General features: G+C 42.4%; 1 protein-coding gene across 4 annotated transcripts; it reads left to right on the forward strand.

Annotated features, from left to right (window-relative positions):
• The first annotated feature begins 108,690 nt into the window (after positions 1-108,690).
• On the forward strand, positions 108,691-243,148 carry wdr37 (WD repeat domain 37). Of its 4 annotated transcripts, none has more exons than XM_041184716.1 (15): positions 108,691-108,775; positions 116,968-117,135; positions 118,974-119,024; positions 144,871-144,967; positions 145,073-145,168; positions 148,458-148,522; positions 169,612-169,747; positions 179,396-179,467; positions 180,310-180,354; positions 183,195-183,271; positions 187,139-187,376; positions 191,111-191,252; positions 219,455-219,589; positions 238,537-238,651; positions 241,103-243,148. In XM_041184716.1, exons 2-15 carry the CDS (start codon positions 116,998-117,000, stop codon positions 241,232-241,234), a joined length of 1,539 nt encoding a protein of 512 aa, XP_041040650.1. In that variant the 5' UTR covers positions 108,691-108,775; positions 116,968-116,997; the 3' UTR covers positions 241,235-243,148. The 4 variants fall into 4 exon arrangements, with proteins under 4 accessions (XP_041040650.1, XP_041040651.1, XP_041040652.1 ...); XM_041184718.1 differs by lacking the exon at positions 108,691-108,775 and adding an exon at positions 123,302-123,325; XM_041184717.1 differs by lacking the exon at positions 118,974-119,024.
• The last annotated feature ends 45,210 nt before the right edge of the window (positions 243,149-288,358 follow it).

A 288,358-nucleotide genomic window follows, 5' to 3' on the forward strand; every position in this document is an offset into this window, starting at 1 on the left:
AACTCTGTGATAATGATTCCAATGCAAAGATCTGCGCAGAATTTCCTTGGTGCTCTCCCAATCAGCTAATTTAACTTTGGCAGAAGGTTGGCAGAACCCTATTTTCATGTGTATCTGGGGTAATGTGTATCTTTTGCTCAAGGAGTCCTCTTGAGTAAATTTCCAGTGTTGTTTTTTTCAGCTCCAGGTATAAATGCCAGGATTTTAAAAAAAATAGTAGTTGAAAAGCATTTTATAGCATTTGAATATTTCTCTCTATCATTCACCCTTACAAGCTGCAAGCTTTGGCGATCAACTAGTTTTATAGAGCTAAAAGTTAATACAGTAACTCTGAATGCCACAGGTGAGTTTTGATACTTTTTAGCATGATTAAAAACCACCCTGTTAGACAGCATGAAGCTCATTCTAAAATGTATTAACTTTCAGAAATTTAAAAGGGAATCGTATAACGGATCTGATTCCGGAAACTTTTGAAGGTCTCTCACATTTGAAATACTTGTAAGTTTCAAACTTTACTTACTGCTTTTGATAATTCACGAGCTTTAGTGATTTTTGGCTTTTGCTTCTCAACAAGATGAGGCTAGCTGTGTATCTTGCTTAAATCTGCTTGCTACAAGTAAGATTTTTTGCCCAAATATCTAATTGTCACTGATTGTTGCATCTCTCAGGGAAAAGAATACTACATGTGCGTCTTGCTATTCTACAACTCCTGCCAGTTAATTATCAATTAGCATGAATAGTAATTGAGCAGTCATTGTTTGAGGGTGCCTTATTTCCTAGTTGAAAGAGATAGCATAGAACTAAAATATTAAGTGAGTAATGAAAATGAAAATAAATTATAATACCTCTCTACAGTAGTAACAGAAGAATCTATGAACAATGGTGGTTTGATTGTGCAGAGTTTTCACCTCTGGGACCTGGTACAAATCCAGCACAGGCTTGTGGGTGACTAGAAAACTAATTGGTATTAAACTGAGTCTCCCTCGAGCTCACAATGCTAGCTGAGGTGAGAAATAGAAAATTCACATTGCAGCAATAGGTATAAGATGCTGTGATTAAGGTACATCGTTGATGCAGTGTGTGGAAAATATTTTGCCATTCTTGATGCAAACAACGACGGTTATACATTAAAGAAACCGTTCCTATTGCTATCACCTGAAATTCTTGTCATTGTACGTGCAAAAATTTAAAAAATAAAATAACAAGAATGTATGAATAAGAAAGGCCAATTCTGTACATATCATTTTACTCATGTATATTCTTCCAACATTTTAAGAATAAATGTAAATGTTTTGTAGCAGTATTCTCAGATCTATGTAGTGAAATATAGCGTACAGTAGTATTACATAGATTACATAGAATGTACAGCACAGAAACAGGCCATTCTACCCAATTAGTTGGTGCTAGTGTTTGAGCTCCATGTGAGCTACCTTCCCCCTCTTCAGCAAAACCTATCAGCATAACCTTCTATTTCTTTATCCCTCATGTTATCTAGCCTTCCCCTTAAGTGCATCCAATGCTCTTTGTCACAACTGATCCTTGTGCGAAGGATAATATAGGAATCACTGGGCAAACCAAATTTACAGTAATAGTGTGGAGAATGAGATCATAGAGTGGATTCAAGGTGGTTTTCTAGATCATTTGTCAAGGAGTCAATTAGTAAAAAGGTTACTTTGGATTTAGTATTTTACAATGAACCAGAGTTAATTAATAACCTTATAGTCAAGAAGCTTTTGGGGAAAAATGATCATAATAGGTTAGAATTTTAAATAGGGTTTCAGAGTGATTTAATTAAGTTCGAAACTGGGGTCTTAAACTGAACAAAGCAAATGATGTAGTTATGAGGAGTGAGTTTGCTAAAGTAGATTGGGAAACTAGATTAAACTTGGACATTAGATAAGCAATGGCAAATGTTTAAAGAATTAATTCGTAATTCACAACAATTATACATTCTCTTAAGGTAAAGCAGTCCAACTGTGGCTAACAAGAGAATTTCAAGCTAGTATTGGATGGAAGGACATAAGGATTATATGTAATGGCTGGAGTACTAAATGTAAAGGATTATAATGTTGCCAAAAAGAGTAGCAACCAAGAGGATTAGAAAGATTTTAGAATTCAGCGAAGAATGACCAAGATATTGTCAACGAGGGAGAAAATAGCATTTGAGAGTAAACTAGGTAGAGACATAAAATTAGGTTGTAAAAGCTTCTATAGGTATGTATAAAGGAGTAGATTGGTGAGAGTAAACATGGGTTCCTTGGAGGCAGAGACAGGTGAAATGATAATGGATAATAAGAAAATGGCAGGAGTACTAAACAAATACTCTTTGTCCAGCTTCACAGTAGAAGACACAAAAGAAATTCCAGAAATAATAGGGAACCAATGGTCTAGTGAAAATGAGATGCTTAAGGATATTATTGTTAGTAAAGGTTGGTACTGGCGAATTAATGGACTAAAAGTTGTCACATACCCTGGGCTTGAATCAACACCCATAGGTTTTAAAAGAAGTGGCTACAGAGATGTACAGGAATACATTGGTTTTGGTCTTCCAGAATTCCCTAGATTGTAGACCCTAAAGACCCTATAGATTAGAAGGTGGCAAATATAGGTCCCTTTTTGAGAATGGAGTGAGAAAGAAAATGGAGAATTACAGGCCAGTTAGCCTAACATCATTGACCAAAATACTAGAATCTATTATTAGGAACATGGTAACAGGCCACTTAGAAAATCATTAGATGAGGCAGTCGATTTGGATTTATGAAAGAAAAATCATATTTGACAAATCATTAATAGGGTGAATAAGAGGGAAGCAGTGGATGTAGTGCATTTGAATTTTCAGAAGGCATTCAATAAGGTGTTGCACAAGAGCATAACAGACAAAATTAGGGTTCATGGGAATGGGGGAAATATATTAACGTGGATTGAGGATTGGTTAATAGACAGAAAGCAGAGTAGGAATAAAGGGATCATTTTGGGTTGACAGGCAGTAACTAAAGGGCTACCACAAGGATCAGTGCTTTTTTATTATTCTTTCATGGGATGTGAGTGTCACTGGCAAGGTCAGCATTTATTGACCATCCCTATTTGAAGATGATTGGACCTAGAATACTCTCTGAAGAACTCCTACAACAATGTTTTGAGACTGAGATGATTGCCTCCAAAGACCACAACCTTTGTGCTAGGTATTTTGACTCCAACCAATGGAGATTTTTCCCTGATTCCCATTGACTTCAATTTTGCTAGGGCTCCTTGATGCCACACTTGGTCAAATGCTGTCTTGATGTCAAATCACTCTCACCTCGCTTCTGGAATTCAGCTCTTCTATCCATGTTTGAGCCAAGGTTATAATGAGACCTGGAGTTCAGTGACCCCGGCGGGACTGAAACTGAGCATCAGTGAGCAACTTATTGTTGAGTAAGTGCTGCTCGTTAGCATTGTCAGTGAGACCTTCCATCACTTTGTTGACGGTTGAGAGTAGATTGTTGGGGTGGTAATTGGCCAAATTCGATATATCCTGCTTTTTCTAGGCAGGACATAGCCGGACAATTTTCCACATTCTGGGGTAGTTGCCAGCATTGTAACTGTACTGTAACAGCTTGGCAAGGGGCATAGCTAGTTTTGGAGCACAGATCTTTAATACTACAGCCAGTTTCCATTACTTTCAGCCGTTTCTTGATATCACATGAAGTCAATCAAATTGGCTGAGGAATGGCATTGATGCTGGGAACGTCAGGAGGAGGCCAAGCTGGATCATCTACTCAGCACTCCGGGCTGAAAATGATTGCAAATGCGTCAGCCTTGTCTTTCGCACTAATGCGCTTGACTCCACCGTCATTGAGGATGATGACATTTGTGGAGTCTTAATCTTCTGCTATTTGTTTAATTATCCATGTTCATTCACGACTGGATATGGCAGGACTGCAGAGCTTTGACCTGATTCATTGGTTGTGGGATCTCTGAGCTCTGCCTATTGCATGCTTCTTCTGCTGTCGAGCACGCTTGTAAACTGGTGTAAATTCACCAGGTTGGCATTTCATTTTTAGATATGTCTGCTGTGGCTCCTGCATGCTTTCCTCCGCTCCTCATTGAACCAGGGTTGGTGCCCTGTCTTGATGGTAATGGTATAGTGAGAGATATGCCGGGCATGAGTTTTACAGACTATGATTGAATACAATTCTACTGCTGCAGATAGCCCATAGTGTCTCATGGATGCCCGGTTGAACTGCTGTGTGGTGACCAATCCAACCAACGCTGTCATGGACAGATGCATCTACGACAGATAAATTGGTGAGGATGAGGTCATGTAGCTATTTCCCTATTTTGCTGGTTCTCTCACCACCTGCCACAATCCCAGTTTGGTAGATATGCCCTTCAGGGCTCAGTCAGCTTTCATTCTCTTGGGCCTAGCTATTTACATAAGAATATAACAATCAATCTGTATCAATGATTTGAGATGAGGAGACAAAGTGTAATGTCTCCAAGCATGCTGATAACACAAAGCTAGATGGGGAGGAAGCCAAGAGGCTGTAAAACAATTTAGACAGGTTTAATGAGTAGGCAAGAATGAAGCAGATAGAATCTAATGTGGAGAAATGTGAGGTTGCTACTTTGGTAGGAAAAGTAGAGAAGCCGAGCATTTTTTTAAATGTTGAAGGATTGGGTGTCCTTTTGTACACAACTCACAGGAAGTTAATACAAAAGTATAACAAGCATTCAGGACCACAAGTGGTATGTCAGCCTTGATAACAAAGCGTTTGGCATACAAGACTAAAGAAGTCTTGCTACAGTTATACGGAGGTTTGGTGAATCTTCACCTGGAGTTTTGGTTTCCTTCCTAAAGACTGATATATTTGCTTTAGAAGGAAGTGCAATGGAGGTTTGCCAGACTGATTCCTGGGATGAGGGAATTGTTCTGTGAGGAGAGATGGAGTAGACTTGGTCTGTATCCCTTAGAGTTTGGAAGAATTAGAAGTGATCTAATTGAAACATAAAATTCTGAAGGGGCTTTACAGGTCAAATGCTGGGAGGATGTTTTCCCCTGGCTGAGAAATCTAGAATTAGCAGTCAAGGTCTCAGGATAAGTGGCCAGCTGTTTAGGACTGAGATGAGGAGAACATTTTTCATTCAAATGTTTGTGTATATTTGGATTTCTGTCCCCAGAGAACTGTGAATGCTCAGTTGTTAAGTGTATTCAAGTCAGAAATCGCTAGATTTTTGGAAACCAAGGGGATAAGGGGCAAGTGCAGAAAAGTGTACTTTAGGAAGAAAATGAGTTTTGGTCTTATTGAATGGTGGAGCAGGTTCAAATGGGATACCTCTACTCTGACATCCATGACTCTTCTGATGCCATCTGTCACTTCAACAGTTTCCAGTTTTCTGACTCTAACTATCTCTTCTTCACCATGGATGTGCAATTTCATTACACCTATATCCCCACCAGCATTGTCTGAAAACTCTCCACTTCTTCCTTGAACATAGCCCAGTCAGTTTCCATCCACCATTACCCTCCTCCTCTCCCTGGCTGAAGCTGTTTTCACAGTGTGCAACTTCTCCTTTAACTCCACTTCTTTCCTCCAAAGAAAAGATATTGATATTGGCACCAGCGTGGGTTCCAGCCACACCTGCCTTTTTGTGGGATATGTGGAACATTCCCTGTTCTAGTTCTACCTGGCGACCCTCCTGCATCACTGTATCCCTCTCTTGTGCTCTGCTTCCTATTTCCACCCTTCTGTCACCTTCACCTGGTCCATCTCTGATTTTTCCCTTCCTTGATTTTCTGTCCTCATTTCTGGAGATGGGCTATCAACCAAAATTCACTATATGTCCACTGACTCCCACAGCAACTTGACTACACTTCTTCACACCCTGATTCCTGTAAGAACTTCATTTGATTCTCCCAGTTTCTCTTTCTCCATTGCATCTGTTCTGATTATCCATCCTTGCATACCAGCACTCCCAATACATCTCCTTTTTTCTCAACCTAGGATTCTACCCACCATGATTGCCAAAGCCTTTGATCATGTCTGTTCAATTTCTTGCACTTCTCTCACCCCTTCTTCTCCCTGCCAGAACAATGATAGGATTCTCCTTGTCCTCAGCTTATGCCTCACCAGTCTCTGTATTAAATGGAACACCTCCATCATTTTTGCTGCCTCCAACATGAAGCCACCACGAAAACATCTTCCCTTCCCAGCCCTTTCAGTATTCTGAAGGGACTGTTCTGTCCATGAAACCCAGGTCCCCTCATCAATCACCCCAACAATTCCTCTCCTTCCCATGACAACTTTTCATGCAAGCGCAGGAGTTGCAACATCTGCCCTTTTACCTCCTGTCTCATCATCATCATCATCATCCAAGACTCCAAACACTCCTTCCAAGTGAAACAGAAATTTACCTATATTGTTGAAAAAAAGAGACGTCTAAGCTTTTCATCTTGCACTTGTGAAGACACTCACAAGAATACCAATATAAGGGGGAAAACAACAATTTATTTTGTATCTGAAGAGAGTGCTGATTGGCTGTCAAGTGACATTGCCATGGAGAATATACCACTGATGGTGACTGACAATTGACTGCCAAGCATTGTTTGAAATTTAAATCGGGCAGTTTGACCCTGATTGGTCAAGGCATTGCCCTGAGGAATGAATCAGCAAATGGCTGTCACTTATTTTGTTTAGCTAAAACAGGCGCAATATATGTACATGTTCTTTTTGTCTGCAAAGACCCTGTGTATTAAAATATGTAGCTTCCAGTACATGCAAATGTGCCACATTGTGAGTCCAACTGACAATCTTAAATTAGTTGTCAGCGTAATTCTTAGCACATTGAGGATTATTTAGCAAATGTTGTCAATCACAAAATTACATCTAATGTTGGACAGTGTGTTTTGAGTTTTGCAAGCATGGGCTGGTTGGGTATGGTTTGTACCCTGACTGTTTTGAACAGCAGCTGGGACATGCTGTTTGATGCGATCTGCCAGTTTTTGGGAAATATGGCCTACATACTTGGCATCACACTGGAACTGAAATTCATATACCACATTACTCATTTGTGTGATACACAGAATGTCTTTTTGGCTTGACAGCAGCATCCTGTTAGTGGCGAATACCACTTGTGTTGCTACTGCATAGTAGCAGTGTGAAACAGCAAGCTTCACCTGTTGCTCAAATTTTTGAGATACCTTGCCCTTCCAGGGTAATCTGAGGTAGACTGGGCACTTTTCACAGCTGAAAGTGATGGCCTTTGGCCCGTTCATGAGTTTGCATTACCTACAGCGCAAAATGATCTGTTCATTATCTTGCAGGATGCCTTTGATGCATCCTATTTCAGCTCCAAGTTTGCATGGTGAGCAAATGGCTTGGGACCTATTTACAAGGTTGCCGACATGACCAATCTTATAGCATGTGGAACTGTAAGAACCCCAACACGTATATTGACCAGTGAAGGTAGGCTTGCGATAGACCGTGGTAGAGAGCCCCCTGGCAGATTTCTGAACTAGTATGTCAAGGAAGGGAGTTCAGTTGACTGCTCCATTTCATAGGTGAATTTGAGTGCAGGATGGAGCCGATTAAGACATGTAAGGAAATTGTTGGATGCAGCTGCGGATTTAAATGTAGAACATCATCCACATATCGTAAATATGCAAGGGATAGGAGGTTAGGTGTCATTCCATCGAAGACAGATTTCGCATGGAACTCAACAAAGATGTTTCCGAGAGCTGGGCCTAGAGGGGATCCATGGCGACACCATCTATTTGGGCATACACGATGTCATTAAAACTGAACTCCACTGTGAAAGTTGTGGAGTTCATAAGTTCAATGAAGCTGATTCACGCAAGGGTGGTGGGTCTAGATCGCCATGATATAATGCTGCAATGCAAATATCTATGGCTTCCTTAAGTGGAACATTGGTGAATAGCCTAGCAATGTCAGTCACGCAACTGGACAGCATTGCTATCAATATGCAAGTCCCATATGGCCTTTGCAAATGTGAAGGAGTCCTTCACCATGTATGTGGAAAAGTTGGTCAAAACTGGTTATAACAACTCACCCAACCATTTGACGAAGTCATGTTGTGTAGAACCAGTCATAGATGAGATGGAGCGTGGGAGGACATCACTTTTGTGTATCTTGGGCAGCTCTTAGCTATGCGGATGTAGCAAACCGTGAGGGCAAACCCTATGACGTATGTCACGTGGTAGCTCTTTGCTCTTACACAAGCCCAGCAAGCGTTTTTTTTAGCTTACTTCCCAGCAAGGCTGACTGGTCATGCTGAGCGGCAGGCCCAATGGATACAAATTGGGACCTGTCATTAATAATGGAGTGCATTTTGTTGATATAGTTTAACTCCAAATATGGGTAAGTTTAAAATGTAAAAAGGGATGCATGGGTATTTTTGATTTTTTTTTCTAAATTTTGGGGTGGAAGCTGCTATTGATGAAGGAAGAGTAATGGGAGAGACCCATTGGGAGAGACATGCTGCTGATGACAGCCTGCATTTCTATACTGCTTCATGTATGTATGAAGACATCTTTGCATAAGCAGAAAATCTGCAAATTATCTCGGCATTCACAGCATTTTGGGAGAGAGAATTCCAGATTTTTGCTACCCTTTGTGTTGGGAAAATTGCTTTCTGATTTTTTTTTGTCCCTGATTGGCCCAGGTCTCATTTTTAAATAATGTTCTCTTGTTCTTGATTTTCCCCACCTCCAGAAATATCCTTTCCAGATTTATCCTATCAAGTTCTTTCATCGTTTTTTAAACTCTTCCATTCAATCATCCCTCAATCTTTTACACTCAAGGAAATATAAACCTTTAATTTAATTTGTTTAATCTCTTTCAAGTTGGATGAAATATACGCCCAAGCTCCTGGGGATATTATCTGATAAACTAGCAATCTAGCCTAAAGCAAACTGCATGCTTTATTAGTTGAGTAGGATAATATATATGCATATTAGCATGATGCTTATGATCTATTAAATTTATCAGGTTATGGAGGAAAAGTATGAAGGTTGATGGCAAAATTCCATTTTCCTTTGCTTAGTTTGAATGTTTAACATCCAAGTATGTTGAAACTGCTATGACTACCAAATTCTGCTATACTTTGGTGATGATAACGCTGTCAGTAATAATTACATAGGAATGGAAGTAGGCCATTCGGCCCCCAAATCTGCTTCGGGTTAGATTTTGGCCAGTCTGAATCTTAACTCCATATACCTGCCTTGGTTCCATAATCCTTAATACCCTTGCCTAACAAAAATATGTCAATTTAATTTTAAAATTTTCAATTGGACCAGCTGAAACAGCTTTTTAGGGGAGGGAATTTTAGATTTCCACTGCCTTTTGTGTAAAGAAGTGCTCTCAGACATCATCCTTGAAGTTGTTTTAATTCTAATTTTAAGCCTCTGAAGAAGGGCCATACAGACTTGAAACGTTAAACATCTGTTTCTCTCTCCACAGATGCTGTCAGACCTGCTGAGTTTTTCCAGCGTTTTCTGTTTTTATTTAAGGTTTTGCCCCTTCTTCTGGACCCCCCACCGCCCTGCTAGAGCAAATATATTTTCTGTATTTACCTTATCAGTTCCTTTGGCCATCTCAATTAGTTAAACACAATCATTTGAGATTCAAGCCTAATCTATGCAACCTGTCTCCAGAATTTAACCTTTTTAACTTCAGCTTCATTCTGGTAAATCTGCACCCCATCCCCTCCAAGGCCAATAAATCCTCTTGTAATTTTAACTTATTTCAGGTTAGCACTATCTTTTCCTTACTGTTTCATATGTATCTATATGTTGTTCCAATTCCATATTAGACTAAAACACTTCAGTTCCTCTTTTTAGGATTTACTTTTACCTCTATGAAGAAACTGCAAATTTAATCATTTGAGTTAAATTTAGCTCAATGCTTGAATTTTTTATATGCAACAAAGGTTCCCTTAGATATTTTGCTTGGGTTCAAGGCTAACTACTTACAAACATAAAGGCACATCAAGTCCATGGCAGCTCTCTGTAGAACAATCAAATCTGTCCCATTCCCCTACTTTATGTCTGTAGCCCTAGAAGTTTATTTCCTTCAAGTTACTGTGCAATTTGTTTTTGATCATCTCTGTTTCTCCCTCCCTCTTGGGCAAAGAATTCCAGGTCATTATAACTTGCTGCACAAAGAAGTTCTTCCTCCCATCCCTGCATTTCAAATCTGTGTTCCCTAATCATAGTACCATCAGCTAATAGGGACATGTGTACTTTATCTAAATCTTGTACACCTTTATTTGATTTCCTATCAACCTCCTTTACTCCAAGGAGGACCATTCCAGCCCCTCCATCCTAGCTTTGTAGATAAATTCCCTCATCTCTGGAACCATTCTAGTAAATATCCTCTGCACCTTCTTAAGATCTTTGCATTTTTCCTAGTGTGGTGACCAGGACTGGCCACAATGCTCTAGTTGTGGCCTAGCCAGAGCTTTATAAAATTTAGCATAACTTCCCTGCTTTTGTACTCAATAGGTCTATTTATGAAGCCTAAGATCCCATATCTTTTGCAATACTACCTTTTCACTCTACAGCTCCTATTCATTTAGACAGGATGAAGCAAGAAGCATTTGTGAGTAAAGCAAGTCCTTATTGGACATTTTACGAATATTTATTTCTCAGTATAAAAACAAATGGAATGAAAGAAGATCTTCACTTTTTTAGATGATCTGCAAAAGATCCCATAAGAGCTGTGGAATGCTGTTTCCTGAAGTAATATTGTTGCTTTTATTATGTCTGTACAGTATAGACACAATGACCACTGAGCTGCTTGCTTTAATAAATGGTCAATAAACTATTTCTAATACAACTCAATTTAAAGCAGAGAGTTTTAATTAGTTAAGTTCTACAGAGGGAACTACAGTTTTTTTAGAAGTGGGGATTGGTGTAGAAAATTGTAAGACAACAAGTTGGGGAGTTTTCTATGGGAGAAAAAGGATTAACTAAAACTGAAGTAATCACATAGAATAGGCAGAAAATCTCACTTTGTTCAGAAAGACTTGAAGTCTAGATAATGAATGACCACTTGCCCAAGAAATCTGTGACCTGGAAAGTTAGGGAGCACAAGCCTATGGCTGACAGGACAAGACTGTCAAATCAATGTTAGGTAACAATGAAACATGAACATTGTTATTATTAGAAAAAAGGGATAAAAAGTGGGTATTCAAACAGATACTTTGAAATTCGATTATAATTTGACCAACCTTGATGGTTATTACTTTGCTTATTCAACCAAACTCAAAGCAAGACCAGCTATTTAAGTAATTCAATATTTGTTGAGGTTCAACTAGAGCACACAACAATCAATGGAACATATATGCTCCAAGAGGAAGCATTTTGACTATTCTTCCATGGAATAGCAGCTCACTGTATTCCCCAGAAAAACCTATTACTGAATGGATTGTTGTGATCCTAGACGAGACCCCCATGCTTTTTGATGTTGGCAAAGTTTAAGATTCAAAATACTTGCTAAGAGAATAAAGCCACCTGAACAAACAAAAGTAAACTTTACTATGCAAGTTCAAAATGAAAACAATTTACAATATCTATCTTATACTCTAACATTCAGGGTTAATATGAGGTGAATTAACAGGCAAACTATGGTTGCACACATCACACTGTACAATAAATAGCAAATGTGACCAAGATAAAACCCTGGATTTCTCTGCAACCCACCCAGATGTCAGTCAATTGAACTCATTGAAACTCTGTCTCCCTCACGAGGGACTCTAAACTTTTCACTTTTGAAGATCAAACCTCTGCGTTCCTTCAAAACTGCTCCAACTCAGACTGCCTCAGTGACTGCACCATCTCCCAGGGTTTCAGTCTCATCTCCCAAGACTCTGTAGCCTGGATTTCCAAGTCTGCACTCTAGCCTCTACTTATTGGCACAATTTTGGCTCTTGAATAGCCGGTGAGCTTCACTGAGCTGGTACTGCCCCTGGATTTCACCAACCTCCAATCTCCCCAGCTACAACTATAAATGGCTCCCAGGGCTTCTTCTGAGGCCTATCCCTTTCTAGCACAGAGCCAGTGACCTTCTGCCACCTTCTCAGTTCCCCAGGACCTATTGTGAGCCCTAACTGCAGAGAGCTATTAAATGGCTCTTGGGACTTCTCCTGAACCCCGACTACACAGAGCCAGCTAACAGAAACATTTTTGCTGCCTGGAGCTTGCTAACAGCAGCTCCTTTTTGTTATGGCCTTTTCCCTGCTGCAAAACACTCACTCTCCCAGCAAACACACAGTTAAATTGAAAACCTTCTTAAGCTCCACTCGTCTCCATGATGATGTAGCCTTCCAGGGTTCCCTGAATACTTGTAAACTAAATGTCCTTTTAACTCCCAAAATAAACCTCTGGGCTGTATTTCTTCGCAAGCAGTGTAGACATCTTGTTTCCAATTATCTAGTCAAGTAAGCCCACCTGCTGTTTTATGATCTTGCCTTTCTCACTGTTAACCCCTTAAGTCAACAAGTCAATAGTTTTCAAACTGCTTTGGTTGCATTTATCCCATTTTCTGCAGTTGAAACTTAATCATCTTAGAACTAAAAATTACCTCTAAAATATTACTATGAACCATGATCTATGTATTTATAACAGGATTATCTGTAATAAGTACAGCTCTGTTTATAATCCAAGGCTATGAGGTACACAGAGGTTTAAGCATTTTATATTGGATGTATTTTGCAGACAGGAACATTTCTTGTACATTTGAGGATGTGTAATAACAAAGTTTACTTTCAGAGAGCAGCAAATGTGCCAAGATCTAAACTTGATCCAATATCCATGTTAGGAAATAGAGACAATTTAAATAAATTACATTGGTATTTGTAGGTGTTGGGAATGAGTTTTAGCTTTAAAGTTTAATTTTGATTTGTATCTCCGTATCTGTGTTGTAAGAAAGGTCAAATTGAGTTTTAGTTTCACTTTAAAAAGGTGCTTGCATTTGTAATGAGTTTTATGACTCCGAAGAAGAAGTTAAACAAACATAAGAGTAGAAAACTGGCTGTTGTCTCGCAACAGTGGGTCAGAGAGGCAGGTCCCTCCCACAGACACACACACACACACACACACACACACACACATACACACAGTTTGATTCGGAAGCTGTTGGAGTTTAGTTGGTTTGGAAGACAGCTGCCAAACAGAAGTCACCTGGAAAGGATAGATAGCCAGTTCCAAGCTAAAGAAAAACCCCAAAGTCCAGGGGAGTGGAAGAGGGGAAAGTCCAAAGCAGACCTTCTGGTCAAAGGAAGGACAGGGACCTGAGAAAAGTCCTGTTATTAAAGTAAACAGTGAGGGGCTGAGAGGCTCCAAGCTTCAAATTTAAAGAAGCAAAAGATGCAGAAAGCACATTTAAAGTGAGAACAGCTTGCAAGAGGCAAGACGGTCCAAAGAGACAACTGAAGGTCTGTAACTCTTTGCTATGGGTTTGTGAAGCAGTGATACTGTTGACGGCTGAGTTGATGAGAGAGACAACATGGAAAACAGCTTGAAGGCATTTGGTGACCCAGGGAAGAGGAACATCAGAAGGAGAGTTCAAAACCCTGGCGGTGAACCCTTGTGGAAGGTGCCTGAGAGAAAGCAAAGCGTTGGTTTGGGAGAAGATTCCAAGGCAAGGACCTTGGAGAGTGGAGATTGGAAACCCTGGTGTGAAAGACGGAGTGCAGTGAGACCAGTTGGCTCATGGTGTTACAAGTGTCTGGAGGGAGTTGAGGAGAGATCCATAGCATTTGGTTGCAGTGGCATCTATCACTTGGTATCAGAGTGTGGTGTGTCTGACCACAGGGTGCCATAGAGTTACATGGACTCTGTACTTACTGTGTGCATTAGAGTATAAAGTAGCTTTTATAACTTGTGTTATCCTTACAAATCTGTATATAACTGGAGCAGTATAGTTGTGGGTGAAGGAGTATAATATAGTTAATCTTTTCCTGTTTAATAAATGTTTATTCTTTTGTTAAAAGTTCATCAACTGACTCCTGTGACTCTGTTCACTCTGCTACTCTTCATGTATCGAAAAAAACAAATAAAAGTTAGGATCTACCAAGCTTCCACCCTGGGATCAGGCTTGTCCAGGGGTAATCTCAACTGGGGATCATAAGAATTCAATAAAATTAACTAAACACTGAAAATTTTAAAGCTGATCAAGTATTTCTATGTTATGAACATAAAACACAGTGGTCTAAAACTAGCACTTTCATGTAAACACTCTTCTTTCACAACAAGGAAAATTTAACAGAGCTGGCTAAATATGATGAGTCTACTTAAAACCACTTATACCCTGGTACAGACTGTGTTTTGTTACTCAGTAGACTAATTTTCATTATTTATTCAACTGTAAAGACTAAATTCTTTTTCATTCCTTAATCAATTCAATTCCCAGTGCTAGCTTCAAAAATACCATTTGTTACAGTGAAAACTTCTATCTAATGATACACTGGGTCTCTGAAAGTTATAACAGCTTTTCACATGGTGACATTACTATGATGTACCAGGAACACTGATGCTTTTGTGCTGTTTTCTCCTTTCTCATTCATTTGAAAAATGCATTAGAACTTTAGAACTCCATAGGTGCAAGTAGCGAAGACCTCTCGATGGCACAGTAAAAAAAGGTTTCTTTTGTTTGGGGCAGACATGAAACATAGAAATTTAGCCTCAATCCATGGAAAAATGAACACAAAGCTTCACCCTCTAATGAAGTGAAAATCAGCATTTCCATAGCTTGTTCCCTCTGAGCCACGGTATGCTTTTATAGACTCAATATATGGTAATGTAGAAAGCTTAAGTGTTGAACTAAAATCGTTGTCACTATTTAGAATACAGGATATGTTATACCCCATCTCATAACCTAGTCTGGGTCAAACAAAACTATATCTGTGGTTTGGGCCATAAATTACTGATCAAATTGTTAAAAACCTAATTAATATGCAAAAAACAGATTAAAGTACTTTACCGAACATATCAATTCCAAAATTAATATCAATGTAACCCATTTACAGTATTATAGGAGAGGAATTAGCATCCTTTTGCAAAATCACTACATGAGATTGTTCACCTCTTTTGCACATCTTCAGCTTGCCTTTTTCTCGATGGCTTCAGAAGTGGCTACCTAGGAGCACATTGTCTCATTTTTATCTTTCGTGGCCTTTTTAAATTTGATTAGGAACAAAGAAAATCAAAAATGTGCACCTCAATAAAAACTAGCATTTGGATATTTCAAGATACACAGGATATCTGCAATTACGGGAACTACCCTGGGAGTGTCAGCACTGTTCATCTAATAGGGGTCAGACACAAGCCCGTTTGTCAGCTGATTGTAAATACTTTAGTCATAACAGATCATCTGCAGAAGAAGGACAACTGGTGACAACTGAAGTCACTTTGGAAATGACATTTATTGACATATTAGAAATCAATAGATATCATCCTCTTTTGCCTTTAAGATTGAATACAGTGGTGTAATAAGACGAGAAGCTTCCAGATATTTCTCTTAATTTAACACAAAAGAAAAGTACTGTGGATGCTGGAGGTCTGAAATAAAAACAGGAAATACTCAGCAGGTCTGGCAACATCTGTGGAGAGAGAACAATGAAGTTAACACTTCACATCAATGACCTTTCAACAGGGATGAGTCATCGACCTGAAGAACTTGGCAGGATTTTTGGATGGTGGGGCACTGAGAAAGTTGACAGGGAATGTATCCCCGCCGATGCTGGCAGGCCTGCTGCTATTTAATGCTCCATGGAGATGGGATTTCCACCCTCATGGAGGAAAACCTGCTCTGGAGAGTTGCTGGCTAATTAGGTTGGTTGGTAGCTCTGTATCCCAGCAGCACTGGTGGGAGCAGTGGCCATTGCTGGGGCTACATCTGGTCCCCACGAGTCTAAGTGCTGGGACTCCCAGGTCACAAATAAATGCGGGTCTTGTAGCGAGGAACATAGAAGCACAAGAACAGATGGGCAAAGATAGCCTAGATGAGGAGTACATTGAATGTTTTCAGGATAGTTTCATAGAACAGCATGTTAGGAGTCATCCAGAGAGCAGGCTATACTAGACCTGGTATTGTAACGAGATTGGATTAATCAATCTCATAGTGAAGGCACCCATAGGTAGCAGCGACCACAATGTGATTGAATTTTACATTCAGTTTGAGTGAGAGAGGGGTGTGTCTGAGGCAAAGTTTTTAAACTTAAATAGTGACAATTATGAGGGCATGAAAGCTGAGCTGGCTAAAGTGAATTGGCAAATTAGGTTAAGGGATAAGTCAATCGAGATGCAGTGGCTAATGTTTAAGGGTATATTTCAGAATGCACAGAATTGATACATACCAATGAGTAAGAAAAAGTCCAAGGGATGGACACACCACCCGTGGCTAAATAAAAAGGTTAAAGTTAGTATCAAACTTAAAGAAAAAGCATATAATTATGCAAAGACAGGTGGCAGCTCAGAAGATTGGACAGAATATAAGGAACAGCAAAGAATGACTAAAAGATTAATAAGGAGGAAAATAGTAAAGTATGAGAGAAAGCTAGCCAGAAATATAAAAACAGATAGTAAGAGTTCTATAAATATTTTAAAAAGAAACAAGTTAACAAAGTGAACGTTGGCCCTATAGAAAGTGAGCCTGGAGAATTGATAATGGAAAGCAAGGAGACGGCAGTTGAATTGAACAGGTATTTTGCATAAATCTTCCCTATAGAGGATGCAAGTAACATCCCAGAAGCAGCTATAAACCAGGAAATGGAAGGGAGGGAGGAACTCTGGAAAATCACAATCACTAGAGAAAGTAAGTGGTACTGAGTGAATTGTTGGAGCTGTGAGCTGATAAGAGCCCTGGGTCCTGATGGACTTCATCCTAGTCGTAAAAGAAGTGTCTTTTGATGCATTGGTTTTAATTTTCCAAAACTCCCTAGATTCGGGGATTGTCCCATTAGATTAGAAGATAGCAAATGTAACTCCATTATTCAGACATAAGGAGGCTACAAAAAGATTTAGACAGGTTAAATGAGTGGGGCAAAGAGCTGGAGTGTAATGTGGGAAAATGTGAAATTGTCCATTTTGGCAGGAAGAATAAAAGAGAAGCATATTATCTAAATATTGAGAGACTGCAGAGCTCTGAGGTGCAGAGGGATCTGGGTATCCTAGTGCATGAATCACAAAAGGCTAGTATGCAGGTACAGCAAGTAATTAGGAAAGCTAATAGAATGTTATTATTTATTGCAAGGGGAACTGAATACAAAAGTAGGAAGGTTATGCTTCATTTATACAGGGCACTAATGAGACCACATTTGGAGTACCGTCACATTTAAGGAAGGATGTAAATGCATTGGAAGCAGTTCAGAGAAGGTTTACTTGGGATGGGTGGGTTGTCTTATGTGGAAAGGTTGGACAGAGTACCCACTGAAGTTTAGAAGAGTAAGAGGTTGATTTAATTGAAACATATAAGATTCTGAGGGGTCTTGACAGGATGGATGTGGAGAAAATGTTTCCTCTTGTGGGAGAATCCAGAACTAGGGGTCACTGTTTAAAAATAAGGAGTCACCTATCTAAAACAAAGATGAGGTGAAATTTTTTCACTCGGAGGGTTGAGAGTCTTTGGAACTCTCTTCCTGAAAATGTGGTGGAAACAGAGCCTTTGAATATTTTTAAGGCAGAGGTGGATAAATTCTTGGTAAGCAAGAATAAGTGGTGATAGGTTATCGGGGGTAGGAATGTAGATTTGAAGTTACTGTCAGATCAATCATGATGTTAGTGATGGCGGAGAAGGCTTGAGAGGCTGAATGGCCTACTCGTTGTTCATATGTATGTTCGTATGTTCATATGTAATATGGGAAACAGGAGCAGGAGTAGGCCATTTCTCCTTGAGCCTGCTCCACCATTCATCTGGATCATGGCTGATCCATCTACCTCAAGCTGCTCTATCCCTATTTCCCTTGCTATCTTTTAATATCTAGAAATCTATCAATCCCCGTCTTGAATGTACTCAACAGCTGAGCCTCCACAGTCCTCTGGAGCAGAGAATTCCAAAGATTCACCACCCTCTGAGTGAAGAAATTCCTCCTCACCTCAGTCCTAGATAACCTCTTATTCTGAGACTGTGCTTCCTGGTACTAGACCTCTACAGCCAGGGGAAATATCCTGCACTTACCCCTTTGAGCCCTTAAAAATCTTGAATGCTTCAATGAGATCACCTCTCATTCTTCTAAACTCGAGAGAATATAGGTCCAGTGACCTCATAGGACAGTACCGCTATCCTAGTGATCAATCTGGTGAACTATTGCTGCACTCTGTCTATGGTAAGTATATCCTTCCTTTGGTAAAGAAACCAAAACTGTACACAGTACTTCAAGTGCAATCTCAACAAGGCTGTATGCAATGCAACAAGACACTTTTACTCCTGTATTCAAATCCTCTTGCAATAAAAGCCTTTCTAATGCTTGCTGGGTCTGCATGTCAGCTTCCAGTGACTTATTAACAAGGAAACCCAGGTAGGTCCCTTTGGACGATAACACTTTCACCATTTAAGAAATAGACAGCATTTCTGATTTTCCTACCAAAGTGCATAAATTCACTTTTTTCTTACATTATTTTCCATCTCCATGTTCTTGCCCACTCACTTAGCCTGTCTAAATCCCCTTGAAGTCTCCTTGCATTGTCCTCACAACTCACATTCCCACCGAGTTTTGTGTCATCACAATAAATCTAACCATTGCCCCCTGACATTTAATGGCATTACCATCGCCGAATCTCCCACTATCAACATCTGGAGTGTTAGCATTGACCAGAAACTGAACTGGACTAGCCATATAAATGCTGTGGCTACAAGAGCAGGTCAGAGGCTAGGAATCCAGCCACGTGTAACTCACCTCCTGACTCCCCAAAGCCTGTCCATCATCTGAAAATCACAAGTCAGGAGTGTGATGGAATACTCTCCACTTGCCTGGATGAGTGCAGCTCCAACAACACAAGAAGCTTGAACACAGGACAGCCTCCTTGATTGGCACTCCATCCACCACTGACACACAGGAGCAGCAGTTTGTGCCATCTACAAGATGCACTGCAGGAACTCACCAAGGCTGATTAGACACCGCCTTCCAAACCCACGACTGCCACCATCTAGAAGGACAAGGGCAGCAGACATATGGGAACATCATCGCCTGGACGTTCCCCTCCAAGCCACTCACCATCCTGACTTGGAAATAGCTCACTTTCCTTCACTGACACTGGGTCAAAGTCCTGGAACTCCCTCCCTAACAGCACTGTGGGTGTACCCCATGGACTGCAGTGGTTCAGGAAGGCAGCTCCCACCACCTTCTCAGGGGCAATTAGGGGTTGGAAATAAATGCTCGCCTAGCCAGTGATGCCCACATCCCATGAATGAACAAAAAAAAATCAGCAAACTTGGAAATATTACATTTGGTCCTCACATCCAAATCATTAAAAAGACAGCTGGGGGCCAAGCAATGACCTTTGCAGTACCCAACTGGTCACAGCATGCCAACCTGAGAATTACCTATTTTTTCCTACTCTCTGTTTTCTGTCTGTTAAACAATTCTCAATCCATGCTAGTATATTACCTCTGATCTCATGTGCTCTAATTTTGCTTACTAACCTCCTGCGTGGGACCTTAGTGGAAGCTTCATGAAGATACAAATACATCACATTCACTGGATTCCCCTTATCTGTTCTGCTCATTACATACTCAAAAGACTCTTGTCAAACATAATTTCCTTTTCATAGTTGAGTAGAAGCATAGAAACATAGAAAATAGGAGCAGGTGTAGGCCATTCGGTCCTTCGAGCCTGCTCTGCCATTCATCATGATCATGGCTGATCATCCAACTCAATAGCCTGCTCCCGCTTTCTCCCCATATCCTTTGAGCTCTTTCGCCCCAAAAACTATATCTAACTCCTTCTTGAAAACATTCAATGTTTTGGCCTCAATAACTTTCTGTCGTAGCGAATTCCACAGGCTCACCACTCTCTGGGTGAAGAAATTTCCCCTCATCTCAGTCCTAAATGGTCTACCCCATATCCTCAGACTGTGACCATTGGTTCTGGACTCCCTCACTATCGGGAACATCCTGCCTGCATCTGTCTAGTCCTTTTAGAATTTTATAGATTTCTATGAGATCCCCCCTCATTCTTCTGAACTCCAGAGAATGTAATCCTAACCAGCTCAAACTCTCCTCATACGTCAGTCCCGCCATTCCAGGAATCAGTCTGGTAAATCACAGAATCACACAGTGCAGAAGGATCCGTTCGGCCCGTCGAGTCTGCACCGACACGTGAGAAACACCTGACCTACCTACCTAATCCCATTTACCAGCACTTGGCCCATAGCCTTGAATATTATGACCTGCCAAGTGCTCATCCAGGTACTTCTTAAAGGATGTGAGGCAACCCGTGTTCACCACCCTCCCAGGCAGCGTATTCCAGACGGTCACCACTCTCTGGGTAAAAAGGTTTTTCCTCACATCCCCCTAAACCTCCTGCCCCTCACCTTGAACTTGTGTCCCCTCGTGACTGACCCTTCAACTAAGGGGAACAGCTGCTCCCTATCCACCCTGTCCATTCCCCTCATCTTGTATACCTCGATCAGGTCAACCCTCAGTCTTCTCTGCTCCAATGAAAATAACCCAAGTTTATCCAACCTCTCTTCATAACTTAAATGTTTCATCCCAGGAAACATCCTGGTGAATGTCCTCCTCACCCCCTCCAGTGCAATCACATCCTTCCTACAATGTGGCGACCAGAACTGCACACAGTACTCCGGCCGTGGCCTCACCAAGGTTCTATACAACTCCAACATGACCTCCCTACTTTTGTAATCTATGCCTGTATTGATAAAGGCAAGTGTCCCATATGCCTTTTTCACCACCCCACTAACATGCCCCTCCGCCTTCAGAGATCTATGGACACACACGCCAAGGTCCCTTTGTTCCTCAGAACATCCTAGTGTCATGCCGTTCATTGAATACTTCGTTGTCAAATTATTCCTTCCAAAGTGTATCAACTCATACTTCTCAGGGTTAAATTCCATCTGCCACTGATCTGCCCATTTGACAATCCCGTCTATATCTTCCTGTAGCCCAAGACACTCAACCTCACTGTTAACCACCCGGCCAATCTTTGTGTCATTTGCAAACTTACTAATCCTACCCTCCACATAGTCATCTATGTCGTTTATGTAAATGACGAATAATAGGGGACCCAGCACAGATCCCTGTGGTACGCCACTGGACATTGGCTTTCAGTCACTAAAGCAGTCTTCTGTCATCACCCTCTGTCTCCTACGACTAAGTCAATTTTGAATCCACCTTATCAAATTACCCTGTACCCCATGTGCATTAGCCTTCTTTATAAGTGTCCCATGTGGGACCTTGTCAAAGTCTTTGCTGAAATCCATATAAACTACATCAACTGCATTACCTTCATCTACACACCTGGTCACCTCAAAAAATTCAATCATGTTTGTTAGGCACAACCTCCCTCTGACAAAGCCATGCTGACTATCCCTGATCAAACCTTGCCTCTCCAAGTGGAGATAGATTCTATCCTTCAAAATTTTCTCCAATAGTTTCCTAATAAATATAAATAATAAACCTTCACTGCACTCCCTCTATAGCAAGAACATCCTTCCTCAGATAAGGAGACCAAAGCTGCACACAATATTCCAGGTGTGGTCTCACCAAGGCCCTGTATAATTGCAGCAAGATATCCCTGCTCCTGTACTCGAATCCTCTGGCTATGAAGGCCAACATTCCATGTGCCTTCTTTACCGCCTGCTGCACCTGCAAACTTACCTTCAGCGACTGGTGTACGAGGACACCCAGGTCTCATAGCAAATTCCCCTCTCTCAATTTATAGCCATTCAGATAATAATCTGCCTTCTTGTTTTTGCTACCAAAGTGGATAACGTCACATTTATCCACATTATACTGCATCTGCTATGCATTTGTCCACTCACTCAGCTTGTCCAAATCACACTGAAGCATTTCTGCATTCTCCTCACAGCTTACCTTCCCACCCAGCTTTGTGTCATCTGCAAATTTGGAGATATTACATTTAGTTCCCTCATATAAATTATTAATATATATTGTGAATAGCTGGGGTCCCAGCACCGATCCCTGCGGTACCCCACTAGTCTGCCATTCGGAAAAAGACCCATTTATTTCTACTCTTTGTTTCCTGTCTGCTAACCAGTTTTCTATCCATCTTAATATACCACCCCCAATCCCATGTGCTTTAATTTTACATGCTAATCTCTTACGTGGGGCTTTGTCGAAAGCCTTCTGAAAGTCCAAATAAACCACATCCTCTGGTTCCCCATCGTCAACTTTACTAGTTACATCCTCGAAAAATTCCAGTAGATTTGTAAAGTATGATTTCCCTTTCGCAAATCCATGCTGACTCTGTCCGATTTTGCCACTGTTTTCCCAAGTGCTCAGCTATTAAATCTTTTATAATGGACTCTAGAATTTTCCCCACTACCAACGTCAGGCTGACTGGTCTATAATTCCCTGTTTTCTCTCTACCTCCCTTTTTAAATAGTGAGGTTACATTAGCTACCCTCCAATCTGTAGGAACTGTTCCAGAGTGTATAGAATCTCAGAAGATGACCACCAATGCATCCACTATTTCTAGGGCCACTTCCTTATGTTCTCTGGAATGTAGATTATCAGGCCCTGGGGATTTATCGGCCTTCAATCCCATCAATTTCCCCAACACTCTTTCCCTACTAATACTGATTTCTTTCAGTTCCTCCCTCTCACTAAACCCTATGTGCTCCAACATTTCTGACATGTTATTTGTGTCCTCCTTTGTGAAGACAGAACCAAAGTATGTGTTTAGTTGGTCAGCCATTTCCTTGTTCCCCGTTATAAATTCCCGTTTCTGACTGTGAGGGACCTACATTTGTCTTCACCAATCTTTTTCTCTTCTGCCTAAACCTACGGTATTTTTTAAAGTGTCCAGTTGTGCCATCCTCTATAGTAGGTAGTGGGGACAATGCTGCAGTCTATGTCAGGCTAATATCTCTGTAGTTTCCTGTTTTCTCTCTCCCTCCTTTCTTAAATAGTGGGGTTTCATCCAATCTGCAGGAACCACTCCAGAATCTATAGAATTTTGAAAGATGACCACAAACGCATTCACTATCTCTACAGCCACCTCTTTTAATACTATAGGATGTGGATCATCAGCTCTGGGAATTTATCAATTTTCAGTCCCATTAATTTCTCCAGTACTACTATTTTATTAATACTAATTTCTTTCAGTTCCTCATTCTCACTAGTCCCTTAGCATTTCTGGGAGGTTTTACATATCTTCCACTGTGAAGACAGACACAAAGTATTTGTTTCATTTCTGTGCCAATTCCTTATTCCCTATTATAAATTCCCCTGTAGGAACTCTGGTTTTGTGTCCAGCACTTCACTTGTAGTGAATTTTAAAACTTAGTCAGTTTTGACTTGTTTATCAGCAGTTAACCCTGCATAAGTTTCACTGCTATTCCCTTTGCAATCTCTACAAGTATTGCCTGCTTTGGGTAGGTTCTCCTCTCTTCCTCTTTTGCTTTGGGAATGGGCATTCCCCTAACTTGTTCCATGTTCCCTGGAACATGTCTTCCCACAAGTGGATGTTCAGCTCCTGCTGTACTCCCCTGTGGCTCTTCAACTGATTGGGCATTATTCTCACTCTTTCTTGGCCCTTCCCTGGTCTCCATTTAAATCTGCCACAAAGGTGCCTGCTAAACAGATAACTGGCTCCCTTCCTTCATCCTTTTTAATCTTTACAGACCCTTTTACCCCTGCTGAGCCTGGCTTCGGTCCTTTTAACTTCCCCAGTTTTTATTTTTACTCTTTTTATTGCTGCTGGCCTGGTTTCAGCCCTTTTAAATTCAGATGGCTGTTCCTTAGCTACTGCAACTCCCACGGATTCTATCCTGACCTGTTTTACTTCTGCTGGTCTAGCCTTGGCCTTTTGAAGTCCTAACAGTGCTTCCTCTAACTCTCATGGGTTCCGCTGCCCCCTGTAGGATGTCCAAACCTGTACCCTTACAGATGCCTAAAGGCTTTCTTCGGCCTTTTCAGCCTCTCTAGACCGTCTCTGACCTTTTGGGAGCACAATTCTCCAGCCTGCCTTGTCTGCGTCTCTCTCCCTACACAGTTCATGTAGTCTTATCTCCCTTTCTTGCTGTTTTCTTTGGCATTCTCTCTCCTCCTTCAGTTCCTGCCTTTCTCTTTTTACCTTTTCTCAAATTCCAGTTCCAATTTTCACTGCTCCAATCGTAATTTCCCTCCCATTAATTTATCTATTTCAATGTCCTCAACTTCCACCTCTACATGTTTCACCACCCGTTCTAAATTTCGGTTTTTCTGACTTTTGGTTAAATGCCCTTAACTTCTCAGCAGTTATCTCATCCCGTTCTATGAAAGCATTGACATTTTAGCACTTAGTATTACAGATCCAAGAAAACCTTTTGTAGTTTTTAAATCATTTTTGAAGGGACAATTTACTTTAATTGTCAACAAAAACAGAATTACCTGGAAAGTTGTCAGTCTGTGGAAACAAATTCCAATACAACTCTGGTTTTGTTATCACCATTGTCCTAGAGCACCATAGGCTGCTCTCTCATTAGAGAGAGAGACAACGGGTGGTGAGTTTAACCTGAGGGTCACCATACCTGAGAATGAGAAGGCGGAGCCTTCTTGGATGACCTCAGCCTGTACAGGAATTGAACCCACACTATTGGCATCGCTCTGCATCACAAACCAGCTGTCCAGCCAACTGAGCTACGACTGGTGACAAGGAGTGAACTGGCTCCCTTCTATTCTGCCTCCTCGGTTGGTCACAACAAAGGTTTAGGTTTCTTTTTCATGAGGATATGTCTTTTTCAAATCAGAATGTATTTAACTATTTATGCAGTGAGCAATAAGGAGCCAATCAAAGAAAGTTTTCTTGAGTTAAAGAAAGAGAATCACTAAACCCAAGGGGAAAAAATAATAAAAACATGACGTCACACGCACATGATATCAGAAATAAGGGAAGTTAAACTCCAATAAAAAAAGTTAAAAGAATATATGTTTTTTATATTCATTCATGGGATGTGGGCTTTGCTGGCTGGGCCAGCATTTATTGCCCATCCCTAGTTGCCCTTGAGAAGATGATGAGCTGCCTGATTGAACCACTGCAGTCCATGTGGTGTGGGTACACCCATAGTTCTGTTAGGAAGGGAGTTCCAGGATTTTGACCCAGCAACAGTGAAGGAACGGTGATATATTTCCAAGTCAGGATGGCGAGTGACTTAGAGGGGAACTTCTAGGTGGTGGTTTTCTCATCTATCTGCTGCCCTTGTTCTGGTAATGGTTGTGGGTTTGGAAGGTGCTGTTGAAGGAGCCTTGGTGAATTCCTGCAGTGCATCTTCTAGATGGTACACACTGCTGCTACTGTGTGTTGGTGGTGGAGGGAGTGAATGTTTGTAGATGTGCCAATCAAGCTGGATGGTGTCAAGATTCTTGAGTGTTGTGGGAGCTGCACTCATCCAGACAAGTGGAGAATATTCCTCCACACTCCTGACTTGTGCCTTGTAGACGGTGGACGGGCTTTGGGGAGTCAGGAGGTGGGTTACTCGTCACGTTTTTCCTAGCTTCTGACCTGCTCTTGTAGCCACAGTATTTATATGACTAGTTCAGTTCAGTTTCTGGTCAATGGTAAGCCCCCAGGATGTTGATAGTGGAAAATTCACTGATGGTAATGCCATTGAACATCAAGGGTTGATGGTTGGATTCTCTCTTGTTGGAGATGGTTAAGTACCCTTTGATTTTCCTTGAGGTGTAGACTTTAAACATTGCAGCTGATTTAGGTTAGCTGGTTTCTTTGATGCAGTCCGATGTAGCAGATGTTGAAAGTATTACGAGATCTCGATTTGCTGGTAGGTTTCTGATAGTTGGCTTCTTGAATCGGGTGACATACTTTTTCCAAAAGAGAGAGAGAGAACAGCTTTTCAGCCTGTTCCTCTGCTGAAAACTTTCTTGACACTCCCTGTGTCACTTGTAATTTGTTTGCAGTAGCTGCAGCCTAATCTGTTATACTTTACCCATTGTCTATTTCCAGGACGTTTTGGATGGGTCTGCCTGTGGCAGCCATTGTTTCAATATCCAGCATTTTGCATTTTAATGTCTCTTCCTTAGACCATGACATGGATCATCGATGGATCTTTGAATTATTGGAAATGACCCTCTCTTTACACTTCCCTGAGGATGTCTTTATACTTTTTCGTTTTCGCCTTGGAAGGTGGCCTTCCATTTTTAAGTAATTTGTTCCATCTCATTTCAAATTGCAAAATTTCCAGCCAGTTGAAAGTTGAAAAGTCAAATTTTCAAAAATAATGGACCTTGTGACACATCGTGTTTTCCTTTGTTTAGATAATGTAAAATTCCATCATAGTATGGTCACTCTTCCTTAGAGGCTCCTTCACAATGAGTTTATTAATTAGCCCTTTCTCATTGCACAATACTAGATCTAAAATAGTCTGTTCTGCAGTTGGTTCCTCAACATACTGTTCTAGAAAACCATCTCGTATACATTCCAGGGATTCATTCTCCTCAGCATTTGTGCTAATTAGGTTTACCCTGTCTTTAACATAGGGAATAGGATGGGAGGTCCCAGGGTGTGAGGAAGTTCGGGTTGTCAGTTTGGAAAGGCCTGGGGATGAGGGAGCAGCTGATGGGTAGCAGACCTTGGGGGCAGGTGGGGGAGAGGGGGGGGGGGGGGTTGGGGGGGTGCAATTTGGAAAGTAGGCCCATGAGGGAGGGCTTCCTCTTTCCCGGCTAAGGCCCAATCAGGCTTCCTGGCTTTCCCCGTCCCTGACCACCTCCCACTGACCTCGAAATTGCAATAGGGTAGAAAGCGACCTTTAAGTGACCACTAATTGGCTACTTTAAGGTCTAAATTGGGGCAGGGATAGCTGGGCTGCCCTAGGCCTCGCCCATGCACCATAAAATTTCAGATGAGTTTGGGCAGGTGGGTAGGTGACCGGAAGATCACCCAGGGAATTTTGCAGGTCCTGCGCCTGCAAACCTGCCAGTGGGAAGGCCATCCAATGAATTTTGCGGGTCCCCCCCACCCTGCCTCCAAATCTGCCAGCGAGGTTAATAAAATTCTGCCAATTAACTCTGCTTTTCTCTCTCTTTCTCTCTCTTTTGGCTGCTGAGAGATGATTTCTGCCAGTGGGGAGTCTAAAACCCAGGGGCACAGGCTCAGGATAAGGGGCCAATTATTCATGACTGAGATGTGGAGAAATTACTTGTCTCAAAGGATTGTGAATCTTTGGAATTCTCTGCCCCAAAGAGTTTGGATTCTCCATAGTTGAATATATTTAAGGCTGGGATAGGCAGATTTTTGGGGTCTCAGGGAATTAAGGCATATGGGGAATGGGCAGGAAAATGATCGTATTGAGTGGCCATATCGTCTGCTCCTGCTCATATTTCTTGTGTCCCCTCCACGGATGCTGTCAAACCTGCTGAATCTTTCCCGTGTTTTTTGTTACTAGCTTTTTAAGCTAACTTAGCTAACTCTGAAAGAATAAAAATACACCATGGTCAAAATGTTCCAAAAGAGTTTTACGGAAGGCTGTGTGAGATCTGCTACTATATACATAATAACATCTTTTTTGTGTCTGACGTGTCTGTCACTTGAAAGTATTGCATATGCGAAGTCTGTCACACATACTCTTGATTGCTTTGTAAATATATTTACATTTATCTCATCAACAAATCATTAAAAAAATTAGCCCATAATTTCTTGATAGGTTATGTGACTTTGCTAATTTAGCCTCTCCAAGGGGGTTCACAGCTGCTAGATCCAGAGGAATTTTCCATAGCAACCTCGTTTTCTAATTGACCTGAAGGTGTACCCATCTGGAAGAATTTGTTTTCTTAAAGCAATAAGCTATACTATGGTATTATGGGAATTATGGTTGTCACATTGTTTTTTTTTGCCAGAGCCTACCCTGTGCAAAGTGATAATGACGAGATAATCTGTTTTTAGTGATTTTTTAAAAACATTCTTCTATGGGATGTGGGCGTTGCTGGCAAGGCCAGCATTTGTTTCCCATCCCTAATTGCTCTTGAACAGAGTAGTTTGCTGGGCGATTTTAGAGGACAGTTAAGAGTCAACTACATTGCTGTGCGTCTGGAGTCACATATAGGTCAGACCAGATTTTCTTCCCTAAAAACATTAGTGAACCAGGTGGGTTTTTAAACAACCAATGATAGTTGTCATGGTCATCATTACTGAGACCAACTAGAGATCGGAAGACAGTTGTGGCTCAGTTAGTAACACCTTTGCCTCTGATTCAGAAGGTTTTGGATTCCAGTCCTACTCCAGAGACTTAAGCATAAAAATTTAGGTTGACACTCCATGGAGTGCTGAATAAGTGTTGCATTGTCAGAGGTTTCCTGATTTGCTGACTGAAATCCTACCATGGCAGATTTGAACCCAAGTCTCTAGAGCACGAACCTCAGTCTCTACCAGTCCAGTGACATTACCACTACACCACTGTCTTCCTCTGATTTGAGGGATAAATATTAGCCAGAAAATGAGATAACACCTCTGTCTTCAAAATAATGTCACAAGATCTTTTGCATCCACCTGAGAGCAGACAGGGGCTACGGTTTCATATCTCATCTGAAAGATGACACCTCTGACAGTGCAACACTTCTTCAGCACTCCATGGAGTGTCAGCCTAAATTTTTATGCTGAAGTCTCTGGAGTAGGACTGGGATCCAAAACCTTCTGACTCAGAGGCAAAGATGCTACTAACTGAGCCACAACTGTCTTCCAATCTCTAGCATATTTGAAAAATAATCTCTCACTGAACTTGCAGATACCACCATATTTGATTATATGCAGTGTCATTTTGTTGACCTCCTTTGGTATGTAAAGATGAGGGAATTCAGAAGATAGATGGATAAATTTATAGATTAATTCTCCTCAGTAAGGGGTGCATGTTCAGGAGATTACACCTGAGTGAGATGGAGACCGAGTGAGTAGCAAATTAGGCTCATGTAGGAATTCAGTGCATGGGGAAAGAGGTGCTTTAAGTAAGGTTTATTGCAACTTGTAAAGTGTGATAGGCTGTAGTCGGATTTACCAGTACCTGTAAAGATTATCAGTAGTTGTAAGGTTTATTAAGTAACGGCCAAGTAAAATTAATATAGGTAAACCAAAGCAAAATAAAGTTAACATAAGTGAATTAAAGTTAAGAGATGGGAGGGCAGCTCAGTCGGATAGAAAGCCTGTAGTATGTGTGAAGTCGTGGATATTACTGGTGACCTAGATGGCCACATGTGCAGGAAGTGTCACCATTTGCAGAAACTTGAGCTCCAGGGCCTGAAATTTTCCCGCGTTGGGCAGGCTCGGTGGGGGCAGTCGTGGAGCCGACCGCCACCCGCAATTGGCTCTGCACCGCCATTTTAAGCAGGCGGGCCAATTAGGCCCGCCCAATGTAATACGCGAGCGGTAGCACTGAGTGCTACCTGTGCAGGCTGGGGGAGGAGGGAGAATTGGGTCCTGTGCTCTTTCATGCTTTAATCTCTCTGAGGTACAGAGCTGCCTCAGGGAGATTGAAGCGCTTTTGAAAAAAATAAATGCATGTCATAAAAATTTAATGAAACATGTCCACTCATGTGACTGTGTCACATGAGATGGGGCATGTTTTTAGTTTTCAGAAAAACTTTTCATTTAATTCGTAAAGGCTGTAGGAAACCTCATCCCGCTCTTGGATGAGGTTACTGAAAATATGTAAAGGCCGTTTGACCTTTCCACCTGCCTGCCAACCGTAAGGTTGGATGGGCAGGGTAAACTTGAAATTAAATACTTCATTAATGGCCTTAATAGGCCTTTCAATTATCGGCGGGTGTGCAACCGACTCTGACACGCGCCCGCCGAATGAAACATCGCGTGACAGTGTGATGGCGCTGGGACATGCGCCCATTTTATGCGCTGGTGTGTCGGGCCTGCCCCCGCATGCCGACCGAAAAATCCTGGCCCAGGTTTCAGAGCTCAAGCGGTGGCTGGAATCACTGTGGTGCATCTGCGAGGCTGAGAGCTACGTGGATAACACGTTCAGAGAGGTGGTCACACTGCAGGTTAGGAGCATGGAGGCAGAAAGAGAATGGTTGACCGCCAGACGGTCCAAGAGATGGTGGTAATGAGCTGCCTTCTTGAATCACTACAGTCCACGTGGTGTAGGTACATCCATAGTGCTGTTAGGGAGGGGGTTCCAGGATTTTGACCCAGCGACAGTGAAGGAACAGCGATATATTTCCAAGTCAGGAGAGTGAGTGGCTTGGAGGGGATCTCCCAGGTGTTGTTGCTGTTGTTGGGAGGGTTTAAACTAGATTGGCAGGGTGATGGGAACTTGAGAGGGAGCTCAGATTTGAGGAAACAAAACTGGTAAAAGGAAGTAGAAAAGTAGAAAGCAAAAATGAAGAGAGACAGAGCATTGGCAAGCATCAAATAGGATCAGAAGAGAGAATAATGTTAAAAAAGCAGTATTAAAGGCACTCTATCTGAATGCATGTAGTGTTCGCAAAAAAGTTGATTTGAATGCTGAAATTGAGATCAATGCTATGATTTAATTGCCATTACAGAGACATGGCTGCAGAGTGACCATGTAGGAAATGATTATCCAAGGATATTCGGCATTTTGGAGAGATAGGCAAAAATGAAAAGGAGGTAGGGCCGCACTCTTAACAAGGGATGTGATCAGTACATTCATAAGAGAGGATCTTAGATTGAAAGAGCTAAGAAACTGCCAGAAGCAGCAAACGTTGTGGGAGTTGTTTAATAGGCAACCAAATTGTAGTGCTAATGTTGGACACGGTACAAATCAGGAAATTAGAGATGCATGTAACGTGGGTAATACAATGATAATGGGGTGACTTCAATTTACACATAGTCTGGGTTAACCAAATCAGCACTGATATTCTGGAGGAGGAATTCCTGGGAGTGTGTATGAGATGGGTTTCTGGAGCAGTATGTTGAGGAGCCTACTAGGGATTGGCTATTTTTGATTTAATATTGTGTAATGAGAATGGGCTAATTAATAATCTTGCTGTAAAGGAGCCTTTGGCAAATAATGACCATAATATGATAGGATTTTGCATTAGTTTTGAATGCAATATAGTTGATTCTGACACTAGGGTCTGAAGAAGGAAATTATGAAAGTATGAGGGGAAAGTTGGCTATGGTGGATTGGGAAAATACACTAGAAGATTTGACAGTAGACAGGCACTGGCTATTTTTAAAGAAATACTTATGGTCTACAACAGACATACATTCCTCTAAGGCGTAAACACCCAAAGAGAAAGGTAACTCAACCGTGGTTAATGAAATAAGTTAAAGGGTCAAAGGAAGTGGCTTATAAGGATGCCAGAAAAAAGTGGTAAGCCTGAGGATTGGGAGCAATTTAGAACCCAACAAAGGGGGACCAAGAAACTGACTAAGAAAGGGAAACGAGAATATCAGTGCAAACTGGGAAGGGACAAAAAGGCAGACTATAAAATCTTCTTTAAGTATGTGAAAAGGAAAAGATTATCTCAGACAAATGTGGGCCCATGGCGGAGAAACTAAACAGTTACTTTGCAATTGTCTTTATGGAAGAAGATACAGATAATCTCCCAGAAATACTAGGTGCTTGAGGAACTTGTGAAATTGAGGAACTGATAAATTCCCTGGACCAGATGAGCTCCATCCCAGAGCGTTGAAGGAGGTGGCTAGAGAGATGGTGGATGCATCGGTGGTTATCTTTCAAAATTCTAAAGATTCTGGAAAGGTTCCTATGGATTGGGAAATAGCAAATGTAACCCCACTATTTAAAAAGGGAGGCAAAGGGAGAATGGAGAACTACAAATCTGTTAGTTTGACTTCAGTAGTAGGGAAAATGGGCAGAGCCAAAATGGATTTATGAAAGGGAAATCATGTTTGACAAACTTGTTGGAGCTTTTTTGAAGATGTTACTTGTAGCAGAGATAAAGTATAACCAGTGGATGTGGTGTATTTGGATTTTCGGAAGGTTTTTGACGAGGTCCCACACAGGAGGTTAGTAAATAAAATTAGTGGTCATGGGATCGGGAGAAACGTACTAGTATGGATTGAGAATTGGTTAACAGACAGAAAGCAGAGAGTAGGTATAAATGGATCATTCTCAGGAGGCAGGCTATTGCTGGTGGGATACTACAAGGATCAGTGCTAGGTCCACAGCTATTTACAATCTTTTTAAATGATTTGGATGTGGGACCAATTGTAATATTTCCAGATTTTCTGATGACACCAAACTGAGCAGGAACGTAAATTGTGAGGAGAATGCAAGGAGGCTTCAAGAGGACTTGGACAGGCTAAGTGAATGGGCTTGAACATTACAGATGGAATATAATGTGAATAAGCGTGAAGTTGTTCACTTTGATAGAAAAAAAACAGAAAGACAGAATATTTCTTAAATGGTGAAAGGTTGGAAAGTGCAGATGTATAAAGGCATCTGGGTATCCTTGTTCATAAGTGACTAAAAGTTAGCATGCATGTGCAGCAAGCAATTAGGAAGACACATGGTTAGCCTTCATCGCAAAGGGATTTGAGTACAGGAGTAAAGATGTCTTGCTGCAGTTGTTTAGAGTCTTGGTGAGACCTTACCTGGAGTATTGTGTACAGTTTTTGTCCCCTTATCTAAGGAGGGATATACTTTCCATAGAGGAAGTGCAATGGAGGTTCACCAGATTAATCCCTGGGATGGCAAGATTGTTTTATGAGGAGAGATTGGGGAGACTAGGTCTGTATTCTCTAGAGTTTTGAAGAATGAGGGATGATCTCATTGAAACTTACTAAATTCTTAGAGGGCATGACAGGGTGATGTAGATAACGTATTTCCCCTGGCTGGTGAGTCTAAAACCAGGGGACATAATCTCAGGGCAAGGGGTAGGCCATTTAAGACTGAGGTGAGGAGGAATTTCTTCACTCAGAGGATGGTGAATCTTTGGAATTTTCTACCCTAGAGGACTGTGAAAGCTCAATCACTGAGCGTGTTCAAATCAGAAATTGATAGATTTCTGGAGACTAATGACCTCAAGGGATATGGAAAGTGATGTTGTGGTAGATGATCAGCCATGACCTAATTGAATGGCGGAGTAGGCTCAATGGGCTGAATGACCTACTCCTGTCCTATGTTCTATGAAATCCCTTCTACGATTTCTGCTCCTCATCCATATATGGCCCATACTAGCTGTAATATTTATATCTGAGCTCAGTATACATCTATGAATGTGTGTGTTGCATTTACTGGAAAAGAAATAGATATTGACCATTCATATTCTTCAAACTCCTGTGTGCGTTTGAAGTATTTAATTGCTAATCATGTTTTTGCTCTTGGTATTTGTGCAGTGGGCTAAAGAGCCACCTGTTTTATGGAACTGTATATTTCTTCATGTTCTTCTTTTTTTATGCCACAGGTTTTTATCTTATAATCAGATTAGGTTTATTGCAGATTATATGTTCCAGCCTACTCCAGAAATTGAACTTATGTAAGTTTAATTAAAGAATAAAAAACAAATTAAACCATGCTTTGATACAAAAGGCTACATATTAAAATGCATCCTTTCTTTCAAAAGTGATATCAGCAACAACCATTTGTATGCAGTACAAAGGAATCTCTTTAGGACAAAGCATGGATTACCTTCCCTGAAGGTCTTGTAAGTAATTTAAGACTCTAAACCTCTTTGTCTTTTTTCTAGTTTTTTTTCCCAAAAATATACTTAATTCATAAAATTTGTAAAAATACATTACAAAACATTTCAGCTTAAAAATTACAGAAAGTGCAATAAAATTCAGTTTGTCTTCCTACAGCATGTTCTACTCTTTGATGCCTCAATACAATTGTAATACTCTTGACATTTATAATGTACATTCCATGTCAGGCATACAGCCCGGGCAGAACAATTCAATTGGAAAATTACAGAGAGTGCAATAGATTTCAACTTGCTGTATAAAGCATGTTTAATTCTGGTGTGCCTCAATACAATTTCAGTACTGTTAATATTCAGAATGTAGATTCACAGGCATATAGCCCAAGGGGTTTTATACAGATTCTAGTCCTTCAGTGTACTATGGCTGAAAGGCTTTAGACAGCGACCTTTCCCCATTGTGTCTCTGCGGGAGCTGCGCAAGCTTTAGTGCGTCCTTCAGCATGTAATCCTATGAAACTGAGTTAACCCTGCATGACAAGCTCAAGACAGGCCAGTCTCCAGTGCCTAGAGTATTGTTGATGATTGGTCATCCAGGTTGAGTGGCCAGTAGAACCTGGAAAAATAACTACTTTACTCCACACAATCCTGCAAGTAGGGTAGTCCTGGTTGGACAAGTATTGCAAACTTCTAGCTATTTTCCTGGTACGCTAGATGATTTTAACTAATTGAACTCCTGAACATATTTATACACACAGCAGATTCCTAATTCATTGCTCTTGCTGGATGAGCAGAAATTTCCTCCAGATAAACATTGGGCACAATGAAATGTTATCTATGGTTCCTGTTACAAACGCAGTTTCCTAGCCACCAATTCCATTCCTCTTCTTGGCAACTGTGGTACAGTATCAAATTTTGTCCCTGTGAAGCACTTTGGGACATTTTACCATGTTATAAGCTCTATATAAATGCAAGTTCTTGTTGCCAATCCCTAGGTTTACTTTTCTTAAGAGGAAAATCTTGGCACTCAGAAACTTTGTCTGAGTGGATTTTTCAGCCACTTCTGGCTGAATTTTACTCTAGATTTCAGAACGTCAAGGTGAAAAGTGGGTTTCAAGCCCGTACTTGCTGGCAGCGGGACCTGCTGGGCACTTTACCTTGGCAGCCATTGGCCACCTGTGGGCCTGCTGTTCAGGTAAGGTGGTGGACAGGCTCCTGATGCTGCTCAACCTGATGAGGCTACAACACAGGATGACTTGCATGCCAAACAGCAAAAATAGCATGCAATAGACAGAGCTAAGAAATCCAACCACCAAACCTAAGCTCTGCAGCATTGCCACATTCAGTCGTGAATGGTGATGGACAATTAAACAACTAGTGGGAGGAGGAGGTTCCAAAAATATTCTCACCCTTAATGATGGAGCCCAACACATCAGTGCAAAAGAGAAGGCTGAAGCATTTGCAGCTACCTTCATCCACAAGTGACAAGTGGATGATCCATCATAGCCTCCTGCTGAGGTCCAAACCATCACAGGTGTCAGTGTTCAATTCACTGCACATGAGATCAGGAAACAGCTGAAAGCACAGGATATTGCAAAGATTATGAGCCCTGACAACATCCCGGTAACTGTACTGAAAACTTGTGCTCCAGAACTACCTGTGTCCTTAGTCAAGCTATTCTATATAGCCACAACACTGGCATCAAACTGACAATGTGGAAAATTGCCTAGATGTGTCATGTCCACAAAAAACAGGACAATCCAATCCAGCCAAGTACCACCCCATCAACATACTTTCGATCATCGGCAAAGTGATGGAAGGTGTCATCAACAGTGCTAAAAAGGCATTGGCACAGCAATAACCTGCTCACCGATACTCAGTTTGGGCTCCACCAGGGCACTCAACTCCTGACCTCATTACAGCCTTACTCCAAACATGAGCAAAAGAGCTTAACTCAAGAGGTGAAAGTGACTTCCCTTGACATGAAGGCAGCATTTGACCAGGTGTGGCATCAAGGAGCCCTAGCAGGATTGAAAATGATTTTTGGAGGCCAACCATCTCAGTTCCAAGACATCACTGTGGATGTTCCTCAGGGTAGTGTCCTAGGCCCAACCATCTTTAATTGTGTCATCAATGACCTTCCCTCCATCATAAGATCAGAAGTGGATAATTTGCTGATGATCGCATATTGTTCGGTACCATTTGCAACTCCTCAGATACTGAAGCAATCTGCATCCATATGCAGCAAGACCAGGAAAACATTTAGGCTGGGGCTGATAAGCGGTAAGTCACATTCTTGGCACACAAGTGCCAGGCGTTGACCATCTCCAACAAGAAAGAATCTAACCAACATCCCTTGAAATTCAATAGCGTTACCATTACTGAATTCCCCCACTATCAACATTCTTGGGGTTACCATTGACCAGTAACTGAACTAGAACAGCCATATAAACACTGTGGTTACAAGAGCAGGTTAGAGGCTGGCAGTTCTGTGGTGAGTAACTTGCTTCCTGACTGCCCATAGCCAGTCCATTATCTACAATGCACAATTCAGGAGTGTGATGAAATACACTCTCCACTTGCCTGGATGAGTGTGGCTCTAACAACGCTGAAGAAGTTTAACACCATCCAGTACAAAGCAACCCACTTGATCAGCACCCCATCAACCACCTTAAACATTCATTCTCTGCCTCCACCACTGATGCACAGTGGCAGCAGTGTGTGCCATTGGCGAGATGCATTGCAGCAACAATCACCAAGGCTCCTGCAACAGCACCTTCCAAATCCATGAACCCTACACATAGAAGGACAAGGGCAGTAGGCACATGGAAACACAGTTTCCTTCCAAGCCACACACGATCCTGACTTGGAACTATATCGCTGTTCCTTCACTGTTGGTGGATCAAAATCCTGGAACTCCTTTCCTAACAGCTTTGTGAGTGTACTTACACCAGATGGACTGCAGTGGTTCAAGAGGCAGCTCACCACCACCTTCTCAAGGACAATTAAGGATGAGCAACAAATGCTGGCCTTGACACTGATGCCCAAATCCCATGAAGGGATTAAAAAAACATTGTGGTGGATTTTTTTTTTCAGATATCTAGCTGACCAAAAAAAAAGTCTGCAGAGAGTGGCAAGAGAGAACTCATGTGACATAATGGTGCTGTTCAGAGTGCCCAATGCATTTGTAATTATCATTTAAAATGAAATAATTAAATTTGATTTTATTTCTGTTATCTTCCTTGTACCAGTGCATTCACTGAAATGGGCATGTTCTAAAAATGGAAAAACTTTTAAAAATATCTTGTTACATTAGGACATTGCATCAATTATGTTTCAACCTCAAACCTAAGTGTAAAGACATATATACACAGCGCACAACTTATTTTTCTAGAAACATGACTTTAGGAACATTATGGGCCAGATTTTCACGACCGATGCTGGTGGTTTGTCAGGAAATGTCCTGATTTGCCGGACCTGCTTTGGTAAAAGTGCCCCGATATGCACAATTTTTGTTCTGGGAGTGGGGGGGGGGGGGGTAGCGGGGTTGGAGTTGGGCCTGCTGACTTTGGAAGCAAAGCGTAGGCAGTCATGGGGCGGGGGGTGGGGGAGTACTGAGGCAAGCTGGTTAGGCCTCTCGCCCTCATCCCACACACCCCCTCACCCACCATCTACCCCTCCAATGCCCCCCCATAGCCCCCATGCCAGCTCATGCTTCTCACCCCCATAGCCCCCAAGCCGCCTCCACAGCCATCACCCAATATCCACCATGGGTAGACCTCAGGAGCCATGTGGAGATGGAAAAGAAAAGAAATTTCTAACAATCTAATACAGCCATCATTCATGCACCATTAATACCATTAATCGTGGAAAATAATCTCCCATTCATGAAATCCATTTAAAGCTTTTAAATTTCCTCAAGTGGTTAATCTCTTAAAAACAAACTTCTATTTATATCCCACATCAAAGGCAACTAATCATTTAATAGCCTCTTTAACTGTGAATCAATCTGTGAATTCAGACCCCCCCCCCCATCGCTACTGAGATAATTGAAACTCAGCCAGGCATTCAGAATGACATAATAGCTCTTGGGAAAATGTTAATAAAAGTTCAATTGACCAGGTTCTATTTTTTTCTAACTACATCAGATGGCTTGTCAATCAAAGCAGTCCAGCAGAAGGTTTTTAAAATTCTCACTGTTTGAAGAGTAGGACATTTAAAAAAAAACTTCAGATCTTGACAATGAAACAGACCTTATCCACCCTTCAGGACTTTATATGTTTACTTCATCATTTTGCAACTCCCACACCATGTCTTAAATGTGCTTATAACAGCCAAAATGGGGCCAAAACTCATCACTAAGTTCAAATGGTCCCAAAGGGTTTTCCTCCTGTGTGATTCCCATCCTTCTCCCTTACTCCTACTAGCAAAAATTAGATCTTCAAATTCACTCCCTCTACCACTAATGCACAATAGCAAGGTGCAGCAACTCACCAAGGATCCTTCAACCTTTACCATCAACAGATGCATGGGAACATCACCATCTGCAAATTCCATACAAGCCACATACTATCCTGACTTGGAACTATACCGCTGTTCCTTCACTGTTGCTGGGTCAAAAATCCTGGAACTCCCTTGCTAACAGCATTGTGGGTGTACCTACACCACATGGCCTGCAGCGATTCAAAAAGGCAGCTCACCATCACCTTCTTAAGGGCAATTAGGAATGGTCAATAAATGTTGGTCTAGCCAGTGAGGCCTACATGCCATGAATGAATAAATTTAAAAAAAAACTTTATGCAATACCAAAAAAAACTTGATTTGGTTTATAGTAAATCATCTTGAGCTAAATCCCTATAAACGATTATCTATTGAATGATTTCAAATAAACTTATTGATGCTATGTTACTTATCATGTTTTAAAATAAACAGGATAACTATCTAAATAAGAAAGTTACAAATGTAGAGAAAAGCAAATGCTATGTCGATCTTGATGGTGAAAAAAGTAACCATGAAACCATCAGACAAAAGAAAGTTCAATTATGTAGCATTTCCAGCGTATCATAATGTGCTTCACAACCAATGAATTACTTTTTGAAGCATGGTCACTGTTTTATAGACAAATGCAGCAAATTTGCATACAGTAAGGTCCCACAAGCAGTAATGAAACAAATGACCAGTTAGTTTGTATCTTAAGGAATGTGGGTCAGGATATTAAAGGAACTTCTTGCTCCTTTCAAAGTGCCATGGTATCATTTGCATCCACTGAAGAGGTAGGCATTACCTCAGTTTAAAGTCTCACCCGAAAGACAAAACCTCTGAGAATGTAGCATTTCTTAGTCCTGCACTGAGGTGCCAACCTAGATTACGTGATGATGTTCTGGACTGGACCTTGAAGGCGGTGGTGTCTTGGTATTGTTGCTGGACTGGTAATCTGGAGACCTTGGGGTAATTCTCTAGGGACTTGGGTTCAAATCCCACCACAGCAGATGGTGGAATTAAAAGTTGTCTTAATGCCCTCTAGGGAAGGAAACCTGCTGTCCTTACCTGGTCTGGCCTATATGTGACTCCAGACCCACAGCAAAGTGATTGACTCTTAAATTGCCTACTGAAATGAGCTATTCAGCTCAAGGGCAATAAATGCTGGCCTATCCCACAAACAAATTTTTAAAAAGTGAAACAGCTCCACTTATCAACTTGTTCCTGCACCTATTGGCTGTTGCCATTTCCCAATGGCAGATTGGCCAGATTACCTATTTCAGGTGAGACCACTTTAATCAAGTTCCTACGCCAGTTGGAGAACCCTGATGCAATTTTGATGTATCAGTGTGTGGAGCATGGACATTGCATTCTGTTCCCATTAATACTATGCTTTCAGTGTTTTAAAAGGGTTGCTGTAAACTGCTCACAAAACAGTCATAGATATTTAAAAAAATACTTTGGTGTGGCAATGAAATACCCTTTCCTCTTACCTGACTAGCAGGTTGCTTAAGAACATAAGAACTTGGTGCAGGAATGGATTATACAGCCCCTCAAGCCTGCTCAGCTATTCTGTAAGATCTTGGCTGAACTTCGATATGACTGAACCAAGCTAACAGTTATTAATTCAAAGATAACTATTGGTTTAGGATCTATCATGTTGGATGTGATGTTTTATAGGTATTTTGGCATTTTGCTTTATGAACCTAAGAGTTGTAAGGAGGAATTAGCTTTCATTTTACAGAGAAGAAGGGATGGGAGGGTTGTTTTTTCACTCCATAACTTTGGAAGAAAAGTTGCAGCAACTTTGGAAGACTTCTGGTAGAAACATGGTGTGAGATATAGAGGTTTCATTTGATGTGAACACTGCGACAGGGAGGAACTGCAGAGTTGGGATGGGCTTCATCTGAACTGGTCTGACAGCCAGCAGAAAGGATAAACAGGGCTGTCACAAGGTCTTTAAACTAGTAAATGGCAGGAGGTGGAAAGGGTAATATAAATACTAATTCTAAATCAATTGAGAAGGAAGAGTGTAGAGTAGTAATTATAAATTGTGTATTAAACACTACTGACAAAAGAAAAATTAAATTATGTAAAACCATTAAACTATGAGAGGGAAGTAAGAAATGTGAGTAAAACATTAGAGTAGAAGGACAGGTTAAGGTGTGTGGCCTAGAAAAACATTCTTTATGTAACTGCATGGAGAATAAGGACCAAATTGAACGAATTAGAGGCGGAAATTCAAATTAGAGGGTATGACATGGTGACCGTTAAGACAGTCCGGAAGACAGTCAGGACTGAGAACTGAATATTCCAGGTTATAAGGTCTACAGGAATGGTAGGGGAAATGGTAGAGGGGAGAGAATAGCCTTAATGATTAAGGATAAAATAATTTCAATGGTAGATGATCTAATGAAAGGTAAGCAGCTAGTGGAGACTTTATGGTTAGACTTAAGAAGTAGAAAAGGATTTAAGATTGCATTGGATGTTGGTTACAGACCCCTACTCCCCCCGCACCCAACCCCTACCATACCCCAAGTAACATTTGTGAAGTGGAAGAATGTATAAATGGCAATGTTAGACAAGCATATAGTGGGAAAAAAGCAAATTATTGTAGATGCTGGAAATCTGAAATAAAAACAGAAAATGCTGGAAATCCTCAGCAGGCCTGGCAGCATCTGTGGAGAGAGAAGCTGAGGTTAATGGCCAGGATTTTCCTCTCGGTGATTTGGGGGCGGGCCCCAGTCCCCGAGGGGAAAATGATGTGGGATGATGTCGGGAGAAATCCCCGATGTCATCCCGGTCCTTTTAAATTTTAAGGAAGGCGGGCGGACAGCGAAATCAGCTGTCTGCCCGCCGACCTGTCAATGGCCAAGTGAAGCGATTGACAGGCTAATTAAAGTAATTAAAGACCTGCACCCCCAACCTTAAGGTTGGCGGGCAGGCCAGGAACCCCAGCGGGCTCCAGATTATTCATGAAACTTCATCCACTGGCGGGATGAAGTTTCATGTCCGTTTCGTAAAAAAGTAATAAAGTTTATGTGTTTTTTATTAACATGTCCCAGTTTGCCTCAGGGAGAAGTGCGCTCTTTCGCAGATGGGGAATCCCCCCCCCCGCCCAGAACAGGAAGCTCGGGGATGCCGCTGGGCAGGCCTTAATTGGCCCGCCTACTTAAAATGGCGGCGGGCCCCGTTTCAGTGGTGGGGGTCGGCTGGCTGCCCGCCGCCAAGCCGGTGGGGGCCGCACGCCATCCGAGGGCAAAATTCTGCCCAATGTTTCAGATTGATGATCTTACATCAGAACTGGAGAAAGTTAGAGATATAACAACCTAATACATAATCAAGGTTTAGAGTTGATGAGAAGAAAAAGTGACACAGCATTGCACTACTTACCAACTTGTTCCTGTTTCTGATAGGGCTGTTCCCAATTCCCAATGGCGTATTGGCCAGATTACCTGTCTGCTTCAGGTGAACGACCACTTTAACCAAGTGCTGGTTGTAGGACCTGATGCAATTTTGAGGTATCAATGCATGGAGCATGAATATTGCATTCTGATCCCATTAATACTATGCATTCAGTGTATTTAAAAGGGATACATATGAACATATGAATTAGGAGCAGGAGTAGGGCGTTTGACCCCTCGAGCCTGCTCCACAATTCAACAGGATCATGGCCGATCTGGTTGTGGCCTCAGTTCCACATTGTAACTAACCCGATAACCTTTTACTCCCTTGCTAGTCAAGAATCTATCTCCCTCTGCCTTAAAAATATTAATTGACTCTGCCTCTACAACCCTCTGGGGAAGAGAGTTCCAAAGACTCACCACCCTCCGAGAGAATTTTTTTTCTCATCTTTATCTTAAATGGAAGACCTCTTATTTTTAAACTGTGTCCCCTAGTTCTAGTCTCTCCATCAAGGGGAAACATCCTTTCAGCATCCACGATCTCAAGTCCCCTCAGGATCTTATATGTTTCAATAAGATCACCTCTCATTCTTCTAAACTCCAATGGATACAGGCCCAGCCTGTCCAATGTTTCCTCATAAGATAACCCCCTCATCCCAGGTATCAGGTGAGTGAACCTTCTCTGAACCATTTCTATCACATTTATATCCTCTCTTAAATAAGGAGACCAAAACTGTACACAGTACTCCAAATTTGGTATCACCAACACCCTGTACAGCTGTAGCAAAACATTCCTACTTTTATGAAAGCAAAATACTGCGGATGCTGGAAATCTGAAACAAAAATAAAAATAAAAATAGCTGGAAAAATTCAGCAGGTCTGACAGCATCTGCGGAGAGGAACACAGTTGAAGTTTTGAGTCCATATGACTCTTCATCAGAACCTCTTCTGATGAAGAGTCATACGGACTCGAAACGTCAACTGTGTCCCTTTCCGCAGATGCTGTCAGACCTGCTGAGTTTTTCCAGCTATTTTTATCCCTACTTTTATATTCTATTCGCCTTGCAATAAATGACAATATTCCATTTTCTTTCCTAATGGGGAGGCGGTGGCATTGTAGTATTGTCACTGGACTAATATTCCAGAGACCCACGGTAATGCTCTGGGGAGCAGGATTCGAATCCCACCACAGCAGATAGTGAAATCTGAATTCAATAAAAATCTGGAATTAAATGTCTAACTATGACCACGAAACCATTGCTGATTGTTGTAAAAATTCATCTGGTTCACTGATGCCATTTAGGGAAGGATGATGCCCTTTAGGGAAGGAAACCTGCTGTCCTTATCTGGTCTGATCTACATGTGACTCCAGACCCACCATGATATGTTTGACCCTTAAACGCTCTCTGAGCAAGGGCAATTAAAGGTGGGCAATAAATGCTGGTCTAGCTAGCGATGCTCACCTCCCATGAATGAATTTAAAAAAAAGTCATTTTCTGTGCCTGCATTCTAACATTTTTGTGATTCATGTACCAGGACATCCAATGTTCTGCAACAAAAACAAAAATACCTGGAAAAACTCAGCAGGTCTGGCAGCATCTGCAGAGAGGAACACAGTTAACGTTTTGAGTCCGTATGCTTCTTCAACAGAACTAAGTAAAAATAGAAAAGAGGTGAAATATAAGCTGGTTTAAGGATTGGGGGGGTGGGGGTGGGACAGGTAGAGCTGGATAGAGGGCCAGTGATAGGTGGAGATAGCGAAAAGATGTCATAGACAAAAGGACAAAGAGGTGTTGAAGGTGGTGATATTATCTAAGGAATGTGCTAATTAAGGGTAGAAAGCAGGACAAGCAAGGTACAGATAGCCCTAGTGGGGGTGGGGTGGGGTGAAGGGAAGGGATCGAAACAGGCTACAAGGTAGAGATAAAACAATGGCTGCAAATACATTTAAAAATAATGGAAATAGGTGGGAAAAGAAAAATCTATTTAAATTATTGGAAAGAAAAGGGGGAGGGGGATTGGAAAAGGGGTGGGGATGGAGGAGAGAGTTCATGATCTTAAAATTGTTGAACTCAATATTCAGTCTGGAAGGCTGTAAAGTGCCAAGTTGGAAGATGAGGTGCTGTTCCTCCAGTTTGCGTTGAGCTTCACTGGAACAATGCAGCAGGCCAAGGACGGACATGTGGGCATGAGAGCAGGGTGGAGTGTTGAAATGGCAAGTGACAGGGAGGTCTGGGTAATGCTTGCGGACAGACCGAAGGTGTTCTGCAAAGCGGTCACCCAGTCTGCATTTTCTCTCTCCAATGTAGAGGAAACCGCGTTGGGAGCAATGAATGCAGTAGACTATATTGAGGGAAGTGCAAGTGAAATGCTGCTTCACTTGAATGGAGTGGGCCCTTGGAGGGGAAGTAAAGTGGCAGGTGTTGCACCTTCTGTGGTTGCATGGGAAGGTGCCGTGGGAGGGGGTTGAGGTGTAGGGGGTGATGGAGGAGTGGACCAAGGTGTCCTGGAGGGAACGACCCCTGCGGAATGCCGCCGGGGTTGGGGGGTCGGGGGGTGTGGTGAACGGAAGATGTGTTTGGTGGTGGCATCATGCTGGAGTTGGCGGAAATGGCGGAGGATGATCCTTTGAATGCAGAGACTGGTGGGGTGATAAGTGAGGACAAGGGGTCCCTATCATGGTTCTGGGTGGGAGAGGAAGGTGTGAGGGCGGATGCGCGGGAGATGGGCCGGACACAGTTGAGGGCCCTGTCAACCACTAATGTTAAGGAAGAAGGAAGACATGTCAGTGGAACTGTTTTTGAAAGTGGCATCAACAGAACAGATGCGACGGATGCGAAGGAACTGAGAGAATAGGATGGAGTCCTTACAGGAAGCGGGGTGTGAGGAGCTGTAGTTGAGGTAGCTGTGGGAGTTGGTAAGCTTGTAATGAATATTGTAATATGAATATGTAATGAATATGGACAGTCTATCATTAGAAATTGAGACAGAGAAGTCAAGGAAGTGAAGGAAAATGTCAGAGATGGACCATGTGTAAATGATGGAGGCGTCGAAATTGGAAGCAAAATTAATACATTTTTCCAGGTCCAGATGAGAGCATGAAGCAGCACCGAAGCAATCATCGATGTACCGGAGGAAGAGTTGTGGGAGGGGGCCAGAGTAGGACTGGAACAAGGAATGTTCCGCATACCCCATAAAGAGACAGGCATAACTGGGGGCCATGTGGGTACCCATAGCCACACCTTTTATTTGGAGGAGGTGAGAGGAGTTTAAGGAGAAATTGTTCAGTGTGAGAATAAGTTCAGCCAGACGGAGGAGAGTAGTGGTGGATGGGGATTGTTCGGGCCTCTGTTCGAGGAAGAAGCGGAGAGACATCAGACCATCCTGGTGGGGGATGGAGGTGTAAAGGAATTGGACGTCCATGGTGAAGAGGAGGCAGTTGGGGCTAGGGAACTGGAAATTGTTGATATGATGTAGGGTGTCAGAGGAATCACAGATGTTGGGGGGAAGGGACTGGACAAGGGGAGAGAGAATGGAATCAAGATAGCAAGAAATGAGTTTCATGGGGCAGGAACAGGCTGACACGATCGATCTGCCGGGACAGTCCTGTTTGTAGATTTTGGGTAGAAGGTAGAAGCAGGCCTTCCGAGGTTGGGCGACTAGCAGGTTGGAAGCTATGGAAGGAAGATCTCCAGAGGAGATGAGGTCAGTAACAGTCCTGGAAACAATGGCTTGATGTTCAGTGATGGGGTTATGGTCCAGGGGAAGGAGAAGGAAGTGTCTGCGAGTTGATGCTCTGCGAGGTAGAGGTCAGTGTGCCAGACCTCTATTTAAATAATAGGGTGCTCTTATATTCTTCCTGCCAAAGTGGACAAGTTCACATTGTCCCACATTACATTCCATCTGCCAATTTTTGCCCACTCACTTAACCTATCTGAGTCCCTTTGCAGACTCCTTATGTCCTCTTCACAACTTACTTTCCTACCTACCTTTGCGTCATCAGCAAATTTATCAACCATATATTCAGTCCCTTCATCCAAGCCATTGATATAAATTGTAAATAGTTGAAGCCCCAGCAGTGATCCCTGTGGCATTCCACTTGTCACATCTTGCCAACCTGAAAATGACCCATTTATGCTTACTCTCTGTTTCCTGTTAGCTAACCAATCCTCTATCCTTGCTAGTATGCTACCCCCTACACAATGCTGTAAGCTTCTCACAAAACAGCGATAGATTTTTAAAAAGTATTTTGGTGTGGCACAGAAATACCCTCAGCACGTTGTTTAAGAACATAAGAAATAGGTGCAGGTGCAGCCCCTCAAGCTTGCTCAGCCATTCTTGGCTGAGTTTTTATATCAACACCATTTTACTGCTCTGTCCCCATATCCCTTGAGTTCCTTAGCCTGGGGTCACTTGTGAGTTCTGGTCTGGTGCTTGACAGCATTAAGCAGCAGAGAACTTGTAGTTGCTTTGGCCTTTCTTTTCCCACCCTCTTTTACCTAAAGGATGTCGATATTAGTTGTCCTAAAGACACAAAGCAAAAAACTCATTGACCTCTGCATTAACTAAAGTTAATGGCCTGAATCTTCTGGTCGGCATGTGGGGTCGGGCCCCACTCACTGATGCATGAAATGACATGCCGTGACGTCGGGCATGTGTCTCGATGTCACCGTGTGTCACACCGATCTTCAGTTTGGTGGGCGTGCACCGGAGTCGGCTGCGCACCTGCCGAACTGTCAAAGGCCTATTAAGGCCATTTAAAAACCAATCGAAATAATTAGCAGGGCTGCCTGTCCAACCTTAAGGTTGGCGGGCAGGCGAAACGCCCAGGCGGCCTTTGCATTTTTCATGGAACCTCATCTACAGGCAGGATGAGGTTTCATGAAGGGTCTATAAATGTAATAAAAAATTTTTAGTAAATTCATTGACATGTCCCAGCTCATGTGACACTATCACATGAGGGGACATGTCTGAATAATTAAAAAAATTTTTTTTTCAAGTTTTCCAAATCAAATTAATCTCCCTGTGCCTCAGGGAGATTTCTGCACTCTTGCATGAGCATGCGCGAAAGAGCGCAGGCCCTGACTCTCCCTCCTCCCTCCGCCCGCAAAGATAGCGCTAAGCGCTTCTGGGTGCGTGTCATGTTGGACGAGCCTTAATTGGCCTGAACATGCAAAATGGCGCTGCGCACCCGATCTCAGGCGACGATCGGCTCCATGCCCGCTCCCTAACTGCCTGCCCAATGGGGAGAAAATTCTCCCCAATGAGAATAAATGTTGGGACAGAATGGATTAGATACTGCAAGATTCAATTTGGTGGGAGAAAGTGATATAAGGTTACTTGTGTCTTTAGAAGAGCCATGTTTGTAACATTTGGGTGAAACAGGGTGTAAAAGAAGATGCATAAAGTTATGAAAGTCAGTTTTATCAAAGACTAGAAGAACTGTTCAAGGAGCAAGTAGACAGCAGTAGAATTTTAAAGGTCCAACTTTAAGGGAGAGGAACTGTCATTATTGTAATTAGAAAGCTGCATAGCTGTAGAGTGAAACGGCCCAGATTTTGGCATATAACTGAGCCAGCTTTTGAAAACTTTGTTTACAGGTTCAGCCCCTTAAACATGTGGCTGTGTATGTATGCATATTTGACAACTGTCCCCTACAATACATGCAGATCTTCCAATAGCTCAAGGATTAATGGAGACTAGCAGGAATAGAAACAGGGGACCATGGGCAAGGATCTGAGAATTCAAAACCAGGGTGGGAAAAATCAAGCTCAACAAAATAATTGTAAGAACAAAACAAAACAAAATTTGTCAATGGCAATCCAGGGGAAAAATGTCCATTTGCAGGAGTTATACCTAGAATGAAGAAAATGATTGTGGCTTTTGGAGGCCAATCACCTCAGCCCCAGGACAGCATTGCAGGAGCTCCTAAGTTCAATGCCCTCGGCCTAACCATCTTCAGGTGCTTCAGCAATAATCTTGCCTCCATCATAAAGTCAGAAGTGGGGATGTTTACTGTTGATCACACAGTGTTCAGTCCATTAGCAAATCCTTACATAATGAAGCAGTTCTTGCCTGCATAAGCAAGAACTGAACAACATTTAGGTTTGGACTGATGAATGGCAAGTAACTTTCACACCCCACATTGCCAGGCAATGACCATCTCCAACCAGAGAGAATCTAACCACCTTCCCTTGAAATTCAATGACGTTACCATTGCAGAAACCCCCCCACAACATCCAGGAGGTTAGCATTGACCAGAAACATAACTGGATCAGCCAAATAATTACTGTGACTACAAAAGCTGGTCAGAGGCTTGGTATTCTGTGGCAAGGAGCTCACCTCCTGACTCCCAAGAGCCCTTAGTGCAGCACCAACAACATTCAAGAAACTCAACACTATGCTGGACAAAGCAGCCAGCTTCATTGGCATTCCCTTCACGACCGTCTTAAACATTCATTCCTTCCACCACTGGTGCACTGTGGCAACAGTGTGGATCATCTAAAAAACACAGTACGTCAACATACCAAGAGTTCTTCGACAGCACCTTCCAAACATGACCTCTGTCCACCTAGGACAAGGGCATCAGGTGCATGGGCACATTGTCATCTGCAAGTTCTCCTGCAAGTGATGCACCATCTTGACTTGGAAATACATTGCTGTTCCTTCACTGTTATTGGGTCAAAAACCTGGAACTCCCTCCCTAACAGGACTCTGGATAGAACCACACCATATGGATTGCATCTTTTCAAGATAGCAGTTCATTGCCACCTTCTGAAGGGCAATTTGTGATGAGCAATAAATGCTGGCCTTGTCAGTGATATTATCCCTATACCATGAATGAAAAAAATGTGGAACTATAATAGTTGTATCACTTTATGATATCTTAATGAGATTGTTTAGTTAAAATGTAATTTAGATCCACACATAGGTTTACGAAGTACTGGCTGCTGAACTTGTGAAAGATCCAACACTGGGAGGATATCCCAAAGAAATGGAGGGAGGGGAATGATGTTTTCTGAGGTTATGTCACTTTGACTGGAATAAATGGGATGCTGGTCCCAGAATCTGCACAAAATTTCTCTGAACAGCGATACACCAGAGAAGTATGGAGGAGTTTTGCGGGCTGTGAGCCAGTGTGATAAGCAGCTTGATTAGAGTACCAACCTGCCAAGTCAGTTTTGCCAAGGATGGCTGCATAATTAGGGTAACATACTGTGATCATGTCTGTTCTTCCTGAATATTACCAGCTGCCTACTGGCATGAACATTGTTAATGAAGAAGTGTACCCTCCATGTTGGGTTCAGGTAGCCAAAGGCCAATTTTTGTTCAAATGACTGATGTGCTGCTGGTGCATTGTCAGAAATCCACCTATTTATATGGTGTATTCTAGTGGAGATCCTGTGTAAAGATTTTTTTCAGTTTTCAGTAGTGCAGCATTTGCTTGTTTCCATGTGTCGTATGTGTTTAGCTGCTGATGTTAATTCCTTCTTATCCAAGGATTCAACATCCTCCTTTCCCTCATTACTACCTTATTCCAAGGCGGGTTGGCTCAAGATGCACCAGATGAAGATGACTTACCTGTGGATAAATAAACTAAAGGTTTCTATTAATGATTTAGACTGAACTAGAAACTCAAAAGGAGTGTGGCAGATGCTGCAGAGAGACAATGTAATTGTAATTCAAGTGAGGAATGCAGACATGGGACTTTATTTATTCAAATGAATAACTTTACAAACTGATATTAGCAAACAAATATAGATAGTGCTTTAAAGCTACCAGAATAGTGTTGGGGAATTGTTCTTTTTTAAATATGTATTTCAAACTTTCCAGAAACTCAACATACTACCAATCTTGTAGTTATGGTTATTTGGAGATTGTCATTCAGGTCATCTCGATGCTCTTTTCTATGTGGACTTGGAAGGCTTTTTTTGCCTTACGGATGTTTCGTTCATTGTATTCTATTTTCCTGCTTATCACCCAATTGAAATGTTTTATTTGCTTACATGAATCTTATACAGTTTGAGAAAATGTTAATACTTTATTGACTGCATGACTTCGAAGCTTGATTTTGATCTAAAGGAACAGGTGTTTTTATAAAATTCATCAAAATAAACAGTTGGATCTCTGTAGGAGATCATTAGTATCACTCTTCAATCTGCTTGTTCATTACCACTAACAGTACATGATCCCACAAAATTTAGTAGCATTTGGCTAATGTCTCATTATTTGCCTTAAGGAACATTGGAAACTGGAATAAGCCATTTAGTTCCTAGAGACTACAGCACCTTTCAGTTATATCATGGCAGATCTGTACCTCAACTCCAATTACCTGCTGTACTCCATGTCCCTTGGTACCCTGACAAATAAAAATTGAGTAATTTCAATCTTGAAAGCTCTAATTGTCCCAGCATCCACAGCTTTTTGGGTAAAGAATTCCTGATCTCTTCTAAGATTTGTAAGAAAAAGTGCTTCCTGATTATTTTTTATTTATTTGTTCATCATATGTAGGCGTTGCTGTCTTGGCCAGTGTTTATTGCCCATGCTAATTGCCCTTTAGAAGATGATGGTGAGCTGCCTTTTTGAACCACTACAGTGCATGTGTTGTAAATATACCCACAATGCTGTTAGGAAGAGAGTTCCAGGATTTTGATCCAACAACAGTGAAGGAACGGCAATATAGTTCCTAATCAGGATGGTGTGTGACTTTGAGGGGAAGTTGCAGGTGGTGGTGTTCTCATGCATCTGCTGCCCATTTTATGTACTTGCAACAGGTAGTAGAGGTCTGGTAGAGTTTGGTAGGTGCTGTGGAAGGAGACTTCGTGAGTTGCTGCAGTGTATTTTGCAACTGGTACACAATATTGCTACTGTGCTTCGAAGGTGGAGGGAGTGATTGTTTAAGGTGGTGGATGGGGTGCCAAACAAATGGGCTGCTTGTCCTGTTTTCCCATCTAAATGACCTAGCTCTAATTTTTAGGTAATATCCTCTTGTTCTTAATTCCCCACTGAAATAAATAGTTTCTTTAGATCTACTCCATCAAATTCTTTTAACATTTTAAACAGCTCGATCAGATAAACCTCAATCTTCTGTGCTCAAGGGAATACAAGTTAAATTTATGCAATTTATCTTCATAATTTTATGCTGTAAATCCCTGCATCATTCTGTTGACTCTGTTCTGCACCACTTTCGGAGGAATGGTGCCCAAAGGAAATACAGTACTCCAAGCAGAGACAGATCAAGGCTCTATACAATGGAAATAAATTTTTGACTCTTCTAGCTCCACTGAGGTAAAGGTCTACATTTCCATTAGCCTATTGATTTCTTTTTGAATCTGTTTGCTTTAAATGATTTGTGCACTTGCACTCCCAAATCTCATTGCTCCTCTGCAGGCCCTAATTTCTCACCATTTAGCAATACTCAGATTCAGCTTTCTTAGATCAAAAGTGGATGACTACATACTTATCAACATTAAAGTCCATCTGCCATTGTTCTGCCAAATCTCTTAATCTGTCTGTGGCCTTCCCTTCTCCCATCGCCACTTCCTCCTAATTTTTAAAAATTATTTTATGGGATATGGGCGTCACTGGCTAGGCCAGTGTTTTATTGCCCATGCCTAAATGTTCTTGAGAATGTGGTGGTGAGCTGCCTTCTTGAACTGCTACAGTCCATGTGATATAGGTATACCCACAGTGTTGTTAGGGAGGGATTTCCAGGATTTTGGCCCAGCAATAGTGAAGGAACAGCGATATAGTTCCAAGTCAGGATGGTGTGTGTCTTGGAAGGGAACATGCAGGTGGCAGTGGTGTTCTCATGCATCTGCTGGCCTTGTCCTTTTAGGTGGTAGTAATCTTTTCAAGCCAGTATGTAGAAGGTCCTGGACTTAATTTTAGGGAATGAGGCCGGGCAAGTGGTAGAGGTATCAGTGGGGGAGCATTTTGCAGATAGTGATCATAACTCCATTAGATTCAAGTTTATTATGCAAAAGGACAACGATGGTCCAGAAACCAGAGTTCTAAATTGGGGGAGGTTGATTTTAATATGATTAGATTTGATTTAGCCAGAGTGGACTCGGAGCAGCTACTTTTATGTAAATCTGCGTCAGAGCAGTGGGACTCATTCAAGAAGGAAATAGGGAGAGTACAGGGCCAGCATATTCCAGTAAAGATAAAGGGTGGGGCTAACAAATCCAGGGAACCAGGATTGGATAAAGAGAAAAAGAGAGGCTTATGGCAGGTACCAAGGGCTCAAAACAGCGGAAGCCCTTGAGGAGTATAGAATGTGTAGGGGAGAACTTAAAAAAGAAATTAGGAGAGCAAAAAGGGGGTATGAAAATACATTGGCAGGTAACATAAAGGAAAATCCAAAATTATTTTACAAGTACATTAAGAGTAAGAGAATAACTAGGGAAAAATAGGGCCCATTAAGGACCTTAGTGGTAATTTGTGTGTGGAGCCGGAAGACGTAGGTAGGGTTCTAAATGAATACTTTGTGTCAATTTTCATAGGTGAGTGGGACGACATGGGTATGGAAATCAGGCAGAAGGAGTGTGATATAATTAAAGAAATTAGCATAAAAAGGAAGGAGGTTCTAAGTGGTCTGGCTTAAAAGTAGATATATCTCCAGGCCTGGATGAAATGTATCCCAGGCTGTTGAGTGAGGCAAGGGAGAAGATAGCAGGGGCTCTGGCAATAATTTTCAATACCTCTCTGGCCAAAGGGGAGATGTCAGAGGACTGGAGGACATCCAATGTGATATTATTCAAGAAGGGAGGAAGGGATAAACCAGGGAACTACAGGTCAGTTGGTCTAACCTCAGTGGTGGGGAAACTATTGGAAGCAATTCTGAGAGACAGAGTTAATCTACACTTGGAGAGGCAGAGATGAATCAAGGACAATCAGCATGGTTTTGTTAAGGAGAGGTCATGTCTGACCAATTTGTTTGAATTTTTTGAAGAGGTGACCAGGTGTGTAGATGAGGGCAATGCATTTGACATAGTCTACTTGGACTTCAGCAAGGCTTTTGATAAGGTCCCACATGGGAGATTGATAACGAAGGTAAGAGCCCATGGGATCCAGAGCAATTTGGCAAATTGGATCCAGAATTGGCTTGAGTGGCAGGAAGCAGGGAGTGATGGTTGAGGAGTGTTTTTGTGACTGGATGTCTGTGACAAGTGGGGTTTCACAGAGATCGGTGTTGGGTCCCTTGCTGTTTGTGGTATATATAAGCGATTTAGACTTGATTGTAGGAGGTTTGATCAGTAAGTTCGCGAATGACATGAAAATTGATGGGGTGGTAAATAGTGATGAGGATGGCCTTGGATTACAGGAGGATATAGACGGGCTGGTCAGATAGGCTGATCAGTGGCAAATGGAATTTAATCCGGGTAATTGTGAGGTGATGCACTTGGGCAGGACAAACAAAGCATGGGAATACATGATGAATGGTGGGACCCTGGGAAGTACCGAGGATCAGAGGGGCCTTGGTGTCCATGTCCACCGGTCCCTTAAGGTAGTGGGACAGGTAGATAAGGTGGTTAAGAAGGCATATGGGATACTTGCCTTTATTAGCCGAGGCATAGAATATAAGAGCAGGGAGGTTATGTTGCAACTGTATAAAACACTGTTTAGGCCCCAGCTAGAGTATTGCGTGCAGTTCTGGAATGTGCATTATAGGAAGGATGTGATTGCACTAGATAGCGTGCAGAGGAGGTTTACCAGGATGTTGCCTGGGCTGGAGAGATTTAATTGTGAGGAGAGATTGGATAGACTGGGGTTATTTTCCCTGGAGCAGAGGAGATTGAGGGGGGGACATGATTGATGTGTATAAAATTCTGAGGGGCATAGATAAAGTAGACAGGAAGGAACTTTTCCCCTTGGTGGAGGGATCAATAACCAAGGGGCATAGATTTAAGGTAAGGGGCAGAGGGTTTAAGAGTGGTGTGAGGAAGAATTTTTTCACCCAGAGGGTGGTGGGAATGTGGAACTCACTGCCTGAAAGGGTGGTAGAGGCAGAAACCCTCATAACATTAAAGAAGTATTTGGATGTGCATTGCGATGCCATGGCATACAAAGCCATGGGCCTAGTGCTGGAAAATGGGATTAGAATAGTTAGGTACTTGTTTGACTGGCGCAGACTCGATGGGCTGAAGAGCCTTTTTCTGTGCTGTAGAGCTCCATGACTCTATGATTCATGGGTTTGGAAGGTGCTGTCAAAAGACCCTTGATGAGTTCCTGCAGTGCATCTTGTAGATGGTACACACTGCTGCCACTGTGCGTGGAGGGAGTGAATGATGAAAGTGGTGGATAGGGTGCCAGCCATTTGGGCTGCTTTGCCTTGGATGGTGTCAAGTTTCTTGAGTATTATTGGAGCTGCACTCATCCAGACAAGTGGAGAGTATTCCATCACACTCCTGACTTCTGCCTTATAGATGGTGGAGAGGCTTTGGGAAGTCAGGAGGTGAGTTACTCTCTGCAGAATTCCAAGCGTCTGACCTGCTCTTGTAGCCACAGTATTTATATGGCTGGTCCAGTTCAGGTTCTGGTCAATGGTAACTCCCAGGATGTTGATAGTGGGAAATTCAGTCATGGTAATGTCATGGGGAGATGGTCATCGCCTGGCACTTGTGTGGCGCAAATGTTACTTGTCACTTAGCAGCCCAAGCCTTAATATTGTTCAAGTCATACTGCATGTGGGCACGACACAGGTGCAGCAAGCAATTAGGAAGGCAAATGGAATGTTGGCCTTCATTGCAAGAGGATTTGAGTTCAGAAGTAGGGATGTCTTACTGCAGTTATACAGGGCCTTGGTGAGACCACACCTGGGGTATTGCGTGCAGTTTTGGTCTTCCTAACTAAGAAAGGATATACTTTCCATAGAGGGAGTGCAGCAAAGGTTCACTAGGCTGATACTGGGGATGGCAGGACTGTCATATGAGGAGAGATTAGTTCGACTGGACCTGTATTCACTAGAGTTTAGAAGAATGAGAGGGGATCTAATTGAAATGTTTGAAATTCTAATAGGGCTGGACAGATTGGATGCAGGGAGGATGTTTCCCCTGGTTGGGGAGTCTAGACCAGGGCCACAGTCTCAGGATACTGGGCAGGCCATTTAGGACTGAGATGAGGAAAAACTTCTTCACTCAGAAGGTGGTCAACCTGTGGAATTCTCTATCACAGAAGGCTGTGGAGGCCGGGTCACTGAGTATATTCAAGAAATAAAATTGATGAATCTTTGGATATTAGGGGTATGGAGAGAAAGTAGGAATATGGCGTTGAGATAGAGGATCAGCCATGATCATATTGAATGGCGGAGCAGGCTTGATGGACCAAATGGCCTACTCCTGCTCCTAGTTTTTATGTTTCTATGACTGCTTCAGTATCTGACGAGTTGCGAATGGTGCTGAACATTGTGCTTCTGACCTTATGATGGAAGGAAGGTCATTGATGAAGCAGCTGAAGATGGCTGGGCCTAGGACACTATCCTGAGGAACTCCTACGGTGATGTCCTGGAGCTGAGATGATTGACCTCAGCAACCACAACCATCTTCCTTTGTGCTAGGTATGATTCCAACCAGTGGAGAGTTTTCCCCCTTATTCCCATTGACTGTAGTTTTGCTAGGGCTCCTTGATGCCACACTTGGTTAAATGCTGCCTTGATGTCAAGGACAGTCACTCTCACCTCACGTCCTGAGTTTAAGGCTGTAATGACGTCAGGAGCTGAGTGGCGGAACCCAAACTGAGTGTCAGTGAGCAGGTTATTGCTGAGTAAATGCTGCTTGATAGCACTGCTGGAGAATTGGTTGGAGAACTTATTTTCCAGTCCCATACTTGGAAAGGGCAAACTCTCATTAGGTTATTTTTATCATGAACAGATTGGATGAGTGATCCGCCTGTGGCATTCTGCAATCCCTGGATGAACATATGCTCATTTCTCTATCCAGGCCTGTTTTCAATCCATGGGTGACATTCTATAAGAAATGATATTATAGCTATGCTGTATGTAGACATACACACACACATGTATGCATATATACTATACATATATAAGTTATATATAGTATATATTAAAATTACATATATTTGGTTGGTATTCTGTGTTATGGCACAGTGGATGGTAAATGCTGAGCTGCTCAAATCCCAGAGGGAAACTTGAACCAGTTGCCACCAATGTTTTGCAATTTGTATATTTATTTTGAGATGCGTGCCTTGACTTCAGTAGTAATAAGACCATCGAATCTTAGCTTTTTTTTTACAAAGCTAAATTAAACATTTATTAATAAAATAAATGATTTTAAGCACATACATAGGTTTACAGATTACTACAATGATAACTCCTAGCTCCCCTAATTAATCTAGCTCCCAGTTACACCTCCATTAAGGCAACAGTAAAACAACATTGATTTCAATAGACCCAGGCAAAGCACACAGTACCCTGGACAGTGATATTTAAAATGAATTCTCTTAGCTACGGTTCCTGGAGACAACAGCTTGGTACATAGAGGCTAGAAGCTTTTCACACTTGTTAGATATTAGAATTCCTTCTTCTTATTCATAACCTCAGCTCCTTTATACTGTCTCTCCCTTTTTATTGTAAATCCCATTATTCCAATATGTCTTTGCAACTTTACTTTTTCCATAATATAAGTCTTCCACTGTATCCATTTTATCAGTAATCTTTGGGAAAAATAAACACACTGGTTAGTTTAGCCTCTTATGGCTGGTGTAACACCTTACCATCTCTTTGAAATTCACTACTCTAACATTGCAAATGTTCTTCACACCTCAAATTGTAAAATTTAAGCCATTTTTATGTATTTGGCATTTCAAACCTAGCTTCTCTTTTGATAACTCAACAGCTCCAGACTAGCTGTCTGCAATTCAATTAAATCCCCCCCATACACATCCACAAGGAGAAACTAATCTAAACCCCACTATTAAGCTACCTTTACAATAAATGACAATAATATTATGAAAATTATTATATTTTCATGACATCTGCTACATCTGCTATCCTTGCCTTTCTAGGTGGTAGAGGTCATGAGGCCGGGAAGTGCGGTTGAAGAAACCTTGGCAAGTTGCTGTAGTGCGTCTTGTAAATAGTACATTCTGCAGCCACAATGGCTCTGGTGGAGGGGAATAATGTTCAAAGTGGTGGATGAGGTGCCAATCAAGATTATTGCTTTGCCCTGGATGATAAAAGCAAAATAATATGGATGCTAGAAATCTGAAATAAAAACAGAAAGTTCTGGGAAAGCTCAGTAGATCTGCCTGCATCTGTGGAGAGAGAAATATAATTAATGTTTCAAGTCCAATGTGACTTCTTCGGAACTGAAGAGAGTTAGAAACTTGATGGGTTTTATGTTGTTGAAAAGGGGGGAGGGGGAGGGGGAGCAAATAGCAGCTCAGGGATAGGTTAGAGGGCAGGAATGATTAATGAGAGTGGTAATGATGGTACTAAAGACTAAAGCTTTGGTTCAGAATTGGTGTTAATACCAGACTAAAGGTCAGCATTTTCTGAAAGCAAAATAGCAGAATGTGTTAATAGCAGAAAAAGGGTCAGCACTGTCTGAAAGCAACAGCATGAGAACAAAATACAGACTGGTACTTAGTGGGGAGAAAATTCAAACTGCAGGACAGAGTTCAAGGTCTGAGGTTGTTGAACTGAATGTTGAATCCAGAGGCTGTAAAGTGCCTAATCAGAAGATCGGGTGCTGTTCCTCCAGTTTGTGTTGGGTTCACTGGAACATTGCAGCAACCCAAGGACGGACATGTAGGCATGAGAACAAGGTGGTGAATTGAAACGGCAAGCAACAGGAAGGTCGGCATCAAGCTTGCAGACTGAGCAAAGCTGTTCGGAAAGCAGTCACTCAGTCTGCATTTGGTTTCCCCAATGTAGGGGAGGCCACATAGTGAGCAGCAAATACAGTGGACTAAATTGAAAGACATACAAGTAAATTGCTGTTTCACCTGGAAGGAGTGTTTGGGGCCTTGAGCAGGGAGGAGGTAAAGAGGCAGTTGTTACACCTCCTGCGATTGCATGGGAAGGTGCCATGGGATGTGGTTGAGGTATTGGAGGCGATAGAGGAATGGACCAGGGTGTCATGGGGGAATGGTCCGTTCAGAGTACTGACAGAGGAGGTGAGGAGAGGATGTGTTTGGTGGTGGCATCATGCTAGAGTTGGCAGAAATGGTGGAGAATGATCATTTGAATTTGGAGGCTGGCGGGGTGGAAAGTAAGGGCAAGGGGAACCATATCTTGGTTCTGTGACAGAGGAAAATAGGAACATATGAACATAGGAGTTGGTCATTTGGCTCCTTGAGCCTGCTCCGCCATTTAACTAGATCATGGCTGATTTTCTACCTTAATGCCATCTTCCCACACTATCTCTGTATCCCTTGATGTCATTGGTATCTAGAAATCTATTGACCTCTGCTTTGAATATACTCAGTGACTGAGCATCCACAGCCCTCAAATGAGGGGAAGGGGTGATGGCATAAGTGGGGGAAATAGATCGGATGTGATTGAGGGCCCTGTTAACCATAGTGGGAGGAAATCCTTGGCTAAGGAAAAAGGAAGACATATCAGAAGCGCCGTTGTGGAAGGTAGCATCATCAGAACAGATGGGACGGAGATGGAGAAATTGGGAGTACGGAATGGAGTCTTGACAGGAAGCAGGGTGTGAGGAGGTGTACTCGAGTTAGCTGTGGAAATCGGTGGCCTTGTGATCAATTTTAGTGGACAGTCTATCACCAGAAATGGAGACAGAGAAGCCAAGGAAGGGAAGAGAAGTGTCGGAGATGGACCACGTGAAGAAGGCGACAGAGGGTTGGAAATTGGAAGATAAATTGATGAATTTTTCCAGATCCAGATGAGAGCACAAAGTGACATCAATACAGTCATTGATATACTGGTTAAAGAGTTGTGGGAGCGGGCCTGAGTAGGACTTGAGTGATGTTGAGTTTCTTCAGTGTTTTTGGAGCTGCACTCATCCAGGTAAGTGAAGAGTATTCCATCACACTCTTGACTTATGTCTTGTAGGTGGTCAAAAGGCTCTGTGGAGTTAAGAAGTGAGTTACCCGCTGCTGAGCACCCAGCCTCTGACTTGTTCTTGTAGCAACACTATTTATGTAGCCAATGGTGACTTCCAGGATGTTAATGGTAACTTTTTTTTATTCATTTATGGGATATCGGGATCACTGGCTAGGCCAGCATTTATTACCCATTGAATGTCAAGGGTTGGATTTTGGGGGAGTGCAATTGTCTTTCTGGTTGGGGGTAATTGTTGCTTCATAAGTATGTTTCTGTGAGTATGACTATGTTGAGCTGATCCATGACTAGTCTGTGAGTTAACTCTTCCAACTTTGACACGAGTCCTTCATGTTAGTGAGGATGACTTTGCAGGACCAACCGAGCAAGGTGTGCCTTTTGTCTTCTCTGAATCTAATGCCTAGGCTGAAGCTGGGTGGTCAATCGATCTTAGTTTTATTATACTTCTTTGTAGAGGTTTGATACAACTGAGTGGCCTGCTAGGCCGCTGCAGAGGGCAACTTAGGGTCAAACACATTGTCACGGGTCTGGAGTCAAGTATAGGCCAGACCAGGAAGGCAGATTTCACTCCCTAAAGGACATTAATTGAACCAGTTGGGTTTTTATGGCAATTAGATAGCCTCATGGTCACCATTACTCATACAAAATGCTATGGTGGGATTTAAACTAACTTCTCTGAATTGTTCGCCCAGACCTCCAGGTTCTTAATGCAATAACATAAATATTAAACTACAGTACCCATGTTGTATTTACTTTATGATTTTATAATTATTTTACATTCTGTAATTTATTTGGTGGCAGCACAAAATTGGTGGCTATATGCTATTTGATTAAATATTTTCATGCAAATGTACATGCACCCCATGGGAAAGTGTTCCATAAATCTACAAAGTGCAAAAATAGGTCTTCACTAAAAAATAATGTGGTGCAGACGCATAGACTAAACACTTATTAGTCTGCTCATCTTGCTGATCTTGGCCAGGGTATAGTAGAGGTTCTACAATTGGTCACAGCAGCCTTAATTACTCAGGGGAAAATTAGTCAGGCTCCATGCTTTCGACTGCTAACCAGCAATACATGCTGAAAAATGGGCACGCATAGATGTTGGATAAGGACAAAATCGGCTTGACTCTGATTGCTCAGCTGTCAGATAGCTTCATATCACTCACCACTATGTTCGTGCAGAGAATGACCACATAGCTGAAATATGAAGTCAGATTCTCATAGGAACTGAAGCCTTTTAGGAGTTGTATAGAGAAAATTGACAAAAATAATACCAGCCAAAGTAAAAGAGAATGCAGAATGTGTTAAGGCACTTCTTATTTTTGGTTTGTGCTACTGCAGAGAAAATAACAGGTCTTAAATCTGCTGTCAATGATAACTTCTGCTTCTTGAGTGTATGTAAATATTATAGCCCTACATCCTGCATCGTTGGCCTGTGGCACCTGTATGGGCCTTAGCTCTGTACATGTATTTGTTTCCTGTCTGAGCCTTTGTTTACCAAAGGTCTAAAATTATTATCTGGAAAGGCTGCACCGATCCAGGCTTTCATTTTAAATGTCTAACCTCAGGAATTACATGTTCCCATGCATGAACTACCCACATTATTTTAGCACAAGGTGATGCTTCACATCTGAAATACCTGTTTAGAAAGAACATACAGGATCTTAAATTGAAGAATGGGGACAACTAGCCTAAAGCTATATTTTTGTTATCCAACATATGTTGATGGGATGTATCAAAACACGAAGGAACAATAGAAATAAGGAAAGCATAAAATAATTGAAAACATATATTTATAAAAAGAGCATACAAAGGATAACTATTAATATTTAATATGTTACCAAGTTAATTTTTCACAAGTATTTGTTTGCCACTTATTACAGTCATTGGCTACCTGGCCTTTTCTTCCATTATACATCTGAGAATGGGTTTGTGTGCATATTTTATGTATTGATTTCATATATTCTGTTTATGTTTCGCACCAGGGATCTGAGCAATAATAATATATTGGTTTTGGGTCCTGGCGCCTTTTCACAACTATCAAGCTTACACTTTTTGTAAGTATTTTCCTAATGGTTTTGTGCTGAAATTGTTAAAACATAATGATATAGACAAATCAAATGTAGCCACCATGCTTTGAAAATGTTGATAGCCATTGAGTGCCTTTTGAAATACTCAGTCCTCATATGTAATTTTATTAGCAAAATTATGTGCCTATACCTTTTTTTCCATTTCTTTGAATTACATGATTTAAATAAATAATACAGGAGTATTATATACAAACATACGAATTAGGAGCAGGAGTAGGCCACTCGGCCCCTCGAGCCTCCTCTGCCATTCAATAAGATCATGACTGATCTAAATGTAACCTTAAACCCGCATTCCTGCATGCCCCCGATAACCTTTCACCCCCTTATTAATCAAGAATCTTTCTAGCTCTGCCTTAAAAATATTCAAAGACACTGCTTCCAATGCCTTTTGAGGAAGAGAGTTCCAAGGACTCATGATCCTCTGAGAGAAAAAAATTCTCCTCATCTCTGTCTGAGTGACCTCTTATTTTTAAATAGTGACCCCGAGTTCTAGATTTTCCCACAAGAGGAAATATCCTCTCCACATCCACCCTGTCAAGACCCCTCAGGATCTCATATGTTTCGATCAAGTTGCCTCTTTCTCTTCTGAACTCCAGTAGACACAAACCTAACCTGTACAACCTTTCCTCATAAGACAACCTGCCCATTCCTGGTATTAATCTAGTAAACCTTCTCTGAACTGCTTCTAACACATTTACATCTTTCCTTAAAAAAGGAGACCAGTATTGTACAGAGTACTCCAGATGTGGTCTCATCAGTGCCCTGTACAACTGAAGCATAACTTCTGTAATCAATTCCCCTCACAATAAATGATAATTCTATTAGCTTTCTTAATTGCCTGCTGTACCTGCATACTAGCCTTTTGTGATTCAGGCACTAGGACACCCAGATCCCTCTGAATCTCAGAGCTCTGCAATCTCTCACGATTTAGATAATAGACTTCTTTTTTATTCTTCCTGCCAAAATGGATGATGCTCAGTTAATAAGAATATCATTGGAAGAGTGCACGATAGTAGTTAGAAAGTTAGTTTTGATAACTGGCATAATAGCTTGAACTGTGTATTTAATTTGAGTTTCTGAAAGGTATGTACAACTCATTGTAACTTATTTCAACAGATGAAGAAACTTGCAATACTGTCTTTAACCTTATCTGTTTAAATAACTTACAAAATTCATTGGAAAGCATGATGTAAGATTAAGAACTTATTAATCTGAAAGAGTAGTATGTTATTGGTAATTAGGGTAAAATCAAATATTTAAAAATGGAAAACATAGGTATTTCATTGTCATGATGACACAGAAGGAGGCTATTCAACCCATCAACTCGATGTCAGCCCTCTATGCAGCAAGCCAGTCAGTTCAATTTCCCTGCTCTATCACTGTAACCCTGCAAGTTTATTTCCCTCATGTGCCTATCCAACTCTTTTTGAGGTTATTGATCGTCTCAGCTTCCACCGCTATCATAGACAGCAAGTTCCAGGTCATTACCCCAACTGCGTAAAAAAGTTCTTCCTCGCATTTTGTCTCACATATTGCCTAAAATCTTAAATCTGTGTACCCAGTCCTTATTCCATCAGCTAATATTTTCTTTGTCTGCTTTATCTAATTTGTCATAACCTTGTACATTTCCATCAGCTCTCCCTTCAACCTCCTTTGCTCCATGGGGAACAACTCCAACTTTTCTAACCTTACCATGTAGCTAAATACTGTCAATCCTGGAACCATTTTGGTAAATCTACACTACACCCTCTCAAGGACCTTCACATCCTTTCTAAATTGTGGGGATCAGAACTGCGTGCAATACTCCAGTTGTGACTTAGTCAGAGCTTTATAAAGGTTCAGCATAGCTTCTCTGCTTCAAAATCCTATTTATGAAGCCCAAGATTTCCTATGCTTTACTAACTACTGTCTCAAAATGTCCTACCACCTTCAAAGATCGATGCACATGAATTCCAGGTCCCTCTGCTTCTACACATTCTTTAGAATTGTTAAACCTATATTGCTACATTCAGCCTATATTACTTTTTCGTTTCGCTTCTGTCAAAATGCATCTTCTCACACATCTCTGTATTAAATTCTATTTGCCTGTCTGTCCATTCTGCTGCTATCTATCTCACGTTGCAGTCATTCTCACTGTCAGCCACACCTTCAAGTTTGGTATCATTGGCAAATTTCAAAATTTTATTCTCTATTTGTAACATCTAAGTTATTTATATACCTAAAAAAGCTGTGCACCTAGCATCGGGGGAGCACCATTTTCCTGCCTGAAAAAAACCATTTACATCACAACTCACTGTTCTCTGCCCTGAAGCCACTTTTTCAAATCCAAGTTGACATTAACTCTCCTATACCATGAGCCTCAATCTTGTTAACCAACCTTTTATGTGGTGTTTTGTTAAACACTTTCTTTAAATCCATTTAGACAATATCCATTGCTTTCCCTTCATCAACCATCTCTATTACTTCATCCAAAAATTCAATTCGACCATAAGACCATAAAACGTAAGAGCAGAAGTAGGCCATTCAGCCCATCAAGTCTGCTCCACCATTCAATGAGATCATGACTGATCTGATAATCCTCAACTCCACTTTCCTGCCTTTTCCCCAGATTATGCCCTCTGAGCCTAAACTTTCCTACCAGGGAAACAACGGGTAGAATTTTCCATGCCCGCTGGTGGTGGGCATAATAGGTGGCGTGAGTGGACAATATGGCACGATCGGTTTCACGATGGAGGGAAGGCATGTCACGATTGTCCGGTCAGCCAGCCGATGGCGGGCTGCGTTTCCTGCTTTCGGTAATCAGGAACCTCTTTGTAATACATCAGCATATCATTATTAGGCCATCCTGCCAGGCTCCTGCACCACCACTGGATTGTCTGTCCACGTCAGCAGGAAAGCACGCCGATGTGTTTCACAACAGCACAGAGGCGACGTGCACTTAGCGGCCTGCGCTTTGGGTGAACTGGAGTGAATGCACAGTAACGTTCTGCAGAGCTCACCAGGTCGCCTGTTGCTTTGCAGGCTTCAGGGATGCCGGAGGGGTCAGGGTAAAGTGACTTTTGAGGGTGAGGGAGAGTGGGGGTCAAGTGCCGCCCTGCTTTGGAGGCGACTTTTGAGGGTGAGGGAATGCGGGGGTGGGGGGTTACGTGCAGCCTTGCCGTTGAAGTGACTTGTCTGGGGTAGGGGGCAACTACAGCCTTGCTGTTGAGGCAACTGGTTGGGGGTGGGGGGGTATGGTGGGTAAGGGCAGCACTGCCCCTGAGGTGACAGGTGGCGGAGGGGGTAGGGGACAAGAGCAGCCCTGTCGTTGAATATAATGCACAAGGATTCAGGGTGGGGGGGTGGTAGAGTGGGCGAGGAAAGTGGTCATGCATTTGGGAAACCTGTAGAAAGCGACCATTCCTCTGCAACTGAGACAGTTTAGGCCCAGCCACCTTGATATGATTGGGGTTAGGCTGCTAGCTTATCTGCCCACTCAAGCAGAGGCATCAAAGTGCCACCAAGTTCTCCAGAGCTCCCCCCACCCCCAGCACAGACTGCAACTTCATGAGCACTTTAGTGACCAGTTGGACTGCACATGTTGTTCAATCTCCTCGCTAAAGCCGTCCATGCAGCAGTCACTGCTGGAGGCACTCACAGCCCATTGCAATGTCAGCATCCCGGTTTGGACCAGTCTCTCCCATGTTTCAAGCTAACAGGGCAGCATGCAGTGCACTAATCTTTGGCCATCCAAGTGGTGGCCAGTACCCTCCGGGAAGTGTTACGGGGCTGTCACACTTAACCAGGATAGATTCTTAGTACACCCATGCTAACTATGTGTCTCTCTCTTTCATCCAATAGGAGGAGGACATCAGGATCTTGGAGCCTGGTGAACTAGCTGTATGCCTGATGGCCTACAGAGCTTGAAGAAGATGGAGGAGAGAGCGACTGAAGCTCCTGGCTGTGCACGGACAGGAGCAGCAACCTCAGGTTTAAGGGGTGGCTGGAGCTTCTGCACACGCCGCCCAAGAGCCACAGCGAACCATCACGGGCCGGCACCTAACAACACCCAGGGTCTATAGACACTGCCTTTCCTGCAGATGATCGAGAACCAGTGTCACTGAAGACTGTGCATGCCTAGGGAACTGGTCGCTCACATATGTCAGCTGCTGCAGGATTTGGCACCAAGGGGACATGGAGGGCATCCACTGCCTGTGGCCGTGAAAGTGACTGCGGCGCTCAATTTCTATGCCAGTGGCTCCTTTCAGGGCACCACAGGTGACCCCTTTGGCATCTCTCAAGTCTCCACCCACAAATGCATCCATGAGGTCACAGATGCCACCTTTGCGAGGGCACACAACTTTGTTCACTTCACCTGGGACCAGGACAGCCAGGATGCAAGAGTGATTGGATTCTCCCAGATCTCAGGTTTTCCACGAGTGCAGAGTGCGATTGACTGCACTCAAGTGGTGCTCAGATCTCCGTTGCAACACAAGGTGGACTACATCAACCACAAGGGCTTCCATTCGCTGAATGTGCAGCTGGTTTGTGACCACTAGAAACGCATCCTTCAGGTGTGTGCATGGCTTTCAGGGAGTGTGCACAACGCCTACATTCTCAGTCAGTCACAGATCCCTGCAGTCTTTCAGCGTCCACAGAAGCTGCAGGGATAGCTCCTCGGGGACAAGGGCAACTTGCAGAAGCCATGGCTGATGACATCTGCGCAGTGGCTTCAGACTGCAGCAGTGAGACTGTATAATGAGGCTCATGCTGCAGCTCGCACCTTGGTGGAGGAGACCATGAAGATAAGGTTCTGTTGCCTGGACGAATCTGGTGGACCCCTGCAGAACAGTCCACAGAGGGTGGCACGCATCATCGTCATTTGTTGCGCCCTTTCCAACCTGGCACCCTAACTGGGAGATGAGCTGGCTGAGGAGGAGATGGAGGAGCTGCACGTCTCCTCCGATAAAGAGGATGCCGACGGGGATGAGACTGAGTCCTCAGAGGCGACAATGATGAGGGTGAGGTCCTTGCACTGTCTCGACAAGGCAGGCTCACTCGGGAGGCCTTCATAGCTGCTAGATTTGTGGAGGATGATGAACATGTAGAGAGATGACCCCATAGTTCCTCACATCGCATTTGTGAACGTTTGACTCCAGTCTGGCTTACGGCAGTACGAATATCCTCTGTAAGAATGCTCCTGTCATAGAGAGGTGGTGGAGGCCCTAATAGTCCCTCGATTGCAGGAGGACAATGGCGACTTACATTGAGGACACTCCATAAAACTTCACACAGCCTCTGAGAATGTCTGACTTCTGTCTGGCTGAGGACAGCTCGCTTGTGCTCCGTGACCAGGGTCATACCGTAGAGACACAGCCATGAAACATGGGAAACATCGATACTTTGTCTGCCTACAGCACCTGAGCCCTTGAGGAGCTGGAGCACATTAGTGGTCACAGATGCTGAAGAGATGGGGGTCAGCCCCTCCTTAAAGGTGCTGAGAGCACACCAAGAGAAAGAGAGAACTCTGTGGCGCCTGCCCACTACATTCTGGCAGCATTGACAAGCACCACCGAGGTGCAGGCATCAGTAATCTCTCCAGGGAGTGTGAGGCCAGACCATCACTTTGGTCTGAAGGCTGCACAGAGCACAGGGAAGAGGCCCTGGACTGAGACACCTGCTTTTATTTTGTGCAGAAGGGTTTCACATCTGAGTGACAAGAACACTGCTCATCAGAACGAGGAGCCATAGGCAGGGTGACATTCTTGGGAGTTTATTGACAATAGTGGACAGTATGTACAAGTGATTAACACCCTTGCCCAGGCTGTGCAACTAATTCTTCTTAAGCTTCCTAACCCTGCCGCTACGTCTTGGTGCTCCCCAGACATCCACAGCGGAGGTGGAGGCAGCTTGCTGACTGTGGCACCCTATCTGTGATGACTTTGGCAGGTGTCCTCTGGAGGGCTGAGACTTGGAGGGCCCCGGCCTGTTTTCAGGGTCCTGCTGTGTGGCAGTGGCACCCTCCTTGGCCTGTGGAGCTAGACCTGCTGAGGTCACAGGAAGAAGGGAGCCGGATGGACCGGACACTCTTGGAGTAACCTGGATGGATGGGTCCCCGGAGTGAGCACCTGTGGATCCTCCTCCCTATGAGTCCCCGGGGGTCCCACGCTGACTCTGTGAGGAGCAGGGGTAGCTGGAGTGAGATCGAGCTGCCCGACACCCCTCTCGTGTTCAGACTGTTGGAGGCCAACTATGGCATCAGCGATGGAGCTGAGCCCGTGCAGCAGTGCAGGAGCCAAGTCCTGGACCAAGGTCTCCATGGCGGCTACAATCCTACCAGTGTTGACCTTGGTCTGTTGATATGCTGGCGCTATCACCTCAGACTGAAGGCGGACGGACTCCTCCATCATGCCTTCCAGTCTGAGGAGTGTAGTGGACATCCCTTCCTGTTGTTCCCAAGCCTGCCTTTGCAGCTCCAGCAACTCCAGAGGCTGGTCATCTAACTTGGTCTCAGCAATTTATGGCCTCCAGAAGTCCTTTGAGTGCCAGACACCTGGGAAGTCCCTGCCATTGCCTGCAGTGGATCAGACAGTGCAATGTGCTCACCAGATTGTGATCCTGGGGCTACTCTAAAGCTAGGTCCCACCATGGTGTGTGTCTCTGTGCTGAAGGATTGTGTGGGTGAGCGCTGTGGCGGGAGTTCAGAGAGCGTGCCTCCAGATTCCTCTTCAAAGGTTTCTTCGGGGCTAGATTGGAGGCCCTGGGCCGTGGACTCTGTTGGTTGTTTGGCAGATGTGCCTATGAAAGCAAGGAGAGATAATCAGTGCATGGAAGTGGCCTGTGCGTGGTTGTCTGATGGATGTTGCACTGCTGAATCTTCACATGGTGGAGCAACGCCAACCTCACCGTCAGCACAGGGCCGGTCCAGATTCTTGCCGGCCAGCTGGATGGCTCTATTTTAAAAGTCTGTGAGGACCTTGATTTCGGGCATTCTGCCACTGGTCTGCGACCTCTCTGTTGTTGTGTGCCAGCCTGTCCTGCATGGATAGAGATGGAGAAAGTGTAAGCAAGATGCCTGCCGTGCCAGTTGATAAGTGTGTCTGGCCTGTGCGGATGGTGAGTGGTCCCATGGACTGGATGAGGACAATGACGGTGAGTGTGAGAGAGTGAATGGTGATGTCCCTTGAACTGGCAGTGAGCGAGGGCCCTGTGGATGTGTACTGGGTTTGTGAATGTGTGCATTGAGAGTGATGAAAAGAGTGACCTACTCTGGTGGAACAGAGGAGATCATTCATCCTCTTCTGGTATGGGGTGGCTGTCCTCTTCTGAAGGGCGGTGGAGCTGCCACCGCCTCCCAAACCAAATAGGTCATGTTGCTACCCATCCTCGGGCCAGAGATGGGGTACAGGACATCCGGGCAGTCCTCCATGACATCCAGCAGTCGCTCAAGGGACCCGTCATTAAACCGGGGAGCTGCAGTCTCCTTGCCTTTGAGGGCCATAGCTCCCGGGCAACAGTGGTGAGCTGGAAACAATAAGCGCTGTGCTGGCGGCTGACCTTTGAACATGATGCCCGGTGTGATGCAACTGCATGTTTCCCGTGAGTGCATAAATAATGAGGTGGGCTCGGGACAATACGGTGTGACAATCCATCATTGCCAGTGGGCAGCACGCCGTTTTACCAGCCCGCTACCGCACTTAGTGAAAATTTGGGAAAATTCCACTCAGCCTCTCAGCATCTACCCTGTCAAGCCCCCTAAGAATCTTATATGTTTCAATAAGGTCGCCCGTTATTCTTCTGAATTCCAATGAGTACAGGCCCAACCTACTCAAATTCTCCTCATAAGAAAATACCTCCATACCCGGCATCAACCTAGTGAACGTCCTCTGGACTGCGTCCAATTCCAGTATATCTCTCCTTAGATAAGGGGACCAAAACTGTTCACAATATTCTAGGTGTGGTCTAACTATAGTTTTAACAAGACTTCCCTATTTTTATACTCCATTCCCTTTGAAATAAGGATCAACATTCCAATTGCCTTCCCTGTTACCTGCGGAACTTGTATGTTACCTGGGGATTCACGCACGAGGACCCCCAAATCCCTCTGTGTTGCAGCTTTCTGCAGTCTTTCTCCATTTAAATAATATTCAGCTCGTCTATTCTTCCTGCCAAAGTGCATAACCTCACATTTTCCCACATTTTATTCCATCTGCCAAGATTTTGCCCACTCGACCTGTCTATATCCCTCTGTAGACTCTTTGTGTCATCCAGACCACTTGCCTTCCCACCTATTTTTTTGTGTCATCCACAAACTTGGCATTGATTTCCCTCATCCTAGTCATTAATATATGTTGTATATAATTGTGGCCCCAGCACTGATCCCTGTGGCACTCTACTAGTTACAGGTTGCCATCCTGAAAATGCTCTCCTTATCCCAATTCTCTGTCTCCTATTAGTTAGCCAATCCTCTATCCATGCTAATATACCACCTCCAAAACCGTGGTCTCTAATCTTATTAAGTAGACTTATGTTTGGTACCTTATCAAACACCTTTTGGAAATCCAAATATATTACATCTACTGGTTCTCCTTTGTCTATCCTGCTTGTTACCTCCTCAAAGAATTGTAACAAATTTGTCAGGCATGATTTCCCCTTCATGAAGCCATACTGACTCTGTTTGACTATAATGCATTTCTAAATGCTTTGCTATTACATCCTTTATAATAGACTCTTAAACATTTTCACAATAATGGATGTTAAGCTAACAGGCCTATAGTTATCTGTTTTTTTGTCACCCTCCCTTTTTGAAAATGAGTGTTATATTAGCAGTTTTCCAATGCTCTGGAACTTTTTCAGAATCTAAGGATTCTTGGAAGATTATCTCTGTAGCTACTTTCTTTAATATCCTAGGATGCAACCCATCAGGTCCAGGGGACATATTGGCCTTTAGTCCCATTAATTTCTCTAGTGATAGTTATTGTACTTATTTCCTCCCCCCTCTTACCCCTTGATTATTTATTTTTGGAATGCTATTAGTGTCTTCTACCGTGAAGATTGATGCATAGTATTTATTTAACTCCTGAGATAAAAACAAAAAACGGTGGATGCTGGAAATCCAAAACAAAAACAGAATTACCTGAAAAAACTCAGCAGGTCTGGCAGCATCGGCGGAGAAGAAAAGAGTTGACGTTTCGAGTCCTCATGACCCTGCAACAGAACTGAGTGAATCTAAGGAGAGGGGTGAAATATAAGCTGGTGGTGAAGGTTGGTGGGGGGGGGGGTTGGTGGCGGTGGTTGTGTGAGAGGGGTAGAGAAGTCGGGGGGCGGTGGTGTGGTTGTAGGGACAAGCAAGCAGTGATAGGAGCAGATAATCAAAGGATGTCACAGACAAAAGAACACAGAAGCGTTGAAGGTGGTGATATTATCTAAACAACTGTGCTAATTAAGAACGGATGGTAGGGCACTCAAGGTACAGCTCTAGTGGGGGTGGGGTGGAAAGGCTAGCAGGGCATAAAAGATTTAAAAATAATGGAAATAGGTGGGAAAAGGAAAATCTATATAAATTATTGGAAAAAAAGGAAGGGGGAGGAAACAGAAAGGGGGTGGGGATGGAGGAGGGGGTTCAAGATCTAAAGTTGTTGATTTCAATATTCAGTCCGGAAGGCTGTAAAGTGCCTAGTCGGAAGATGAGGTGCTGTTCCTCCAGTTTGCGTTGGGCTTCACTGGAACAATGCAGCAAGCCAAGGACAGACGTGTGGGCAAGAGAGCAGGGTGGAGTGTTAAAATGGCAAGGGACAGGGAGGTTTGGGTCATTCTTGCAGACAGACCGCAGGTGTTCTGCAAAGCGGTCACCCAGTTTGCGTTTGGTCTCTCCAATGTGGAGGAGACTGCATTGGGAGCAACGAATGCAGTAGACTAAGTTGGGGGAAATGCAAGTGAAATGCTGCTTCACTTGAAAGGAGTGTTTGGGCCCTTGGATGGTGAGGAGAGAGGAAGTGAAGGGGCAGGTGTTGCATCTTTTGCGTGGGCATGGGGAAGTGCTATAGGTGGGTGTTGAGGAGTAGGGGGTGATGGAGGAGTGGACCAGGGTGTCCCGGAGGGAACGATCCCTACGGTATGCCGTCGGGGGGGTGAAGGGAAGATGTGTTTGGTGGTGGCATCATGCTGGAGTTGGCGGAATTGGCAGAGGATGATCCTTTGAATGCAGAGGCTGGTGGGGTGATAAGTGAGGACAAGGGGGACCCTATCATGTTTCTGGGAAGGGGGAGAAGGCGTGAGGGCGGATGCGCGGGAGATGGGCTGGACACGGTTGAAGGCCCTGTCAACGACCGTGGGTGGAAAACCTCGGTTAAGGAAGAAGGAGGACATGTCAGAGGAACTGTTTTTGAAGGTAGCATCATCAGAACAGATGCGATGGAAGCGAAGGAACTGAGAGAATGGGATGGAGTCCTTACAGTGAAGCAGCATTTCACTTGCATTTCCCCCAACTTAGTCTACTGCATTCGTTGCTCCCAATGCAGTCTCCTCTACATTGGAGAGACCAAACGTAAACTGGGCGACCACTTTGCAGAACACCTGTGGTCTGTCCACAAGAATGACCCAAAGCTCCCTGTCGCTTGCCATTTTAACACTCCACCCTGCTCTCTTGCCCACATGTCTGTCCTTGGCTTGCTGCATTGTTCCAGTGAAGCCCAACGCAAACTGGAGGAACAGCACCTCATCTTCCGACTAGGCACTTTACAGCTTTCCGGACTGAATATTGAATTCAACAACTTTAGATCTTGAACTCCCTCCTCCATCCCCACCCCCTTTCTGTTTCCTCCCCCTTACTTTTGTTTTTTTCAATAATTTATATAGATTTTTCTTTTCCCACCTATTTCCATTATTTTTAAATCTTTTATGCCCTGCTAGCCTTTCCACCCCACCCCCACTAGAGCTGTACCTTGAGTGCCCTACCATCTGTTTAAATTAGCACATTCGTTTAGATAATATCACCACCTTCAACGCCTGTGTTCTTTTGTTCTTTTGTCTGTGACATCTTTTGATTATTTGCTCCTATCACTGCTCGCTTGTCCCTACAACCACACCACCCCCCCAACTTCTCTCCCACCACCTAACACCACCCCCCCCCTCAACCTGAAACAGCTTATAATTTACCCCTCTCCTTAGATTCACTCAGTTCTGTTGAAGGGTCATGAGGACTCGAAACGTCAACTCTTTTCTTCTCCACCGACGCTGCCAGACTTATTTAACTCCTTTCCATTTCCTGATTCCTCAGTATTATTTCCCCAGCCTCATTCTCTAAGGGGCCTATGTTAACTTTGGCCTCTTTCTTCCTATTTATATATTTTAAAAAGCTCTTATTGTCCATTTTTATATTACTTTCTAGTTTACCCTCAAAGTTTACTTTCTCCCTCTTTATTACTTTTTTGGTCATCTTTTGTTGGTTTTTAAAACTTGCCAATCCTCTGGCTTACCACTAATCTTTGCCACATTGTATGTTTTTTCTTTCAATTTGATGCACTCCCTAACTTCCTTAGTCAACCATGGTTGATTTCTTCCTAGAATCCTTCTTCCTCACTGGGATATATCTTTGTTGTGAGTCACGAACTATTAAACGTCTGCCATTGTTCATCAACCGTCTTTTCTGCTAAGCTCCTTTCCCAGTCCACCGCAGCCAACGCTGCCCTCATTCCTTTGTAATTACCCTTATTTAAGTTTAGCACAGTTATTTCTGACCCAAGTTTCTCACTCTCAAACTGAATGCTAAATTCAACCGTGTTAAGGTCACTGTTTCCTATGGGATCTTTTACTCTGAGATCATTTATTAAACCTACCTCATTACGCATTACCAGATCCATAAATGGCCTGATCCCTGGTTAGATCCACAACATATTATTCTAAATACGCTCTATGAAATCTTGCTCGAGGCTGCCCCTGCCAATTAGATTTTCCCAATCTACATGAATATTAAAGTCACCCATGATTGATGTACTGCCTTTTTTACATGTCCTCATTATCTCCTGATTTATTCTCTGTCCTACGGTATTAGGATAATCAAACACAATCTGCTGTTTACAAATCCATGCTAGCTAACCCTAATTAACTCAACCTCTCTGTGTCTGTTAATTTTTGTCCCTGGGCAACATTCCATTACCAGATCTTGTGCAGGTGAAGTCATAATTCTGGTTTTCAAGAGGCGAGGGCTTGCTCAGGTTGGTCTTTGACTCAGATCACAAGAGAAGTATCCAACACTGAAAAGTGAAAGATTCAGTAAAGGGTTTTCATCCTATTTGTGACCCAACATTTCAGTCTTGGAAATCCATGAATCCCATTGTTGCGATGGGGATTACTAATTACCATTACAGGAAAACTGTTTTCAGAATCTCTCTTATCTCTCATATGCTCCTCATTTAATGTTTACAAGCTATTTGTCTCATTGTCAGACAGAAATGCGATGGAGCCAGTGCAATCTGTCAAATATTTAAATCAGCTGACCCAGTACCCTGATTTTTTTTAATACTGAAATCTGAAACTGAAGCAGAAAAATGTGCAAAAACATAGCAGGTCAGTCAACATCTGTGAAGGGAAAAAAGAGGTTGATGCTTTGGGGGTAGTCTTTAGCCAGAGTGTGAAACTGAAAGAAATCTTAGAAAAAATAAAGAGGAGCAGGAGAGTTGAGAAATCATAGGAGGGGGAATATGACCTGCAAACTGCACTGCATTAATACACATCTGGCAAAACCAGCAGGAAATTTTATTCATGTTTAAACTACATCATATCCATTTCAACATTCTACTGTAATTAAGCTCCCAACTATTCCATCAAATTTATATGCATCAAGCCCCCCACCAGAAATGCTGTGGAGTGCTTTATGATTATGAACAAATTAAATCTGCATATCATGAGCAATGTAACAAAATCTACAATTATATTTTGACTGATGCCAGTGACATGAGACTCATAAGGACAAGGTGTGGTAAGATACCTTCCATTATCGACCTTGACTGCACATGTCTGGATTATAAAGGATATTCATATATTTACTGATGGAAATGGGCAATTTGAAGTCCAAGCATAAGAAACTTGAATGACTGTAACAAGCATGATGATTTGGATATGGGGACCAATTGTAATATTTCCAAATTTGCTGATGACAACAAACTGGGTGGGAACATAAGTTGTGAGGAGGATGCAAGGAGGCTTCAAGAGGACTTGGACAGGCTAAGTGAATGGGCTAGAATATGGCAAATGGAATATAACGTGAATAAGTGTGAAGTTATTCACTTTGGTAGAAGAATCAAGAAGGCAGAGTATTTCTTAAATGATGGGTGGTTGGGAAGTGCAGGTGTCTGAAGGGACCTGGGTGTCCTTTTAGAATTATAAGAACATGAAAACATAGGAGCTGGAGTTGGCCATTTGGCCCTTCAAGCCCGCTCCACCATTCAATAAGATTATGGCTGATCTGGCTGTGGTCTCAGCTCTACTTTTCTGGCTGCTCCCCATAACCTTTGACTCCCTTGCCTAACAAAAATCTGTCTAACCCAGCTAGTCTCCACTACTTTCTGGGGAAGAGAATTCCACACACCAACGTCCCTTTGGGAGAAAAAAATTCTCCTCATCTCTGTCTTCAAAGGGAAATATCTCATTTTTAAATTACGTTCTCTAGTTTTAGTTTCCCGGCAAGAGGAAACATCCTCCCGGTATCCAGCCTGTCAAATCTCAGGATCTTATGTCTCAACAAGATCACCTCTCATTCTTCTAAACTCCAATGGGTATAGTAGGTCTAACCCGTTCAACCCTTCTTCATAAGACAACCCTTCATCCCAGGAATGAGTATAGTGAACCTTCTCTGAACTGCTTCTAACATAATTACATCTCTTTTTAAATAAGGAGACCAAAACTGCACACAGTACTGCCAGGTGTGGTCTCACCAAAGCCCTGTACAGCTGTAGTAAAAATTTCCCTAATTTTATATTCCATTCCTCTTGCAATAAACACAACATTCTATTTGCCTTCTTAATCACTTGCTGTACCTGCATACTAACTTTATGGGGAGAAGTTTCCTGTCAGCTTGTGGGGGCGGGCCCTGCACGCCGAAGTGTAACATGACACGTGGTGATGTCGGGTGTGTGTCCCAACGTCATCTTGCATCATTCTGACCTTTTGTTCGGTGGACGCATGCCGGAGGTGGCTGCGCACCCGCCAAATTGTCAAAGGCCTGTTAAGGCCATTAATCAACTAATTTAGGTACTTGACAGGGCTGCCCGTCCAACCTTAAGATTGGCAGGTAGGCAAAGAGCCCAATCGGCCTTCGTGTTTTTCATGAAACCTCATCCACGGGCATGAAAGTTTCATTAAATTAATAAATATTTTTAAACATTTCATAAACATGTCCTATGTTCATAAAAATGACACTGTCACATGGGGGGACAGGTGTAAATGAATTTTAACTTTCTTTATTTTAAACTTTAAAACTGAACTCAATCTCCCTAAGGCAGCTCCATGCCTCAGGGAGATTTCTGCGCTCTTTCACGCACATGCGCAGGCCCCAACTCTCCTTCCTCCCCCCACCTGCACAGGTAGTGCTTAGTGCTACCGGGAGCGTGTCACGCTGGGCGGGCCTTAATTGGCCTGCCCACATAAAATGGCGGGCTCTGTACCCGCTCCTGACTGGCCCACCCGACAGGCAGAAGATTCTGCCCTATGTGATTCAGGTACTAGGACACCTAGGTACCTCTGTACCACTGAATTCTGCAATCTTCCTCCATTTAAATAGTATACTACTTATCTATTCTTCCTGCCAAAGTGAACAAGTTCATATTTAGCCAGGTTATACTCCATCTGCCAATTTTTTGCCCACTCACTTAACCCTGTCTATATCCCTTTGCAGACTCTCTACCTCCTCTTGACAACTTACTTTCCTACCTATCTTGGTGTCATTGGGAAATTTAGCTACTATACATTCAATCCCTTCATCCAAATCACTGATATAGATTGAAAAGAGTTGAGGACCCAGCACTGATCCTTGTGGCACTCTACTAGTTACATCTTGCCAATCTGGAAAAGACCCATTTATCCCTAGTCTCTGCTTTCTGTTAGCCAGCCAATCCTTTATGCATGCTAACATGTTATTCCCCTACACCATGTGCTCTTACCTTGTGTAGTAACCTTTGATGTATAGCCTATCGAGATATCTTACAGTACTCTGCACTCACATCAGACTTTTTCGATACAAGAGACTCAACTTTGGAGTAAATTTGGCAGCTGAGGTATTTCAGCACAAGCTTCAGCCTGTACTCCAAATACTTGAAGGCATATTGAACATCATTGATGATATTCTCATCTACGGTCGCACTGAAGGTGAACTTGAGACACATCTGCATGCATGCGTACAACATCTTAGAGAACGTAACCTCAACTTGAGCAAAGGCAAGTGCTCGTTCAATGAAAGCAGAATCAAATTCTTCAGTCATGTGCTCAGTAATGAAGAAGTATCACCTGATCCATGGAAAGTTGAAGCAATTGCAAATGCTGAGGATCCCAGAAACATGCAAGAAGTCTGGAGTCTGCTAGGACTCATTATGTACTGTAGTTGCTTCATTCCTGACTTCACTACATTATCTGTCCCCCTATGCAATCTAACAAAAGAGACCAAGTGGGAGTGGACTACAGTTAAGTCCTCACTTAAAATCGTGGTTACGTTCCTGAGAATCATGACCTTAAGTGAAACAACTTTAAGTGAAACATTGGTTCCCATAGAAATCAATGTTAAAAATGTAGAAAGCTTCTGTAGGCCTTCCTTATCAGAAAAAAAAATAAAACACTTATACCCACTTACATTGCTAATGTCCTAGATTGGTGAATGAAAAACCTTTTAAAATAAATTTAAAAATATCAACAAGTAACTTTCTACTTAGAGTACCTCTCTACTTAGAGTACCTCCTGCTCGCCATGGATCCTGCTTCCTGAACCTCTCGCTCCTTGATCATCCTGGCCGTTGCAGATCCTCCCCATCCCTGACCTATGAGTTAAGGCCTCTCCCCACCCCCAACCCACAGAATTAAGGTCTCTTCCCCCTTCCTAACCCTCATAGTTGTGGCCTCCCGAATCCATACTACCAAACCTTCCATTCCCTGACTCCCTCCTTGCCATTTCCCTCAAGCTAGCATGTAGATGCAGGAAGCAATTAGGAAGACAAGGGGCATGTTGTCCTTCATTGCAAAGGAATTTGAGTACAAGAATAAGAATGTCTTGCTGCCGTTATATAGAGCCTTGGTGAGACCTCACCTGGAGTATTGCGCACAATTTTGGTCCCCTTATCTAAGGAGGCATATACTTGCCATAGTGGGAGTGCAACGGAGGTTCGCCATATTAATCCCTGGGATGTTGGGATTGTCTTATGAGGAGAGATTGAGGAGACTGGGTCTGCATTGCCCAGAGTTTTGAAGAATGAGGGGTGACTTCATGGAAACTTACAAAATTCTTATAGGGTGTGACTGGATAGATGTAGATAAGATGTTTCCCCTGCTTGGTGAGTCTGAAACCAGGGGACATAATCTCAGGATAAGGGGTAGGCCATTTAAGATTGAGATGAGGAGGAATTTCTTCACTGAGAGGGTGGTGAATCTTCGGAATTCTCTACCCCAGAGGGGCATAGAAGCCCAATCATTGAGCATGTTCAAGAGAGAACCCAATAGATTTCTGGAGATCAATGACATCAATGGATGTGGACATAGTGTGGGAAAGTGGCATTGAGGTAGATGATCAGCCATGATCAATTTGAATGGTGGAGCAGGTCTGCGAGCTGAATGGAGAGGCAAAAAGGCCTGGGGACAGAATTCCAGAGCTTAGGGCCTAAAAAGCTGAAGGCATGACTGCTAGGATTGCCAACTCTAATTCCGGGAGGTTTCATCACATGACTTTCCCCCATTCCAACCATTAGTCAGTCAATACATCCATCCTAATGATGCATTGCCTTCCTATGCCAATTGGAAAGCAAAAAGACTCATTACCCAATTAGACGATGCTTGACTGTCAGACAAACAGCCTTTTTTCTCATTTTCAATATTTCTATACATAGTAAAGAGAAGTGTTTAAAAATGTTTGTAAAAACTATCTTTTTTAATGTTCCTATGATTTTTCTCCAGGGTTGCAGACACCAGTGTCCTGGAGATTGATTTTCAATCCCGGGAGACTCCAGGCAAATCCTGGAGGTTTGTCATCCGTAATGACCACCAGTAGTGTAGTGATAGAAGTGGGGAATGCACAAGAGGACAGCTTTGGAGGAAGGGTTGTAGGAGGTTACAGAGTAAGGGTGGGCTGTGGCCATAGATGAAGTAGAACAGGAAGATGAGAATTTTAAAATTGCGACATTGGTGGACTGGGAGCCAATGTAGATTGGCATGCAAGGGATGATGGGTGAAAGGGACATCCCACTGTGTGCCCCCCACCCCCCTTCCAGCCAGCTCACATTATCTTTCTTTCCTTCCCATCCTGTTAATGCTGACATCTTCTTCTCCTCCTTCTTTTCCTTTTGAACACTGGAATTATCTCCATTCCCATTCGTATTCTGGCTGTCTTCTTCCTTAAATTTCTCAGTTCACAGCAACACTCATACAATTTCCCCCTGCCAGAATTCATGGAGGTACTCCTTGAGTTCCCCTCACCCTGAGTTCACACAGTTTTTGTTCTTCCCTGATGTTTTTCCTTCAGTCTTACCTAGAACACATTTGCAGTTTGCAAGTTTGCAAAATTTAACTGTCAGAGCAGGATTCCAAATTTGTAAGTGACGTATGCCAGAGACCAAGATGGTGTAGAATTCAATGGAAAACTACAAAATTGAAATGCATATAGGTGGTATGAACTGAGTAGTCATTTTAACCTATTAAAAAAAAACTTCATTTATATTAAATCCATACCTTTAATAGATTATTTTTAAGTAAATGTATTTTTAAAGAAAGTGCTGTATAAGTCTTGAATGGGGAGAATGTATTCCACGAAGATACAATCTTTTGAAATATTTTGCAATTTATGTTCGTTTTTAGGAATATAAGTGACAATTATTTAAGCCTAATAGGTAGAGGAGCTTTTGATAGACTGTCTTCAATAATCTACTTGTAAGTACACTTCTGATCTTATTACTGAAATTCAAATCAGATGTTAACTTTAAAAATATCTGCATTTCTACATATGTATTTGAATTACTTTTTAAAAGCTTTTATACTTTTTAAATTCACTACTACCCTGTTAACTGACGGTTATCATCTTGAAAATTTAATTGTAAAGTTCTTCTGTGGTTCAGGAGATAAATGCATTGGTACTCAACGCTATGGTACTGAAATGTATAGGCCGGGATTTTCTGGTGGGTGGGCGGGCTTGGCGGCTGGGCCCGGGAGTGGTCGGGAAGTCCGACTGCTGCCTGTGATCGGGCTGTGACCACTGCAGCACTCAGTGCTGCCATGGAGGGCAGGAGCAGCGCGAGCACTGAAGTTCGTGCATGCTTGTGTGCACGCAGTAAAAGCTCCCTGAAGCACACAGCTGCCTCAGGGAGCTGAAGATTTTTAAAATTAAAAATTAAAAACTGAAGCAATGTTAATCTATCACATGAGCAGGGGCATGTCATGAATGAAATTTTAACATTTTTACTTTGCTGCTGGAGACCCCATCCCGCCTGTGGATGAGGTTTCCTAAAAGATCCAAAAGCCGCTTGGCCTTAAGGTTGATTGGCCTGCCCGCCAACCATAAGGTTGAATGGGCAGCAAAAAATTTCATTTAATTATTACTTTAATGGCCTTAATAGGCCTGTTAATTGTCAGTCGATGCGCTGGCGTCTCCTGCGCGTGACTGCTGACCGAAATATCGTGCAACGTCATTTTACACTCGTTTGGGTTGGGCACACGCCAGCCTGGCGAGCGCAACATTCTGCCCATAGAGCAGAAATTTCCCATGTTTGATCATTGGCCAAGGCTGAGTTAGCTGATCATGTTTGAGACAGAAGTAGAAGAGGATACAGCTGGCCTCAACCCTCCTGGACTCGAAATACAAAATCAACCAAAATCTCTGCTATTCGTTATCAAGTTTTTACCACTGGTAAAAAATATGGGAATCTGGTGAGGGCTGAATAGATTTCAAGCATGATATTTCCCACAGTTGGAACTGTCTGCTGATAGTCACTATAAATGCTCACATAGGAATAATGGCTAATAAGTCTAGCACTCAATAACCAACACCAGCGTGACTTAGGATAAGTAGGGACATTTTTGACTCCTAAAATATATTCTTTAAGCTAGTTGGACATATATATTTTGCCCCAAATACGTGTATAAGTAAGTATAAATCTGTAAAAATGCCTCCATAAGTGAGCTCTCCATGTTTGGAGATGTGACCTACCCCACAGTGTTGTCCTCCATTATCAGTTGTTTTATTTCTCTACCTCAAAGTGTTATTGAGATCCTTTCTAATTGATTATTGAGATTTTTTCAATTTACTTAAGTGACATTTTGCCATTTTTGCTTTTATTATTGAAATGTAAATTATTTTGAGTTAGTTGAAGGGCAACTCTCTGAGAAGAAAGTAGGAGGATAATTTTTACTTTGCCTATTTTACTCCATCACTAATATCAATTCAGCTGCCCATTAACATCTCACTACTGAAGTCACTGGAAGTAAAAATGGGGAGAGATATAACAGATGGCTTAATTATTATGGTCCATTTTATATTATCACTGAAGTCAAAATTATGCTCACGTGTTTTAAAAACTTTGCCAATTCTGCAATGGAACCAGTGATGAATGGTGTGGTCAGGTTGATCTACCATTTAATCTTTCCTATCTCAATTTACACAAAATCCTACCCATTAGCATTTTACGTTGGAATAGGAAAACTGCCAAACAACAATCAATGCTTGAAAAGAACTTAATTATCTCCATAGTGAATTGCAAAAAGAGGAATGAGACAGATTTACAATGCTATTCTTTAGTGTCTGGCACTAGTAAACTTTTTTTCAGAAGGGCACGGAAACAGGTTTCTGCATTTAGTAGTATGTGCATGTGCTACTTCCCTTTAAAATTAAAATGACCCATTGTGATGGAAAGATCAATGCCAGATTCATACATTCACTAATTTTAGTCATGTTGCGTTGACAGACATCAAACCAAAGGCAAACACTTTCTTACAACGAGGGAAAGAAAAATGTCAAATGTAGGATGAGGGCAAATGAATGACCTCCTGGCACCCTCTCAAAGTTTAATTTGTGGAGGTCTTGGAGTAGGTTGCCAACCTTCCCTCTTGGCTGTAGGTGCTACATTGTTTGAGAGATCTGAATAAGTGGAGAGAAATATAACGATTAGAAAAAAGAGGGAATATGGAAGTATGTAACACATATACACATTCGCACATACATGCACACCTGCATTCAAAAGTAAAATGAACAAATATAATAGGTGTTTCTCAAGCTACTTATATTGTATACAAAATTAGTCATATATTTGAAAGTATAATACCATTCATTCATTTTTAGGGATCTTCGTGCAACTTCCATTTCCCTTGATATTCTCAAAGGTATTTTAGAGAATACAATAAATATCGTCAACCTGTAAGTATACCTGTTATCAGAAATTATTACCAGTAAATTTTTTTACTGTGTTCTGTTTTAATGTCACATATTTACTTTATAGACATCTAAGTGTTTTTAACTTATCAATGTTTCATCATTAGTCTGTTGGGAGCTTTTGAGGCACTAAATATCTACTCATTTAAGATTAGTCCGCAGGCCAAGTGGTTTCATAAAAATGCAAAAAAATGTGTACTATCAAAGATAAATTGTAATTATCTTTATTTATATTTTCAGAATCAAGTTTTAACTTTATAATTTCTGAAAGTTAGAATCAATTCAAAATTTGAGACATACTTGTGTTCCCTGGATGTTGGCACATACTAATGAAAAATGTTGCTCATGAGGTCCTGAATTATAATTGGCCTGTTTACACCATGCAGTATAATGGCCGCTATCTGTATTTTTAGTACAGTTACTTTCTTCATCCCCCATTCTCTGTTCCTGATTTATTTCCTGCAGTAGCTAATTGAACATTCCATTGCCCTAGTTATATGGTTTACAATTTATCTCGTATCATCCAGTGCCAGAAGACTGGAGAATTGAAAATGTTACACACTTGTTCAAAAAAAGGGTATAAATTTAAGCCCACTAACCACAGGCCAGTCAGTTTGACATCAGTGGTGGGAAGCTTCTAAAAACAATGGGCTGAATTTTACAGGCCACGCACAGCTCGACCGCCCCAACCCCTGCCACCACACCACCCCTGACCACCAACTCCCCCACAGAAGAAAAGTCGGCTGGAAACTGACCGACTTTAAAAAAGGCCACTCCCCAGCAATAATACACAGCGGGTGGCCTTAACAAGCTAAGGGTCAGACTTACACGCCTCACTGGAAAGAATTCCTGCCATCAAGAGTTTCCCATTAATCTGATTGGTTGGCAGCTCGTCCCAGCAATGCCAGAAGAGAGTAGTGGGTGCTCCTGGGACTGCAAGGAGACCCCAGGAAGAAATGTCATGGATGACAGAGGCAGGTAAGTCAGGCATTTTAGGGCGGGGAGGAAGAAGAACCTGAAGAAGGGGGGCAGTGGGGGCAAGGGGCAGATTTCAGAGGCCAGGCTGGGATGCACATGATCATGAACACAAACAATGTACTCCACCTTCTGGCCTTTTCACCAACATGGGTGAAAAAATGGCCTTCCCACTCTCACCTGCCTTCCACTCGCCAGTGTATAAAGGCAGTGGTGAGGGATTGAGGGCCTTAAGTGGCCTTTAATTAGCCACTTAAGGGCCTCAATGTACATATGGGCGGGTGGGCTAATGGGCGTCTTACCCATCCTCGTATTATGGAGACTGTGTCTGGAGCAGTTGGGAAGGCGGTGGGCTACCCACTGGGCATATTTTACATGTCCCCCCATCCCCAAAAACATGCTTGGCAAGGGGTCCATAAAATCCAGCCTAATAATCAAGACAAAATTAGTATCACTTGGGCAAATGCAATTTAATTAATGAAAGTCAGCATGGATTTGTTAAAGGCAAATCGTGTTTAACTAACTTCTTGGAGAGATAATGGAGAGGGTTAATGCTGTTGATTTGGAGTAAACCGACTTCCAAAGGCATTTGATAGAGTGATATACAGCAGACTTGTGAGCAAAGCTATAGCTCATGGAATGAAAGGAACAGTAGCAACATGGATACGAAATTGGCTGAGTGACAGGAAACAAAGAGTAGTGGTTAATAGCTGTTTTTTGGACTGGAGGAAGGTTTGTCGTGGTGTTCCCAGGGGTCCGTATTTGGACCCTTGCTCTTCCTGATATTTATTAATGATCTAGACCTTGGTGTACAAGGCACAAAATTTCAAAATTTGCAGATGATACGAAACTTGGAAACATTACGAACTGTGAGGAGGATTGTGTAGAACTTCAAAAGGATATAGACAAGTTGCTGGAATGGGCAGACAAGCGGCAGATGAAATTCAATGCAGAAAAGTAAAGAACCTGGAGAGATAATTAAAAAAAAAGGGTACAATTCTAAAGGAGATGCAGGAGCAGAGGGACCTGTGCATAAGTCATTGAAGGTGGCAGGATAGGTTGAGAGAGTGGTTAATAAAGCATACAGCATACTAGGCTTTATTAATAGGGGCATAGTGTACAAGAGCAAGGAGTTTATATTAAACTTGTATAAAATACTGATTTGGCCTCAACTAGAGTTTGCATCCAATTCTGGGTGGCACGCTTCAGGAAAGATGTGAAGGTATTGGAGAGAGTGCAGAAAAGATTCACAAGAATGGTCTCAGGGATGAGGAACTTCAGTTATATAGATAGATAGGAGAAGTTGGGTTTGTTTTCCTTGGAGAAAAGAAGATTGAGAGGAGATTTGATAGAGGTAATCAAAGTCATGAGAGGTCTGGACAGAGTAGATGGAGAAAAACTATTCTCACTGGTGGAAGGATTGAGAACGAGAGGGCACATAGTTAATGGCAAAAGAAGCAATGGAGACATGAGGAGAAAATATTTCACCTAGCAAGTGGTTAAGGTCTGAAATGCATTGCCTGTGAGTGCAGTGAAAGCAGGTTTACTCAAGGCATTTAAGAGGGAATTGGATTATTATCTGAAAAAGAAGAATGTGCAGGTATACGAGAAGGCAGAGAATGGCACTCGGTGAATTGCTCATTTGAGGAGCTGGTGCAAATACGACGGGCTGAATGGCATCCTTTTATGTTGTAACAATTCTGTGATGTAACTAATTCTTCTTTAGAATAGAAGACTGTGCTATATAAGGTCACTGACTTAGATAAATGCCTTGTGAGCTTCTGGATTCAGCTGGATCAATTTCAGTAGTCTGTACTAATATAAAATTATATAATTATATAAAATCTCTAACAATTTCTCTGTACACATGGGGGAGCAATTCAGTTTTGTTTTGCTCATTGTTTGGATGTAACCTGAATGATGGGAGAACAACTTTTGGTTATATGTTTGCACCCTATCTGTTCCTCATGTGACCTGGTTGCAATAGTGGAAGTAGGCACAAGCTTGAAATTAGTATTAGGCATTTTGTGTATGCATTAGGTTTGGAATGCTGATTAGAAAACCTCGATGTTACTGGCAGGCTTTGCCTAGCTGTACCAGGTTTTAAGCGTCCAATCAGTAATGCTGAATGGAACTGCTGGAGGCTGTTCAAGACATGAGCACAAGTTTACATTTATGTGCAGCTAGGAAGCGTAGGAGTGATCTTCCTGGCTCCAAAAATTATGGTGTGGCACTGATGGACCAGGTTAGACTCTTGCCATTTTGTCTCCTCCTCCAGGATCTAACTACAGGTTGGCTCAGCATCAGAGTCAATCAGAATTCATCAGGACCTGACAGGCATGCTGGACCTGGATGCCCGAATGCCATCCTCAGATCATCTGTTTCATTCAAATAAGATCCAATGCTGAATTTGGTTTGGGTTGACAGGGAGCAGTATAAGAAGCTGACTTGCCATTCATTTGGGCGCAAGTCTAATTTTACCGCCCACCTTCATTTTGGAGGATGCACTCCTAGCCTGTTTGCAGAGTAATTTGTTTTGCTGAAATTGTACCAAACCATCATGATCTGTTGATGCATCATCTTTCGCATAATTTTAAAACAGCAATTTCATCACTTACCAACACGTTATTTTGGTTCTGGAGAATTATTGAATATGGCGAGTCCTTAACAAATTCCCTTTGTTAAAATTTCATAAAACATTAGGTGGTATATTTTCTGAGCCTTAATCATCACCAACATGTGTCAAAGTTACGGTTTATTGATATAGATTTTCCAATAACTGCCAGCAGTTACCTTGCCACTGGTGATGACCTGGAAAATCCACCCTTGAGAGTAAAACCACAGTGGGGGAAGCCTCCACATTTGTTGCATTAGTGCATTCCATTGGAAAATGGGAAAGTTGCAGGATATTATTTACATATATTCTTCAAATATAATTCCAGCTGTACTCTCAGTCACACCTTGGCCAGATTTAATGTGGAGGTCATGGCCCCGTTCACTGGCTAGAAAATCGGGCGTGAGCCCACCTTTGCTGGCCCTGGAAGCCACAAAACTATTTTGAGTGGCTCAGGCAATTAGTTGCCCGAGCTCAATGCCTCTACCTCTGAGGCAGGACGTCTGCCTCCAAGAGCTGTCAGCCAATCAGAGGGTCAGCACTCATCAGTTCCAGAAGCACTATTGGGAGCAGTGGACTCTGCTGGAACCGCACACGGTCCTGATCTCAGCCAGAGCTCAGGTAAGTGGGTTGGGCTATCTCTTTCTCTCTCTCTCTTTGTCTCTATCTTTCTCTCTTTGTTTCTCTCTTTCTTGTCTCTCTGTCTCTCTTTTGACTCTCTCTTTTTGTCTCTCTCTCTCTTTGTCTCTCTCTTTCTATCTCTCTGTCCTTGTCTCTGTCCCTTTCTCTCTTTCTCTCTTTTGGCTGAGCATGTGTCATTGCTGGAGGATCACTTATTGGCCTTCTGGCCTCTGGAGCCTTTGATAGGATGGCAAGCCCCCTCTGGCCATTAATTGGCCAATCTTGTAAAAAATTGTAGTTGGGTGACTATTCCAGATACAGAATGCAGGGTTGGGACCCGCATTTGATCCAACATCAGGGTTCCAACTCCAAATGGAAAGTCCAGTCCTATGTCTCTGTAAATTGAAACAATTCATCTCTATTCGTGCCACTAGTTCATCTGTCTTATAACAAATCCTTCACGTATTTGGATATAGAGCTTTTAATTTTTTTCTTTGCATGGACCTTATTCATTGATCTGGTCCCAATCTGCTTGTCTTTACCCAAATTGCTACACTGCTGTATTGCCTTGACTTTTGTCTTAAAGTCTCCCTTCACCTGATCTTCCTCCAGTTTTAGTTTAAAGCCTTATCCATAGCCATAGTTATACGATATGTCAGGGCACTGATCCCAGCCAGGTTTAAGTGAAATATATCTTAGAATCACAAAATTGTTACAGTGCAGAAGGAGGCCATTTGGCCCATCGTGTCTGCAGTGCTTTCTCCCGCCTTCTCCCCATAACCTTGCACATTCTTCCTTTTCAGATAACCATCTTATTCCTTTTTGAATGCTTCGATTGAACCTGCCTCCACCACACTCTCCGACAGTGTATTCCAGACCTTAACCAGTTGCTGTGTGAAAACGCTTTTTCTCATATCACTTTTGCTTCTTTTGCTAATTACCTTAAATCTGTGGCCCTCTTGTTTTCAAATCTTCCACCAGTGAGAACAGTTTTTTCCCTTTCTACTCTGTCCAGACCTTGCAAGATTTTGAATACCTCTATCAAATCTCTTCTCAACTTTCTCTCCTCCAAGGAAAACAGTCTCAACTTTTTCATTTTGTCTACATAATTGAAGTTCCTAGTCCCTGAGACCATTCTCGTGAATCTTTTCTGCTCTTTCTCTAATGTCTTCACATCTTCCCTAATGTCTTATACCCAAAACTGGACACAGTTGAGGCTGAACCAGTGTTAAGTTTAGTATAACTTCCTTGCTCTATACCCCTATTAATAAAGCCAAGGATACACTATGCTTTATTAACCCCTCTCTCAACTTATCCTGCCGCCTTCAATGACTCATGCATGTATACACCCAGGTCCCTCTGCTCCTCACACCCATGAAAATTGTACCCTTTATTTTTATTGTCAATTTTCTTCATACCAAAATGAATCACTTCACACTTCACTGCATTGAACTTTATCTGCTCCTTGTCCGCATTCCAACAACTTGTCTGTGTCTTTTTGAAGTTCTACACTGTGTTTATTTGCCATACAGTTCACAGTGCTTCCAAGTTTCATATAATCTGCAAATTTTGAAATTGTGTCCTGTACACCAAGGTCTAGGTCATTAATATATATCAGGAACAACAAGGGTTCAAACACCAACCCCTGGGAACTCCAGTACAAACCTTCTGATAGTCTGAAAAACATCCATTAACCACTATTCTCTGATTTCTGTCACACAACTAATTTCGTATTCATGTTGCTACAGTCCCTTTTACTTCATGAGTTATAACTCTGCTAACTCACAAGTCTATTGTGAGGCACTGTATCAGATGCCTTTTGGAAGTCCATATACACCACATCAAAAGCATTGCCCTCATCAACCCTCTCTGTTACCTCATCAACAAACTCCAGCAAATTAGTTTGACATGAATTTCCCTTAAGAAATCCAAGCTGGCTTTCCTTAATTAACCCACTTGTCCATGTGACTGTTAATTTTGTCCTTGATTATTGTTTCTAGAGCGGGGGTATGGCATTGAGATAGAGGATCAGTCATGATCATATTGAATGATGGAGCAGGCTCAAAGGGCCAAATGACCTACTCCTGCTCCTATTTTCTATGTTGCTATGTAAGTTTCCACACCACCGAAGTTAAAATGATTGGCCTGTAGTTGCTGGGTTTATCTTTACACCCTTCTTTGAATAAAGGTGTAATGTTTGCAATTCTCCAGTCCTCCGGCACCACCCCTCCTGAGTCTAAGGAAGACTTAAAAGCTATGGCCAGTGCCTCTGCAATTTCCATTCTCACTTCTCTTAGTATCCTTGGATGCATCTGACACGAATTGGGAGCAGGAGTAGGCCACTCAGTCCCTCAAAATCTGCTCTGCCATTCAATAAGATCATGGCTGATCTAATTTCAACCTCAACTTCACATTCCTGCCTACCTCTGATAACCTTTCACCCCCTTGCTTATCAAGAATCTGTTTACTTCTGCCTTAAAGATATTCAAAAACTCTGCCTCAACTACCTTTAGAGGGAGACTATAAGACCATAAGATGTAGGAGCAGAAGTAGGCCATTCGGCCCATTGAATCTGCTCCGCCATTCAATGAGATCATGGCTGATCTGACAATCCTCAACTACACTTTCCTGCCTTCTCCCCATAACCCTTGATTCTCTTACTGATTAAATATACTTAACGACCCAGCCTCTTCAGCCCTCTGCAGTAAATAATTCCACAGATTTACTACCCTCTGAGAGAAAATTCCTCCTCATCTCTGTCTTAAATGGGCGAACCCTCACTCTGGGAATATGCCCACTGGTCTTAGACTCTCCCACAAGGGGAAACAACCTCTCAGCGTTTACCCTGTCAAGTCTCCTAAGAATCTTATATGTTTCAATAAGTTTGCCTCTCATTCTTCTGAACTCCAATGAGTACAGGCCCAACCTACTCAATCTTCTCTGGACTGCCTCCAATGCCAATATATCTTTCCTTAGATAAGGGGACCAAAACTGTTCACAGTATTCTAGGTGTGGTCTAACTAGTGCCTCGTATAGTTTTAGCAAGACTTCCCTATTTTTATACTCCATTCTCTTTGAAATAAAGGCCAACATTCCATTTGCCTTCCCCATTACCTGCTGAACCTAGCATTTTGGGATTTATGCACAAGGAATCCCAAATCCCTCTGTGCTGTAGCTTTCTGTAGTCTCTCTCCATGTAAATAATATTCAGTTCTCTATTCTTCCTGCCAAAATGCATAACCTCACATTTTCCTACACTATATTTCATCCACCAAGTTTTTGCACTCACTTAACCTGTCTATATCACTCTGTAGACTCTTTGTGTCATCCTCACCACTTGCCTTCCCACCTATTTTTGTGTCATCCGCAAACTTGGCAATTGTACATTCACTTCCCTCATCTAAGTCATTAATATATATTGTAAATAATTGTGGCCCCAGCACTGATCCCTGTGGCACTCCATTAGTTACAGGTTGCCATTCTGAAAATGCTCCCCTTATTCCAACTCTCTGTCTTCTATTAGTTAGCCAATCCTCTATCCATGCTAATATACTACCCCCAGCACCATGGGCTCTTATCAAGTAGCCTTATGTGCGGTACCTTATAGAATGCCTTTTGGAAATCCAAATATATTACAACTACTGGTTTCCCTTTATCTATCCTGCTTGTAACCTCCTCAAAGAATTCTAATAAATTTGTCAGGCATGATTTCTCCTTCATGAAGATTCTGTTTGATTGCTATGCATTTCTAAACGCTCTGCTATTACACCCTTTATAATAGACTCTAACATTAATTCCAATGTCTCACAACCCTCTCAGAGAATTTTTTTTAGCTGTATAAAATGCTAGTTAGCTACAGCTGGAGTACTGTGTGCAGTTCTAGTTGCCACACTATAGGAAGAATGTGATTGCACTGGAGAGGGTGCAGAGGAGATTCACCAGGATGTTGCCTGGGCTGGAGCATTTCAGCTATGGAGAGAGACAAGATAGCCTAGGGTTGTTTTCCTTAGAACAGAGAAGGCTGAGGGGGGACCTGATAGAGGTATACAAAATTATGAGGGGTATAGGTAGGGTAGGTAGGAAGAAACATTTCCCTTACCGTTGGTGTCAATAACCAGGGGGCATATATTTAAGGTAAGGGGCAGGAGGTTTAGAGGGGATTTGAGGAAAATGTTTTCATTCAGAGAGTGGTTGGAATCTGGAACACGCTGCCCGATGGGGTGGTAGAGGCAGAAACCCTCACAACATTTCAGAAGTATTTAGATGAGCACTTGAAAGGCCATAGCATACAGGGCTACGGACCAAGTACTGCAAAATGGGATTAGAATAGTTAAGTACTTGATGGCCAGCATGGACACGATGGTCCGCAGGGCCTGTTTCTGTGCTGTATAACTCCATGACTCTTATAAGCTCTATTCTTCTTGTCTTGGCTTTGGACAGACACAGCATGTGGCAGACTCTATTTTTCTTTGCCTGATTCCAAGCTGAACTATCAAGGTTACTGTAGATTTTTTCCTCTAACTCCAAACTAGGTAAATCTTCCCTCATTAACTCTGTCTCCAAACTGAACTCGAGGTCCCACCCACATTCTGCATGATAAACGACAAAGTTAGTTTTTTCTCTGCTTCAGATGTAGGCCTCAGTAATTCTTATCTCCTTTGTTCCCTCGACTCAGAGAGCTGCAACTGTCCCTGTCTGTTTCTAAACTGAACTGCTGACTGCTTGCTTCTGTAAGCAAGCACATACAAAGATACAGTAAACCAAAGGACCCTCCCTAACCCCTAAAGCCCATATCCATGGCAGTGTGGCATACTTGGGATGTTCCAAACAGAAATGTAAATTAACTATCTGACCTTCAAAACAACCCCTTTGATTTGGTGACCCACATGACAAATTTATATCTCTAATGGATATAATTACCCTCTCTCCAGATTCCCTCGTCCCCCATATTTAGAAACAGTTGCTAGCCTCTTTTCATCTGGGAACTACATAAATAATCTAAGTCTTTTATTGAGATAAGGATAAACATGCTTCCTTTATCAAGTCTATAGCTTGGCCATTCATTGTTTACGTTTTCTCACTTTCAACTGTGACCTTGTAAGATAAACACAGGATACCTTTTAACCGTAATTAACCGAGGCTTGTTTGATTTTCATTTACTTTAGGGTTTATCGAGTTCGCAATCAGGTTTTTCCATTTAACTTGCAGTAACAGTTTATTCTCCAACCTAAAAGCTACATTCCAAAACTGAAAGTTATACCTCTAAAAAACACATGAATTATAGAATCAGATATTCGCAACATACAAGTACAATAACATGACCACTATGCCACCAGCTTCCATAGCTATTGTAGAAGTGCTATGCAAATGAGCCGCTTTGACCTTGCTTTGCATTGCCCCTGTTTTCCACACCTTAACTTGGCTAGTCAAGTTTTTGAATCTGTACTCACCTGAGTCTTGTCACAGTGTATGTTTTCTCCTCCTCCTGAGACATATTGCAGGGCTATTATTACAGGAAAAAGATTCTGTCAGATTTTTGGAGATGGTAAAGACCTGATCTGCAAGGAATAGTATCTGCCATAATCATTGTTTCTTTTCTGATCCAGGAAACACTACATTAGATTATCTACATTTTTGTTTTTAACATAAATTCTTTTGCATCCGAATAACACAAAACTGCCAACACCCTTTTTAAAGCACGTTATCATATTTTTACAAATTGACATGGTACGAGGGTATCACGAAGGATGTACAAGGCAGGTTTATAAAACATGAATTCCTCATATGGTAAATTGCTAATCTCTGCTGATTCATTGTGTGCACGTAATCCAGGTGCTGTGGGGACCATGTTCATAGTTGGTCTATGTACAAAGCAACATTAACAAAGGGCAGAAAGTTACACATCTGAGTTCTAAGATTGGGTGAATCACAGAAATTACTGTATCAAACAATTAGCTTAACATCCAACTTCCCTATGAACTATAAACCCATTCCTTCTACCCCATATGATTGTAACAATGGGAGAGTAAGTTAAGGAAGGATATCCTTGCATTGGAAGTGATGCAGTGAAGGTTCCCTAGATTGATTCCTGGACTGAGAAGGTTCTGAGATTATGCCACTGTGTTCTAGATTCCCCAGCCAGGGTAAATAACCTCTCAGTGTATACCCTGTCAAGCTCCTTCAAATTTTGTATGTTTCAATGTGTTCACCTCCGATTCTTTTAAATTCCAGAGAATATAGCCCAATTTACTCAGTCTATCATCAGAGGACAGACCTCTCATCCTAGGAACCAATTGAGTGAATCTCCTCTGTATCACCTCTAATGCAAGTAGATCCTTTCCTGTATATGGAGATCAAAACTGTGCACAGAATTCCAGGACTGGTCTCACCAAAGCCCTGTACAATTGTAACAAGACTTCATTATTCTTGTACCCCAATATGTTTGGCAAAAAAGCCAACATGTCACCTTCCTAATTGCTTACTGTGTCTGCATGCTAACTTTCTGTGTTCCTTCTATGAGTACACCTAAGTTCCTCTTAACATCAACATTTACAACTTTCACACCTTTAAAAGATATTCTGCTTTTCTATTCTTACTGCTGAAGTGAACAGCCTCACACTTCCCCACATTATTTTTCATCTGCCACCTTGTTGCCCACCTAACTCCTTGCGGGTTCTTTGTGTTCTCCACATAGCTTACATTCCAACGTAGCTTTGTATTGTCAGAAAACTGATACACTACTCTCAGTCTCTTCATCTCTGCCATTAATTAAATAGCTGAGACCCAACACCGAACCTTGCAGCACTCCATTAGTTAGAGTCTACCAACTTGAAATACCTAATTTCTAACTAATCTTTGCTTCCTGTCCGTTAATTAATCCTCTATCTAGGCTAATATACTACCTGCAACTCCATAAGCCTTTATCTTGTGTATTAACCTTTTGTGTGGCACCTTAGTGAATGCTTTTGAAAATTTAGTCATTAGGTATATTCAACAATGAGATTGATAGATTTTTGGACACTAAGGCCTGGATTTTCACTGAGTCAATCACCCAGACCCTTTACAGTTTCAGTAGCTGTAACTGCAGTCACTTAAAACCTCTTAATTGTGTGTAAATATACATTGTGAAATTGACAGAAGAGATCAGAGAGCCAGAGCTGTTAATCCAGCAATGTTTTCTCTAGGGCTCAGGTGTTTCAGTACTCTAAGATCTCAGCCAAGAGTACATGACACTTTTATTGGGCTGTAGCAGAAAGGTTATTTTTAAGAAAGTAGAAAGTTATCAATGAATTTTTTTAAAAGCTTTTTTTTTTACACATCCTACCATAACCGTGGGGTTCATTGGTTGTATAAAGTGTAAAATGGGTAAATGGGCATGGAAATGCAATTGCTTGGCATGGGGGCATGAAGGGCCATAGGGGCTTGGTGGGAGACATGAGGTGGCTAGGATGGGGCATGGGGAGTGTATTGAGGGTGAGGGCTGGAGGACCTTTCTGTTTCTATTTTAACTGGGAACAAGTTCCACAACACTGAGGTGGATCATCTAAACAGTTCACCTTGAAACCTGGCAGCCCCTGCGGCTGCCTCCGAAACTTTTGCCCGGGTCGGCTGGCCCGACTCCAGCCTGCACCCGTGCCACAATGAAAATGCTGCCTTTGTAGGCACTTTCTCCCGAGCAGGCAAGGCTGTGAATTTTCCAGACTCCTGCTACCCGTCTCAAGGATGAAAATTCAGGCCTAAGTGTCCAAATCAAGGGATAATGGAATAAGACAGGGAAGTAGGGTTGAGGTTGAAGATCAACATGATCTCATTGAATAATGGAACAGGCTCCGGATACTCTGTGGCCTTCTCCTCTATTACTTCTTAGGTTTTCTTATGTAAATTTTCTAGAAAATTATTGGAAAAAAGTTTTCTTCTGTTAGGAAGGACAAGATAGATTTAGCTACCGTTTCAAGAATTGTTTGTTTTTATCATTATCACTAAGTTCTTAATTATGATTCATTCTACAGGTATATATCTCATACGTTGAAATGCTGCTTATGCAAGTATCCACATCTGGACAAGCTTATTCTGACAAGAAATGTGGAGATTAACTGCAAGAATATATTTTGCACCATAACACTGATGCAATGTTGTAAGTTGCTTATAACTGCTGTTAGTAATTATTTTAAACACTAGAATGAAAACAGAAAATGCTGGATATCATCAGGAAGTCAGACAGCGCCTGTGGGGAGGGAACCAGAGTTATTGTTTCAGGTCAATGACCTTTTGTCAGGTCAATGATCTTTTGTCAGAGCTGGGTAAATTTATGATGTAACAGGTTTTAAGTAAGTACAGAGGCAGGGGAAGAAAGGTGAGGAAAAACAAAAGGGAAAGTCTGTAATAGATTGGAGGGCAGGAGTGAATAAATAACAAAAGGGATGATGGTGCCAGGCAAAAGGAGACAAATAAAAAAAACACAAGATGTGTCCTGTGGAGGTGTAAGCTAGAATAGTAAAACCATTACGAATAGCTGCAATCCAAAAAACAATGAGAGCAGTGGTTATGATTTGAAATTATTAATCTCCATATTGAGTCCCATAAGCTGTCAAGTGCAAAATTGAAAGATAAGATGCTATTCCTCCAGCTTGCATTGAACTTCTTTTGAACATTGTAGAGGTCGGAGTGGGAGTGATGCGGAGAATTTGAATGAAAGTGTAGAGGTGACCGCATCGTGAGCAGCGAATACAGTGCACAAAGTTGAAAGAATAACAAGTGAATCACTGTTTCACCTGGACGGAGTCTTTTGGGTCCTAGGTGGTGGGAAGGAAGAAAGTAGGAGGGCAGGTGTTACATCTTCTACGCTTGCACATGAAAGTGAAGGGGTCTTAGGGTGATTGAGCCGTGGACCATGGAAGGAATCATCCCTTCAGAATGCTGAAAAGGGAGGGGAAAGGAGAATGTAATTGATGGTGGCAGCATACTGGAGGTGATGGAAATGATACCAGATAATTCCTTGAATGAGGAAGCTTATTGTGTGGGTGATGAGGATAAGAGGAGCCCCATTGTATACAGTACTAGAATGCCCATGTCATGCAATTTAAACACTGATGTATCTATCACCTGCTGTATTAATTATTATTGCAAACATGAATGTATCTTTTGTATTCAACATTACCAGTCAATCTCCTGTGGTACTGCAAGCAAGTGGAATGGAGTAGGACTTTTGGACCAGGGCACAGAGATGTAGTTCAGTGCCCAATTTAAAGTTGTACAGTTTTGTATAATACTTGAAGTAGATAGTATTTATTATTAAACAGCAAAATTATGACAAAAGGAGAGAGATAGAGTTGGTTGGACGATGGGAGTTTTTCTGCAGTCCAGGCCAAAAAGCTTGCAGATGCAAAAATAGAACACCACCACTGGTATAGGAGGGTATAATTACAGCATGACAAATTTACATAGACAGTTCCCAATATAAGACATAAGAATCTTCAAGGGGAAACAAAATTTAGGTCTCCCTATCCCCTAATTATGAGGCACATTCCGTGGCTTATCTCAAGGGGTCATTCATTTGTTCCACACCAGCAGCCTCCTGCCATCTTATTCACGCTGTCATTGGCCAGTCAGCTGCCTCTCCCTGCCAGCATCGGCAGGAAACTAACAAGTAAGTGCAAATTAGATCCGGGATATAACATTGGAAAGGCCTCACCCTGTTGGGATCAGGATAGTTAGCCACCTGCCTTAGCTCCTGCTTGCTCGATTCCTGCTCTGGATTAAAATCAGGATTGTAATATTTGTTAGTAGGATTCTGACATTACTAAATGGTTCAGACAGTGAGATCATCATAAGGCCATCTACAGGCATTGTACCATTCAAAAGTAATTTTAACTTCAAGTGGACACTGAGATGTGTGGTATACACCTGTTATTGCTGTGACATTTGAGCCATTTGGAAGTCTGGACCTCATTTACATTACACTGTGGGCACAGCTCATGAGTTGGGAAGGGCAGGAAATCAGCCAGCTCCCATTCCTGAGCTGGCTGTCCGTCAAAGCCTTGTGGAAGGCAAGATGATCCTGTGGTAGCCTTGCAAAGGCTGAAAGTTTTGGGGGGCCCGGGAGATGCACTCTGGTCCCAGAAGAATAAAAGATAAAACTTGGCTCATTTGTACTGAGCGGCAAAGGCATTCCTGGTTAGGCTACTCAGTTGGTACAAATGACAAACGGCACATGCTCTGCCAATTTTTAAAAAATTATTTCTTGGGATATGAGCATCCCTGCAAGGCCAGCCTTTGTTGCTCATCCCTAAATGCCCTTGAGAAGGTGGTGGTGGTGATCTGCCTTCTTGAACCACTGCAGTGCATGTGTGTACACCCACAGTGCTGTTAGGAAGGGAGTTCTGGAATTTTGACCCAGTGACAGTGAAGGAACAGTGATATATTTCCAAGTCAGGATGGTCTGTGGCTTGGAGAGGAACTTGCAGGTGGTGGTGTTCCGATGCGTCTGCTGCCCTTGCCATTCTAAATGGTAGAGGTTGCAGGTCTGGAAGGTGCTGGCAAAGGAGGCTTGGGTGAATTTCTGCAATGCATTTTGTGTATAGCTGTCACTGTGCATCGGTAATGGAGGGAGTGAATGTTTGAGGTGGTAGATAGGTGTCGATCATGCAGGCTGCTTTGTTTGGATGGCGTCAGACTTCTTGAGTATTGTTGGAGCTGCACTCATTTCCATCACACTCCTGACTTGCACTTTGTATATGTTGGACAGGCGTTGGGGAATCAGGAGACGAGTTACTTGCCACAGAATTCCTGGGCTCTGATCATGCTCTTGTAGCTATATTATTTATATAGCCATCCCAGTTCAGTTTTTGGTTAATAGTAATCCCCAGCACGTTGGTGGTGGGGAAATTCAATGGTGGTAATGTCATCAAATGTCAAGGAAGATGGCTAGATTCTCCCTTGCTGGGGATGGTCACTTGCCTGGCACATGTATGGCATGAATGTTATCACTTATCAGCCCAAGCCTGAATAGTGTCCCGGTCTTGTTGTAAATGGGCACAAACTGCTTCAGTATCTGAGGAATGGTGAATGGTACTGAGCACTGTGCAATCAGCAGCAAGTATCCCTGCTTCTGACCTTATGACAAGAGACGTTCAGTGATGAAGCAGTTAAAGATGGTTGGGCCTGGGATACTTTCTGAAAAACTCCAGCAGCTATGTCCTGGTGGCATGTGTTAGAGTCTGAAGAGTTTGGGCGATTTTACTTCCATCCTCCTCGTTCCCGCCGCTTGGTCACCAGCTGAAGATGGACATGTGCACGACCATCCTGAAGGGCTTATTTCAAAGACATTGCAGTAGGTACAATGTGCTATAGAGTGGATCATTCGCAAAACCAAAAGTGATTATAGATCATGACACTGGGATGCCTGGCACCATACTACAGGCTAGGAATAGGAACTAAAATGCTGAATCATGTGTTAAACATCTGTGAGAAGGATTGAACTTTTGACAATATTTATCTTGGTCTTCAAAAGCCACAATTTTCTTCCTTTGCGCTAAGTATGATCCAGTTTTCCTCTTGATTCCTATTGACTTCAATTCTACTCAGACTCTTTGATGCCATACTAGGTCAAATGCTGCTTTTATGTCAAAGCCAGTCACTGCCACTTCATTTCTTGAGTTCAGCTCTTTTGTCTATCTTTGGACCAGAGCTGTAAGGCGGTCAAGAGCCGAGTGGTTGTGCTGGAACCTAAACTGAGCATCGGTGAGGAGGCTATTGCTGTGTAAGTGCCACTTTATAGTACTGTCAATGACATCTTCCATCACTTTGCTGATGATCAAGAGTAGCTTGGTGAGACAGTAATTGGCCAGATTGGATTTGTTCTGATTTTTGTATTATTAGAGCCCATAAACTTTGTGCCTGCAGCCATTTCTTGATGTTATGTAAAGTGAATTGAACTGGCTGAAGACTAACATCTGTTACTGCAGGGACCTCAGGAGGAGGTCAAGATGGATCTCCATCCACTCTGCACTTCTGACTGAAGATGATTGCAAATGGGATATTTGTGGAACCTCCTCTTCCAGTTTTTCGTTTAGTTGTCCAGCACCATTCATGATTGGATGCGGCAGGACAGCAGAGCTTTGATGTGATCCATTGGTTGTGATATTGCTTAGCTCTATCGCATGCTTCTTCTGCTTTTTAGCGTGCATGTACATCCTGTGTTGTAGCTTGACCAGGATGCCACCTCATTTTTAGATATGTCAGGTGCCGCTCTTGACGTGCTCTCTTGCACTCCTCTTTGAACCTGGATTGATCCCCTGGCTTGATTGTAATAGTAGAGTAAGGGATATGCCAGGCCATATAGATTATGTTTGAATACAATTCTGCTGTTGCTTATGGCTCACAGTGCCTCATGGATGCCCAATTTTGAGCTGCTTGCCCTGAATCTGTTCCATTTAGCATGGTGGTAATACCACTCAACACGATGGACGGTAGCCTCAGTGCGAAGACGGGAATTCCTCAGTTTAAAGACCGGTTCCAAAGAAGAGTCATATTGGACTCGAAACATTAACTTTGTTTCTCTCTCCACAGATGCTGCCAGACCTGCTGAGCTTTTCCAGCATTTCTGTTTTTATTTCAGATTTCCAGCACCTGCAGTATTTTGGTTTTATCCTCTGAATTACAAGTCCAGTAATAGTACATTGTGCCACTGTGATCTGGAAATTGAAAATGGGCCCTATGTGCATAGCAGGACCCCATTTTGAATATTACAAGAAGCATCATGCTTGAAATAGGCAGGTGCTCTGCCTGTCCTTCTCAGGATGCTACTCAAGATGGCAGTGACCGGAATGTTACTCAAGATGGCAGTGACCGGAATGTAGTGTAAACTCTTCCTAAGTGACCTTATGCTATTTTTAGGCTGTAACCTCAATGTTTGCACCAGACAGAGGCACTTAAAATTGGTTCCACTATTTTCAATATAATACAACTTTATTATAGCTCTTGCATGAAATATTAATGATTATTTTAAACACTAGTTAACCTATTGCATGCAATAATCAATTATTTTATGATTTTGAACACTCATACTTATTGTGTTCATTATTATTTCAGATATTGTTCATATTTCATGCAATATTAGTATTTATTTTAAACACTAATGCCTACTGCATTAATGTATTTATCGGATGCATTAGTCATTATAACTACTAATGTACTTATTGAATGGAATTAATTATTTTAAAAGCAAATGCACCCAGTACATGCAAAATTAGTTATTCTAAACTTTAATACTATTGCATGTAACATTGGTTCCTAACTTTAAAACAAATGTACCTAATACACATGTTAGTTATCATTTTAACCATGGATGTATCTATTAAATGCAATAATTATTTAGTTCTGCTTTTAAAATATTTGCAGAATCTTTATTTTGGGGAATTTGACCTAGCTTATAGATATTAATGAATATTACCAACTTACAGATACAAAGGAAGTCAAAAAACAGACTATATTAAAAGATAAAGAAAGAATTATTCAAGAAATGGAGGCAGTCAAAGCTAGCGCAATAACATCATTATCAGGAGAGAGACATGATAATGGGACCCAAAAAAAGTCAACCAAGTTGCAACGTTCTCGACACCCTGAACCTCGTATTTTGAATTCCGCTCGTGCACAACCAGAATTAGGTCTCGAAATTCTGAATAAGGATTTACAATTAGGTGACAAACAGGCAGAACTAAAAGAAGAGATGTTGAACAAAAACTTGGAAATAAGGAACAAAATAAAGAATGAGCAATCAACCAGGGGCGCAGAAAGAGAGAAACTGAAGCAATACAGTATAGCTAAATTATCTTCAGGTTCACAACGACCAGAGCTACCTGCTTTAGGAAATGAAGAAAACACTTTGGGCAGACTGCATAAATTGAAGGAAGCTTTAAAGTCACTCTATCATTATGCTTCTCACCGAATTGCAAACAAAGATGATGATCAACTTACAGTTAAACTTGAGTCCTAAAGCAATTGAGTATTGCAATTTGAACAGGACAGAACAGGAACATCAAACATTAAATTGTGATATATAATTATCACAATATGAATTAATTCATTTTTTGTGATTAAAAAGTAATCCAAAAATAAATTGGGGCCAACATTTAAGTAAAGGTAAATTGATTTTTTTATGCTTTATGGTTGCCAGCCCATACGTAACACATTTATCCACACTGCAACATTGTTAAAGATTTTTCTCTATGACAAAAATATTGCTGTTTTATATTTAAATGAATTGTAGCATTTTTCTTTACCAAATGTATCAAAACATTAGAAACTTGCAGACAGCTTCCAGTTTAGGCAACAAATTCATCAGTGCAATAAAGGAAAATGCTTGAAAATGTCTCACTGTTGTCATAGAAAATTTCTCAAGTTGATCCTGTTTCCATCAAGGAAATAAAGTTCAATTGGCAAAACTGAATGTGTACTCAAAAATATCAAAACAAAGAGACAAGGGAGAAAAACAAAAACTGCCCAGTGCAACAAGTAAGTGAGAGATGGTAACTGTGAAATCAAAGCAACATGAAGGAATGAAAAATTATGGAAAATGAGAGAAATAAATAAAAAAGACCTTTAGAATGCTACTTACATTCTTTATAATACAGAAGAGAATTACATTTGTCCATATAGATCAAGTGTGAATATAAGTACATTTTGTGCATACTAGATTTATTTAATTTAAAGTAAAAAGCAATAGAATATACCATTTTATTTAGGGCTTAGGCATCTGAAATAATAAAAGGTGAAGAATACATTTCAAATAGATTTATCTCAAATCCCAAATATCTATATTTAAAAACTAAAGTTAAAGATTTCCTAAAAGTAAATTTAGTCACCAACTAATTATCAAATTATATAGTATCTGTTTGGAACATTTAATTGCTGAATTTGTATTAAGTGACTACTTCCATGTTAAAGTAAAATTATAGAAGGATTATGATAATCATCTCAAATTACACAGTTTAAAGATTTGTTTTTGTCCTCTGATGTGAATTGACATCAGATTTAGAGCTTCACATGAAGCTGAGCATCATACCTAATCCTTGAAAAATATTGTTCACGGTTTATGCTTGATTGTACGTGTATCGACTTTTCAGTCATACATTGTACACATCATTGTAAGTGGTGTTTGTGCTTTCAAACAGATTAATAAAGTTTAACAAACGGCAGCAAGTACATTGTGTTTTCAGTGATTAAGCATCTATTGATTAGAAGTTATTTTTCTATAACAATTTTTGAACAGCAACTCACATTTATAGAGCCTCTTTAATGTAATAAAGGTGCTTCACAGGAGCATTACAAAGCAAAATATAACACCAAGCTACATAAGGAGATGATCAAAAGCTTGGTCAAGGCGATGGGTTTTAAGGAGCATTTTAAAGGAGGAAAGAGTACCTGAGAGGCAGAGAGGTTTAGGGAGGGAATTCCAGAACTTACGACCCAAATAGATGAAGCTATGGCCACCAATGGTGAAGCAATTAAAATCTGGAATGCTTAAGAGGTCAGAATTAGAGGAGCACAGATACCTTAAGGGTTGTGGGCTGGAGGAGGTTACAGAGATAGGGAGAAAATTAAAATCGAGGATAAGAATTTTAAAACTGAGTCATTGTTTAACTGGGAAGCCACATAGGTCAAAAAGAAGAGGGGTGGTGGGTGAACGGCACTCGGTGCAAGTAACAATACCCAGGGTAAGGCAGAGTTTTGGATGACCACAAGTCTTTGGAGGATAGAAGATGGGAGGCCGGCCAAGAATACTTTGGATTGGTCAATTCTAGAGGTAACTAATGCATAGATTATGGTTTCAACAGCAGCCGAGGTGATGTTACCGAGGTGGAAATAGGTGGTCTTAGTAGTGGCGCAGATATGTGGTCAGAAGCTCATTTGGGGGTCAGGTATGACACCATGTTGCAAATAGTCTGTTCAGCCTCAGGAAGTTGCCAGGGAGCGGGATCGTGTTGGTGGCTAGGGAAAGGAGTTTCTGTTGGGAATGAAGACAGTAGATTCAGTCTTCCCAATATTTAATTATAGGAAATTTCTGTTCATCCAGTTTTAGATATTGGACAAGCAGTCTGATAATTTAGAGATAATGGATAATTCGAGAGAAAATATGGTAAAGTAGATCTGGGTGTTGTCAGCAGACATGAAAATATTGATGCTTTTTTCTCAGATGACGTTGCAGAGAAGTATATGTAGATTAGAAATAGGAGAGGGCCAAAGATAGATCCTTGCTTTACACCAGAGGTATTCATGCAGGAGCAGGAAGAGCAACCATTGAAGGTGATGCACTAGCTACGGTTAGATAGATAAGAATGGAACCAGATGAATACAATCATGCAACTGGATGACAGTGGAATGTAATTGGAGGGGAATGGCATGGCCAACTACATCCAAAGCTGCAGATACTCGAGAAGGATGAAGAGGAATTGTTTATCTTTGTCACAGTTACAAAGATGCCATTTGTGATTTTGATAAGGTCTGTTTCAGTTGTGTAGCAGGGGTCAGAACATGATTGGAGGGAAGGGCACAGATTTCGGAGGCAACAACATGTTCAAGGGCTTTGGAGAGGAAAGGGAGGTTGGAGGTGGGGTGGTAGTTTGCAAGGATGGTGGAGTCAAGGAATTATTTTTGAGAAGGTACTGATGATGGCACATTTGAAGTAGAGAGGGACAGTATCTGAAGAGACAGAACTGTTAATAATACCTGTTAACATTGGGAACCAGGAAGGAAAGTTGTGTGGTCATCAGTTTAGTGAGAGCAGGAGGTGGGTCTCATGAACAAGATAAGCTCAGAGAGTACATGAAAGAAGATAGAGAGTAACTAAAGAATGATTCAAGTTTGAGAATTGGGCAGGGGAAAGCCTGAGAGGAAGTTTAGCCCACTGGCTAGTGGAAAGAAGGGAAATAGCAAAGGCAGCTGATCAAATGGTCTCAATCTTAGACATGTTCCACTACAGCTACAACACTGGCATCTACCTGACAATGTGGTAAATTGCCCAAGTATGTCCTGTCCACAAAGAGCAGAACAAATCTGATCTGGCCAGTTACCGCCCCATCAATATTCCCTCAATTATCAGCAAAATGATGGAAGATGTCATCGACAGTTCTGTCAAGTGACACTTACTCACCAATAACCTGCTCACTGTTGCTCAGTTTGGGTTCTGCCTGGGCCACTCGGCTCCAGACTGCATTACAGCCTTGGTTCAAACTTGGAGAAAAGAGCTGAATTCCAGAGCCAAGGTGAGAGTGGCTGCCCTTGATATCAAAGCAGCATTTGACTGAGTATGGCATCGAGGAGCCCTAGCAAAATTGAAGTCATTGGAAATCAGGGGGAAAACTCTCCACTGGTTGGAGTCAAAATACCTAGCACAAAGGAAGATGGTCAATTCCCATCTGGAATATTAAATTTTGGGCACCACACCTCTGGAAGGATATATTGACCTTGAAAGGAGTGCAGTGTGGAATCACCATGATACAGTGGATTTGAGGTTCAGTAGGATACTAAGGTTGCAGACAGTCTGGTTCAACCTGAGATAGAGGCTGGGGAGGGGAATGGAAGCAATTCCTAGGGTCTGGAGTTGAAGGAAAGGGCTAAAGTCAGTGGTTTCAATCTTTCCAATGATTAACTAGAGGAACATGTGACTTGCCCAAGACTTGATCGATGTTGGAAAAGCAGTTTGAAAACAGAGGCATGATAGGAGTCAAGACAAGTGGTAGGAGGTGGAGCTATGTGTTGTCCGCCTATGCATGGAAAGTGACTCCGTATCTTTAGATGATGTCAGCAAAGGGCAGCACGTAGACAAGGAAGAGGAGCAAGTCAAGGATAAATCCTTCAAATACTGTGATGGGTACAGTGTGGCTACAGCCAGAGAAGACATTGCTGGAAATGTTCCAGCTGCAATTGGACAGGTAAGGGTGCAGATTGTAAGAATTCTGAAATGTGTGCCTTGCAGGCCACTCACAGTACTATCCCTATGGTGCAGGTGTGCTTTGGAAGAACTGGCAGAGATTTGTCCTTGACTTCATGCTGGCCTAGAGCTTGTGGAACCAATTCCTAATGGGTATTCGCAGGTGAGTTAAGTATGGTGCACTAGGTATGATTTCAGTGCGCAGCATGTGGGAGACGATGGTGTAGCGGTATTGTTGCTGGCCTAGTAATCCAGAGACCCAGGGACTCTGCGGACCTGGGTTTGAATCCTGCCATAGCAGATGGTGGAATTTCAATTCAATAAAAATCTAGAACCCATGAAACCATTGTCGATTGTCGTAAAAACCAGGGCATACCGAGGGATGGTGATGGGACATTATCTGTAAGGTATGATTCTGTGAAGATGACTATGTCAGGCTGTTGCTGAGACAGCTGGCCCAATTTTGGCACAAGCCCCCAGATGTTAGTAATGGTTCACTAATGTCCTTGAGGGAAGGAAAGCTGCCGTCCTTACCTGGTTTGGCCTACATGTGACTCCAGACCCACAGCAATGTGGTTGACTCTTAAATGCCCTCTGAACTAGCCTAGCAAGCCACTCAGTTGTTCCAAACCGCTACAAATAAAACTAGAAGGACCCGCATCAACCGAGGCACTGGAAACGGTAACAGCAAACTCAGCCCTGTCGACCCTGCAAAGTCTTCCTTACTAACATCTGGGGACATGTGCCAAAGTTGGGAGAGCTGTTTCACAGACTAGTCAAGCAACAGCCTGACATAGTCATCATCACGGAATCATACCTTACAGATAATGTCCCAGACACCACCATCACCATCCCTCTGGCAGGACAGACCCAGCAGAGATGGTGGCACAGTGGTATACAGTATACAGTTGGGAGGGAGTTGCCCTGGGAGTCCTCAACATTGACTCCAGACCCATGACGTCTCATGGCATCAGGTCAAACAAGGGCAAGGAAAGCTCCTGCTGATTACCACTTACCGGCCTCAAATGATGAATCAGTACTCCTCCATGTTGAACACTACTTGGAGGAAGCATTGAGGGTAGCAAGGACGCAGAATGTACTCTGGGTGGGGAACTTCAATGTCCATCACCAAGAGTTGCTTGGTAGCACCACAACTGACGGAACTGGCCGAGTCCTAAATGACATACAGCTGGGCCGGGTCTGCGGCAGGTGGTGAGGGAACCAACAAGAGGGAAAAACATACTTGACCTCGCTTGCCACAGATGCATCTGTCTATGACAGTATCAGTAGGAGTGACGCCTTCACACTGAGGATACCTTCCATCGTCTTGTGTGGCACTACCACCATGCCAAATGGGATAGATTTCAAACAGATCTAGCAGCTAAAAACTGGGCATTCATGAGGCGTTGTGGGCCGTCAGCATAAGCAGAATTGTACTCCAGCACAATCTGTAACCTCATGGCCTGGCATATCCCCCACTCGACAATTACCATCAAGCCAGGGGATCAACCCTGGTTGAATGAAGAGTGCAGAGGGGCATGCCAGGAGCAGCACCAGGCATGCCTAAAAATGAGGTGTCAACCTGGTGAAGCTATAACATTGACTACTTGTGTGCCAAACAGCAAAAGCAGGAAGTGATAGACAAAGTTATTTGAGCCCACAACCAACAGATCAGATCTAAGCACTGCAGTCTTGCTACATACAGTCACAAATAGTTGTGGACAATTAAACAACTCACTGGATGAGGAGGCTCCACAAATATTCCCAGTTGAAATGATGGAGGAGCCCAGCATATCACCGCAAAAGGCTGAAGTATTTGCTACAATCTTCAGCCAGAAGTGCCAAATGGATGATCCATCTTGGCCTCCTCCAGAGGTCCCCAGCATCACAGATGCCAGTTTTCAGCTAATTCAATTCACTCTACATGATACCAAGAAATTGCTGAAGGCACTGGATAAATCAAAGGCAATGGGTTCTAATAATATTCCGACAACAATACTGAAGACTTGTGCTCCAGTACTTGCCGAGCCCCTAGCCAAGCTGTTCCAGTACAGTACAATACTGGCATCTACCTGGCTAAGTGGAAAATTGCCCAGGTATGTTCTGTACACAAAAAGCAGGTCAAATCCAACCTGGCCAACTGCCACCTCATCAGTCTACTCTTGATCATCAGTAAAGTAATGGGAAGAGTTCATCAACAGTGCTATCAAGTGGCACTTGCTTAGCAATAACCCGCTTACTGATGCCCAGTTTGGGTTCTGCCAGGGCCACTCAGCTCCTGACCTAATTATAGCCTTGGTTCAAACATGGACAAAAAAGCTTAACTACCGAGGTGAGGTGAGAGTGACTGCCCTTGACATCAAGGCCGCATTTAATTGAGTGGGGCATCAAGGAGCCCTAGCAAAACTGGAGTCAGTGGGAATCAGGGAGAAAACTCTCCACTGGTTGGAGTCATAACTAGCACAAAGGAAGATAGTTGTGGTTGTTAGAGTCAGTCATCTCAGCTCCAGCACATCACTGCAGGAGTTCCTCAGGGTAGTATCCTTGGCCCAGCCATCTTCAACTGCTTCATCAATGACCTTCCTTCCACCATAAAGTCAGAAGTGAGGATGTTCGCTGATGATTGCACAATGTTCAGCACCATTCGTGGCCCCTCAGATACAGAAGCAGTCCATGTCCAAATGCAGCAAGACCTGGAGAATATCCAGGCTTGGGCTGACAAATGGCAAGTAACAAATGGCACCACACAAATGCCAGGCTATGACCATCTCCAACAAGAGAAAATGTAACTATCACTCCTTGACGTTCAATGGCATTACCATCACTGAATCCCCGATTATCAAATCCTGGGGGTTACCATTGACCAGAAACTGAACTTGGCTAGCCATATAAATACTGTGGCTACAAAAGCAAGTCCGAGGCTAGGGATCCTGTGATGAATAACTCACCTCCTGATTCCTCAAAGCCTGTCCACCATCTACAAAGCACATTCCCCACTTGCTTGGGTGAATGCAGCTCCCACAACACTCAAGAAGCTTGACACCTTCCAGGAAAAAGCAACTGGCTTGATTGGCATCACATCCACAAACATTCACTCCCTCCACCACCAACACACAGTAGCAGCAGTGTGTGACATCTGCAAGATGCACTGCAAGAATTCACATAGGCTCCCTAGTCCTTCCCAATCAACAACCACTACCATCTAGAAGGACAAAGGCAGCAGATACATGGGAACACCACCACCTGGAAGTTCCCCTCCAAGCCACTCACCATTCTGATTTGGAAATTTATCACCGTTCCTTCACTGTCGCTGAGTCAAAATTCTGGAACTCCCTCCCTAACAGTACTGTGGGTGTACCTACACCACATGGACTGCAGCGGTTCAAGAAGGCAGCTCACCACGACCTTCTCAAGGGTTACTAGGGATGGGCAATAAATATAAAAACAAAAAAACTGCGGATGCTGGAAATCCAAATCAAAAACAGAATTACCTGGAAAAACTCAGCAGGTCTGGCAGCATCGGCGGAGAAGAAAAGAGTTGACGTTTCGAGTCCTCATGACCCTTCGACAGAACTTGAGTTCGAGTCCAAGAAAGAGTTGAAATATAAGCTGGTTTAAAGTGTATGTGTGGGGGGCGGAGAGATAGAGAGACAGAGAGGTGGGGAGGGGGGGGGCGGTGTGGTTGTAGGGACAAACAAGCAGTGATAGAAGCAGATCATCAAAAGATGTCAACAACAATAGTACAATAGAACACATAGGTGTTAAAGTTAAAGTTGGTGATATTATCTAAACGAATGTGCTAATTAAGAATGGATGGTAGGGCACTCAAAGTATAGCTCTAGTGGGTTTTTTTTTATAATGGAAATAGGTGGGAAAAGGAAAATCTTTATAATTTATTGGAAAAAAAAGGGAAGGGGGAAACAGAAAGGGGGTGGGGATGGGGGAGGGAGCTCACGACCTAAAGTTGTTGAATTCAATATTCAGTCCGGATGGCTGTAAAGTGCCTAGTCGGAAGATGAGGTGTTGTTCCTCCAGTTTGCGTTGGGCTTCACTGGAACAATGCAGCAAGCCAAGGACAGACATGTGGGCAAGAGAGCAGGGTGGGGTGTTAAAATGGCAAGCGACGGGGAGGTTTGGGTCATTCTTGCGGACAGACCGCAGGTGTTCTGCAAAGCGGTCGCCCAGTTTACGTTTGGTCTCGCCAATGTAGAGGAGACCACATTGGGAGCAACGAATGCAGTAGACTAAGTTGGGGGAAATGCAAGTGAAATGCTGCTTCACTTGAAAGGAGTGTTTGGGTCCTTGGACGGTGAGGAGAGAGAAAGTGAAGGGGCAGGTGTTGCATCTTTTGTGTGGGCATGGGGTGGTGCCATAGGAGGGGGTTGAGGAGTAGGGGGTGATGGAGGAGTGGACCAGGGTGTCCCGGAGGGAGCGATCCCTACGGAATGCCGATAAGGGGGGTGAAGGGAAGATGTGTTTGGTGGTGGCATCATGCTGGAGTTGGCGGAAACGGCGGAGGATGATCCTTTGAATGCGGAGGCTGGTGGGATGATAAGTGAGGACAAGGGGGACCCTATCATGTTTCTGGGAGGGAGGAGAAGGCGTGAGGGCGGATGCGCGGGAGATGGGCCGGACACGGTTGAGAGCCCTGTCAACGACCGTGGGTGGAAAACCTCGGTTAAGGAAGAAGGAGGACATGTCAGAGGAACTGTTTTTGAATGTAGCATCATCGGAACAGATACGACGGAGGCGAAGGAACTGAGAGAATGGGATGGAGTCCTTACAGGAAGCGGGGTGTGAGGAGCTGTAGTCGAGATAGCTGTGGTAATAAATGCTGGCTGAGCCAGCGAAGCCCACATTCCTTGAATGAACAAAAAAAACTATCGCTATATGGTGTAACATTCAAGAAAAACCTTCTCAAGCACTCAAATACCACCTTCTTAATAGCAACTACAGGTGAGCAATAAAAGCTAAGGGCACATCCCAATAATGCTCACAAAAAATAGCATGCAAACATTAAATGAAAAAAATACCAATGGTTGTGTACTGTAAGTGTGTATATGGACAGTGCAGCATCATGTGGAGAGAATCAGACTCCGGTGAGGGCGCTGGAAAAGAGCATGCGCAGATATGCGGCTGTTTGGCCACTTTGGATTCCAGATCCTGCGCCTGCGCAGACCGGGCCGGGATTCTTGGCTGACCTTTCACCTTTTCGCAGTGACAAGAGCCCGGATGAGTTTGCAGGATGTCGTTTTGAAAGGAGGTGAGTATTTTGAGAAAAATAATTGTAGAAGCGCCGGTGAATGGAAAGGGAGGGGGGCTCTGGTGCATATTAAATGAGCCGCCAGTTAACGGAAGGGGCTCCGGCTCCCCGTAAAGCGGCCGGTGAACAGCTTCAATCAGCCTTAAAGAGCCCCTTGGGCGGCTGGTCTGAATGGAGAGGTTCAACAGCTCCATGAATTCCTGATCATCATCTGGGCTGTCGCTGGGTGCAGCTGGTATCTTGACAATTGTTGTTTGTATTTTGGGCACTCGATAGTTTGAGTGATTTTACATTTCCAAGAATCTGATGCTTTTCAGACAGTTTGGAAACCATTAATGTTTTTGGTTGTGAGGGAGGTTCACGCACCTGGAGCATCAGATTTGCCTATTCCTTTTGGACCTTACTGTTGTAATTTCACTGTATCCTGCACTGATGATTCTGCCGAACGTGAGAGCCGAGCTCTTCCGCACATTAGACAAGTTGCTATTTACTATTCAGCTCACCGCTTCAGATCAGCACCCTGATTCTCAGGAGTGACATTGCTGTTGGCCAGCTCCTGCAGTCAGCTGTGAGATGTTCCTAGCTGGTGATGGTAGCAGGATAGTGTAAAGATCATTTGATTCGCCCTCGTATCTATTTTCCTGTTCATCCTGCCTTGCTTGCCATTCCAATTTGCGACACAGAAATGCTGGGTTGGTAATGTTGAATCATCCATGTAAATAACATGTCCTGAGCAGCACAGCTGTGCTCTTAAATTGACCACAATGTTTTGTGCATTTAAGGTTGCTAATTTAGCCTGCTAATAAATACACATAAGAGATAACAAGATTAGCGAAGTGTATCTAGACAACACAATAGTTGCTTTTCACTTTTCTTCTGAAATTTCATTCCAGCTTCCAAAATGCAACATTTTACCAACTATGATCCCAACTACAATGATCTGCATTCCACAAACCAGTTATCTGTATTACCAACAGCAAATTATTTGTTGTTTCACATATAATTGATCATCTTTACCTTTATTCTTATTATTGACAATCTCTGTCCATGCAGATTTTCAAAAAGGTTATCTGGTAGAGCATCAAATATGAGGGAAGATTGTTGTTAATGTTGTAGTCATCTTCGGTGATTAGTTTTTTGATACTCTAATGTTTATATTATCAATGCCTTTCATGATTTTTTTAAAGATCTAAATTATGTCACCTCTCAACCTTTCTGCAATAAATTAGAAATTTCAATTTTTTGTATCAATGGTGTGCCACTGGTTGCAATTGTTCAGAAAGGAGATAAAAGAGAAAAACTGCACATCTTTGATAACTATCACTTCCCAGGTGCCAAGAAAGGATGTTGGAAGTGCAGGAAATGTGGGCTGCTTCTTGTTGTCCCCAGGAAGGACTGGTGTCAACTGTGGCAAGCTCTTCTGGTCTTTCTTGATCGTATGTGTTAGGCTGTTTGTCAAGAATTGGAAATCTTATGGTGACCAGCTGTGTGGTTGTGTGAATATGTTCATGAGATGTACAGAGCTGTACATAATATTAGGCAGGAAATTTTTTCTCATCAGTTTGTTAGTTTTACATTGCAGTCTCAGCTGAACCATCTGCCTGTTGGTACTGGTATCTTGCTCTGCTGTCCCTTTGATCTGCAGTGATATTGTGGGGACAGTCCAACCACCATCATTTTTTTTGGGCTTTTGATTAAGGGCTGTAATTAACAGTTAAGCAATATGAGTAATGGGACATAGCAATGTAGGAACAAGACTAGGGTATTCGGCCTCTTGAGGTGGTTTCACCTTCGATTAGATCATGGTGGATCTGCATTTCAACTCCCATCAACCCGCTTTGATTCTGTAGCCCTTACTATCCTTAACAAAAATCTGTCAGTCTCAGTTTTGAAACTTAGGAATCACCTAACCTCAAATGTTTTTTGGGGAGGAAGAGAGTGCCAGATTTCTTCTACTTTTGTGTGAAGAAGGACATCCTGACAGCAATCCTGAACTAGTTTCTCTCTATCCTTCCTATTGAATCCTATAATAATCTTAAGCACCTCAACTAGATTTCCCCTTTGCTTTCTTTTGTTTGTTGGTGGGAGTGATACTGAGACCAGTAACATAGCAGCTGAATGGAATAGAGGACTGAGGCTTAGTGGGAGCAACTTGAAAAGTTTCATTTAATGAAGACCTACGCATCCATGAAGGAGGATTTAAAACTCTCATAAGGTTCGAGGAAGAATCCCGACCTGATGCCAATTTGCATTTAATGTAGTAAAATGTCCCAAGGTACTCTACAAGAGCTTTATCAAACAAAATTCAACACCAAGCCACGTAAAGCGATAGTAGGACAGGTGACCAAAATCTTGGCCAAAGTAATAGGTTTTAAGACAAATCTTAAAGGCGGAATGAGAGGGGGAGAGGTTTAGGGAGAGAACTCCAGAGCTTTGAGTCTGGTCAATGGACGGCATGGCTGGCAGTGGTGGGCCGATGAAAACTGGGGATGCACAAGAAGCACAGAGATATCAGAGGGTTGGATGTCACAAATCTCATTTGATGGGAAGGTACTTTCTTCTGCGATATAACTTCTGCAAAATCAAGAGCATACCTTGAAAAGCTTTACATTTCTTTGGATATCTCATGAGAGAAAAGCCTAGATTTGGGCTAATTGATTTAATACTCTGAATGAAACACTTTTGAACAGTGAATGCTTCACAAACTGCTTACTTAAGCTACAGTGTTTTTGACCGAAGCAAATTGCTAAAGGTAATCCCCTTACAGAATTTGGGGCATGAGCTGCAAGTTATTGAAATATCTATTTGGAATTCAAGAGAATAATGAATGGTATTCATTTTCAATTTTGGTTTGGGTGGATTAGTGTGTTTTTGTGTCTGTCATTCATGTTGTAACTTGCTGTGAATTGACAAATAAGATTGAGGATAAGTTTATACCAGTGTGGTATTTGTACAGGGCTTACTTTACAAGAGCAAAGGGAGTATGTTGTTCCTGGCCATTAATATCACCATATAATACATTTTGTTATTTCATGATTGGCCTTTCTCCAGAATCTTCAAAATCTATTTTTAAGGGATCTAAGTAACTAAATAAGGAAATAGAAGCCAGATTACCCTCACTAAACATAAAGCCATCCAAAACTTTGCTGCCCATGTCCTAGGTCGCACCGAGTCCTGTTCACTAAATTGACCCTCAGTTAAGCAATGCCTCAGTTTTTAAAATTCTCATCATTTTCCATTCTTTCCACAGCCTTGCCCCTCCCTATCTGTGTAATCTCCTCCAATCCTACAACCCTCCAGGATATTAATGCTTCTCTAATCCTGGCCTCATGAGTTCACTGATTTTCATCACTCCACCACTGGTAATGGTATCTTCATTGTCATGGCTATTAGATCTGGAATCCCTTCTCTAAACCTCTCCATTTCTCTATCTCTCTCTTTCCTCCTTTAAGACATTCCTTAAAATCTACTTTTTGGATCAACCTTTTGGTCATCTGTCCTAATATCCTCTCACGTGGTTCAATATCTCATAACACTCCTAGGAAGCACCTTTGTTCCTGAGCTACTTAATGCTTAGTTCTGTTAAAAGTAAAAGTATTATTTATTTTGCTAAAAGGTAGATTATACCTTGCACATGAATGACCATATTTACAAGAGCAGATGTGTTAAAAATGTGGTGCTGATTGATTCAATTGAAGCATCTGGAAAATTCTGCCACAGAATGAAATATACATGGTATGAATTCTCTATTTTGTCTATAACCAAGCTTTAATTTTAATTTGTTAGGTATGTCTTTGATGTCCATGTGTCCCTAATATTGCACTACAAGTTAATTAACACACACAGCTTTGAAGATTCAGTTCAAAACAGGAGATATCGAAATCAGCATACCTTAATGTAACACTATCATTAAATCAGTAAGATTCAGGTCCGAACGCATCATGTGAAGCTCTCTCATTGCTCTGGTCATGCTTTATCATGTCTCCAAAACAGAAAGGGAACAACGAAGCCTTAGAAATGGTGCAAAGCAAAACTAAGGTAGATCCTCAATATTAAAAGCCTGAGTTCTGAGGAAAGGCTAGAAAGACATTGGCTCCTCAGCCTTTATAGGAGCCGAATAAGAGTGGACTTTATGAAAGGATTGGAAAGGTCGATCTGAGCACTGTTTCAGTTTAAATCACCATATCAAGAGAATGAAGTATAGGTACAAACTGATAAAAGACAGCTTTAGGGTCTGAATTCAGGAAACACTATTTTTTGCCCAAAGAGTGAAAATATGGGTAATGATCTCCCAGTTCCAGGTAAGATGATTCAAAGCAAAAACTCTGGGTCAATCAAGATGCAGTTAGATGTTAGCATGTAAGTAGCATAGACTTCAATGGGATAATAAGCTGGAAAGACTGAACGATGTCCCTCATCTACACTTAACCTTGTCATTGGGAGACTAGACAATAGGGGATTCTTTTGCTTCCAAATAGTTTGCATGTTTCATATTTCTTAAGCTTTTTAATATTGTGCCAAATACCTCCACGTGAAAATCTTGTTAATAAGCTAAGGTTCAGGTGCACGGAGGGCCATAGTGGTAGTTATGATAGGAATTTGAGAATGTATATGAATGTTCAGTCATGAGAATGAATATTGGTGAATTAGCTAGGGTATTTCATATGATTCTGCTTGGTCAAAGCATAGCATTGTATTTCTGGTTCACTGCTTTATTCATGGTTTCTTGTTGATCTCAAGCAATTAAAAATGCCATTAGATCTGTGTCAAATACAAGTTGTAAATATTCTGCTTTGAAAGTGTGGACTCTTTAAGATGTGGTGTTTGAATTTGCCTGCTATGTGGTGTGCATTTACAGGGATACTAAAAATCTGAGGGTTGTTTTTGTATCTACAGGATTATTAGCAATCTAGGGATTTTGGTGATGCATATTGTGCCAAGCGTCTTATCAGCTTAAATGCTTGTAATAGTTTATAACTCCCTGTTGGCATAGTTGGAACATATGTACCCTCTGTATACATTCCAGCAATCAGCACCCACACAGACTATGCTTGCTGACTGAGTCTGCTCTTACCATCTCTTGGTCAGGTTCTCCTCCTTTTTGTTCTCGCTTGAAGTTTCCTTTCAGCTGTATTTGGTCGTGCCCCTTGCCTTTTGAGGGTGTCCCCCCCCCCCCCCCCCCCCCCCCCCCCCCCCGTTTAGCTGATTGTTTTTGTCTTACTCTTTTGTCCTGTCTCATTTTTCTGTTCTGTCTGCCTGACAGGGATAGCCAAAATACTTCCTTCATTATTGGGCTATCACCATTCAATACGATCATGGCTGATCATCAGCCTTAACTCCTCTTTCTTGCCCAGTCCCCAGATCCCTTGATTCCCTGAGATACCGAAAATCTAAGTCTGCCTTAAATATACTCAACAATGGAGAATCCACAATCCTCTAGGGCAGAGAATTCCAAAGATTCACAATCCTTTGAGTGAAGCTTTTAGTAGAGATAAGCCAGAGAATGACAGGCCAGTGAGTATCATGTCAGTGGGAGGGAAACTATTGGAGAAAATTCTGAAGGATGAATCTATCTCCAATTGGAGAGGCAAGGTTTGATCAGGGATAGTCAGCATGGCTTTGTCAGAGGGAGGTCAGGTCTAACAAATTTGATTGAATTTTTTGAGGAGGTGATCAGGTGTGTAGATGAGGGTAGTGTAGTTGGTGTAGTTTATATGGATTTCAGCAAAGCCCTTTGACAAGGCCCCATATGGGAAACTTATAAAGAAGGCAAATGCACATGGGATACAGGGTAATTTGATAAGGTGGATTCAAAATTGGCTTAGTTGTAGGAGACAGAGGGTGTTGACAGAAGGATGCTTCAGTGATTGGAAGCAAGTGTCCAGTAGCGTACCACAGGGATCTGTACTGGGTCCCCTACTATTCGTCATTTATATAAACGACATACATCAAATGACAAAAATAAAAATACCTGGAAAAACTCAGCAGGTCTGACACCATCTGCAGAGAGGAACACAGTAAACGTTTCGAGTCTGTATGACTCTTCAACAGCTGCTGAATTTTTCCAGGTATTTTTATTTTTGTTTTGGATTTCCAGCATCTGCAGTTTTTTGCTTTTGTACATCAGATGACTATGTGGGGGGTAGGATTAGTAAGTTTGCTGTTGACACAAAGATTGGCCGGGTGATTAACAGTGAGGTTGAGTGTCTTGGGCTGCAGGAAGATATAGACGGGATGGTCAAATGGGCAGTTAAGTGGCAGATGGAATTTAACCCTGACAAGTGTGAGGTGATACACTTTGGAAAGAGTATGAAAGTTTGACCAGGAAGTATTCAATGAACGGCATGACACGAGGAAGTTCTGAGGAACAAAGGGACCTTAGCGTGTGTGTCCATAGATCTCTGAAGGCGGAGGGCCATGTCAGTGGGGTGGTGAAAAAGGTATATGTGACACTTGCCTTTATCAATAGAAGCATAGATTACAAAAGTAGGGAGGTCATGTTGGAGTTGTATAGAACCTTGGTGAGGCCACAGCTGGAGTACTGTGTACAGTTCTGGTCGCCACATTATAGGAAGGATGTGATTGCACTGGAGGGGGTGCAGAGGATATTCACCAGGATGTTGCCTGGGATGAAACATTTAAGTTATGAAGAGAGGTTGGATAGACTTGGGTTGTTTTCGTTGGAGCAGAGAAAACTGAGGGGCGACCTGATCGAGGTATACAAGATTATGAGGGGCATGGACAGGGTGGATAGGGAGCAGCTGTTCCCCTTAATTGAAGGATCAGTCATGAGGGGACATAAGATCAAGGTGAGGGGCAGGAGGTTTAGGGGGGATGTGAGGAAAAACATTTTTACCCAGAGGGTGGTGACAGTCTGGAATGCGCTGCCTGGGAGGTTGGTGGAGGCGGGTTGCCTCACATCCTTTAAAAAGTACCTGGATGAGCACTTGGCATGTCATAACATTCAAGGCTATGGGCCAAGTGCTGGTAAATGGGATTAGGTAGGTAGGTCGGGTGTTTCTCACGTGTCGGTACAGACTGGATGGGCCGACGAGCCTCTTCTGCATTGTGTGACTCTGATTTTGTGAAGAAATTTCTCCTCAGCTCAGTTCTAAATGATTGACCCCTTATCTGAAACTGTGCCTGTACCTGCCCCATGCTCTATCCCAGCCAGGTGAAACAATGTCTCAGTGTCTACCCTGTCAAGACCCTTCAGGATTCTGGATGTTTGAATGAGATCATCTCTCATTCTTCTAAACTCCAGAGGATATAGACCCAATGTACACAGTCTCTCATAATGAGTCAAACCTCTCATCCAGTACTGTGGGTACTGGAGATCTGAAATAAAAACAAAGTGCTGGAAAAACTCAGTAGGTCTGGCAGCATCTGTGGACAGAGAAACAGAGTTAGCCCAGTTCTGAAGAAGAGTCATATTGACCTTGAAACGTTAACCCTGTTTCCCTCTCCACGGATGCTGCCAGACCTGCAGTGTTTTTATCTCATTCCATGTACTGGTTTAGTGAACCTTTGCTGCACCACATAATGCAAGGCACTTGATTTATTTTTGAAAAATTAATACTTTTTTTATGTATCCTCTGTATAGTGCTGCGAAGTTTGTGTGCAGAATGTTGCAGAAGCTCTTGAATGTTGAAGTCATTTTCGTGATAAAAATGCATCTTTTTTAAAAAAACCCTCAACTTTGGTCAAAGTGATGGTAAAAAGAAACGCTAGATCCTTTTATTCCCATTGCTGTTTTCTTGAGAATCTCAGATATAAATATGCTAATACTCTTTTAGTTTTTTTGCACTAAACATCAGATGTTAAAGTAAGTTAAAATAAAACCCGAGTGCAAAAATATTTTAAATCGTATTCTACCAGAGCAATGTTCTGTTGGAACAGAGAAAAGCTCCTTCCATATGACTGTCCTATTTAAGTAACAAAAATGATATTATATTGATAGGCCTTGCATAGAAATAAGTCATCAATTTTGTAGATCAGTAGCTGTGCAGCGCCTTGAGTTATTGTGTTAAATATTGTGATTGAGTGACGGATGGTTAGAGTGAATTATGAATTCTGGCTCAGGCACAATGGGCCGAATGGCTTTCTTTGGTGTTGTCTCATTTTATAATTTGATGCGTGTGGTTAGTTTTGTCAAATGATGTGTATTTAATATACTTCATAAATCTTTGTAGGTGACCAGGTGAAGAGATCACCAGGAAGTGATGCCTATTGAAAGTGGAAGCAGTGCAGCTGCACGGCAGGTGAAACCGAAACGTAAACCTCACGCTATCTCTATTAGAAGGACAAACAGTTCTGAGCAGGAACGTGTCTCATCACAGCGTGACATGTTGGAAGGACAGGTATCGTAAACTAATATGGATTTTTGGTAACTTAGAGATTGTGATGCTATCAGTACTACTGACTGACTGATTTTAAACTCAGTTGCTCGTGTATTGATTCCGTCATTAGAAATACACTTTTTTTAAAAAAAAACTAAAATTAGTTTAGCTCCAAAGGAAGAATTAGTTCCTGGCTAAATTTGACTTTTGCCTGCACAGTCAGGTAATACACAGCAGATTTGTAACCATCTGAAGAAAGAGATTAAGATTTTGGTTTGCAATCCTTCACCCTAACCTAGAACATGACTAGTTTTTTTTTTCTTTTTTCCTATCTTGAAACTGCTGTGTATTCCCGGGATTTTCTATTTTCATTCCTGACATAATTTTTGTTTCTGATGGATTTTAAATAAAGCATGTGTTGAAACTTTATGGAGTGACCTTGCAACAGATTTTAATGTAATGCCTCCATTGGTATTTAAGGTCAGAAAGGTAAAAGCCATGATCTTGCTGTGATATGTGTTTGCTGTTAAGTGTTGAATAGTTTAATTGCATTCTTCTCAAACTGCTGATGTATGAAAGGAAAAGCTGAGGTTGTATGAAATAAATATTAACCTTATGGTGATATCAAACAAATTTGCAATAAATTAATGGAAATACATATCCTATATCTCTCTAAAATGCAAATAATTTACTGTTTCTACACAGACAAAATATAATTATACAACAAACAATTACAATTTCCATCAAGTTATATGTAAATTAAATGCACTGTATCAAAACTTAATCAATTTAACACATGTTAAACACAGCAATGTTAGAGTTTGCATAAAAATATACCTTTAATGTTAGATATTTGGCAGTGTCTTAATTAAGTCTCTTATTTTAACTAAGCTTTATAATATTTCATAATGTTTTAGAAATGGCGTATAATCCACTTAATCAGTTTATACGTTTCATGTATTTGCGTAAAATCCTGTTAAGTGTAGATTTAATGTGGGCGTTTTCAGTCAAAGTGACTTCTTGGTAAGGAAATTTGTAGTTGCACAAATTAAGAACAAGAATCCTACACAAATGATTGATCCCGATTGACAAATATAGAATTTAGGTTATTGTTTGTTTGTTGAACATGGTTGTGCCAAGTCATTATGGCGGTTGGCCCTGTAGCTTACTCTGGGAGAGTGTACGCACTTGCTCCAAGACCGGCCCCAATCTCCTCTCAGTTCCAGACTTCCAATAACACTGACTTCTCTCCTATTCCCAGTCTTCTGCTCTCATTTCTCTTGCTTCTTACCATCTGCACAATAGTGGCAGCACACATAACAGTCAGTGTGCATGAATGTCAAACTTCCTGCTTTTTAGTGGTTGATGAATTTTCTTTCTCCTAGATCATAACTTTATTTTTTAAAGGGGTGTCTATATGTGGGTCACCTTGCGTGTTGTGTCTAGGTGGCAGAATTATTATCGTTAATGATGAAAATGGAGGTAGAGATTGTGGAATTGAACACTTAAATTTACCTTTATATTGTGATAAAAGGTAGAGATCATAATTTTAACTGAGAAAATACCAGACAATTAATCAGAATAAATCATATCAGTGAGAATTTATAAGAAATGTCCCATATGAAATAGTATGTTTCCATTCTCATAACACAGCTTACTATGTACATTTAATCTATTTGGAAAATGATAAAGACCTGGATTTGAGTTGAACCGAATTGAGGAATTTTGATATATTTAAACCAGTTTTATAAATCATCGCCCACTAATGGAAGTTTAGTCTTTTCATTCCCTCCCAAACTATTATATACATTTTTTAATAAATATAAAACTATTGCCATCCATTTTCTTGCTATTTGTAGGGAGCGATGATGTCGGCTGTCTGTGAGGAAATCTGTGTGCAGTCAGTGGAGGTTGGTGTGAACGTACGGAATATGGCTAGGGAGCTGTGTTGGTGTGCACGTTTTAATTTCCTTTTAATTCCAGAAAATTAATGGCAGATGCTTGTGAAGATCACAAAAAACAGATTTTCTTCCTGATGCCTAGCAACCTGGTTTTTGATGAGCATATGTATTTTTAGTTGCTTATTCTGGGAATGGGAAGAAGTCAAGAAGACAGATGGTTGGGGTGAAGTATTAAAACTGATTGATTTACAGTAATGTACAACAGTTTTGGATTGTTATTTTTGAAGTTGTTTTTGATCTGATCTGTTCATTGGGTACTATAGTAGATTTATTTCACAATTATGCAAATATAGATCATTTTGCTTCTTGTTTCAATACGATACAAAAAGGCTAGGTTACCACTGATCAAAATCTTGACCTGCATTTGTTACTAAGCAATAATCCTGTCAAGGAACATTAAGCAGTTAAGCTGCACAGCAATAATAAACTCATTTGCACTAGAAATGTTCAGTGATAGCTTGCATGAAATCGGTAACACTTTTCTTGCTCCACAAAATGGGATAGCCTGCTCTTGTTTCTCAATCAGCAGCATCTCAGGTTGTTACAGTCACACCATATGTCTCTTAGATCTTTCATATAAAACTCCTTAAGTTTCCCTAAAGTAGTTTATTTTCTCAGCCCAAAATAGTGCACTGATTAGTCACCTGACTTGGCCTCTCCTCAGTTCATCTGCTGCTGAAATCCTCATTTATGCCTTTGTTATCTCTAGACTTGACTATTCTAATGCATTCCTGACTGCCCTTGTTTTGTTCTCCATAAACTTGCTCCCAAAATTCTGCTGCCTGTGTCCTAACTTGCACCAAGTCCTGTTCACCAAAACCCATTCTAGCTGAAATACATTGTCTCTCAATCGAGCAATGACTCGATTTTAAAATCCTCATTTTTGTTTTCAAATTTCTCCATGGCCTTCACCCTCATTTCTGTAATTTCCTCCAGCTGCTACGAGATATCCTGTCTCTTGAGCATCTCCGATCTTAATCTCTCCACCATTGCTGGCTGTACCTTCATCTGCCTTTGTCCTAAGCTCTGGAATTGTGTCCTGAAATTCCTCCATGCCTCTACCTCTTTTTCCTTTTTAAATTGCTTCTTAAAACTATCGCTCTGACCAAACTTTATTGCCATATGTGGCTCAGTTGCAAATTGTGCTTATATGATCCTGTGAAGTGCCTCTGGATGATTTATTACATTCGATGTGCTATATGAATGCAACTTGTTGTTAAATTTGGTATCACCCTTGCCTCTGAGTCAGAAATCTATGAACTCAAGCTGCACTCTAGGACCTGAGCACCCTAGGACCTACCAAACCCACAAGGACAAGGGCAGCAGACACATGGAAACACTGCTGGAGGTTTCCCTCCAAGCCATTAACCATCCTGATTTGGAAATGTATCGCCGTTCCTTCACTGTCGCTGGGTGAAAATCCTGGAACTCCCTCCCTAACAGTACTGTGGGTGTGCTTGCACCACATGGACTGCAGCGGTTCAAGAAGTAGTTCACCATCACCTGCTCAAGGGCAATTAGGAACAGGTAATAAATGCTGGCCTAGCCAGCAGTGTCCACATCCCATGAATTAATTTAAGAAAAATGTAGTGCAGCCTTTAGGGAGTTTTATGTTATTAGACATGCTATCTTTTGTATAGGGCATTAAACCAAGGCCCTGCTTTCTTTTGTGGACTTTTCTTGAAGAACGCACAGTTCTCTTGGTGTCCTGGCCAATATTCTACCTTGAACCAGCACTATCCAAAACTTATCAACTGATTGTTTGTCTCATTTGCTGGTCACATGAAAACTGAGTGCCATGTTTATTTGTGTAATAATAGTGATTCAATTTCAAAAATCAATTCATTGAGCATGAAGTACTTTGGGACGTCCTAAAGAATTGATAAAGTGGCATATAAATGCAGGTTTTTTTCTTTTAAAGTCTGTAATCAGTTAATCTTATTACAGTGACTGAGCTGTTGTGTGCTCAAAGTGACTTGGAGAAGCTAAAAAGCTAAACGAGTGAGCATAATTTGTCGGATGGAATACAATGAGGAGGAATATGAGGTTATCCACTTTGGTAGGAAAAACAGAGCTTCTTAAATGGTGAGAGGCTGGGAAGTATTGAACATCAAAGTAACATGGGTGTCCTTGTTCATACATCACTGAAAGCTGACATGGAGGTACAGCAAGCAGTTAAGAAGGAAAATGGTATGTTGGCCTTTATTGCAAGAGGATTTAAGCATAGGAGTAAAAATGTCTTACTGCAATTATATAGAGCCTTCGTGAGAGCACACTTGGAATACCGTGTGCAGTTTTGACCTCTTTACAGAAGGAAAGACATACTTGCCATAGAAGGAGTGCAACAAAGGTTCACTAAATTAATACCTGGGATGGAGAGATTGTCCTTGAGGAACGATTAAATAGACTGGGTCTTTATTCTCTGGAGCTTAGGAGAATGAGAGGTGACCTCATTCAAACATACAAAATTCTTAGAGGGCTCAATAGGGTAGGTACAGGAAGGATGTTTCCCCTGGCTGGGGGGGTCTGGAACTAGGGAACAGTCTTGAGAATAAGGGACAGGCAATTTAGGACTGAGATGAGGGTGTTGAATTTTTGGAATTTGCTGCCCCAGAGGGCTGTGGAGGCTTAGCCGTTGGCTATGTTCAAGACTGAGATTGATAGATTTCTACAAATTAAAAACATCAAGGGATACAGGGATAGTGCAGGAAAATATTGTTGAAGTAGAAGATCAACCATGATCTCACTGAGTGGTGGAATGGGCTAAAAGGGCTGAATGGCCTACTCCTCATATTTCTTATGTTCTCTCTTCCATTTCAGTATGCATTCTTGTACCAAATTCCTCTCATCATTTTCTATATGATCAAATTCGCCCAAGACTTGAATTCTGCTCTGGAGAGGCCATTCGAGCACCTTTGTGGTACTGTAACACATGACATAAGAAAATGCTAGTCTTGTACATGATCCATCTCCCATCTCTCTCCATTGACACTTGTCTTTATGTTGACACCATTGTGCTCATTGATGCTCTGAACTTCCCTCTGTTATTCCTCCTGTTCCTACACAAGTCTTTCTGATTTTCTTTATCTTCGCTGTGCTAAAATTGAGACTCAGTTCACAGACTGTTACTCCTAACTCACTCTTTGTAAAAGAAACCTGAAAACTGAAAAAAACCCTTATTTCCTGCCAACTTCACTTCCTCTACAACCTTCAGTATACATGGCAACCTAGAAAACTAGAAAAAAGACTGATTAACAACCTTAAAAATGCTGGCTCATCCTTATGACCTCGCTGTCCCTTTCTCTGTAACTTCATCTAATGCTACAACCTTCTGATAACTGTTTCTCAAGCTCACATCTTTTGTATTTCTCAATCCCATTGCCAGCTGTGTCTTCATGCATCTAGGCCCTTAGCTCTTTGACTCCCCACTTCCCTCTCTTCCATTAAGATCAACGTTAAAAACCACCTGTGTGACCAAGCATTTAGTTACCCCGCCTTTATTTCATTCGGTGTCCATTTTGTCTTATTATAGCCCCTGAAGTGACTTGGGATACTTTCTATATTAAAGATGCTTTATAAATGCAAGTTTTTTTTTAAATGAATTACTGGTATTTGTGAGATTTGATCTTGATTTACAAACCCACTTTATATTTAAATGGGTGAAATATTGTGACGATTTATATCTGTGTACATAACCTTTTAAAAAGTCTTTCAAATATCATTTAAAAAGGTGCTTTTCTATCTTAATAGCACCAATTTAATTGGGAGGTTTTAGTTAATTTTTAAATAAATAAATTCTCTTGTCTGCTACGGCAGTTTTGGTGTAAAATACCAACCTGTGCAAAGCCAGTGAGTGATGTGCTCCTATTTCTATGCTGCTGAATGCTATCATTATTACTGGTTACTAAGGCGACTTTTACCTTCAACCACATGATTCAGCAGCTTAGAAAGAGAGCGTAGTGTTTGCTAATTGCTGTTTCCAAAATGTGTTTACATATGGCGTTGACAGGATGGAGAATAGCTAGGTTTGACGTAGACATTTGTCCATTGACGGCTATCGTGTTGTCTGTAATGTTTGCTAAAGCTCACTGGGGAAAATTCTTTACTGTAAATTGAAACTTAGAGTTTTAATGCAAAGTTAGCAAATTGTTGGGGGTTTCCTTGTTAAATAATTTGAAGGAATATACCTGCTCATATATTTGTCTTGTCTGGTTAAATTCCTTTAGCTGTGACGTGGGATAAATATGGAGGTAAGAGAGAAATCTGTTTTTTTTTGAAGGGGGGAATTAATGTGTATGTTGGTGCCTTTCCTTTGTTTTAATTTTAAATTGGTTTTGATTTGAAATATTTACACATTTTCAAATAGGTACAGTTTTGAACTGACAAGTCTGGAAAAATGCTGAGTTTTGTAGCTAACTGAAAGAGTGATGCTTTCAGCTAGTCACTAAGACATGATGTGCTAGCATATTGCTGAACTTCATAAATTTAAGCTTGAGAACAGGAGAAGCTTTTTTTAACTGGTGGATTTTTGATATGGATGTTTGCTTATGGTACAAATATCTACTTGTGTGAATTTGTAAAAATGTTAAATATTTGTTTTATTAAATAATCTTTTTAATGCATGACCTTAAGATGTACTTGTGCACAGCAGTAAAGCAGTCAAAATAACTCCAACTAACAATGTCTAACTGAAATGTTTAACCTCCCCCACCACCATCCCATCCTAATTCTTCTGCGCCTGTGATGGGGGAGGTGGTGCTGTGCTAGATTGATATTCTGTTTCTCTATACGCAAATACAGATTTCTCATCTCTAACACAACTGCTTTTGTATTTTTTGATTTATTGCTTTTCAGGTTGGTTTACCATGTCATTAGAAATTAAATATAATAATTCCATACCTTGATACAGTATTTACTTACATCCTCCAATTTGAGAACTGGGAGTTTGAATGTTCCTGACACATTACCGCCATGGTTCTTCTCAGACATATTTGGCTGGACCTATGTAAACAATGTCACTTCTCATTATACATGGCCAAATCCTCCTCCTCCTGCAGTATTATTTCAGTGGGTGAACACAATCCCAAACCCCTTTTAATGAAAAATTATTCATGCTCCAAAGAATCTCTTACCTGCATTCCTATCTGTGATTTAAAAACCCACTCTGCTACTGCTCCTGCCCTTGCTAACCTCCATTGGCTCCCCATTTCCAATGCATTGAATTCAAAATCTTGGCTTTGTTTGCAGATCCCTCAAAAACCTCACCATTAGTTCCTTAAGTTGAATCTAACAACTCTCTCCACCCAAACTTTTAACAAGGTAGCTTTGAAATTCATTCAGTTTAAGATAAAAAGTTCCATCTATATTAAGAGCTGTAATTTTTTCACTTTTGCCATCTTTGTAATGGTATTAACGTTTTATAATGGCTATTGTTTGTGAACAAATATTTGAACCATTCATCGCCTGATTTGGCTATACCAGTTAAAGCATTATTAGGCATTGCCTTCAATCAACAAAACTGCCCATTTTTCAAGATCATTCAGGGAGGCAAAGACCCAGCTTTTCCACCACTAACCATCTTCTTAAACCACCCCTTCCTGCCTCCCGCACCCCTTTGTCCAATAAGATGTGTGATGAGCTCGTGGATTTTTTTGTTAACAAAGATCAGTAGCAAGTGTTTAGCTGTCCCTTCCTTCCCAGAGCCCACTAGGCTTAACTTCCTCTAAGGTTCCCCCTTGCTCTAACCCTGAATTCTCTTTTTCTAGTTTTTCTCTTATGTCCCCTCATTCACTCTCCGAGCTCAGTTTGTCCATGAGACTCACCTATTGCTCACTAGAGTATTCCTACAAAACTTAACTTTCCTTCTTGGCTCCTCTGTCAGCTGACATCATTAATGATTCTCTGTCCTCAGGATGTGTCCTTTTTATTTTAAATCTGCCATAAACACCCCTCGCCTCAAAAATCCAAGTCTTACCCTCCTCCATCTTGTGAACTAATGCCTCATCTCAAACCTCCCTTTCCTCTCCAAAGTTCTTAAACGTGTTGTCACCCCTAAATCCATACTCGTCCTTCTCAGAACTGTTTGAACCTCCCCCAACTTTGTGTTGAAATGTTTCTTAACAAAGCCACAAATAACATCCGAATTGACTATGATAAAGATAAACTAGCTTAACTCAGTCTTTCATCGTAGGACAACCCTCTCATCCCAGGAACTAATCTAGTGAATCTTTGTTGTACTACCTCCAATGCAAATATATCTTTCCTTAAATACGTAGAACAAAATTGCGCACAGTACTCCTGGTGCGGTCTTGCCAAAGCCCTGTAAAACTGTAGCAAGACTTCCTTATTCTTGTACTCCATCCTCTTGCAATAAAGGCCAACATGCTATTTGCTTTCCTAATTGCTTGTTGTACCTTCATGCTGCCTTTACGTTCCTTGTATGAGCACACCTAACTTTCTTTGAACATCAACATTTACATGTTGCACATCTTTGAAAAATATTCTGCTTTTCTATTCTTAATCCCTAAGTGAATAATCTCACACTTCCCCACAATATACTCCATCCGCCACCTTGTTGTCCTCTCACTTACCGTGCCTATGTCTTTTAGTAACCTTTTTATGTCCTTCTCACTCAGCTTCTATTCTCACTTAGCTTCATATCATCAGCAAACTTAGATGATGTATTAGTTTTGGTATCTTCATCTAAGAAATTAATATAGCTTGTAAATAGTTGAGGCTCCTGAATTGATCCTTGTGCCGCTCCACAGGTGACAGCCTGCCAACTTGAAAATTTCCTATTTATCCCTAATGTCTGCTTCCTGTCTGTTAACCACTTCTTTATCCATGCTAATACATTAACTCCGTGAGCCCTTATCTGGCCTATTGATTTTTTGTACAGGGTTTTTGTGAAACCACATCTGGAATACCATGTGCTGGTCTCCACATTTAAGGAAGGATGTACTTGCATTGGTGGCAGTACAGTGAGGTTTCACTAAATTGGTCCCTGGGATGAGGAGGTTGTCCTATGATGAGAGGCTGAATAGTTTGTGCATATATTCTCTGGAATTTAGAAGAATGAGAGACGATTTCATTGAAACCGGAAAATTCTGAAGGGGCTTGATAGGGTGGATGCTGAGAGATTGTTTCCAATGGTTGAGGAACCTAAAACATGGGGGCACAGTCTCGGGGTAAGGGGCTGATCATTTAGGACTGACATAAGGAGAAATTTAGGGAATTAAGGGGTATGGGGAGCGGGCAGTAAAATGGAGTTGAAGCCCAAGATCAGCCGTAATCATATTGAATGGTGGAGCAGACTTGATGGGTCATGTCGTCCACTCCTGCTCCTATTTCTTATGTTCTAATGTTTTGGGTGGCACCTAATCAAACGCCTTTTGGAAATCCAAATATATTACTTCTCTGTCTATTACAGAATGTTAGCAGAATAGGGACACATCATAATACACATCATAAAGCAATCAAGTCAGAGGGAGTACAGCTGTATTAAGTTTCAAGGGAGTAAGGCAAGGCTGGATGCCTCTACTTTAATGCCAGGAGTATTACAGGTAAAACTGATGAGCTAAGGATGAGGATTGACACGTGGAATTGTGATATAGTAGCCATCACAGAGACATGGTTGAGGGAGGGGCAGGATTGGCAGCTCAACATTCCAGGATATAGAATCTTCAGGCGAGACAGGGAAGGGGGTAAAAGAGGAGGATGTGTTGCATTATTAATTAAGGAGTCAGTTACTGCAGTAAGGAGAGATGATATCTTGGAGGGGGCATTGATTGAAGCTTTGTGGGTAGAGCTTAGGAATAAAAAAGGGGGGGCACATTGCTAGGTGTTTATTATAGATCCCCAGATAATTAGTGGGAAATTGAGGAGCAAATATGTGCACAATTTGTGGATGTGTGTAAAAACAATAACAATAGGATAATTATATTAGATGATTTCAACTTTCCCAACATTAATTGGGATAGACATAGTGTTAAGGGCTTGGATAGAGTGGATTTCTTGAAATGTGTACAAGAGAACTTTTTAGGTCAATATGTGGAGGGTCCAACAAGGGACGACGCAGTGCTGGACCTAATTCTGGGAAATGAAGCTGAACAGGTGGCTGAGGTGGTGGGGGAGCATTTTAGTGATAGAGACCGCAACATGGTACAATTTAAGCTAGTATATGGACAAAGAAATAGACAAGTTGCAAAAAAATGTTTTGGAATGGGGAGAGTGGATTTTAGTAAAATAAAGCAAGATCTAGCCAAGGAACAGTTACTTGTGGGGAAATCTACAGAAGAACAGTGGGGGAGGGGGGGTGTTCAAAAAGGAAATGGGGAGGGTACAGGCTCAACATGTTCCCTCTAGGGTGATAGGAAGGAGTAACAAGCCCAGAAAACCATGGATGACCAAAGGTATTCAGGATATGATGAGAAGGAAAAGAGGCTTTTAGCAGGTACAGGGGGAACAAGTCAGCGGAGGCATTTGTGGAGTACAGAAAGTGCAGGGTGGAACTTAAGAAAGCAATTAGGAAAGCAAAGAGGGGATGTGAGAAAGGTCTGGCTGGTAAAAGTAGGGAAAATCCCAAGATATTCTATAAGTATATCAATGGGTAGAGGATACCCAGGAAAACAGTAGGGCCTGCTAGGGACCAAGGGGACAATCTATGGGTGGAGTCAGAGGACGTCGCTAGAATGTTGAATGAATACTTCACATCCATCTTCACCCAAGAGAATGAGGATGAAGGTATGGAACTCGGGGAGAGAGACTGCAAGGTTCTTGAGCAACTAGGGAGTGACAAGGTATTGGAGGTGTTGGCAGGCTCAAAGGTGGACAAATCTCCAGGTCCGGATGATTTGTGTTCCAGACTGCTGAGGGAGGCAAGGGAGGAGATCGCAGGGGCTCTGACCCAAATTATTAATTCCTCTCTGGCCACGGGGAGATGCCAGAGGACTGGAGAACAGTTAATGTGGTTCCACTATTTAAGAAGGGTTGTAGAGATAAGCCAGGGAACTATAGACCAGTGAGTCTCACGTCAGTGGTAGGAAAAGCATTGGAGAAAATTCTGAAGGAGAGAATCTATCTCCACTTGGAGAGGCAAGGTTTGATCAGGGATAGTCAGCATGGCTTTGTCAGAGAGAGGTCATGCCTAACAAATTTGATTGAAATTTTTGAGGAGATGACCAGGCGTGTAGATGAGGGTAGTGTAGTTGATGTAGCTTATATGGATTTCAGCAAAGCCTTTGACAAGGTCCCACATGGGAGACTTATAAAGAAGGCAAATGCACATGGGATACAGGGTAATTTGATAAGGTGGATTCAGAATTGGCTTATTTGTAGGAGACAGAGGCTGATGACAGAAGGGTGCCTTAGTGACTGGAAGCAGTGTCCAGTGGCGTACCACAGGGATCTGTGCTGGGTCCCCTATTTTTCATCATTTATATAAATGACATAGATGACTACACGGGGGATAGGATTAGTAAGTTTGCAAATGACACAAAGATTGGTTGGGTGGTGAACAGTGAGGTTGAGTGTCTTGGGTTACAGGAAGATATAGACGGAATGTCAAATGGGCAGATAAGTGGCAGATGGAATTTAACCCTGAAACGTGTGAGGTGATACACTTTGGAAGGAGTAATTTGACAAGGAAGTATTCAATGAGCAGCATGACACTAGGAAGTTCTGGGGAACGAAGGAACCTAGGCGTGTGTGTCCATAGATCTCTGAAGGCGGAGGGGCATGTTAATGGGGAAGTGAAAAAGGCATATGGGACACTTGCCTTTATCAATCGAGGCATAGATTACAAAAGTAGTGAGGTCATATTGGAGTTGTGTAGAACCTTAGTGAGGCCACAGCTGGAGTACTGTGTGCAGTTCTGGTCACCACATTATAGGAAGGATGTGATTGCACTGGGGGGAGTGCAGAGGATATTCACCAGGATGTTGCCTGGGATGAAACATTTAAGTTATGAAGAGAGGTTGGATAGACTTGGGTTGTTTTCATTGGAGCAGAGAAGACTGAGGGGTGACCTGATCGAGGTGTACAAGATTATGAGGGGCATGGACAGGGTGGATAGGGAGCAGCTGTTCCCCTTAGTTGAAGGGTCAGCCACGAGGGCACATAAGATCAAGGTGAGGGGCAGGAGGTTTAGGGGGGATGTGAGGAAAAACATTTTTATCCAGAGGGTGGTAACAGTCTGGAATGCGCTGCCTGGGAAGGTGGTGGAGGCGGGTTGCCTCATACCCTTTGAAAAGTACCTGGATGAGCACTTGTCATATCATAACATTCAAGGCTATGGGCCAAGTGCTGGTAAATGGGATTAGGTAGGTAGGTCAGGTGTTTCTTATGTGTCGGTGCAGACTGGATGAGCCAAAGGGCCTCTTCTGCACTGTGAGATTCTGTGATCTCTAATTTGTTCCACAATGTATTGTTTCAGGAAACTTTCATGGAAATATTCTATAAATCATCTTCCACACCATCTTTTGCCAATTTCATTTGTTTCGCCTATCTTTTTCTTAGGCAGCCCCTTGGGGTCGAGGATGAATTGCTTCCACACTACAAATGAGCTCTTAGGTGACTGAAATGTCCAATGCGCGACCAACAGTCTTGTCACAGGTGGTGCAGGTGGTGATAGGGGAAACGGGTAGGTGGGGTGCCTAGGTTGCCATGCACTCCTTTCACTGTTGACACTTGGCTTCAGCTAGCTGGTAGCGATGAGACTCGAGGTGTTCAGCTCCTTCCCGGATGCTTTCCCTGCACTTCTGGTGGTCTTGTCCAGGGATTCCCAGATGTCACTGGGGATGTTGCACTTTGTCAAGGAGGCTTTGAGGGTGTCCTTGAAGCCTTTCCCCTGCCCTCCTGGGGCTCGTTTGCCGTGCAGAAGCTCTGAGTAGAGTGCTTGTTTAGGGAGTCTTGTGTCAGGCCTGCAGACTATGTGGCCCGCCCAGTGGGGCTGACCGAGCGTAGTCAGTGCTTCGATGCTGGGGATGTTGGCCTGAGTGAGAACACTGATGTTGGTGTGCCTGTCCTGCCAATGGATTTGCAGAATCTTGTGGAGGCAGCACTGGTGGTACTTCTCCAGAGTTTTGAGGTGTCTGCTGTATATAGTCCACATCTCTGAGCCATATAAGAGGGCGGGCATCACTACTGCTCTGTAGGCCATGAGCCAGTCTATATGAAGATTAAAGCCCCCCCCACTATTATTACATTGCCTGTGTTACAAGCTCCAATTATTTCTTGCTTAATGCCCTGTTCAACTGTATAACTGCTGAGGGGCCTATAAACTACTGCCACCAGTGTTTTCTGATTCTCGCTATTCCTAATCTCCGTCCTACACTGATTCAACTTTCTTACCTTATGAGCCAAGATCCTTTCTTGCTATCATGGCTACTCCTCCTCCTTTTCCATTTTGCCTATCTTTTCGAAATGTTGTAAATCCAGGAATATTTATTTTTCAATCTCGAAATCATGTCTTTGTAATGGTGATTAGATCTAAACCATTTATCTTTCTTTGTGTCACTAGTTCATCTTTCTTATTGTGGATGCTTTGCACATTCCGATAAAGAGCTTTCATTTTTATTTTTTTACTATCATTATTTGTGTGAACCTTATTCACTCATTCACTGTTACTTTTAAACTCTTCCTTCCTGTCCCCCTCTGCTTGTCTTTACAGGTTAGGCTAGGGCTAATTTTCTTTGGAAAAGGGGAGACCTAATTCAACTGTATAAAATTATGCAAGATCGAAACAGAGTGGATAGCAAGACCCTATTCCCCTTGGTTTACGGTTCCATAACCAGGGTCATAGATTTAGGGTAAGTTGTAGGAGGTTTAGTGAGATTCGAGTGGAGATTTTTTTCATCCCAAGGGTGGTGGGCATCTAGAACTCACTGCCTGAAAAGGTAAAAGAGACAGAAACCGACATAACATATAAAAAAGTACTTGGGTAAGCACCTGAAGTGTCATAACCTATAAGACTGTAGACCAAGAGCTGAAAAATGGGATTAGGCTAGATGGCTATTTGCCAGCAATGGGCCAAGTGGCCTCCTCCTGCACTGTACATTTCTGTGATTTCAATGAAAGCAGAGCATAATGTGAAAAAAGTCTGAGCTTGCGTTAACCTTGAACATGTGACAAAATATTTTTTCAGCCTTCAGTGTTTGCAAAGTGCGTGGTCTTTGATCACAATGAAATTGAGCAGTTAACCTTGGTGTTTTGATTATTCGTTCTGTTGATTGATTGCTGATTTATTGCTCATGTTTTTCTGGGTTTTGTGTAGTCAGAAAAATAACTTTACACAATATTTGGAGCAGATTTCTTACAACCTATTTTACTGAGTTCTGAGATACAGTTCATGACTTTTTCTAGTTGTTTATCTGTTTGCTGCTAAATTTTCTTCATGCCAAACTTAAATTGCTTGGAATTTTGCTTGAGGACTTGAGAAAAGGGAATGCGACTACAACCTATAAATAAGGGTAAAGTGATAATGCAGGATCCTACAGGCTTATCAGTTTGACATTTCTTTTATGGGCAAACTCAGTGGATATTAGTTAGCTTTCTGTAGTGCTTTTGATAAAGTGTTACCTAGGAGATTGACCCACAAGGGTGGAAGATTGTCGTAGGTGGAGTGCTTCTGAAGTATATCAAAGCTGGCAAAAATAGAGGAAAGAAAGGAATTCTGCTCTTGTAGAGGAAGGAAAAGGTTGTTGTAATTTAAGCTGCATTGACTCCGAAGGAGGTAACCACATTTCCTCAGAGACCCGTGCTAGAACTGTTGCTGGTTCTGATGTTACAGAGATGATTTTTAAAAATCTGATTGGAACTAATCTCTCCCACGTTTTTGATCTGCCGAAAGGGGAGGACTACAAAAATCAAGAAATGGGCTGATCAAATATAGAAGGACTGGATATATCAGGGATGAAACTGCAAGTGTTGGAAATACCCTGCTTATTTCTCCATAATCCCTGATATATCCAGTCCTACTATACTCGATCAGCCCATTTTCTTGTTTTTGTAGTTCTCCCAGTTTGGCAGATTTCAGGTCTATGACCTTTCATCAGAATAAAATAAATTCAGGTTAGTGCATGGCTATTTTCACTATACCAGTCACCACAGAACTGCAGCAAAATTATATTTCGGTCTGACATTAATTGTTTATATGAATTCCATTATTTTGTATAGATTCTGAACTGAATGACTGGGACCAATTCAGAGTCCTATCCCCTGAATGCGCAAAACGCAGGACCTGGGACATACTGTAAATTAATTAATCAAGTGCAAAGACAAGCAAACTCCATTTTGAAGGAATATAAACAAAGTCATCTGCTTATGTTCCCCTTTGGAAGAGTGTTGTTCCATAGGTCGTTATGTTGGTTAGTACACAGTCTGTTGATTCTGTGGTTAAAGTGAGACCAAGGGGGGAATTTTCCGAGCCCGCTGGTGGCGAGTGTGATGGGTGGCGTGTGCAGAAAATATGGTGGGACCCACTTCACGACGGCGTGAAGGCAGGCCGCGATCTTCTGCTCAGCCCACTGATGACGGGCCGCGTTTCCCGCCATAGGTTGGCAGGAGCTAATCGTAATACATTAGCCTATAATTAAAAGGCCATCCCACCAAGCTCTTGGAACCCCTGTATCATCCGTCCATGTCAGCAGGAAAGCACGCCGACATATTTCACAACAGCATGCAGGCAACATGCACTTGGCGACCTTCACTTTGGGGGAACTGAGGTGACTGAGCAGCAGCCTTCTACACGGCTTGCCTGTTGTTCATAGGCCTCAGGTGCACCAGGGGCGGGGGCAATTGATGCCTGGCCCCACAGGTGACTGCTGAGGGGTGGGGGATGTCTGGGGCAAGTGCTGGCCAGCTTCAGAGGCTACTGCTGAAGGTGGGGTGGGGTCAAGTGCTGCCCTGGCACTGCACCCTGCACACAGGTTGGGGGATAGGGTAAGCAAGGAAACTGGCCACGCTTGAGGAACACTTGTATAAACTGACCATAGCTCCGCAACTGAGACAGATCAGGCACAGTCACAGTGATATGATTGGGGCCAGGCTCCTAGCCTGCCCGCCCATGCAAGCAATGCGGAGACACCAAAGGGCCACCAAGCACTCCATACCTCACCCCACCCCCGGCACAGACTTCAAGTTCGCTACCATTTTATTTGACCATTGAGCAGTTGGACTGCACACGTTGTACAATCTCCTCACCAATTCTGGCCATGTAGCAATCGCTGCTGGATGAGTTCACAGCCCCTTGCAATCTCAACATCCCGGTTTGGACCAGTGTCCCCAATGTCACAGGTTGACAGGGCAGCCATGCAGCACATTCATCTCTGGCCATCCGAGAGGTGACCAGCCCTCTTCAGGAAGCATTAAGGGGCAGTCACACAGGGCCAGGAAAGGTGCTAAGTACAGCCATGATAACCACGGATAATCGCTCTGTGAGATAATCTCTCTCTCTCTCTCTCTCTTTCATGCTGCAGGAGGAACAGGTCAGGATCATGGATCCTGGAGACCTAGCTGTATGCCTGATGGCCTACAGAGACCATAGAAGATGGAGGAGAGAGTGACTGAGGCACCTGGCCACACAAAGGCAAGAGCAGCAACCTCATGAAAAAGGGGCTCCAGGGGCTCCCACACACGCTGCCCAAGAGCGACAGTGAGCCGTGGCTGGTCAGCGCCAAGTGACACCAGGATCTAGAGCCACCGCCTGCCATTCCTGCAGATGAGCGAGAACGAGTGTTGCCGACAGCTGTGCATGTCTAGGGACCTGGTGGCTCACATCTGCCACTTACTGCAGGACTTGGCGCCAAGGGGACATTGAGGGCATCCACTGCCAGGAGCTGTGAAAGTGACCATGGTGCTCAATTTCTGTGCCAGTGGCTCCTTTCAGGGCTCTACAGGTGACCTCTGTGGGATTTCACCACCCACAAATGTATTCATGAGATCATGGATACCATCTTCTCCATGGCACACAACTTTGTGCACTTCGCCCGGGATTGGGACAGCCAGGATGCAAGGACCATTGCATTCGCCCTGATTTCGGGATTCCCACAGGTGCAGTTTGACTGCACTTATGTGGCGTTCAGGTCTCCATCGCTACACTCAATGGACTTCATCAACTGCAAGGACTTCATCAACTGCAAGGGTTTCCACTCGCCGAACGTGCAGCTGGTATGCAACCACCAGAAACGCATCCTGCAGGTATGTGCACGGTTTCCAGGGAGTGTGCACGACACCTACACCCTGAGTCACTCGCAGGTCCCTGCAGTCTTCCAGGGTTCACAGAGGCTGCAAGTTTGGCTCCTTGGGGACAAGGGCTACCTGCAGAGGCCATGGCTAATGACGCCCGTGCGGCAGCCTCAGACTGCAGCAGAGCGATGGTATAATGAGGCTCATGCAGCAGCTCGCAACATGGAGGAGCAGACCATCGGGATGCTGAAGATGCGGTTCCGGTACCTGGACCAGTCTGTGGAGCCCTGCAATCCAGTCCGCAGAGGGTGCCATGTATCTTTGTCGTCTGCTGCGCCCTTTACAACCTGGCACTGCGACGGGTGAGGAGCTGGCTGAGGAGGAGTTGGAGGAGCTGCATATCTCCTCTGATGAGGAGGATGCTGACAAGGATGAGGGCGAGGGGGTCCTTGATGGGGATGGCGACGGGAATGGAGCTCTCGCACTGGCTAGACGAAGCTGGCACACTCAGGAGGCCCTCATAGCTGCCAGATTTGCGGAGGATGATGACGACATGCAGTGAGGTGTCCTCGCAGATCCTCACCGCAGTTGTGAATGTTTGAATCCAGTCTGGCTTATTGCAGCGCCAATACCCTTTGCGAGAGTGCTCCTGTCATGGAGATGCAGTGGAGGCCTTAATAGTCACTCGATCGCAGGAGGATGATGACAACATGCAGTGAGGACACCCCACAGATCTTCACATAGCCTCTGAAAATGCCTGATTCCTGTCTGACCGAGGGCAGCTCATTTGCGCTTCATGATCAGGGCCATCTCAGAGACGCAGCCATGAAACCTTAGACGCATCTGATGCTGTGTCCACCTGCAGCACCTCAGCCCGTCAGGAGCTGGTGCACAGCATCACTGGCCGCAGATGCTGGTGTGATGGGGGCCAGCCCCCCATCTTAAAGGTGCTGAGAGCACACAGAGTATGAGAGAACTCTGTGGCGCTTGACCACTACATTCTGGTAGGAGTGCCCAGCACTGCTGAGATGCAGGCATCAGTAATGTTTCCAGGGAGTGTGAGGCTGGACCATCACTGTGGTCTGAAGGCTGTACAGAGCACAGGGAAGAAGCCCTGGACTGAGTTGCTTGCCTTTTATCTTCTGCAGAAAGGTTTTACGTCGGAGTGACAAGAACACTGATCATCAGATCAAGGACCACGGGCAGAGAGACATTCCTGTGCCCAGGCTTTGTAACTAATTCTCCTTAACTGTCCTAACCCTTCTGTTGCATCTTGGCGCTCCCAGGACATCCACAGTGGAGGTGGAGGCAGCCTGTTGACTGTGACGCCCTATCTGTGATGACTTTGGTGGGCGTCCATTGGAGGGCCCTGTCCTTCTTTTAGGGTACTGCTGTGTGTCAGTGGCACCTTCCTAGGCCTGTGAGGTTGGATCTGCGGATTTTACATGAAGAGGGTATTCGGGTGGGCCGGTCACTCCCAGGGCCACCTGGGTGGATGGCCCCAGAGTGTGCACCTGCTGATCCTCCTCCTTATGGGTGCCCAAGGGACCCTGCCCGACTCCGGAATGGGGAACTGGAGTGAGATCAAACTGCCCAGCACTGCTCTCATGTACACACTATTGGAGGCCAACTATGGCATCCGCGATGGAGTTTAGCCCACACATCAATGTAGGAGTGACGTCCTGGACCAGATCTCCATGGCAGCCACCATTCTGCCAGTGTTGACCTCGGTGCGTTGTAATGCCGGCGCTATCACCTCAGCCTGAAGTTGGACGGACTCCTCCATTGTGCCTTGCAATCTGAGGAGTGCAGCAGACATCCCTTCCTATTGTCCCCTAGCTTGCCATTGCAAAGCCAGCAACTGTGATATGACTGAGTCCAGAAGCTCGTCATCTGACTTGGACTCAGCAATGTTCTGGCCTCCAGCAGTCCTCCTAGTGCCAGGGACCTGGGAAGCCCCTGCCTCCGTCTGCTGTGGATCAGAAAATGTGATGTGTTCACCAGATTGTGCTTCCAAGGCTACTCTAAAGCTAGGTCCCGCTGAGGTGTGTGTCTCTGCGCTGGTGGAGGGTGTGGGTGAGCGCTGTGACGAGACTTCAGGGAGGGTGCCTTCAGCTTCCTCTTCAGAGGTTTCTTCGGAGCTTGCTTGGAGGCTCTGGGTTGTGGACTCCGTTGGCTGCTTCCCAGATGAGCTTGGGAAAGCAAGGGGAGATAATTAGTTCATGGCAGTGGCCGGTGAAAGAGGATACATCACTCACGGCATGGTTGTCTGATGGATGTTGCACTGCTGGATCCTCACTTGGTAGAGCAGCGCCGACCTCACCATCAGCACAGTACCAGTCCCTGTCATCACTGGCCAGCTGGATGGCTATGTTTTCAAACTCTGAAACAGCTTTGAATTCTGGCATCCCTCCATCTGTCTGCGACCTTTCCCTCCTGTTGTGAACCATTTTGTCCTGCATGGATAGAGGTGGGGAGAATGTATCAGGATGCCTGCCGGGCCAAATGATAAGTATGCTTGACCTGTGTGGGTGCTGCGTGGATGGGCTGAGGACAATAACAGGTGGGTGTGCAAGAGTGAATGGTGATGTCCCTTGCACTGGAAGTGAGTGAGTGCCCTGTGGATGTGTGATGGATTTGAGAGTGAGTTGGGAGTGATAAAAAGAGTGACTTACCCTGTCGGAATGGAGGAGATCATTCATCCTCTTGTAGCACTGGATGGCTGTCCTCTGCAAAGCGACACTGAGCACCGTGGCCACCGCCTCCCAAGCTGGGGTGGTGACATTGCTACCCATCCTGCGGCCAGAACAGAGGTAGAACACATCCTGGCGGGCCTCCATGGGATCCAGCAGTCGCTCGAGGGACCCGTTGTTGAAGTGGCGGACTGCAGCCTTTTTTTCCTTTGCTGGTCATGTCTCCTGGGCAGCGGTGGTGAGCAGGTGACGATGAGCGCTTTGCTGGCGGCTGCCTTTTAAAGATGGCAGCCAGCGTGATGCAAAAGCGAGGTAACAGTGAGCGGGCGAATGAGAGCCCGTGGTGTGTTTTGTGGGAGTGAATATATAATGAGGCGGGCTCGGGAAGATACGGCATGAAAACCTGCCATTTTCATTAGTGGGTAGGACTCCATTTTACCCGCCCGCTATCGCACTTAGTGCAATTCTGGGAAAATTCAGCCCCAAGTTCCTTTAAGGTCACAAAAGTCTAATTGCTGTTGGTAAACACAGGGTGCAGTCAGTTTTGTTCATTGGTGAGTAAAGTTTGCAGCATCAAAGCTCCTTGCAAATTTTAGGTTGCAGTGAATAACTCGAGATGTTATGCCTAGATTTCTTTCTTTTTGGGTGTGATTGCTAAGTTGTGTTAGAGTCTACATACATTCTGATTCCTACATCAGTTGTTGTTGCTCCTGAGCGTTTCTTTGTACATTGCAAATGATTGGCCTTCTGTATCTTTTAAAAACGTTTTTGAACACTGACACGGTAATGTATGAAAACAGTCTACTCTTCATAATTGAAAACTAGTTTTGTTTAAACAGCTATGAGCTAACAGTGCAAATAAACCAAGTTTAATGAAACTGCACATCATACACTACATGAAGACTTATAAAAAATCATAAAGCATTAAAATAATTATTAAAATACTTGTGATCAAAACTCAAGCACCATACAACCTGTGCGCTGCAGCACACTTCAGCAAAATTAATAGTGAATGCAAAACACATCTCTGCTGGTAATCTCAACAGAGAACTCCTGCAACATGGGTCAGCCCTCTGTATAGAATCCTCAACTGTGTCAGATATAGATGCTGGCTTTGCTGGTAGTGTCAACTTGCAATGCAGTTAACAATCGATTCCACTTTCAGCTCCTTTCAAAAGGAATTATGTGCAATGCCTGCAGACCTTCCAACTAAACTGCCACACCTGCATGAGTGGTTATAACTTTGCGCCAAATGTTTCTTGCAGTGGTGTTTCAATGCATAAATCAAAAAAACATTCATTTGTTGCATTACAGATGTTGGGTTTCGCAGTAAAGGTATTAGCTCTGTTGTATTTAGTTGCAGGTGCTTTAAATGAGTCCCACAATTGCCAAAAATCCGTGGGCAATCCTTTGATCAAAGTAGTGCAGTCAGTTCTCAAAAGGAGCACCAATTGATCATTCATGCCATTTTGTTACTCTTGTAGATTACTGATTACAGATTAAAAATGCAATGAAAACAGTGAAGGTTTCTGGAATTACCAATCGCCAACAGCTTTCTTTTTCTCACAGTAATGCCAGCACAATCTATGATGGTAATGCACTTTTTCATCATTAAACTCTAATATCCAACATGTTTGGTACAGCCCGTTTTTTAAAAAAAGTCACAAAATCAACAACTTGTATTTATGTAGCGCCTTTAATCTAGTAAACTGTTCTAAGGTGCTTCACAGGCATATTACCAAACAAGATTTGACATCAAACCACATGAGATATTAGCATAGATGATCAAAAGTTTAGTCAAAGTGGTAGGTTTTAAGAAGGGCCTCAAAGGATGAAGGAGAGGAAGAGAGGCAGAGAAGTTTAGGAAGGGAATTCCCGAGCTTAAGACTTTACAGCATTACTGCCAATGGTGGAACAATTAAAATTGGGGATATTCCAAAAACTTGAATTGGAGGAGATCAAATAACTTGGAGGGCTGCAGGACTGGAGGAGATTATGCAGATAGAAAGGGATGAGGTGATGGAGGGATTTGAAAGCAAGGATGAGGCATTGCTTAATCGGGAGCCAACAACAATTTGCATTTATATAGCGCTTTAAGGTAAAACAGTGTGTAAAGAAGGATGCTTTAGAAGGGAGTGGAAGATGCATAGGTGAAGGAATTTGTTGGGGGATAAGTTGTATGGTAATGATAAGACTTAAACACAGGGATGAGAATTTTAAATTGGCTCTTCCAACGTCTCCAATGGAGTATGGTAAGAATTGGGGTGATGGGTGAGCGTGACTTGATATGAGATAAAATACAGGCAACAAAATTTTGAATGAGCTGACATTTACAGAGGGTGAAGGATAGAATGCTGTCCAAAAGAGCATTGGGATGGTTGGGTCTGGAGATGAAAAAGGCATGAATGAGACTTTGAACAGACAGGTGATGTCATGGCAGTGGCTGGGTAATCTTTGTGTTGGAGAGATTATGTGATTGGAAACTTGGCATGAAATGAAATAAAACATCCGAGATTGCAAACAGCATGGGTCTATGTGAGAGACAATTGCGATGGATTCAGTAGCAAGGAATCTGTGGCAGATGTTGAAGAGGCTGGAATCAGTTTTTCCAATGTTTAACTGGAAGAAATGGTTGCACATTCAATATTTTTTGACTTAATTTCATTGTTCCCGTAGATGTAGTTGTAAATTTCATATGCCGCCATTACATTTTACTCTGATTCTGAGGGGTGTTGAAAGTAGCAGTACAACAAACTTTTTCTCTGAATCCAACACGGCAGAATTGCCAAGTCAGCAGAGAATAAGCAAGAAACTACACCAATTTCATTAGAGAGCCCCATTCAAAGCTTTAAAGATTTTTTTATAATGGAAATTTAGCTACTTGCATGGCATCTTCACAGTGATACTGTACGTGGTTGCTGACTGCATTCAGTAGCTTGTTGTATGAGTTTCATTAATTTTCCGAGTTTCTCTTCTGATATCCTTCCCTCCGTGAAAACTCAGGCAATTTTTTACCCTGCTTTGGTAACCCTGCTCCTGTTTACCCAAGTTTTGAGGGAGGGTTAGTGTCAGAACCTTATTCAGTATAAACTCTGAATATTAGACAAATATTTTGACAACACTGAAGCAGTGGAAGAGTTGAGAGTGGTGCTAGAGAAATACAGTTGAGTATCAGCAGCAGACGTGGAAAATTATCTCATTTCTCAGGGTTGTAGTTCATCAGCACTAGGTATATCTTTGGGTTTATATTGAGATAAAACTTCATCAAGTTATTGATACTTTATTTGAGTGTGAAACTTGTCTGCCTGTATGTGGACCTAGGTTTGAAATGGTTGACTCATGATTCATAAACAAAGTTGGTTCTAGATTCTTTGGTCAATTTCACTTGCCTTTTCTAATATACCTGAAGAACATTAGATGCTCTGCCTTGCTTTAACTAGCTCACCAATCCTGATTTGACATTGGGACAGCTGAGGTGCATATCCTCTTGCTTTTGCTGCAAAAACGCTTTGGATAATTTGCAGTGATACTTTCTAGCTATTTTGGTGAGAGAACAAGATTAATGGAAGGATTGTTAGTTTTCTGTGTCATTGTTCGTTTCTCCAGCATGCTACATTCCAGAAAGCCAGTTGTTGAAAGATAGAACTGGAATCAACCTTTACACAGATTGATATACATTTGTTTACAGAGTTACACATTTCGAGTATACACCTCCTAACCCAACTGCAGCTTGTGTCTGTGTCTGTTTATAGGGCACAAATGAATCCCGACTTAATGCTAACCACCTGTTTATAATTAAACATAATTAAATTACAATTAACTCGTTCTATGTTAAATCATTTAATTTTGTTCATTAGTAAACGTCTTGTATTCCGGGCATGTTCTCAAATTGCTCTGTTTCCACTCTATGGCATATTGTTGGGAGAGGGCACCTAATGACGAGCATGCTTTGAATTCAAACAAAGTGTGATTTTCATTGGTTGAGCCCCAATTTTGGCAGCAATTCATACTAGAATTAGCTGTGCTTTTGAATTATCAGAATGAATTCCAACAGTGAGTTTTCAATGCATTTTCATGGGAAGCATTTTTTGGCATGATTATGTTTTGAATTAGAAGGCATCTTTATTAAAGTGGCTTTGAATAAAGCAGAGCAGACAATAGAGAGGCATGATGAAACAAAAACCTTTTAGACTCATTGTAATATTTATGAGTGCCCAATTTCACAATTTCTGACCACTTTCAACAATTGTTTCAAGCATACAAATATTTTTATCAATTAAACTGGCATTTCCCTCCTGGTGTTTGAAAAGGTGTTTACTAAAACCCGCTTTCACAGCCATATCTCCTTTCTCAGTGACTGTCTCCATCTCCGTCTTACCCCACGTGGATTTCATCTGAAATTCCACCGCTCATGTTTCGAACCCACCCAGGATTACAGGTATCTCCGGGATATAAAACGTTTCTCGGACTGCTGTTCCCATCACATTCTGAAATCCACACTCAGTGCCATGCGCCGCCATATGAACACACTCGGCCTCTCCCTCCAGCAGCACCGCCGCACCCTTTTTCAAAGCTGCGCGTGCCCCCAGTTTCATTTTATTCTTCAGCTCATCCGACGCCTCAACAACAAACTTTTTCTCTTTCTCTCAAGTGCTAAGGAACGCAAGCTCCAACAACTCATCGACACCAACACCCATCTAGGATCCTCCACCCCTGCCCGTCCCTCCGTCCCCACCCCATCTTCCAATCCCAACCCCAGCCGTGTATTCACTATACCCCCTGACCTTCCCCTCTCCGATGCTGAACGTTCAGTGCTCAGCAAAGAACTTAGTTTCATACCCTTACGCCCTCACCTCAATGAATTTCAGACTCGGCATGATGCTGAACTCTTCTTCCGCCGTCTTCGTCTCCGGGCTCACGTCTTTGGGCAGGAGTCCTCTCCCAGTTCAACGGATCCCTTTACCCATCTCCAATATTCTCCCTCCACCTGGACCCCTCCCTCTGGATTCTTACCTTCTCTTGATCTTTTCATTGAGAACTGTCGGCGCGACATTAGTCGTCTCAATTTCTCTGCTCCTCTCACCCATTCTAACCTGTCTCTCTCTGAACTTACTGCACTCCATTCTCTCAGGTCCAACCCTGACATTGTCATCAAACCCGCTGACAAGGGTGGTGCTGTTGTTGTCTGGCGCACTGACCTCTACCTCGCAGAGGCTGAGCGTCAACTCGCAGACACTTCCTCCTACCTCTCCCTGGACCATGACCCCACCACTGAACATCAAGCCATTGTTTCCAGGACTGTCACTGACCTCATCTCCTCTGGGGATCTTCCTCCCACAGCTTCCAACCTGATAGTCGCCCAACCTCGGACGGCCCGCTTCTATCTCCTACCCAAAATCTCTCTCCCCTTGTCCAGTCCCTTCCCACCTACATCCGTGATTCCTCTGACACCTTACGTCACATCAACAATTTCCAGTTCCCTGGCCCCAACCGCTTCCTCTTCACCATGGACGTCCAATCCCTCTACACCTCCATCCCCCACCAGGATGGTCTGAGGCCCTTAGCTTCTTCCTTGAACAGAGGCCCGAACAATCCCCATCCACCACTACTCTCCTCCGTCTGGCTGAACTTGTTCTCACACTGAACAATTTCTCCTTCAACTCCTCTCACTTCCTCCAAATAAAAGGTGTGGCTATGGGTACCCGCATGGGCCCCAGCTATGCCTGTCTCTTTATGGGGTATGTGGAACATTCCTTGTTGCAGTCCTACTCCGGCCCCCTTCCACAACCCTTTTGTATGGTACATCGATGATTACTTCGGTGCCGCTTCGTGCTCTCGTCGGGACTTGGAAAAATTTATTAATTTTGCTTCCAATCTCCACCCCTCCATCATTTTCACGTGGTCCATCTCTGACACTTCCCTTCCCTTCCTTGACCTCTCTGTCTCAATCTCTGGTGATAGACTGTCCACCAATATCTATTACAAACCCACCGACTCCCACAGCTCCCTCGACTACAGCTCCTCACACCCCGCTTCCTGTAAGGATTCCATCCCATTCTCTCAGTTCCTTCGCCTCCGTCGCATCTGTTCCGATGATGCCACCTTCAAAAATAGTTCCTCTGACATGTCCTCCTTCTTCCTTAACCGAGGTTTTCCACCCACGGTCGTTGACAGGGCCCTCAACCGTGTCCGGCCCATCTCCCGCGCATCCGCCCTCACGCCTTCTCCTCCCTCCCAGAAACATGATAGGGTCCCCCTTGTCCTCACTTATCACCCCACCAGCCTCCGCATTCAAAGGATCATCCTCCGCCATTTCCGCCAACTCCAGCGTGATGCCACCACCAAACACATCTTCCCTTCACCTCCCCTATCGGCATTCCGTAGGGATCTCTCCCTCCGGGACACCCTGGTCCACTCCTCCATCACCCCCTACTCCTCAGCCCCCTCCTATGGCACCACCCCATGCCCACGCAAAAGATGCAACACCTGCCGCTTCACTTCCTCTCTCCTCACCGTCCAAGGGCCCAAACACTCCTTTCAAGTGAAGCAGCATTTCACTTGCATTTCCCCCAACTTAGTCTACTGCATTCGTTGCTCCCAATGTGGTCTCCTCTACATTGGAGAGACCAAACGTAAACTGGGCGACCGCTTTGCAGAACACCTGCGGTCTGTCCGCAAGAATGACCCAAACCTCTCTGTCACTTGCCATTTTAACACTCCACCCTGCTCTCTTGCCCACATGTCTGTCCTTGGCTTGCTGTATTGTTCCAGTCAAGCCCAATGCAAACTGGAGGAACAACACCTCATCTTCCGACTAGGCACTTTACAGCCTTCCGGACTGAATATTGAATTCAACAACTTTAGGTCGTGAGCTCCCTCCCCCATCCCCACCCCCTTTCTGTTTCCCCCTTCCTTTTTTTTTCCCAATAAATTATATAGATTTTTCTTTTCCCACCTATTTCCATTATTTTTAAATATCTTAAAATCTTTTATGCTCTCCCCACCCCCACTAGAGCTACACCTTGAGTCCCCTACCATCCATTCTTAATTAGCACATTCGTTTAGATAATATCACCAACTTTAACACCTATGTGTTCTATTGTTGTTGACATCTTTTGATGATCTGCTTCTATCACTGCTTGTTTGTCCCTACAACCACACCCCCCCTCCACTTCTCTCTCTCTCTCTCTCTCTCCGCCCCCCCCCCCCCAAACACACACACCTTAAACCAGCTTATATTTCAACTCTTTCTTGGACTCGAACTCAAGTTCTGTCGAAGGGTCATGAGGACTCGAAACGTCAACTCTTTTCTTCTCCGCCGATGCTGCCAGACCTGCTGAGTTTTTCCAGGTAATTCTGTTTTTGTTAAGGGAAAAATAGATGTTCTGTGTTCACTTTTTGGCGTTATCTATACCACAGAAAATATGTTAATGACCTCGTACATATTGCAGTGCTTTTATAAAAAAGATTGTTTAGTATAAAAGCCTGCCTACTAATGATCACATGGTATTAACATTTCCTTTGCGTTGTAATGCTTGGTTGGCTGACTTCTCATGCACTTTTTACTTTTGAATATTTGCTGAATATTTCAGAACTAACCTAATAGTTGGTTGTAAGCCTCAATCATTCATCTTTTCACTGTAAACGGCAACTTTAGAACATACAGTGCCTAAGAATTAATATATCGAAATATGGAACTTCCTTTTCACTGCACACATTTTCCTACTTGTAGGGGGAAATACAATATTTTTCATCACTATAGGTATGCATACAGAACAAAGGATCATTGGCATTCTGAATAAAGTGGCGATGTTCCAGGAGCAACTAACGCCACTGATCTATAGTTGCATTGACTTTTTAAAAGTATTGCTGTAATTAATAACAAGCAAGTCACTCTTTAAAATGTATTTTTTCCCTAGGATTCCAAATTGCCACCATCAATTCGGCAAACTTTGCTGGAATTATTTGGACAGATTGAGCGAGAATTTGAAAATTTGTACATTGAAAATTTGGAATGTGAGTATCATCTGTGTACAGGTACTTGAATCACAATAGTCAAACCAATTTAGCCATTTGTTGCATGGGAAATAAGGAATCACTAAGTGTCTGCTTACCTTGCAGTGCGAAGAGAAATTGAAACTTTGAATGATCGACTGACAGCAGAAGGCCAAACAGTGGATGGGGGCGATTTAAGCAAAGGACAGTTGAAGGCAAAAGGTTAAGAAAATGAAGTTTTTAATTCTGTTCATATTAAGCATAAATATATTGACAATTTAAATATATAAAGTGGTGGAACTTACATTTACTGTATTTGCAAGTTAATTTTTCGAGACCACAGCATGGTGGGCTATGGTTTGAATGTTGCATGTAGTTTGGACAAGTTAATCTAGGAGCGTGAAAAAGTCCAGTGTATAATAACTGGAATGATACCAGCGGTGGGAGAATATAATATGATGAAAGAACAATTTTAATTTTTGCAGTTTTTATTTTAAGGAATTTAAAAGGTGGTTCTGATATGTGTTTGAGTTTCTGAGAGCACGAAAGGGTAACTTATTAAAAGGGGATATAAATTTAGGACTGATAGTGAAAGATCATAAGAAATAGGAGCAGGAATAGGCCATTTGGCCCATTGAACCTGCTCTGCCATTCAGTAAGATCATGGCTGATCTAATTGTGGCCTTAACTCCACTTTCCTGCCTGACCCCATAACCCTTGTAGATCAAAAATCTGTCTAATTCAGCCTTGAATGTATTCAATGACCCAGTCTCCGCTGCTCTCTGTGGAAGAGTATAAGTGCAAAGAGGAAGATTAAATAATGATTTTTTTCACAAAGGATTATTAAACTATGGGATAAATTACAATATATAGCTATTGCAGTTGAGTAAATAATTAAGAGGAAAAACTAAGATATTGAGGATAAAGGTAACAAACTGGGGATTGAAATAGTGTCAGTATGAAACAGATGCTAGCATAGCATGATGGACCAAAATGACAGCCACTTGTGCTGAAATTGTGATACTATACTATTTGTTAGGCTGAATTTTATCTACTAAATTGTGCACAAACATAAGTTGCTTGCCTTTGAGCTCTTACTCTCACATATAAATATCATTCATAAATGGAACATATATCAAACATAATTAGTCATTTGGCAGTACAGAACTTGAGTATTACCAAAAAAGAGACATGCTGTCTGAGCTTTTCATCTTGCACTCATCAGGATAGATTGCAAGATTACCAACAGTAAAGGGAACAACAATTTATTCTGCAAAGAACAGGACCCTGCCTGTAAATATACGTAGCTTCTAGCATGCGTGAATGAGCCATGCTGCGAACCTGATTGATAATCTTAAATTGGTTTTTACTGTAATTCTAAGCACTGTCAGGATTGTTTAGCAAGTGCTGTCCAATCACAGAATCACATCTAATGTTTGACACTTTGTTTTGAGTTTTGCAAGCATGGGCTGGCTGGGTATGGTCAGTACTTTACCTGTTGCGAACAGGCAATACGTGCTATTTGATACAATCTCCCAGTCCACCTCAGTCTACCTCAGATTACCCTGGAAGGGTAAGGTGTCTCAAAAATTTGAGGTGCAGGCGAAGCTAGCCATTTCATGCTGTTGGTATGCATTAGCAACATGAGTGGTATTCTCCACGAGCAGAATGCTGCCTTCAAGCAAAAGAGACATTCTGCACGTGACACAAATGAGTAATGTGGTATATGAATATCATTTTCTTTTTATCTCAGATTTCCAACATCCACAGAGTTTTGCTTTTATTTTATGAATTTCAGTGCCAGCTTGATGCTAGGTATGTAGGCTGTACTTCCCATTGACAGATGGGTGGTATCAAATGGCATGCCCCTTGACTGTTCGCAACAGGCAAAGTACTGAGCATGCTTACAAAACTCAAATCTACCGTCCAATATTAGATGTGTAACCACGATTGGACACCATTTGCTAAACAATCCTGAGGGTGCTAAGAATTACACTGAAAACCATTTTAAAACAATCAGTCTGGCTTGCAGTGTGGCTCACTTACGCATGCTAGAAGCCACAGATAGTCACACAGGGGCCCTGTCCTTTGCAGACAGGAGGAGCATGTCCAAGCATTGCACCTTTTTCAACTAAACTAAAGCTTGGGGGACAGCCATTCCTTGGTTCACACCCCATGGCAATGTCTTGATCAGAGTCAACCTGCCTGATTTGACTGTTGACTGTTCCCTGCTGCATTCTACATGGCAATGCCTCTACCAATCAGAGTCAATTGCCAACCAATCAGCACTCTCTTCTTTCAGTATAAATTGTTGTTCCCTTTACTGTTGGTTATCTTGCAACCTGTCCTGATGAGTGTAAGATGAAAACGTCTCTTTTTTTAAGCAATATTCAAACATAATTTATGAAGGTCTCAAAGTTAATGCTTGAAAAGTAGGAGTTAAACCTGAAAACCTAGTGTTGATTCTCTTCTACTTACCTAAAGTTTACCTATTTACCCAATAGTTGGCATTTAATTTGACCTGTATTTTATATAACAAAGAGGGGAGATGGTGGGGTAGTGGTAATGTCACTGGACTAGTAACCCAGAGGCTCAGGCTAATGCTGTGGTGACATGAGTTCAAATCCCACCACAGCAGCTGGTGGAATTTAAGTTCAGTTAATAAATCTGGAAGATAAAGTTAGTCGCATTGATGGTGACCATTGACAACTATCATCAATTGTTTTAAAATCCTGTCTGGTTCACATAAGAAAGGAAATCTGCCATCCTTACTCAGTCTGACCTTCATGTGTCTCCAGACACACAGCAGCTAAGAGTCATCTATGGTTTGAGATAGTTGTTAAAGGCTGGGAGAGCGATGGAGAGGTTTAGGCTGTGAGTTCCAGAAAGTAGAGCCAAGATATCTGAAAGTTTTTTGTTGTCAGTAATGGGATGAGACAATCAACAGAAAGCTTGGGACAGACAAGGCTGGAGGAGGCCACAGTGGTGGAATGAAGTGAGAATTAAATACTCTTTTTTTTACTGGTAGCTTGCATTTCATATCATAGATTAATAATGGGAGATGATACTGTTCTTCAGTCCCAGTTGCAAGAGGATTTTGTTAGATAAGTGAGTTTATTGTGCCATTAAATTTCTACCTATTGTTCTCTGTTATGTGATATATTTCAACAAATAAATATTGCACATTTTCCACACTAGGTGCATTTGTGATCACCCCTAACTTTGTGATTTATCCCATGTCATGATCACTTTTTCTTTTAAGATTTATTCATCACGGTCCAAACAGTTGGCTAGTATATCTAAAAAAAATCTTTGGTGATTGCTGGCAAAATCATTTGCACCAAGTTTTGTCTCTGTGAATAGTTGCTTAAAGGAAAATAAGGTACTTAACTTTTTGTTTCTTTCCCTGAAACTTTTGATATGCATCTTAAGTCTGGTTAAGAATTGGTTCAATGTCTGTCTTGCACAAAGCATTCAATGGTTGATAAAAATGTTGATTGTATTTGTGCAGCCAGCCACAGTACCAGCCAGTTATCTCAAAAACTGAAAACAACTTACAAGGCCTCTACTAGCAAGGTATGTGGTTGATATGTATTCAAAGCATGCCATCATAGCTTATTGAAAAAAGATTGCAGCTGAATGCACTAATTTTAAGTGATTCACTTTATTACTCTGTTGACTTTTCAGTGGAAAAGAATCTTACAATTAAAAATGTATACATTAACAAATGGTTGGACTAAAATGTGATTTGTGATTTTTAAAAATATATATACTTTAAGTGTTAGCTGTGGCTTAGCTGGCAGCACTCTCACTTTTTAGTCACAAAGTTCCAGATTCAAGTCCCATTCCAGGGCTTGAATAGAAAAATCAAGGCTGACGCTCCAATGCATTACTGAGGGAGTGCTGCACAATTGAAACGTTATACTGAGACCCATTTGCCCTCTCGGGTAGGGTAGAAGATCCCACAGTTCTTTTCAAAGAAGAGCAGTGGAGGCATCACCAGTGTCCTAGCCCATATTTGTCCTTCAATCGACATAAAAAAAACAGATAATCTGGCCATTATCACATTGTTTGTGGGAGCTTGATGTGCGCAATTGGCTGCTGCAATTCCTGCATTGCAAAAGTGACTATACTTCAAAAGTACTTAATTGGCTGGAAAACGCTTTAAGAGACCTGGTATGAAGGGATTTACACTATATTAAAACCCAGAGTAAGAAAATTCTTTTTGAGGAATAACATCTTGGCAAAAAGGATAATGATTAATTTAGAATGCAAACTAATGAGGTTTATTGGCCAATAAAGATTGCTACTTAACATTACACTAGTTGAGGCATGGCACGATACACAAGTTCATCCTGTGTTGGTGAGTCTTTCCCATGGATCTCGAGACTTCCGGGGGGAGAGTCTTGGTTCCTTGAACCTGGTCCCTTGACTCATGACCTCCTTTGAGATTTTAGCTTAGCCATCTTAACTCTAACATACATAGAAATCCCTTTGCAGCTTTAAGACTTCAACTCTAGTGGATCATTTTTCAACCCACAACTTCCCAGTCTAATTTAACTGCTGAAGCTTCCAATCCACCTTAACTGCTGAAGTTACACACTTCACAGCTAAGTGACTAAGATTGCACTTTACTACTGATTCTCCCAAGCTAGACTTTAGTTGACAGCTAAGTGGTTATATTTTTTCTATTCACCCAATCTTAAGGCAATTATTTTAGCTCTGGCAAACCTGTCTATACTGGATCCGCTGATCGCTCACTGGATTCTGACAGCAATCCTCAACCCTGTGACAATTTCTTTAGTCAATAGCTAAGCCTAATACTGGGTTCTTATGGTAACCGCTCGGCTTGTGACAAATACCCATTGACTGGCAATGTCCTTCGCAAATGCTAACTTCCTAGTAAGTGCCTACTCCTAACTCCCAACAGATGCTCACAAGCAAGTGTCCTGTGACAAATGCTAACCCTTGGTAAGTGCAAAATCCTCAGTGGCGCACCCCCATTTTATACCCTTTTTGCAGGTAGCTTTGCAACATTTATCCCAAATAATGCGCACCTGAATCAACACAACTAACAGCACCTAACCCGATATTTGCAACTCTTGACCAATGGGAAGAGCGCTCCTGGCTTCCCCACAACAGTCTAACTTTCATTTGTACCTCTTATTGGGGGGCTCTGGAACATTTAGTTCACAGGCCATTCTTATAGCCAATCAACATTTTAGCTTTGCATTCCGTTTACTGGTAAGTTGGACTCATTAGATCCCAAAGTGCAAATGTGTCCTAGCCATAACTCCAGTTCACATCACATATTATTTCTTAAAGCTGCATCACAGTATTTGCCAACTTTAAGACTTTCTTAACAACATATGCCAAAATTCACAAATCATCCTAATAATACATCCAAATTAAGCTTATGTACAATACAATTTGATAATGTAAACCTTATTAATTACACAAATGTGGCAGTGAGGTGAAGTCTAACCGGTGGTTGTGAATGCAGGTACATGCAAGTCTTTCTTTTCTTTCTGTCTTTAAACTAAAAACATTTGTTTGATGAATGTGCTGCAAATTGATCTGGAAATGGTATAGTCTTGCACTGTGTTCTCAGCGAGCAACAAATCTCAGTCTTCTCTTCTGCTTATGATATAGCGGTCAAACTCTTTCCCAGGCAAAGCAGTTGGAGCACGCAACTTCTACATGGGAAGTTGGGAGTTGTGGGGTGGAGACTCATGGGTAATTTCTCTTCCAGTAAATCCATTTTGCATGTTGCATCCAATTGGTAACAGTGATGAAATTGGTGCAGCCTAGCGGACTTCCAAATGTTTTTTGAAAATATAACAAAATTGCTTTTGATGGAACGTAATACATTTTGAAACATCAGTAACATTGCGTTTGTATGATATGTGATTAACAGCAGAGAATGTACATATATTTGTGTTTGAAATTAATTCTGTACTTTTATAATTTGAATGTAAAAACGGTAATAAAATATAAACTTACTAACAAGAAGTTGCGCATCAACTTTCATAAAGTGTTATTTTCTACATTTTGGGATCAACAGGAGATTAAATGTGGTCTCCAATAACCTTTATAGCTGCAAGGGTTCTAGAGGAAGAAAGTTTTCTATAGGTGACTTCTGGCCCCATGCTAGAAATACTGAATATGCCAGTAAGTTTCCTGTGATATTTCACATTCCAGATAAAAATAAAAGGATAAAAGTTGGAGACAAATGTAGGTAGGATATTAAAATTCAGGAATGTTCAAAGGAGAATCTGCGGCAGGGAACGGAGGAGTTCATAGCTTCCTATACTAACACCTAAGTTTCTGGGAGGCGGGTAGAGAAGTTGCTTCAGTGTCACATACTTCGGAGATCTGAATCATGATGGTATATTATTGACAGTGGTATTGAAGGAATTCTCATTTTAAATAGCCTCTTAACCACTATTATTCTAATAAAAAATGCTCCAGTTTTTCCAATCTTCTCATAACTAAAATCTCTCACTTTTGGTATCAGCATAGTGTAGAATCTCTCTATACCCATTCCATGGCCTTGATTTCCTTGCTAATGGACAAAATATTCCACGTGGCATGCCCAGTGATTTAAATAGGCTTAGAAGTGCCTCTTTGCTGGGATTTCATTTGTTTCTGTAACAGCTTTGACAGCTTGTCATCTCCCTTTCACAGATTTGTGTATTTGAATCCAAAAATGTCTCTTCCCCCCGTTCCTTTTAAAGTTTTATCATTTAGTGTATATATCCTGCCAAAGTGCATCACCCCACATTTCATCTGATTCCTATCTGCCCAATTTACTAGCTTGAGTATGACCTCGGGTGGCTTATAGCACCATTCAAGCTCCTTATTTTTGTGTCATTCTGTTGTTAAAGATGAGAAAAGCCTATTCGGTCCAAGCGCAGTCACCAATTTGCTTTGCCTAAATGTTTTAATGGGGAATTGGTGATGTGTTTCATTACATCAACCAGTTGTAGATATGAACAACAAGAAGGCAAGTTTACATGTTGGTGGAAGCTTTCTCTGATTGGGAGTAGGACAAGTAGGCAGCGAGCAAGATTTAGAGGGACCATGCCACATGAAACTTCCCAGACATTCATCAGGAAAGGATGCAGGATGGAATATGAGCACAGTATACAACCTGCTTTTTCTATCAAAGGGCACTCAACTATAATGCTCAGTTGAAATTTACATGGTCTCTGTAATATGGTATGTTCAACGTAGCGGTTTGAAGTGATCCTTATTATTTTGTTGCAGTTAAGGGTCACAGTTAGCTTTCTTACTTATTCTCTGTGTCCTTCACCTGTCTTCCTTTGTTCATGGGTAGCACTGTTCTAGCTCCCAGTAGTTAGACAGCATTGAGTAGAAGGTGATGAGGAGTCATTTACTTTGTGCATTAGGGTGAAAGATGGGGCCCTGGAACTGGTATTTGATTAATGGGTGGTTCAAGTGGTCCTGTTGTTGATGTGAAACTTGCAGGCAAGCTGCTGGAAGGACATAATATAGCCTTTGTGCAGTAGCTTCCATTTTTTGATAATGCCCTTTTCCTACCTTACACCCAACTTTCAGTGAATGTCTGTGGGAGATTATTATTGCAATATGACATTAACAGGACTGAGAGGCCGGCAAACATTTTCCATTAACGAAAGCTGCTTCCCAGGCCACTAGTGTTTTTTTTGACTCCTGCAAGTGTATGCTGGGCTTCATGTTAGTTGGGGAGTGGGGTGCAAGGTGGCACTTATCTTCATGCTTGGCCAGAGATTCTGTGGGGAGAATGGATCCCAAGCAATAATTCCCTGGAACTATGGCTCCTTATTAGTAATGCTTGTAGTTCAGGAAACCTCTCCTCCAAGTGCAGTGAGTTAAAGCTGACATGTTTGTACTGAGATTCACTATTTATGCTGAGGCTTTCACGTACGATGTCTTAATAGCTTGCCTTGAACTGCCATCAGAAGGTAATTTAAGTAATTAATTAAACTACGTGTGTTCACGCAGGACCACTGTACAGCTAAATAAAGGCCAGCTCTAACTTTTCCTTAGCAAAGGCATCAAAGAACCTTTCTCTCTAGTGCAAAAAGTCTGATATAAAGGTGAATTAGTTAAAACAATTTTATTTAACTTTGTATTCATATGGTTCAGACTACTGCAAGTTTCAGTATAACTAGACTGATCCTTAATATCTGTCAGCAGGATCTAAATCATCATAATTGCAGGAAAAATATATGTGCATAATAGTATACTAGCTATAGCTAGGTTTTGCTTAGTAACAGTACAACAGTACTGCATTCAATGCCCTTGATATAGTATAAACTTGGCAAAGCTTTTTTATAGTTTATATTCAATGCAATATTGAATAGACTTCCATTGTTCTGTCCAACATTCCATCCAAACTCTCTTTTCATGTAGCAGGCTGCTGCGGCATCAGTCTATTATCTGGGATGTTCTGGCTTAATCTCTTGAATTGTCTACTTTACATCCTAGCTTTAGCTGATATTTCATATATAGACAAAAGGAGAACAAGAGAGAAAAAAGGTCCATCAAACCTGTCCCAATCTAAAATGATGTAATTTAGATGCATCATCACCCCTAAATTTTCTTCTCTCCCATAGTCATACAATTTCTTGGGAGAGAAAGAAAAAAAAATAAAAAGCTTCAGGGCAATTTAGAAAAACAACAAATGATACTTCTCCAATTTCAAAAGATAATCAAGTGTCAGGAGGCAGCAGGTCTGTACCTTCCCTGCTGGTAGTTATACTGTGCCTTCTCTCTGTGCATAGTCCAGGGATTTGCAAGCTTAATGGACCACATTTTAATATTATGCACCCGATACCGAGGTCCAAATCATCTTTCATTAACTCTATTTGTGTGAGAATAAAAATGGTGCGTACTCTGATTCCTGGGGTTTTGCTGCTTCCTATCATTCTCTAGTTCAGACAACTCTCATTTATTTTTATCCTTTGTTTGCTGCCCATCAGCCAGCTTTATACTGATGCTGCTATAATTTTTTTGAAATCATATGCCTCCATTTTTATAATGAGCTTTCTATGAGGCATTTTCTGAAAAGCTGTCTACACTGCATATGCTGCATTCTGTTTATCTGATTGGTCATTACCTCAAAGAACTATGAAATTTGTCAAGCACAATTTACCTTTAGCATAATCGTCTTTTCTGTACTTGATTATTTCATGCATTTCAAACTGCATCACTTTATTAATTTTAGACAATTTGCTGCATGAATGTCTTACCTTACCATTGGTGACTGTTTTCATTGTTTTCGGATGTCTTTCTGTATTAAGCAACACTCAGGCAGGAAGATACCTGTGAAATAAATAGGAAAAACCAAAAAGGGGAGAGACAAATGGAAGGGTAAAATGTGTTTGATTTCTATTTACCTCCTGTTGATCCAATTTTGTTTCATTTTTATAGCTGCTATGTTTTCACTAAAAAAAATCTGCCATCTACTTGACTCCTTTCTGCACTACCTATTGTTACCACACAGTGGTAGTGTTCTGTTTGTGTTTTCCTGGCCTCATTCACGTTAACTCCTACTTATTGATGAAAGAAATTCTTAATTTGACAACTACCCTGTTTAATGTCATGTATGGACCTCCAAAACTAATATTTCATGATATTTGCAATAATAAACAAAAATGGCATTGTAGTCTAGGTATTCAAGATCTTCCAGCTTTTGAGGTACAGTTTTTTTGTTTTCTTTATTTTAAATTAAAGCACTGAACAGATATTAGTTTTCTTAGGCAACTCAAATGTGGAACTCTGCTATATGGAGTAGTTGAGGCAAATAGTACAAATACATTTAAGGGGAAGCTTGACAAGTAAATGAGAGAGAAAGGAGTGGAAGGCTATCTTGATAGGATTATATGAAATAAGGTGGGAAGAGGCTCCTGTGGAACATTCATACTGGCATAGACCAGTTGGGCTGAATGGCCTGTTTCAATGCTGCAAGTTCTATGTAGATTGCTCTTGTGAAGTTGACACCACAAATGTGGCTGTGACTACCCAGAATTTATCTCCTGCCACCTGTGCTACTGCATTTATTTTATATATGTGAAAACGGCCACATGCATTTGAGGATAGTCCAATATAGTTGTGAAGTAATCTCAGCTAAGTACAGTATTCGAAGTATACTTGTTTCTTATATATTCAGAAATTCAATCAGATTAGTTTTCAGCGCACTAGTTTGCTCCTTGTGTTAATTTATTTTCATATTCACTATGTACAGCCTTCTGTACTACAGAACATACTTACAATCAAACACTGTACAATTGAAATATATATGTGATCGTGCCATAAATCACACACTGATAATTTTTTTGACTAATTTGTAGCTTTTGGAGTATTACAGACTGACTTTTGCATCCATTAAGAAAAGAAACAAATGCCCTGTCTTGCAGGAACTCAGTTCTGAAGAAGAGTCACCTTCGACTTGAATGTTAACTCTGGTCCTCTCTCCACAGATACTGCCAGACCTTCTGAGTTTATCCAGCACTTTCTGTTTTTATTTCAGATTTCCAGCATCTGCAGTGCTTTGCTTTTATTTTATAGAATTTAAAAAGCTGACGTTTCAGCTCCAGAACTTAAATTTTAATGTAACCTGGATGGAGGTCTTTTCCATTTGTGGTTTTGCTTCAGAGACCAAAGAAATAGCTGGAGGAAATGAAAATATCACATTGATGCAGTAGCGAGTGCTCTTTTGAGGTGTCGCTGAAATAACAACAGCGTAAGAGGTATTCAGTGCTACACTAAAAGTTTTTGTGCCTCTCCTGGGGGTGTTTGACACTGACAAGGATAGAAATGGACTTCCAAAGTGCCACATAATAGACTTGCCAGCAAAGTTGAAGCCCATGGAATAAAAGGAATAGTGGTAGCATCAATATGGAGTTGGCTGAGTGATAGAAAAGAGAGTAGTGGTGAACAGTTGTTTTTCAGACCAGAGGAAGGGATGCAGAGGTTGGTACTAAGACCTTTGTTTTTCTTGATGTTTATTAATGACTTAGACTTGAGTGTACAGGGCACAATTTCAAATTTAAAGATGACACAAAACTTAGATGTATAGTGATTTGTGAGGAGGTTACTGATGGACTTCAAGAGGATATAGGCTGGTGGAAAGGGTCAACATGTGACAGGTGAGTTTTAATGCAGAAGTGTGAAGTGATACATTTTGGTATGAACAAAGAGGAGAGAGAGAACGAAAGGGTACAGTTTTAAGGGGTCTGTAGAAATAGAGAGACCTGGGCTATATATGTGCACAAACTGTGGAAGGTGGCAAGGCAGGTTGAGAAAATAGTTAAAAAGGCATACTGGGCTTTATAAGTATGGTATTGAGTACAAAAGTAGGGAACTTGAGGTCGAACTTTCCAAAAACTCTGGGTCAGCCTCAGTTGGAGTATTCTGTCCACTTCTGGGTGCTGCACTTTAGTATAAATGTGAAAACTTTGGAGAAGGTTTGGAAAAGATTTACAAGAGTGGCTAGATTGCAGAATTTGGGATTCTCTTTGGAGATGAGAGATTGAGAAATTTGACAGAGGTTACAAAATCAAAAGGGATCTAGCGGATAGAGAGAAATTTTTCCCATTGGCAGAAGGGTTGAAAACCAGAAGGTACACATTGGCAAAAAAAAAGGCAACATGTGAGAAAAGTTATTGCTCATGGAATAAAAGGGACAGTAGCAACATGCATACAAAATTGGCTGAAAATTAGGAAGCAGAGAGTAATGGTCAATGGATATTTTTCGGGCTGGAGGAAAGTTTGTAGTGGAGTTCACCAGGGCTCAATTTGGGACCCTTGCTTTTCCTGATATGTATATTAATGATCTAGATCTTGAGATGCAAGGGACAATTTCAAAACTTGAGGATAATATGAAGCTTGGGAGTGTTGTGAGCTGCGAGGGGGCCGGTGTGGAACTTCAAGAAGACATAGACAAGTTGGTGGAGTAAGCAGATAGGTGGCAGATGAACTTCAATGCGGAGAAGCATGAGGTGATGCATTTTGATAGGAAGAACATGGACAAACAATGTAATACAAGGGGTGAAATTTTGAAGGCGCTGCAGGAGCAGAAAGACTTGGGTGTTATTTCCGTAGAGTATTGAAGGTGGCAGGGCAGATGGAGAGAGCAGTTAATAAAGCATATAGTACCCTGGGCTTTATCAATAGGGGCATAGAGTGCAAGTGCAGGCAGTTTATGCTGAATTTGTATAAGACACCCATTAGACTCAGTTGGGATATTGTATACCCTTCTGGACATCATATTATAGAAAGGATGTGAACACATTGGAGAAAGTGCAGAAGAGGTTTACAAGAATGGTTCCAGGGATGAGAGGCTTCAGCTTTGAGGATAGATTGGAGAGGTTGGGACTGTTCTCCTTGGAGAGAAGAAGGCTGAGAGGAGATTTGATAGAGATGTTCAAAATCATGAGGGGGCTGGACGGATTAGATAGGGAGAAGCTGTTCCCACTTTTAAATCAAGAATGAGAGGCCACAGATTTAAAGTGACTTGCAAAAGAAGCAAGTGTGACGTGAGAAAATCTTTTTCACACAAAGCGTGGTTCAGGTCTGGAATGCAGTGCCTGGAAGTATGGAGGGGGCAGGTTCAATTGAGGCACTCAAGAGGACATTAGATGATTATTTGAATGGAAACAATGTGCAGTGGTATGGGGAAAAGGGGCAACGGCACTAGGTCATAATGCTCATTTGGAGAGCTGGTGCAGACATGATGGGTCGAATGGCCTCCTGTGCTGTTAAGATTCTGTGAATAACCTTTTTAGATAACGAGTGATTAGGATCTAGAATGCACTGCCTGTGAGTGTGGTGGAGGCAGATTCAATAGTGCTTTGCAAAAGGGAATTGGACAAGCACCTGAAGAGAATAACATTACAGGGCAAAGGTGAAAGGGTGGGAGAGTGGGATAAGATTGCCATTCTATGATTCAGTTCTATGACATAGAACTGAAACTTTGCAAACATTCCATTTCCTGGCATTGACATCATCGTCTGTAAATTTTTTCACTTTTTAAGAACAGTTCCTTGAAAAGTGGGTGACACTGGGGAGTCAATATTTAATCACTGATCTCTTGTCCTGAGACCATTAAGGATCGATACATAGCATGAGCCAGGAGTTACTTGTAGGTCACATCAGGTAGGAGATGATAGGGTGTTAATGGACTAGAGGTTCTTGACTATTTATCAGCTTTCATTGTCACTTTCTGATAACAGCAAATTACCAGGTTTATTGAATCTAGTTCCGTAATTTGGTATGCTGGGATTGAAACGCATGACCTTTAGATTAAGGTTGAATGTAGGAACCACGAGGCACCAAATTTATACTTCCTGTCTCCCAAAAGCCTTGTACAATTTAACTGCAGATCATGTTACTTGTTAACTTTATTGTCAGAGTTGTTGGAGCATCTTTTTCCTAAATGTCAACCTTGGCTCAGTGGTAATACTCGGGTGCTGCCTTGCTGGACCAAGTCTCCAACTGCTCTCCCAGCCGGATGTAAAAGATGTCATCATGCTATTTGAAGAGCAGTGGAGTTTTTTAAAATTCGTTTACGGGATGTGGGCTTCGCTGGCTAGGCCAGTATTTATTGCCCATTCCTAATTGCCCTTGAGAAGGTGGTAGTGAACCACCTTGAACTGCTGCAGTCTCTGTGGTTTGGTACACCCAAAGTGCTGTTGGGAAGGGAGTTCCAGGATTTTGACCCAGCGGCAATTAAGGAACAGCCGCATATTTCCAAGTCAGGATGGTAAGTGGCTTGGAGGAGAACTTGCAGGTGGTGGTGTTCCCATATGTCTGCGGCCCTTGCCCTTCTAGATGGTAGATGAGTTTGGAAGATGCTGCCCAAGGAGCCTTGCTGAGTTTCTGCAGTGCATCTTGTAGATGGTACACATTGCTGCAAGTTTGTCGGTGGTGGAGGGAGTCAATATTTGGGGTGCCAATCAAACAGGCTGCTTTGACCTGGCTTGTGTCAAGCTGCTTGAATGTTGAGAGAGCTGCACTTATCCAGGCAAGTGGAGAGTATTCCATTACACTCCTTACTTGTGCCTTGTAGTTGGTGCACAGGCTTTGGGGAGTTGGGAGGTGAATTACTCATCGCAGGATCCTTGTCTCTGACCTCTGTAGCCACAGTATTTATTTGGCTAATCCAGTTCAGCTTCTGGCCAATGGTAATCTCCAGGATATTGATAGGGGGATTCAGCGATGGTAATGCCATTGAATGTCAAGGGATGATAAATTATCTATTGTTGGAGATGGTAATTGCCCGGCACTTGTGTGGCGTGAATGTTACTTGCCACTTATCAGCCCAAGCCTGGATATTGCCCAGGTAATGCTGTATTTGGACATTTACTGTTTCAGTGTTTGAGGAGTCGCGAATGTTGCTGAACATTGTGCAATTATCAGCGAACCTCCCCACATCTGACCTTATGATGGAAGGAAGGTCATTGATGAAGCAACTGAAGATGGTTGGACCTAGGACAGTACCCTAGAAACTCCTGGAGTGATGTCCTGGAACTGAAATGGTTGACTTCCAACAACCGCAATCATCTTCCTTTGTGCTAGGTATAACTCCAACCAGTAGAGAGTTTTCCCCCTGATCCCCATTGATTCCAGTTTTATGAGAACCACTTGATGAAACACTTGGTTAAATGCTGCCTTGATGTCAAGGGCAGTCACTCTCACCTTACCTCTGGAGTTCAGCCCTTTTTTCTGTGTTTGAACCTAGGCTGTATTGAGGTCAGGAGCTGAGTGGTCCCAACTGGGCATCAGCTAGCAGGTTACTGCTAAGCAAGTGCTGCTTGAATGCATTGTTGATGACCTATTCCATCACTTTACTGATGATGGAGAGTAGACTGATGGGGTGGTAATTGGCTGGGTTGGATTTATCCTGCTTTTTGTGTGTTCTGGCCAATATTTAACCATCATAATTTTTCCAAAAAATGACCAAAAATATTACCCTGGGACCCCACTTTAAAGCAGTCCATTGAGACAGTATATCAAGATCGTTTCATAGTTGAGACCGTGTTACAATGGGGCCCCAGTGTTTTTGGTGGAAAACACATCTGGCTGGATCTAAAGGTATGGGTATGCTCATATTTTTGTTTTCCTAAATCAAGCAGCCTTTCCTCCCAGGCTAGGAAGCACTCGTGGTTTTGTCTTTTGCTGGTGCCTAGCACTCAGGCCTATACAAGAGTTATTGGACTACCAGCAGCAGCACTAGCAGATTTACCTCTTTCCTAACATGGGTGGTGAGGTCCACTGAAATGCATTTACAGCTGCCTCAGCAGAGCTCATTTACTAAGTTGGAGATTTTGCCGGACTTATGTGGTTTAATATCACAATGGACAATCCTATTAAAATGAAAATGTTGAAGTCCAAGACGGATCCACATACCAAGTTCCGTGTTATATTGGAGCCCCAGTGTAGTTGGTAATTTATTTCATTGCTGCTTTTGTGACCTTGCTTTCATACGGACATATGAATTAGGAGCCGGATAAGGCCATTCGGTCCTTCGCACCTGCTCCGTTATTCATTAAGATCATGGCTGATCTCATTGTGGCCTCAACTCCACTTTCCTTCCTGCCCCCTTTCCCCTTTGACTCCCATGTCAATCAAGAATCTATCATAACTCAGCCATAAAGATATTCAATTACCCTGCCTCCACCACTCTCTGGGGAGAGAATTCCACAGACTCATGACCTTCCGAGAGAAACATTCTCCTCACCTCCATCTTAAATGGGAGACCCCTTATTTGTAAACTGTGTTCCCTAGTTCTCGTCTCTTCCACAAAGAGAAACATTCTACCCTGTCAAGTCCCCTCAGGATCTTGTATGTTTTAATAAGATCACCTGTCATTCTTTTAAGTTCCAGTGGATACAGGCCGAGCCTGTCCAACCTTTCCTCATATGGTAACCCACTCATTCCAGAAACCTGCTGAGTGAATCTTCTCTAAACTACTTCTCATGCAGTTATGTCCTTTCTTAAATAAGGAGACCAAAACTGTACTTGGTACTCTAGATGTGGTCTCAATACTCTATACAACTAGAATAAAACATCCCTACTTTATATTCCATTCCCCGTGCAATAAACAACCTTCCATTTGCTATCCTAATCACTTGCTATACCCGAATACTAACTTATTGTGATTCATGTACCAGGGTACCTAGATCCCTCTGTACCTCAGAGTTTTGCAATCTTTCCTCATTTCAATAATATGCTGCTCTTTTAATCTTCCTGCCAAAGTGGACAAGTTCACATTCCCCACATTAAACCCCATCTGCCAATTTTTTTGTCCACTCACTTAACCTGTCTATATCCCTTTGCAGACTCTTTCAGTCTTCTTCACAACTTACTTTTCTACCTATCCTTGTGTCATAAGCAAATTTAGCAACCATACATTCAGTCCTGTCATCTGAGTCATTAATGTAGATTGTAAATAGCTGAGGGCCCAACACTGATCCATGTGGCACTCCGCTCGTTACGTCTTGCCAACCTGAAATTGACTCATTTATGTGTACTCTCTCTTTCCTATTAGCTAACCAGTCCTCTTTCCATGCTAGTATGTTACCCCCCACGCTATAAGTTCTTATTTTGTGTAGTAACCTTTGATGTGGTACCTTATCAAATGCCTTCTGGAAATTTAAGTACAGCACATCCTCAGATTCCCCTTTACCCATGTTGCATTTTACTTCCTCAAATAACTCTAATAAATTAGTCAAACATGATTTCCCTTTCACAAAACCATGCTGACTCTGCATGTCTGCATTGAGATTTTCTAAGTGCCCCACTCTATGACCTCCTTAATAATAGATTTCAGCATTCTCCCTAAGACAGATGTTAAGCTAACTGGCCTGCAGTTTCCTGCTTTCTGTCTCCCCCTGTTGAACAGAGGAGTTACATTCGCTATTTTCCAAACTGATGGGCATCTAGGGAATTTTGGAAAATTAAAACCAAGTTCTTCCCTTCTTTTCACCTCTTGAAGCACACTTATTTCTGGGATGTTATTTGTATCCTTTACAGTGAAGGCAGTTACAAAATATATATTCAATTCATCCGCCATTTTGTTATTTTTCATTGTTAATTCCTGAGGTTCACTCTGTTGGGGATCAACGTTCACTTTACTTATGTTTTTCCTTTTTAAATACTCTTACCATCTATTTTTCTATTTAAAGCTAGCTTTCTGTTGTATTCTCGTTTCTCCCTTGATTTTTTTTAGCAATTCTTTGCTTTCTTTTATATTTTGTCCAATCTTCTAACCTGCCAATCACCTTTGTGGAATTGTACGCTTTTTCCCTTAGTTAGCCATGGATGGTACATCCTTTCCCTAAAGTATTTCCTTCTCACTGGAATGTATCTTTGCTGAATGTTCCAAATGTCTGACACTGCATCCCTACCAACTTATCCCGTAACCTAATTAACCAGTTCACTTTAGCCAGCTCTGTCTTCATACCCTCATAATTGCCTTTATTTAAGTTCAAAACACTAGGCTTGGACCCACCCTTCTTTCCCTCAAACTGGATATGAAAGTCAGTCATGTTTTGATTACTGCTACCTGGGGTGCCTTTACTATGAGATCACTAATTAATCCTGTCTCGTTGCACATTACCAGATTTTGAGTAGCCTGCTCTCTGGTTGGCTTTTGCACATGCTGCTGTAAGAAATTGTTCCAAAAACACACTATGACTCACCCCCTGGCTACCTTTGCCAATCTGATTTGCCCAGTCCATATATAGATTAAAAGCACCCATGATTATTGCTGTACCTTTCTCCTAAATCCCATTATTTTTTCCTTTATACTCCACCCTTCAATGTCGTTACTGTTAGGAGGCCTATTAACCACTCCCATAAGTGACTTCCTTCCTTTACCATTTCTTATCTCTACCCAAACTGATTCTACATCTTAACCTTTAGAACTAAGGCAATCTCTCTCTCTATTGTTCTAAAGTCTTCCTTAATTAACAGAGCTCCCCCTCCACCTTTTCCAGGCTTCCTGTCCCTCCGAAATGTCATATACCCATGAATATTCAGCTCCCGGCCTTTGTCACCTTGCTGCCCTGTCTGTGTAATGGCCAGCAGATCATACGTTTTTATTCCTATTGGAGCTGTTGATTCGGCAGCATCGGCGGAGAAGAAAAGAGTTGACGTTTCGAGTCCTCATGACCCTTCGACAGAACTTGCGTTCGAGTCCAAGAAAGAGTTGAAATATAAGCTGGTTTAAGGTGTGTGTGTGGGGGGCGGAGAGATAGAGAGACAGAGAGGTTGGGGGGGGGATGTGGTTGTAGGGACAAACAAGCAGTGATAGAAGCAGATCATCAAAAGATGTCAATGACAATAGTACAATAGAACACATAGGTGTTAAAGTTAAAGTTGGTGATATTATCTAAACGAATGTGCTAATTAAGAATGGATGGTAGGGCACTCAAGGTATAGCTCTAGTGGGTTTTTTTTATATATAATGGAAATAGGTGGGAAAAGGAAAATCTTTATAATTTATTGGAAAAAAAAAGGGGGAAGGGGGAAACAGAAAGGGGGTGGGGATGGGGGAGGGTGCTTACGACCTAAAGTTAAAAAAATATATATATATATAAAAAAAACAAAAAAACTGCGGATGCTGGAAATCCAAAACAAAAACAAAAACAGAATTACCTGGAAAAACTCAGCAGGTCTGGCAGCATCGGCGGAGAAGAAAAGGCCCACAGAACTCATTTCTCGTTATCTTGACTCCCTTCTCTCTCCCCTTGTCCAGTCCCTTCCCACCTACGTCTGTGATTCCTCTGACACCTTACGTCACATCAACAATTTCCAGTTCCCTGGCCCCAACCGCTTCCTCTTCACCATGGACGTCCAATCCCTCTACACCTCCATCCCCCACCAGGATGGTCTGAGGGCCCTTAGCTTCTTCCTCAAACAGAGGCCCGAACAATCCCCATCCACCACTACTCTCCTCCGTCTGGCTGAACTTGTTCTCACGCTGAACAATTTCTCCTTCAACTCCTCTCACTTCCTCCAAATAAAAGGTGTGGCTATGGGTACCCGCATGGGCCCCAGCTATGCCTGTCTCTTTATGGGGTATGTGGAACATTCCTTGTTGCAGTCCTACTCCGGCCCCCTTCCACAACTCTTTCTCCGGTACATCGATGATTACTTCGGTGCCGCTTCATGCTTTCGTCAGGACTTGGAAAAATTTATTAATTTTGCTTCCAATCTCCACCCCTCCATCATTTTCACGTGGTCCATCTCTGACACTTCCCTTCCCTTCCTTGACCTCTCTGTCTCAATCTCTGGTGATAGACTGTCCACCAATATCTATTACAAACCCACCGACTCCCACAGCTATCTCGATTACAGCTCCTCACACCCCGCTTCCTGTAAGGACTCCATCCCATTCTCTCAGTTCCTTCGCCTCCGTCGCATCTGTTCCGATGATGCTACATTCAAAAACAGTTCCTCTGACATGTCCTCCTTCTTCCTTAACCGAGGTTTTCCACCCACGGTCGTTGACAGGGCCCTCAACCGTGTCCGGCCCATCTCCCGCGCATCCGCCCTCACGCCTTCTCCTCCCTCCCAGAAACATGATAGGGTCCCCCTTGTCCTCACTTATCACCCCACCAGCCTCCGCATTCAAAGGATCATCCTCCGCCATTTCCGCCAACTCCAGCATGATGCCACCACCAAACACATCTTCCCTTCACCCCCCTTATCGGCATTCCGTAGGGATCGCTCCCTCCGGGACACCCTGGTCCACTCCTCCATCACCCCCTACTCCTCAACCCCCTCCTATGGCACCACCCCATGCCCACGCAAAAGATGCAACACCTGCCCCTTCACTTCCTCTCTCCTCACCGTCCAAGGACCCAAACACTCCTCTCAAGTGAAGCAGCATTTCACTTGCATTTCCCCCAACTTAGTCTACTGCATTTGTTGCTCCCAATGTGGTCTCCTCTACATTGGAGATACCAAACGTAAACTGGGCGACCGCTTTGCAGAACACCTGCGGTCTGTCCGCAAGAATGACCCAAACCTCCCTGTCGCTTGCCATTTCAACACTCCACCCTGCTCTCTTGCCCACATGTCTGTCCTTGGCTTGCTGTATTGTTCCAGTGAAGCCCAACGCAAACTGGAGGAACAACACCTCATCTTCCGACTAGGCACTTTACAGCCTTCCGGACTGAATATTGAATTCAACAACTTTAGGTCGTAAGCTCCCTCCCCCATCCCCACCCCCTTTCTGTTTCCCCCTTCCCCCTTTTTTTCCCAAAAAATTATAAAGATTTTCCTTTTCCCACCTATTTCCATTATATATATAAAAAAAAAACCCACTAGAGCTATACCTTGAGTGCCCTACCATTCATTCTTAATTAGCACATTCGTTTAGATAATATCACCAACTTTAACTTTAACACCTATGTGTTCTATTGTACTATTGTCATTGACATCTTTTGATGATCTGCTTCTATCACTGCTTGTTTGTCCCTACAACCACACCCCCCCCCTCCACCTCTCTGTCTCTCTATCTCTCCGCCCCCCACACACACACCTTAAACCAGCTTATATTTCAACTCTTTCTTGGACTTAACGCAAGTTCTGTCGAAGGGTCATGAGGACTCGAAACGTCAACTCTTTTCTTCTCCGCCGATGCTGCCAGACCTGCTGAGTTTTTCCAGGTAATTCTGTTTTTGTTTTGGATTTCCAGCATCTGCAGTTTTTTTGTTTTTATTTTTGTTTTTATTATTATTGGAGCTGTTGATTCGTCTGTTTTATTACAAACGCAGGGTGCATTCAGATACAAAGCCATTAATTCTATCTTTTTTCCATTTTTGAAATCCCTGGCACACTCTTAAGTTTGTACACTCTGTCCCTTCCTGCCACGCTCTGATTATCACTTCTGTTATTGCTACCTTGTTCTCTTGCCTTGTTTTCTCTCTTTAATAGACCACATCTTCCCACACTTGATCCTTTGCCCCCACTGTTTACTGTCCTAGATGGACAACTCACCAAAACACTGATCCCAACATGGTTCAGGTGAAGACCGTCCCAATGGTACAGCTCCCACTTCCCTCAGTACTGATGCCAGTGTCTCATGAACAGAAACCCATTTCTCCCACACCAATCTCTGAGCCACACATTCAACTCGCTAATATTATTTATCCTACACCAATTTGCTTGTGGCTCAGATAATCCAGAGATTATCTTTGAGTTCTGCTTTTTAATTTAGCCCATAGCTGCTCATACTTTCTAAGCAGAACCGCTTCCCCAGTCCTACCTATATTGCTGGTACTTGCATGGACCATGACCACTGGATCCTCCCCCTCCCTCTGCAAGTTTCTCATTAGCCCTAAGCAGATGTCCTGAACCCTGGCATTGGGCAGGCAGCACAGCCTTCTGGGCTCTCAGCTGCAGAGAACTGTGTCTATCCCCTCTCTATGCTGTCCCCAACTACTACCACATTCCTCTTTACTCCCTCTGCTTTATTGGCCTCCTGTACCATGGTGCCGTGGTCAGTTCATTAATTCACGCTCTAGGCCCCACTTCCATCCATACAGGTTGGGAGCTCCACAAACCTGTTGAATAGTTGCAAAAGGCTGAGGCTGCTCCACTTCTGGGTCCAAATACCTGCCTCACTCACAGTCACACCCTCCTGTTCCTGACCATTGACCAAATCAGAAGACCTTATCCTAAGGGGTGTGACTGCTTCCTGGAACAAAGTATTCCAGTAACTTTCCCCCTCCCTGATGCGTCACAATGTCTTCAGCTTGGCCTCCAGCTCAATGACTCTGTGCCGAAGCTCCTCAAGCCACAGACACTTCTGCAGACCTGGGTCACACCGTTGTCCAGGAGATCCCACATTCTGCAGTCACAACACATCACTTGCCCTACCATCTTTATGCATTAATTAATTTATTTTTCTTAATTTATAATTAATAAATACTGCTATTCCCAATAACCTTTACTACTGCTACTGAACTGTATTACAACTAATAAAACCTTACAATTACTAATAAATTATGTGGACTTTGAAGATAACCGAGCAGAATGTTCGCCAACCAATCACTTATCTGTTTTCCTGTAATGTCACACTTTGATTTCTCTTTCACATTAGTTGCTGTATGTACATTACAATAGTGACTCCAATTGAAAAGTACTTTTTGGCAATGTAGTTTTTGGGATATCCTGAAGTTACGTAATAATAAATGTTTCTTGTTTTGTATGTACACACAGGGTCCATAATATTTTTACAGAACTCAAAGTCCATTTTAATTAATTAATTCAGAGTAACCATCACCTTCAAGAGCTCGTCCTAACGTGTGCCAACAAAATTCAGTGTCGGAACACTATTTTTGATATTATCGGATGCTTTCATATCGAGCCACTGAGCATGCTACCCAAAAATGATACGCAGCATTAAACAACATCTGAGTACTGATTATGGTTTGTGTGTTTTTCAGCTATTTGTAATTAATTAATATCGTTAGGAGCAATGTATAACTTGAACTTTAATTTATATTTGTATTTGTGTGTTAAAATTGGTGAAACATGGTTCTAGTTTCACTTAGAATTTTTGTGTGGGCTGGGTGCTGGGAAGTCTGGGGGCCCTGTTTGTATATATGCATCCTTAATGAGATTTTACAAATCTTGAAGTGAAGAGAAAGGTTACAAAGGGGTTAGTAGTTTAGTAAATTTCAAAAATGAAACAAAGTAGAAAAAAAACTGTACTGTTGCCTAGCAACAGGATCCAGGGAGAGACAGAGATACAGGGAAAGACAGAAGGGCAGTGCAGTCAATGTATGTCTACAAAGCGTGAAGGCAGAACTTCTAAGCTTTCTAGTAAGAAACCTTGTAAGACTGCTGGGGAGCTGAATTTAGAGAACTCGTGTTTGCTCTGAAGTTAAAGTAATAGGATGTTTAAATTGCAGTTTTTTTGGGGGTGTCTTGGGGAGAGATACCAATTGTGGGAAAAGCATCTAGTGAATGCTCAGAAATCCACTGAAAGAAAACCATTTGCAACTGTGCAGGCCAAGCAAGAAGCCATGGTGTTGAGATGATCGTAAATCTTCACTGGGATATTTTGTTTGTAAGGGTATTGTAGGAATAAAAGGCATAGTTTGAGTTTGAATCACTTGCTGGTATTTGTATTGAAATCTTTGCAACCTTCTTGTCTGGTACAGTATAGTTAATTTTTCTTATTTAATAAACGTTTCATTCTTTGTGTTAAAAGTATACTGGCAGACTCTTGTGAATATGTTCAGTAACTGACCTCCACGGTTCCTAAAAAGAGAGAAAGTTAGGAGCTATCAAGCTATTCTGTGATCTGACTTGTCCAGTATTAACATTTGCTGGGATCCTAACAATATACAAACCTTTGAGATGGTTTATTGATTTTGTAACCATTCCATTTACTGGCTTTAATTATCAATCCTTTACTAACACTAAACCCAGAAACTACTGCATTTGTAAAATACTTTGTTGAATTTTGATAATGTGGAAATGCTTGAAGTTCTGCTTAAGCTTTTTGAAGATTTGGTCAAAATTTTCATTGAGTGCAATAATTACATGGCTCTTAGAGCATTTACCATGTATTCTGCATAACAGCATAATTAAAGAACAGAGAGGAGCACTGAGTGAATGCTTTTTCTGTTGCTATCTTATAAAATACCAGTATCTATAAAATGACCTTGCATATCAGTAATATTTTCATACCCTTTCCAACAGTTTTCACATCCAAATGTTTTGAAATACTCATAGTTAAAATGCTGAAAAAAGTTGATAAACATCACAAGCAATAAAATAAAATAATCGAAAAGCAAATAATTGGTTAAGTAAAACTAGTGTAACAAAAGCAAATATCAAAAAACAGGATAACTGTTACATTGTGCATAGTAATAAGCATATTGCAACAATAACCAACTTGTAATAAACTTGACCTGAATGGAGAGCAAAATCAGGACATTAGCTGATTAAAAAAACAGAGAAATCATTCATATTTTAAGATAGAATATGAGACATTAGCATCTAATACCATCTTGTCTACACCTCATATTCAGTTCAATAGCTCCATGTTGATCAGCTGCTGAAAAATTGACTGTTTTTGTAATTCTTTGGCTGAATGTATATATTTCCAGCATGTAGTACAGAACTTGAAAAGCTGCAGTGCCGGGATATTCTCATATGGTTGCTACATCTGCATGGTGAAGATTTATTCCTAATAACCACACCAAACACTTCTGAAAGGCCACATACATCCTTTGGCATTTCTCCATGATGGCCTTTTTATAGCTGTGGCTGTTGAATTGATTAATTTCAAGTGCAGCTGCAGGGTGAGAGTATGGCTTGAACTTGTCAGAAGTTGTTAGAAAATTTTACTCCCCCAAAGTAACAGTTTGTCACATTCCAGACTCTGACAAAGTGTATTTTGCAGAACAGAATGTATGATAGGATAAATCTGTCTGAAGCCATTTATTGAGTGGTGTGTAAACTAGCTGTTAAGAAACTGAGGAGCGACTAACCTAGCAAGCAGTGCTTTTTGAACAGCATTTGATTTTAACATGAGATGGGGTTCAGTTTTGCGGCTCTTTCTATATTAAAAACATTTGCAAATATTTGTGCCATATATTAATGTCTGATCTTGCCTTTTTGTTATAAAGATTGTGTCAAGTTTCAAGACGACAACTTCTAGAGCAGTCTGTCAGCTGGTGAAAGAATACATAGGACATCGAGATGGGATTTGGGATGTCAGTGTTACACGCTTACAGCCTGTGGTGCTGGGCACAGCATCAGCTGGTAAAATTTCACTTCATTTCAAACTTTGTTTTTCAATTTTTTTTTTTGTGACTATTTCTACTACAGATAAGTTTTTATTAACTGTGTTGTACCATCATGCAGCAATACAGTTTCATCTGTTTCACCATTTGCATGTCTTCTTTAACGTTTTACTAAGTTATTTGATTAAGCTTGTTGTATTAACAAATGCTCAGTGGGATGCTGCAGAATGCAGATTTTATTTCAGTTATGAAGTCTGGCTTTCTAATTTACCTGTAAATTCCTTAATCATGGAATCATCTTTGTGTTCTTAGATCCTCTTTAAATGTAAGTGTTCATATTGTCAGCAAGTAAGCTGGTTATGAAGATCATTGAAATGAGAAAAAAATTATTTTGAGGATGTATAGTCTATATTCATGAATGGATATTTTGTGATGCACCTAGTATTGCATAGTGGAAGGTTCCCTCAGATGTTTCCTAGGCTCCTTATTCAGTTGCGTGGAAACTTGGCAAGTAAATTATTCAGTTCTTAGTTTAGCAACTCTGAATCTGTTGGACTTTTTTTGTACATAAGAGAATTTGTAAACTTTGAATCATACATCTATACAGTAGATGCAAACCAAAAAGTTGTTCTTATAAATACATTACAAGCAAGAGAATAACTAAGGAAAGAATAGGGCTGATTAAACCAAAAAATGTAACTCGTATGTGGAGGCGGTATGCATGGGCATGGTTCCTAATGAATACTTTGTGTTTGTCTTCATAAAGTAGTGTAATGATGCAGATATTGTGTTAAGGAGGAGGGGTGTGAAACATTGGATTGGATAAAAATAATGAGAGAAGAAATATTCAGGGGTTTAGCATCTTTGAAAGTGGATAACTCACCAGGCTCAATTGAAATGTATCCCAGACTATGTATCCCAGACTGCTAAGAGAAGTGGGGGCTCTGACCATCATTTTCCAATCCTCTGTGGCTACAGATGTGGTGCTAGAGGACTATTAATATTGCAGTTATTTTAAAAGGGAGGAAGGAATGTGTTATAATCCACAAAGACAGGTAATGAAGGATAGAACAGGAGCCAATCTTTACACATTGTTATAAGCATTTATTTACAGAGATACTATTAGAAACATGTGGCTGTCCCTCAGTTCGAGAATGATGTTTACTCGAGGTCATGAGCTTCTGCCATGGGTCTTCATGTGACTATTAGGGCAGATTCTTGATCCACAGATCTTGATGCACATGGGGCTGGATGTCCCGCAAGTAGTGGGATTCAGAGTACATTAGTGGTTTCCTTCTAAGCTGCGGAGGCCTCATCATTAAGGTGTCGGGACTGAAAGTGTGACGCAGCTTGGTGGGCAAGATGTTGCCATTTTGAATGATCGGTAGCAAGCTCCTTCCAGTCATCAATGTTAAAGCTGCCACACTTCAAGGGGAGCTTCAGAGTGTCTCTAAAGCATTTTTTTTTGTCCTCTCCTGGAATGTTGGCCATTTGAGAGTTGATAAAACAGGACTGGCAGGGGGGAGGTGGCGGGAATACTTTCCAAGGCCATCTGGGCATAGTGGCCAGTCCATTGAAATTGATTTTGCAAGAGTTTTCCTGAGTGCATATGGGGCTGATTTCAAGAAGGATGCTCATGTTTGTTCATCGGCCCTCCCATTGAATCTGGAGGATGCGGCAGAGGCCTTGCTGATGGAATTTCTCTAGTATTCTAATGTATCACTGATAAATAGTCCAAGTCTCATCGCAGTACAGGCATGTGGTGATGACAGCTTCTCTGTCATCACTAGGATTTTTGTTGATTTTTGGGGCTTTGTTGTCAAATACTTGCTGCCTAGTTCGTAAAAGGCTGAGCTGGCATGGCTGATTTGGTATTGGATCTCTTCATCATTCACCATTTTGAAAATGATGGTTGTCAAGTTATGGAAAATGCTCAACATATTCCAGACTCTCTCATTTAACATATATGTGGAGTGGAATATTTGACTGACCAGGTGTGAGTTGATATGAGTTTTGTTTTGGCAACATTAGAGGACAGACTGAGTTTCTTGTATGCAGAATTGAAAAGATTGAGAGCAGCTTGCAAATATGGTGCAGAGGAGGCAACGACACTGCAATCACCTGCAACTGTAGATCATGTGCATTTATAGCGGTCAGTTTAGTTTTAGCACAGAGGTGACTGAGGTTAAAGAGTTTTCCATTATGTGGTACTTAATACTGAAACTAAAGGGTTGTTGAACTTTGATGAGGTGATTAGCCACTGTCAGGCAGATTGTGAATAGTATGGTGGCTATCACACTGCCTTGTTTGGCACTTGGTCCAAATTTTGAAGGTGGCTGTTTCAGATCTTCCACTCAAGACAGTAGCAGCCATATCATCATGAGGCAATTGTAGGATTGCGATGAAGTTTCTTGGATATCCAAATCTTTGGAGCACAATCCACAAAGCCTTGCAATTTACAAATCCTTTGATCAGGTCAGTGAGTGCAATGAAGCGTTCCTGGTGGTGTTCTCAATAATTTTCTCGGATTTGGCAAATTATTGCCCACTTAAGGCCCTCAATCCATCTCCACTACCATAATTTGCTGGGTAAAAGAAGGCAAAGACCTTTTTTTTAAACAACTTTGGTGAAAAAATGGGAAGGAAGGGGAGATCATCTTTCAGGGGGTGCCCTGTGCGCATTGGACACACCACACCCCCAGGATGTTCCCCCACACCCAATTTGTGCCTTGGCCTGACCTCCAAAACCTGCCACCCCCCCCCCCACCCCCCACCGCCCCCCCCCCCCCCCCCCCCCTCCTTGGGGTGCTTCATCCCTCCCCACCCAAAAAGACTGGGACTTACCCGGGTTTGGTATCCATCTTCAATCTATGTGGACCTCCTTGCTGTCCCAGCAGCTCCCACTACTGAATTCTGGCACTGCAGGAACTGTAAGACCTGTCAGCCTATCCGATTGTTGGCAGCTCTACAGTGCAGGACTCTTTCCACTGAGGACCCTCAGCTTGGACCCTCAGTTTGTTTAGCCCCCCTCCCCCAAATCATGATATCACCGGAACAGTCTTTTTTAAAGTCGGGCAGTTTTCTTCCTGGAAGGCGGGGCGGGGAGGGATGGTGAGGGCAACCAGTACACCCCCTGTAAAATTCACAGGTTCCTCCGGAAGCTTTAAAGCCATACTGTGTCTCTGGGAGGATTTCCTCAGCCACAGGAATTTTCCCTGCTGTGGACCTGAGCAAAATGCCTCGATAGTTTCCACGGCGTGATTTATGTCCCTTCTTGAAGGTAGTTACAATTGTCATATTGCTAAATGGGGGTAGTGGGCAGTGGGGGGGTGTGCAGGGCAGGGTTCTTTTTCCTTCCAATCCATAGGATGAGTGCGAGGAGCCTGGGTGTGAGCGAAAGCTCAGCAGCTTTGAAGACTTCAACTGAAATATCATTGGGGAGCAGGTTTTGTTGTTTTTCATCTGTTTAATTGTATGTTGCAGCCCTCCCATCGTTCACCCATGGATTCTATCACAGGGTACTGGGGGGATAGCCTGGAGTATCAGCTACCACTGTGGATTCACGGTTGAGGAGTTGTTGAAAATGTTCTTTCCGGTGTTGACAGTTGGGTTGTTCTGCCAGGCAGTAAAGGCTGCTCGCTTTCATTCTATGAGTCGCATGTTTCAGCATCGTATTTTTTGAACCAGTCACGGTGACGACAATGCTCGAAACCAATAGTCTGGCCACAGGAGTCTAGTACTCAGGAATCTAGTATTCCACTCTTCTGGAATTGAGTTGGATGGGTGAAAATTTTCCAGATTGGTTGTGAGCTGCATTTGAAATTCCTCTCTTTGGTTGGGCTGATTTAGGGCTGAGATGTTGATCTTCTCTGTCTTGGACTTTGGGTCTTGCAATGCTTTGGTGCTAGGTGAATGCTCATCGCTGATCAAACAAGTCTATAATCTGTAGAGTATGCATCAGACCCTTGCGTAGATCGAATGATATACAAATTACTTAGATCTTTGACCCAAACAATGACATAATCCAGGAGGTGCCAGTGCTTTGATCTGGGTGCCTCCATGTGGTTTTGTGTTTGTCCTCCTGGCAGAAGAGGGCATTGTTATAATGAGGCCATGCTGAACACACTTTGTCATCAGGAGGACACCGTTTGCATTAGCTTTTCCCATGCCATTCTTGCCGTGGTTCCTCACCAGACATGAAGGTCACAGCCAACCCTGTTATTAAAGACTCCAGAAGAATGATCTTTCTTCTTTGGGATGGCATTAAGGACTTCATCAAGGTCAGAATAAAACTTTTCCTTAAAATCTTCATCGGAGTCAAGGGTTGGGGCTTAATTGCTGATGACGCTGGCATTTTGGTTACGGCTGAGCTGCGGGTGGTGTCATGAGTCTTTTGTTATACGTTTTGGGAGTTCTGGCAGCACATCCAAGATCCTATTTCAGATACAAAAACCAATATCATGAGCACAAGGGTCGCCATCAGCCTTTCCTTTCCACCAGAAGGTGTATCTCCCTGCTTGTTCCTTCAGTTGCCCCTCTCAGGAAGGCGGGTTCACTGAGGGCAGTGATGTTACCTTGGAGCCTTAGCAGCTCATGAGATATGATTGCAGTTTTTCTTTCAGGACGGTCGCTCTTGAGATTATCCAGGAGTGTTCTAATACCCCACTTGCAAAATTTAAATTTTTCTCAGCATTCTCAAGATACCGTCAGAGGGCACAAGCCACACCACCTAAGGTGGCAATCCACTTTTATAAGTATTTATTTGCAGAGATACTGTTGGAAACATGCACCTCCTCACCGAGAAACTGCAGTTTCCATCTGTTCCTTTTTATAGGGCCATAAGTTAATAGTACCACCTACCTACAATTAAATACAATTCATAAACAATTAACAGGATAGACTGAGTGATAAAGGCCAGTCAACCTAATCTTGGTTGTGGGATAATTGTTGGAAAAAATTCTAAGGGACACTATATATCATTTAGAAATACATGGATTTATCAGGGTCAGTCAGCACGGATTATTAAGGGAAGGTCATGACTGACTAACTTGATTGAATATTTTAAGGATGTAACAAGGATGGTTGCTGTATTTGCTGTAGTCTACATGGATTTTCACAAAACTTTTCACAAGGCCCCATATGGCAGACTGGTCAGAAAACTTAGAGCCCATGGGATCCAAGGTTAAATGTCAGTTTGAATCAAAAATTGGCTCAGTGGAGAGAAGTGAAGTGTAATGGCCGACAGGTGTTTTTGTGACTGGGAGGCCTGCTTAAGAAGTTTGCAGATGATACAGCAATTGGCTATGTGGTTGATGGTGAGGAAGAAAGTTGTAGACTGCAGGAATATATCAATGAACTAGACAGGCGGGGAGAAAAGTGGCAAATGGACTTTAATCTGGAGAATTGTGAGGTAATGCATTTGAAGAGCGCAAACAAGGCAAGGGGATACACAGTAAATGGTAGGATACAGGTAAGTGTGGAGGAACAAAGGCACCTTAGAGTGCATGTCCACAAATCCACAAAAGTAGTAGGTTGGGTAGATAAGGTTTTTAAGAAGGCATATGGGATACTTTCCTTTATTAGCCGAGGTATCGGACATAAGAGCTGGCTGATTATGCTGGGACATAAAACACTAGCTAGGCAACAGCTAGGGTGCTGCATGGAATTCTGGTTACTGCATTATTGGAAGAATGTGATCCTACCAGATTGGGTGCAGAGGGCGATGTTGCTATAAGAAAATTTGGGTAGGCTGGGGTTGCTTTCTTTGGAACAGAGGAGGCGGATGAGAAGTTTAATTGAGGTATATAAAATTGAGGAGCCTAGACAGAGTTGATAGGAAGGACCTATTTCTCTTAGAAGAGCAGTCAATGACCAGGGGTCATAGATTTAAAGTAATTGGCAGAAGGATTGGTGAGAAGTTGAGGAGAATGTTTTATTTGCCCAGAGGGTGGTAGGTGTCTGGAATTAACTACCTGAAAGGGTGGTCGAGGCAAAAACCCTCTTCGCATTTAAAAAAAAAACTTTACAGGGCTTCTGAAAAAGAGGTGGAAGGTGAGATTTATAAGCATTTTTTTTGGCTAGTGCAGACACCATGGACCAAATAGCCACCTGTGCTGTAAATTTTCTATTATTCTAAGTTCCTTGGTTACTGGCTCATTTGTATCTATTGAATTTATTGGACTATCTCAAGCAATATTCCCACTTAGCTGCCTAGTCAGAGACAGCCTGGAAAGTACCACACAGGCCTTGCTCTGGGATAGATTCAGCACGTGTATGTCCATACAAAAAATTTAAAAGGACCGCACACTGAGAAATTTGTCGTGCACAGCAGCTAAATATTAAAGAGAACACTGACCTCAGGCCTTAAATTTCAGAGCTGGTGAAAATCCCTTTAGATAGTCTTAGCTCACTTTTTGAGGTTTGCCAGCTGTGTGGCAATCAGCATGGGATGTATGCCACAGCAATGAAGCTTTTCATCTTGCACTCATCAGGACACTTTGCAAGAAAACCAATATTAGGTGAAAACAACAATTTATACTGTATGTGAAGAGAGTGCTGATTGGTTGGCAAGTGGCGTTGCCATGGAGAATGCACCAGTGATGGTGACTGACAGTTATTTGCCAAGCATTGTTCGAAATTTAAACCGGACAGCTTGACCCTGATTGGTCAGGGCATTGCCCTGAAAAACGAGCCAGCGAATGGCTGTCGCTTATTTTGTTTAGCTGAAACAGGCACAATGAGTGTACATGTTCTTTTCTGTCTGCAAAGAACAAGGCCCTATGTATTAATATATGTGCCTTCCAGTGCACGCAAATGTGCCACACTACAAGCCCGACTGACAATCTTAAATTGGTTTGTCAGCATAATTCTTAGCACACTGAGGATTATTTAGCAAATGTTGTCCAATCGCGGAATCACACCTAATTTTGGACACTGTGTTTTGAGTTTTGCAAGTACGGCTGGTTGGGTACGGTCTGTAGCCTGCCCGTTACAAACAGCGGCTGGGACATGCTACTTGATATGATCTGCTAGTCTTTGAGACATATGGCTTAGATACGTAGCATCACATTGGCACTGAAATACATAGAAACACAGAAAATAGAAGCAAGAGTAAGTCATTTGGCCCTTTGAGCCTGCTTTGCCATTCAGTATGATCATGGCTGATCCTCTACCTCAACGCCATATTCCTGCTCTCTCCCCACACCCCTTGACACCTTTAGAGTCTAGAAACCTATCTATTTCCTTCTTAAATATACTCAATGACTTGGTTTCCACAGCCCTCTATGGTAGAGAATTCCACAGGTTCACCACCCTCTCCTCATCTCAGTCCTAAATGTCCTACCCTGTATCCTGAGATTGTGATCCCTTGTTCTAGGCCCCCCAGCCAGAGGAAACATCATCACTGCATCCAGAGATAAAAACAAAAAAACTGCAGATGCTGGAAATCCAAAACAAAAACAGAATTACCTGGAAAAACTCAGCAGGTCTGGCAGCATCAGCGGAGAAGAAAAGAATTGACGTTTCGAGTCCTCATGACCCTTCGTCGAAGGGTCATGAGGACTCGAAACGTCAATTCTTTTCTTCTCCGCCGATGCTGCCAGACCTGCTGAGTTTTTCCAGGTAATTCTGTTTTTGTTTTTTATCACTGCATCCAGTCGGCCCAGCCCTATCAGAATTTTATACGTTTCAGTGAGATCCCCTCTCATTCTTCTAAACTCTAGTGAATATAGGCCTGTTTGGTCCAATCTCTCCTCATACGATCCTGCCATCCCAGGAATCAGTCTGGTGAACCTTCGCTACACTCCCTTCATGGCATGTATATCTTTTCTTAGGTAAGGAGACCAAAACTGCACACAATACTCCAGGTGTGGTCTCACCAAGGCTCTGTATAGCTGCAGTAAGGCATCCTTGCTTCTGTACCCAAGTCCTCTTGCAATGAAGGCCAACATAACATTTGCCTTCTTAACTGCTTGCAGCACCTGCACGCTTGCTTTCAGTGATTGGCGTTCAAGGTCCCTTTGTACATCAACATTTCCCAATCTATCACCATTTAAATAATACATTGCCATTCTGTTTTTGCTACCAAAGTGGATAACTTCACACTTATCCATGTAATACTGCATCTGCCATGTAGTTGCCCACTCACTCAACTTGGCTGAATTGCCTTGAAGCTTCTTAACATTTTCCTCACCACTTATGTTCTCACCTGGTTTTGTGTTGTTGGCAAACTTGGAAATATTACATTTGGTTCCCTCATCCAAATCATTGATATATATTCTGAATAGCTGGGGCCCAAACACTGATCCCTGTGGTACCCCTCTATTCACCGCCTGCCACTCTGAAAAAGACCCATTTATTCCTACTGTCTGTTTCCATATAGCACATTACTCATTTGTGTGATAGGCAGAACAACTTTTTGGCTTGATGGCAGCATCCTGTTAGTGGTGAATACCACTCGTATTGTTACTACATTGTAGTAGCATGAAACAGCTAGTTTCATCTGTTGCTCACTTTTTTGAGATCCTTGCCCTTCCAAGGTAACCTGAGGTAGACTGGGCACTTTTCAGAGGTGAATGTGATGGCCTTAGGCCGATTCATGAGTTTGTGTGATATACAGCACAAAATGATCTGATCAGGGTGGCCATTATCCTGCAGGATGCCTTTGGTGCACCCTATTTCAGCATCAAACTTGCATGGTGAGCAAATGACTTGGGCCCTATTGAGAAAGTTGCCAATAAGGCCAATCTTATAGCGTGTGAAACTGTAAGAATCCCACAAAGTGTATATGGACCAATAAAGATAGGCTTGCGATAGACTGTGGTAGAGAACAACCTGGCAGATTTCTGAACTAGTACTTCAAAGAAGGGGAGTTCATTTGGCTGCTCCATTTTAAAGGTGAATTTGAGTGCAGGATGGAGCCCATTAAGACATATAAGGAAATTGTTACACGCAGCTGCGGATTTAAACATAACAAATGTATCATCCACATATCGGAAATGTGAGAGGGGTAGGCATGTCTCTCATGGAACCCAGCAGAAGTGTTTGCCAGAACTGGGCATGGTGGGGATCCCATGGGAACATCATCTATTTGGGCATACGTGGTGTCATTAAAACTGAACTCAACTGTGCTAGTTGCCGAGTTCATGAGTAGTTATAATTCTGATATGAATAAAAGAGAATGGTCTCATTTTGAAAAAAGTAAATCCTTTTGAAATTATACATGATTGTGTATTCATAAACACCTCTGTTCTGATTTGTTATTGCATAGATACCTTTGTGTTTTATACGTTCACAGGATGTGGGCAATGCTGGCTAGGCCATGATTTATTGCCCACTCCTAATTGCTCTTGAAAATGTGGTGGTGAGCCATCATTGGGTGTTTCCAAACACATTTTATTTTTAATCTATCACTAGTTGATTACTTCAGGCATCGTATATTTGATCTGCCTATGATTGAAACCCTTAATTTTTTTGCGTATTTCAGTCAATAAATGTAACCACTGCCTTTGATCACATTGATGGTCCCACTGTAATCATTTTTAGCTTGTGTTTAAGAATAAAGGAATTGTTTAGATGTACATTTAATCAATAAATGGCTGCCATCCAAAAGGAAACATTGCTTATGTTCCCAATTAACTCTTGTCTAAGTCTGCTGCTTTTCTTTAAAGATCACAGTGCTATGTTGTGGAGCATTGAGACAGGAAAGTGCCTCTTGAAATACGTGGGCCATGCAGGGTCAGGTGAGGTTATCTTGATATTAACTTTAGTAAAATCATTTGCAATGGTATAGTTTTATAATGTATGTGTATGGATATGGAAGTTTACTATGCGAGCTTAAAAACAAGTACGTATTAATTTTAAAATGCTTTTGAGCTTGAAACTTAAGAGAATGGGGTGAAATTGGTCTTGGACATGGGCACAAAGTGGGCGATGATGAATTGGGAGCCCATTTTTCTCCCTGCCTGACTTTAATTTTCTATCAACTTCAACAGAAAAAAAAAATCAGATGCAGTATAAAGTAGGATGCTGATTCATTATTGCCCAGTTAGTGCTACGGCTCAATCTAATTTTATGACCAGTACCTATGTAAATGATTTATGATGGAAGTGGTGGCATTTCAACAACACAAGCTAGGTTAGATTCAGAGTTTTCATGCAATTAAGTGCTAAATGTCAAGGTTAAAAATTGGATGTATGGTCCATAAAACCAAGATTTGGACAGCAGAATGTGCTGTCAAGCCAGCATGCTTTGCTGTGGCATAGTAGGTCTGGCTTTTATGCCTATGACATTGAGCTCCTGTACTTAGCTGTTAGAAGGCACATCCCCACAGAGAAAATAAGGTCAAAAGGACAGTATTTTCTGAGCTGCTTTCAATATTTCTCAGTAAACAATTTCTAAGTAAACAGGTTTAAACAATGGTAGAAGACTGAAAAATAAGTTGCTTACAGTTACATATCATGCATGCTATGAGGAGACCAATCAGAAATGGGAGAAAACTTTCCCCTTATATAAAATGTTAACTTCTGTATATTAGGAGCTTCACATCCATTCATTGTCTTTTATTTCCTTTTTCTTCCTTTAGTGAATTCAATCAAGTTCCATCCGTCAGAACAGGTAGCTCTCACAGGTACAGAATGCATAATTGTCTTTATAATGTTGCACAATATTAAATTTTACACATTTTGTAATGCTAATAATAACTTATTGCACTATGAGCCAGCAGATTACATTATTAGACATATCAGTATAACAATCTTAAGTTGTCTGTATCAGATGAGATGAACTTTGGCTTCAGATAGTTGGCCTACATTGGTACATTACAGCTATGATGCCTACTTTCCTGACTTGTGTGTGTAAATTGAAGGTATGAAACTTTCCCATCTTGCATAATTGGTTCATTGGTAAAGAACTGTCTTACTAAAGCAACTCATGTGAGACAATAATGATGAATACTCATGTAACAAAAGCTGTGAATAACTTTTCAAGACCTATGCCCTGGTGCGCTGCACTAATCATGTTTTAATAATAGCACAGCCGAGATTAGAAGAGGTACAGAGTGAAGGTTGAGCATTGTTGGGATGCTGGCTGACAAACTAGATAAACGTTTGCCTTTTATCGCAAATCCAGATAACATTGATGGGGTGTAAGTTTCTTTCTGCTGGATGTTAGTATCTTGTGTGGCCGTTTGGGCGGTTTGTCAAGTTCCTGGTAGGTTTGGACTCGCACCATGAAATTGATGCACAATTGATAATCTCAGAAGGATGACTGGTATGGGAAATAGAAAGTGTCACACTCAAAGAGGTTTAATTCTGAGCAGTAAGGATTTTTAGAGGCAGCTCTATTTTTCATCCAACTGTGTAGATAATGCCAAAAGAAGGAGACATAACATAAAGAAGGAGAACCAGATTCAGAATGACTTAGATTTTTTTTGGCAGCTGTAATTCACTGTAGATAAGGATTATTACTAGAGGGAGGAACCAAAAGAGGGAGCTGTTGATCTTTATGTAGAAATTTTTATTTTTAATTGGGGCTTTTTGTAAAACATGATGCAACAGTTGAAGTGCATTTTACTGATATTCCAACCACTTGTCAATTATTTCAAGTCGAACCTATATGGTGTAGTGGACTGGTTGTTATGGGGCATCTGTCCCCTTCTGACTAAAAAGTTGGTCAGGAGCCTGCTCATGGAAAAGTGGCTGCCCTGCAACCATTTTATGGCTGGGGTGTTAATTGACTCAGGAAGAGACTTGCACCCCTATCTGAGGAGGAGGACCCCCCTAAGAGAGCTGCCAGCCAATTAGGTTGGCTGGCAGCTCTGTAGTCCCAGCATTGTCATGTTAGAGCAGTGGCCACTGCAGGAACTACAGCCAGAACCTGAAGAAGAGGAGGTTATGGAGACAGCTTGAAGGTAAGACAGGAATATTGGTGGGGTCTGACTGGGTGACCCCAGTGAAGTTGGGCTTGTGGGAGTTATAGAGGGCCAGTTTTAAGAGGCCAGGGGAGGAGGGTAAAGGGGGAGGTATGACCTTGTAGTGGGAGTTGGGGTGGTGCTTCCGATAGGCACTGGGGACCCCCAAAGGAGGGCCCAACACCAGCCCGCACAGTATAAGCTGCTGGGCTACCCACTTGGCATGAGCCTCCTTCACAGCAGGATGGGATGAGGCACTTCAGTTGCCACTTAAGCACCTCAGTAGGCCCAAGGTTGGGGGCTCCACTCAAGGCATCCACTGTCCTCACTAAAATGAAGACAGGTCTGGAGCAGGTGAGAAGTTGGAGGGAAGGCCATGTGCTGCATTTTACAAGCCCAGTCCACCTTCAAACCGCTGGTGGGGGAGTGTAAATTTAGCCCATTATGTGCTGCAACAGTGCAGTGGCTGAAGAAATTGTCATTGGGGCCATATGAGCTGATGAGTCTCAGCATGGGATGGATTGGGACCTAAACATTGAAGGGTACGTGACTTATATAGGAAGGATAGGAAGTTAGGAAAAGGTGGAGGAGTGGTTCTGTTAATTAAAGACAACATCAACACAATAGAGAGGGATGATCTGAGTTCAGGAAACCAGGATACAGAAGCAGCTGGGTAGACATGAGGAATGATAAAGCTAAGAAGTCACTTGTGGGAGTGATGTACAGGCCCCCTAACAGTAATCACAGGTTAGGATGGGGTACCAAGTAAGAAATAGTGGGAGCTTGACAGAAAGGTACTGTGATTGTCATGGGGGATTTTAAACTACATGTAGACCGGAACAACCAGATGGGCAAAAGTAGCATAGGTGACAAATTCATATGTTTTCAGGATAATTTCTTAGCTCAGCATGTGCTGGAGCCAACCAGGGAGCAGGCTATACTAGACCTGGTATTGTGCAACGAGATAGGATTAATTAATGACCTCAAAATGAAAGCGCCTGAGGTAGCAGTGATCATAATATGATTGAATTTTACATTCAGTTTGAGGAAGAGGGGACTGGGTCCTGTTCCTAATTCATATGTTGGTATGTAATTTCCAAAATAGACTTTGGAAACAAATGGCACTCTTTGATGACTGACAGATCAGTTGCATGCAGTGCTAAATTTAGGCATTACTTCTGAATGCCAGCTATTATTGGAGCATTATTTTGCCAGTAATTGTAACTTATTTTGAAAATAATGAGCATTTCACTCATTCTAAAAATTTGCTTCTTTAAAACTTTGAAGAATTTGCTTGCTAATTTTGAATTCCTTTTGATTTGCTGTTGAACCACTTTTATCTAACAAAATACTTTGAATTTGAAGGAACTGGAGATGCTGCATTGTTCCCAAATCACTCCGAGAGCTTGAACGATTTATAAAGCCTAGTAATATGAAGGCTTTATATCTTTTTGTTATGTGAAATTACTATTTTACATTTTTTTTTGTGGCTAGTTTAATATGACCAAAATTGTGCCATGTAGATGGATTTCTTAGATTATTTCTATTTGTACTTGAAGCATCTGGAGATCAGACTGCTCATATCTGGCGGTACATCGTTCAACTGCCCATCCCACAGCCTGTAATTGATTCAAATGTGAGTAACTGTTTAGTTTTTGAAGCTAAAACAAGTCTAATGTAAAACAAAAACAGAAGGTGCTGGAAAAAACTCAGGTCTAGCAGCATCTGTGGAGAGAGAAACAGAGTTAATGTTTCGAGTCTATATGACCCTTCTTCAGAGCTGTTTCTCTCTCTACAGATGCTGTTAGACCTGCTGAGTTTTTCCAGCATTTTCTGGTTTTGTTTCAGACTTCCAGCGTCTGCAGTATTTTGTTTTTATACTAGTCTAATTTATATATCTTTATAAGTTAGCACGCTCCTTTTATAATTCTATCTTTCCCATTTATTGGTGATCCTAACAATTGAATGTAATGAACACTGCAACTTCACATCTTCTCAGGTAATCCCTGGGGACATTTATTAAAAGCCTTTATTAAAAAGTATTGTCATGTAATAAGTCCAGTCACCTTGTTTGGAATATAGTGAGCAAAATGTGTATAGTATACAGAGAACACCTTGAAATATATTAATTGTTTTGTTTCACAGAGGTAGGTTCCAATGGTTTAGCTTAAACAACTTTTCAAAAAAATTCTTGACCTTGTAATACAGTAAATCCCTGTTTTAAGTTTCCCTTTTTAAAATTGTTCCGCTTTAACATCATGGATATATTAGGGCTGGTTGTCGGGATTTCAGTTTTAGCATTGTTTTGTATTTGGCCAATGTAGAATTGTGTGACCTGATCAACGCCATTTTGGAGTAGTGTATCCCACTCCCTAACCTTCCACTCCCCCCACTCTTCCCGCTAGCTGCCCATCCTGCTCGACGAACTTCCCACTTCCCTCTCCTCCAGCTCCCCGATCTTCATGCTCTGCACCTCTCTCCTACTCCTTTCCTTCCTGCTTTTGCCTCACAAATCATTCCACTTATAACTCCTCTTGCTCCCTCGCTGTCTTCCTCCCTCTCACTGCTCCACTCCCAAAACCTCACCCAAAGTGAGGGTTCAGGAGAGTCAAGTGGCAAATGAGAGGGAACAGGAGAGGGAAGCGGCTAGCGGGAAGATCGGGGAGTGGGAGAGTTGGGAGCAGGTGAGGCAGTAAGTGGTAGAGCGGAGAGCAAGAACTAAATAGAAAGAGTTTGCCTATTTTTTAAATATTTTTGAATTTATTTCATTTTAAAAGTTTTTTCATGTACAAATATTGGAATTTAGGAATGTACACATTTTTTACTTAAGTTGGGAAGGGTGCAGAGGAAGCCCTTGTGATATCGGGTTACAGGTTTTCTTAAAATATCACTATCAGAGGCAAGTTAATCTGCCATGGTCTGGGAGAGAGAGAATAGCTGAAGACCGAAAGTCTCTGTGGTTCACCATATCGGAATGCGGTTGGAAGCTCGTGCTCTGTTTGAAGACCAAATTTGCGGGGAGCTAAAATGTGGATAGAAGACTTTCTTAATTGATTTGTTTGCAGGATGTGGCCGTCGCTGGCAAGGTCACAGTTTATTGCCCTAATTGCCCTTGAGAAAGGCACCTTCTTGAACCACTGCAGTCCCTGTGGTGTAGGTACATCCACAGTACTGTTAGGGAGGGAGCTCCAGGATTTTGACATAGCAACAGTGAAGGAATGGCAATATAGTTCCAAGTCAGGATAGTGTGTGGCTTGGAGGGGAAATTACAGGTGGTGGTGTTCCCATGCATCTGCTGCCCTTGTCCTTCTAGATGGTAGAGGTCACAAATGTGGAAGGCGCTGATGAAGGAGCCTTGATGAGTTGCTGCAGTGCAACTTGTACATGGCACACACGGCTGCTACTGCATTGGAAGAAGTGAATGTTGAAAGTGCTGGATGGTTGCTTTGCCTTGGACGGTGTCAAGCTTCTTGAGTGTTGTTGGAGCTGCACTCATCTGGGCAAGTGGAGCGTATTCCATCACACTCCTAACTTGCACCTTGTAGGTGGTGGACAGGCTTTGGGGAATCAGGAGGTGAATTACTCGCCACAGGATTCCTAGCCTCTGACCTGCACTTGTAGCCACAATATTTATTTGGCTAGTCCAGTTCAGTTTCTGGTCAATGTTAACCCCCAGGATGTTGGTAGTGGGAGATTCAATGATGGTAATGCCAATGAACATCAAGGGGTGATGGTTGAATTCTCTCTTGTTGGAGATGGTCATTGCCTGACATTGATGTGGCGTGAATGTTACTTGTGGTGGAAAAAAAAAACAAAGGACTAATTTTCCTGCTACATAGTACAGGACAAGAAACAAGATAACTTTTCTGAACTTCTGTTGACAGATTCTTGATCATAAGTGAACCAGATGGGTTTTTACAACAATTTACAATGGCTTCATGGCCACCATTACTGATACGAGCTTTTAATTCCAAATCTATTAACTGAATTTAAATTTAAATTGCACCAGCTGCCATGGTGAGATTTGAACCTGTGTCCCTGAAGCACTAGCCTGGGCCTCTCAATGTCAGTCTAGTGTCATTATCTCTATGCCATTGCCTCCCCAAGGTGAAAGTGACTGCCCTTGACATCGAGCAGCATTTGAGCAAGTGTGGCATCAAGGAGCCCTTGCAAAACTGGAGTTAATGGGAATCAGGGAAAACTCTGCTGGTTGGGTCATACCTAGCACAAAGGAAGATTGTTGTGGTGTTTGGAGGTCAATCATCTCAATCTCAGGACATCAATGCAGGAGTTCCTCAGGGTAGTGTCCTATGCCCAGTCAGCTTCAGCTGCTTCATCAATGACCTTCCTTCCATCATTAGGTCAGAAGGAGGGATGTTCGCTGACGATTGCGCAATGTTCAGCACCATTCACAACTTCTTAGATACTGAAGCAGTACCCATTTGCAGCAAGACCTGCACAAGATTCAGGCTTGGACTCATAAGTGGCAAGTGACATTCGCACCACATAAGTGCCAGGCAATGTCTTCTCCAACAAGAGATGACCTAACCATCTTTACTTGATATTCAATGGCATTACCATCTCTAAGTACCCCATTATCAACATCCTGGGAATCAACATTGAGTGCAGGTCAGAGGCTGGGAATTCTGCAGAGTGTAATTGTTGGTGCCCTTGGTTTGTAGGGGCTAAAAGATCTGGGTTGCAAGCTTGTTTCGGGGCGACTGAATTGGTACAGAGACAGAGAACATCTGGAGATCATTGTTAGAATAAACACATGCGGTTTATTTACAAACTAAACTCTATAGCCGTACTTGTGTGCTCACTGCATAAAATTCTGTCTTCACTCATCAGTGACTAATTCTGCACATAGAGATAGCCCGTGCTACTCTGCTATTGGATATTAAGATCATGTGACCTTACATTACCATACTTGTCTTAAAGGTATATTACATATCAGATTGCTACAGTAATTCACCTCCTGACTCCCCAAAGTCTGCCCACCATATTCAAGCAGCCTGCTTGATTGGCACCCTGCCCAAAAACATTCACTCACTCCACTACCGATGCAGTGGCAGCAATGTGCACCATCTACAAGATGCACTGCAGGAACTCACCAAGCCTCCTTATACAGCACCTTCCAAACCCATGACCACTACCATCTAGAAGGACAAGGGCAGCAGACACATGGGAACGCCACCACCTGGAAGTTCCCCTCCAAGCCACTCACCATCCTGACTTGGAAATATATCGCTTTTCGTTCACTGTCACTGGGTCCAAGTCCTGGAACTCGCTCCCTAACAGCACTGTGGGTGTACCTACACCACGTGGACTGCAGCGGTTCAAGAAGGCAGCACATCACTACCTTCTCAAGGGCAATAAATGTTGGCCTAGCCAGCGACACCCACAGCCCATGAATGAATTAGCAATAACCTTCAGTGCTACTGCTAATATGGTCTAGCATTCTATCTGCAGGTTGTGTTTAATTCTCTTTATTCTGTCATAGCAAATGTCTGGGGAGGAAGAAGTTGATTTCTCAGACAAAGATGAAGCAGATGGAGATGTGGAATGCCCCAATGAAAGTCCAACAATCCGAGTTCCATCAACTACACTCAAGAGTCATCAGGGTGTGGTCATAGCTGCTGACTGGTTAGTTGGAGGCAAACAGGTGGTCACAGCATCCTGGGATAGAACTGCAAACCTCTATGATGTGGAAACATCAGAGCTGGTTCACTCCTTGACAGGTATGTTTGAGATATAGGCAACTGTGATCTATTGTATTATACTTCTAGTTGGAAATGCATTTTTGTGCTGAAAATGCAGAACTAAGCTTTGAGATGTTAAAGAAAAGAAGCTGCCTGGCAGAGTGATGTCTTTTTTGTCATCAGTCAGAACTTGTAATGTGTAAAGGTTGTATGGAAGAACATTTATGAAATGTGCTAGAGTGTAACAAAAAAAGGTTTCTGCACAAATTGTTCACATTACTGAAAAAGTACATTTATTTCAATACTTTGTATGCAAGCTGCAATGTTTAATTTATGAGTCTGGCCTTGCACATTAGATTTAAAATGTTTCAGTACCATCTAGGGGTAGTGGTATTAGGTACCTGTGGCACAGTAACATCATAGGGAAGGGGAAAATGGACCATTGTGTTGATCACTTGTTTTTCTGTGTCTAAATGTTCCTCTCCCTGTGTATCTTTCTCTGTTGTTTTTCCTTCACCTTTGAAACTCACAAACCATATCTTTTGTGCAGGAGAAAGCAGAACTGGCTGCTTTAAGGGCTTGTTCCCCTCTATTTCTGGATCTTATGCTATTGGTTAAGAACCAAACAGCGTTTCTGAGCATTCCAACACCCTTAACCATATTTATCAATATCTGATGTTCACTGCTAGATAACACTACCTCCCCCCCCCCCCCCCCCCAAAATCCCTCCCACTGCAGCAGAACCCCCGCCAGGTGTTCCATTTTGTTGTGCTTTGTGTTTTGAAACTGCTGGTCAGAGGTAGGTTGAGAGCTGACATTTTAAGAAGAATCTCCTGCACCATGTGACCCCATAAGCAAGGAGCACTATCCACAGTTCCCATTCATTAGATCAGAATAGAACTCCATGCCATATCTTGAAGGGGACATTCTTTACAAAGTGTGTGCTTTCAGGCAGTCTGTGGGTAGCAGTTGTAAAACATGAACCACAGTAGCAAGAATCTGATTGCAAGAAACTGATAGGCATATCGATATTGCTTTTGTAACATTTAAAAATGTGAGACAATTTTGTCAAGTACACTTTGTGTCAAGTATTTTACATGATTTAACTTTTTTGAAAAAGTTGCAATTTATCTCCCTTGAAATCTGTGTTGAGCTGAGGAATTCTTTAAGAACATAAGAAATAGGAACAGGAGTAGACCAATCAGTCCCTCAAGCCTGCTCCACCATTCAATAAGATCACAGCTGATCTTCTTGTGTTTCGATTTCCACATTCCTATCTAACCCTGATAACCTTTGATTCCCTTGCCTAACAAGAATCCATATACCTCTGCCTTAAAAATATTCAATGACCCCGCCTCTACCACCTTCTGAAGCAGAGAATTCCGAAGTCACACAACCCTCTGAGAGAAAAAATTTCTCCTCATCTCTGTCCTAAAAGGGTGACCCCTAATTTTAAAACAGTACCCCCTAGTTCTGGTCTCACCCACAAGAGGAAACATTCTTTCGATGCCCACCTTGTCAAGGCCGTTCAAGATCTTGTATACTTCAATCAAATCATCCCTCACTCTTCTAAACTCGAGTGGAAACAAGCCCAGTCTGTTCAACCTTTCCTCAGAGGACAATCCACTCGTTCCAGGTATCAATCTATTAAACCTCCTTTGAACCGCCTCCAATGCATTTAAATCGTTCCTTAAATAAGGAGACCAAAACTGCATACAGTATTCGAGATGCGGCCTCACCAATGCGATAAGTAACTGAAGCATAACATCCATACTTTTATGTTCAATCCCTCTTGTAATAAAGGATAGCATTCCATTAGCCTTCTTAATTACTTGCTGTAACTGCATACTAACTTTTTGTGACTCCTCCTAGAACACCTAGATCCCTCTGCACCTCAGAATTATGCAGCCATTCACCATTTAAGTAATACTCTGCTTTTTTTGTTGTTCCTGCCAAAGTGAACAACTTCACATTTTTCCACATTAAACTCCATTTGCCAGATCTTTGCCCACTCACTCAATCCATCTGCAACCTCTTCATGTCCTCTTCACAATATACTCTCCTATCTACTTTTGTGTCATCAGCAAATTTAGCTACCATGTCTTCACTCCCCCCATCTAAATCACTGATGTAAATCATAAAAAGTTGAGGCCCCAGCACAGACCCCTGTGGGACTCCACTCGTCACTGCCAATCAGAAAAAGACCCATTTATACATACTCTCTGCCTTCTGCCAGCCAGCCAATCTTCTATCCGTGCTAATATGTTACCCACTACACCATGTGCTTTTGCTTTCCATAATAATCTTTGATGTGACACCTTATTAGATGCCTTCTGGAAATCCAAGTACAGTACGTCTACAGGCTCCCCTTTATCCACTGTGCTTGTTACTCCAATAAATTGGTTAAACATGATTTTTCTTTCATAAAACCATGCTGACTCTTCCCAATTACCTTGAGCTCTTCCAAGTGCCAGCTATAACCTTAATGATTGATTATAATAACCTTCCTATGACAGATGTCAAGCTAACTGTCCTATAATTTCCTGTTTTCTGCCTCCCTCCCTTCCTGAATAGAGGGGTTATATTTGCTACTTTCCAATCTGATGGAATATTTCCAGAACCTAGCAAACTATGGAACATTAACACCAGTGCATCGACTAGCAACTTCTTTTAAGACCCTGGGATGCAGTCCATTGGGGCCCGGAGACTTGCCAGCCTCCGTCAATTTGCTCAGTACCATTTCCCTAGTGATTTCAATTTCACCAAGTTCCTTTCTCCCCTTCACCTGTTTTGCAACTATTACTGGACTATTTTTGGTATCCTCTATAGTGAACACAGAAGCAAAATATTCATTTCTTCCGCCATCTCCTTATTATCTACTATTAACTCCCCACTGTCACCCTCTAGAAGACCAACACTCACTTTACTTACTCATTGCCTTTTTAAATACCTGTCGAAACTCTTGCTGTCTGTTTTTACATTTCTAGCTAGCTTCCTCTCATACTCTGATTACTTTCTTCCGATTAATCTTTTATTCATTCTCTGCCGTTCTTCATATTCTGACCAATCACCTGACCTGCCCTCATCTTTGCAGAGTTGTATACCTTTTCCTTAAGTTTGATGCTTTCCTTAACATCTTTAGTTAACCACAGATGTTGGGTCCTCCCCTTAGAATTTTTCTTTTTTCATAGGAATGTACTTATTCTGAATACTCTGAAATATCTCCTTAAATGTTTGCCACTGCTTCTCTATTGATGTACCCTCTAGCCTAATTTCCCAGTTCACTTCAGGTAGCTCAGCTTTCATCCCCACGTAGTTGCCCTTTTTAAGTTTAAGATACTATTCTTAGACCCACTCTTCTCCCTTTCAAATTGGATGTAAAATTCAGTCATATTGTAGTCACTGCTTCCAAGGGGTGCCTTTACTCTAAGGTTATTAATTTCAAAATATTTCTACAATGGTTATTGTTTCAGATTTTTTTCTGAATCCTATGTTCCTAGCTGCTAAATGGTACTTCTCTTAAGTAAATTATTTGATATTGCTGATTGTGCCTTCAGCCAGTAAGCAAGGATAATGTCAATTTGATAAGTTTGTTTCTGTATCTAAACCGACAGTCAAGAACACCCATTGCTGATTTCTGAAAGAAAATGGTTTGAGAAGTAAACTTGGCTGTGGCTTGCTTGGAATTTTAAAAGAAAAACAAATGCAACTTTAATTTCATATTATGAAAATAAATTGACCGCACAATTATTCTGCTTCTTCCTCTTTGTCAGGACATGACCAAGAGTTAACCCATTGTTGTACTCACTCTACTCAACGCCTTGTGGTAACATCATCACGTGACACCACCTTTCGTCTCTGGGATTTTCGAGACCCTTCAATACACTCAGTGAATGTCTTTCAGGGTCACACAGAGTGAGTGTCTTGAAATTTTTATTTTTTCTTGAACAAGGGTGTTACATTTGCTACTTTGCAATCCTCCAAGCCTGGACACAGTGTGAGATATTTGTATTTGTTTTGGTTGAAGACTACATGGCAAAAATGCATCTTGAGACAACTTGAATACATCTTTTTGGGTTGTGAAAATTACATTAATTAAAGCTTTTTTTTTGCAAGTTCTAAACCTTTTACCATGTAGTCATGGAAGATGTTGATAAGTAACCTGCTTAATGTGAGAATATTACAATGTTTTGTTTATTCCATGACCTTGTCAACATCCACTTAGTAAAGTAATTCAGAATTCAAAATAATCTTGACCTTTTAAGTTGGGTCAGTGCTTTTGTTTTTTTGGTATGTGTTTTTCAAAGCTTGGGGGAGTCATTAATCAACACAAGCACTTATGTTGCTATATAATGATCAAAGTTCATGCATCTTTTGGGGGATAACTTTCTATTAGGACATGGCCTTGACTGAGAGATTTGTTTAGTTTGCTTCATTTTGGTGATAAGTAATTGTGTCCATTCATATAGTTGGTGGCATTTGTTTTCTTTTGGGGCTGTATGAGTTTTAGAAATGACCTGAACCACAGCCATTGATTTATAACACTAGCATTCCATAGGGACGGAAATTGGGAGGAAATTGTCAAGGTTAACACTGTTATTCACTGGTTAGAGCTGCTAAGTGGCTCAGTAACAAGGAAAAACTGGTTCTATTTGGGTTATTATTATGTCTGCAGAATAAATTCTACATACATGCAGCATATATGTTACCTACGCTGTCTTGGACTACATGTTGTATCCACTTATCAATTAATATTCATAACTATTTTTATACTTCTGTCTTGTTGCCTTATTATGTATCCTTATAGAAATTGTACCAAAAGCAACCTATTTCTCATGCCACCACATTCATTCAAACAACAAAGTTTTAGTTTGAATGGCATTTCAGAGATTCAAAAAAGGCCTACATTTTCCTGGCTATTCCTTTTCCTTTTGACTAACACTTCTCCTAAAAGTGACTCATCTGTAAAGACCAACAACTAAGATAAGTAGTATGGTTGGCAGGATTAAATTAATATAATTTTCACTGAGTTGCTTTTGGGAGTTTAGAAGAAATATTGTTTTATCATCTTGAATAGTGGCTGGTCGTGTCTCTCTCAGAACTGATTGGAACCAGAGTAGAAGATTATGGAACTGAAGTCCTGGATCTCATTCAACATTTTAAAATAAAAGTTCCTCTAATCCACCTTGTTTGAGGCAATGGGCATGAGCAGGACAGAAAGGAGCCCCACTCTATAATAATCGCTACATCTGGTTTGTCCAATGTCCGGCCCACAAAACTCCCCAATGTGGCTTTTGAAAAAGAGCGCGGAGCTTGAAGGGAGGTCAGTTGAAAAAAAGCACGAAGCTTGAAGGGAGGTCAGTTGAAAAAGAGCGCGGAGAGCGTGGGGAGGTCATTTGAAAAAGAGCGCGGAGCTTGAAGGGAGGTCAGTTGAAAAAAAGCACGAAGCTTGAAGGGAGGTCATTTGAAAAAGAGTGCGGAGCTTGAAGGGAGGTCAGTTGAAAAAGAGCACGCAGCTTGAAGGGAGGTCAGTTGAAAAGAGCGCGGAGAGCGTGGGGAGGTCATTTGAAAAAGAGCGTGGAGAGCGAGGGGAGGTCATTTGAAAAAGAGCACGGAGAGCGTGGGGAGGTCAGTTGAAAAAATGTGCGCAGCTTGAAGGGAGGTCATTTGAAAAAGAGCATGGAGATTGAAAATAAAAGGGGAAGCTGAAGAGGAGTGGCCAGTGTGTGAGTGGCCCAGCGAAGGAGTGGAGCTTTGAGGCTTTGACTCGAGAGGCTTAGGCGAGCAGAGGCTGGGGACGAGCTTGGTCCCAGTGGGTTAGGGCCAGGTAGTTCCTTTAATTAAATTAGGAGTAGGTAATGGAGGCAGCAGTTGGGGCAGTCGAGTGCTCCGAATGCAGCATGTGGGAAGTCATGGACAGCACAGTTGTCCCTGATGACAACACCTGCAAAAGGTGCATCCAACTGCAGCCCCTGAGAAGCCGAGTTAGGGAACTGGAGCTGGAGCTGGATGAACTTCGGATCATTCGGGAGGCAGAGGCAGTAATAGACAGGAGTTTCAGGGAGACAGTCACCCCTAAAAGTCAGGAGGCAGGTAGCTGAGTAAATGTCAGGAGAGGGAAGGGGAATAGACAGAAAGAGCAGAGCACCCCTGTGGCCGTTCCCATCAACAATAGGTATACCATTTTGGATACTGTTGGTGGGGACGGCCTACCAGGAACAAGCTGTAGTGGTTGCGTTTCTGGCACCGAGGCTGGACCCTCAGCTCAGAAAGGAGGGAGGGAAAAGAGGAGAGCAGTAGTGATGGGGGATTCGATGGTTAGGGGGACAGATAGGAGGTTCTGTGGGAGAGATTGAGAATCCCGGATGGTCTGTTGCCTCCTTGGTGCCAGGGTCCGCGATATTTTGGATCGAGTTCTCAGTATTCTCAGGTGGGAGGGTGAGCAGCCAGATGTCGTGGTCCATGTAGGGACCAATGATGTGGATAGGAAGGAGGAGGAGGTCCTGCAAAGAGAGTTTAGGGAGTTAGGTGCTAAGTTGAAGGACAGGACCTTCAGGGTTGCGGTCTCAGGAGTGCTCCCCGTGCCACATGCTAGTGAGGCTAGAAATAGGAGGATAATGCAGCTAAATACGTGGCTAAGGGGGTGGTGCAGGAGGGAGGGCTTCATGTTTCTGGACAATTGGGCTCTGTTCCAGGGAAGGTGGGACCTGTTCCGACGGGACAGTTTGTACCTGAACTAGAGCGGGACTAACATCCTTGTAGGTAGGTTTGCTAGTGCTGCTCTGGGGTGTTTAAACTAGATTTGCCGGGGGAGGGCAACCAATGTTAGAGCAGATAGTGAGGTGGAGGAGGATAAAGGTCAAGCGAGGAATGCATGTATAGACAGAAATCAAAAGTTTGTACGTGATAGAAATGTTCTGAGGTGCATCTATTTCAACGCAAGGAGTATTGTCGGAAAGGCAGATGAGCTTAGGGCGTGGATTGGTACGTGAGATTACGACATTATTGCTATTAGTCAGACTTGGTTGCAGGAGGGGCAGGACTGGCAGCTCAATGTTCTGGGGTTCCGTTGTTTCAGACGTGATAGAGGGGGAGGGATGAAAGGGGGAGGAGTGGCATTACTAGTCAGGGAAAATATCACAGCTGTGCATAAGCAGGACAGCCTGGAGGGCTCGTCTACAGAGGTCATATGGGTGGAGCTGAGGAATGGGAAAGGTGTGACCACACTAATAGGGTTATATTATAGACCGCCCAATAGTCAGAGAGAATTGGAGGTGCAAATCTGTAGCAGACCGATGTAAGAAACAAAGTTGTGATAGTAGGAGATTTTAACTTTCCACATATTGACTGGGGCTCCCATACTGTAAAAGGGCTGGATGGCTTGGAGTTTGTTAAATGTGTTCAGGAAAGTTTTCTAAATCAATATATAGAGGTACCAACAAGACAGGATGCAATACTTGATCTCCTATTAGGGAACCAGACAGGTCAGGTGACAGAAGTATGTGTAGGCGAACATTTTGGGTCCAGTGACCACAATGTCATTAGTTTTAAGTTAATTATGGATAAGGATAGGTCTGGTCCTCGAGTTGAGATTCTAAATTGGAGAAAGGCCAATTTTGTGGAAATGAGAAAGGATCTAGGAAGAGTGGATTGGGATAAGTTGTTTTCTGGTAAGGATGTGTTCAGTAAGTGGAAGGCATTCAAAGGCAAAATTTTGAGAATGCAAAGTTTGCATGTTCCTGTCAGGATTAAAGGCAAAGTTAACAGGCATAGGGAACCTTGGTTTTCAAGGGATATTGGCGATCTGGTTAAGAAGAAGAGAGCGGGTATAGGCAACAAGGAGCAAATGAGGTACTTGTAGAGTATAGAAAATGTAAGAAAATAATACTAAAAAAGGAAATCAGGAAGGCAAAATGAAGACATGAGTTTGCTTTGGCAGATAATGTGAAGGTAAACCCGAAGTGTTTCTACAAGTATATTAACAATAAAAGGATAGTAAGGGACACAATTGGTCCACTTGAAGATCAGAGTGGCCGTCTACGTGTGCAGCCTCACGAGATGGGGGAGATCTTAAACAGTTTTTTTGCATCAGTATTTACTCAGGAAACTGGCATAGTGTATAAGGAAGGGAAACAAACAGTAGTGTCATGGAACATATAGAGATTAAAGAGGAGGAGGTGTTTGCACTTTCTATCTTCTCCCACACAGCCAATTTCGAATCCAGTTTACAACCTCTCCATGGATACCAAGTGTAAAAATAGATAAATATCTACTAAGAGTAGATAAATCCCCCGGGCCTGACATGATGTTCCCTCGGACCTTGAGGGGCCCTGGCAGAAATATTTAAAATGTCCTTAGCCACGGATGAGGTGCCAGAGGATTGGAGGGTAGCTCATGTTGTTCCGTTGTTTAAAAAAGGCTCCAAAAGTAAACTAGATAATTACAGGCCAGTGAGCCTGACGTCAGTAGTAGGTAAATTATTGGAAGGTGTTCTGAGAGATCGGATATACAATTATTTGGACAGCCAAGGGCTGATTAAGGATAGTCAGCATGGCTTTGTGCATGGTAGGTCGTGTTTAACGAACCTTGTAGAGTTTTTCGAGGATGTTACCAAGAAAGTAGATGAAGGAAAGGCTGTGGATGTTGTCTACATGGACTTTAGTAAGGCCTTTGACAAGGTCTCACATGGGAGGTTAGTTCAGAAGGTTCAGACACTTGGTATCCATGGAGAGGTTGTAAACTGGATTCGAAATTGGCTGTGTGGGAGAAGACAGAGAATGGTAGTGGATGATTGCTTCTCAGACTGGAGGTCTATGACTAGTGGTGTGCCTCAGGGATCTGTGCTGGGACCATTGTTGTTTGTCGTCCATATCAATTATTTGGATGATAATGTGGTAAATTGGATCAGCAAGTTTGCTGATGACACTAAGATTGGAGGCATTGTGGACAGCGAGGAAGGCTTTCAAAGCTTGCAGAGGGATCTGGACCAACTGGAAAAATGGGCCAGAAAATGGCAAATGGAATTTAATGCAGAAAAGTGTGAGGTGTTGCATTTTGGAAGGACAAACCAAGGTAGGGCATACACAGCAAATGGTAGGGCGCTGAGGAGTGCGGAGGAACAAAAGGATCTGGAAGTTCAGATACTTAATTCCCTGAAAGTGGCGTCACAGGCAGGCAGGGTTGTAAAGAAAGCTTTTGGCCTACTGGCCATCATAAATCAAAGTATTGAGTATAGGAGTTAGGATGTTATGGTGAGATAAAAACAAAAAAACTGCGGATGCTGGAAATCCAAAACAAAAACAGAATTACCTGGAAAAACTCAGCAGGTCTGGCAGCATCGGCGGAGAAGAAAAGAGTTGACGTTTCGAGTCCTCATGACCCTTCGACAGAACTGGTTCTGTCGAAGGGTCATGAGGACTCGAAACGTCAACTCTTTTCTTCTCCGCCGATGCTGCCAGACCTGCTGAGTTTTTCCAGGTAATTCTGTTATGGTGAGGTTGTATAAAACATTGGTGAGGCCAACTTTGGAGTATTGTGTGCAGTTCTGGTCACCTAACTACAGGAAGGATATCAGTAAGATTGAGAGAGTGCAGAGAACATTTACTAGGATGTTGCCGGGTCTTAAGGAGTTGAGTTACAGGGATAGATTAAACAGGTTAGGACTTTATTCCTTGGAGTGTAGAAGAATGAGGGGAGATTTGATAGAAGTTTACAAAATTATAAGGGATATAGACAGAGTAAATGCGAGTAGGCTCTTTCCACTTAGATTAGGAGAGATAAGCACGAGGGGACATGGCTTTAGGGTGAAAAGGGAAAGGTTTGGGGGAGCGTTAGGGGGAACTTCTTCACTCAGAGAGTGGTGAGAGTGTGGAACGAGCTATCATCTGACGTGGTAAATGCGGGCTCACTCTTAAGTTTTAAGAATAAATTGGATAGATACATGGATGGGAGAGGTCTGGAGGGTTATGGACTAGGTGCAGGTCAATGGGACTAGCGGAATAATATTTCAGCACAGACTAGAAGGGCCGAATGGCCTGTTTTCTGTGCTGAAGTGTTCTATAGTTCTATGGCTCCCGAAGATAATTTTCAAAATGCCGTTAAGTGCAGTGGAGCTTCTTAAAGAAACTGTTCATCCAATCGCAGGCTGTTCCTCTCCCATGTTTCCTTTGGAATAATGCTTCTCTCAAAAGCAACTCAAGTGTAAAAAGCAACAGCTCAGATGAGTAGTATGGTGAGCCTATCAGCAGCAAATGTGGGAGAAAAGCAGTCTGTGATTGGAGGAACAGCAACATTGGTGGAAGCGAGTGGGCTCGGAAACGGAAGTACTGGGGAGAGAGCAAGAGCAAGAGAGCAATTGCTGGGCTCAGGGGAGAGATTGCTGGGTGGCGGAAGGAGAGACTCACTCTGGCCTGGGCCGAGTGGGGGAAGAAGAGACTTGCTCTATGCAGGACTGGGCCAGGTGGAGAAAGGAGAGACTTGTTCCATGCTGAGCTAGACCGGGTGGTGGAAGAGAGACTTGTTTTGTGCTGGGCCAGGTGGGGGAAGGAGAGACTTGCTCTGGGATGGGCCTGGTGAGGGAAGGAGAGACTCGCTTGGCTGGGCTGGGCTGGGCTGCGCTGGGTGGGGGAAGGAGAGGCTTGTTTCATGTTGGGTCAGGCCAGCTGGAGAAGGGAGGGACTCGCAGCAGGCCGAAAGAGGCTGCATGCGATGGTGTGAGTGAGGTTGGGGTGATGGGTGTGTGGTGAGGATGAAATGACTCGTTGTCCATGGGTGTGGGGTGTGGGGTGGGGAGGAGAGAAAGTGATAGAGAGAGATTGAGTGTGTGGGGGAGGGAGTGAGGGCGTATTGATGAGGGAGTATGAGAAATGTGTGTGTTCATCTGGCTCACTCGCATTTTCAGGATTCCCACTCACCCTCACCTCCACACACCAACACACAGTCACACCCACTCACACGGTGGCTGAAGGTAGGTGAGCACCGAGAGATTGAATGAGCCAGACAAACAGACTGTGTCCCTCTCACACTCTAATGGTGATCTTTATTAATTACTCTTTAAGTATCAATTTATTTCTTTTGACATTGCTTTATTTTTTGCTCAGCAAATTGCTTCTTTTCTTCACACCTCAACTTTATTTTGAAATTTACGTTTGATGTTGTGCCAAACCTTATCTCTCTGAAATTCGCTCATTGACCTCTTGAGTGAGAAGAAAATGGAAATGTGCCCCCCCAACCGCCCCCAACCAAGTGAAAAGGTTGGATAAGCCTGCACCACAGTTAAGATCAGCATTGAAAGTGATATGAGCAAAAACCAAACTAATAGATTGGAAAAGAGCATATTATGAGGAAATGAGGTTGGAACAAGATAAAGTAAACTGGGAGAAAATCTTTAAAAATAGAAAGACAGAAAAACAGTAAGAAGTTTTTAAAGGGCAAACTAATACTGTTCAGGAGATAATGTATTCCACTTAAAGCCAATAGCAAGCAGTCTAATTGTGATGAATTAGACCATGATGAATGAACTGAAGGGAAAATTGAATCTAAAAAAAAGATATATAAGAAGTAATTGGACACAGAAGGTGACGAAGACAAAAAGGGATTTGAGAAATTTAGGAGAGAAATTTAAAGAAGTTTAAAACCATCAGGCAGGCAAAAGAAATTTGTCAAGGATTATAAGGCGTAGTGGTATTGTTGCTGACTAGTAATCCAGAGTCCCAGGGTAATGCTCTGGGGACCTGGGTTTGAATCCCATCACGGTAGATGGTGGAATTTGAATTCAATGAAAATCTGGAATTAAAATTCTAACGATTGTCAATTGTTGTAAAAATCCATCTGATTGACTAATGTTCTTTAGGGAAGGAAATCTGTCATCCTTACCTGGTCTGGCCTACATGTGATAGCAAGCCACTCAATTGTAACAAACTGCTACAAAGTCACAAAAAAGGAATGAAAGCTGATGGGCCACCCGGCATCGACCTAGGCACCGGAAATGACAACGGCAATGTCAGCCCTGTCCACCCAGCAAAGTTTTGGCTAGTGCCAAAATTGGGAGAACTGTCTCACAGACTAGTCATAGTCATTCTCCCGGAATCATACCTTACAGATAATGCCCCAGACACCACCCTCACCATTCCTGAGGTTCTGTCCCACTGGCAGGACAGACCCAGCAGAGGTGGAGGCACAGTGGTATACATTCAGGAGGGAGTTGCCCTGGAAGTCCTCAACATCGACTCTGGACCCCATGAAGTCTCATTGCATCGGGTCAAACATGGGCAAGGGAACCTCCTGCTGATTACCACCTACCACCCTCCCCCAGCTGATGAATCAGTGCTGCTCCATGTTTAACATCACTTGGAAGAAGCACTGAGGATAGCAAGGGCACAGAATGTACTCTGAGTGGGGGATTTCAATGTCCATTACCAAGAGTGGCTCGGTAGCACCACTACAAACCGAACTGGCCGAGTCTTAAATGACATAGCTGCAGGTGGTGAGGGAACCAACAAGAGGGAAAAACATACTTGACCTCACCCTCACCAACCTGCCGGCTGCAGATGCACTTGTCCATGAGAGCATCGGAAGGAGTGACCATTGCACAATCATTGTGGAGACGAAGTCCTGCCTTTTACGTACCCTCCATCGCGTTGTGTGGCACTACCACCATGCTCATTGGGATAGATTTCGAACAGTTCTAGCAGCTCAAGACTGGGCATCCATGACATGAGGCACTATGGGCCATCAGCAGCAGCAGAATTGTACTCGAGCACAATCTGTAACCTCAGGGCCCGGCATATCTACCATTACCATCAAGCCAGGGGATCAACCCTGGTTCAATGAAGAGTGCAGGCGGGCACACCAGGAGCAGCACCAGGCATACCTAAAAATGAGGTGTCAAACTGGTGAAGCTATAACACAGGACTACTTGTGTGCCAAACAGCATAAGCAGCAAGTGATAGACAGGGTTAAGCGATCCCACAACCAACAGATCAGATCTAAGCTCTGCAGTCCTGCCACATCCAGTCGTGAATGGTGGTGGACAATTAAACAACTTGATGGAGGAGGAGGCTCCACAGATATCCCCATCCTCAATGATGGAGAGCCCAGCACATCAGTGTAAAAGATAAGGCTGAAGCATTTGCTACAATCTTCAGCTGGAAGTGCTGAGTGTATGATCCATCTCGGCCTCCTCCGGAGTTCCCCAGCATCATAGATGCTAGTCTTCAGCCAATTAGATTCACTCCATGTGATATCAAGAAACGGCTGAAGGCATTGGATACTGCAAAGGCTATGGGCCTTGACAATATTCCGATAATTGTACTGAAGACTTGTGCTGCAGAACTTGCCGCGCCCCTAGCCAGGTTGTTTCAGTACAGCTACAACACTGGCACCTACCTAGCTATATGGAAAATTGCCCAGGTATGTCCTGCACACAAAAAGCAGGATAAATCCAACCCGGGCATTTACCGCTCCTTTGGTCTACTCTCCATCAGTATAGTAACGGAAGGGGTCATCAACAGTGCTATCAAGCGGCACTTGCTTTGCAATAACCTGCTCACTGATGTCCAGTTTGGGTTCCGCCAGGGCCACTCAGCTCCTGACCTCATTACAACCTTGGTTCAAACATGGACAAAAGAGCTGAACTATCGAGGTGAGGTGAGAGTGACTGCCCTTGACATCAAGGCCGCGTTTGACAGAGTGTAGCATCAAGGAGCCCTAGCAAAACTGGAGTCAATGGGAGTCAGGGGGATAACTCTCCACTGGTTGGAGTCAAACCTAGCACAAAAGAAGATGGTTGTTGGAGGTCAGTCATCTTAGCTCCAGGACATCACTGCAGGAGTTCCTCAGGATAGTGTCCTCGGCCCAAACATCATCAGTTGCTTCATCAATGACCTTCTTTCCATCATAAGGTCAGAAGTGGGGATGTTTGCTGATGATTGCACAATGGTTAGCACCATTCGTGACTCCTCAGATACTGAGGCAGTCCATGTCCAAATGCAGCAAGACCTGGACAATATCCAGGCTTGGGCTGACAAGTGGCAAGTAACATTCGCGCCACACAAGTTTCAGGCAATGACCATCTCCAACAAACAAGAATCCAACCGTCGTCCCTTGATGTTCAATGGCATTACCATTACTGAATCCCCCACTATCAACATCCTGGGGGTTACCATTGATGAGAAACTGAACTGGACTGGCCATATAAATACTATGGATACAAGAGCAGGTTAGAGGCTAGGAATCCTTCAACGAGTTACTCACCTCCTGACTCCCCAAAGCCTGTCCACCATCTACAAGGTGCAAGTCCGGAGTGTGATGGAATACTCCCCACTTGCCTGGATGAGTGCAGCTGCAACAACATTCAAGAAACTTGACACTGTCTAGGACAAAGCAGCCCGCTTGATTGGCATCACATCCACAAGCATTCACTCCCTCCACCACTAATACACAGTAGCAGCAGTGTGTGCCATCTACAAGATGCACTGCAGGAATTCCCAACCGACGACTGCTACCATCTAGAAGGACAAGGGCAGCAGATAGATGGGAACACAACTACCTGGAAGTTCCCCTCCAAGTCACTCACCATTCTGACTTGGAAATATATTGCTGCTCCTTCACAGTCGCTGGGTCAAAATTCTGGAACTCCCTCGCTAACAGCACTGTGGATGTACCTACGCCACATGGACTGCAGCAGTTCAAGAAGGAAGCTCACCACCATCTTCTCAAGGTCAATAAGGGATGGACAATAAATACTGGCCCAGCCAGCGAAGCCCACATCCTATGAATTAATAAAAAAAAAGAAATAAGATATTGTTTTATTGATGCAAAGTAACAAAAGGAAAACTAAAGGAAGGATGGGGCCACTAAAGAATGAGCAAGATAAACTCAGGGAGAGAAATGGCAGAAACATTGAATAAGTACTTCACCTTAGCTTTTGATAACAGAATAGATACTTCACTGGTGAAGGAGCCGAAGAAAGATGTTAATATAGTTGAGATAGAAGGCGAGAAAAATAATTGACTAATTAACAAAACTGAAATAGGATAAAACGCCCAGGGGATGGTATACACCCATGCATACTCAAGGAAATCAGGGAGGAGATAGCAGAGACACTAGTTTATGCATCAAGTTTCATAGAAGAGGGGAAAGTCACTGAGGACTGGTGAACAGCCAGTGTTCTTCCTATTTACGAAAGGGTAAGTAGAAAAAAACCTGAGAATTATAGACCAGTCAGTTTAGAAAGTCAGTTGGAAAGACTCTAGAAACTGTATTAAAAGAAGTAATAGACCATCTAGAGAAGGGTTGTTCAACCTATTCGTGAGAGTGGCCACATTCCAATTTTTTTCTCAGCCAAGGGACCAATGAGTAAATTTCAGAAAGATAAAGTTTGGCACAACATTAAACATGAATTTCAAAATAAAATTGAGTTAGAAGAAAAGAAACAACTTGCTGAGCAAAAATACCTATCAAGGTAATAAATGAATGACTTTTAAAAATGAGTATTTAGTAAAGATAACCATTAGGGAGAATATGCGCGTGTCCGGCTCACTTGCATTCTCAGGGTACTCACTCACTGTCTGACAGTGAGTGTTGGTGCATGGGGGAGCTCACCCGCACTTTCTCTCTCTCTCTCCCTGACACACGCAAACAGATAAAAACACATACACACACACGCACACGCACATGCTCTACAACTCACTCACTCACTCACTCACACTCGCTCTCTTACACTCACTCACTCTTGCAATCTCTCTCACTCTCACTCTCTCTCTCTCTGACACTATCACACTCACTTTCTCACACACGCACTCGCTCACTCTTTCACACACTCGGGGAGGCGGTGGCATAGAGGTATTGTCAGTGGACTAGTATTGGAGACCTAAGGGACCTGGTTTCGAATCCCACCATGGCACTCGCTCCCACTACTCTCACTCACTCCTGCCACTCTCACTCACTCTCACCCACACTCACTCTCATACACACTTTATCTCACACTCACTCACGCTCTCTCACACACTCTCGCACTCTGACACGCCTTCACGCACACCCTTGTGCTCTCACACACGCTCACTCATGCTGTCACACACATTCTTTCATACACTCACTCTCACACACGCACTTATTCACTCACTTTCACTTACTTATTCACATTCACAGTCTCTCTCACATACACTCACTATCTCTCACCTTGGGTCATGGCGGGGTGGGGGGAGATCCAGTTAGAGACAAATAATATTTTGTTTAAAGTAAATGAAGTTTAATGCTTACTAAGTGAATAGAGCCACATGATTCCACAAGTTTTGAACAAACAAAAAGAAATTTTACTACACAGGCTCAAAGATAAAGCAATTTACAATGTCTATCTTATACTTACTCTGAATGTTAGAGTATGAAGTATATGTAAATTAACATCCGAACTGTGGTCCGACGCACCATACTACACAGTAAATGACAGATGTGACCAAGACAGATTCCATTGATTTCTCAACAGCCACGCAGATGTTTGTCACATTGTAAGCCAACCAGTCTCACTGAAGCTTCATCTTTCTCACAGGGTTTCCAATTTCCACATTTGAAGATCTCGTCTTGGAATTCTCTCCAAATGCTGCTCCCACTCGGACAGCTTCAACAACAATCCACCTCGCAGAGTTTCAATCTTGCCTTCTAAGATTCCTTTCTCCCGGATGTCCAAATACACACAAGCTACAGCTTCCAAGCACAATTTCAGATCTTTGGCCATGCCAAGTAGAACACCACTATCCCAAAGTAGTACCTTTGCCCCAATGGCCCGCAGCATGGAGTCACCAACCTTTGGTTGCCTTCGCGGATCTTTAGGGCTTCTGTCATGCCCACTTCGCTCAAAGTCTACCCCTTGCTGCTCTTTCATTAATTTGAAGCCTATTTCTCTGGTCCTTTCTTTTAACTTAGCTTAACCTGTCCCCTGTCTTTCATTCTTTACCTGGAGTTTCCTTTTGGGACCTCTCCCTGTCCCCCTCCTTTGTCCCTGGGACACTTACTTGACAATGGCGCTCTGTACGAGGTCCTCTGACCTCGGTTTTTGCACCGTTCTTTCTTCTGCACAGATGTGAAGAATGTGAAAAAGGTAATAGTGCGCATGTGCGGCCACTTAGGGGTAGCGCATGCGCGAGAGGTCAGAGGATCATCAGGAATCAGAGTTCCTGCCTCTGAACTCAGCAAGTCAAGTATAGGTTTCATCACTCACACTCGCGCTCACTCACTCACACTCGCGCTCACTCACTCACACTCGTGCTCACTCACTCACACTCGTGCTCACTCACTCACACTCGCGCTCACTCACTCACACTCGCGCTCACTCACTCACACTCGCGCTCACTCACTCACACTCGCCCTCACTCACTCACACTCGCGCTCACTCACTCACACTCGCGCTCACTCACTCACACTCGCGCTCACTCACTCACACTCTCACTCATTCACTCGCACTCTCACTCATTCACTTGCACTCGCACTCGCACTGACCCTTTCTCTCTCTCTCTCTCTCTCACATGCACACTCTCACTATCACTGATTCACACACTCGTGCACTCTCTCATATCACTCTCACACACATTCATATATTCACTCATTCACACAATCATACACTCATTCACTTGTACCCTTTCTTACACACACACTCGCACTCACTCACCCCTACTGTCTCACACACGCACTCTCTCTTTCACATACACACGCATTCACTCTTTCACACCCGCTCTCTCACTCACTCACTCACTCTCACACACTCACATACACTCTCTCTGTTTCTCACATGCACACAATCTCACTATCACTCTCACACATTCATGCACTGTCTCACACTCTCTCAAACACACTCTCACATACACATGCGCGCTCACTCTTTCACACGTACACACACTCACTCACTCTCTCATACTCACTCACGTCTGCTGGGCCCAGGAAGTTTGGAGATTAATATTGCTGTGGAAGTACCAAGACTCTTTCTTCCCGCTCTTTCTGACACTCCAGCTGTCACGGGTCCCATTGAAGCTGCAACTGTCATTCTGTCAACTTGACCCCTGTAGGGGGGAGGGCCTTGTCTTTCTCCCCTTCCCCAGCAGGCAGTTTATTTTCCCTTCTCCCTGAAGGCACATCTTTCTCCCCAGCAGACTCATTGTCGTCGTCAGCGTTCAGGCCTTAGGCTGAATGAAACCACTCACTTTCACGCTGTTCGCTGCTGCTGCTCCAGTCAGACTGTTTCTCTCCCACATTTTCTGTCGATAGACTCACTGGTGATTGACAGAAGTAGAAAGGTGTATTCCACAAGGATCAGTGCTGGGACCACTGTTGTTCATAATTAACATTAATGACTTAGACTGGGGACAAGTGACTTTATCAAAATTTGCAGATGATACCAAACTGGAGTGGGCAGTGGGATTGGGGGGGGATGATGGTGGTATCCTAGTTAGCTAACAGTCATGAAAAAATATAACACAAGAGGACATCCAAAACCTGCAGACCTGACAGTTCATCAACAAATGAACTTTAACTTAGATGAATGTGAGGTAATACACTTTGGTAGGAAAACTAGAAACATCACCTACCCTAAGAAAGTAAGAAATTGAATGAGGTAGAAGAGAAGGATATAATTGGTCAACAAAGCAATTAAAAGACAAACAAAGCACTGAGATTTATACCTACGAGTATAGATTTAAGACGTTGTTAAACTTGTCAACTGTGATCATGCCATACTTAAGTACTGTGCAAAGTTTCGGGAGTTGATTTCAAGTTGACTTCATCGAGTTCTTCAAAGTGGCGAATGGGTTGACAGGGTAGTTGTGGAACAAATAGCCTAAATGTTATCTCCCCAAAAACAGGATCGTGACAGTTAAAAATGCAGAAAATCTGCAGTGGAAACCCAGCGTGCCTCAAATCTGCTCCCATCTAGTTTTAAATACAGATGAAAGAGTAGATGATGAATCCAATCGTGCTACGTGATTAGGCAATTTGAATATTATAATGAGAATTCTTTATTTTAGCAGCCATTCTATTTTTAACTCATATAGACCAGGTTTCCCAGTCTGCAGGAAACCTGGCTAGTGAAAATCAGGAAGGGCTTATGTACCAGGAGGAGCAGGTTTGTTTCCTCCAGACGCAACAAGCTACCCAGTACAACTCACTCCTCCCAGCCTATGATCTGTCCCCTGGCCACCATTGGACTGGACACTCCTTAAGACTGATCATCATTTGATTCCTCTACCCCCATAATTATGCCTCTCACTTCTCCAGTATACCCATCTGCTCCTGTAGGCTTTGGCCTTGTGAAGCAGGCCTCCAGCTTGTCAATCAGGCTCCCTGTGTGCAGGATCAAAATACACGCTTAAAGGCTCAGACCAGGCAGATGGAACCGGAGCCAACGTGTGTGGGGTAGAAACCTCAGCACAGCCCAGGGTGGATTGGACTGTTTCTGAGCTGTATGTTGTATGCAATTCCATGTAAGCTATACACAAGGAAAATACTCAGTTTGAATTCTGCTATTTGCCTTTAGCCTATCTCATCAGGGAAATAGTTCACCTAAAAGTCACACTGTAGGCATTTGTGTGGACTGTAGTAATGCTATCTGAGGAGCAGTGCTGCCTACCATTGCCTTTAGGAGAAGAGGGGTAAAGGGGAAAAAGATCTGTGGGAAAACTGAAAGATTAATCTATAATGAATAATTTACAACCTAATTTATTAATCATGACTTTTTTTAATATCCTGATTTACGCATTTGATTTTCTTTTGTTCTGTTCTCAAAGGCATTGATGGGCACTTTCTTAGTGCTTTAGATAAGTGTTGCAATAACTTGTTCAGCTGAAAGAATTCCTTAGTTTGCACCATGTGTGTGGCATGCAGCCCCTTTAAAGTGTCTTCTCAGGTTGAATTCTGTTGTATAGTTCGAAGTCTTTTTCATGGCAAATTGGAGATGGTATAAATACTGATACACATTTTGATACTATGTTTCAGAAGCTGCTGTATATGTGTTTGTCTGCATAAATAAGCTATGAAGCATTGACGTTTGTGGAATGTATTTATATTCATACGTTCTGAGTAACTCCTCGTTCTCTGTCATTTTGCACCATTCCAGACTATTTCAAACTTGGAGGATGATTATTACAGCAGTCTGTAATTTTTAGTGAAACAAGTAAGACCTATTTTAAACTTTTTTTAATGAGTCAAGGCAATTTTAAGTAGGTAGCCAACTGTAAATAATAAAATACCTATAATGGTTCAAATTTTGAATCTGAAATCCCTGATTAAGCAGTGTTGGAGAAGGACTAAAAGCATATCCAAGAGAAAAGAAAGTATGTTATTAAAACTTTCATATAGTATACTGATCCAATGCATGGAAAAAATGCTAAGTTGGTTATTCACTCAACCTGGAATAATCTAAATTTCAAACCAAGATGCAGTGTTGGCAAAGGTGGATGGGGGTTTGAATGAATTGGAAGGAGGAGGCAGTCAGTCTTCCTCACATGTAACTATCATGTTGATGCCAGCTCTTTAAGGAAGTAGGCAATTCTTTTGGCATTCTATAAGGTAATAATCTTAATTTACTAATGAAATTATGCTCTATAATTGCCTCTGGGGTTCTTTTACAAATATCTGGTTGCATAGATTCTATCCAGTAGATGGAGCCAATATGCTAGTTATTTGTCTGTCACAAAAAATGCTTAAGGTCAAATTTGCAAATGGCTTTTACCATTCTGCAGTTAGCAGTACATCTGTCAGCTTAATTTTTAAAAAATGAATTGGGGATATTATGATTTGGCTTATTCCAGCTTTCAAAATTTACATTATAAACATATTGAAAGAAATAGCCCCATGTGGAAACATACAGCACAGAAGGAGGCCATTTAACCCATCGTGCCTGTGTTGGTTCTTTTGAAAGAGAAAATTGGTCCCAATCACCTGCTCTTTCCCCAGAGCCTTTTCTCCATTTCAGCTATATATATAGTTCCCTTTTGAAAGTTACTGTTTAATCTGCTTCCACCAACCTTTCAGATCGTATACTCTAGATTGTCACATTTAACTGTGTAAAAAGCCCCCTCGTTTCTTTCCTGGCTTTTATATAGAGCCTATTACGCCCTCAGTTTTCCCCAAAGCATTTTACAGCCAATGAAGTACTTTTTGAAGTGAACTCACTGTTCTGTTTAATGTATCATCCAAAAGGTGGCACTTCCAACATTGCAGCAATTCCTCATTACTCTATTGAACTGTCATCTCCAATTATCTACTTCTGGAGTTGGACTTTGACCTTCAATAAACCAAAACTGATTGAATTGGTCAAACTACCCCATTCGATTGTTCCATGACAAGAATCATAACTTTAATATAGGCCAAGATACCTCATATAATCCAATGAAACTGGACTCTTGAGTACTCAGTTTGGATTCATGCAACAAAATATCCACCAGCTATTCTGACGACAAGCGTATTAGCAGCTAGCAGTGCAGGTTTCAAAAATATTACCAGCTAAATGCGCTGAAACAGCTTTAAAAAGAAGATAATTCAATTCCAGAGAAACGACTGGGCTAACTTCAGTTAGGTGCTTGACATGCCACTATGAAAAACTGTTATTTCACACTACTCTTTTATGCAAGAGAAAGAAAAGTAGAAGTGCTGCTGACATTTTTTTATGATTACTTTGATAACCCATAATTCTATAATCAGTAGACCTGCTCTGTATTAATTTTCAGTGGTCTGAATGACGGGGGACCCATAACAGACCCTTGTGTAATTTGACCAAGCATCATTGCCAGACAATCGAAAACTGGGTTAATTTTCATTTGTGACCGAGGTCACAAGCTACAATACTTGGGATACTGTGACATTGATTGTCATTGCTTTGAGTTGGTTTTACTTAAGCATTGTTTTTGTAAAATATAAATTTTGCTTACTAAATCAGTACAAGATAATAAGCCAATAATTCAGTATTGGGTAGCAGCTTAGCTTAGATTTGTTCCAATCCCCAGAGAGCGGTACCAAAAAATGGATATGGGATTAAAAATAGGGTAAACTGACCTTTCTTTGTCTGGTAATGATGTTTAGTGAAGTTCCACAAGGATCTGTTGTAGGTCGCCCATCGTTCAGACTATTAATAAATAATACAGAGCAAGTACTACTGATTATAGAATTATGGAATTACAGTAGAAAAGGCTTTTTGATGCATTATAACTATGCTGATATTAGCTCTTCAACTGGAGCTGTCGACTGTAGTTCCATTCCCCTGCCCTTTCCTTGTAGATCTGAATTCTTTTTGAACATTTTAATTATGTTACAGCCTCTGCCTCAAAGCATTCTGTTGCAAAGTATTCCAGGTTGTAATAATGTTTTGTAAAGGAAAAAAATTGTAACTAATGCTGCAAACCAATCACATCACTCAAAAAATGAACATCCAAATTCCAATCCCTTCGCTACTATTTTATTCTTTGTGACTGAAATGTCCAAAATAAAGCCCTTGACATAACACATTAAAACGTTACTATTTCACATTAGCAGAATTAAAGATGTTGTACGGCCCTTTTATGATCTAGACTGGAGGGCTTTATCGATGAGCGTAAGCACTTTCAGCTGAATGTCTTGAGGGCTGAGTGCCATTGTTGGTCAGAAAGGATAGGAGATGGGTGGGACTGAGTGCGGGAAAGAGAATTTTACAAGTTGGAATTTATGCAAGAAGAGTATTATACTCTTGTGTGGAAATGACAAAAACATGCACAAAGTTTTCAATGTAGTGGAGACTATGTTTTAGGAGTTTTACTCTACCTGGGCTCAGTGTCATGCACCAACCAACCCTGTAATCAAACCTCTCATTCGCTCATAATCTGAAATATTCTCTAACCTGACATAAAAACAAAAGGTGCTGGCAATACTCAGGTCTGGCAGCATCGGTTGAGAGAAAAACAGAGTTAATGTTTCGAGTCCAATATGAATTCTTCAGTTCATCCACAATACTTTGCTTTTACTTTTATGCTTTAACTTGCTCGATACCTAGTAAAACAACACTGAGACCCACAAGTTAGTACAGTGGCAAGTATTTCCTGTTCATGAGCTTATTAGGAAGTACTATTTGCTCCCTGTAAATCTCTTTTTGGTAGGCAGATTTGAATATGCACTTAAATAGTCTGAGATGCAAGCTAGTAACCAACATGTAGCTTAGTTAATGAAGAACTGGTAAGTGAACAGTACTGAGTGAAATGCAGCATATTTACAAAGTTAGCACTTCTTCACAATAAATCAAAACTAACTTTCAACACACCTAGATCCCAGAAAACAGTTGTTCAATTCTTATGTGGTAAATGCCCTCATGAAGTCCAACAAGTGGAGATCACATGTAAAGCATGCTATTTTTTTTACATTGAAGGCACCATATAAATACAAGTTGTTGCTTTTGTGATGAGGTATATTGTTCAGGGTCTTGGAAGGAGTAGATTTGATGGAACAATTAACCTCTTTTCATTCCATACTCTATTTGCTGTGCTATAAATGAAGGAGACCAGACTTGATTGACATTTTGGCATTCAGTCATTCAATAGATTGTATACTTGGGAAATTGAGGTTTTGGGTAGGGCACTGAGCTTTTTTTGTGTATAACTTAGAGCTTTGTACTCCCATTGACAGTTGCACGTAATGAACTGACTGAACCAGATGAAGTGAAAATCTGGTCTATACTTGTGCAAATAGTAAGTGTATCTTTATGGGCATTTTAGAGAACTGTTGGTGCAGTCCCTCTTAAAATAAAATGGATATGGTTGAAAAGAAACCAGTTTAAATTTTACTAAACTTGGTGAAGTCTTTAATTACGTTATTTTTATTTGTGTTTCAAACAGTATAATATGTGGTGCTCTGTTAACGCAGAGTAAGAAAAATAATTTCTTCCAGAGCTTGTCAGTTCATTGGTGCTAACTTTATGAAAACCTGTACATGAGGATAAGCTGTTTTACAGTCAATGGCTTTTTAAAAATTAAAATTCATCCATTTTACTCAGGTAAATTAATTTTAGTAACGAATCTATTTTTCAATTAATTTTGAAATAAAATATTGATGCAACTTATGACAATATTGTAATTGTTCAAGGTAATTATCAAAGCGGAGTTAGTGTTTGAATCAGTAACCAGAACTGTTAGTGATTTTTATCTTTAAAGAAATATTCTTTTCCTAATTTTCTCTACTTCCTTCGTGAAGCCTTTGGCCTCAAGAGCCTCCCTTGGTTCAGCTGATTTAATTGCATCACCAATTGCCATCAAAGGTAGACAAATGACTTTTAAAAAAAACTTCCCATGTGAAGGAAAGGAAGCAGCATGCCATCATTGATGCATTTATATGTGAATGTGATTGCAAAAAATACTTCTGATTTTGTAGTTCAAAACTTATAGGTCCATTCTACTCCAAAATAAATAAAATTCCACTTGTATTTTTATTGTTTTTTTAAAACATTTTTTCTTATTTTAGGTATGTCCTGTGACTGATTAGAAGAGCTAAACCTCAACTTGTTTCCCTAATATTTTTAAAAGCTGATCAAATTTGTACAAAAGTCCAATACCAAAATGCAGTGGCATAGCATTTCCATGAGGAGTTATTTTTGGATGTTTTGAAAATCTTAAATTATATTGTAACCATTTTATTGTATAAAGTTTTAACAGATTGATATGCAAACCAGTTTCTGGCCTTTTTAACTGTTGAGACAGCTGTTAGTTCTAATGAGGAGTGCTAGCATTACAGTATTTTCAGTGATTGAGACCCGCTCAGGGAGCAGAATGTTCCAGAACAGTCAGTGGTGTGTGAGGAGAAATTGCCGCACTGTCAGCTGGAAGTGTATGCTCCGTTGCTCTCTAGGACAAGATAAATGAGTTTTGCTGTGCTTTGGCAGAGACATCAGCTTTGCCTGGGAATAGCAGTATCATACTGCACCCCACTGGGATTCTGCTTTTAAATTTATGGGCTATGATTGATAAAGCAAATGAGGGATCTTATTGCTCTTCAGGTGTGACAAGAGGGATAGACCTCAACATTACAGATTTACCTCTTCACTGAATTTAAATTATAAACCAACTGTTTCATGGAATTTCACAGTTTCACTTTTACAGTAAGAGAGCTGGCATATGACCTCTTGTTTTTTATCTTTATGGTTAATGGTTATTCTCGATGGAGTTTTGCAAAACTATCATTTTCAGTCAGCTGCTTTGGCAAATAGTGGCTACCCTTAAATTTGAACTAATGGCTGTTTTTTTAAAATCTGGATCTGTCTTTATCCTCAGACTCCACAATGCACCTGCTTTTATTCTTGAAGATTCTAACCTGTATAGTGCTTTCCTACTGCTTTTGAAAATGTTCTTTAACTAGATTTGGCCTTGTGAACAATCATTCAATTTTCCTCTCATTCTCTTTGAGGGGAACTTTTAGTTGTATGCGATGCTTAAGTGAAGACAGTTTTAGGGAATCACAGTGAGAATGGAGGTGGCTTAAAACGTATCTGTGAATAGATGATTGTCATCTTGATGAGGAGAGTGCTATTTGTCAGGCACTGTAGATTACTGTGATGTGGCTGCGGTAAATTGAATTAAAGAGTCACACGGACTCAAAACGCTAACTGTGCTTTTCTCTCCACAGAAGCTGCCAGACCGGCTGAGCTTTTCCAGCGTTTTCTGTTTTTATTTCAAATTTCCAGCATCTGCAGCATTTTGCTTTCATTTAAGATTTTTTTCCCTCCCATATCAAATTTAAAGTCAAAATAAAGCATTGAGAATAAAATTCAATATTGGTATTGTGGTCATTTTTATTTCATAAGTATTTGACTTTATTAGCTAACTTTCCCACCACCACCCCTCCTGCCATTTATGTTTGATTTGATTAAATAGGGCTTCTACCTGGGCTACGTAACCTGTTAACATGAAAATAGCCACCGATCTAGAAGCTAATGATTTAAGCAGTATAAATAATAAAACTTCGACCGGTATTAAGCAGCTGCATGTCCATTCAAAAAAGACCGAAGTAGTGGTTGATTTTTGGTCATAACCCTACAATGAACAGAAACTTGCTTTTTAAGTGCAAGTTTAGCTCCATTCCAATGAAGAATTGTTTGCACCATCTCACCCAGCAATTTACAGTGTGGTTGATTTGTTGCCCTTTATAACATAATTATCTTCAACAACAAATTGCACTATATTCAAAACCCATTTCCACAAATGTTTCCCACTTCTGCTTTCTCTCTGTATAGCTAATGGGGGAATCGCAGTGAGAATGGAGGTGGCTGAAAACGTATCTGTGAATAGATGATTGTCATCTAGGTGAGGAGAGTACAATTTGGCAGGCATTGTAGATTACTGTGACGTGGCTGTGGTAAATTGAGTTGACATATGTATTTTGGTACAAGGTACGCTCAAAATCTCTTGACACGAAGTGGAGATGGATTGTACTTGAAGGTTATTTTTGTGAAATAATACTGTAGTTCCTGGAATATACCATGAGCTTCAATATCACTTTCTTTTGCTTGAAGCCTACAATTCTGACCATAAACCTATTCACGTGATTGATTTTCTGGGTGTGCCCATAAAAATTGCAGGTGCAATTTGTATTGTACTAGTGCAATCAGTACAACTATTTTCACAGTGAAATCAATTTTTTTTCAAAGCTTCTTGTTTATTATCCAGAACACAAATCATTACACCAAACTTTAATCTTTAATTCTGTAAAGCAAAAACATTGATGCCCATGTCTGGCTGTTTGACAAATTTGAATGATCTCAGTGAGTGTGTGAACTTTGATGATTGTGGGTAGGCTGATGGAGTGATCATTGGTTGGGTTGGATTTCTTCTGCTTTTTGTGAACAGGCTGGCTTATTTTCTCCATGTTCAGGTAGATGTAGTAGCTATACAAGAACAGCTTAGCTAAGGGCACAGGTATTCAGCAGCACATACCTTAAACACTACAGCCTGAATATTGCCAAGACCCATTGCTTAGCTGTGTTCCTAGTCTCTCGCCGTGTAGAAAATACTCTGGTTTGTCATTCTTGGATCCAAAGTGGGTGACCTCATGTTGCACATTTACTGCGGGCTCATCTTAAGTCCTCCCAATCTCACATCCCTCATTGCTGACCATGCCGATAAAAAGCATACACAGTACAGCTAGATTCGAAGCGTTGGCCCAGTTAAATCTTCTAAGGACATTGTACATAAAAGACTAACAATTAAAATAATTCATCATGTAGCTTTAAAAGTAAAAATAATAAATTAATACAATTAGCTAGACAATTAAAAATAAATTTCACAGTGTCTAACAAATTGGAAATATACACTGAGTTCAGTAAAATTGACTCAGTACCTATTATTTTGAGGCTTAAAGCTGCTTCCTTTTTAGGAATGTTTCTCATCAGAAAGATAAAAAAGGCCTACTCCCTGATTTATGTACTTAATTAGTCTGACTCAAAATAAATGGGAATTAATTATATATGGATAAAGATCAGGACATAATACTAGCAGGGAGCAGCAGAAGTGAAAACTCACTGATTTGCAGGCCACTGCTCACCCAGAGAAATAGATCTATTTCTCACAGAAACATGTACAGAAAGACTTTCCCTGAAGATCTTGGCTGCCAAGCTGGAAAGTTGGATTGTCACTTTAATTGTGGTTTGCAGGAATAATGAGACAGCAGAAATTAGGTCCTGCTGAATGCTGAAATGATTATCTTAGCCTTCACGATTTGGGTTGTCTTTGGAATTTGCAAGATCATTTATAAGGGAACATGTCAATGTTAGTGTATCATGTACCAAGTCTATAAAAGTATCTCTCCGCCCCTAGATGATTTATTCGCTTTTACTCTTTATTTTCCGCAGCACAACTGTTCAAGAATTTTGGCATATAACAAATTCTTGAGCAATCTGGACAAAACATAGCAACTCCTTTGTCGGGATTGTGTCGTCAAGGCCAAATTATTGTTTTGTTTTTGGTTGACTTTTCAGAACTTTCGCATGTAGATATGAATTCAATAGTAGGCTGATTTGTAGAACCCCTTGTGAATGAAATGGCCAGTGACTTAAACTGATAAAACCATGGGTTGAGGGTTGGAAATATCTTTTCAGAGTCAATTATTTAGGAAACAAATAGTCTTTTGGTAGTACAGAATTTGAATATTGCTGAGAAAAGAGACATGTCAAAACTTTTCATCTTGCACTCATCAGGACACTTCACAAGAATACCAATGGAAGGGGAAAACAACAATTTAGACTATATGAGAGGAGAGTGCTGATTGGTTGGCAAGTAGACTCTGATTGATAGAGGTGTTGCCATGGAGAATGCACCAGGGATGGTGACAGTTAACTGCCAAGTATTGTTTGAAATTTAAACCAGACAGCTTTACCCTGATTGGTCAAGGCATTGTCCTGAGGAATGAGTCAGTGAATGGCTGTCACTTACTTTGTTTAGCTGAAACAGACTCAATGGCCTGAATTTTTCAGCTCGGTGGGCGCGATCGGTGGGCCCAGGATCGGCCAGGAAACTGGCCCCTGACCGCAACCTCATGCTGGATGGCCAAGTAACAGCCAGCCAATGTGAAATGCATGCTGAAAAGCTCAGCACTGCTGGGTTGGGGGTGGGAAGAGAACTGGTGATGACGTCGGTGTGGGAGTGGGCCAGTGCTGACAGAGAGCTCCCTGAAGGCAGTGAGCTGCTTCGGGGAGCTAAAGACCTGAAAAAGCAAAATAAAGGTTTCAAAAACTGAAAAAAATTGTCCATGCATCATAATCAATCACCTGAAAATTTAGCTAATGAAAATGCTGTCCACAGAAATTTATTCATATTCTTTTTTCATCATAGAAATCTCATCCCACCCATGGATGAGGTTTGATGAAAAATGCAAAGGCTGCCTGGCTGATTCGCCCGTCTGCCAACAATAAGGTTGGACAGGCAATAAAAAATCTGAGCCAACCATTTCATTCCTTTAGTAAATATCTGGATTTTTGGATTCATTAAAAAAAAACTAAAAATGTTACTGGTCTCTATTGAGATCGTAACACAATTTATTGTGTTAGTGTAGAGATTTTATTTTCTGTATGAATCATTATACAAGTTTGCAAACTTTGTGTGGAGATCTATGTCCCTTACAATCTGGCATCCAACTGCTCAAACTCCATTTCTGTAGATTCCTATAGCAAAGAGTGCATTCAGTCTAATGGTTTGAACCAAATGCAAATCTAGGTCTAAGAGATCAAACATAGACTTGTCTAACTTATGTATTCTAAAATAAAAACTGAAAATACTGGTTATACAGAACAGGGTGTCAAAATATTTTTACTTTTTACTTACTATTGTTCTTTATTTTCATCAGTTAACCATGGGCGCACTTTATTATCCAGGTTTGGCGATGGTTTTCTACCTAAACAGTTCACCCATCATCTCTTTTTCAAGAGACTAATTGATCTTCTGTGACTTCCAACATTTTCCATCTTTAATTATGTTACTGGCATTTCCAGTTTTAAAAAAAATTGTAAATGTGTATATTATGTTTATAAATGCAGAAAACTGTGAGGTTAATGTGCCTCGTCTTATCCATCAGTTTTCTGTTTTAAAAAATCTTGTACATCTTTAACACTGAGGGTGCCACCCCATGCTAAAGTAGAATGCTTTAGCTTTAGGGTGGTATTAAATTAAAGAACTTTGCTCCATTTACACACAGTAGTTTAATCCTTATTAAACCTTAATTTAATGTCAATTTGAATTAAGTGTGCCTGCATAAAAGAGCCTCTGGTGGCCTGGATGCTGTTAAATTCAATCAGCATCTAGATGTGAAGTCTGCATTCCTTGAGTAACACACAGACAGGAACAACTGCCATTGTAAGTGACAAAATATTAAATTTCATTAAATGTTTATACGTGATCTTGTTCTTTTTTTTAGGTCCATCAGTCCTAGTTGTAAGTTGGAGACCAGAAACACATTTAGAATTAATTTAAAGTAGCAGTGAGCACTGAGAAAAATATATGCATTTCAGTTAAAACAGAAATACTTAGAAAGAAAAAAAGGCTTCCATTTACATAACACCTTTCATGACCACAGGATACCTCAAAGCGAGTTAGTTACTGTAATGTAGGAAACATGGCAGCCAAGTTGCATACAGCAAGGTCCCACAAACAGCAATGAGATAGTGATCAGATAATCTATCTGTTTGTATTGTTGCTTGTGTGATAAATATTCACCAAGACACTGGGGAGTACTCCCCTGCCCTTCTTTGAATTAGCACCATGGAAACTCTTACATCATCTGAGAGAGTTTGATGGCTCATCCAAGAGATTATTTATATTGATGAAAAAAGAGACATGTCGAAGCTTTTTGACTTGCACTCATCAGGACATTTCACAAGAATACAAATATAAAGGGAAAACAACAATTTACACTGTAGGAGAAGAGAGTGCAGATTGGTTGGCAAGTGGACTCTGGTAGAGGCATTACCATGGAGAATGCACCAGTATTGGTGACTTACAGTTAACTGCCAAGCAGTTAATTTAAACCAGGCAGCTTGACCCTGATTGGTCAAGGCATTGTTCTGAGGAGGTGTAAACACATTGTGCCTGCTTCAGCTAAACAAAATAAGTCACAGCCATTCACTGACCCATTCCTCAGAACAATGCCTTGACCAATCAGGGTAAAGCTGCCTGGTTTAAATTTCAACAAGGCTTGACAGTTAAGAAGGAGGGGTTGCGGTAAATTATTCTTCTCCAGTTTTGGCACCATGCCCAATCTGTTATATATCTGAAAATACTGGACACAAAGGCCTAAATTTTCTGGTCCTGCCCGCCGTGGGAATCATCGCGGGTGGGACAGAAAATATAATAGACCAGCAAAAGGTCCATTAACTTTGGGAGCGGGACTGGAAAATCCCACCCATACATCATTAACTTGAAATTTGTGCAAAATAGTTTGTCATAGTTTAACAGCTTTTCATCTGTCTGGTTCTTTGGACTGCCTAGGAAATCTAGTAGTAACCATGGCTTGTGGATTTTGATTTAGGCCCAATGATGCATCTAAAAATTACTGTTAATAACTTTTAATGTAGTAGTACAACACTGTGATCTCCTGTTTTTACATGGAGTCTTGAACCCAGCCTGGGAGGGTGGTGGAGGCGGGTTGCCTCACATCCTTTAAAAAGTACCTGGATGAGCACTTGGCATGTCAAGGCTATGGGCCAAGTGCTGGTAAATGGGATTAGGTAGGTAGGTCAGGTGTTTCTCACGTGTCGGTGTTGACTGGATGGGCCGAAGGGCCTCTTCTGCACTGTGTGATTCTGAGATTCTGTGAAAATAAACAGATACAAAACAGAGCCATCTCATATGATCGTATTAAACATTCATCAGCTGACTTCAACACCAGTAATTTCTAGGCTATGTATCTTGAATGTTAGACTCTATCAATAATACACTGGGTTATCTTGTTGTTTCAATAAACTTATTTGCACTTACGTTAAACTTAACAATTTATGGAGACCCTTTGGATTTTTGAATATTCTTAATTCAACTATATTTTTGATAGATTTGAAACAAGCTGCACAGACGTTTGTTACGTGAGGTTTTGAGCTCAATCTTAACACCAGTGAGATTTCAGCTAGTGGTTCAGGAAATGTTGAGCATTATAAACCAGAATTGAATGTAAAAAAACATTAATTTGCAAATCAAAAAATTGCATATGAACTGGGTAAAATGGAGACTTGTCACCTCTTGGGCTTCAGTTTCATCTAGTGCATTGTTAACATAAATTCCTGTTTCTCTATATATCTCTGTCTCTCTATAAACCACATTTGGGAACTGTTACCCAGAAAGGCCATATAGATGTGGGACATGCCAGTGTAGTGAAAGCTGAGGTGAGGTTTAGTACATATTGGCAATGGAGGGAGTTGTACTCTGCATATGACCCAAGATCTTAATACTCATGCTTGACAGTTCATCAGTGTAAACGTCCATTGGCTCGACGAGTACAAAAATTTCCAAGAAGAATGAAGCGTATGGCGTATGTAAAAATAATAGGGAACCTAGGTAGCAACTAAATACATCAGCTAGAGACAACTCTTCAACGTGTTGGTAATAAATTATTTAATGGTTATCCACATGTTTTATCTCTTTCAGCACTGTAACATCTGCTGTCTTTACTGTGGGAGATAATGTTGTATCTGGCAGTGATGACAGAACTGTAAAAGTCTGGGATCTAAAGAACATGCGGTCTCCTATAGCAACAATTCGTACTGACTCAGCAGTCAACAGGTAAGTGATTTTAAATATATTTTTATGTGATAAACCTTAATAATTTATTTTCCCTTTCCGCAGTTTCTCATTCTTCATTCATTCCCTCATGCTCTTGTTTCAAAAAACAAACTACCTCAATCTTGTGCTGCTTCTGGCACATTACAGGAAGAGAGCTTAATTGAAGAAAAAATGTGGTATTAATATTTTAATCGTAACTATTTCTTCTAGAAAGTTTTTGTTATTTGATTTATGATCTGATAATTTTCAGAACTTTATTAAAGAAGTGTTAAATCTCTTCTTGCCCCTCCCTATCTCTGTTACTCCCCTTCAGCTTGACAGCCAACCAAGATCTGTGCTCCTCCAATCCTGGCACCTTGTGCACCCCCAACGTTTAATCGCTCTGCCATTGGCAACCATGCCTTCAGCTGCCTATGCCTCATTCTCTGAAATTCCATTCATAAACCTTTCCACCTCTCTACATCTCTCTCCTTCTTTAAGACTCTCCTTAAAACCTAATGCTTTCACAAAGCTTTTGATCACCTGTCCTAATACCTCCTTATGTGGCCTGGTGTCAAACTTTGATAACGTTCCCATGAAGGGTCTTGCGATGTTTTACTACATTAAAGGTGCTATATGAATGTAAGTTGTTAATGAAATTTGGTTGTTGTCACGACCCCAACCATGCTGTCTAAATATTAAGGGTTCTAGCTGAAGTGCTGTGGTAAATCTTAGTGCTGGAGAAAGGTTGTATCCAATAATGATTGGAAATGGGATCCCCTGTATGATTTCTCATATGGTAAGTTTAAAATCTACTAACCCTATCTTGAGGCTTTTTCTTCAAGAAAATGTAGCAGATAGAGTATAACTAGTGGGAAAATAATAACTGCCTTCACATATTTAAATTTCATTAAGAGAGTACAGAATGCAGTTAATCTACTGGCCCAGTAAATGTGGGAATGGTACATGGTGATAGGGTGAAAGCATAAAATGGAGGGTGGTAGATACAACACAAGAAAGGTTATACATTTTGAGGATATTGTTGACATTATTAACATTCAGCTTTAAAGCTGTTGCATTCAACCAACCTGGTCTGTGCACACCATGTTGTGGCTCAGTCTACTACTGTGATTAGTTTGTTGGAAGCATGTGACAATTAGCTTCTTGCAGTGTTTCTAAAAATGTGTTTTGCCTTATGTTAATCTAGTTATCCAGAGAACCAAGTGCCCTATATGTGTATGATAAAACATGTTAAAAGTGGCATCATATAAATCATATGATGATAAGCTAACTCAGCTTTTTGCTAAATAACCTTTTATAACCAATGTTTGGTTTTCTGTAAAAATATGAGTGCATACGATAGATTCAATGCAATTCTTATTAAATTGGGGGTTTCAGTTGTTAACGTATATTTCCTTCCATTTGTTTTGAATTTAGTGCTTATCAAAAGATATTAGGATACACGCTGTCCATTTTGGGACATATTGAGTGGGGTTTTCTGGCCCTGCCCATGTTGGGATCATCTGGTTCCACCTTAAGACATGGACTTTTGGCTAGGCTGTTGAGTCTCCTGTCCTGCAATGATGGGGCTGGAAAATCCCAGCCATTGACAGCATCAGCCAATCGCTGATCAGGTATAGCACAATTTGGTACAGAGCAATGTGCCATAACACCAAGAAGTACCAACTCCCTTAGTATCACATTTTTCCATTCTCACACAAGATATCCTTTGACCCCAATCTGAATGGGATTTCCACTCAGTGCTGAATTAGGAGTCTTTTTTTTGGCTGTAGACTTGTATACACTAAGATACTGGATTCAAACTTCCCAAATTAATTTCCTGTAGAACCCATGCAACCAGCAGACAGGTAGATCAATCTGGATTGGATTTAAACCTGGGTCTCTGAGGTGGCAATGAGTGCATTGCACCACTTAATCTTCCTTATTTCATAAATATGCAAATAGAAAATGCTGGAAACACTCAGCAAGTCGTGTAGCATCTTTTGAGAGAGGAAGGTATAGTTAATGTTTCATTTCCATGACCATTCATCAGAACTGGAAGATATTTTAGACAAACACCTGCACTTCATATTTTTAGGAAAAATCATTGAGTAGAGGTTCTAATTAGGAAAGAAATTGAAAAGCGCTGTAATGCTTGTGAGTTTCTCTGCTGTAGTTAATTTATTTAAATTCTAGTTTTCGCATTTCCAATTTTTTTATTTAATACTAAACCTGACTTAATAAAGAAACTTATCTATAGAGCACACCCATAAAATTGGGTGAAGATCAGCAGTGCCACTCGAGCAATTCTGCTTCTGTCATTTTGGCATGACCAGATAGACGGTGCCACTACTATATCCTTGTTTTGATAGTGAGGGAAGATAATTATTGTGAAAGTGGAATTAAATTCTGATCATTCATGCCTACATCATTTAAGAAGATTTTAAGGTCACATGCTAATGTACATTCACAGCAATATTTATTGGGTTTCTGTTCAGTTTTGTAATGTGAAAAATTATTTAACTGTTTCCTATGCCTTGAGGGAGGAAAAATAGCATCAATACTTCAAATTTTCATTAGCTGGTAAACCAGAAATTTAATTTTTCATAAAATAAAATCTCAACTTTGGATTTACTTATAGATTGCTCCGTTGATGAGCCTATTTATATGAACCCCTCTACTGGCTTTATGTATTTGAAAGAAAGGTTTCTTATCAGAGTTTATGATGGGTTGCCTTCCTGAATTAGATATGAGCCATTTGTGGTTGATTTGTGTAATTTCGAATCATATCTTAGATGCAAAATTACAGGTGTTGGCTTTGAAAATTAAGTATTTTTTCAAGTTTTGTTACTTAAGGACTCTCATTGTTTTAGAATGTTTGTTATTGTTTGCTTCATTTGTGGGTTCATTCTTGTAATCACTTCTGTAATTCATTGACTTACTCATACACTAACAGACTGATGCTAAACCAAGGGTAGAATTTGTGATTATTTCATTTGCTCTACCTCTGGCACTACAAGCAGAAACTTTGATTAACACTGACTTCCATTGATATTTCTCCTTCAAAACAAATGCTTGAACATAGAGGAATTTGCTTTCATGCAGCATTTATCACATTCTCATGATGTCCTGAAGCACTTAGGCTGCACAGCACTGCTTGCTAGTGGAAGCTAAGTTATCTAATAGATTAGAAAAATTCACCTTGTTAGGTGAGGCTTTGTGGCTCGAGAGGGAATGGTGCTACCTCATTTACTCCTTGGGGTTGCCATTCAATTTGATCCGTGATCTGTATAGAGTTAAATGATCTCCATTCGGTGTGGTTGGCTATACTTAACCGCAATAATTCTGGGCAAGTGAGAGGACAATCACTCAGGGGGGTTTCTATTCTGATCTCCATTTTGTAATTCCTGCTGAAAAGTGCAGGTAAATACATAATCCGGCTCAGCTTTTATTGTCTTTCCTCATCTCTATACCTGAAAAGCATACCAAGCAATGTAGCCAAGAATCACGTAAGAAAAATGTTCATGTGGATGAGGGTGGCTCTTGGATGCAGAACTGTATCCAGTATGAGTCAGTATTTTCAGGAGCAGAAGGGACCATTTTGGAGGGGTGTGGGAAGAAGATGGGGGAGGCCACTACTGCCATTTCTGAGCATTATTACGGTGATACTAGGTAATTCCTCTGAAGTATGTTAAAATCCCAGACCAGACCCCCAAATTTTATTACGGTTCCGGATGAGACCCTAAAATTTGTTCAGATCTGGTTTAGGGACCTGTAATCTTTTTTGTTAAAGTAGGCAAAATTTGAACTCCCAGTTATTCACAAGGAGAATAAACCCACAAGGTCCCACTTTTTTAAACAAACAGAAGAAACTTAACATGACTTAGCAAAGAATGGTCCCCCGAATTTTCTCAGCAACTCACCTAGATGTCAGTCATCACTGTGAGTCACAAAAATTATTTAAAGCTATCTTCGTTGCAAGGAATTTTAGCTTTTCTCCTTCAAAGAGCTACCATGATCCCCAGCTGATAGCAGCTCTACTCTACCCGAGTTCCATAAGTACAATCCTCACCAAAAGGTACACTATTCTAGACTTCTCACAAATTTGCTCCCAGGTCCAGGCTTCTTGCTCTTCTTTTCCAGTTGAGCTGACCTACTACCGAGAATGCTTCCCCCATTATTGGCCAGGTTACTCCAGCATCTAAATGCAGGCATGTTCTCAGCTCCTGAACTACATGCTGCCAACAATTGCTCTTCACGCAGCAGCCAACTGCACCAAGCCAACACTGCCCTCAGGATTTTCTGTACTCCAACTGAGGTGCTCCATGGCTTTTTCTGAACTCAATTTCCTTAGCAACACTGAGCAATCTCTACTCCAGGGCTCCCTTGAGCCCCAACTTCTCAGCAGCATGAAGCTTCTCTGAGCTCCAGCCCCTTCAGCAGCATGGAGTTAACGATAGCACTTCAGCTGCTTGGAGCCAACTCTCCTCTCCATCTCCTTCCCATGGGCTGCTGTTGGTCCCTTCAACTGATCTGTGATCTTTTTAAATCTCCCAACAGGGTTCTGTCCCTGTTCCTATTCTGCACCTTAAATGTTACAATCTCCAGTCAACTAAAGGCCACTCCCATTGATGCTAACTTACAAAAATACAGACAAAATCCAAAAAAAAATGATTCCCTCACAAATGGAACTTTTGAAAATAGTCCAGTAGCACAAAGTTGAAAGGAAATTCCAGCACTGTAAAGGTTACTGATTAAAAGTGGAAAAGCAAAGCTTTAAGTAAATTTTGAACTGATGGTTTCCAGTTTATAATGACATTTAGACATCTGTGTGTACTTTCTTCTTATTAGATTTGGATTACTGTTAGAACCCAAAATGCCTTTGTTGACGCACTCTTTTTGTGAACTTTGCTCATTTTTGTAGCTCGTTTTTTTAAAAATTGTAATAATCCTATCAATACCCAATGAGCTCACCAGAGACAGATGGGAGGCATTTGCACTGCTTCCCTTGTCACCCATCCTGTTTCAGATGGAAAACTTGTTTTGCTTTTTAACAACTGAGTGATAAAAGATCAGGGCCTAGATCTTACAGTCAGCGACAATGCAGAGTGCATTGCCACTGCCCGCGAAGGTTTTATCAACCTGATGATGCTGCCTGTTTCTTCCTGGATCTTCTGACCTGGCTGAAGTAGAAATGGGCATCACAGGTGACTCCAGGGTAAGTCCAGCAAACGTAATAGAGTCAGGGAAAGGAGAGGTCCCTTTTTATGACATTATTCAGATAAATTTATAAAGGTCCAAGTCTATTAATGGGCATGTGGATGAATGGGTAGATGGGTGAGGTGGGTAGGTGGTGCAGGGGATGAATGGGTAGTTGGTGGTCGGGGTGGGGTGAGGTGGTTGGCTTGGGGATAGTTGTGTCCAGTCGGGGTGGTAGTTGAGTCAGGCAAGGGTGGTTGTGGGGTATGGGAGGTAGTCGGGTTAGGTGGCGGGGGAGTAGTCAGTGATCAGGTTGGGGGTGGTGATTGGGGAAGTCTGTTGTGGAGTTAACCAGCTGTTAGACCAGGTGTTATATTGTCTAATATTTCCTGGGTAAGTATCCAGTTAAGTCCTGCATTTCTGGTTCAGGTCTCTGCCCTGAGCTCAGGGTTGGAGACATTTGCAGAGGGCCCTGGGAAGCAGGGAATCAGCCAATTGGAAGTTTAAACTCCTCAGGCAATTCCTATGTAATTCTGCGCATCTGGACTTCCGCAGGGTCCTGATGCGCATCTCCCGAAGATGCCTTATCTCTGACTACCCAGAGACTGTAAGATTTGGGCCCAGTTGTTGAGTTCAATCTTGGTCCCTGTTGATTTGGCTGATTTCAGCAGAGTGATGGTAGGAGTGCGATTGTTGGCTTCCGCTAGTGAGTTAAGCTTCTCACTTGATCATTACCTTGATTGTTATTGGAAGTGCACATCCATGAATGTCGAATGAGTGAAAAATTATGATGCTCCCCACGTTTGAACACTCACTGAGGCTTGTGCATGAGTACAGGCCAAGTAAAGGTACAAAAGTGAAAATTAGGCTAGGAACACTAATTGAATCATAGAATGATACAGTGACAAGAGAAGGCTATCTGGCCTGTCATGTCTGTACTATTTGAAAGAACTGTCCAATTAGTCTCACTCTTTTGCTCTGTCCCCATATCCCTGCAAATCTTTCCCTTTTTAATCTTTCCCTTTCCAATTCCCTTTTGAATCTACCTCTACCACCTTGAAGGAATGCATCCCAGATCGCAAAAACTCATGCTCAAAAAAAATTAAATTTAAGACCTTAAATTTTCTGGTTACTGGCCCTTGTGCAACTGGAAGCAGACTCGAAACATCAACTCTTTTCTTCTCCGCTGATGCTGCCAGACCTGCTGAGTTTTTCCAGGTAATTCTGTTTTTGTTACAGTTTTACTTACTGTTTCAAAACCCTTTATAACTTTGAACGCTTTCAACCAATCTCCTGTTAACCTTCTAGTATAGCGAGGGGGATTGACACTTCACTGCAGCAAAGATCGAGAGTCCAGAAGGCTATGTTGCCTGCCCGGTGCCAAGGTTTGGGACATCTGCTCAGGGCTGGAGAGGAACTTGCAATGGGAGGAGGAGGATTCAGTTGTCATAGTTCATATAGGTACCAACGATGTAGGCAGGGCAAGAAAAGAGGTTCTGCAAAGTCAGTATGAGGAGCTAGGTACCAAATTAAGAAACAGCCCCAAAGCTCTGGATTATTACCTGAGCCACATACAAATTGGCAGAAGACAAATAAGATTAGAAAAGTGAATGCATGGCTCAAAGACTGGTGTGTGAGAAGTGGTTTCCAGTTTGTGGGACACTGGCATCAGTACTGGGGAAAGTGGGGGCTGAACCAAGCTGGGACCAATGTTCTAGCGAGCCACATAACTAGGGAAGTAGAGAGGGCTTTAAACTAAACAAGGGGGGTGAGGGATCAAGCTTGGGCAGATGTAGTAAATCAAGGGGTAGAGTCAAGGAGAGCAAAATAATAATGTGGGAAATGAGGGTCAGAGAATGGCAGGAAGGGACAGAGAGAAAAAGCCTAAGAATACACCAACATTCAAGACTAGATGTTACAAAAGTCATAAAAAGACAAAACTGAAGGCTCTGTATCTGGATTTGTGTAGCATTCATAACAAAGTAAATGAATTGATAGTGCACATCGAAGTAAATAAGTATGATCTGATAGCAATTGTGGAGACATGACTGCAGGATGACGAGGATTGAGCCGTGAATATTGAGGGATACATGACATTCAGAAGAATAGGAAGCTAGGTAAAGATGAAGGGGTAGTACTGTTAATCAAAGATGGCATTGGTGCAATAGTTAGACATGACCTTGGTTCAGGAGATCAGGAAGTAAAATCGGTTTTGGTGGAGATGAGGAACAGTTGGGGGGAAAAGTCACTAGTGGGAGTGGTCTACAGATCCCCTAACAGTAACCGCAATATAGGACAAAGTATTTGAAAAGAAATATTGGGTGCTTGTGATAAAGGGATGGCAATAATCATGGGTGATTTTAATCTACATATAAATTGGAAAAATTAGATTGGCAGTAGTAGCCTGGATGAGGAGTTCATCGAATGCTTTTGAGAGAGTTTCTTAGAGCAACATGTTCTGGAACAAACTAAAGAGCATGTTTTGTTAGGCTTGACATTGTGTAATGTGACAGGATTAACTAATGACCTCAGAGTAAAGACAGCCCTAGGTAGCAGTGACAATATGATTGAATTTTACAACCAGTTTGAAAGGGAGAAGAGTGGGCCTAATTCTAGTATTTTAAACTTAAATAAGGGCAACTATGTGGGCATGAAAGCTGAGCTAGCTGAAGTGAACTGGGATACTAGACTAGGAAATAATTAATAGAGAAGCAGTGGCAGACATTTAAGGGGATGTTTCAGAATATTCAGAATAAGTATATTCCTACTATAAAGAAAAATTCTAAAGAGTGGACTCACCATCTGTGGTTAACTAAAGAAGTTAAGGAAAGCATAATGTAAGGAAAAAACATATAACTGCACAAAGATGAGTGGCAGGGTCAGATGATTGGTCAGAACATAAATAATGGCAAAGAATGACTAAAAGGTTAATCAGGAGAAAGAAATTAGAGTATGAGAGGAATCTAGCTAGAAATGTAAAAATGGATAGCAGGAGTTTCTACAGGTATTTAAACAGGAGAAAAGTAGGTAATGTGAGTGTTGGTCCCATCAAGAGTAAGAATGTGGTATTAAGAGTAGATAGTGGTTAACCAAGGAAATTAAGGATAGTATCAAATTAGTAGAAAAGACATACACTATGGCAAAGATTAGTGGTAAACCAGAGGATTGGGAAAGTTTTAAAAACCAACAAAAGATGACCAAAAAAAGTCAGAGAAAATAAACTTTGAGGGTAAACCAGCAAGTAATATAAAAACAGACAGTAAATATAAAAAGGAAGAGAGAGACCAAAGTGAGCATAGGCCCCTTACAGAACGAGGCTGGGGAAATAATAATCGGGTGCCAGAAATGGCAGAGGAGTTGAATAAATACTTTGCTTCAGTCTTCATGGTGGAAGACATTAATAGCATTCCAATACTAAATAATCAAGGGGGAAAAAAAGGGGAGGAAATACATACAATAACTATCATTAGACAAAAAGTACTAGAGAAAGTAATGGGGCTAAAGCCAGATAAGTTCCCTGGACCTGATGTGTTGCATCCTAGGATATTAAAGGAAGTAGCTACAGAGATTGTGGATGCACTGGTAGTAATCTTGCAAGAATCCTTAGCTTCTGGAAAAGTCCCAGAAGATTGGAAAACTGCCAATGTAACACCTTTATTCAAAAAGGGAGGGAGACAAAAAACAGGGAACCATAGGCCAGTTAGCTTAATATCTGCCATTGGGAAAATGTCTATTATAAAGCATGTAATTGCAGAGCAGTTAAAATTACATAATCTAATCAAGCAGAGTCAGCATGGCTTCACGAAAGGGAAATCATTCCTGACAAATTTATTAGAATTCTTTGAGGAGGTAACTAGCAGGATAGATAAAGGGGAACCAGAAGACGTAATATATTTTGATTTCCAAAAGGTGCTCGATAAGGTACGGCACATAAGGCTATTTAGTAAGATAAGAGCCCATAGTGTTGGAGGTAGCATGTTAGCATATTAGCTTGGATAGAGGATTGGCTAACTAGTAGAAGACAAAGAGTTGGGATAAGGGGGGCATTTTCAGTATTGCAACCTATAACTAGTGGAGTGCCACAGGGCTCAGTGCTGGGGCTCAATTATTTACTATATATATTAATGACTTGGATGAGGGAAGTGAATGTACTGTCGCCAATTTGTGGATGATACAAAAATAGGTGGGAAGGCAAGTGGTGAGGATGACACAAGGAGTCTACAGGGGGATATAGGTAGGGTAAATGAGTGGGCAAAAATGTGGCAGATAGAATATAATGCAGGAAAATGTGAGGCTATGCACTTTGGTAGGAAGAATAGAGGAGCTTAATATTATTTAAATGGAGAAAGACTGCAGAAGGCTACAGCACAGAGGGATTTGGCAGTCCTTGTGAATGAATCCCAAAAAGCTAACATACCATTAGTTTCTCTAGTACTTTTTGTCTAGTGATAGTTATTGTATGTATTTCCTCCCCCTTTTTTCCCCCTTGATTATTTAGTATTGGAATGCTATTAGTGTCTTTTACCATGAAGACTGAAGCAGACTCAATGGGCCAAATGGCCTAATTCTGTTCCTATGTCTTATGGCCGAATAAGGAATTGGCAGATGAAATGAACAAATATTTTGCTTCTGTGTTCACTATTGAGGATACAAAAAACATTCCAGTAAAAGCTGTAAATCCGGAGGTGAAAGGGAAAGAGGAACTTGGTGAAATTGCAGTCACTAGGGAAATGCTACTGAGCAAACTGGTGGAGCTGTGGGCTAACAAGTTTCTGGATCCAGATGGATCCTAGGGTCTTTAAAGAGATGGCTAATGAGGTAGTAGATGCGCTGGTGTTAATTTTCCAAAATTCGCTAGATTCTGGAGACGTTCCATCAGACTGGAAAGTAGCAAATATAACTCCAGTACTCAAGAATAAAGAGAGGCAGAAAACAAGAAACTATAGACTAGTTAGCTTGACGTCTGTCATGGGGAAGTTGTTAGAATCGATCATTAAAGTGGTTATAATTGGGCACTTAGAAAAACTCAAGGTAATCAGGAAGAGTTGGCATGGTTTTGTGAAAAGTTAATCATGTTTAACCAATTTATTGGAGTTTTTTGAAGGAGTAACATTGGGGGCAGCCCAGAGAAAATCTGTAGATATACTGTACTTGGATTTCCATGAAGGCTTTTGATAAGGTGCCACATCAAAAGTTACTGTAGAAAAGAAAAGCTTATTGTGTAGGGGTTAACATATTAGCACAGACAGAAGATTGACTGGCTGGCAGAAAACAGAGTATGCATAAATGGGTCGTCTTCTGATTGGCAGGATGTGACAAGTGGAATCCCATAGAGGTCTGTGCTGGGGTCTCAACATTTTACAAATTACATCAGTGACTTAGATGAGGGGAGTGATCGCATGTAACTAAATTTGCAGATGACACAGAGATGGGTAGGAAAGTATGTTGTGAAGAGGGCATAAGGAGGTTGCAGATGGATATAGATAAATTGAGCGAGTGGGCAAAAGTCTGGCACATGGAGTATAATGTGGGAAAATGTGAAGTTGTTCACTTTAGCAGGAAGAATAAAAAAGCAGAGTATTATTTAAATGGAGAACAACTGCAGAATTCCGAGGTGCAGAGGGATCCAGGTGTTCTAGTGCATGAGTCACAAAAAGTTAGTATGCAGGTACAGCAACTAATTAAGAAAGCTAATGGAATGCTATCCTTTATTACGAGGGGAATTGAACATAAAGGTATAGATGTTATGCTCCAGTTACACAGGGCATTGGTGGGACCGCATCTCGAATACAGTGTGCAGTTTTGGTCTCCTTATTTAACTGTTACATGCGTATGTTGGAGGCGGTTCAGAGGAGGTTTACTAGATTTATACCTGGATTGAGCTGGTTGTCTTATGAGAAAAGGTTGGGTAGACTGGGCTTGTTTCCACTGGAGTTTAGAAGAGTGAGGGGTGACTTAATTGAAGCATTTAAGATCTTGAATGGTCTTGACAAGGTGGACATGGAAAGGATGTTTCCTCTTGTGGGTGTGTCCAGACCTAGGGGGCACTGTTTTAAAATTAGGGTCTGCCCTTTTAGGACAGAAATGAGGAGAATTTTTTTCTCACAGAGGGTTGTGCGTCTTTGGAACTCTCCTTCAGAAGACGGTGGTGGCGGGGGTCATTGAATATTTTTAAGGCGGAGGTGGATAGATTCTTGTTAGGCAAGGGAATCAAAGGTGATCGGGAGTAGATGGGAATGTGGAACTTGAAAAGTAATGCAGATTAGCCATGATCTTGTTGAATGGTGAAGCAGGCTTGAATGGCCTACACCTGCTCCTATTTCTTAGGTGCTTATGTTCTCTGCTCAGATTCTCAGTTTCTCCACATAACTGACCTGGTACAATTCTAGTAAATCTCTTCTACACGCTATTTAGGGCCATGACAAACTTCTGAAAGTTTTGTGCCAAAAATTGAACACACTATTCCAGCTGAAACCCAACAAGAGTTTTATAAAGGTTAAGGGTCAACCTCATGCAGAGAGGAACATGAGGAAATTGAGAGTAGAGATCTTAAGTTGCCAACAGGTGTAGGAGAATCCTTATCTTCATACAATGTCTATTTTTAAACAATTTTTTCAGCTTATGGATTGTGACACTGAGCGCATATGAACATATATGAATAGGCCCCTCACGTCTTATCTGTCATTCAGTATGACCTGATTGTGGCCTTAACTCCACTTTCCTGTCTGTCTCCATAACCCTCCACTCTTGTTGATCAAAAATCTATCTAACTCAAGCTTGAATATATTCAATGACCCAGCTTCCACTGCTCACTGGAGAAGAGAATTCCAAACACTAACGACCCTTTGTGGGAAGAAATTCCTCCTTCTCTCCATCTTAAATGGGAGACCCCTTAGTTTTAAACCGTGCCCCCTAGTTCTAGATTTCTCCATGAGGGGAAACATCATGCCGAACCTCCTCAGAATCATATGTTTCAATAAGATCACTTCTCATTCTTCTTAACTCCAATGAGTGTAGGCTCAACCTTTCCTCATAAGACAAACCCCTCATCCCAGAAATTAGCCTAGCGAACCTTCTCTGAACCACTTCCAATGCAAATACGTCCCTCATTAAGGTGACCAAAGCTGTACACCGTACTTTAGGTGTAGTATCACCAATGTCCTGTGCAGTTTGGCAAGACTTCCTTTTATACTGCATCCCCCTTGCAAAAAGGCAAACACTCCATTTGCTTTCTAATTACTTGCTGTATCTGCATGCTGACTTTTTGTTAGTCATATAGAAGGGCATCCTCTATACTGCAGCATTCTGCAGTCTCCCTCCATTTAAATAATCTATTTTTCTTGCATAAGTGGACAACCTCACATTTTCCCAGATTATATCCACCTGCCACTTTTTTTGCCCGCTCACTTAACCTATCTATATCCCTTTGCAGACTCTTTTTATCCTTCTCACAACTTGATTTCCTACCTATGTTTGTATTACCTGCAAATTTGGCTGCAATACAGCCTGTCCCTTCATGAGTAAGGATCTTAAGTAGTTGAGGCCCTAGCACTTTGGCATGACACTAGCCATCCTGAAAATAACCCAGTTATCCTGACTCTGTTTCCTGTTGGTTAACCAATCCTCTATCTATACAAGTTTTGGATCTGGTAATGTGTAGACTCACGGATTCATAGACGTCTACAGCACCGAAGGGGGCCATTCAGCCCATCGTGTCTGGTTATTGACCCCTCAACTAATGGAAAACGTGCCTTCCTATCCACTCTATCTATGCCCCTCATAATCTTATACACCTTTATCAGGTCTCCTCTCAACCTCCGTTGCTCCAAGAAAAACAACCCCAGCCTATCCAATCTTTCCTCATAGCTCAGACCCTTCAGCCCAGGCAGTAGCCTGGTAAATCTCCTCTGCACCCTCTCCAGTGCAATCACATCCTTCCCATAACGTAATGACCAGAACTGCACACAGTATACCAGTTGTGGCCCAACCAACGTTTTATACAGTTCCAGCATAACCTCTCTGCTCTTGTATTCTATGCCTCAGCTAATAAAGGCAAATATCCCATATACCTTCTTAACCATCTTATCTACCTGCCCTGCTGCCTTCAGGTAACTATGGATATGCACAGCTAGGTCCCTCTGACCTCAGTGCTTTCCAGTATCCTACCATTCATAGTGTTAGCCCTCCACAAGTGCATCATCTCACACTTTTCCAGGTTGAATTCTATTTGCCACTGCTCTGCCTACCTGATCAGTCCACTGATATCCTCCTGCAGTTTACGGCTATCCTCTTCACTATTTACCACCCGTGTCATCCGCGAACCTCTTGATCATACCCCCTATTTTTAAGTCCAAATCATTTAGGTACACCACAAACAGCAAGGGCCCCAGCACCGTGACCTGCGGAACCCCATTAGAAACAAACTTCCAGTCAGAGAAACAACCCTGTACCATCACCATCTGCTTCCTGCCTTTCAGCCAATTTTGGATCCAACGTGCCATTTTGCCTTGGATCCCATGGGCTCTTACTTTCTTGACCAGTCTGCCTTGAGGGACCTTATCAAAGGCCTTCCAAAATCCAAGTAGACCACATCAAATGCATTACCCTTTTCAACACTTCTGGTTATCTCCTCAAAAAAATCGATCAAATTTGTCAAACATGACCTTCCCCTAACAAATCCATGCTGACTATCCCTAATTAATCCGTCTCTCTCCAAGTGCAGATATATTCTGCCCCTCAGGATTCTTTCTAGTAACTTCCCCAGCACCGAGATTGAGACTGACTGGCCTGTAATTTCCTGGTCTATCCTTTCCTATTTTTAATGATGGGACAATGTTAGCAGTCTTCTAGTCCTCTGGCACCTCACCTGTGGCCAGAGAGGATTTGAAAATTACTACCAGGGCACCTGACATCTCTTCCCTTGCTTCCTTCAACAGCCTGGGATATATCTCATCCGGGCTTGTGGTTTATCCACTTTTAAGCCCGTTAAATCCAAAAGTAACTCCTGAGTGTAGTGAGACACAATTAATTAAAGACCCCATAGTAAAGGATATTATCGGCATGAATGATCATAACATGATGGAATACCGATATAGTAATAAAACAATTCAAATAACATTACAGACTTTAATATTGTAACTTGAAACTACAGAAATTTAATTTTTTACAAACCTGTCTACACTGTCCCGTTGCTCTCACCTTTCTTTCCTGCATTTTTCTTCCATTGATTATAGCATGCCTCAATGATGTCAGTCTTACTCAGAGTTGGAAGATTGTGAATTCAAACCCTACTTTAGGACTTGAACACATAAAGCAGGCTGGCACTTCAGTGGCGTTCTGAGAGAGTGCTGCATTACTGTCTTTCATATGAAATCCTGGATGATCAACACTGTTGAGGTAGATGTAAAAAAAAAATCCTGTGGCACTTAAGCAGTGAGGTTTTCCAGGTGCCCTGTCCAACACTAAATGCTGTATACAATCTGGTTAGGTAAATGTAAAGCATTACATTGCACTGTTCAGAGGAAAGCAGGAGTATTGGCATAGTGTCCTGACAAAACAGATAAACTGATCATTCATCTTGCATTTTGGTGTTTGTGGGATCTTGCTGTGCACAACTTGTCTGCTGTGTTTGCCTGCAAAACAGTAAGTATTTTTCAGAAAAAATTCATCGGCTGTGAAGTGCTTTGGGACATCTTCATGTTGTGAAATGCTGTCTCTAACTGGTCTAGCTTTTTTAAAAAAAAACCTGCCTTTTTCCCTCTGATTTCTGGGTTCTCCCATTTTCAAGGAAGGATCAGCATTGGAAGAATTGCCAAAGAACAACTGTTTTGATGACATTGGCATGTACTGCACATTATTGAAAAAGAAAGCACACTAAGCAGGAGAGTAGAATAATTTGACACACCACATTTAAGTTTAAAATAATGTGCATCAGTTTGGGAATGAACATACAAATTAGGAGCAGGAGTAGCCTGCTCTGCCATTTGATTAGGGTCATGGCTGATCTGAATGTAACCTCAATCCCACCTTCCTGCCTACCCCATCAACTTTTCAACCCCTTGTTAATCAAGAATCTATCTAGCTCTGCCTTAAAATATTCAAAGACTCTGTTTCCACCACCTTTTGAGGAAGAGAGTTCCAAAGACTCACGATCTTGGAGAAAAAATTTCTTCTCATCTCTGTCTTAAATGAGCGACCCCTTATTTTTAAACAGTGACCCCTAGTTCTAGATTCTCCCACAAGAGGAAACATCCTCTCCATACCCACCTGTCAAGACCCCTCAGGATCTTAAAGGTTTCAATTAAGTCACCTCTTACTCTTCTAAATTCCAGTGGATACAAGCTTAATCTGTCCAACCTTTCCTCATAGGACAACCCGCCCATTCCTGGTATTAGTCTAGTAAACCTTCTCTGAACTGCTTCTAATGCATTTACATCTTTCTTCAAATAAGGAGACCGGTATTGTACACAGTACTCCAGATGCGGTCTCACCAATGCCCTGCACAACTGAAGCATAACCTCCCTACTTTTGTCATCAATTCCTCTCACAATAAACGATAACATTCTATTAACTTTCCTAATTACCTGCTGTACCTCCAAACAAATCTTTTGTGATTCATGCACTAGGCCGCCCAGGTCCCTCTGAATCTCAACAGCATATTTTTGCATCATCCTATGTTCCTAGAACAGAAATAACACAGTCTAATGATTATTAAAAAAAGAAATTACTATAATTGCTTTCCCCTCTGACTTGGACATTTTACCTGCAAGATGGAACATGCCCAGGGAACTATAGACCAGTTAGCTTAATATATTTTAAAAAATCAAGAAACCAAAAACATATTGATGATTTCAAAAGCTTTGCTTCATTAACCTCATTGAATACTTTGAAGAGGCAGTTGAGAGGGTAGATAAGGACAATATAGTAGATATATTATATTTAGATTTCCAAAAGATCTTTCATAAGCTACTACATAAGCTAATGAATAAAATCACAACATGTGAAATCTGACTAATTAGCAGAATGAATAGCCAGCTGGCTGAAAGGCAAAAAGCAGAGAACAGGTAAAAGGCAACTGTTTAGAGTGCCAGAAGGCAGGAAATAGCCTCGCACAAGGACGATGCTGTGACCCCTGTTGTTCACAAATTATATAACAATTCAGACTTTGGATTCAAAAACACAATTTCTAAATTTGCAGAGGGTACCTAATTGGGAGGGATTGTCACTGAGTAGGACTGCAACAAATTACAAGAAGATATTAATTTGCAGAATAGGCATATAATTGACAAATTAATTTCAACTTAAGTATGAGGTATTATTTTGGTAAGGTAAATTAAGGAGGTCATTCATTACTTGGAAAATAAAAATCTGTGGGCTAGAGGAGCAAAGGAAGTCATAAAAGGTACGAGCAAGAGTAGGTCTTTCGAGCATGCTTTGTCATTCAGTAAGATCATGGCTGATCTGGTTGTGGTCTCAACTCTGCTTTCCTGTCTGTCCTCATAATCCTTGACTCGCACGTCGATCAAAAATCTCTCTAACTCTGCCATGAATAAATTCAATGACCCAGTCTCCACTGCTTTCTGAGGAAGAGAATTCCACATACTAATGACCTTCTGAGAGAAAACATTTCTCCTCATCTCAGTCTTAAAAGGGAGTCCTCTAATTCTTAAACTGTGTCCCCTAGTTCTAGTCTCCTGCATAAGTGGAAACATCCTCTCAGTTTCCACCATATCAAGGTCCTCTTAGGATCTTATATGTTTCAATAAGATCACCTTTCATTTTTCTAAATTCCAATGGGTATAGGCCCAACCTGTTCAAACTTTCTTCATAGGATAAGTCCTTCATCCCCAGAATGAGTCGAATGAATCTTTACTGCTTCGAACACAATTATAATTTTTTTTTAAAAAGGAGACCAAAAGTGTACACAGTAGTCAAGCTGTGATCTCACTAAGGCCCTGTACAGCTGCAGTAAAACTTACCTACTTTACATTCTATTTCCCTTGCAACAAATGCCAACATTCCATTTACCTTTCTAATCACTTGCTGTACCTGCATACTAAATTTTCGTGCTTCATGATTCACCTGAGTCCAAATGCACAAACCTGCAAAAGTCCTGATGGAGGCCAATAAGGCCATAATAAAAACAAACCAAGCACTTGAATTTATTTCTAGAGGAATTGCATTGAGAAATAGAGACGTTATGCTAAACTTGTATCAAACCTTGGCCAGACTACAATTGAAATAGTGTGTGTAATTCTGGTTGCCATATTATAAAATGGACGGGCAAAATTTTCTGCCTACTGGGCAGGCGGGCCCGACCCAATCTCTGGCGGGCGGGGAGCCAATCCCCGCTGGAGAAGCGGGCCCCGCTGCCATTTTAATTGGCCTACCCAGCGTGACACCCGGTGGGAAGCGCTATGCCTTTCCTGTGCGGGCAGGGGGATTCCCTAAAGGCGAGAGTGCGCTTTTTCGCGCATGCGCACAAAAGAGCGCACATCTCCCTGAGGCTAAGTGCTGCCTCAGGGAGATTGCTTACAGTTGTATAAACATTAAAAATAGAAAAAAAAATCCTTAACATGTCCCCCTCATGTGACAATGTCACAGGAGATGGGACATGTTAATAAATTTAACTAAAATTTTATTAAACTTTTAAAATCCCTACATGAAACTTCATCCCACTGGTGGATGAGATTTCATGTTTTTTCTATTCCCCGCCGGGGCTCCTGGCCTGCCCGCCAACCTTAAGGTTGGACGGGCAGGTCCTTTAATTGTTTTAATGATCCTGTCAATGGCCTCAATTGGCCATTGACAGGTCGGCGGGTGCACAGCTGATTTTGATGCAGGCCCACCTTCCTGAAGGTTTAAATGGGGCGGGATGACATTGAGGGCCCCGTCCCCTGCTCGTCGACGGCAAAATTCTGCCCGATATCGAGGAACTGGAGAGGGTGCAATGAGGTTTTGTATGGATGAGGTTATTCTTATCAGGAATGGATAAACAAGCTGGGTTTCTTTTCTCTTGAAGGGAAGGCTGAGAGATGACCTAATAAAAGGTCATGAAACTGATGTAAGGTTTTGCTAGAATAGACAGAGAAAGCATTTCCATTTGTCAGGAAGAGCAAAACTAGAGGCTATTAATATATGATAGTCACCAAGAAATTGGAAGTTCAAAAGAAAGTTCTTTAACCAGAGAATGATGAGATTGTAGAACTTGCTACTGCAGGAAGTGATTGAAGCAAATGGTACAGATGAATTCAAGGGGAAGTAGATCAGTATGTGAGGGAGAAGGGAATGAAGGGCTTTGCTGAATTAGATGGGTAAGGAAAGGAGAATTGAGTGGAGTATAAACAGCAGCATGGACTAGTTGGACTGAATGATTTGTTACAATGCTGTATATTCTAGTCTAATAATGCAGTAGCGTATGAACATTTTCCAGTCTGGAATAAATTATTTTTCCCCTGCTCTTTATGCCTCATTGGCTGTTACTCCATTGATTTATCATTAATCCATTGTATAGAACAGTTACAAAGGCAGAAGACTCAGAATACCAATATTTCTTTAACCGTTTGTGGTAAAAATTGAAACAATATGTCATAATAACTGAACCGTATATTAGCCATATCATATGCAGCCGAATACGTACCCAGGTAAAAGACGTGTATATCTAAAGTTAGAAGATACTGAATATGTCCAGATTTCTGGCACTATCCAGAGTATTGAAATGTGCACTTAATTTGATGTATTCATGAAATTACTCTTTGTCCTCATTGCAGGATAAGTGTTTCTGCTAATCAGAGGATTATAGCACTTCCTCATGACAATCGTCAAGTTCGATTATTTGATATGTCAGGAGTACGTTTAGCACGTCTGCCCCGCAGTAATCGTCAGGTAATTCAATTTTTATTTGTGCTTAATTTTTATTCCCCTAATAACCGATAATTATCATTTAAACGGTGATTTTTTTCCATAACTATGAGACTTAGGATTCTCATAAAAGTTTGTAAAAATGAACAAGGTGCATTTTAATGACATGGCAGTGGTGCCTGTGTCTTATCACTGTATTTAAACAGCAGAATCATCAATGTTAGCTTTACATATACTTGGGAATTGGATCAAAATTTTCAATGCAATGCCACATAATGAAATTCAAAGTGCTTCACAAGGTAACAAAAATCCAGGAAAGCACTCTTGCTTAAATAGGAAGAAAATAATGTGCTTGGAATATGCAAGTGATTTGGGGATCCTGATTAACAATGCATTGAAGCTGTCAGCAGCAATACTTAATAGCAGTGCAAAAAGCAAATCAGATTTTGAGATATACTATTGTCGCAAAATTCCTCATTTTATAAAATCATTGGTGCGACTGCACTTAGAGTACTGAGTACAGTTTTAGTTACCACGGTACAAAGAGGTTATAGCAGCTAAAAATGGTACAGAAGAGAGCAAGCAGAATGATTGAAGGTTTGGAGGGGATTGTATTATGAGAAATGATTATGTTAATTAGACTAGCTCTCACTGGAAAGGACAAGGTTGAGAGGTGACAAGATTGCTGCTTTTAAGATTCTAATGGGACTAGATAATCAGACCACAGCAAATCTTCCATTTTGTCTAGAACAGTAGAACCAGAGGGCTAGCTTGCACTTAAAAGGGATAAATTCAAGACAAATCTGCAGAAACATTATTTGTGAGTGAGTGGGAACAAGATTGTAGGGAGACAGTGGAAGCAGAAAGTATTGATTCATTCAAATGCTCATTACATGGATTTTCTTTCAAAATATAATTTATTGTGATACAGCGTTTGAGTAACTTGACATATGGTAAGTGTAGCATGCTTAGGAGAAACAGGTGACTTCGGACAGCTTTCCACCACTGGGGAATTTTCTTGCCTTATATCTGGGTCTGTTATAGACTGCTATGATATGGCAGGTGGTATTTGCCAGGCTGACCAAATCCACAAGGGAAACTTGGCATGCTATCACAACCATTTTGCAATTTGTATTTATTACAAGAAGGCTTGTGCACTAAAGTCAGAAGTAATGAGCCAACTACCACCTCTAGAGATTTTAAAGATTAAATTAAAACATTTATTAACAAAAGAAGAAAAAACTTAAACACACACACAAGATTTCAGTTACACAGTTATAATAGTTCCCAAAATTTCTACTTAACCAGACACTCAACTACACACCCCTTTTAAGGCAACAGTTCAAATAGATTCCAAATTTACAAAGTCATCCAGCAATTTTACCACAAGACAATAGACTTCCAAAACTTTGGTTACTGGAACGGCAAATTTCTTCAGGGTGGCTGTTTCACACGGTGCATCCGTTCCATCCTTCTTTAAATATATTTTATCCCTTTTGGTTTGCAAATCCCATTGTTTCCACTTGTCTTTAGAAGCAACTTTTCCCAGAATATAACAATTTTTCATGTTATCATTATGGCCAGCACTTTTGGGAAAAATCAGTGTAATAATCTTGCCTTATTTATCTTGCCAGTTGTAAACATTTTCCCTGTCCCTTTGAAAATCAAACACTTCCCCACTTATCTAAAAATGCAAATCTCATTCACACCGTACCTGCTGACCTCACCCTAGCTCCACTCATCTCCATTTCAAACGTCTGTTCTCCGCCTCACTTCTTTGATAATTTAAACCTTGCAGTCTAATCACCTCTAGTTTAATTAAATTATCCCCACACATAGAACCATATACCCACAAAAGATCCCACAATAATATTAGGAAAAATATGATAGTTTCTTGACATAGACTAATTGATAGTCAATTACCATGTGAATAATTCGATTATTGTTTCACCTGACTACAGGTTGGTAAAAGGTAAACTTAGATGGAACGTTGGTCATTTAAAAAAATCTAACATTTACAATGTTCCTATAGACTGGAATAACTGCAGAATAAGCAAGTTATTATAAAGTTAGCGCCATTGAATACTAAACTGGAAATGATCGCATTGATTAGCTAACTGCATGATTCAGTAATTCACCTCAACCTTATTTGCAAAAAATCTTGACATTAAGACTGTGGCTGTAAGTCTTTTGCACTTAATTTTAAAAGGTTTCCATGAATTTAGAAATACAATCGAGAGTAGCAGTTTTTATTTGCAAGAAAACTTTCCCCTTCTATGTGATATGGTCAGTTATTTTACTGTCAAAGCTAGTCTTATCAAGAGAAACTAAACTGCTTAGCAGAACTCTAGTATAATGCTAGTCAACCACAGAAGCTGGAAGAATTAATTCAAACAGAAAAGGCTCAGAACATGCAAGGGGAACTAATTTATTCTGGAGCGACTGGCTTCTGACTCCTTTTATCTTCTATTACAGGGCCATCGGCGTATGGTGTGCTGCACAGCTTGGAGTGAGGACAATCCTATATGCAACCTCTTTTCTTGCGGTTTTGATCGTCAAGCTATTGGTTGGAATATCAATATCCCAGCACTCTTGCAAGAAAAATAAAATAGCAACAAGTGTTTCAGAAATGACTTTAAATAACTCCAATCTTTATATGCTTAACTATGTTTCTATTGCTGTTACTGCTGTGAGTCTTCCAGCTAAGAAGAGAGCATTGTGCGATTGGCATTGAATGGCTTGACATGCATAATCTGCATGTAATGCCTATGAAACTGTGCTTGGTTCATAAACCAGTCTCGAAAGCAACCATGCATATATTATAAATATTTCTTTTGTTTGTAATTTATGTGTTCTTCGCTGGTCGTTAGAATTGGTTGACCTTCTCACATACAATGTACAAATGAATTGCACAGAAATTATAGCTGAATTCTGTAGCAGTGTGAGCAAGGCATTTTTGAATGACTGAAAAAATGTGAAGTTCTGCCAAGTGTAAATTGTGTGAAGCATATAGTTGTGTTTGTTGTTACCTGAAAATTCTACATATCTTCCTTGTTGCCTTGTATAAATGCAGGGTTAGAATATAGCAATTTTGATGTGATCTCACACAGTGCGTTTTCTTTTAGCAGTCTCTTTACCTACAATCTGACTGTACCAATAGATTGCAGTGAATTTGTGAGATATGTATTTAGACCTTTTCCTAATTTCAGTAATGTTTGGAGTTCAAATGTTCATGTTCGAGTGTATTACGAGTAGGCAGTTATATTCAATCTGCAGAATTGTAACCTAATATGATGTAGTTAGTCATTGAATAATCAATCCTATGGCCCGACTCCAATATGTATTTCGTCACAAACTATACTGGAGAAGGAATGCGATTTTTTTTCTTTGTGAACGGTTTATTCTGAACTTTTGTGATTTATAAACCAATATTAAACGCACTGATCCCAAGTCCAGCCTTATTATATGCTATGTGAAAGAGGAGATACGATTAGTGTTGTGATAGCTGGGGTCAGAACAGTCTCTTTAAAGACTCTGAAGATCAGTAAAAGGCACATTATTTGTATTAGTTGACCCCCATACAAACCATTAAAACTAACTTTATCAGTCATATGAGATTTGGAGCGCTGATCATAATTGCTAGGATATTTAAATATTCACTAGTCGTTTAAATTTCAAATGTAAACTACTTAGAACCAAATATGTTTCAGATTTAATGTATATTTGCATAGTTTTACATACATAAGCACAATTGTGTTCGATTTTAAGTGGTTTGGCCTCTAACCATATCAAAAGACAAAGCATTGAGGTGTTATCCTTTGCCCAGCATGCTGTCAATGCAGTAACCCACTTTTGTGAACCATTTTGTTTCCTTCATTGGTACCAAGAGTAGCTTGGAATAATCAGGTTTTTACTGCCAGGTATGGATCTAACTATAATTAATTTTCTTTCATAAACTCCAAAGATTAGGGTTCAAAACTGCAGTCTGCATTTAGCTGCCTAAATCTGCTAAAAGATGTAATTGCACATTGTGTTTCAGCTGATGTTGGCTTTAGTGCACTTAATGGTTTTTCAGTGTCACAGCTAGAGCAAATAGTACATTTATAATTAATGCAGGAAACAGTGTTGTTTTTGCAAAGATTGGACAATCTTATTTGAGTTATTTGGATTTATTATCAGCAAATGAATGGTTGATTTTGAAGTCAGCAGCCCATAGCTGCCTTCGAACTTCCTGTTGGATAAAGGAATATTGCAGTACGCTGAGTATGATTATGATACTGTTACAACATGTGGCACTTTACAAGTAGAGCACTGGGTATTGTTTAAGCAGCAGATTGTTCTGACGTAAACTATAGAGTATCCTATGGAAGAAGCATTACTGGACAAATTGTTCAAACTTCTTAAATCGGTTTTGTTTGTTTGTGTGTGATTTGTAACAGACCCCTGTATATTCCATGGCAACTCAGTAAAAATGTAGTTACTTCTTTTCATTAAAGCATTAAATATGTGTATTATAAATTACATTTCCAGTGCTCCAGGACTGCTGTTTCAAATGTAGAATAGAGGTGTGATAACAATTTATAGGGCAGGATTTTTCCCCATGTCGGGGGTGAAGTTGAAGGGTGGGCACGCACAGCACAGGTGTGCTTCTGCGCCATTTTACATGGGCAGGCCAGCGTGACGTCCACACGGAAGCGCTATGCGGGTGGGGAGGAATCCCAAAATTGAGAGTGTGCTCTTTCATGCATGCGCACGGAAGAGCGCACTCATCTCCCTGAGGCTAAGTGCAGCCTCGGGGAGATCGGCTGTAAATGTAAAAAACCTAAAAATAGAAAAATAAAATTTTCCTAACATGTCCCCTCATGTGACACAGTCACGAGTTGGGACATGTCCATAATTTTTACAAAATCTTTAGTTAAATTTTTAAAAATCTACATGAAACCTCATCCCACCCGTGGATGAGGTTTTATGCTCTTTTTAATTCGTGCTGGGACACCTGGCCTGCTCACCAACCTTAAGGTTGGACAGGCAGGTCCTTTAATTACTTAATTGACTCTGTCAATGGTCTCAATTGGCCATTGACAGGTCGGAGGGCGCACAGCTGATTTCACTGCGCCCCTGCCTACCTGAAAATTTAAATGGGGCGCGGTGACGTTGGGAGTTCCTCCCGACGTCACCATGTGTCACTTTACATGTGGGCGAGCGGGCCCCACCCCCCACTTGCCGACACATAAAATCCTACCCATAAGCATGTAGAATGTTTCCAGGGATGATCATAACATTATTCATAAGCAGTCATAAAAGCTGCCAAGAGCATTTCTACAGAGAACATGTTTGTTGCAGCAGATTGCTGAGTCAGAGAATAAATAGGGTTTCTGATCCAAAGGGGGGGGGTGGGGGTGGGGGGGGGTTGGGGGGGGGGGGGGCGGCACAATTCCCTCAGCCAGGAGTGTGCTCTTTCGCGCCAGAGCGCACAGATCTCCCTGAGGCAAAGTGCTGCCTCGGAGATTGGCTCCAAACATGTCCCCTCATGTGACACTGTCACCACATGAGTTGGGACACGTCCTTAACTTTCATTTAAACATTTGATAAACATTTAAAAGCCTTCGTGAAACCTCATCCCACCCGTGGATGAGGTTTCATGCTTTTTCTGAGGCTCCCTGGCTGCCTGCCAACCCTAAGGCTGGAAGTGCAGGTCCATCAATCAAATTAATTCGTTTTTTAATGATCTTAATAGGCCATTGACAGTTCAGCGGGCGGGTGGAACTGAAAATCTAAATGACGCAGGGCGAAGTTGGGCGCACTCACCAACCAGAAAAACCTGCCCTGTGAGATTAAAAGTGAACTATTTTCTTCACAAAACTATACTCTGTGTGGTGACATATGTAATTGGAGAAATCATTTTAAGTCAAGTATTTCACAGTACTACTTCCTACTGAATTAAGATTTGAGAAGTTTAATTAGTTTGCAAAAAATTATGCCTGTTTGACTCTATGATCATTTCGGTACATAGTGCTTTAATATTGCATAACTTTGGTGCTTACCTGCCACACTCCAAATTGCTGAAACATTGGAACACTGCCACATATCTCTGGCATTACTCACATTGGGCTCTGGTGCATAGTTGGGGTCTTTATTTACTATGGATGAATGTTGGGTCTGTCTCTTTCAGGCTGTTGCTCAAGTATTCTCAATGGGGAAGCAAATCAAGGTAATCTTTTTGGCTTATAAATTCTTTGGAAATTTCAGACTCCAGGCCAAAAGAACACAGCATTAAAATAGTGGCTAACTTATTGTTTTAAAAAAAAATGTTTTGAATCTATACTGAAGTGTGACACATTGAAGTAAGATGGACACAAAGATTTTCAGCTTATCACCTGATATTCATTCCCATTCATTTCAAGTCGGGGTTTTTCTATGGAGTGGCTGATCTACAATGCCAACAGACGTGTGACATTTATATCTTAAATGGTGCATATTGTGTTCCTATATTCAAAACAGGTTAACAAAACCGTCCTTGAAAAGTACTTAAGTGGTTGTAATGCACTTTTGGGATATCCTGAGGGCAGGTAGGGTACTATATTAAGCCGAGAGGTTCATGCTGAAACTCTTGCTGCCCCTTCCGTACATTAACCTGAATGATCATTGTCCATACCAAGTAAATTAGTAGTTGACTGAAGGCTTGTACAGAAATGGACTGAATTTTGAAGAAAGCTCCACAGGATTTGTACTTCAGCTGATCAATAGCAAATGAAATTCAATATAGACAAATGCATAATTTCAAAAAAGAAAAGTGGGAATTTATATTCCATGGATGAGCTTAGACATTGCCAAGGGGTGAGTTGAAAGTAACCCAAGGGTGTTGGTTGTCTTGTTGCTCATGATGTCTAAACAGTGTGAGGTGGCAATAAAACAAATTGGATGCTGTTATGTTATTAAATAGGTTCAAATTCCCAGGGATTGTGTTGAAGCTGTTCAGTGCCTGCTAAGCTTGAACCTGCATCATTACGTATTTCCATATTCCCCAACATCCCACAAGCAGTGAAGAGGAAAGCAACTAAGCTGATCATTGATGTGAGGGATGACCCATGATGGACAGCTTAATCAATTAGTGGTCTTCAACTGCACAGAAAAGGCATTGTTGGAGGATATGTCAGGACTGGCTCCTGACACTTAAGCATACAGTCTAGGCTAACAATTCATTGTAATACAGAGGGAGGGTGGCATTGTCAGAGGTACTGTCTTTAATGAAATACTGTACTGAGACCCGCCCTCACCTCACCCTCAATCTGCTCTCTTAAGTGGATGCAAAATATTTTATGGCACTATTCAAAGAGAAGCAGGGGAATTCTCCCAATGTGCTGCCCAATATTTATCCCTCAACCAGCATCAGTTTAACAGATAACTGGTTATCAGCCTCAGTGATTTGTGTGAAACCATGCTATGTGCATATTGGCTGGTTTGGTACCTACCTTATACTTAAAAAGTACTTCTGTGGCTGTGATGTGCATGAAGAAATTTTGAGGTTGCGAAATTTAAATGTAGTTCTTTACTTACATGAATGGAGAAAATAAATGCAAATCGATGTTCATAGAGCCATTACGGTACAGAAGGAAACCATTTGACCCATTGAGTCCAACTTTCCGTAGAGCAGTCAGTTCCATTCCTCCATTCTATCCCTGTAGCCCTGCAAGTTTATTTCCCTCAAGTGCCTACACAATTTCCTTTTGAAATCATTGATTTTTTTCTGCTTCCACAGTCCATTCAAAGAGTTCCCAGTCATTGTACTTCACTGTTTAAAAAGTTCTTCCTCACAATCCCCTGCATCTCTTGCCCAAAACCTTAAACCGCAGTCTTTGTACCATGCACTGATGGGAACAGCTTTTCTTTATCTGACTTATCTCTACCTGTCATAATCTTGTACACCTCTATAAGATCTCTCCTCAATCTCCTTTACTCCAAGGAGAACAGGCCTAGCTTTTCCAACCTAACCATAGAGCTAAATTCCCTCAACCCTGAAGCCATTCTGGTAAATCTCTGCACCCTCTCAAGGAACTTCAGATCCTTCATAAACTGTAGCCAATCACATTGGCCAGTAACTCTCGAGGGCAGTACTTCATCCACTCCGCCAGTGTAAGTCACCCTTCTCCGCACACTCAACTCACATTCCCACAAAGCCATTAGGTATTCACAGGGTTGCAGTCCATAGGAATCTCTCGCACTACCAGCACAAGGGACATTACTACTGATTTTCTCTCTCTCACTTTTACATTGTAATCTCTTGCCTCATCCTGCTAAGGTCACGTCTCCAGCCCTTACATAGGTCCACCATTATCTCAGTACAGTGAGTTATCTTTCTGTCCACAGCGGTGAGATGAGCAAAGCTTGGTGCTCTGTCAACATGGTGGTTGGGCAATGCATATTTTAGATTTTTGTCAGAGGGTCATATCATGTGGCCTCACGAGTATAGACTTTGCAGTTTTGTTTATTCTGATGCTGCTGCACTGAAGACTGGTCGATATGGATCTTTATATGTTTTAATGGCGACCCACATTGGAGTCTTTTAATAGTCTCCATGTAATATCTGTCAGGCTTGAGTGTGGGTTACATTCAAATAATAGGCAGGGATCTTAGGCACTCATGGCAGCCTGTAGTGTGACAACATGACCACGTGTACAGCTAGACATAACCCCCATATTAGTTCACAATCTCCACCTGCATAATGCAGAGCTTTGGACCTATCTACTTCTTGGTGACTCCTGAAATGTCTCCTAGATGGTCACGAGTATGCGAGATCAGAGGTGAGTGTCCAGGCCCCACATGTTGGGCTATTACATGGCAGGATGCTGCTTTGGACCTGAAGGTCTGGCTAGCATGGCTTGACATAATCCCTGAGTCAGCTCTCTGATGGGTAATCAACATGGTTACCTGATCAATGTCATCAGTGTCCCAGGTTTCCTTGTGTATATCTGAAACTGCTGGAATGGAAATGTAGAGGCCTCAAATTGCCACAGATACCAAGGAAATGCTGGCGTGAACTTGGAAAACTCCTAACCAAGGGTGGATCATACATGCCGGTCAATGATCAAATGGTGGTGCTCTCTCTCTCTGCACACAAAGGTGACCTGACTCACAGGCTCGCGTCCATGATTGAAAGTGATAGTGTGTGCAGGTGGGAGTTCTTATCCTATAACAGAATGGCCACATGCTCTAGAGGCTGCCTAGCCTTCCAAGGATGAGGCCATAGTTATGGAAGATTATAACAACTTATTCTGCGATTGATGTCCTTGATTGAGTTGCTGAGGATAGCAAAGAAGGTCTTAATGCCGAGCCTGCATGGAGGGCACAGGTGAAAGAGGTTTGTATGAGCTATTCGTCTTCATCGTTGTTATGATCCCAACTGGGGTTACCCCTGGACAAGCCTGATCCCAGAGTGGACCCCAGCCTGAAAGATCCTAACTTTTATTTGTTTGTGTAGATATGTGGAGAGGGGCTACTGAACAAAGGCATGGAGTCAGCTGATGAACTTTTAAAAAAAGAATAAAACATTTATTCAACAAGAAAAGATGAGCTATATTACAATACTCCTTCACCCACAACTATACCGTTACAGGTGTATACAGATTTGTAAGGACAACACAAGTTACAAAAGCTATCTTATACACAAATCACACAATAAATACACAGTCCATGTAAATCTATGGCACCCTGTGGTCAGACACACCACACTGACCTCAAGTGAAAGATGCCACCTCAACCAGATGCTATGGATCTCGCCTCAACCTCCCCTTAAACGCTTGTCACACTATGAGCTAACCAGTCTCACTGAACTCCATCTTTCACACGTGGGTTTCCAATCTCCACTATCCAAGAACTCGCCTTGGAATCTTCTCCCAAACTGACGCTTTCTCTCAGATGCCTTCCGCAAGAATTCACCTCCAGGATTTCAAACTCTCCTTCTGACGCTCTTTCCTGGGTCACCACATGCATTCAAGCTTTCCTTCACACACACTCTCTCACTGTCTCAGCTGTCAACAGTGCGCCACTGCTTCACATGCCCATAGCAAAGAGTTACAGGCCTTCAGCTATCTCTTTGGACCTTCTTGCCTCTTGCAAACTGTTCTTGTTCTAAATTTGCTCTCTACAGCTTTTGTCTTTAAATCTGAAGCTTGGAGCCTTTCTCTCTGCCCTTCACTCTTAACTTCACTTAACAGGACCTTTTCCAGGTTCCTGTCCTTCCTTTGTCTAGAAGGTCTTCTTTGGACTTTCTCTCCTTCCACTCCCCTGGGCTTGTCAGGTCTTCTTTAGCTTGGCACTTGCTATCTGTCCCCTTTTAGGCTGCTTCTGCTTCACAGCTGTCTTCAAACCAACTGAACTCAAAACAGCTTCCAAAACAAACTGCTGTTTTCCATTTTCTGTGTGTGAGTCTGTGGGAGGGACCTGCCTCTCTGGACCCCTGTTGCTAGGCAACAGTCCTATCCTTCTACCCTTGTATGTTTATTTTCTCTTTAGGGGTCATAAAACTCCTCATTAGAAATGCAAGAACCTTTCTAAAGTGAAACTAAAACTCCATTTGACCTTTCTTAAAACACATATGCAGAAATACAAATCAAACTTTAACGCTAAAACTCATTCCTAACATCCACGAACACTAATATAGCTTACTTAAACTATCCCTATTTCCTAACAATCATTCTGAAACCTTGTGGCTATAAGGATCTCACGGGCACGTCTGCCAAGTCTGGACTGTGCTGTGGCCTCTTTTTCTGGGGCCTCAACACCCTCACCCTCATCAAGCTCATCCCACTCGATGTCCTCCTTTGAAATATTGGGGAGTTGAGGGCTATGAGGAGCTAGCACGAAAGAGGAGTTGAGGCCTGGGACAGATCAGCCATGATCTTATTGAATGGCGGGGCAGACTTGAGGGTCTGAATGGCCTACTCCTGCTCCTACTTCTTATGCTCTTATGTTCATTGGAGGAGACGTGCAGTCCCTCGATCTCTCCTTCTGGCAACTCATTCCCACTTTGGAGCTGGTTGTGTAAAATGCAGCAAGCCACAATGATGCGGGACACCCTCTGGGGAGAGCACTAGAGAGCGCCATCCAACCAATCCAGGCACCTGAAATGCATCTTCCGCATGCCAAAGGTTTGCTTAATCAAGGGGCGTGTTGCAAAAGGAGCTGCATTGTACCTCTCCTCTGAAACACTTTGTGGCTGCTGAACAGGCATCATTAGCCATATCTTTTGGGGGTAGCCTTTGTCACCGATGAGGCAACCCTGAATGCGCTGAGGGCCCTCGAAGATCTGTGGCACCTGCGACTGACTTGACGTAAGTCGTGAGAGCTCCCAGGGTATCTCACACAGACCAGCGTAATCGGCTTTTGGTGGTTACAGATCAGCTGCATGTTGAGGGAGTGGAAGCCTTTGTGTTGATGAATCATAGGGGCTGCAGCCAGGGAGCTCTTAAACCCACATGGTGGTAGTCGATGGCACACTGCACCTGTGGGAAGCCAAAGAACACTGCAAATCCCACTGCTCTGGCAGCTTGGCTGGCTTCACCCAGGGAGAGCTGGTTGTAATTGTGTGCCTTACTGAATAGGGTGTCAGTGACCTCCCGGATGCATTTATGAGTGGAGGAGTGTGATATTCTGCAGAGGTCCCCAGTGGATCCCTGGAACTAACCATTTACGCAAAAAAAGCTGAGTGCGGCAGTCACCTTTACAGCCACTAGCAAAGGATGGCTTCATAGGCCGTGCGGCATCAGATCCTCCCAAAGAATATGGCAAATGCGAGCAACCACATCCCTTGACAAGCGAAGGCCACTACGGCACTGTCTCTCGTTCACCTGCAAGCACGAGAGGCGTGCACCCTGGGTTGTGCCAAATGCCTCCATGGAATTGGTCTCTCCACCTCAGCTCCTGGATCCTCAACATGTTCCTCAGGGCGAGGCTTGTCCCTTTGCCTTGCCTGTGGATGACAGGCCTTTCTTCTCCTCCTCAGTTACAAGGGAGCCATAAAAAAATACAGCATTGCCTGCTGCCTATCATTCTCCACTCCCTGTGCCTATAGAAAAATTGAACATGGTTGAGCATTACCCTGCAATGATCACCTCCCATTGCCATGCTAGGGAGTCATTGTGGAGCCCTTGAGCAGTCTTCATTCCAGCCATTCCATCCCCAGATCCTTCCTTGTAGCTATAGCACAGCGTTAAGGATCACTGGAATCTGACCTCTCAATCCCCCACCCTAAAACACTACAGGCATGACAGTGCTTTCACAAAGGGAGTTGGATCTGGATGAGTACAGCCAGGCGCTATCAGCCTCAGTCAGGGCACGGTCAGGTTGGAGTAGACTGGAGCTCAGCCTCGTACTAATGTAATGACTGTAATCATTGAGGTGTAAAGCCTGAACCTTAGGGAGGTCTTTGTACCATTTTACATATGCTCTTCAGCCATTGCCCCATTACAGTTGGATCCTTCTGACCTTTGCGCATTCCTATGAGAGGGACAAATGGTCATTCAAACCCAATCAACATTTGGTCCCAAGCTGCAAAGGATTTGTGCAAGAATGTGTCTAATGAGTTAAGATGCCCAAATCCTTCAATAGGCATTTGGCTGTTCCTAACACGTCTTAGCTGAGCCTTGCTCTCCATGTGCCGAAGTGGAAATTATTAGGGTGCCCCTTCAATTGGCCCAAAAGTGCTGTATCGACTCCTCCCACAAGCCCTTAGACCCCTCCCCGGTGATTTTTTTTTCAAGTTTATTTTTCAACTGCGTCACCCCATTGGCTGTCAAAATGGTGCTGCTCTGCTTCTACTACGAGACCAGCTTCCAACACACCACCTCCCCACCCAATCTTGTGATTGTACAAACCCCTCCTATTGCCCTGGAAGGGCGTTTCCCACCCTCCGATCAGTCCCATTCGTCCCCCTCTAATCTTGGAGCCCGTCGTAATTCTTGTAGATATCCCTGAACCATTTTCTGTTGATGTCCCGATGCCCTGTGCCCCATCTTGAGGCCCTATGCGTTGTGACCTACCGAGACCCCCTCCCCGCCATGGGACCATCGAGTGCCCCCCCCCCCTCTTAGTTACAGGCTGCAGGGGCCTCCCCTGACTGTGACTGAGCCATCTGTGACCCAATACCAAGCCAATCCCCAGGAACGAACTGTGTGAGGGGTCGACCGTGCCCTGTACACCATGCTGCACGCGACTGACACAGGGCAGACAGGCCTTCCCCCTCATTAGACTGGGACCAAGAATGCATGCCAGGCACAGCTTTGTAGCATGGTGCATACTGTCCCAGGACAGCCTTTGCTTTCTGGCCTCAACTACATGGTGTGCACACTGCCCCCAGGACTACCTCTGACTTATGTCCCCTTTTTCTTTCACCCCACCACCTCTCCCCCACCCCTGCAGCCACGTGTCTCAGTATACCCTTCTCCCCCGGGCTCCAGCACCACCCCCCCGCCCTATCATGTGCCTCTGTCTACCCCTTCCTTCCTGTGCTGCAGTCACCCCTCCTCCAGTCGTGTGTGCCTTCTAGCCCCTTCCTTTGCCTCTGTCCAGCCTCACCAACCATCACCAGTCAAGCATATGCCTTACACATCCCCCTCCCCCTTTCCTGCCCCCTGCTTTTGCCTGAGCAGCTCTGGTACGGACTGGGAGCAGCCGCAGTGAAAGGTAAGCAACTGCTGTGTGCACAAACCTCGGAGTCAAGAGTGAAGCGCAGTGCGCCAGGTGCACGTCTGTTATGATTCATGCCAGTCTAATTAGCCGCTGGTGGGGGCAGGGGGGGTGGGAGGGGGTCAGTGTGATTCCAGTGAGCTGGGTTTTTACTGAGCGATCATGACGTGTGAGGGCATGTAAATATGGTTCCTGCCATGGCAGGGTGGGCCACCTGACCCACAGGAAAGCTGTGAACGGACAATTGCAATCCATTTTCATACTGAAGAGAAACTAACTTTTGGCCACACTCAAAATTTTCTGCTCCTGCCTGGGGGTGGGGGGCCGGGGGTGTTGGGGGTGGTGTGGGTGGGGTGGGGTGGGGGGGGGCTGGAAAATTCCACCTTTTTTTTCCATCTGTCAAATTTTTTGCCCACTCACTTTACCCATCTATTTTCCTTTGTAAACTCTTTACCTCCTCTTGACAACTTACTTTCCTTCCTATCTCTGCGTCATCGGCAAATTGAGCGACCATACACCCAAGTCATTGATATAGATTTATAAAGTGTGAAAGAAAGATTTGCATTTATATCACACCTTTCACGACATCTCAAAGCGCTTTACAGCCAGTTAAGTATTTTTTGAAGTGTATTCACTGTCATATTGTAGAAAGGGTGGCAGCCATTATGCCACAGCAAGTCCCCACTAATAACACTGTTATGATGACCAGGTAACGGATAAATATAAGCTATGAACTGGGTGGAACGCGCCAACTGTTTGAAATAGTGGCATTGGGTTATGCACATCTACTTGAGAGAGTAGTCAGGGCCTCAGTTTAGTATCTCGTCAGATAATGCAGTGCACCCTCAACACTGTACTGGGGCGCAAGCCTAGATTTCTGTGCTCAAGTCTCTGGAGCGGGCTCGTACTTTCTGACTCAGGCATGAGTCCTACCACCTGAGCCATAGCTGATACAAATGCCAGAGAAGCCGCACAAGGCTGCACAAGTCCATAGTGGTGAAGGACAAATTTAGGATAGGTGTTGGAAGTATTTCTTTACGCAGAGGCAGACAAATAGCAGGACAATGGGCTTATTGAAGAAACACTAGATTCCTTAATAAGAATACTATAGGGCTATTCTCAATAAATGAAATCAAGTGAAGGACCTTGTTCATCTGAATTTAGAATCTAATAATTAGTTTCTTTGAAATGGTTTTGCTGCAGGATCAAGTCAGCATTTCCTATATCCTTGCAAGTGACTGGCTTCAATTAAAAATATGGAACATTTGATCTGGCAACCAATTAATCCGCTATTAAAATAAGAACAGGCAGCTTTCACCCTTTAACTAAACCAGCTTCTACAGCAGAATTTTGATGAGCGTGTTGGATTTGATCTGTGTACAGTGGTAGGACATTACACTTTGGATTTCTTCCTTATTTGCCTCCTCCAAGTATAACAGGACAAAGCCAGACCAGTCATAGAATCAGCACAGTCCGTTTATGATGCTTATAAAGAGACGGTTGTGCTGGCTGTTTCAAGCACACTCTGCAGGCGCTTCTTTTCATGGTCAGTGCAAAGGACAGTTTTCACAGGCAAGCTTCCTACTCACTGAAACATAACCTGTGGGTAAATTATACTGCTGATAAATATAATGGAAATCAGAATCAAATGCCTTATATTCACCTGGTCTCTCTAACTGATGGACAAATAATATTCTGGACTCTACATTTCAAGCCCTAAACTATGACCCAGATATTGTAAGAAGAATTAAACAGAAACTAGATGAAAACAGTTTTTCTCAGATTATGATGATTCATGCTACCTCCAAGTGCCTATTACAAAACAATAAAATCAAGAATACATCAGTAGTTCTCTGCAGTACTCTAAACAGCTCCTGTTCTTGATGATTCACTTTACATGAGAGATAACCTTATGGAGTTCTCTGTTTATGCCAGTGGGGGTGCAGTGAAAAATGAAACCAGTGTAGTGGGGAAAGAGTTGCTATGCTTATACCCAGGGCTGTCAATCAAAAATGCCTTCAAAGAAAATCCCAATACTGCTTTGCTGTCCTTCCCTCTTTCCAGGGATCATGACAAGCTTTTTTGCTGATAATGAAGGCTCCCGCTTGAGACAGCAATCACAGCTAGTGACCTTTTGAAGGCGCGGAACATTAGTAAGTGAAATAGACAGCAAATTAAGACAGATTAGTATCCCCCATGCTCTACATTAATTACTTCTACCTGCGTGGCGAACTTGGGTTTTTATCTCACTCAACAAGAAGAAATTTAAAAATTGGATTTATATGGAGTCTTTCATGACGCCAAGTCATCACAAAGCGCTTTACATCCAATCAACTGCACAGTTGAAGGAAAATGCAGCAACCCAATTTATGCACAGTGAAGTCCCACAAGTAGCAGTGAAGTAAGTGACCAGATGAACAGTTTGTGGCAATCTGATTTTTAGCATACCTTGAAGAAGAATGTTATAACAGAAGATCACACGATTTTATTATCCAATGACAGAGTAGTGCGGGCTACCTTAGTAGTCTATAGTCTGTAGTCAGTAGTCTAGAGTAAGAGTCTGTAATGTACAGACAGGGCTTTAGTTGTAAGTGCAACAAGTTTAGCTGCCAAGTTCCTTTGTAAATAAATTGAAAGCGTTCTACATAAGAGCTGATCTGCTCTGTCCATTACCAACTCGGTCATTCCAAAACAAGCGTGCAATCCGGATCCATTAGTCCAACTAAACTAGTGACCAAGGATCCAACTCAGTTTCAGCAACGTTTCTCAAGGGGTGAATGTTGACTGGGAAACTGCAGAGGAAATTCGAAGCCCGCATGTCTAATTTTTCCCTTTTGTTATCCTTTTAAATCCTCTCTCTGTGCTTTATGCACCTTACATGAGATGGTGATGGTGACATAGTGGTAATGTTGTCCAGATGCCCAGGCTGTTTTTCTGGGTATGTCCCACCATAGCTGGTGGGATTTAAATTAATTAATGAATTTGGAATTGAAAGCTAGTCTCAGTAATGGTGACCACAAAGCTATCATTGATTGTTAGTAAAAACCCATCTGGTTCACTAATGTCCTTAAGGGAAGGAAATCTGCTGTCCTTCCCATGCTGGCCAACAGGTGGCTCCAGACCCACAGAAATGTGGTTGACTCTTAACTGTCCTCTGAAATGGCCAAGCAAGCCGCTTTGTTAAAGGGCAATTAAGGATGGGCAACAAATGCTGGCCTTGCCAGCAATGTCCACACCCCATGAAAGAAAAAATAACTCAAATGGAACACCTGAAAAGAAGTCCAAGAATGCCATAAAAAGATGAGGTGATCCCATTTTTTTTATTATTATGGGAGTTGATTGCTTAATAGTGAGAACAAAATGCTGCCGAAGTGTGGACTGCCTCACAATCTCCACTGTTGTCACAATTGATCATAACTGTTGGCGATAAGAATTAAAATTCTACCTGTCTCAGTGAGGCTGCGCTATAAGAGACTGAGGAGATGATGGCCTGCAGTCAATGGAGATCTCTGTAGCATTGTTTTCTCCTTTCCTGACAGCAGTTTGAATCTATTGCCAAGTCAAGAGGGTGTCTTGGTGTATAGCAGATGTGATGTCAACAGCCGGTAGACAACCAATCACGTTGAAGTATTCACATACAGCAAACCAATATTTCACCCCTCTCCTTGGATTCAACTAGATCTGTTGAAGGGTCATGAGGACTCGAAAAGTCAACTCTTATCTTCTCCGCTGATGCTGCCAGACCTGCTGAGTTTTTCCAGGTAGTTCTGTTTTTGCAAAAAGCCCTTAATTTAATTTGTCAGATAGCTAACTAAATGAGTGTGATTGAATAAAAACAGAAATCTTTAAAGTAATATTTTTTTTTTAAATGTGGAATTTTTTATTATTATGGTGAAATTTGACAATCCACAAATATAATATTAACTTCTCAGGGTGAGTGAAAATGGTAATTATGAAGTTAGTATGTTGTTAAAATCCGGTTCCTCTTATTTCAACAAGGTGTAGCTTTTTCAAGGGTTTTCATAGCGAGGCCAACAGATTAAGTGTAGAAATTCTCATTAATTCTTAAGGTTTCGTTGGAGTCTGGGGGTGGGAGGGGAATGCCTCAACAGTGTACCCTTCGGAGAAGGGGTGAATCACTGACAGTAACCTTTTTGTTTCCATGTTACTCTGTGCATATGCGGACTCATGAAGTTACTGTGAGTTTCAGTGATGTCAGTGGAGTAATGATGACAAACATTGGCAGTTTTGCTGTCACTTCCATCACAAAATCTGGGCCAATGTGATATAAGTGGCACCATTTTCTTAAAAGGGGTAGTGCCTCTCTCATTTCCTTCCCCACCTATGGGGTGGTGAGAATCCCAGATCGTATCTGGAAGTTGGCTGTCAAAAGATGAAAGAGGATGATTATATTGATATGCTAAGTAAATTACTGATACTTTAATTGTTTTCCTCCCAATGCAACAAAAAGTTGCATTTATAATAATGTTATTAATATAGTAAAATCATCCCAAGGTATTTCACAGGAGCATTATCAAATGGCAATTTGTATTCAATCATAGAAGGACATTTAGGATAGATAGCCAAAAGCTTGCTCAAAGAGGGAAATTTTAAGGAGCACTTTAAAGGCGGACAGAGAGGCAGGAAGGTTTGGGGGGGATTTAGGGGGGGATTTTAGGGGGGGATTTTAAGGAGCACTTTAAAGGTGGACAGAGAGGCAGGAAGGTTTGGGGGGATTTTCGAACTTAAGGCAGCTGAGGACTAACAATGGTGGAGTGGTTAAAATCAAGAAGGAAGAATTGGGAAGTGTGGAGCTCTTGGAGGGTTGTGGGGTTAGAGGTTACGCAGATAAGCAGGAACAAGACCATGGGCATTTTGAAAACAAGCATGAGAATTTTAAAAGTGAGGCATTGGGAGCCAGTGTAGGTCGGCATGCACGGGGATGCTGGGCAGGTGAAAGCGACTTGGTGCGAGTTAGGATATGGGCAGCAGGGTTTTGGATGAATTCAAGTTCATGGAGGGTGGAAGACGGGAAGCGGGTCACAGATGAACAAAAATAATAATGAATGTCCACAGTCAACTTTGTTGCAGTGCCTTCAAAGTGGATCAAGTGTTTTTTTTCCAAATACTGCCATGAGGAGAAGTTGAAACAAGCTTACAACATAAGCAGTGGAGTCTTTGTAATATAAGGCTGGACAACTTACAGGATAGAATAACAATTTTCCAGTGTGGCTATGTTTCGCCAAATAAAGATTAAAAAAGCTGAATAGATTGCCTGGAAATCTCCAATCGGGATGAGCAAGGTAGAAACTATAATATTAGTAATGTTCCCAGGGAATGCCCCTTCATGTAGTGTCATGCGCCAGTATGAACTTTCAGACAGCTGGGAAATGCACACATCTCTTTAAGAATGGACAGTCAACAACAGCATTTTAGCATTTATAGCATTTTAGCCCAGTCATCTTTCTGTTTCACCATGGACCAAACAAACATCAGAGCTCAACATGAGTTAGATGAATGTGCAAGGGATCTCATTGACCCTCCATTTAACTATAATGGTTTCTCATCCAAACTAGACAGGATGAAGTTCAAAGCATCAAACAAATGACACACAATGTGTAATCAACATCTACCTTGCTTTGGACAATGGATTTTTGAACTTATACAGGTGGTATTGAGCACAGACATGTTTTCTGTCTGCTTTTAGAACAGCAAGAGCTGCTAGCACAGCCAAAATTCCATCAAAGTCCATCAGAGAAACCATTGAACTGGCTGCGTCAACCATGCAGTAAAGATAATAAACAATAATGCCTTGAAAAAGGGAGAAGGATTCTCCCAACCTGTTCCAATTTATGTTCGCCTGAGAACAAATGTGACTTGGTGCGAGTTAGGATATGGGCAGCAGAGTTTTGGATGAATTCAAGTTCATGGAGGGTGGAAGATGGGAAGTGGGTCGCAGCTGAACATAAATAATAATGAATGTCCACAGTCAACTTTGTTGTGGGGCCTTCAAAGTGGATTGAGTACTTTATTTTCCAAATACTGCCATGGGGAGAAGTTGAAACAAGCTTACAAGTTCCTGGAAATTCAACTACAGGAAGCCTCACAGCTTACTGAGAACCCTCTGCTTGCAAGACCTTAATTTCAACTAAAAGTATTAACTCATCGAATAAACTACAGACCTGCCACAACCGAGACTCTGAGATAATTTTACTTTGTCATCGTATTTATTTCTTCATCTGTACCTAATCTATGCGTGACTGATAGTATGTGTGAGGTGGGGTGAGTGAGATGTCACTTTTTTTAAACCTCCGGGGCAAAGGTGGGATAATAAATAACCTTCTTTATTTTAAAACTTACAAAAAGGCTTGCTGCTGGAATTATTTAAATTGGGGCAATCACTCAGGGTAAGAAAATACACACAGCTTACACAAAACACATTGATCAGGGACTGTAAGTAAACACACAAGTTCCATCCGTGACATCAGTATAAGTACTTCTTGGTCAGGACCGGTCCAATTCGAGGAAGCTGATGAGTGCATTATGGAGGCATTGTGTTTTTGAGCAGGGCTGTTGGGATTGCCATTATCTTCACCTTAAAGGAGCACCAACAAGAACTCCCATTTTGCTTTTAAGAACTCCCATTTTTTTGTCCTGTCACAGTCAATGAGTCTTTCAAACTCCCACAGATATGGAAGAAAAAAGCAAAAAAACTGCGGATGCTGGAAATCCAAAACAAAAATAAAAATATCTGGAAGAACTCAGCAGGTCTGGCAGCATCTGCGGAGGGGAACACAGTTAACGTTTCGAGTCCATATGACTCTTCGACAGATGCTGCCAGACCTGCTGAGTTTTTCCATGTATTTTTCTTTTTGTTTCCCACAGATATGGTCTGGCTTCCATGTCTCTGGATTCCTTAAGTGAAAAATTATGAGGGTGAGGTTCAGTTGGTAACACTCTTGCCTTGCCATCAGAAGATTGTGAGTTCAATTCCCACTCCAGGACATGACACTCCAGCTCAGTGACTGAGGAAAAGCTGCACTGTTCAATGAGATGTTAAAACTGAAGCCCCCCTGCCCCATTGCACTATTCTTTGTAGAAGAGCAGGGGAGTTCTCCCCAGAGTATTTGTCACTCAATAAGCTTCACAAAAAAGAGATTATCTGGTCATTGTCATGCTGCTGTTTGTGGGAATGTGCAAATTAACTTCGTACATTGTAACAGTGACTACACTTCAAAAAAGTACTTCATTGGCTGTAAAAAATACGTTGAGGCATCCATTTGCCATATAAATGCAAGTCTTTCTTTTATCATTTATCTTTCATCAGGCTAGATAATCTTAATTATTCTACATGCGTCTAGGGAAGAGATGAGATAACATAGCAAGAGCGACCTGTGCTGCCTACCTGTTGCTGCTGGAGCTGATGAACTGCTCTGGGGTTGGATACTGCTGAATGACTGCTCTTCAAAAATAATGGAAAACAGGGGAGAGCTACTCTGGACACTGCAGAGCAAAAGGTTAGCTTGGTGAATAGTTGGAGCCAAGCTCTTTCTGCAAGCCTAGGCAGAAAAGTTACATTGGTTCCATCATTTTTAATCCTTAAGAGTTGCGAAGCATCCTGTGGTCTTGATACTTGCCTAGCTGGAGATCATCATTGATAATAAATATATAATGTAGCAGTTGTGAACAATAGTATTTTTTAATAGACAAACACAGAGAATATTTCCATCCTTGTCAACTCTTTATTTGAAGCAGCTGATTCTTTCTTCCATTACCTCCCTCGGCTCCCCTTCTGAAAGCAAGTAATATTTCTGTAAAAGCAAAAAAAACTGCGGATGCTGGAAATCCAAAACAAAAACAAAAATACCTGGAAAAGCTCATCAGGTCTTACATCATCTGCGGAGAGGAATACAGTTAACGTTTCGAGTCTGTATGACTCAAAAGAGTCATACGGACTCGAAACGTTAACTGTATTCCTCTCCACAGATGCTGTAAAACCTGCTGAGTTTTTCTAGGTATTTTTGTTTTTGTTTAATATTTCTGTAAACCTGACAATGGTTTTCCCCAGCACTAGAGCAGGTAACACTTGAATGAATTGTTTGTGACTTTAGGGTTCCACTGTAACCATGTAATTGTCTCAGCAATTAGCACTAGATGTATGCCAGTTAGCTGTGGAAGACCAGATGATTGTCAAATGGCAAGATTCTATTTGATTGTTTTTTTTTTAAATTTCACTCAGCTTTTATTTTACATTAACAATTATTGTATTTAGTGTTTCCCACCAACAAATGGAGCCTGAGACTTCATTGGCTTAGCAGACTTCTGCTTGGGTGCTGCTTTCTGAGTAGCCTTAGCTGTAGCTGCGCTGATTTTCTTTGTTGCAGCTTTGGTTGGCTTACTATTGGAGGCTAATCAATAGTTAAAGCATGTGCTGTGCCTTAAGGAATCCAACACCCTGTAGCTTTGAACTGTCACGAACATTGTAGCAGCAGATGTTTTAACGCCAGTTTTATCTGACTATACCAATTAAATGTTATGCTACTGTTCAGACATCCATATGTCCGAATAGACTAGATTATTGTTACTCATTTCAGCGTATAAATAAAAACACAAGTTCCCATTTCCAGTCTAATATGTAAAAAAAAAACCCTTAACAGCGATTACACGGAAATAACCAGTAGGGGGCACACAAAGCAAATGAGTTCGGCACAATTACCATCTTTCAGGTGCACAGTACATAAAGCATTAGGAAATTGTGGAATCTTTTCCTGCAGAGAAACAACATCAAACATGAAATTCCCAGATGAACCATTTTGTAATAACATAGCTACAAAGAGCTTGAAGCTTTCACTTCTATAAATAATGGAAGGCAACTAATGTAAGACAACTTTATGGACATAACTCAGTGGAATTATTTAAGTTATTTCATTAGAGATCAACTAATTGTAATAAAAGTCACTTATATGCAAACGCACTGATTTTTAAAAATCTGGCAAGTACAAGTCAACAGATGAACAAGTTAATTTTGCCATGTGGAAGAAGTTGTAAAAAGATATAATTATTTATTTGTGCATATGTTAATTAACAAGTAGAAAATGAATGAAAAAAATATAAAAACAAAAATAAAAACAAAAAATTGTGGATGCTGGAAATCCAAAACAAAAACAGCATTACCTGGAAAAACTCAGCAGGTCTGGCAGCATCGGCGGAGAAGAAAAGAGTTGACGTTTCGAGTCCTCATGACCCTTCGACAGAACTAGGTGAATCCCAGGAAGGGGTGAAATATAAGCTGGTTTAAGGTGGGTGGGGGGGTGGGGGGGGGGGGGTTGGTGGTGGTCGCGGATGGGTGTGGGCCGGGGGAGAGAGTGGAGGGGGGTGGTGTGGTTGTAGGCAAAAGCAGTGATAGAAGCAGATCATCAAAAGATGTCACAGACAGCAGAACAAAAGAATACATAGTTGTCGAAGTTGGTGATATTATCTAAATGAATGTGCTAATTAAGAATGGATGGTAGGGCACTCAAGGTATAGCTCTAGTGGGGGTGGGGGGAGCCAAAAGATTTAAAAATATTTTAAAATAATGGAAATAGGTGGGAAAAAGAAAAATCTATATAATTTATTGAAAAAAAACAAAAGGAAGGGGGAAGAAACAGAAAGGGGGTGGAGATGGAGGAGGGAGGTCAAGACCTAAAGTTGTTGAATTCAATATTCAGTCCGGAAGGCTGTAAAGTGCCTAGTCGGAAGATGAGGTATTGTTCCTCCAGTTTGCGTTGGGCTTCACTGGAACAATGCAGCAAGCCAAGGACAGACATGTGGGCAAGAGAACAGGGTGGAGTGTTGAAATGGCAAGCGACAGGGAGGTTTGGGTCATTCTTGCGGACAGACCGCAGGTGTTCTGCAAAGCGGTCGCCCAGTTTACGTTTGGTCTCTCCAATGTAGAGGAGACCGCATTGGGAGCAACGAATGCAGTAGACTAAGTTGGGGGAAATGCAAGTGAAATGTTGCTTCACTTGAAAGCAGTGTTTGGGCCCTTGGACGGTGAGGAGAGAGGAAGTGAAGGGGCAGGTGTTACATCTTTTGCGTGGGCATGGGGTGGTGCCATAGGTGGAGGTTGGGGAATAGGGGGTGATGGAGGAGTGGACCAGGGTGTCGCGGAGGGAACGACCCCTACGGAATGCCAACAGTGGGGTTGAAGGGAAGATGTGTTTGGTAGTGGCATCATGCTGGAGTTGGCGGAAATGGCGGAGGATGATCCTTTGAATGCAGAGGCTGGTGGGGTGATAAGTGAGGACAAGGGGGACCCTATCATGTTTCTGGGAGGGAGGAGAAGGCGTGAGGGCGGATGCGTGGGAGATGGGCCGGACACGGTTGAGGGCCCTGTCAACGACCGTGGGTGGAAAACCTCGGTTAAGGAAGAAAGAGGACATGTCAGTGGAACTATTTTTGAAGGTAGCATCATCGGAACAGATGCGACGGAGGCGAAGGAACTGAGAGAATGGGATGGAATCCTTACAGGAAGCGGGGTGTGGGGAGCTGTAGTCAAGGTAGCTGTGGGAGTCGGTAGGCTTGTAATGGATATTGGTGGACAGTCTATCACCAGAGATTGAGACAGAGAGGTCAAGGAAGGGAAGGGAAGTGTCAGAGATGGACCACATGAAAATGATGGAGGGGTGGAGATTGGAAGCAAAATTAATAAATTTTTCCAAGTCCCGACGAGAGCACGAAGCAGCACCGAAGTAATCATCGATGTACCGGAGAAAGAGTTGTGGAAGGGGGCTGGAGTAGGACTGGAACAAGGAATGTTCCACATACCCCATAAAGAGATAGGCATAGCTGGGGCCCATGCGGGTACCCATAGCCGCACCTTTTATTTGGAGGAAGTGAGAGGAGTTGAAGGAGAAATTGATCAGTGTGAGAACAAGTTCAGCCAGACGGAGGAGAGTAGTGGTGGATGGGGATTGTTCGGGCCTCTGTTCGAGGAAGAAGCTAAGGGCTCTCAGACCATCCTGGTGGGGGATGGAGGTGTAGAGGGATTGGACGTCCATGGTGAAGAGGAAGCGGTTGGGGCCAGGGAACTGGAAATTGTTGATGTGACGTAAGGTGTCAGAGGAATCACGGATGTAGGTGGGGAGGGACTGGACAAGGGGAGAGAGAAGGGAGTCAAGGTAACGAGTAAATGAATGAAGTTTATTTAGTTAAATAAATAGGGGATAAAAATTCTTCCCCTGTTCTCCAACAGGCTGCCCACAGTAAGAATAATTGTTAAGATTTACCTGTACAGTTGGGCAACAAAAACAAATAGACTTCATGAGGTATAAAACATCTTAACTTATTTTAAACAAAAATTTGATATCCTTATATAGGAGGATATTTCCAATTACCATGTTTGTAAGGGGCTGAAACTGTGCCCATCTTCAGGACATGTGTTCCTTAAGGGGGGAAAAAAATGACTCCAAAATGTCTTGTGTCAGAAGCATCATGTAATTAAGGAAATAAATAACTCCATTTATCACTGTTTTTACGTGAGATAGATAATTAAAAAAAAAATATATATATATATATTTGATGCTAGTTTGTAAAATGTAACGAGTCATTCTTGCCCATCTTACACATGACTGATTTTTTTGTGCATCATCCTGTATCATATAAATGTCCAGTATTGGAGATTTCTAAGAGCACAGTAAACTTAATAACTAGTGCCTGTCAGAAATGAAAAATTTGGTAATGAATCTGGCAACTAGATTCCATGTTTTGTCAACATTACATAAGTTCAATCAACACTAATTTGATTTAGATATTGCTATTAAAATGTAAAAATGACCCAAGGCAGTCATCAAGCATTCATAAAGTATTTGATTGTAAATCTTTGCTGTACCCTCTCTAAAGCCCTCACATATTTCGTAAAGTGCAGCATCAATAATGGAACACAAAACTCCAGGTCAACCTGAACCAATATTATATGCCGGTTCACCATAACCTCCTTACTTTTGTATTCTATGTCTATAAAGTCCAGGATCCAATAAGTCTTTTTAATTACTTTCTCATCTCGCCCTGCCACTTTCAGTGATCTGTGCACCCTATTTAGAACTTTTCTTTTATTTCATTACTTCTCATTTTTCCTATCAAAATATATCACTTTGTACTTCTGTGCATTAAATTTCATCTGCCACTTGTTTGCCCATTCCACCAGCTTGTCTATGTTCTCTTGAAGTATATCACTACATCCTCATAGTTCACAATACTTCCAAATGTTGTGTCATCTGCAAAATTTAAAATTGTACACTGTATACCCAAGTTTAGGTCATTACTATAGATCAAGAAAAGCAGTGGTCCTTCTAATGACCCCTGAGGAACGTCATCAAACCCCTTCCTTTGGTAGTACAGAACTTGAGAGTATTGCTGAACAAAGAGACATGCTGTCAAAGTTTTTCATCTTTCATTCATCAGGACAGTTCACAAGAATACCAGTAGTAAAGGGAACAACAATTTATACTGCATGAGAAGGGAGTGCTGATTGGTTGGCAAGTGGACTCTAATTGGTAGTGGTATTGCTATGAAGAATGCATCTGGGAACAGTTAACTGCCAAGCTTTTGTTCAAATTCAAACCAGGCAGGTCCAACTTTGATTGGAGAACTTTACCCATGAGGTAAGATTGGATAGGCTGGGGTTGTTTTCTTTGCATCAGAGGAGGCTGAGGGGAGATTTGATTGAGACGTACGAAGTTAAAACACCTAGCTGAGAGGACAGGAAAGACCTACTTTCCTTAGCAGAGAGGCCAATAACTGGGCCAGCGGCAGGGGTGGGTGGGGGGGGGTGGGGGGTGGGGGGGGGGGGGGGGGGGGGGTGGAATTGGGCAGTGATGGCGGGTGGGGGGGGGGTGCATAGGATTTCAAGTAATTGGTAGAAAGATTAGAAGGGGTTCAGGAATAATTCAATTCACCCAGAAAGTTAAGGTGATCTAGAACTCACTGCCTGAAAAAGTGGTAATGGCAGAAACCTTCACGCATTTAATAAACACTTGGATATTCACTGAAGGTGCTATAACCTGCAGGGCTAAGGGCCAGAGCGGGAAGATGCAGTTAAGCCGGATAATTCTTTCTTGGCTGGCACTTAGCTAATGGGCTGAATGGCTTTCCTTCTGTGGCATAAATCTTTTTATGTCTCTATGTTTCTAAAAAAAAAACTGGAAAAGGTTGAAAGCATTAAAACTGTGTCAAATAGAGCATGGTTCCCCTGTTTGAAACAACAAAGCCTCAGATCTACTTTTACAAGGTGGCTCCTCCTGCAGTGAGAATCCATTGACTGCGCGCAGCACTGCAAGTGTTCAGAATGGAAGAAGAAGGAATGAGTGACCATTTTATGATGTTATGATCCGATAACTTACGCAGTGTATCTGGTGTTATGAGGAGTAGCAGGGAATTGATTCAGTCCAGCTTCCAGAGTGGGATGCTTGAGAAAGCTTTATTGGAAGCCGTCAATTTCAATATAAAGAGCACGGAAGCTATAATGTGTGGTCAGCGTGGGTTTTGAAGCATGAATGGATCGTGCCTCACTAATTGACTGTAATTCTTGAAAGGGGTAACTAAACAAGTGGATAAGAGCACAGCCTGAACACTACATGTTTCAAAGGGGAGACAGTGCAGTGATAATGTCACTAGGCTAATAATCCAGAGAGCCAGGCTAACTTCACTACTTGTCACCTGGAGACAGATCTCATAGTGGCTACCAGCTTTGGAACTCAAAACAAACAGTTGAATTAAGATGTAAGATGACAAGATTCAAGAATAATACAATGTCATTTCTCACTTGCACAATGAACACATTCGAATGACATTTAGCCTTCAAATTTTGATAACGTAAAGACTCTAATCAAACGATCAGTACATTATTCTCCTCTGTTCTTTCCATTATTTTTTGGATTTTTGTTTCTTTTTTACTTGGAATGAGTATCGAGCGGGATAACCCGGACCCGCCCACCGCTGGGATCGCCTGGGCCTGCCAGAAAGTCAAGGGGCTTTGGCTGGGCAGCGGAATCCCCCGCAGAGGGTCCTGCTACAATGGGGCTGGAAAATCCCGGCCAATTGGTTGTAAAAGTTACCCTGGCTGCGACGGAAGTTGATTTTTAAACAAATAGCTTCGCTCAGGACTGGGTGACTGACAGAAAAAAATGGGGCTTGCCTCAGGGGTGAGGCCCTGTACTGGTCGGTTCCAAACTGGGTAAGCACTTACTTTCTTCGGGCTTAAAGGAAGGAATAGAAGAAAATCTCTGAAGCGTTGATGGAACAGGGCACAATAATTCTGCAGTTCATCCAGGTTTGAAACACTGGAAGCTGGAGTACAATCTATTAAGCACGATTAATGCACTTTGATTTCTGGAAAATTAACTGATGACCAGTAGGTTCACACTCCACCTCTTGCTCTCAGAATCTAGAAAACTTTGGCCTGAATTTCATGCTTGGAGTGCGGATGTATAATCTGCTCTTGGACAAGATTGCGTTTTCAACGTGATTTCACGCTGGGTAGACAATTCAGGGCGGGGGTGGGAGCCTGTCAGGTGCAGGTCCAATGGCGACCCAGTGGGGGATTCAAAAGCAGCAGAGGCAACTCCCTAAAGGCTGCCGGGGGGCACAGAGTGGGCTGTCGAGTTTGAGGAAGAAAAATTTGTGTGGAATATTAATGGCATCTGCACCTTCTGGGCACTTGTCCCCCCCCGGATCTCGGATGAGTGCCTGGGAATCCTTGTGGAGGAGGTCAGCGCCAGGCAGGACATCTTGATACTTAGGGTTGACAAGAGGAGGCCACCGCACCTCACCAAGAAAGCCTGGGCAGAGGTGGCAGCCCAGGTCAGCGGCCACGATGTTGTGCGGTGCACATGGATGCAGTGCCGCAAAAGATTCAACGACCTGCTGTGCTTGGCAGGGGCGAGTGTCGAGTTGGCATGGATCAGGGTGGAGAAGTGTTAATGGCTGGCTGTCCCCTCATGGTGCTCAGGGATGTAAGAGCCAACTGTCGCTGACATCGGCGCCGGCCAAGGCAGCCAGCTCTGGCTGCTCGGCCTGATTGCTTTGTGTGTTGAGGGCCATGACTCCAATGTGCCCTGTGAGGTGTTCCTCAGATGGGGTTGGCCAGGCTGCAATGGAGCTGCAGGCAGACAGTGGACTAATCAATGTTCCCCAGTCCTTTCAGGAGAAGCGAAGTCATAACACCATCAAGAGGTCAAGGACAGGCGGAGGCCTCCCAAACCTGATGATTCTGACAAGGCACGAGATGGATGCACTGGAGATGGAGTGCCGGTGTCCAGCTTGGTCCACCAGTCATGGAGAGGCAGGGGTCTCTGATGAAGGTAAGAGTGCAATGCACAGATGTGAGAGTGTCGGAGTGTGCAAACATTGTTGTGTTGTCTCATCTGTAATGGAAGCCTCAAAACTGGAGTCCCCATTGTTCATTGAAATACACTGGGACCATGATGCAGATCTCCATTGTCTCACCAGCCCGCCTAGCATGCACAGTGACAGTGTGATGACTAATACTAATGACATGTTGTTTTTCTCCCCCAGAATCGCCATCCAGCAAACGATTGCAGACACCGAGGAGCCACCCTTGACACCAGAGGACCAGTGCTCATCAGATGTACCAATGTCACATCCCATCTCTGCACCAAGCACCGGCATAGATACAAGCACCTGGGTGGGCATTAGATCATTGGCTACAATGTCAGTGCACAGCGGGGAGGGCATGGCACACTCACATGGTGGAGGCATAGACTGCCCAGGGCATCTGCAGTCGGAGGACTGCTAGAGACCAGGACAATTCCAAGGCAGATGACGAGCCTCTGGAGTCATCTATTAGGCGGCAGATGCTGGATGTCCAGTGGGATGTGCGGGAGAATCTGGCAGAGATTCTTGAAGGTTTGTGTGCCAAGGCCTCTGTCATGCAGGAGTCCATGCAGAGCATGAGTACTGCATTGATCCTGAGCACCGAGCACACTGCCTCCTCCATTGAGACAGTGGTGACTCTCATGGAGAGGCAGCTCCAGGAACAGAGTCAGGGGTCTCTGGGGATGCATTCGGACCTGCAAGCCTTCACACAGGCAATGACCCCAGGAGGTCACTGCCAGCGAGAGAGATGGATGAGGTACCTCAAACCTCTGCTGGGTGCTTGTTCACAATGGCGAGCAGGGAGGTCCAGACCGACATCACGTTGGCAGACAAGCTTCGTGCCATCTCTGCGGGCTCCTATCAGGGTGTTCTGGATGGCGGCAGCAGCCCCTCTGCCCCTCTGCCACTGACTGTGCCTCTGATGAGGCCACAACAACCGAGGAATACCCAGCCATGGCACTGGACGCACCCTCACAGGTGGTAACTGTGCAGGCTCTGCCAGACACAGAGCAGCTGCAATGGTCATTAGGGCTGACATGACACCCAAATCAGCAGGCTACCCCCCAAGGCCACTGCCAGCAAGGGAGAGGGGGCCATCAAGACACAGCACCCGCAAACATTTGTTTCAATCACCGTGAGCACAAGAGGGGCTTTTCATGGGTGATCCTCCGTTGGGCTGATACTTGTTAAGTTGTTCAGTGGTGTGACTGTTAACACCTTATAATGTTATATTCATTGCCTGTAAGTGCCAAGAGCATATAAATATTGCTTTTGTGTTAATGACCTGAGTATGCTTCACTTGTTTTGTAGGTGCAGGGCATTCCAGTATGTCATGCTGGACATGAGGGTCTCTAAACTTTATTGCACAGGTACTGAGTGGACTTTGGATTCAATGGTCATTGCAAACATCTGGTAAGGAGGCAGCACCCTTGGCTTGAGGTGAAATCAGTGCCTTGGCAGTTTAGCTGAAGGAGCATTGGATCGAGGCCTCCCTAGTGTCCCTGCCTCCCGGAAGGATTCAGAAGTCTGCCTCCACATCCTCACCGGACTCCTCCTCTGATCCACAACTGGAGTCATCACCTGTGGCCTGTGGAGCTGCCTCAAAACCCTCTTCTCCCAATGGGTCCCACCTTGCCAGAGCCAGATTGTGGAGAGTGCAGCATACAACCACTATCAGTGACACCTGCTCTGGGGGGTATTGCAGTGTGCCTCCTGAACGGCCCAGGCATCAGAAGCGCATCTTCAGAAGACCAAAGGTCCTCTTTCCCACCGCCCTTGTGGAGGCATGTCTCGTATTATACCTCTGCTCTGCCTCTTTTCTTGGGTGCCGGAGAGGCGCCATGAGCCACCTTTTCAATGAATAGCCCTTGTCACCCAGCAGCCATCCATCCAGCTGGGCTGGAGCACTGAAGAGCCCCGGCAGCTGGGAGTGTTGGAGGATATAAGCATCATGGGAGCTGCCAGAATACTTTGCATAGACTTGCAGAATCTACGTCTTGGGTATCTATCTGGGTGTTCACTGAGTGGAATCTCTTCCTGTTGACGAAGGCACCGGCTGACCCACTGGCGCTTTGGTGGCCACATGTGTGCAGTTGATGGCACCCTGGATGCGGGGAACCCAGCTTTTGCAGTGAAGCCTCTGGCTCGCTCAGCCTGGCTGGCCTTGTCTGTACGGAAGTGAATAAATGTCGGTACCCACCTGAACAGAGCCTCTGTCACCAGCTTGACGCAACTGTGGACAGCTGATTGGGAGACTCCACAAAGATCCCCCACTGAACCCTGGAAAGAGCCAGAGGCATAGAAGTTGAGGGCCACTGTGACCTTCAGAGCCACTGGCATGGGGTGTCCACCCACACAGTCGGTGGTGATCTCAGGCTAATCATCTGACAAATGGAGGCCACAGTCTCCCTGGAGAGGCATAGCCTCTTTCAGCACTGCATGTCTGACATGTTGAGGTAGCTGCATCACTGTCTGTAAACCCTGGCATCAGCATAGTGGCATCTTCTGCAGCCCCTTCAGCTTTGGGCTTCCTTCTGGCCTTGCACCCCCTGTGTCTGTGCCTCTCTTCCCACAGGTCGCTCCCTTGGACACCTGGCCTCCTATCCCTGCTACCCCTCTCTTCCTCCTCAGAGGAGGTGCCTCCACTAGAGCAGACAATCCCCATTACCAGAGAAACAGAAAGCTGTCTGGTGACCGGAAGGGTCCACACACTATGAATCCTCCAGGGGCATTGAAGATACCAATGAGTCCTGAAATGAAGGCTAGCAACACAAAGAGTGAAGCTCAAAACAGAGATAAAGCTGTCATTTCATTAAGCAACCAGTAGCAAACCATCTCCTAAACTCCTCACTGCTCACAATGGCAATGCTCTGGACTCATTTTATCTCGCCCTTGGATGCCAATTTGATAAAAACGCGCTGCCCACCTGCCTGTTTTGCCTGTGCGATGAGCACGCAATCGCACAGGTAATGTAAAATCTCAACCAAGATTGCTTTTTAATGGCCTTAATTGGCCCTCTAATGGTCGGTGAACGTGGCTCTGACTCCCGCACGCGGCTGCCAAACTCAATATTGCACACGTGCGCGATGACATCGGCACGCGTGCTTGACATCATTTCGCGCAAGTGTGTTAGGTTCAGGCATGCGCCCAACCTCAGAATGCAAAACTCAGGCCTTTGTTTCCAAACAGGGTCTTTTTTGGCACAATTTATTGAATACCCGATTGCTACATCCACAATTCTCAAATTGTAAAGAGGAGTCACTGAGGGATGATGAATGCATTAGTTTATTTCAAACCCCTTCCTGGGTACATGATTTCTACCTGAAATTTGGGTGAATTGAGATTATAATTGATCGCTCAGTGCCTTACCCAGGTTTCCCGTGACATTGTTTTGTGTACGATTCATGAGTGAGTCTAAATCACGACTGTTCTTCTAACTGCTAAATGGTGAACATCCTTTAACAACAAAACTAGGTCAACACTGTGTTTTCCTGTAATGGTAATTTTACGTTGTCACCATCATGCTCATTGCTCTGTTCTTATCCTGTCAGATGGTACAACCCATTGCTTCAGTAAAAGAATTCAATATTAGATGCAATGCAGAAATATGAGTAGGTCTTATTAAAACCTAAATAGAAAAATCCTTTCCAGAAAAACAAACAAATAATGATGGATGAGCAAATGACTTGCAGGAACATCAAGTAAAGCGTGAAAATTATTACACATCATTTACAGTTTACTGGTGAGTTGAAGATCCACTTGATTCCATTTCCAACGAAAAAATACCTAAATGGTATAACCTTACATTGTGTTTCCTATATTACAACTCTAACACTACATCTGCCTTAGCTCATCTACTGCTGAAACTCTCACCCATCCCTTTGCTCCTCTAGACGTGACTATTCCTGACCATTGCTTTCCTGACTGGCTGCTTACCTTCCATCCTCCAGAAACCTGAACTCATTCAGAACTCTTCCGCCTTTATCTTAGCTCACATTAAGTCCCCGTTCAAGCATCATCCCTGTGTTCTCTGAAATACATTGGCTCCTGGAACGACAATACCTCAAATTAAAAAATTTGCAGCTTTGCTCACACTCCCTCCATCGCCTCTCCTCTCCCTATCTCAGTAACCGCCTCCATCCTAGCAAGCCTTTGACATCTCTGTGCTGCTCCAGTTCCGGCCTGATTTTAATCATTTCCCAATTGGTGGCCATGTCTTCAGCTGCCTAGGCTGCATGATCTGAAATTCCCTTCCTAAACATCTCTACCTCTCTACATCTCTCTCTCTCTCCTTAAGATTCTCCTTAAAACCTAACTCTTTGCATAAGCTTTTGATTAATTGTCCTAATATCTCCTTCCATGGCTCGGCGTCAAATTTTGTTTCATATTGAAGCATATTAAGGAAATTTCACTTTGTTAAAGTCAATATATAATGACATTTGCTGTTGTTTGGCACATTGACTGGAACACAATGTGTCAAGGGAAATCTACATTTGTTGTGAATAATCTTTGCAATGTTGTTGTTTGTTAAATCCTGCTGTTGTGCAATCCAACATTTTTACAACAGGGGAAGCTTCCAGACATAAACTGTACTAACTATGCATTTGGGTGTAATATCATGGTTGCATAATGTAATGTTCAGAATTCACCAAAAACACTAGTAAGTATGAAGCAATCAAACAGACCAATTCAGACAATTCCATCAGTGCACAGATTTTATACAATAGATCAGGAATATGCAAAAAGGACTAATACTTTTTTGTAGCTGAGAACAATGTTGATTTTTGATGATGTGTAGTACAAAATTCTTCCTTCTAGTTTGTGCATAGAAGACTCACAGTGACAAGTTTGGATTTTGTGCTTAGTTGGTAGTGATCGTACCTCTGAGTCACAAGGTTCAAGATCCCTCCAGGGCTTAAATCAAGGCTGGCACTCTAGTGCAGTACAGTAAAGTCCTGCCATTTGTGGAAGTTACAATCCCGCAAAGCCTCACAAATGGCGAAATCGCGAACGATGAACATGCTTTTCAATTGGACTCAATTAAATAGATTCCAGCCATGCGAGGGCAACATTGGTTTGGGCAGTTACTCTACAGCACTGTAGTGCAGTACCCATATATGACTGATGAGGGAGTCTTTGAGCAATACATTGGTGAAGATTTCAAAATTAAACAGAGCCGTTGTTGCAGCTCTGGACCAAGAGATTTGGACATTTCCAAGTTAATCTTCTCGTCTTTTGGACTGCACTTCAGCTGCAACCTTTTCAGTCTGTGCTCCATCATGGCTGCCATCTCCTTGGGGAAAGAGGAGAGAGGGAGAAGAAAATGTAGATAAATGAACATGGCTCAGACGATGGGCAATGCAGTGTACAAAGTACAAAGCACGGGTAAGTGAAAATGTGAACAAGGAAGCCACAAAATGCGGGATTTTACTATACTGAGTACTGAGGCATTGTCTTTTGGATGCAATGTTAAACCAAGGCATTATCTACCCTCTTGGGTGGATGCAAAAGATGTCCAAGCTGGCACTACTTTAAAGAAGAGAGAGTTATCCTGGGTGTCCTGGCCAATAGTTATCTTTCAATTAATATCGCAAGAGCAGTTCTGGTTTTGCACAAAATGGCTGCTGCATTTTCTACATTACAACTGTGACTATACTTCATTGACTGTAAAATGCTTTGTGACACCCGGAGGTTGTGAAAAGTGCAAGTCTTTCTTTTTATTTCATATCTTTAAAATTAACTTACACCCAGCAGTGAAATATTGTTGCTCAACCTTAGTAACAGGTTCTGTTTATGGGTCTCTAAAATGTTAATTGACCTTTTCTCTCTTTTGTTACTTAAGGATCTGCTGTGTTTTTTCAGCTTTTTCTGCCTTCATACTTTTGCTTCATATTACTACTATGCCCTGATATGAAACAGGCAGCTCAATGTCATTCCCAGCCATTCAAATCGTCCTCAGTCCCTATGACATGTATGGTTAGCTAAATGTGCAAGAGACCATAAGGCCCAAATTTTCACCATGACAGAGAGCCACTCCATCATGACACAAATAGCACAACTGCCTGTACATCGCTAGACCCACCCCTGAACACAGCACTTCCCATTTACACAAAAACGGGAATGGGGGTGGGGCACATTTCACACGTGCATGGTTTACAGAGCCAGCTGGGCAATAAAATCACTCTAGTGGGGTTTTGGTAGCACTGGAGTTTGAAACCCAAAGTGTGCAAATTTGACCTGGTAGGAACAGATCTGAACTTTGGATTCATTTGGATCTCCCTTTTGGAGAGTTAAGGTACCCCTTTGGATCTGGTCCCGGGACATCTTTGGGGTAAGGTGGGTGCCCTTTGGCGTAGGTCAGGGGCCCTTTGGAATTGTTAAAAGTAGGTTTAAATGTGTGTAAAAAAATGCATTAACACGTGACTGTCAAGCTCATTGGAACTATCAGCAGACCTGTCAAAATCAACTGGCAAAACTGTCACAAACACCTGCCAAAAGTACATGTCAATGGGAGCTGTCAAGCCATCAAGGCTTCCTTTAAATCTTTGAAAAAATTGTCTGGGGTGTTAAAAAAATGATTGTTTGCTATTTCACTCTGCCTGTTGAAATAAACCTGAGGGCTTCCATTACTGGACTTGTGCTGCATGACTGATTTCACAACCATCCATTATCACACTAGGGTGCCTGCCATTTCACAGTTTGATTGACAGCCACAAATAGTTATAGACTTTTTGATATGGAACTATGGATCCCAATATCTGTTGTTATAACAGATTGTGCACTTGAATGAATGTTTGTTGTTAGAAGGTTTTATTTACTAGAAAGGAATATAAATATAACAAATAGGCTTTTATGAGTGTGTCTTTTTCAATATAGTGAAGACTGCAATAGACACTTAGAAATTTATTTCATAGAACTTAATTTTATCTCATCTCTGCATTGGTCCCATGTCTGCCCATGTTGGATACTAGGTGAGTTAGACCATAAGACCATAAGACATAGGAGCAGAAATTAGGCCATTTGGCCCATCGAGTCTGCTCCGCCATTCAATCATGGCTGATAAGTTTCTCAACCCCATTCTCCTGCCTTCTCCCTGTAACCTTTGATCCCCTTACCAATCAAGAACCTATCTATCTCGGTCTTAAATACACTCAATGACCTGGCCTCCTCAGCCTTCTGTGGCAATGAATTCCATAGATTCACCACTCTCTGGCTAAAGAAGTTTCTCCTCATCTCTGTTCTAAAAGGTCTTCCCTTTATTCTGAGGCTGTGCCCTCGGGTCCTAGTCTCTCCTACTAATGGAAACATCTTCCCCATGTCCACTCTATCCGAGCCTTTCAGTATTCTGTAAGTTTCAATCAGATCCCCCCTCATCCTTCTAAACTCCATTGAGTATTGACCCAGAGTCCTCAAACATTCCTCATATGTTAAGCCTTTCATTCCTGGGATCATTCTCGTGAACCTCCTCTGGACCCTCTCCAGGGCCAGCACATCCTTCCTGAGATACAGGGCCCAAAATAGCTCACAATATTCTAAATGTGGTCTGATCAGAGCCTTATAAAGCCTCAGCAGCACATCCCTACTTTTAAATTCTAGTCCTCTCGAAATAAATGTCAACATTGCATTTGCCTTCCTAACTACCGACTCAACCTGCAAGTTAACCTTAAGAGAATCCTGGACTAATCCCAAGTCCTTTTGCACTCCAGATTTCTGAATTATCTCCCCATTTAGAAAATAGTCTATGCCTCTATTCTTCCTACCAAAGTGCATGACCTCACACTTCCCCACATTGTATTCCATCTGCCACTCCTTTGCCCATTCTCCTAAACTGTCCAAATCCTTCTGCAGCCTCCCTGCCTCCTCAGTACTACCTGTCCCTCCACCTATCTTTGTATCATCTGCAAACTTAGCCAGAAGGCCCTGAGTTCCTTCATCTAGGTCATTAATGTATAAAGTGAAAAGTTGTGGTCCCAACATTGACCCCTGCGGAACTCCACTAGTCACCGGCTGCCATCCCCTTATCCCCACTCTCTGCCTCCTGCCAGACAGCCAATCTTCTATCCATGCTAGTACCTTGCCTCTAACACCATGGGCTCTTATCTTACTGAGCAGCCTCCTATGCGGCACCTTGTCAAAGGCCTTCTGGAAGTCCAAGTAGATAACATCCATTGGCTCTCCTTTGTCTAACCTACTGGTTACCTCCTCAAAGAATTCTAACAGATTTGTCAGGCATGACCTCCCCTTGATGAAACCATGCTGACTTTGCCCTATTTTACCATGCACTTCCAAGTATTCTGAAATCTCATCCTTAATAATGGACTCTAAAATCTTACCAAGGCTAATCGGCCTGTAATTTCCTGTCTTTTGCATCATTCCCTACTTAAACAGGGGGGGGTTACATTAGCGATTTTCCAGTCCTCTGGGACCCTCCCTGACTCCAGTGATTCCTGAAAGATCATCACGAATGCCTCCACTATCTCTTCAGCTATCTCCTTCAGAACTCTGGGATGTAATCCATCTGGTCAGGTGATTTATCCACCTTCAGACCTTTCAGTTTTCCTAGCACTTTCTCCTTGGTAATGGCCATTATACTCACCTCTGCCCCCTGACTCTCTTGAACTTTGGGGATGTTACTCGTGTCTTCCACTGTGAAGACTGACGCAAAGTACCTATTCAGTTCCTCCGCTATTTCTTTGTTCCCCACTACTACTTCTCTAGCGTCATTTTTCACTTTTGCCTCTCTCTTACCCTTTATATATCTAAAAAAACTCTTGCAATCTTCTTTTATATTACTGGCTAGTTTACCATCTTATTTAATCTTCTCCCTCCTTATTTCTTTTTTAGTTGTCCTCTGTTGGTCTTTGTAGGCTTCCCAATCCCCTGGTTTCCCACTGCTCTTCGCCGCATTGTATGCTTTCTCTTTAGCTTTTATGCTGTCCCTGACTTCCCTTGTCAGCCATGGTTGCCTCGATTTTCCTTTAGTATGCTTTTTCTTCCTAAGGATGAATTTTTGCTGTGTCTCCCAAATTACTCCCAGAAACTCTTGCCATTGCTGTTCCACTGTCTTTCCTGCTAGGCTCATCTCCCAGTCAATTCTGGCCAGCTCCTCCCTCATGCCTCTGTGGTTGCCTTTATTCAACTGTAATACCGTTACATCTGATTCCAGCTTTGTCCTCTCAAATTGCAGGGTGAATTCTATCATATTATGGTCACTTCCTCCTAAGGGTTCCTTCACCTTAAGCTCCCTTATCAAATCTGCCTCATTACACGTCACTAAATCTAGAATTGCCTGTTCCCTAGTGGGCTCCACCACAAGCTGCTCCAAAAAGCCATCTCGTAGACATTCCACAAATTCCTTTTCTTGGGATCCACTACTCACCTGATTTTCCCAGTCTATATGCATATTGAAATCCCCATGATCACTGTAACCTTGCCTTTCTTACATGCCTTTTCTATCTCCTGGTGTAACTTGTGCCCCACATCCTGACTACTGTTCAGACGCCTGTACATAACTCCCATTATGGTTTTTTTACCTTTGCGGTTCCTCAACTCTACCCACACAGATTCTACATCATCTGACCCTACGTCATTTCTTGCTATCGATTTAATTTCATTTCTTAATAACAAAGCAACCCCACTCCCTCTGCCAACCTGCCTATCTTTTCGATAGGATGCATATCCTTGGATATTTAGCTCCCAGTCCTGATCCCCTTGCAGCCATGTCTCTGTGATGCCCACCGCATCATACCTGCCAATTTCAATCTGCGCCACAAGCTCATTTACCTTATTTCGTATACTGTGTGCATTCAGATACAACACCTTCAGTCCTGTATTTCCTGTCCCCTTTCTCATTGTCGTTCCTTTATCTGATGTGCTTGAAGTTAGATTCCTAGCCCTTTCCAAACACTCTGTCCTATCTTGTGTTCTGGAGACTTTAATATCCTCTCCTGGGCTCTCCTTTCTTTTCAGTTTTTTCATAATTTTCCATGAAGTTGAATCCACCTACCCACACGCTAACCTGCTGCTTTGTTTCCCATTAGTCATACTTCTTGGAGTTTTACCCTTCCCTCCCCCCCCCCACAACTTTCTAGTTTAAAGTCCTGTTGACCACCCTACTTACCCTTTTTACTAGAACATTGGTCCCAGATCAGTTCAGGTGGAGACCGTCCCAATGGTACAGATCCCTCCTGTTCCAATACTGATGCCAGTGCCCCGAACCCCTCTTTCCCATACCACTCCTTTAGCCACGTTTTTACTTCCCTTATTCTCGTGTCCCTATGCCAATTTGCACATGGCTCGGGTAGTAATCCAGAGATTATAACCCTTGAGGACCTGTTCTTTAATTTAGTTCCTAGTTCCTGATAATCCCCAAACAGGTCCTCTTTCCTAGTCTTACCTATGTTACTTGTCCCAACATGGACCACAATAACTGGATCTTCCCCCTCCCTCTCCAGTATCCTTTCAAGCCGGTCAGAGATGTCCCTCAACCTGGCACCGAGATGGCATGGTAGGTGTAAGGGCAAAGGGTGGTGGGTGGGAGGGGCATGAGTTGGCACTAAGTTTCAAAGGGGTTTTAAAGGGCCATGGGGGGTTAGGTGGAGGGGCATAAATTGGCATAGGGCCTATAAATGGACATCAGGGCTGAGTAGGTGGCACAGCCTGGCATGGGAGCATGAGGGGCCATAGGGTTTGTTTGGGGGGGCATAACTTGGCATGGAGGGTATGAGAGGCCATAGGGGATGGTTGGGGGGGGGGGGAGCACAGCCTGACAGGGTATGAGGGGCATTGGGGGTGGCTGGGGTCTTGAGGTGGCAAAGGTTGGCATGGATGGGGCCTGTGGAGTGTGTGGGAGATGAGGGGGTGAGGGGTGAGGGCTGGAGGGATGTTTAATGTTTTTAAAAATATATTTTTGGCACGTTGCCAGAGGCCCCGAGGCAGGCCTTCTGCCCAGCCCACCTTCACACCCAGCATCCTCCTCTGTTCTTCCAGAGTCTCCCAACCCTAACTTCTAATCCAGCCTGCCGCCTCCCACCACCGCCCCCCCCCTGCCCTGGACTAAAAATCTGACGTCTGGGCAGCGATTTTTACTGTTTGGGTTTGCGGAACTGGGAACTCTCACGTCTCTGAAAACCTCAGCCTAAATGTTTAGAATGTGTGAGTGCCAGTGTCCTCGCTGTGAGAACGGTGGTTTAAAAAGTGACCAGGAAATCCAAGGGGAGGTATGTTCTCTGGGGTAATTGGCCCCCAGTTGGTGGGATAGCAAGCTGCCTACAAAACTGAAATCAGGGAGTGGGGTTAAAGGAAGTTACTCAGGTCAGCAAAAGAGGGGAAATTGTTTTCCTAAAAGGATCAGTGCTGGAGCCACAGTTATTCACAATATACATAAACGATTTGGACTTAGGTACTGGTGTCTCATTTCAAAATTCGTGAAGGACACCAAATTGGGGATTATAATTAATATAGAGGAGGACTGTAGTAAAATAAAGGAAGAAATGAATATATTTGCAGAATGTGTGTATAATTAACAAATTAACTTCAATATACTGTGAAGTGTTACATTTTATATAGAATTACATAGAACAGAACAGAAACAGGCCATTTGTCCCAACTTGTTCATACTCTATGCCAGCCTTCTCCCATTCCATTTATCTCAGCTATTTAGCTTACCTTTTTGCTCCCTTTTCTCTCATGTGCTCATCTAGTTTTATTTTGAAAGGACCTAAGCTATTTGCCTGACCCGCTTCCTGTGGTAGTGACTTCCAGATCTGAATCAGTGTCTGAGTAAAGAAGTCTCCTTATTGAATTTATTAGTAGCCATCCTGTGCTTATGGCCCTGATTTTGGAAGAATTTGGAAGTTCTGATACCATCATTGTAAACCATTTTTACCCTTTCTCCAAATCTTCTTGCTACAGTGTGAAGACAAGAACTGTGCATAGTACTTTAAGTGAGGCCTGGTAGAGTCACCTATACAAGTTTAAAATAACTTCAGTAGTTTTGAATTCTGTACACCCAGAATAAATCTCAGTGCCTCGTTAACATTTTTAATTGCTTTGCTGACCTGCGATTCTGCTTTTAATGACCTCTTCACCTTGGTAGAAAGCATAAGAAGGCCACGTGCTTCTTGAAAAATGTGTCCGAGTGTTCTGGTGGTACAGGCACCGGATTGACACAGATTAACAAAGCCATGATAAAAGCAAACAAAAAGCTTGGGTTCATTGTTGGAGGGATAAAATGTAAAAGGGATGAAATTATGTTCAATTTGTATGACATCGAGTATTGTGAACAGTTCCGGTCTCCATATATAAAAAAGGATGTAGAGACACTGGAGAAGGTGCACAAAAAAAAACTCCACAGGACTGATATCAGAATTGAGCATTTCTACCTAATCAAAAGATTAAATAGGCTCTTTTTCCTAGAGAAGAGCAGATCAAAGGGTGACCGAGGTCTTTAAGATTCTGATAAGATTTAATGGGGCAGACTGGAGAAGATGTATCTACTTGTGGGGAAAACCCAGAATGAGGGGCCATAAATATGAGAATGTCACTAATGAATCCAATAGGGAATTTAGAAGAAACGTTCTTTGCCCTGAAAATGGTTAGAATGTGGATCTCATGACCACAAAGAATGTTTGAGGGGACTATCACAGATGAATTTAATGAGAAACCAGATAAACATGACAGAGGAAAGAATAAATCTCCAGGTGTGTTCGATGCACTCATGACCAGAGGAGCAGTGTTAAGAATTCATGCGTTGAATGGACTACTCAGACAAGATGTCAGAAAAAAAGAGGCAGAGATATTGCTGGGTTCACAAGAAATGCAGTCAAAGCAGTCACAATGCTGCAGCAACTTTTGAGTCGTGTTATTTGAGGGCTTTAGGTCTTTTGTCTCAGCCGTGTGTTTTGTAGAAACGATATGTGATTCCTGCTTCAATTGACTTGAAGTAACCAATTGATCAGCTCAAGGGGTGACTATTATGGCTTATATAAATCAAGCAGCAAAAAAGAACAGTTTTATAACATTTCATGACTATTGTGAAAGCCACTAATTTTGCTGTTGAACATCTGGCTACTTTCCCATTAACGGTACAAGATCACAATGGCCTAGATATTCCAGTCAGTGGCAACGCTGGGCACATTGATCAGGCTGACACAGAAATGGGCAGGTGAGCCCCCTTCTTTACAGCATTAGCTGCTGTGTTCAGATAAGTATTTAAAGATTCAGTCTTTTAGTAAATGAGTATGGGTTAGTGAACGGATGACTGAATGGGTGACTGAGTCAGTGAGTGAATGGAGAGTGGGTGAATGGGTGAGTGAACAAATGGCCAGGTGGTTGAGGTGGGTAGTTGGGTGAGTGGGTAGGTTGGTGAGGTGGGTGAGTGGGTAGTTGGTTGAGTGGATAGTCTGGTCAGTTGGGTAGTCTGGTGAGGGGGCTAGTTGGGTAGTCAAAGGGGTAGCCAGGTAGTTAGATGGGTAACAAAAACAGAATTACCAGGAAAAACTCAGCCGGTCTGGCAGCATCGGCGGAGAAGAAAAGAGTTGACGTTTCAAGTCCTCATGACCCTTCGACAGAGAAGGATCATGAGGATTCGAAACGTCAACTCTTTTCTTCTCCGCCGATGCTGCCAGACCTGCTGAGTTTTTCCAGGTAATTCTGTTTTTGTTTTGGATTTCCAGCATCCGCAGTTTTTTTGTTTTTATCTCTTTAGTTAGATGGGTAGTCCAGTTGGTTAGGGGGTAGGTGGGTCCTGTCGGTGGTGGAGAGAGTGGTGGTAGTTGGTGTTGTGATATGATGCGCATATAACTTTAAGGGCACATGCCTTAAACTGCTGTCCATCCCATCTACCATTGAAACAGGATGTGATGCATTAGTCCCTTGAATTGTGGTCAGTCTGTAAACAGCAGTGGTCAAGATCAGACATGTGCCTCACAGCCTCCGAGTAAACATTATCTGTATATAGTCTTGTATTCAAATAAAGAACCCACATTATTATTCCATCAAGCCTTGTGTAAGATTGGTACATTTATGCTGAAGAAAAGATGAATGTAACATGTTGGCAGGGTGGCTACATGGTTTTTGAGGATTTGACTGAGCGGAATACAAGCCTCAACCCCTTCATACCCAACACAAGGAAAGAGCTGGTGTGCAAGTGAAGCAACTATCAAGATTCACCATGTGTAAGGTTCTGCAGCGTTGTAGAGATTCTACGCACATTGTACCTTTATTCTGGGATCACACCTCACTCCAGCCAGCAGGTATCAGGTTCCAGTAATATTGTTCAAATATGGGAGGGCTTAGTTAATAAAAATCTACCTGCTGCAATGTTTAAGTAGGAACAGAAATTAAATAGCAGATTACAGGTATGTTCTCTTTAAGTAGAACTCCACAGACAAAATAATTCATTGCAGCTAAAGCTAAATATTGCAAACTGGGCTGGGAATAAGAATCTATCTAGCAACAGCTCCTAATAGCTAGAAGCCTGTAAAAAAAAAGCGTTTTTTACTGTTCGTTTTCATTTTTGATGCCTTTAGCCATTTCCCACCCTAATTACTGCTGAGCTTAGGACTACAACCAGGAAAAATCAAAAAGAGTTCAACAGCACCACCATTGCAGCCAAGCAGTAACCTGTGACCAGCTAAGGCAGCAGCTAATAAAGGTACTGCAACTCAGAGCTAAATTAACTCTAAAAGAGCTGGATGCAACTTGCATAGCTGTCAAAAGCACCAGATAGCATTAAAGATCTTGAAAAAAACTAAAAGACGACCACAAAATTTCCAATACTCAATTGGAAGACAATAGATCTACCAGAATTTACTTTGTTCTGACAGCATTTCAAACTGTTTTCTGGATTTCAATATTTCCGAACCAGATAAACAAGCCATAAAAATTGGATCTGCTCTAGGCAATGAAGACCTCCATAGGTCTGAAGGCAGAGGGGCTTGTTAGTGGGGTGGTGAAAAAGGCATATAGGACACTTGCCTTTACCAATCGAGGCATAGATTACAAAAGTAGGGAGGTCGTGTTGGAGTTGTATAGAACCTTGGTGAGGCCACAGCTAGAGTACTGTGTGCAGTTCTGGTTGCCACATTATAGGAAGGATGTGATTGCACTGGAGGGCGTGCAGAGGAGATTCAACAGGATGTTGCCTAGGATGAAACATTTAAGTTATGAAGAGAGGTTGGATAGACTTGGGTTGTTTTCGTTGGAGCAGAGAAGACTGAGGGGCGACCTGATTGAGGTGTACAAGATTATGAGGGGCATGGACAGGGTGGATAGGGAGCAGCTGTTCCCCTTTGTTGAAAGGTCAGTCACAAGGGGGCATAAGTTCAAGTGAGGGGCAGGAAGTTTAAGGGGGATGTGAGGAAAAATTTTTTTACCCAGAGGGTGGTGACGGTCTGGAATGCACTGCCTGGGAATGTGGTGGAGGCGGGTTGCCTCACATCCTTTAAAAAATACTTGGATGAGAACTTGGCACGTCATAACATTCAAGGCTATGGGCCAAGTGCTGGTAAATGGGACTAGGTAGGTAGGTCAGGTGGTTCTCACATGTCAGTGCAGACTCGATGGGCTGAATGGCCTCTTCTGCACCGTGTGATTATGTGATATAGACTAAACGTTGTCCGGAATACAGAGAAAACATGGTCAACTCTCAAAGATCAATTATGAGTGAAGCTCAACTTCAGAGTACACCATCTGAAATTCATGCCCTTTAGGCATCAAATGAAAGACACCATTGACAAATTCATATGTAGATGCAAGGATAAGGGGCATGATTGTGACTCCTTGGTAGCAGAGCTGGAGAACAGAATAATCGAGCTTGTGATAGCATCTACCCCAATGGAAGCATTCCAAAAAAGCCTCTTGGGCCAACCCAAAGGTTACACCATGGAAGCACTACTTCAAAACGGACACAAGCATAAAGCCATACTAATGGGTAGACAGAATCTACAGTCTATGCATAACCTGTCCACCATTGGCACAATAGCCAATGCATGCAAGCCTAGAAAGCAATGCCAGTGGGAGGGTGGGTGGGGTGGGGGCGGTGGGTGGGGGGGTGGTTGATTGTTGATTGGTGGTGGCAGGTGCAGTCTCATACATGCACCCGGAAATTGCCCAGCTTTAAATACTGTATGCAAGATGTGTGGCATCAGTGGATTTTGAAAGTACCGGTACAAAAAGCAAAGGCCAAAACAAATGGCTCCATATCATGAGAAGCCACAACCAGAGGCCATACAGGTACAGCTTTCTAACCAGCCAAGAACATGTACAAAACAGCATCAAGACAAGATACATGAAATGTCTAGCCAAGCTATATGGTTGGATGATGAGGATGACCAGGCCACCGACAAGCAAAGTGAGCAGACTTTCAGTACGGTAAATATCAAAGAATTTATTGACATAGGTACCTTTGCCACCATGCAGCTTATATGTCCACAGACGCAGTGTCAGCATAACCTATATGCAAAACTGGATATCAATGCAGGTACAAACATCCTTTGCACATTGAAATGTATGTACTCACTAAAGTAGCAAGTGATGATTCAATCGACCAACGCCGAATTCACTGCGTATTATGGCTCGGAGATTCCGTCCCTTTACATTCAAGTGTCGTTACAAAAACTCACGCTGTTCACCCCAGCTGTTTTATGTTGTGGATATCGCAGGTCTGGTGATCGTAGGCTTACCAGCGTGCAAGGACTTGTCCTTTGTTACCATCCATAGTATCATCAGGACAATGGCAAGGACCACAAGGAACACCATTGGCGACCCTGTGCTTACACAAATTCTGCAATGCAGATCATGGCCAACAGGCTACATGACATTGAAGTGAATGTATGTACTCATTCTGAACGTGTAAATTTCACGCTGCAGAACGAACATGGAAATACTATTCAGCAGTCAAGTGTGGACAACCCTCCCCAATCATCACTCGTCGATACTGGCTGGAATACAAGGTGTATTACTCGAAAAACAGGAAGATGAATGATGCTTATGTGGGTAATGGATTACCTGACCTGAACATCGGAGGAGACAGCCTGGGGCCCCTGGGTACCCACAGGGAGGAGGATCCGCAGGTGCACACTCCGGGCCCATCCATCCAGATGACTCCAGGAGTGTATGGCCCTTTCGAATCCCCTCTTCCTCTGACCCTAGCAGCTCCAGCTCCACAGGCCGAGGAGGGTGCCACTGCCACACAGCCCGAAAGCAGGTGGGACCCTCCAATTCTTGGTCCTCCAGATGACACCTGCCAAAGTCATCACAGACAGGGCATAGCAGTCAGCAGGCTGCCTCTGCCTCCACTGTGGATGTGTGGGGAACACCAAGTAGTGGCAGGGTTAGGAAGGTTAAGAAGAATTCATTGCACAGCCTGGGCATGGGAGTTAATCACATACATACTGTTCACTATTGTCAATAAACTCCCAAGAATGTCTCCCTGCCCATGGCTCCTTGTTCTGATGAGCAGTGTTCTTGTTACTCAGACGCTAAACCTTTTTGCACAAGATAAAGTCAGGTGTCTTTGTCAGGTGACAGGTGTCCAGGGTCTCTTCCCTGTGCTTTGTGCAGTCTTCAGACCAAAGTGATGGTCCAGCCTCACATTCCCTGGAAACAATACTGATGCCTGCACCTCGGCAGTGCTGGTCATTGCTGCCAGAATGTTGTGGGCTGGCACCCAGAGTTCTCTCATTCTCTCTGTGTGCTCTCAGCTTTAAGGTGGGGCTGGCCCCCATCTCTACAGCATCTGTGATCAGTGGTGCTGTGCTCCAGCTGAGGTGCTGAAGGCAAACAAAGGATCAGATGCTTCTAAAGTTTCAGGGCTGCATCTGTATGATATGACCATGACCACAGAGCGCAAGCAATCTGCCGTTGGCCAGACAGGAGTCAGACGTCCTCAGAGGCTGTGTGAAGGACTATGGAGTGTCCTCAATGTATGTCATCATCATTATCCTGCAATCGAGTGACTATTAGGGCCTCCACTGCATCTCCATGACAGGAGCATTATCACAGAGGGTATTCATGCTGCCATAAGCCAGACTGGAGTCAAACATTCACGGATGTGATGTGAGAAACTATGGGGTCACCTCACTGCATGTCATCATCATCCTCCACAAATCTAGCAGCTATGAGGGCCTCCCGAGTGTGCCTGCCTCATCTGGTCAGTGCAAGGGCCTCATCCCCGTCATCATCGACTCCTAGGACCTCCTCAGCCTCACCCCTGTTGGCATCCTCCTCATCAGAGGAGATGAGCAGCTCCTCCATCTCCTCCTCAGCCAGCTCCTTTGGAGCACCAGGTTATAAAGGGTGCAGCAGACGACAATGATGTGTGACACTCTCTGTGGACTGTAATCCAGACTGATCCAGGCACTGGAACTTCATCTTCAGCACCCTGACGGTTTGCTCCATCAAGTTGTGAGTTGCAGCATGAGCCTCATTATAGCGTCGCTCTGCTGCAGTTTGAGGCCACCACATGGGTGTCACCAGACATGGCCTTTGTGGGTAGTCCTCATCCCCGAGGAGCCACACCTGCAGGTTCTGTGGACCCTGGAAGACTCCAGGGATCTGTGAGTGACTGAAGATATAGGCTTCGTGCACACTCCCTGAAAACTGTGCACACACCTGCAGGATGCATTTCTGTTGGTTGCACACCAGCTGCACACTCAGCGAATGGAAACTTTTGCGGTTGATGTAGTCCACTGTGTGTTGCGAAGGAGATCTGAGCGCCACATGAGTGCTGTCAATCTCACCCTGCACCTGTAGGAAACCTGAGATCTGGGTGAGTCCAATCTTTTGCTCTTGCATCCTGTCTGTCCTGGTGCCGGGTGGAATGCACAAAGTTGTGTGCCCTTGAGAAGATGGCATCCGTGATCTCATGGACGCATTTGTGGGTGGAGGCTTGTGTTATCCCACAGAAGTCACCTGTGGAGCCCTGAAATGAGCCACTGGCATAAAAATTGAGCGCCGCAGTCACTTTCATGGCCACGGGCAGTGGATGCCCTCCATGTTCCTGTGGTGCCAAATCCTGCAGCAACTGGCAGATGTGAGCAACCATTTCCCTAGACACGCGCAGTCTTCGGCAACACTGATTCTCGATCATCTGCAGGAATGAATGGCAGCGTCTATAGACCCTGAGTGTTGCTAAGCATCGACCAGCGATGGTTCGCTGTGGCTTTTGGGCGGCGTGTGCAGAGTCTCCAGCCGCCCCTTCATCCTGAGGTTGCTGCTCCTGTCCCTGCACAGCCAGGAGCTTCAGTGGCTCTCTGCTCCGTCTTCTTCACGCTCTGTAGGCCATCAGGCAGATAGCTAGTTCACCAGGCTCCATGATCCTGATGTACTCCTCCTGCAGGATGAAAGAGAGAGAGACATGTGGTTAGCCTGGGTGTACTAAGAACCTGGCCTGGTTAAGTATGACAGCCCCTTAACGCTCCCTGGAGACTGCTGGCCACCACTTGGATGGCCAGAGATTAGTGCGCTGCAAGGCTCCCTTGTTAGCTTGAAACAAGGGAGAGACTGGTCCAAACCGGGATGCAGACATTGCAAGGGGCTTTGAGTACCTCCAGCAGTGACTCTCCATGGCAGCTTTAGTGAGCAGATTGTACAACATGTGCAGTCCAACTGCTCTGCAATCCGCTAAAAAGCTTATGAATTTGCAGTCTGTGCCAGCGGGAATCTCTGGAGAACCTGGTGGCACTTTGATGCCTCTGCGTTGTTTGAGTGGGCAGATAAGCTAGAAGCCTGATCCCAATCATATCAAAGTGGCTGCGCCTGAACTGTCTCAGCTGCAGAAGAATGGTCACTTTATACAGGATTCCCGAATGCGTGGCCACTTCCCTCGCCCCCACCCCACCCTCCCTCCCAACCATGAATGCTTGTGCACTATATTCAACGGCAGGGCTGCCCTTAACCCCGACTCCCCAACGCCTCTGAAGCTTGAAGTCCAATAGGCGACCCTGGCGAGCACTGCATAACATTACTGTGTACTCACCTACAAGTTCCCCTCAAAGTGCAGGTTGCCAAGTGCACGCCTTTTATGTGCTGTTGTGAAACACATCGGCGTGCTTTCCTGCCAATGTGGACGGACGATCCAGCGGGGTCGGTGGGGGGAATGAATCCAGCGGGCTGGTCTGATAATGGTATGCTGATGTATTACAAAGAGGTTTCCAATGTCTTATGGCGGGAAATACAGCCAGTCAATGACGGGCTGAACGGATGATCGCGAAATGGTTTCCAGCCATTTGAAAATCGAAGGCGCCATTTTAAAAAAATTCATTAATGGGATGTGGGCTTTGGTGGCTAGGGCAGCATTTATTGGCCATCCCTAATTGCCCTTGAGAAGGTGGCAGTGAGCTGCCTTCTTGAACCCTGCATTGTGGAGTTACCCAGCTGTTGGTAGACCAAGTTTTAAACCGTCTAACATTTCCTGGGTAGGTCCAGCTAAGCCCTGGGTATCTGGCCCAAGTCTCTTCCTTGAGCTCAGGGTCAGAAACATTTGTGGAGTGACCCAGGCAGCAGGGAATCAGCCCCGAGGATATTTAAACTTCCCAGGCAATTACCACGTATATCTGCATGTCAGGACTTCCACAGTGTCCTGACGTTCATCTTCTGTCATATGTCGAGTCTCTGACAATCTGGAGACCAGAACATTTGTGCCAACGTTTGGTGAGAAAAATCAGTGCC

The sequence above is a fragment of the Carcharodon carcharias genome, chromosome 3, assembly GCF_017639515.1.
Source record: "Carcharodon carcharias isolate sCarCar2 chromosome 3, sCarCar2.pri, whole genome shotgun sequence".
Taxonomy (NCBI): Eukaryota; Metazoa; Chordata; class Chondrichthyes; order Lamniformes; family Lamnidae; genus Carcharodon; species Carcharodon carcharias.

What these genes read in the sequence shown, in the direction of transcription:
- wdr37 (XM_041184716.1), top strand. Translation starts at nt 116,998, where the DNA reads ATGCCTATTGAAAGTGGAAGCAGTGCAGCTGCACGGCAGGTGAAACCG. An exon ending in GCTGGGCACAGCATCAGCTG is followed by an intron (nt 169,748 to 179,395) that starts GTAAAATTTCAC and finishes TTTTCTTTAAAG; the next exon opens with ATCACAGTGCTATGTTGTGG. An exon ending in AGAACAGGTAGCTCTCACAG is followed by an intron (nt 180,355 to 183,194) that starts GTACAGAATGCA and finishes TTGTACTTGAAG; the next exon opens with CATCTGGAGATCAGACTGCT.